General features: G+C 37.0%; 4 protein-coding genes and 4 long non-coding RNA genes across 20 annotated transcripts; 1 reads left to right on the top strand and 7 right to left on the bottom strand.

Moving 5' to 3' along the window:
* Positions 1-13,556: 13,556 nt before the first annotated feature.
* LOC121074290 lies at positions 13,557-29,208 on the bottom strand. 2 transcript variants are annotated; one of them, XR_005822247.1, is made up of 8 exons: positions 28,573-29,208; positions 27,825-27,875; positions 26,124-26,204; positions 21,114-21,239; positions 19,792-20,009; positions 16,541-16,741; positions 16,032-16,214; positions 13,557-13,674 (listed from the first exon to the last, which is right to left on the bottom strand). It is a non-coding gene; the product is annotated as an uncharacterized LOC121074290 (long non-coding RNA). The 2 variants fall into 2 exon arrangements; XR_005822246.1 differs by lacking the exons at positions 13,557-13,674; positions 16,032-16,214; positions 16,541-16,741 and having other exon boundaries at positions 19,555-20,009.
* Positions 29,209-41,963: 12,755 nt separating this feature from the next.
* Positions 41,964-44,885, bottom strand: LOC121074289. The gene is made up of 3 exons (XR_005822245.1): positions 44,736-44,885; positions 44,488-44,591; positions 41,964-43,479 (listed from the first exon to the last, which is right to left on the bottom strand). It is a non-coding gene; the product is annotated as an uncharacterized LOC121074289 (long non-coding RNA).
* A 3,458-nt stretch (positions 44,886-48,343) lies between these two features.
* ZNF281 (zinc finger protein 281) lies at positions 48,344-53,241 on the bottom strand. The gene has a single exon (XM_040566205.1). The coding sequence runs from the start codon at positions 53,169-53,171 to the stop codon at positions 50,502-50,504; it is 2,670 nt and encodes an 889-aa protein (XP_040422139.1). The 5' UTR covers positions 53,172-53,241; the 3' UTR covers positions 48,344-50,501.
* Positions 53,242-54,704: 1,463 nt separating this feature from the next.
* LOC121074287 lies at positions 54,705-57,453 on the bottom strand. Its single transcript, XR_005822244.1, has 3 exons — positions 57,344-57,453; positions 55,260-55,301; positions 54,705-54,738 (listed from the first exon to the last, which is right to left on the bottom strand). It is a non-coding gene; the product is annotated as an uncharacterized LOC121074287 (long non-coding RNA).
* A 2,554-nt stretch (positions 57,454-60,007) lies between these two features.
* On the bottom strand, positions 60,008-69,899 carry LOC121074286. The gene is made up of 4 exons (XR_005822243.1): positions 69,798-69,899; positions 64,498-64,599; positions 63,768-63,848; positions 60,008-60,122 (listed from the first exon to the last, which is right to left on the bottom strand). It is a non-coding gene; the product is annotated as an uncharacterized LOC121074286 (long non-coding RNA).
* A 26,525-nt stretch (positions 69,900-96,424) lies between these two features.
* Positions 96,425-120,730, bottom strand: KIF14 (kinesin family member 14). Of its 4 annotated transcripts, none has more exons than XM_040566201.1 (30): positions 120,673-120,730; positions 117,999-119,189; positions 117,366-117,620; positions 116,698-116,785; positions 115,884-115,982; positions 115,249-115,301; positions 114,635-114,665; positions 114,181-114,288; positions 113,182-113,298; positions 112,547-112,665; positions 111,571-111,743; positions 110,802-110,949; positions 110,632-110,695; positions 110,249-110,433; positions 109,384-109,486; positions 109,014-109,174; positions 108,033-108,180; positions 107,147-107,299; positions 106,331-106,457; positions 105,659-105,752; positions 104,756-104,894; positions 104,189-104,289; positions 103,409-103,503; positions 102,410-102,631; positions 102,061-102,245; positions 100,674-100,832; positions 99,849-99,968; positions 98,274-98,348; positions 97,533-97,671; positions 96,425-97,403 (listed from the first exon to the last, which is right to left on the bottom strand). In XM_040566201.1, the coding sequence occupies exons 2-30, from the start codon at positions 119,099-119,101 to the stop codon at positions 97,012-97,014; spliced, it is 4,956 nt and encodes a 1,651-aa protein (XP_040422135.1). In that variant the 5' UTR covers positions 119,102-119,189; positions 120,673-120,730; the 3' UTR covers positions 96,425-97,011. The 4 variants fall into 4 exon arrangements, with proteins under 4 accessions (XP_040422135.1, XP_040422136.1, XP_040422134.1 ...); XM_040566202.1 differs by having other exon boundaries at positions 120,680-120,706; XM_040566200.1 differs by lacking the exon at positions 120,673-120,730 and adding an exon at positions 120,297-120,572.
* A 1,582-nt stretch (positions 120,731-122,312) lies between these two features.
* Positions 122,313-149,292, bottom strand: DDX59 (DEAD-box helicase 59). Of its 6 annotated transcripts, XM_040566195.1 has the most exons (9): positions 149,182-149,292; positions 148,866-149,038; positions 129,766-130,594; positions 127,773-127,940; positions 127,132-127,221; positions 126,479-126,730; positions 125,464-125,616; positions 124,367-124,495; positions 122,313-122,640 (listed from the first exon to the last, which is right to left on the bottom strand). In XM_040566195.1, exons 2-9 carry the CDS (start codon positions 148,904-148,906, stop codon positions 122,377-122,379), a joined length of 1,926 nt encoding a protein of 641 aa, XP_040422129.1. In that variant the 5' UTR covers positions 148,907-149,038; positions 149,182-149,292; the 3' UTR covers positions 122,313-122,376. The 6 variants fall into 6 exon arrangements, with proteins under 6 accessions (XP_040422129.1, XP_040422128.1, XP_040422132.1 ...); XM_040566194.1 differs by having other exon boundaries at positions 148,866-149,288; XM_040566198.1 differs by lacking the exons at positions 148,866-149,038; positions 149,182-149,292 and adding an exon at positions 138,739-138,820.
* Positions 149,293-149,382: 90 nt separating this feature from the next.
* Positions 149,383-230,454, top strand: CAMSAP2 (calmodulin regulated spectrin associated protein family member 2). Of its 4 annotated transcripts, none has more exons than XM_040566189.1 (18): positions 149,383-149,922; positions 161,140-161,399; positions 191,321-191,482; positions 192,141-192,224; positions 197,797-197,829; positions 202,032-202,173; positions 205,189-205,328; positions 213,059-213,152; positions 214,237-214,324; positions 216,927-216,997; positions 217,506-217,575; positions 218,336-220,547; positions 221,649-221,785; positions 222,254-222,474; positions 223,494-223,593; positions 224,983-225,098; positions 225,980-226,098; positions 227,166-230,454. In XM_040566189.1, exons 1-18 carry the CDS (start codon positions 149,784-149,786, stop codon positions 227,469-227,471), a joined length of 4,494 nt encoding a protein of 1,497 aa, XP_040422123.1. In that variant the 5' UTR covers positions 149,383-149,783; the 3' UTR covers positions 227,472-230,454. The 4 variants fall into 4 exon arrangements, with proteins under 4 accessions (XP_040422123.1, XP_040422125.1, XP_040422124.1 ...); XM_040566190.1 differs by having other exon boundaries at positions 149,429-149,922; positions 223,521-223,593; XM_040566191.1 differs by lacking the exon at positions 197,797-197,829 and having other exon boundaries at positions 149,428-149,922.
* Positions 230,455-231,038: the final 584 nt, after the last annotated feature.

Genomic DNA, 231,038 nt, shown 5'->3' with positions numbered 1-231,038 from the left:
ATGCTTGTAAAGTACGAAAGATTCAAGAACGAGAAATTTTACATATGAAGAGAGAGCAGCTATAAATCACACAGCCATTTGAATTCATGCTATGATTTGTATATGATGTAGAGAATCACCATGCTCAAAATGTCTATAGACAGTAATGACATTAACAATTTTTTTTCTATGCAAGAGATTTTAAATTTTAAAGCAATACTTGTAAATCACTTTTTCTACACTTCCAATAACAACAGTTATGCCAGAATATATGATACCTAGCTACACATGAAAGCATACATAGCATATGTTAATCATTTTAACTAGTATTTTACTAGTATTTTAACTTTTTAAAGTAATAAAAACTAATATTGCAAGAACCCTTTCTATCAACAATAAGGTAGTTAAAAGGCTGACACTTGATGGTTTATTCCAACATCTCACTAAAGCCTTACACAAAATTTTCACTCCCTCTTTAATTTTCAATTCTTCTACCCTCCCTGCTTCACAGCTTCTGGCTATTGGCTTTTACAATCTGTCCCTAGAGAGCCAGGAGTTATTACCCCTGTCGATGGAAGAGAAAGGGATGTTATTCCCCTGTCACCCTCTCTGGCTCCAGCAGATTCCTAGCTCTGATCTATAGCCTTCATTGGAGAAAAGCGCCTGACATGCTGTTAGTTCTCAACCCTGTCAGATCCATCTACCCATGCTACTGGCATTACTTACTGGAGCCAGAGTCACAGGAGTCAGACCAAAAATTTTAGAAGCAAACACTATATATGCTTTGAATAAATAGAAGAGCAAAATGTCTCCTGCAAAGTGTGCAGGTTTTCAGGGGACACTGTGCCACACACACTCTGAGGCTGGGCTTAGAAATAGCTGAAGCAGTATCTGGAATTATTCACGTTTACAGTACTAAATACTTCATAAGCTAGGTAGCACGTGGTAAACCCAAAGGATACAGAACAGACAAAGAAATGAACTTAAGCAAATTTTACACTTCTTTCAATACACTTTTAACAGACTATTGCTTAATTTTTCTTGCTTCTTTTTAGTAGGTATTCACCTGGCTGCTACATAAAATGGGCACCTTCAATGGCGGGGGTGAGGAAGCATGAGATAGTTGCATGCCATGTTACTTATATTCTGTCTTCTCACAATACAAATTACGCATCAGCATTTTGGATGTGTCATTTTACAGGACTTCCCCATTTAATTAAACTTTAATTAGCAAAGAATAGATTTATTCCCCCTTTACAGTTTTACAAAGCCAGCGCCCCCTTTCTAATATGTCAGCCTTAAGCAGGGAGGCTGAGGGGGGAAGATGTTGCTGTGCCACTTCCTTTCTCTCCCTGTACTCAGCTGGAGGTGGGAGCACTTCAGCTCTTTCTGGAGGAGCTACAGGGTCAGAGACAAAGATGACTGTAGGTGGTGTAGGATGAGAGCTGCTGGACATCTACTTTTCCAGGTCAGAATTGCTTTTGACCAGTGAAACCTCCAAGTTTTTTTTAAGGAAATCAGGAAGGATGGCAAATATTCTGTAAATGCACAGGTAAGAGGTGGAACATAAGCAGACTTCAAGATTCAAGGGAAGCAAGGGAGTATCCCTGCAGAGGGGAACAGCAGATAGCAGAATAGGATTTTGATCTTGAATGGGTTTCTGCTGGAATATAAATAATAAAAAGAAGTCTCCCTTTTGGTGTCCCCCCAAACCCAATCACATGCTACCTACTAGAACTCCTTCAATATTAAGAAGTCACCTCCTGATCCTGTTGGATCGTCTCTTGCCTGCTTTTAAAGAGTTTTCACATTTTTTCTGATTTCGATTCTCCCACAGAAGGAGCAGCACCTGGAGGTCTGCAGAGCATATTTCTCAACTGACAAGCAACACGAACAGCCTGAAATCTCACAAGACAGACCGGTAAAGTTTTCCGGATAACTAATGGTTTGGACATTTTTATACAACCATACACATTTCTCTCACTTTCCTGAGATACAGACAGAGCTATAACCATAATCAGTTTTATCTGCCAAAGCCAGCAAACAACATCTTAAAATGATTTAAATAGGCGCAACAGAAGTTTTAAAGCACAAGTAAATGGGATCTTACAGAGAAGAAAAAAGGGAGGGAGGCAACAACAGTATTACTTTAAATATTGTGTATGAGGATATACAAGGTTATGCTTTTTGAGAGTGAGGAGAAATGAGAAATTATTTACTGCATTTAACGAGGAAACTAAGAGAAATCAGGAATTATGGTGGAGAAAAAAAGCTAGATACTTTGCTTTTGCACAATGGTAGCTGCTTTTTTTCTTAGAGTTGCTGAGCCCTGTAGGAAAGGATACGGATTGCTTTCTCATGGCAGTTTCACACAGATTCATTTATTTTTTCCTCCTGAAAGTTAGTAATGTTCTTCTCACTGTAAGACAATATAATTGTAAAAGATAATTAAATGCCTGCCTCAAATGGGGTGATGAGAAGACATTTAACTCAGGGACTATATGGATAGTTACAACTATACATGTGTATGATTGCACATGCAGATTTTTACACACCTCATCTGGGAAATGTCCTATACAGAAAACTGTCTGATATGCATACATGAAAAGATAACATACCGAAGTGTAAATGACCAGCTTAATTTTCTACAAGCATAGCTATCAGTATTTTTTCGTTCTTTGTTCAATTGTCTTTAATACGTAATACTTTAGTGTTCAGCATTCACAAGCCCATAAAATTTAAAAGAAATGTAAAATAAACAGGCAGAGTTAAAAATTAAATGAAGTACAAGGGAGCTAGGCAATGCAAATGCTAGAAGGTAGCAGTGTTTCAACATTTGAGCTAATATATTCCTTTATTGTGTTATTTCCTGTACATACAAAAAACATATGAGAGATTCTATTTCAGAACATACAGGTTGCCCAATTTCCGAACTTCGTTTTCAACTTATAATAGCTTTGCATTCTTCTTAAAGCCTCAGCTCTTCAAACAAAGTAATTCTAAGAAGTGCTTTGGCATTTCTTCAGTGAAAGCTGATACGCTGCGTTTCTACCCTTTACCGGACTGCAACCACATTTAAAAAAGGTGAGGGGGAGGGTGTTTCTAACTTAACCACACGTTTGTTGATCCCAGAATAATTAACACATGGCAAAACTTCGCTGTGGACAAGAGTCCAGTTTTTACATCCTTTAGCAGGCAACGTAAACTGCAGCAGGGACTCCATGCACTTCAGGATGACACCAATGTCACCGAAGGGCTCCTAAACAAGCAAGCACATATAGCCAGTATACCAGGGACGCATTTAGAACCAAAATATGAGCTTTGCTTTTTTTTTTTTTTTTAATTTGTATGTAGTTCAAATAAACGGCATTATAAGAGCAGTAAGGGGATGCCAACTACGATGAACAACCTTTGAAAAGGCTCTGTAGTTCACTGTTCAACTTTGGAAAATCAACATAAAACATTTTAAATCACAGGGAAGAGGTCCCAGCATTGCAGACCTCCAGTAAGATTATTAAACATTCTCTGTTCTATTCATTGATTCATTAATATCAATTCAGATTTTTTTTTAAGTTGGAATTCAAATTATTACTGAATGTGAATTATTATGCAGAAGAACCCTTCGGCATCATCTTATCACTTTCCAGTAACAATTTGTAAAGGTGGAAAATTTAATGTTCCAGCTCCTGAGCTGCACAGATAACCCACTACTTACTTAGAACAATACACCAGATCCTCATCTTTGAACTAATAGAATCTTTTTTTTTCTTTTAAATACCATATAAACCCTTTGATCTAGCCTCCATGGGGTACGCAAACAGCAGAAGAGAAGATGCTCCTAAGGGGACAGAGGAAATAAAGCAATAAGGAAATAAACACATCAGGAAGATGAAGAAAAAACGGGGGACTTTGGGACAACATCGGACAATGCAAAGGGCAAGAGTCACGTCACTGATAAGGAAGCTGGAAAGAAAGTGCTCAATGAATCAGACAGGCTTTGGCGTATCCTGAGGTAAAGAGTAAGAAAGCAATATTGTTCATAGGATTGAACAGGACTGCAGAGACCAAACTAGAAGAAATTGTATTAGGTATGAAAACTAGTTATTAAAGCAAAGATGGATATGTTATTACAGGAAATTAAACAAGCAGTATGCACAAGAAGAACCGACAAGGTTTGTCCACCAAGATAAAGGAGGAAAGGTTCAAGTGTTGAGATCATTACCCTAACAGCATTATTCTTTATACTGATTGTTAGCAAACAGTGACTGAGCTGGAGGTAACCAGATATTCTGAACAAGGAAAGAAAGTCAGAGACATGAGATTTCAGATGTTGGACGTCATCAACATGAAAACCCTGTTTGAGTCTTTAAATGCACAAGTCAGTCACAGAGTAAACACAGAAAGAAGAGATGAGGATTTGGAAAAACTATTACAGAGAAGACTGAACAGAAACCAGTAACAGTGAAAGCAAAGGAAAATGTGGGAAACAACAACAGAAAAAGCATTCATCGAACCCTGGAAGCTCAAGAACTGGGGGGGGGGGGGGAGAGGGGGGGCAGGGGCGAGAGAAGACCAGGCAGACTTTGCCTTGAAGAATCTGTTTGTTAGTGATCTTATTCAGGGAAAATTTAGTTGTGGTGAACAGGGAAAGAATCTGACTAGTCACCATGCAAGAATTAAAAAATAAAGAAGAAAAAGCTACAACAGAGGTGGCATATTTATATTTGAAAGGTGTAGGAAGGAAATGGGAAAAGTATCTGGAAGCATTCATGAGATCAAGAGATTTTATTTATTCTCTCAGACAATGCTGAGTATGGTTGACAGCACATGGAAGTTCCTATCCGTTAATTTTATTTTCCCTGGAAAACCCTCCAGTACGGCTTTTATTTTCCCTGGAAAATCCTCCAGAATAACACTGGAAAGAAAAAAGCTATCTAAAACAGCAAGATCTCCTTCAGAACATTAATACTTCAGCCACCCCATGGCAGAAAAAGCTGTAAAGTTCTGAATTTCTTCCATCTAGTCAGTTTTTTTCCATCTGATCTTAATTATCATCTCTAGGGTTTCCCTCCTCATTTTAGTTCTTAATCATGAGCTAAAACATCTTTCACACATTCCATGCTATAAACACATTACATCTCAAAATGACAATTTCAGGTCTAATTGGTTAATTTAAACTACTCTAAACACCTTACAAATTACATTTCTCTCTGTTCTGCAGTCACATGGCATAGTGTCCTCGAGAAGATGATCCTAACCAACACCAGCTGTGCCCAGCTGCCATTAACATTACAGCTCCAGAACACTGAAACAATCTAAAGAACTGACAATTTAAAGCTCCCTTTTAAGAGAATATCAAGGTCATAAAATTCAAATCCCATATTCTAAATCCACCCCTCATCAGCCTTTGCAACTCACCAAAAGTCATGTGATCACAGCTGGAATTAAACTGGGACCTTCTCCTTTAATCCAGCAATAACCACCATATGCTGCTTTATCCCAGAAGCAACAAAGCAAGAGAACGGATGTGTCTCCGGCTCAGCAACACATCAGTCAAATCAAGCCAAATGTTTCTTCTTTCATTTAAAGGAAAAAAAATACACAAATGAAAAATGCCATTAATAGGTGGCAAAATCTATTTTTTAAAGTTTGCTTGCTGGGAACATTACTTGTCCCTCAAAGTACCACGTAAAATTATTTCTATCCTTTCCGGGTGCTTCAAAAGAAACAAGTTGATTAAAAAAGCCCTCAGCTTATTTTGTAAGCATCACAAGAGATCACTAGTTCACCACTGGTTTCAAATGTACCCTCCTTGTTCGAGGCCACTGGAGGAGCTTCTCCCTAGGACAGAACCACATACCACTGCAGAAACAGCCGAGGTAGTTATTACCACGGTAGGTGGAAGAGGGAGATGGAAGAAAGAGAAGAGGTGGAAAGGTAGATATAAGACTTGACATACTGTTTGATATTCAACAGAATAGTCAGTGGAATTCAGGATAGATTATTCACTTAGAACCTGGAAGAAAAAGGAAAAAGCTTTTCTGGGGAAGAAATCTGCTGAATACCAACCAGTTTGGGATGTCTCAAAATGAATTGCAGCAGGCAGTGTAAGAGCTTGCAAGGACTGCCCCATCTGTTACAACCACCAGTATGCCTATGGGGAACATAAATTTAGCCTGGGGATGCACCACCCCTGCATCCTACACACCTTAAGAAAACCCCAACCTAAAGCACCGCTCTGTAATCTGCAGGCACAAAAAAAACACGAGTGGTTTCACCACATTTCAGCTCTTCAGCAACTATCAGAATTAGGTGGGTGATTTCACATGAAACACACAGCCCTTTGAAAGAAATGGGTCCTTCGTTCCCCTTGAGAAATGTTTATTACCCTTAAATTACAAGGTCTTCGCGATATTACTCCATAAAAGCATAAAATCTGAGTGATAACTTTTCTAATCACCATAAACCTCTGCCTACCACCATAACTTCTGTACACAACACTACTTTGGAAATACTCTTTACATTTGTTATTTTGGAGAACAGGAGATGGGGGAAGTTAATCTATTCCTTACAGGATGATGATTTTGAACAAATTATAAAATAGCCTGTTATTTGTATTACTTCTTGACCAGGTAAATAATATTTAGTACTCCTCTTGTATTTTCCCTGTGAGGAAAAAAAAAAAAAAAGTATATGGTGAAGGTTAAATTTAACTTGTATGCCCATGTGAAGAGATATTACTATTGTCTCATAAAGAAGATACATAATTAAGGCTGTGAACCGCATGATCAGTTCTATCGTTAGCAGAAGGGATTTCTCAAATCTATATTGATTTTTGCTTGTGCATCTGCATTAGCTTAATCCTCATATACAAGCACAATGAATCCACGAAGAATTGATTTTTATCCTTTCGTTCACAAAAATCTCACAGCTGAAATTTTTGAGAGAAAACTAACAACAGGGCTAGGTGTCTTCCAAGCATGCACATGCAAAATAGTACAAGTTGTAGGGGAGCTTTTTGCTGTAGACCCTGATTTGAATATATTGACACCTCTTCCAGGCAAATCATGCTTTGCTTTATATTACTTTTAAGGAGATCTCAATATATCTCCATCATAAATAAATATAAATTATAAACAATAATATAAATATAAAATAAATATATATTTATTAATATGTTTCTTAATATAATAATTAAATATAATAAAAATAAATATAATTTATAAGTATCTCCAAAATCTCTCCATTATAAATATGATCGTGTATTACAAACATTAGATATGGCATATTACCAAAGACATATATTTTTAAAAAGCACGGAAAAACATAAAATATTAATAGGACAAGTTCAACACCTAAATACACTGATGCAAATATGTGACAGATTAGCCCAGTCCAGAAACTCTTTCCATACCCTCAGATGCCATACTGTTCCTAGCTGTTGGCCACATACTGGATTTGAATGCAACATATCACTGAATCAAATGTAGCCACAGCCTGCCACCAGAAGAAAGAAACACTTTGAAATCAATCTCTGCGACTTGACATTCATTCCTTAAAAATACAGGAAAGCTCAAAATGGCAGTGAAAATTGCCCTTTAACTAAAAAAGATGGCACAAAGAATTGTAATGCTGACTTCCCAACAGGAGCCTTTGTACCACACTCAGAGTTTGAAATCAGTAACTTCAAAGTCAACATTTTTTAATTGAAAAAAATTACTTTGGACTTCAACTTTTCAAATTATAATATTATAATTTAAAAACCTATCTTGGCATATGTGCACTCCTTCTCTTCCCCCCCCCCTTTCTTTTTTTTTTTTGGTTTGGTTTGGTTTGCTTTGTTTTTGTTTTTAATAAACAGAAGCTGACCTGTAACTACAGAGAACCCAACACATCTGTTAAAAGGTTGACAAAGAAGGGAAGTCAGATGCTGGGATAGCAATGCATTTTACGGTTCCTTTAGGAATCTAACTCCAAGAGCCAGCATGTGTTATTAAAAACAAACTACTTGCGGTAAAAATCTATTTCTGGGGATTGTTTACTGAAATGAAATGTTTATTCGCTAGGGCAGTATTTAAAGCTCCACAGATAAGTGCAAACAGTTCCTGAAAAGATACAAGATGTAATAAAATGCAAAAGGGAAGTGGTGACAATATTAGATTTGCACCAACTCATTTACAGTAATTTCAGATTTCATATATGCAAATTAAAGGGAATTTCCAATCACAGACTGCTTAACAGTGAAAGGCTTGCTGTAGTATAATTTTTAGCACTTCTAACTTCACGGGCTCAAGATTATTTTCAGGATTATTTTATAACTGAGTCTGTACAGAACGAGGCATAACACTGAAAAATAGACTTAATTACTCCTACAAAAAGATTCTTGGCATGGGTCCACTCCGTATCAGCTTAAAATACCCTGCGCTGTTCTATTGGCAGGACTGTATGTTTACAAGCACTGGATTACAGGAGTAACCACACCTCCAGACTAATTTAAAACAATTTCTGTTAAATAGAAACAGTAGGTCCTAATCTCGTTCATGTGGAAGGGGAGGAAGGGAGGAACGTTGCACAGGATACTAGGGGAGATGTTGCTATTATATCTCTCAGCTCATCAGAATACTGCATGATAAAGGGCAAAGGACTCATTTTAATCCTAGTTGACCTCAGCAAAATTAATTAATTCAAGTAACAAAGCTTTTTGTACGTTGACAAAGCACATAAAAATAGACTTTGAGTTGTTATGGAGAAACACCATAGCGCACACATTGCTCCCAAAATATTCACAGCAAATGCTGCATGGTACAATTTGTCATGGGATTCTTTTTTCCCCCTAACTAGGTGCACTCCAGCAGCAACAAAGCATTCTCAGGATGGCTGCAAACCCTTTTCCAGAAGCAGTGCAGCCCCCCCAGCACAGCACTGCACCTGGGCCACCATGATCTGATCCTCAACGGGGTTAAGATGCTGAAGGAGTGCTGCTATTTAGTACAGTAGGACTAGACTGTTTGGGGATTTAAACAACTTGTGACATTTCCACATCACCGCCAGGAACACTAGTCAGAAAAGCACAACTGCATTTCTAGTACCCGAGGTGGGTGCTTTTGGCTCCCTACTATGGGGTACTCCAAACTACAGGAATACAGTGTAAAAGCAGGCCTTCACGCCCATATTCTTGCCATCAGAATCTTAAAAATGTTTACAGAATTATTTTAGCCTTTCACACTAGGGAATAAAGTGTTTCCTTTGTCTTGGGGGCTTTTTGTTTTTGTTTTGTTGTTTAAATAACCCTTATTGACCATTGCGCTACTAATTCTTATGCACCAGAAGGAAAAACGCTGAAGATGTTTGTCAGCCGTACTGTCGTGGAAGTCAAAAGCAGATATGTAAGAGAAGAAAGATGATCACATTAGACATAGAAGAAGAAAGATTAACCTATGAGAGCTGTAGAAGCAGAAAGATGAGCGAAAAGTGTGGGACTCGATGGCTCTAGGGGATTGGTAATGGGTTAGACTGCCTTCCTCCTCTAGATCACTGGCTCACATCCAGCCCACATCAGTAGTGGCTGAGTGTCATTACCACCTGATGGATTTTTGGTGACCTCTGCAAAAAGGAATTGATGGTTTCAGCTCAGCTGAATAAATGTTCCCATCATAACAGGTACACCACTGTCTCAGCAGGAAGGGAGCAAACGTGGACAAGAAAATGTACCTCTATCTCTACAAACCAGTTTAATACTCAAGGAAGTCCACTTACTAGAAATGCCATAGATTTATTTAATACTTTCATAGCTAGAAGATCGTTCTATTTTTGAAGCCTTAGTGTTCACCAGCCCTTCATGTTCCCCGTGCCTTTGCCCATGCCTAGCTGCCTGTAACTAAATCAGGGCAGTAGAACGGAAAGCCTCTTCTGAAGGGACAATATGATTTCAAATTCAGATTATACACCATTGCTAAATTCCTCCCATACTAAAGCACACTAAGACAATGTAGTTTTAAACATGTCTCTTAAAGAGCTCTATTTAAAAGTTGTGTTATATTAGCTTCACAGAACTAAGTGACACTCCCTCCAGCCCAAGTTCCAGGATGCACTCGTTGTCCCTTAACTGATTATCAGAGAATGCGGCTGGGATGACTGGAAAACAGCTGAAATCCACAGGTCACTTCAGGCAGGGGTTAGCAGGTTCCTCCCAGCCAAGCACACAGGAGCCCAAAGAAACTGCAAAGAAGAGTGCTCGCTCTGTCCCAGGCACGCAATGGCAAGCACTCCAAAGTTCAACCCGCTGTCATACTCCCTCTAGCCCCTACAAAACCAGGAATTGAGAATATTAAAAAGAAAAGTCACCATTATTCATCACAAGAGAGCAAAAGGCTTGACACATAGTTTTCTTTGTAGTTTATTCAAATGTTAATAAGAATTCTTGCAGCCTCAATGACCCCATTTCCTTGCTTTGCTCTTTTTTTTTTTTGTTTTTTAACCCAAGGTGAATAAGCCCCCTGGATTTTCCTACCTCATGACTTCTTCAGAGACAGAAGTTTCTTTTAAAGGCAATGGAAAAATTGTGTAAACTGGCTGAGGGAATTGAAACTATGTTGTGAAAGCATATTTTGCTTTGACATTCATCATTCAGCTCTGGTATTTCAAATACAAAATTGAATATTTTAATATGAATTGGAATATGAATGCAAATAGAAATTTGAATAACTTTTGTTTTTTTACAACAGATAGCAACTAGCATATTACTGGCTGCGGTAATTACCTGTAAAACTAAAACACCTTATTCGAGCCCTGGCAAAGGTAACTCAATACTTTTCCAGCTGCCTGCCTTTCTCCATCACAAACAGGACTGCACAGTGATTTGTCTTCTCCAAAAAAGTTATATGTATAAAGTCTTTGAGTTGTTTCAATTAGTAATCAGAGTATATTAGAGCCAACAATCTTTAAAAAAAAAAAAAAAGGCAAACAAACAAGAAAAACACCAGTATTTCCTGATATTTTCATGTAAGAGGGAGGGGAAGGAGAGACTGGGAAGAACCTCTCCACTGATCTGAATGAATTGATCAGATACAGCTGAGAGGTTTAACAGCCAGGCAAAAAAAGGATCCTGTGTTTCTCCTGGAGAAATTTTACATGAGTAGGTCTGTATCGCAATAGATATACTCAGGTACGGTCATGGCAAAATCTCCTTGAAAAAAAGTCTTGATTTTGCTATTTTTTCAAAAGCAAGTACTTATTTCTAAACTTCTATCAACACTTTTTATATGTGTATATGTACTTGGTTCTCCTCATTTCTTTTTCCTAAGATAAACAGCAGTTTCAAGTGTCAGAAACTTCTCAGACACTGAAGCTTGCTTCTTTAAAGGAGAAGAAAGAAGAAATATTTCCCTATTTTAACAAGTCTAGACAAATATTCTCATATGATGGAATTGCTGTCCTAGGAACTTTTTTTCTTTAATACCACAGAACCAAACAAAAGATACCAACACAGAAAAATCTTAATCCATCTGTACACTTATGCGCTCTTTGTTTATATGTAGCAAAGAGAAAATCACTAGCATATGTCCTAGCTTTGGCAAATTAAAGCTCAACTTTGTCACCCTTACTAAAACCAAAGAGCAATTATTCCTGCAAATAAGTACAATGGTACTATTCATTCAGGTAATACTGTTCCACATAAGGATTGCAGAATCAAGACCTACAAGAAAAGCAACACTTTTTAAAATGCCTGCTTGGTCTCCATTTTCAAAGAGAAAATGAAGATCAGTCACTCAACCTGAGGGATAGAGTCATTATTTGAAATCTGAATACATATATTGAGATTATTGTAACTGCATTTTTAAAAGAACTTCCCACTAGCAAAATAATATATTTGAGCCTTGTATCTGATTTCCTTATTTGAAGCCTAAGCACCTGATAAATGTGTAAGTGATATACCTTCAGACACAGCAAAATAAGCAATTACTCCTGAGGACTATAAGCAGCTAAGTAGCCTGGCTCAATTGTCTTGTCATACCTTATACTCTCCTCAACTCCTTTGTTCTGGTATCCACAAAGCTTTATTAAAGTAGAGTTCAGTCATTTGTTCACTGCAATTCCAACAAACTGAGCCAAATGAACCATGTTCAGCCATCTGGAACCCCTTCCTCCAGCGCCTGCTCCCTTTGGGCTGCAGAATCGGTCTATTACCCTGGCATGACAAGATCCAGAAACTTGCTACTGCTACAGGACCTCAATTACAATTCCCAGAACGGGTAAAGCTGTCAGGGATTCTGCAATGCAACAGACACTGCATTTGTACCACACTACTGCAAAGCTATTAAAACCTCTGCGCTTGGAATTCACAGGCAACATTACGGGGGCTAAGGACAAGAGAAGTCTGCACTGGCTCAGCTGGACTTAAAGGTGGCCAAGAGCAGCAGGACGATGAGCAGCTCTACGGTCAGATGAAGGCAGGGCAGACAGGCAGTCCTACCCTCTGCACTACAGCCACTCACTGCAGTGAGGACCTCAGCTGGGGTGAGCAGAGGGAGAGCATCAAGGGCAGAGGTCCATGCAAACCCTCCCAGTAGCACTGGGAAAAGGACAGATCAGTTGGAAAACAAATTAAAAAAAAAGAAATGCTGGTAACCTGTGCCCTGCTTTTCCCCAAAACACACAAGAGACTTTAAGTGCTGGCAACTCATTATCTCTTAACAACCCCTGACACTTGATTCAGGGGAAGATGCGTGGCTGTTCTCCTACTTGTCAGCCAGCCAGCACACTCACAAGTACATTCAGTGATGGGAGAAGGATGTTTCCAGACTGAGAACGTGACCTCCTGGAAAGAAGCTGCTGGCTGCATTGCGCCTTCCTCTGCCTAAAAGAGTCACTTCTGCACCAATATGCAGGTCAGGCAACACAAGGAGGGGAGGATGCTGTGGCCAGGCAACACTGATGAAACAACAGGACTTAACCTAAAGATTGAATGCACTTTACTCTTCTTTTACAATGGCAGATGACTATTGAAATCACAGCAAGCAAGCAAAAACAGACATAAAGCTTGCAAACTTTTCTCAAATGTGGCTAAGAGAGAGGTCCTTTCAAACATATCCAGAAAAATGCTGAAGTAGTTTTTTTTCTCCTGTCAATATCAGCATCCTTTAGCCAAGGCTAATCACAGATAAAACCATACTAAATACAGAACTCACTCAATCTTACTATCAAGCACCAGTTGGAAAGTATATGAGCTTAGCAACTAAAACTTTAGTTTTAGTTGGGCACCAAGTTAGTGGCCTGATTAACAAACGCTTACTGATTACCTCAGAAGATATCTCACATGGACGTTTTCCTTTTGTTTGGCAATGCAGCCTGTAAGTTAGCAAAGTGTGTGCTATTATTCCTATTGATAAACATAAAAGCTTTTTCCTCCTGTTAAAGCTAGTTGCATCACTTGTGTTCAAGGAGAGTCCTGGTTAGCCCTGTCACTTCAAAACTACCACTACACAGCAGGTCTGCCCTCACCAAACACTTTCCCTAATGTAAAATAAACAGGTTTTACACAAAACCCCAACACCAAAGCTCCAAGATCCATACCTGTTCCTGTCACTGGGTGCTGCCCCTCTTCTCAGCAAAACACAGCTGCCGTGCCAGAGAATCCCATCTCCCGAAAGCTTCTCTGCTTCACAGGGCTTCGAGCCTTGGCAACCAACTGGTGAGCTGGTAGGGCAGGGAGTGGGCAGGTATTATATATTTATACTAACAAGATGACCGAACAGAGGAGTGTAAAATTTGACATTCAAGTTGTGGGTTTATTTTTTTAATATTCTAGAATTCTTTCTTCTACAACTATTTGCACCTGTGCACAGATCAGATATTACATATAGAATTAAAAAATCAAAAGAAGGGCAAAAGCTCAGAGAGGAAGGGTATGTCAAAAACTCATTGTTCTAGTCAGCCCACTAAGGCATAATAAATTCAGATCTCTATTCGGAGACCCCAGTCATCAGAAAGGTTGTCTCATAATTAAGTTTCCAAATGATCTAATAATTTGTCTTCCAAATATTTACGCATGCTAAATAATACCTCTATTTTAGATAATTCTTTTTTTTTTTTTTTTCTCCACAGTTCACAACTCCAGCTTTTGTGCAGTTCTGACACCCTTCTGCAGACTCTCTGGGCATCTGCCCTGTTCATATCTCATTCGTATTGCTATCAAGGTCCTACAGGAGACAATGCTGAAGGTCTTTCTAAAGTCAAGGTATACAATAGCCACTCATTTGCCCTTGCAGTCATCTCACTACCAATCACCTCACCACAAAAGGCTACCTGGGTGACAATTTGGTGAATTCCACACTGGTTGCTCCCAGTCATCAATTTATTCTCCCTGTGGCTGAAAGCAGCTTTGGGATGATTTGCTTCATGTCCTTCCCAAGCAAAAACGTAAAGCTGACCAGCTTGTAGCTCCCCAGATTCTCCTTCTTACCCCTCCTGAAAGTGAGGTAAGGGTTTTTATTTCATGTCATCAGAATTAAGTTACATGCAAATCCTTTAGAAAAAGTACTAAATAGAAAGAAAATACCTGCATATTTTTTCATAATGACCTTCATAATATTTATAACCCTGCAGAATACAATTATGTCCTTCAACTAAAATTTCAAGTGTTGCCTTAGGTATTTCTATGGGCAGGAAAGCTTTCCTACTTTGATAAAAAGCTTAAAATTAATATTATGAAGATCAAGACAACATGTTGTTTCTTGAGCCATTCAACACATTCTTTAAATACACTTTCATAATAGGTCCACACCAAGCCACTAGAGATTGAAAAACAAACAGACACCCTACCAAAAATTACATTTCACATATAAGTACAGCAGTATACTTAGTATAAAATACTTCTGATAAAGTATTCACGCAGGCATCCACCATCTCATGTGTGTTGTTTGTTTTTCTTACTAGGTAAATATTACGCCAACTCCAAGTACTTATTGTTTTCTTTTGAAGGGAATAAATAAGCATGAATTAAAAGCTATCTTGTATTCCATTCTTGGAGAATAATGGGATTGGGGTTTTCTTCATAGGGATTGGGACACAACTATGGTGAACCTGTAAACAAATTTAGATAATTCATATTTTTCATATCTTTTAATTTCTGCTTAGCATCACAGAGTGTGCTTGCATTCTAAAGCAGATTACAAATCCAATTCCACCTCTAATTGCTGTCAATTCTTAGTGTATTGCTGCAAGTTGGAAAATACTTCATGTTTCACTGTAACATCAAACTCCTGGAGGGAAATCCATACAGAAGGATCTCAATTTAAAAAAAAGTCCATGATAAGAGCAAAAAAGGTTGGAAACAATCTAAGTGCATTATGCAGGCTTCAAACCCTAGTAGCAAGTCTGAAGAACCCAAATACTGTTTTACACCTTAAAATAAAACCCTATTATTTTTAAGCCAGCCCTGTGATTTTTTATTTATTTTTTGTAGTTTTAAAGGTCAAACAAACTTTAAATAAAGAAATATCTCAATATTACATTTAATTTCTCATTCAGTACCCGGTGAGGATCAGACTCAAAAAGATGTCAAGGAATCTCACTAGCCCTGTATATTTATAAATGTTAATGGTATTACACACATACTGATAGAGGCTTTTCGTTATAGACCTATCTACCTATATATACATACAATAAATGCTTGCTTAGCAGAGATTTAGAAGGGAATGCTTGTGGTTTTGTCTTACTCCAAAGGAGCCTGACTGTCAATGTTTTCTGAGTGTTAGCAAGATAGGTAAAGTATCTATGTAGATAACAGCGTGCCCTTGTTTTAGGAACACCAGGGCAGCAGGAGTTTATATAACTGAATTCTGTAGGACAGACCATCTGACCAAGTTAAGAGCTGTTTCTCCCGAAAAAGTCCTGAAATAGATCATAATGCACCACAGAAAGGACTCTGGGAAAGGGTAAAACAAAATAGTCTGCAATTTAACCAGATCATCGCTTCACTGTCAAACTGTCACCTAATTACGGACTTCAGAAAAGAAATAGCATGGTTGCCTGGGAGAGAGGAGTTTCATTACCTTATGTGAAAGAAGAGTTTCTTCAGATTCCTCTTCACCCAAGATTGGAGCCTTTGCTAATCTTTTTAAAACTTGCAACACAGGGATTTTAGCAATAAAGCTTTATCACCACCATACTGAAACTTGGCGCAAAATCATTACCATGTCTCCATTTGTGCCAACTACCCTCACAGTAGGGCTATCCTGCAACAGACAGAAAAAGCAGTAACTGCAGTCACACCATTACAGCTTTTCCTTCTAAACCCACTAGACATTATTTCCTCCTCCTGACGCAGCCAGGGACTAGAGGTCTCTTCTCCCACAAACCAGGACTACCAGCAGCCCCTCGCACTTCAGCTGTTCTGTGAAGTACCTGTTCTTCAGCAACTCTGTGAAGATGACTCTATACAGTGATGTAAACACAATAATGACATCTAACACACCAGTTCCCGTTACCAGGCTATGTGTGTACCACCATCCCATTCCTACTTTTTGCCCTCAGCTACATTTTGGAAGTGTCTCTACAATACCTATCTGAAGACAGAAGAATATTGTCCTAGCCATCCCTGCTCTGCAGGTGACTTGCTTAATCACAGAAGGACTTTTCTGGCTTATTCAAGGAGTGTGTGGTAAAATCAAGTATCCAACAGATCTCCAAAATCTTAGGTCACTGCTTTCATCACGCGGACCATTACTTCTCCTGTCAGAAGAAACTTTCATTCCACCTTCACCTATGAAATAAAAAACAAAATTGGATTCTACAACCCTTTAAAATATTTCATATTACATCACAATCATTTAATTTACCTCAGACCTATGTCTAGAAGAATCAAGGCTTTTGTGTGATATTGATTGCAAGTTCAATGAAGGAAGCATACAATGAAGAATACTGGAGCTGAATCTTACTACCCTAAATCAAGGAAAGCGAAATACCCACTGAAGGCCCCCAAGGAGCTTTGTTTAATTATGGACTACAGAATTTGGGTCACAGTGACACATAAATGGCAAAAATTCAGCCACTTCAACCACACTCCCTGGACACTGGCTGTCTCTTCGCACACACTTTCAGCACAGCACACAGCAGTACTTACCGGGACCCATCACCAGCAACAAGCATCCAAAAAATCACCATCTCTAAGGCCAGCTCCCAAAGCTGGTGACATCCAGCAGCCTGTGGCAGCAAGTAGAAAGCTGGCAGCTGCAGAACAGCTCTCACTCATCCCACCTCATCTCCAAAACCCATTAACGCTACCGTAAACAAGAACAAATGAATGACTGAAGTATATTTTACAATACACCTCAAAACAAGCCAAGGATACGCCACTTGCCACAACGCTATGCCCGTAGCAGAATACTTTCCTGAGCGTCCAAAGAAAACCTGAGCAACCAAGTATTTGAAGCGAGCCTAATGGTACCTTGAAACAGCAGTAACTTTCAGGAAAAGAATGGCTGTTGTAATACAAAATTTTGTGCCAGAAACTACAAAAAAGGCCTTTACAACTGCCACATATAGAAAAAGCAAAGGGACAGCACCGCATCCAGCTACTCTGCACAGAAATCACTGGTAAGAATGGCATGGTGTAAAACTAAAGGAACAAGTCTATCAATGCTTAACTGCATTTCTTCTGAATATGAATGAGCACCACACTGGTGATTTCTGAATTTTTGAAGAGCACTAGTTTTGTGTAAAACCTATTTGTATTAAGCACAGGTCTTTGTTACATTCACAGACTGCTATGTGCATGGTCTTGTTTGCATGTTGTTTATTCAAATTGCAAGCGTGCAGTGCTTGCATGCAATACTGAAGATGCATATTTAGATGTTTCTCTTTGTCAAATGTAGTACCTCTACCTCTACCTCTGCCCTGCATTGGAGAAGTAAGATAGTTTATTGAACACTAGTCTTACAGCCAGAAAACCCAGGGCCAACCACTAGTATCCTATTTGATGCTGCAGAAGTCCCCAAAGACCACGTACTTCGGCTGCCCTTCTACAGTATTCCCTACCTCCACAAAGCACTGTGAAAATAAACACATGAATGATTGATAGGTGCTCACTTATTATGGGGTTAAAGGTCGTATGAGGCAGAAAGAAAATTAACATATTCAAAGAAGGATTACAGCCTGCTTCATAGTTTTTCACCAGCTAGGGTAACACAGAAGTTACACAAAGGGTTATGATTGCTATAAAAAAAAAAAAAAAGTGACATCCAAGATACAAAGAAAAAAAATCTTGCTGCCATACACTATAAGTCTTGAAAAAAATGTGTTTTTTTTTTTTAATTCATTCAATAAAATTCACTATTGGAATTAGAGATCCACAAGTCCCAGGTAAATAGATGTGCCACTGAAACAACTACTCCTGCTGCATTTGTATGTTAATAAGTTCCCCTGACTGCTTACGGGTGACATGAGGGAGCAATTCTGCATGAGGCTAACAAGGGTGGCAGCAATGAAGCCAAGCAATATCACAGCCCCTCAATCGTTTGGAAATTCATCCCACTCCTTTCTGATTTCTCCTCTGCACAACGTCACCACTTCGGGGATACAGTCCTCTTGGCAAGCACCATCAGATCCATAAACTTCGCAGAGTAGTGAATTGCTGTTGCTGTTTCTAGGTTAACATTGACAGGAACTAACAGAGTCTTCAAAAATATCATAAACTTTGTTTTAGAGCTGACACACAATTGCTACATAGTGCATTACAGGACCATGCACACAGCTGTACGAGCAGATCCAGCACTGCTCAGATAGATGGGGTTTGTCATCCTCTAAACCTTACCTCTAACAGGAAGGGGGTGGGGAGAAGAAGGGGAATGGAGAGAGAGAGAGAAAATGAAAGGGTGAAAAAGACCTACTACTAGAAATGCCTTAGACTATAGTATTTCTTGTACAGATCTGACCTGTGCTATGTACAGCAATGTAACCTTGAAAAAAATATCAGTAAATAACCTAGAATACTTTATAAGTGAACAACACAACAGCACTGCTCTGCACTGTCATCTGGGACACTCAGTTTCATTCATCATTATGGTCTCCCGTCTCTCTCCCCAAGTCAATTGGGATTCAAACTGCAGTGGAGAACAGCTCATTCATCCACGGGGGAAAGCAGCATGCTTCACATTGCTAAGGAGTTTCCTGTGATTCTCAATGCCAAAGTACATTATCGTTTCATTGTGACTCTCAGAAAATGAGAGGGCATTTTTTAAGCCCCTTTAACATTTGTTTCTATTAGAAACACAGTGGAAGAGTGATCCAGGCTGCTAACAGATCTCCCAGCACTAGCATGTGCATTCTATTTGCAAGCTTAACTCTGCAACAAACTCTGGAGCCCACTAGAATGGAATTACATCCATGATGAAGTACATTTAATCTATCACAGATTACCAATGGAAAATTGAAAAGTAGTTGGTGGGGTTGGTGGGGCCTTTGAAGGGAGTCACATAAAGACCTCCTCCTCAAAAAGGCCATGTGGGCATCTTCAAGAAATAGCGGATGGGAAAGTATTCGCCAGGAACAAGGAAAAAAAAAAATTGCAGCCTTCAAGCAGTGGCATTGACTTTATTCAATAGGGGAGAAAAAAAAAAAGAATAAACATATATCGTCAAACAAGAAGAAAACCTCAGTACAACACAAATAAGTTGTATTTCAGATGATTTCACTGTGATCATAAAAGTGATATGTAGCAGTAATAGTTGCTAAAAAGGTTGTTCTCCAAAGCAATCTGGCTTGGTCAAAATGCAGAACATTTCTCTAGCACGCCCTACTCACAAAAATAATTACCAGAATAACTGAAGACAAACCATCATTGTAAAAGTCTTTTTCTTTTCTTCCTTGGAAGTTATTAATCAAAACCTCCAGCAAATGGCAGCCAGCCAGCGATGGATTCTGCAGCATCTGCTCTGGCTCCGTTTCATAGGGGCTGCAGCACACACCTTTCACAGTGCGAAAGGGTTGATGCAGCTGATTTAGTCTTCTGTTATCAGCTGCCACTCCCTGACCTGGGTAAGAGAATATTTGGTTTTACACAATCAGACATTTGCTTAATCACTGAAGTTTTGTGTATAGAGCCTGCATGTGATATTCAAAATTGTTAGCATGGCTCCTGTATCTGTATCAGTCAGTATAGCAGAGCTATTTAATACCATTGCTCATGTTAACAAACTACTACTATTGTAATCAACAATGAAATCTCCATTTTAAAAAATCCCACCACCCCCATCCACCTTTTTTTTTTCACCGACTTGCAGAAGACGAGGTTTAAACAGAGCAAGGACAGTGGAGTTAGTGCTGCCACCTTTTGGTCTCCTGTAACAGTGCCAGAGAAAAAAGGGAACTCTTTGTCACATTAAAATTAAGCGTACTGAAAACTTGATCATATGTTGTAAGCACAACAGGGAGCACTTCTCACATGATGTTTTTGGACTCCAATGCCCATGTATATTATAAAAAATTGAAGCAAAGGGTTTCTTTATACTGTTTCTCAAATTAGTTCTATTTATGCAACTTAAAGATTTTGAGGAAAATCAAAGATTATAAAAACTTGAGCTTTAATTCTAAGCACAAGTGATTTGTAGTAAAGTACCTTTGAATAAGCAAAATTCTACTATTTACTTTTCGTGGAAGCAAAAAGAATGGGAATGATCAAGGAAAGGAAAGGAAAATTAGTTGCTAATATAAAGTCTATTTTACGTAGGAAAATTGAAAGAGCTTCCAGAGGAATTTGAAATATGCTTACTAGTGAGTTATATATATTTTAATGCTAATTTTACATATATATACACACACATGCATATACACATACACAATACTTTGTTTCTACTTCTAAGCTGTGCTCTTCTGTAAGCCTATTCAAAAGGACAAATCAGATGACACTCAAATCTAAGTTTGCACAAATTGTTAAACAAGCCTCCATCTCACATTGTTAGCAATGTAATGCATAAAACTGTCCGGTGCAGCCAGGCAGCTGCAAACTGCAGGCACCAAAAGAAATCCTGGCAAATCCTGGGCAACTAGGCACTGCTTTCTCTTGCCCATTTTCTGTGCAACTCAATTAATTGCTGTTATTTGTACAAAGAATGGTTTAGGTAAGGTAAAGAAGGTACCTGGTAAAGTAAATCAGCAAAGGAGTAGAAATGGAATACAACCAGGCCACGAAATGGACTGCTGTCCTCGTGGTGCTGTTGAGTACCTAACAGCTCATCTTCAGCAGGACAAGCTTCTACAAACTCCTAAGAAAACAGAAAAAATGGCATTTTAGACTATTTTTAAAAATACATGCTTAAATCTGAGGAGAAAAGATTCCTGCCACAAGAAATATTACCATATTAATTCACAATTTGGGGGGTGATTAGAGGGACCTCTTCCATTGGCTCAAACGAATTCACAATATGGCTGCGCACTGCCACTGACAAACCAGGCCACATTTACCTTGCTGGCGCACACAATCAGTACCTCACGGGGCCAGGACGAGTTTGCCCTTTTCCTGAGATATTCCCAGCTGTAAACAGGCACTTGATGTTTCCAGCAGAGTACTCTTCCTTAGGCCACAGTGGAACAAGAAGTTACCCAGTTGGCGGGCTGAAATGCCCACACTCTCCGCCACAGCCTCATTTTCTAAAGGGCTATGCTGGCAGTCGGCATCGAAATGATCCTGAAGTGTTGAGACCTCAAAACATTCCCCAGGCAAAGATGATGCTGCCAGGGACACACACACTTTACAATCACAGAAATTAATAGTAATGGAGATTAACCTAATTCAAAGAGTAAAACAACACTGCTTCCACCAGTGATCTCAGCAACAGATCATCTCAAACCATCTGCAGGGCCAAAGGATAATCCATTTACATTGCTTTCACAGCATTAGAAAAGGCAAACGTAAAGCAGTGGAACAAACAATACAGTCCAATACAGACCAAGTAGATTTCCCTGTAAGTTTCTCTAGTTTTCTTCATTTCAATCCTCTCAAGGTACAATTTGAATATGGTCCTAAAAATATTCCTTTGATACCTGACCAAATTATTTAGTAAACCTTTGAGTCTTAGAGCATGATAAAACTCTGCTAAAAATCTGCAAGTCCTCTTAAATGCATTTTAAAGACAATCTCCCTACACTGCTCCCTGATTTTCTATGAATTTTTGTTTATGGGGCAGTGTAAAAAAAAAATACTTGCATTTCCTACAGTGTTTAGAGAATCTCCTGATTTGCTGAAATTAAAGACAGACCAATACCTTGGCAGAAATGTTGTGACTTCATACATGAAACACATTTCATTTCTACATCTTCAGAAATAACTACTATAAAAATTGGTTTACTAACTTGAAAATATTCCAGAAAAAAAATGCATTTGTAATAACTAACAATTGAGCACTTAGAAGAACAGAAGAGCCAAATGAGGAGAACTGAATTAAAAGGCATTTTATAAGAGTTATGTTAACTAATTTACTCCCTGCTGCAATCATCATAATTTCTTTTTCACTTTTTGCATTTGTCACCTTTTTATTCCCAATGCTTGCTTGAAAAAACAGTCAACAGCTTATGTCATTTTTTTTCTTTTTAAAGTAATTTGAAAAAACTGAACCAGTAAAAAGCCAGCAATGTTAACCATAGACATATTTAAATTAATTGTATTTGTATTTATTATACATGCAGATGAAGACAGAAAGACTATCGCACCATTTTAACATAGTTTTCCCTCCACTCTCCATGTTGTGTAGCTATTTTTACAAAGTGGATTTTGGTGATTTGGGAATATGTACCTATATTTTGGTAGGTAGCCTTTTTCAGAAGAGACTGAAAGCAAGTTACATAAATGCTAGCATTCACAATCATGTCAGGGTTGTGTCGTTCTCCCTCTCCCCCCTCCCAAAAAAAAAAAAAACTCTTAATTTCATTTGATTAATCATCGTAACTTAAAATATTAATGGATTTCTTTTCAAATCATTTGAAGTTTACAATAACCACAGAACAGGCAATGATCATTGTTATTTACACTATTGCTTTCGACCATAAGCATTTCAAAGAGAAGGAAATATGGCAAAAACTGCCCTCTTGTCTGCAGTATTTACATGCTTTACATAGTTTAAAAATATGTGGCTTATTAATGACTGATTTTTCAACCTCTCCAATAAGCTTTTTATTAACATGACAGTCCTTTACTTGCAAGTGTCAAGCAATTTCATACTGTGCATGTATCCTTTATGATGTTTAATATAAAAGATAGTACAGTATTTATATCCCTCACAATAAGAGAATGGATTGTTTTAAGGTTATACAGCCCAGTTGTGATAAAGAAAGAAGGAACCTTACAAAATGATAAATATTTTCATTAAAAAACTTTAAAACTAAAAGTTCAAAGATATGTTCTCCTCTCTTATATCTTGTCAAAACATGACTTAGGACCCAAAACTAATCTACTTTCAATTTTATTCCATATTTCAGTGCTGTCATAGTACTCAGCAGAGAGTATTGGAATACGATCATTTTTTATTTTGTTGATGTTACCGACAGCTTTATTTCACAAAGCAATCTTATACTATGTCTACCACTGGCAGGTCACAAAGGTCAAATAGTCTATCCTTACAGGTAGAGAGCTTATTAAATGGCATGTCTATTAAACCCAATGGACAACATAAGGAAACATTTCAGCAAAATATTTTTAACATAGTTCAGTGAAGTCAGTCAAAAGGGTATTAAATAATTTGTAATTTTTTTTTTTTACAAACATCTTCAAAATTATGCTTCATACAAAGCATTTCAAACAGACACTAGGAGAAAGACCTGCAAAAAGACGAACTTTGACTGAGCAAACATTTACTTTGTCTTATGCATTTAAAACTGCACACTCAGAGCACATTTAGAGGTAGGTGGTTTAACAGAGATAAGTTTCTGCTTTCTAGGACTGTAACTTAACTAAATGTTCAAATTAAAGTTATCGTGAAATTCATACTATACATTCTCCAGCAGTATTTGTATATGTGCTTTACATACCAACCTGCATCATCATAGGGTAATTCGTCAGAAGCAATACATCTTAGCTAATTCGTTTTAAAATGACATAACTAATCACAAAATGGTTTGGGGAAAAATTCAATTACATAAATCAGAAAGGCACTCAAAATCTTCATACAGTATCTTGTAAAATGCACATAATTCTTTTTAACCAAGAGGGTGTAGGCTTTGGAAGACCAAAATATTTATAAACACATAATTGTGATTTTATCTCTCTTTCTGGCATCATTTCATTATTTCACTATTTGCCAGTTATCTACCATATGTTGAATCTTGCTATTTCAATATTTATATTTGCATGACTGCATTTGCAGAGGGATAATAAAATAAAGACATCTTTGGATTGGGAAACCTATACATTCAGATGTCCTTCTTCAGACTTAATCCTTACTGTCCAATCAAATAAAGTATTCCTATCGAATTTCTCAATCAGACACAGTTATTTCTGTATAGGTAAAATTCTGAATGCTGATATGCAGACTCTGTGGACTCGCACAGACTTTATCTCATAAAGTACTTGGTCCACTGTTGCCAGAAGATTCGCCCAGTCAGATAATTAATAAGATACAGAAACATAAAACATGAGTTGTTAAAGTTCACAATTACCTTCCCTCACAGCTCCATTCTAAATGCACTGTCCTTGCTTTAACACATAGTAAATCATCTACCTAAATGTATTTGCACCCAATCATTTTTTAAAGTCACAATCTTTGTAGTGTCAACTTGTCAAGGGTCAAAGGGAAGAACAGGCAAGATTCCCAAATCAATCTGCTTGTAGAAACTGTCTCATTTCATTTCAAATTACCTGCTGTGGCTGAAGCAGGCTATGGACAAACTGCCTTCCTCCATAAACCATGACAGCACAGGTCGAACTTATGTGATCATTCATAAGGGGCAAGTCATGCCGGGTCTGTCATTAACTACTTTTAAACTGCTGTGCAGGGTTAAGTGATCTTGCAGGGCAGCAGCAGATATAAATACTATTTGGACAGTTTAATGTCAGGCGACAACTCCTCTGGGATTAAAAGCGTGTAACCCAATAGTAGTGTTATCGATATAAGGATTAAGGTACTTCGGGAATGTTTCTTGTAGTCACAACTTTTATGCATTTTGCACGCTATTAAGGTATCAGATGCATAATATAACAGCCCTTAAAAGGCTCTCTCAAATATTAACAGCAATGCCCACTGCCTTCTGTGTAAACATCCTCCATCGTTTTAGTTTCACCCTTGTGTAAGTGCCCAATCCAGGAGAGGACACTGCTAATCTACGCACATAAATACATTGCAGCCACCGCAGCACGTCGGGCTGTGTGACTCACGGGCAAGGGGAAGAGCTCAGAACCAACGCTCCCCAAAGCCATTCTGGCAGTTACAACAAAAGTCCACGTTAAACAAGGTACTTAGGCGGATGCCCACTCTCAAACACAGGAGTGGACCTATTAATGGAGCCTGCCACAGAGCCGATAGGCATATACAAATAAAAATTTAAAAAATCGGCCACAGCATGCAGCGTGCAGGCACGGACCCACCGCCATCACTGCTACAACTTGCCCACATAGAGAAAAGCCACAGTTTCCCAAAGTTCATAACTTTTTTAATTCAGACAAAAATATCACAGCAACAATGAAAAGACAAATCAATAATGTCCAAAATATATCTACAAGAGTATGCTAGTTCAAAGCAAATAACATAGGAATGTTAAAATGTGCAAAAACATTGCCCATTTTCCACTCAGTTCATACCTGAAAAAAAAGAATGCTTCCTGCTGAAACTTTTCAAACAGCTATGTCAAATTTCTGCCCAGTGCATTTAGTTTAAGAGTTATTCACAGCTGAAAGGAAATGTATGACAACGTTGCTGCTACGCTGTGTTAATAATGTCACTCAAAGTAATGGAGTTCTGGCTGTGGCAGTGTATTTTAGCCCTTCTGGAGAAGATACCATCTTCTTTGGAAATCTACTAGCATATAACGAATACTGACATAAAGTGAAATAATAATCCAAACTTATCCCTCTGATTAAGGCGATTTGCATAATTCACTGTAAAATTATTAACAGATTACAGATAAAGGAAAGGGCAAGAGGAAGAAAACAAGATACTGACCTGTGTTTGTGAATCACAGACATTCACTGTGTAAGCAGTGCAGATAATAAAATGTTTCCAGATATTCTGTTTACTTCATATCTGACAATCAAAAAAAAAGGAGAAAAAAACACCACAAAGGACTATTCTTGAATACTACTCTAGGCAAATGTTTAATGTAAAGAACACAATGTCAATGCTTACAAGCACAGAGAATGTACTTTAGGACTACAGCTTGCGTCCAAGGTGTTTCAGGTCACTCTTTTCTAGTCTGGAGTCTTTGGGCAATCTCCCAAATATACATATATTTTCCCTCTTCTGTAGCAATCCTTGTGACAGCTACCGTTCTTTTGGCTAAGCGGAACTATGCTGGCTTCAAATTGTTTTAGCCAATAATTTTGTTATTTAGTAAATCTACTCCAACAAAATCTCTTTTCATAAGCAACACATACTTACTATCAAAAAGACTATGCCCTGTAAGAGGCATTAAAAAAAAAAAAAAAGATTTATTAATTTATACCACTTTTTGTCCTTTAGATGGCATCACATAAGAAAACTCTTCTACCTTTCAGTTCCATAGTGGTTGCCTGCAGTATTTAACTCTGCAGTACAAGCTTATCAATATCAAAATAGTCAGTATGCAGATCCTCAATATTTTCTGTATACATCATCAAACAAGGAAATAAAAACTAAATCTGTACATGCTGGACAAACAGGTGACTCAGTTACCACTTTTCCATGCATCCAAAATTAAACATTTATAACCATACTTCATAGTAAATATGTGATTCAACTTACAGTCTTTTAAAGGTATTCTTTCAGATCTAGTAATTGCACACTTCAAATTAACAGCATTTAAGACTGAGTGAAACTTGCCATTTTTACCCTCTAAAAATATCCATTGTAACAAATGGAGGTTTTGAGTCAAAGAATTTCAGGATTTTTTGTGTATGGCAATGTATTACTAGATATTAAACACCTTTTCAGGATGCAAAGATTTTGTAAATAAATACATTTATTTTATATTATTACTTCTGAGCTAGCACTACGGCAAAAAAAAAAAATATGAATCAATTTAAGCAGTAACAAAATGGTTTTCAGCCTGTGGCATGATATGGCACATAGTTTACATGTATTACACAGACACCTATGCTGTCACTGCAAAATGTTTAGAAGACTAAAAGAGTAGATGGTTGGTCGAAACCTCCAGGTCAAAAAGGGCAGAGTAATAAAAAACAAAATGAAAGACAAGGGAGAGAAAGTTTGTTTGTTTAAAGGTCATATTTCTCAGAGAAAGAAAAGAAAAATAAGCTTTGCACCATTTGCGAATTACATCTATAACTACTTGAAACAAGCTCTAATGCCATCATTAAAGATGAAGAAACTGAACAGAAAGACAAATCCTGGATTACCTTTGACCTATCTGCAACAGCTGATTTATTGGAAAAGTAGTGAGCAGCTTCTTCATGTGTCCCTTTCTACAGTTTCCTAACCTCAGTAGCAGAGGGAGGCTAAGGACAATTTGGGTTTATCAGGATTTTTCCCTAAGCAGGATGAAAATCACACTTAAACGTACTCCACTAATAGAGCTTCCCTCTTTTCTAAGCTTTTTGTAGTGCTATGAAGAAAACAATTTACCAGGTTCACTGCATTTCTTCAACTACTGGGAGCTATTTTGGCAGACTTATTCATGATGCTGAAACAGGGTTCCCTTTTCCTTACCTAGGGCTGAAAAATGTAACATCTAGAGCTGGTCAGCTTCTCCTTGATCACCTGAAAAGAAATTTAGCATATTCTTGGCAAGTAATTATTGATAAAAAAAATTCCTCAATGCTATCTTTAAAATTATTTTAAATTAAAAAGTACAAAAACAGTAGAAAGGATAACTAGCTAACCATGTATAAAATATATATATAATTAAATGGGATTATTTATATACTTAAACATCTGAGTTGCCTCCAACTAAACTCAAAAGCACTACCTCAAAGTTATCATTTCTGTTATGAAATCCTCCCCTTGAACCATAAACTGTGGAGCAAAAGAATAACATCCAGTGTCATGGTGATACAGAAAACAAACTACCCTGTTCCCATAGGGATACAATGATTAGCTTAACCTACAGACACCTTACAGCATTGCCTAGTTGGAGGAAATCATTGAAGCAGTCAGATCAAACCAGAACCACCAAAAAAAATCCCTCTAAAAATCCTTGAATTGATAACAGTATGCTCTGAATTAGCATCAAACTTGTGCAGATGCAAGGCAAGTTTCAGACAATACACTGAAACAATGGTCGGCAATTGCACTGAATAATAATTTATTACAGGAATTTTCATGACCCCTCCATGAATGCCATCAGTCTAACTCCTGAGGGCTCATTCTTTGCCACATCTTTTCTTTAACAAGGAATGATTACAGGATACAACAAGTTTCAAACCTATCCATATGCAGATGTCAGCAAGCTATGTACCTTGTTAGCGAATGGGAACAAGTACAGTCACTTCGATAACACAGTATTCAATTACAATGAATATTTGAATTAAAAACAGATGGCACAAGCTTGATTGAAGAATCAAGTTGCTTGGCAGCAGAGTGCAATAGGAACAAATGCCTGACATGAATTTTAGTAATAAAAATTATTCCCTTAAAAGGATACTGAAAGGCAACTTCATGAAAACTCCCAAGTCGCCCTGGTATTTCTTGGACAATACCTTCCACATTGAACAAAAACAACAACAAAGCATCTTAGAACACAACTGTTTTCCCATTTCTTGGGAGGGAAAACATCTGTTGACCATTTCGTAAAACTGCCGTAAGATTTTCATTCAAACTGCAAAAGGCTGAAGTTGATTACTTTCAAGGAACAAGCCAGTCTTTATGCTCTCTCAAAAAAAATATTTGGAAAGATGCAATGGAGATCAGAATCTGGAGCCTCTATGGTCAGAAATGGAGCAGAGGAGGAGGAGCTGCTCCCCAGCCCTTGGCACCTTCACCCGCTGCTACATCTGCCCTGCTAAGTGCTGCTGCCAGGCAGGTAAAACTTTATTCCGAGGTGATTTAAACGACTTCCACTATCCAGACTGCTACGAGATCGGCTATCGAAAAACTCTCTGGTGAGTCACCAGGGCTAACTAAGCCTCCAAAGCCCATCCTCCCCTGCGGTCCACACATCACCTATTGCAAACCAAAATGAGACACTGCAAAAGAATGTGACGCCAAAAGAAAACTTCCCCCCCTGAAGTCAGGCCCTAGCGAGAAAAGCAGGGGCAGAATGCCTGTTACAGGAGTCAGGACTAAAATATTTGCTTCCCGGAGGTGGGCTGGGTGCTGCTGCCCTCCTCGTTTGCCACGGGCTGCACTTCGTGCCTCACAGGCAGCTTCAGGCATGTGGATCAGGACGCACACAGATCAGGATGCAGGCCCCTAACCCTAGCCAAGGGATGACACATTGGCACTTTAGATGTTTCATGTAGCTGCTCGGATTAAACAAAGTGACACTGAAGGTTAAACAAGCTTTACAAAATGAAATCTACTGCCACAATAGGAAAAACAAGTAAACACTGCAAAACTGAATAACAGCCAATCTTCCTCCACTTAGTGTTTTCCAAAACCATTGTTTATATCCTCATGCTAGAGCTTTCCTTGTTTAATAAACTCATTTAGTTAAACCATTGCAGACCCACGCATAGGCCTTATTTTTGTTTTGACAGGCTGGGTAATGGTGAATTACAGTTATGAATCACATTTATTTTTAATAAAACAAACCTTGAACCTTCCAAAAGTAGGAGCACACACCAGAAGATTTTTGAGGTAACTAAAAAACCATTCCGTTCAGCATCTACACGGAGTAGGTTCCTTTACAACACAGCAGAGATTAGCCAGCCCAAGGAAACTGTTCCTAAAAATAGTAGGTTATGTAAATTGATGTTTCAAAGCTACATGCTGCAATGAAAAAGAAAATTTCAAACACTGATGTAATTATGGACAAGAAGTTAACCAGAATATTTTTCTTTAATCAGTTTAACATGACAGATACTGAACTCGGTCCTTGTGTGTTTGGAGCCATCCAGAATTCATCAGATTTTTTTTTTCTTTGTATATAAAAAAAATTTGCATTTCCACTAATTGGGATGCCAGGGTACTTTTCATGACACATTAAACAAATATTTACTTGAGTCATTCAATTATGTCTCAGAGTCACCCCAGATAAGAGATTTCTCCTAGCCAACAATGTTTTCAACCCAAAGCCAGTTTTTGCTTTTAGCCCATACAATTGCACAGACTTTGCTTCAAACCCAGAGCTCCTCTGCTCCACAGTGCTTCCTTCTGTCTGTGCCACAAAGCCATCCTCTACCAGAAAAAAGTTAAATGATATAAAATCTCTAGGATGCAGTCAGAGGAAAGTACCAGTGCCAGTACCCTGCAAGCATTTTCTTTACAAGAAATTGATATTACTTTGAGAAAAAAAAATTCACATGCACAGAAGCCTTAGGGCTCACCTGTAAAAAAAAATCAATACAGAGCTTTAGTTGACTGAAGCCAGCAAAGATGGCCACAGCCTTGTACATAAGCCCACAACAGAGGAAGAGGAGACACTGTCCTTTCCTGTGTGCTAAAGGTCATAACAGTGGGATCGGCAGAGAGAGCAAACATGAGAACATCAGCAGACATTCAGGGTAAGAACAAGGCTAGGTGGACAGAAACAGAAAGGAAGAATGCAAGAAGCTAAGCAGAAAAAGAGAGAAAACTCAAATACTGCTTTTGAAAACCAGTTACTACAGATGAATTAAATCTGGAAAAAAAATTGTTGCAGGCAAAGATGAAAATAAATTTTCAGGGATTCTTCTAGATGCCAAATAGCAGCCTAAAAAACTATGCTTCTATTGACATTAATACTTACTGCTGATGTCCTACTCATTTCTTTGTTCTAAGTACCATAAAGTTCACTAAATATTTAGTTTTTAATTTCACCCTTGCAAATCTTGATCTCTGCAAAGAGATCAAAACCTCGAGTCACAGCAAGAAAAATTTCAAAAGAAAAACATTTTGATTGCAGTAAGTACGCTAAGAACCAAGTACCCTCCCCTCTGCTCAAATTTAAGAGCACATTGCTTCAATGTTATATTGAACTGAATCCATAGTAATTTAGGATGTAAGAATTTGTTTCAAAGACTTTCTCACCCTTTTCAGAACAATGCTGAAAGGAACTTATCAACTTAAAAAGAAAAAAATCTTTGTGATGATTGAAAGGTTTATAACATTAGATGTGCAAATTAATACATTACTTAATACACTTTATAATCAGAAACACTTTGTGAGACATTATTCCTCTATTATCTCTGCATTTTATTAATTTTCTCTGCATTTTTATTAATTTTATTACTTGTGTCTGCATTTTATTAATTTAATTAATTTTATTAATATTCCTCTATTATCACTGCAGATATTTTCAAAAATAGCTTTGGTGCAAACGACCTGTAGTTAGCAACCTCGAGAACTGCTAACTCTTCTTGCAAGAAAAGAAGCTTTATGTGTTCAGTATCTGTTCACTGCATCTAGCATTTTGTGCCCAACAATTATCTGATAATTTTGTCACGTTTTGTACAAATGCAGATGCTTTGTAAAACATTCTCAATTCAAGGAATGAAAATAAGGAATAGAACTATGAAGATGCTAAGCAAGTACCATTGAATATGTTTTTAAAGGTAAAGAAGAATTGTGTTTTGTCACTTGGTGAAATCTAATATTTTGGATGTGTCAAAGTGGAAGGGAGGCAAGGCCTCAAGTGACTTTTCTGCAGTTAATTTGCATCCATAAAGATATTTCGTTTACACAAAACATTCACCATACTTGCTTTTACTTTCCAGCTTCTCTTTGGGATTCTATATATTATACTGACATCTTTATGGTTCCCGATGCTCTGCCACATCCACCTGTTTGACTCCTTTGGACATTCCCATAAAGTCAGTAGGGAATTTCTTATTCAAGCAAACCCTTTAGGGTAGTTAAATCTTCCATGAGTCACTTTGAAATCCTGCCCTGTAATGCACTGACATGACATAGTTGTAGTTGATTGACAGACAGCTTGAAGGAAAGAAAAAAAAAACATACAAAACAATTTGCTAATTGCAGTGACAATAGTTTTTTCCCTCAGTGCTCTCAGCCAGAAAGCACCACTGGACTGTCATTACACATCTTTATTACTGCTGATATTATTTTTCACATACTAAATAACAACTTCACATTTATTATGCACACTGCTAAAATACGCGTTGCAATGTTCTAGAGCAATTTGAAGCATGTTAGTTTATTTTGTAGGAAAGCTCATTTTCCACCCATTCTCTTCAGTTTTAACCCATCTAAACACTCAGGACTAAATGAGTCTAGGTTTATTTTTAACACTCTCACACAATATTTCCACTAGGTATGTTCTTAGTATTCTATATGAATCAACTGCCTCGTTTCAGATGTCTTTGTGTCAGACATTTTTTCCATTTCCTTTAAAAAGTCGGTAGTGTGATGCTATTTTATAACCATTCACTGAAACTGCTACTTGAATTAAAAACAATGAAACTCATTTAAAGCTAAATGCTATCTATCCTTCATAATGCTATTCTCCAGCACGAGGAAACAACAGAGAGTAAGAAGTCTTTCCAAATACAGCCTCCCTCTGCTAAAGGTGCAGAAGTACTCTGGCAAAAGGGAGGAACTGCATGAAGCAGAGACCTTGCCTCACCTTCCCCTGACCCTGGCAAATAAAGCTGGGCAGCTCTATGTGGGAGAAATCACTGGAGAATCATCAGGCAGCACCAGCGGAAAGGTGCCCTTGTTTTTATTTCCCTCTAAATGCTTACTTTTATTCTCTTACGCAGCCACTAAAAATGAACAGCAAAAAAGAACAGCAAAAAAACAACGTATTTACTTTACCTCTGTTTCTGCCAATGTTCTTCCTGTTTGAAACCTGAAAGTCCTTTCAAATGTTCAAGGTCTCCCTACATTTGCGGAAGAATTTGACGCCAGGGAATTGACACAATCCAAAAGAGGCTCTTCTGCACCAGAACTGCCACAGTCCAGAGGGGCTTGGGAACATGGTCAGGACAGCTTGAAACAGTAACACGCCCCAGGGATAGCACATCAAAAGAAGGAATGACCACAGTTTTAGCTCATGTCAAGTGCACACAACTAGTTAATTTCATTATATTCCTAGTGACAACAAAGCTACTGAAGTTTAACTAGCATTGCTGGTTGACGATTTTTTTTGTGTGTTACAACCACAAAAATAATTACATGGCTTTGTTGCTCATGTGGATACTGCTAGGCTGCCCTCAAACAGCAAAACCAGGATAAAATTACAGTCTTGTTTCCACTAAGCAACATTAAATGTTCTTACTTCCTCCTTTTTCGAAGGGGAAAAAAAAAAAAAAAAAAAAGAATGCCTCCTGCTAATAGATCTCACTGCTGAAAACAAAAGCAAAGCTGCTGGGCAAGATACAAAATGAGCTGAGAAGCATGTAAGCATGTTCCCTTCCTCAGGTCCTTCATGTAAGCCTGTACGTGGCTGTGGTTCCAGCCCTCCTACCCCAGTTTCTACAAATAAGAAAAGACAACAAGAATATATCCCTGTTAATACCTTGCATGACACACATTTCATTCTATCAATGCTTTTACCAATGAACAATCCCAAGAGGCATAGAAATTTCAAAATTTCTACCAGGCAACTGTTTTACTTACAAACTCTTTCTTACACCAACTACCAAGCCTACTTTGCTCAAAATAGTTAAGACCTTGGGTCAAGGAGACGGTGGCATTAGCACTCAACAGAAAATGTGCTTCTCCACACTAAAATAGCCACTTAAGCAAGAATGTGGAAATGATTTATCTTGCAATGTTTGAAGTTGGATCTTCACCTCAGCTATGTCATGACTGCACAATCAGTCAGAGAAAGACTGTTACACTTTCATACAAAGAAAAGGGTATTCAGCTCTTCACTATGAGTATCTAACAAATGTTACCTTTTAGAAAATAAGAAAAAGCATAAATATTAGCCAGCGGAAACATTCACATTTATAACATAGGACTTAGAGACCTTCACTGTTCCAGTGCCCAAATATAAATCTCAGTGTTTAATAACAGTAAGGTAATGTAATTTCACTGTAAGCTGTTTCATTTAAATAACATGATATTTGCAATCCTAAATATTGCAGTGCTACGTTAATGAAGATAATCATAAAAAAATCAAACTGAAAATATAAATGAAGCTTATTAATGAAGTCTTGTAAAGGAAATCAGATTTTTGAGGCAAGAAAACTGCCAGATAAGCTTGATTTGGGATTCAGTAATACTGCTTGTACATTCTCCATTCTTTACCAGTTATACAACCTATAGGCATTTTAAAAGTAGGACACTCTAAGAGACTTTTGAATAACAATATTGACAATGCACATAACATATGCATATGTATGCACATAACATAGTTTGGATCTGATAAAGCAATCAGATGGACTTCTGGAGAGTCCAATAAAATTACAAAATTAAGCACCTGTAAGAATTCTTTTATTATTATTTTTAGTCAAAGTGTCTACTATTCAGTGATGTAATTACCTTTAGAAAACCCTTTAAAACAATAAAGCTGCTAACGTAAAAAGTTGTCATAACTACGGGCACAAGTACTTCTACTGAAATTGACAAAGCTGCCAATTTGCAGAGAATCTGGCTGTTAATCTATTCTTCCTCTATAACTTGCTCAAATGTAGAGTCTAAATAAAATCAATTACTGTACTCTTGAAGAATCAGAACGTTTAGATTTCTCACATTTATAGACATTCTGTCAGCAAGAATACCAAAATTGGAAGGAATGAATAAGGAATTAAGGAATTTTAGACAAAAACTCCATTGATTTTACTTTTCTTGACCTCCCCAAAACTGCGTATGTCCTTGTAAAGAGTGAAATTCAGATGGTCTTTGAGTGTCCAGTATTTCAAGGTTTCAGTGGTTATTCAGAAAAGTAACATAGTAATTCAAATGATATGACGATAGGCATATTCCTAACCTGTGCGTACAAAAGGTTGGGTGTACACATTCTGCACCTGAATTGCAGTATTTTTACAAGAACTCACAATATTCTTTATTTTAGTAATACAGACACGGAAAGAAAGGTCTATATTTTATAACTGAGGATGGTGCAGGTTTTCTTTTCAGAACCAAAAAACTTGTGCATACATCAAGAAGTGAAACAACCTTAAAAAGGTCAAACTGTAAATGAAATTATTTGCCTTTTCATCACCTTTGTATGAATTTAGGAAAAAGACAGTGTTATCAGTTAGAAAGAATTGGCATTATAACTGAATTAATCCTTTCCTAGCATACTATAGACAATTATGTATGTTTATATCACTTAGAGAGATCTCTTTATTCATGTTTTCGTTTTGAATAACATACTACCTTTAAAGTGAGTATATCAGAGAAAGTACTAATGGCAAGACATGGAAGGAGAAGAATGCATGGATGAAAGAGGAAACTCCACTCTGCAGGCATAAAAACTATGTCAGCAGACTAGACCTGAGTTCTAGATGGAGTACAACAAAAGAAAATAATCAGCAATTCAACTAACAAAAAAAAGGAAAAAGAAGTTTGTCACAAAAAATCACTAGCCATGTGCCATTCGTGGTTCCCCATGTACGCCTGTGCCTGGATGAGTATTTGGATAGGCCATGAAGAATTGGATGAAGGATATGATTTTTCAAAAAACAACTGTCTGTTTTGTTTTGTTTTTCCTGGAAAGATAAAGTAAACAAATGCTGCAGAAGGTAAACTGTCTTCTTTCCATAATTGTGCGCTGAAGCCCATTCAAAATGTAGCCTCAGAACAGAAGACCACTGACTGTGCAAAAGCACAAATAAAATCCCTCATACTGTTACTGTGGAGCTTTATTTCATCACACACACACAAAAAAAAGTGGAATAAAAAAATAACGTTTCCTACCAAACTTAGCTAAAGTAGTCTTTCACTCTGTGCTCGTCAATAAAACAGCACTTAAGATACTGAGAAGTGCATACAATGTGATTGTATGATGCACTGCTTTAGCTTATGATAAATTTTTAAATCAAACTAAATAACATCTTTCGTATTCTCAATCTGCAGTGTGAGAAGGTTATTTTAATTTAGCTTAAAATAGGTAACTCCTCAACTTAAGCTAAATATCATCTGGTTTAAGTCAAAAAAAAGTTTGTTGAGGTTTTAAAAAAATGGTTTAAAAATTACCTCTAAAATACAGTTGATGTAATTTTCCTCTTTAAATTCATTATCAGGGCAGTTACACTTCTCAAAACTATTGTTCAGTATTCCCTGTAGTTAACGAATGCTTCATGTATGCAATACTATCAATTTGACATGCATGCCTAAACTAATTTCTGGCTGCAGGTACTATTAGATGGTGAAGATCCCTTTTCTACATATCTTCCATGAGGCTCCGATTGTTTTCGTGAAGAGGCTGGTAAGAATTAATTCGGTATTTCCTTTACACACAGATGATTAGAAAAGCCAAATGTTCACTCGAATGAAATAACCTGCTAAAATTCTTCACTGCAAAATGAAAAAAAAATAAATAAAATTTGGAGGGGCAACAGCACCTGCAAGTCATGTCCTTCTGGGACTAACCATAACATAACCATACAACTTGCTTATACAGCAGCTCATTCAACTAAATAGCATTGAAAAGGCAGAGATTCTGATGGATTACAGAATTATAACTGGATAATTTACAGCAATAGCTCATCCATGGGAATATAGAAGTTGCCACGTGAAATAAACTAGCTATTGTATTTAGTCACATATGTATCTGCCTCACTGCCTGAGGCAATGCAATTCCTGATGCTTCAATGGGAGTTGTAAGAACACCAGTCTATCTTCACTGTTTTTATTATTATTTCAACTGATAAAATTTACTGTAATTAACAGCATATAGATTGCCTACATGTTAGCAGAAATGTTACCTCAAAGCCTTTCAAGATCTCGCTGTCAGTAGCTAGTGATTGCAAAGCTGATCACTCAAGCTGACATTATCATCAACCATATTTGACACAGTTCGATTCTTCCTGTGCATGCACGCACATGATTATAAATATATACAAGGCTTATTCAGAAAGCCTTGCTTCCTTCTAAGAAGAATGCTAATGAAAAATAATTTATATCAACTATGCCAAAAAAAAAGTTTTTTTTTCCCTCTTTGAAAAGCTCTGGTACTCTCAAAGACAATTGTGTCTCAATAGAAAAGTATTATTTGTGTCAGCAGTACACTGCTTATTTTCAAGAAAATCAACCCACATTTACTCACAATATATACATTTCTGAAAAACTGTAGTTTGCCCTGTTCCTCTAATATACTAGAATACGTGCCTCCCACCCTGTCAAAACCAAACTATCCACATAAAGGCCAGTTACAACAGTTCTATACTATGACAGCAGCAAACATCAAAAATAGTGTGCCACTTTCACGCACAGGGAAGATGACACAGGCTAGTCTTACCAGGTCCATTCTTTCCAACAAGAGCACATTTCCATCCCCACATAACTCAGGCATGCTGTCTCAAGCGTTTGTGAAGCTACCTACTAAACAGAGAAGTGGAAAAAAGCCTATGGCTTAAAAGAAAAAAAAAATTATTCCCAAGTTCATTAACCCTGGTCAAGCTCAAGCAAGGGGGTGATATGGAAGTGGGAACAAGCAGACAAGGGACAGCTGGACTCCCCTGTGACAGCATCAATTAAGGGAGTTTTTACCAAACAAGTGCGAGAGCAGGGAAATGCTCTCTTACACTCTTTGTGAGCCTGCAAAACATCCAAGCTGCAAGCAAGTACCAGTCCTCTGACTCTCATACAGAGGAAAAAGTCCATGCACAGACAAAAAAAAAATAGCACCTGGGACAAGGAGTCTGGTGAAACTGGAGCAGGAAGGAAGAACAGAACATGTAGCTGGATGTGGAAAATGGTTAGGCAAGGAACTCAGGAACAGAAATAACAAGACGAGGACCGGAAAAGATGGGAACACAGAATATGGAATTAGAGAAGCGGGAGCTAAAAGAGAAGAAAGACAAACACTTGTAGAGCAGGGAGACGTGAATGATACGACTGCTGTGTTTGCTTACTGGGATGTTAAGAACTGCCCTGAGAAGCAGAAGTGGAATAAGGTAGAAGGAACGATCAAATCTGAGATAACAAGAGTCTGATAGAGTTACTGCATTCTGGCCCACAACAAAAATAAAAATAACCAAATACACCATTATTAAGATGTCTGCATCTACTCATGAAAACAACTCACAGATGTTTTCTCCACTGGTGCTGTTCCATTGAGGGTGACAACCAGCTACTATCGTACTGCTCAACCAGAAGAATATCCATAGAAATTCAGCCATGTGCCATTTTGCCCATTTTCTCAGCTTGCTATCTTAAAAATATAAAATAATAAATACAAAAAGCAAGAGAAGTACAAGAATATCAAGATTACAACTTGAAGTCATAAATTTGTCCTGAAGATAGTTGTGAAATATTTTCTGACAAATTCCCTAAATTCAGTAAGTACAGTCTGCTACACACAGTAAAGGGGATGTCTCTAGCTTTACACCTTACTAGAACAAAAAGTTTGATAAAAATCAATAATTACACTGTTCAGCTATAATTTAGCAGTGTATCTCAAAGAAGATAGTATCTTCTAACACTTTAGTGGAACATTAGTCCAGTACTTACCCTTTAAAAAAGGGATAACATTTCCATTGCAACATCTATGCGAACCAGGGATTTTCACAGAAATTTTCACAGAAATTTTCACTGCATTTATATTATATGTACTTTACAAACTAAATACACACAGTATGCACTGAAAAACATTTAAATGCATGAAAAAGCTATATCTGTAAGCATAAACCAATGACTTGCTGTTCATAGAAGCCAGAAAAGTTGAAAAAGAAATACTGAGTTAGTCCAACCACCACCCAGTGATAAAACCCAAGGACTGTGATGAAATCAAGTCTAACAAATGAAAGAAGTGTAGGACACAGAAATGAAATACCTATAGCTAGTATGCCAAAAAATTAAATTAAAAAATGCTAACCTCAGAGGCCATTACTTAAAACTAGTCCTACAACAGCTGTCTGAAAGATATTAAACTTCCCATTATAATTGATAACTATCACCACATGAAATCCCAGGATTCACTATAGCATCATTTAGCAACACTGCCCTGACCATGAGAAACAGACAGATCAGACCCACCTAAGCAACACTAGACCCACATGACATCACCATACTATCCAGCTTTGATTAAGCCTTGAAAAACATCTGGAATACAAAACATTTCTGCTGTTACCCATTCCCCGTATACATTTTTAGTACCCATCCTTTTCACTTTTTTTTTTTAAACTTTGCTTTTTTTCCCCCCCAAAAAAAAGAAATCTGGCTCAACCAGTCAAGACAATCTTTTGCAACAACTGAGCCCATGACCAGAAAAACAGCTAACAGTAATGCCTAAAACAGTCTAACACTGTTACAACTTATCAACAGACTGATAAGATAACACCCTATGCCTGCCTTTCTCTAGAAGACAGATTTCAAGTTAAAGTCTGAACCAAAAACAGAAGCTGCATTCTCTCGGCTTTGCTTTTTTCTTTTCTTCTGCATGAACTCTGAACAAGAGCAGTTTCAAACCAGGCCATTTAAGCTAACTTTGAGGGAGAAGAGAAAAAAAGCAATTAGAATGTCCCAAATTATATAAAAAGACATGTCGGATAGACATTTCCTTATCACAACTTACTAGGGTTAAGAAAAAAGGAAACAATGAAAGCTAGTAAAATACAAACAAGATTTTATTTCAAAATGTTTTCACTGTATTATCTTCTTAACCATTAATAACAGACTATGGCAGCTTGTTGTGGAAAATACCTACAATTTAAAGCAGACTGAAGTTCCAAGCCAGAAATCAGAAACAACATTTAACTGCTCAACACTGCATAGAGATAGGATTCCAGTAAACGTCTAGAACTGTCTAGCACATTTGTTCCATTAAACAATGTACTTTCAGATACCCTACTGTACTACATCCTATGAACAAACAGCGTCCTCTCAGCATAAATCTGACATTCCCGTTTGGCACTGACCAATGATCAAACAAAACTGTAGAGAATCACATAATTGTTGCTGTAGGAAAGGACCTCTTCAGGTCAGCTTGTCAAAATCCTCTGCTTCGTCCAACTCAGCTAGAGCAGGCTGCCCAGGACCATGTCTAGTCAGGCTTTAAACATCTCCACACACATAGACCTCACAATTCCTCTGAGCAACTTACTCCTGTTTGACAGCCCTCACAGTAAAATAATTATTTCCTTGTGATCAGATGGAATTTCATGGGTCGTGTGTCCATCATCTCTTGTCCTGTCAGTAGGCACTACCGAGGAGAGTCTGGCTCCCTCACCTTCACTCCTACCAATAAAGTATTTGTACACAGTGATGAGATCCCTGAGCCTCATCTTCTCCAGATTGAACAGCCCCAGCTTTCTCATCCTTTCTTTATATGAAATACTCCATCTTCATGGCCCTGGCACTGAACTTCCTCTCTTGTACCGGGTAGCCCAGAACTTGACACAATACAGCAGGCATGGCTTCACCAGTGTCGAGTACAGTGGAAGGATGTCTCCCTCAACACGTGGGAAGCACTCTTTCTAATGCAGCCCATGACACTGTTGGCCTCTTTTCCCACACAGGCATGCTGCTGGCTCATGGCTAGCTAGTTGCCCACCAGCACCCCGAGGTCCTTCTCAGTACAGCTGTCTCCCAGCCAGTTGGCCTCCAGCATGTACTGGTGCCTGGGAGTACTCCCCAGATGCAGGATTGAGTGCTTCAGGTCACTTTGAACGTCAGCACAACCATTTGGCCTATCAGCCACTCCTCCCAGTTCTGTATCATCTGCAAACTTGCTGAGGGTACACCCTGACCCACCCTCCAGGTCATTAAATGAAGATGTTGAACAATATTTGAAGCAGAGTCTCAGAGAAGATAAAGTCCATCTCTTTCTCATCCTCTCCAATGCAGCCTGCTGACTCCTGCCACAGCTCTTTCACCTGGTGGCACAGCTCCTCAGTAACTGCACACTAAAAGAGTGCTTAATCCTGCCCAATTAGGGGTCAGGTAGAACAAAGGCTGCAGGTACTCTTTAATCAAGGACAGCTGACAGAGTTTGTTAGAAGCTGCTAGAGCTATCCTTACCTCAGCCTCACCTATCTGCAGCAGATAGGTGCCTCGGAGGGCTCCCAGACAAAGTACCCAGAAGCTGCCTCTGTTCGCTGCACTTTGGGCCTGCCGCTCATACAGGCCTCCCCCAGCACAGGCAAAAGGCCAGGCAGGGCACTTTCTGTTTCTACTAGTACATCAAGGTTAAAAAATAAAAATAAAAAAGTAGAAATAATTGGTTTACCACAGCTTTGCTAGCATGTGGAGAAACTGCATAGCACTTGATTTTCACCAAGAATTTACCTCACACTCCTTAGCACACTTCTTCCCCTGGGAGAAATATAATCATTGTTTTCACTTCTCAACCCCCAGAGAATTTGATGTGGAATTACGAAAATAAAAGGCTCCAATATAAAATCAAGTAGGTTCTAGCTTATAAAAGTAAGCTTTATAAGGCTTTTTAAAGCCTTCTCATTTCCACAGGAGAGAACATTACCTATATTTTTCCAACTGACTGTTAATGTACTATTCTACATATCTTTTGATCTGACGTATTTTTACTTCTCACTGTGCGTTAGATATGTTCTATGTGTTTACCCAGAAAACATTTAAAGACAACATTAAATGGTAACTGCTGTTTTATCTGTTAAGTTCACATAGCTCTGAAATAACATGCACATTCTAAACTTAACTTTTTTTTTTTTTTTTTTTTACACCCTGAAAAAAGCCTACTGCTAAAGAGGCACACTCACAATCGTCAAAGCACCCAATCCAGCTACTTGCCCAGGCCACGGCCTTGTGGGAGTAGCGTCCATGATCACCAAGGAAACAACCTGCTCTTCACATTAACACGTAGCCAGGTCCTTGAAAAAAGAAAGAGTCAAACAACCAATTTTTACTCCTTTAAAGGGTAAATAAATAAACATCTGGTCATAGAGAAGCAGTTCTATAGATAAGACTTCTCTTTTACAAAAACATCTCCATTCATTATCTTCACTGCTCACTTTAGAGTTCGTTCTCCCAAACAAGCCTTGCCTTTACAAGAGACAGCACAATTCAGATCGACATTGCTGGAACCTTGAGAAAATCCTAAATGAGCAGGTAGTGTCATTATTTAAGAATGACAGGTGATTCTCTACGGTTAAAGAACATTGCTGAGCACTGCAATTCAAAAATGACTACAAAAGTTGGGTGGAGCAACAGGGCCTCCCCAACAGCAAACAGCCACAACTTTTATGTGCCTTCTGCAAAATACTCTGCTTTTTTATATATGCCACCAAGAAATTTGAGCCTTCCTAATATTTCAGTGCAGTGCACTACAAACCTGCAGATATGCACCAAACTAAACGGAAAATGAATGACAAAGATTTGTTATTTTTCTAGACTCCGAATTATAAGATCATACTGGTAATTTTGAATATCTCATTGTTGTGTATCTAAAATCAAATCAGGACATTACACAGTATAAGAAACCAGAAGGCTCTTTATGAGGCATACAGTCCCTCTACTTTCCTTTCTTTCCCACCTCCTTGCACATCATTCCTGTAACAATATGTATATTTAGAGAAAGAACTCCATGTTATTTCTAGATTTTGCAAGCTAACAATTTACAATACATTTTCTAATCTTTTGATTTTGTTCACTGATGGGAGAAGGGGGATCCTCTGTTTTATTTGTGTCCTTTCTGGCGGAGAAATAAAAAAAAAAAAAAAAGAACAGCTCTTTGAGAAGCTTGTGCCAGCTTCATTGTCAAGACAAAGGTCACTGCATTCCTATTCATGATGACCTACAACTGTACCCATTTAAAGACTTCATTATGCTACATTAGAAGGAACTCTTTCTCAGAGGTTTTCATTTAGCTTCATTGTGAGAAGAACAAAACATGCAAGCATCAGAATATGGTGGTAAAAACAGTAAAACTGATGATTTTAGTTACCAACTGTCTTATTTCATTTGCCATCCACTCTTAAGATGGTATTTGTGAAGGATGATTTCCAGAATCATGTAAAATAAAATATGAAACTACTTTTACTCTACAGTGCATCTCCAGACTCCAAAGTAAATAAGCAATCAAATTCAGCATACCTACTCAAAATGGATTGCAATCTCTCCAAAATCAGAGGTTCCAACATCTCTCGAGTGGAGCAATTGGTTTAGCCTTCATCTCCTTAGAGTAATATTAAATAAGACTATTATAGAAATAAAACTAGAAAGAAGTTTTAATTATGAATGCTCAGGAAATACACTTTTAAATCACCCACACCTTTCACACAGATTTAACTCTACACTAAAATCACTAAGTATTACCATGCCTAGTTACAAGGCTTCATAGACCAAATAAACAAACTGTTTCGTGATGTAATTTGACCAAACTTTCAAAAGTTGACAAATTTCTTACGCTACACAGCTTAAATATTTTTAGTCACACACCTCCACCAATTTTTTGAATAATCCTTTGGACTAAAGTTGGCCAGACCCAAGATAACAGAATTCTTGCACAGATTTCTGCTTTTCATTTTCAGAAAGTGAACCAATAATTGGAAATGGCAGGTCTTTGAAAATAAAATAAGTATTTAAAAAAAAAAGTGTTCTAAGAAACAGAGCTATCGAGCTTTCTGCAGTGTTACACTTGAGCATCATCACTTACCACAGACAAGCTGCAAGTGCAAAGCCATGTTCTCTCTACTGAGATTACATGATTGCCCCTTAGACCACAGGGCCAGAAGATCCTACTAAATGTGTTATTCCGTATAACCTGACCAAATTCCAGGTAGACAGTTAACTAATACAATATAAATGCCCTCTTCAGTTGCATAAGCTATTCTTTATCAGTCTCATTTTCCAGTATTACCAAGCACTTTTTAAGTTAACCCACTTTTCATTGTAGAGAACCATTTCATTTAAGGGATACGAATATACATTAAAGTTCCTCAGCAGAACATGCGAGATGTTTTACCACACACCTATATGTTTTCCTATTACAGGAAAACAAATTGAAGTGATTCAAAACCTTGTCACTCAAGTTGCATATAGACTCCTTTGTAAAGTCTACTCTTCAAAACAGATCTTTGCTTTTATGTCCGCTCATCTCAGAGAACAACCTCCCATCTTTGAGACTTTTTCCCCCTCCAGAAAAAAATATTCAGGATCTTTGAGCAGTCTGAACTATCCTTACCACTGTCAATACAGTCTCTGGCCTTATGCCAGCACCCAGGCACATCAGGACCCAGTCAAGACTCTAGCCTCCCATGCAGTGAGGACAGAGTAGAGAAGTACACACTGTGAAGAGAAATTAAGGGATTAAAAATAACCTGTCTTCTAGCCTTTGAGAAACCTCAAAATGAAATCTCTTTTGCGAAAAGCACGAAGTAAAGTTATGTTACAAACAACAACACTGAAAAATTCTGAATGGTAATAACCTACCTTTAGCAGGTTTTTAGCATTGAAGGTAGCACATGCACTACCACAGAATATCTGGCACATGCTGCAGCTCCTGCATAATAACCATTTCATGCCTCGTTAGTTCACAGAATGTTTTGATATTTGTAGCACTAAAGAGACAATTTAAAAAACATTTTAAGGTAAATTAAAGTATATTAAAATAATTAAAGAAATGTATAGCTAATTTAGTTCTCCTTTCATTTTTTAGTCTGACCATACAACACTTTATTCAATTTAACACCGAGTCCTCAATTACACAAGCATCTTTCAGGTGTACTTTCATAACATTACTTAGGATAGCCTTCAGTTTTACAATTGCAAAATCTACTAGAAATTTAATAAAAACAAAATATTAAAACATATCAGGATGTAAACATAGTAGCATGCTATATACATAAATTTACATTACTATCAAGATTATAAATCAACCATTAGAAATTAAAAATGCCAGCACTAAATCTTCCATTTAATCCTCAATTCACCTCATCTTGTATTTGCATTATGACAGACTGATTACATGATGGCACAGTATTTTTTCCAAGCAACTCTCTGTTGCTGTTTATACCCACAACAAATAGGATGACAACTCTCCGAGAATGAAGCAGGACTGTGTTTCACAAGGCTGCTCTCTATAGAACCTGGTTTCCCTGGATGCTGGATTAGCAGTGAACACAACAGAAGGGAAAGAACAGATTTAGGCTTCTGAACATCACCTTAGAGAATTAAACTCCCCATAGCTTCTACTTGATTCAAGACAATCAGCTACTCCACACTTACTAAGCTGGTAACTATTCCTCAATCTCTACACAGGGTTTGAAACAGCAGGGGTCTTACAGAAGGAACTCAACTCCAATCAATGTCAAAGAAATGAAATTCCACTACCTATCCCTTCAGGTCATAGGTGTCAAATAACCTGTGCATCAAAAAGTTAATTTTTAGCATCAGTGTCTATAAAAAAATATATAAAATTAAATTATTGGTATGGGGATATGAAAAAACAAATTTGTTCTTTTGCGATGTCTCACTGTGTTAGGAAACAATGCTAAAAACAACTGGGTTTTAGCTGCCAGTGAAAAGGGGGACAAGAAGCATGCTTTGAACAACACAGATAAATTGTATTAGTATTTCATAGCTATTAACTCAGTGAACAGGTTATATCCTGGGTTCCAAATACTACACAAAATACTATGCTTTATTTTCTTATTTTCTTAAATACAAATAAACAAATAAAAAAGCACAAACATCACCTTAGAAGAACATTAAAAGTGAAGACTGCAGATTATATAAGCCAGAAAGCAAACTTCACTATGTGGAAATGTGCAACGTATGCCCCAATATAGGGCGCACAAACACTATTTGAACTAATGTAGCAAATAATTGTAATGGTTCCATCTGTTATGCAGGAGGGGTCACCTTCAGAGACGTACCCACCCAACTTTTAAGTATCTGAATGTAAATGCATTTCCAAAGAATTTTAAGTAAATGTAATCATGTTTTCAAGAACAGTCAATGACTCAAACAAGCCTAGGTTGGTTGGGTGTCCCTAAGTCCAACCTCCAACATGGATGTTGCTAACAGGGTGGGGTGTACTCATTTGTTTTTAAAAAGGGATGAAAAAGCCAGTGGAACAAGCAAGTTTTCTTCCTTAATTTTGTTTCAGGAAATATATGCAGAAGATAGGGTAAGAAAGATAGCGTGTGGAGCGTGAGACAGACTAAGCCTGGAAAATTCCAGACCAAATGGTTAAAGCCAGTAGTCAGAAAGGGCTGAAAACAGGATCTTCCATTTTAAAGTGACCAGACTCCTTTCAATACATAATATATTTAAAAAAAAAAAATGAGAACACTGGCAGCTTAAACATTCGCACACGTATCTTCTCAGGCATAGGGAACATCTCCAGAGTAGCACCTGTGACTTCACCTGCACAATACTAATTTCTAGTCAGTGGGAAAGAAAAGCAGAGGCATCATTCAGACACATTGTTGTCAAACATACCTAAGGCAGAGAAAAAAAAACAGCCAGACCAAAACCAAAACAACACTAATGGAATACATTATATTATTACAAAATCTTCAAGGTTTCCATGATACATCGGGCTGCCTTTTTTCTAGTACATAAACCTGAAATTGTAATCTCCCACCACATTTTCCCATTTTTTAAACCCCTTTTATTCCACCAATTTCTTATTCTAAAAATTTCACCCACTACCCACAAACCCTGTATCTGATCTGGCTAATTTGGAAACTACTGGACATTTCAGCCAGCTCTTCTAGCTTATCTGCAGGCATGTTAGCCATGTAATTTTAGTGTCCTGGAGCATACTGAAACACATTCACGATTCACAGTACCATGATGTGCTTGGCCCAAGCAAAAACACAATGTGAGCTACTATAGTAAGAAGCGGAACACTTTATCTACAATTTTCTATCATATCATCACACATATCAATTCTTATATCCCCTGTGTTAGTGATAGGAAACAGATTATCATTCCCCGCCCATAATCTCTTGAACAAGAAAATTTAACCAAGCACTAAAGTGAAAAATTACATTCAAAGGCCATTTTGCTTTCTTTTTGTCCTCCCTGTCCATGCTGTGACGTTACTACTAAATACACAGTTCTTTTTATTATCTAGCATGTAACACCATACTTGATTTCAACCATATCATTTTACCACACCCTTTAGCTAACCTGAAGGAAAATAAATTTGAACTCCATACCAAAAAACTCTACTTGCATTTCTTTTTTTTGAATGACTGCTAACATGTGGAGAGAATATACAAAATTCCAGTAATTTTCCCTTTCAGATCTTCCAAAATTATTCCTAGCACCTCTCTGAATATCTTAAACATTTAGTATTATTTTATATTTGCTTGGGAAGATTTTCATCCTTAGTTGTCATACATCAGTACTTCTCAGCATACTGGTGATTTTTCTCTTATTCACGTTGTTGCCTTGATTCAAACTGCAATCTTCTTTGCTTTGACACTGCAACCATTCTGAGACTTTCAGCGCTGCTACTCTTATAATCACATGCAACGTTGAAGAAAAACACAGCTTAAGGAAACGGCTGCAAACCATCTTCATACTAATTAATATGCTTTCTGGTATTCTGCTGTACTACTATTTTTACTAAGCTTTCCTTAGAAGGTAAAAGCACAGAAAAGAGGAAAAACAGATATAAGACTTTCTAAAATCTTTACTTTGAACAAAATCTTATTATATATGCGTCATTCCGAATTTTCAGCAATTACAAAATGTCTTTGAAGTTAACAATACACAGTTGTTTTTTTTTTTATTTTTAACCAAAATCTTATATAAAAAAAAGATTTAAAAAGCTGAGGTCGTGTGAACAGTTTAACTTAAGGAAATCTGTTATTTTTTTTTCCCTTGGAGTCTCAAGGTATGAAATAGGGCCCTGATTTCTAAAACACTGCATTCAGATTACATGACCCAAAAAGAAATTGAAGGAAAAAAACGAGCTGAAAACATGCCAGTAAATCACATTACTCCTTCTCAAAACGTCATCTCTTAACATTTCCCTAATAGGCTCTTACAAGTGTGACTGGATAATAGAAGTGATATCTTTATGATTTTGTGAATAATGGGTTTTATTAGTATTAAGTTAAAGCAAACAGCCAGAACAATACATATGCAACTTCTACTACACACAATATAAAGAAAGTAAATTATAACCTCTGTAAAACAAGAGAAAAGGTACTGAAAAAGCCAACAGTGGTTATGGGCTATTCCATCCCCAAAACCAGGCTGGGATCTGTGTATAGCGAACAACTGTTGTTCGCCTTTTTCAACTGAAATAGGGTGAGATACATAATCAAGTATAAAGAAAAGGTTAATGGAGCTACATGGATTTTCTGAACAAATTCTAGATTAGTAAGAAAAAAAAGTTCACCTAGTAAAAGAGGTTACAAGTGGGCTCAGGTTTCAAATTTTAGTGGTGAGGGACAATGGGAAAAATTACCAAGGATTTTTGTAACAATTCCTTTAATAATACACCACTTTCATAACAGAAGTGTTTTACACTTGCACAATGTTAATAACTTTATTATACATGGAAGCCTGTAATAGGCTGATTACACAATAAGACTGCAAACAACCACTGGTACTTTCCTGACACCAGAAAAGTACGTTAAGACTGAAACATCACCAAGAGTACATAAAAAACCATCAGCATAAACGTCACCAAAATTACATTAAAAAACTAATCAAAAAATACATTTGCAAAAAGTGGTTTAGAGCAGTGCCACTGCCTTTCAGCAGCTTTGAATGGCCACCAGTACTTCTAGCAGGTTTCCGTGGCTCCACAGGCATTAATCAGGATTCACATATAATAAATAATGTACCACAAAATATACATAAAGTAAGGCAATAATTCCAAAGAGAAGTTCTGTTGATATTGAGAAGCCGCTCAAGTTCTACTCTCGTAGTTGACACCATCACCAGAAACCTTTGATGGAATTGCAGCCTTAGGCCCTAAGCCTGCAATGATAAACTGCTGCAAACCCCTGTATCCGTAAAGAGCTCCAGTGACACCACCGGTAACACTGCAGGGCACAGGGGTCCATGTGAGCTGATCCTGATGCAGGATCGGGGCCTTCATATGTACAGTTGGGAGTAGATTATTTCTTATTGTACATGGAAACCTCGACAGAATTCTAAAAACATGTGGGTGTTCACTGTTCGTTATCTGATGTCATGAGACATCAGAAAGTACATAGTAAGATATGCACTTTCTGGAATGTAAATTTTTTTTAAATGTTAGCTATTAAGTTGGGGGGTGAGAGAGGGAGTAGGCAAGAAGGGGACGAAAAAGGTGTAAATTAAGAAAAAAACACAAATCAAGGCCAGAGAATTGGGAGCACAACAAAAGAACGGGAACCTTATACATTAAAAGAATGTGGAAAGGGGTAAGAGCAAGAGACCGACTTCTTTTGAACCATGTAAAATAAATAATGTATCCCAAGAGCATATCTAGAATACGACTGTAGTTTCAAGTCGGGGTTCTAATGACATGAACCAGATGCACGCACTTCGTTCTCATGGTTTGTGTCAACAGAATCTCTTTACGGAATTACAGTCTTACACAGGAGTTCTGGGGACATTATTATTTATATTAAAGCTACCGTTCCGGGCTCTCAGTACAGATCCAAGAATATTTGCTCCACCTGTCTGGAATGAGCATCACCTGGAAGAACAGGAGTACTTTAAAAGCAACAAGATTTAGGTAGCAAACTTCTTTCAGACCAGCCCAGACATAAGAGACAGCAATTTGAAATGTTGTAGATCCCTTCCTCAAAAAGCTTGATATATTTGTCACTATCTGTAAATCGGAAGTTCCAATACACTAGTGGTGCATAGAATTCCCATGCTTCGTTACACTTTCCTGAGAGTAAAGCAATTAGAATAAACCTTAGTCCTAGGAACAAAGTTAATTTTTTTGCATTTTAAACTTTTGGGCTATTCCCTGACAACCTATATTTGAAAATTTGATTGCTAAACGTTGTCACTTGAACAAAAACACTATTTCAATCTATTGATTTTTGATTAAAAACCATAATAAACAGATCTAAAAAAATCACACTAATAAAATAAACTAAATATGAAAAGTTGCATTGAAAGGGCATGTTACATTATTCGTAATAGGACCGTGTAGAAACATTCCAATGGCAGTGTTGTCAAAGTAAAACTACATTAAGAAGACCCCACAGCCCGGTCACAGTCGGGACCTTACCTGTAACTCTGGCTAGTTGGGGTTTTTACTCGTGTACTACATGGCTCACTCACATCAGACATCATATTTGAATACCCTGAGAAATCTGACACTGAAGTCCTTACTCTATGGTCCACTTCCCCATTAGAGTTAGTGATAAAAGTCATTGGCACCCTGCTGCCCGACTTAAACTGAGAACCAAACGCTTGTGCAAAGTTCTCGATCTGGTAGGTTGCTCTAGGCTCTATGTCCTTCTGAGGATCTATCTGACTAGCTAACTCCTGAGATGGGATCTGAAAGCTCGTTGAGGATTCTAAGTTTTTCTGTTCCTTCTGGCCAGTCAGTTTCTGAGATGTAGACTGGTAGTTAGATGAAGTCTCTAAGTTTTTTTGAGGATCGATGAGATCATCCAGCTCTTGAGAAGGAGTCAACTGTTGATGCGTAGCCTCCAGAGCAGATAAATAAAAGCCTGGCTGAGATCCAAGCAACATCCCAAACGGAGGTTTTGGCAACGCAGTTGGCAATACTGAGGTAACGGACTGGCTGAAGCCACACTCGAGCGGAGATGTAGTGTAAATCTGTTTGTCTTGAAACAGAGTGTGGTTATGCAGAGTTGAAGACAAGCTAACAAACTGGAAACTGGGTCCAAAAGCAAAACCAGTGCTGTTGGTTGTTCTTTCAAAAGCTTGTTGGAGGTATTTTGAGTATTCTTGCAACATGCTCGCCTTATCGTTTGAAACTGTTTGAGAGTTAGGGCTCAGGTTTTCTTCCTGAACCATCTCCGAATGTTCTCCAGAGCTGTGCAAGTCCACACGCTGTTCAGTTATACTGAAAGGATCTTCCTTCTGGCCTTCTGATTTGTGAGAGTACTGGTCCAAAAGGCTCTGTAAAACTTCATCGGGAATACCAGACTTGTCATGGCAAGACTTTATTTCGCTATTTAAGGATGCTGAATCAATGAGAGATAACGGAGTTTCATTATCCATAACACTAACACCTGCAGACTGGATGACGGACTGCTGGGAAGTCATGTGTCCGACATTAATTGAAAAGGCACTGTTACCGCTTGCAGTTTGCAAGTATCTTCTTTTCTTTGAAAACTGCATGGCGTCATCGTAATTGCTACTTATTTGACCTGGTTTACCACCTGTACTTTGGAGAAGACCAATAGTTTCTACACCGGTATTGGTTACTAGGGAGCCTAGAGAGCCACTCTGTTTCCCAGCCAGTGGTTTTTGCCCCAAAATATCTGGCAGCGGCGATACAAAATTAAGGAAATTTTTGTCTGCCTGTTTCCTGCTTCCTTTCTTGAAGACCAGTTTTGGCACCTTTTTCTGAAGTTCTTCTATGCCCGTGCCGGCTAGACCACCACTGGAAGACACGATAGGAATATCAACTGCATAATTTGGCATGGCCACATTACTTGTAACTTGAGACTCAGTTACTTTGCTGCTACACTTATTTCCTTTGTTTTCAGTGGATATACTTTTTGTTTTACTTTTTCTCCTTGAGGAACTTGTATTTCCCTGAGACAACGCAGCCAAGCTACCCATGTTATTCGACGATCCGGGCTCCATTCCAGCACCTGCTTTACCTATGGCTTCACCACACGTTCTTCTGTGCTTCAAGAGTCTATCAGTCCTTGAAAAATACTGCTGACAAGTGTCACATTTGTATGGCTTTTCTCCACTATGCGTCCTCTTGTGTCTTTCCATGTGGTACTTCTGGATGAACTTCATGCTACACTGGTCACACCCGAAGGGCTTCTCCCTACTGTGGATCTTCTCGTGTCTCTGCAGCAGGTACTTCTGGATGAAACCCATGCTGCACTGGCTGCACTGGAAAGGCCTCTCCCCGGTATGAATAAGCACATGTCTGCGCAAGTGATAGGAGCTCCTGAAGGCAGCGCTGCAGTGTTCGCAGACGTGAGGTTTCTGACTTGGGGACGCGATGGCACCTTCCGCATCTCCCACCAGGGGGGGTTTGGATGAAGCGCTTGGCTTCCGCTTGGCTTTGATTCCCTGAGTTTCTGGCTTTGGCCTCTTTGCCTTCTTGACCTGGGTATCGTGCTTTGGCTCACCCGAGCTCCCAGGGGCGCCCTCGCCTCTGCCACTCAGTAACAGGTCTCGGTGGGGATGCTGGTGCAGGTGGTGAAGGAGGCTGAGGTCCTGAATCACGCTCTGGCCGCTCCCTTCCCCGCCGCCTCCGCTGCCCCCCAGGCCCGGGGGCCTCTCGTCCCCCGCCGCCCCGAAGAGCCCCCCGTAGTGGTGGTGGTGCTGCTGCTGCGGCGGCTGCTGCTGCTGCTCGTCCTCCTCCTGCTCGCTGGGCTTCTCCTGCTTGATGCTCACCAGGGACTGCAGAAAGCCCCAGGGGCTCCTCTGCGCGGAGGAGGCGGGCGCCGAGGGGAAAGCCCCCGCCGGCTCCTTCTTGAAAGTCACGTCCTGAGGGGGGGCGGGCGGCGCCGGGGGCTCGGCCGCCGCCGCGGAGGAAGCGGCGGGAGGCAGCACGCACTGCGGGGGGTGCTGGGCCGCCGCGGGGGGCGCGGCCGCCCGGGTGAAGCTGGTGACCGGGGGCAGGCGGTGGTTGAACATCACCATGCCGGGGGGGAACGCGGGCTCCATGGCGGCCGCCGCCCTCTTGCCTCCTCCTCCTCCTCCGCCTCCGAGGAAGCCGCTGCCGAGTTTCATCCCCCGGCCAGGCGGCCCGGGGAGGAGGCGCGGCCCTGAGGGGCTGCGGGACCCGCCGCCCGCCCGCCGCCTCCCGCCGCTCAGCGCCCGGCTCCCGCCGCGGCCCGGCAGCCGCCGCCCGGGCGCATGGCCGCCGCCGCCCGGCTCCCGGCTCCCGGCCCCCGGCCCGGGCCGCACTTACGGCTCCCGCCGCCGCCTCCGGTCACCGACACCGCCGCGGCCGCTCCACAATGGGATTAGCAGCCCCGAGCCCCGAGCCGCACATGCGCGCCGCGCGGCACACTGGGTACGGGCCCCGCTCCGACAGCGCGCAGGCGCCGCGGGCCCCGCCTGGCTCCCTGCGTGTTCGCTGCCCCGCGGTGCCGAGCTCTGCCCCGCGCCGCCCGCACCCAGCGGCCCCCGCCCGGCCACGAGGGCGGCGGCCCCCGGCAGCCGGCGGGGCTGCGGCGCGAACGCCACGCTCCGGAGAGCCCCGACCCGTAGCCGGAGGCGCGGGCGCCGTTGTGGCTGTGCTAACTGCTGGCAAAGCAGTACGGGGCACGAACGCATCGTGTGTGTCCTCAAAATAATTACTCCGTTACAAACACAGAACTCCAGCGTCTCTAGGTGCCAGATGTTAGGGTGGCTGTAGCTACTTCCACCTCCAAAACCGGGACGTCCACACATGCCGCTGACGGAACAAAAGCTCCCACATAACCCGGATCCACTGCTAAGGTGGTTTCCATCTGATGGATCAGTTGGGCCCACCTCTCCCACCCAACCCGGGCACCGCACGTTTCGCAGGGTGTTGGGGAGTGGAAGGGACCTAGAACGATCATCCAGTGCAATGCCCCTGCCGGAGCAGGAGCACCCACATCAGGGCACTCGGGAACACATCCAGGCAGGTTTCAGATGGCTCCAGGGAAGGAGGCTCCACAACCCCTCTGGGCAGCCTGCGCCAGTGCTCTGTCACGTTTCGCTGGAAACCCTCACAGCTCCCAAACTGGGGCGTAGGTCCGGGTGGGTCAGCCTCTTGCCAGGCCCAGGCCAGGCCATACATGTGAGACACGGGCCAGCCCGTGCGCCCCACCGCCAGCCTGCACTCCCCGTCAGCACTGGGCCTCGACTACGGGGTGCCTTGACCCACTCTTACGACAAAATGACTCTTAGAACTAATAATACCCATTATTTTGGTTGCACATACAGAAATAACTCATTATTACAAAAGAAATGAGATAAAAATCAGTATTTTGAAGTAGTTTTGTGTGTTGGAAAACAATCAGAAGATACTTTTCTCTTTCAACATCTTTCTAATGGGCTATGCCCCCTTAAGTGCTAATAAAATCTGAATAAAATTCTGTTTCTATTGACTTTGAAAACCCTTATATTTCTATAGGGGTTTATTACTGAATTCCAAATTCTGTTAAAATCTAAACTGCAGAGGTACCTTAAAAACTTGGAATTGAACACATTAACACTTTTTTTTTAATCTTAAACATAATGGAAGTAATAGAAGAAGCTGGATAAATACCTTATGATTTTTATACTTTCTCCTCCTTCAAGTATATTTCCCTTATGAGAGTTCAACCTGTAAAGATGAAATACTTTCCATAGATCTCTCCAACTGTTATGAAGCCTTAGGTCAGATTTTGAAATCTTAAAATTATCTAATTAATATTTAAAAATAAATTGATGCAATTTCTACACCCAACAAAATTTTGAAGGCATGTAAGTAAAACAAGTTCCTTTTAATTTTTAAATAGTTTACTTGAAATAGCATGTAAACTAACAGTTCACTTTAAAATGTAAATTAAATTATGAAAGTTTAGGACTGCCACGTTTATCTAAGTGTTAAAAGACAGACCAGAAATTCAAAAAACTTAAAGCAGCAGTAAAATATTAGTCAATGCCTATGAGAAATGAGTCTGTCCCTTTATTCAGGGTGTCTGTGTTTAATGGTAAGCTGGGATGCATATAAGCTAGTCCAAGCATGAAGGGCAGTAGGACACTCATATGGAAAGCCAACTTTGTCCCTCAGTTATCAAGATAAGAAACCTGTCATTTCTCTCATTCACTCTGTCAGCCTTGAGATACACCAAGCAGACTTACCTCTGTGTTGTACACCCCATATATCAGGAAGATGAAGAGACCCTGTAAAATAAAATGGAGGGAAAAAGCTGTTAACTCTAATCATTTCAGCAGTAGAAATACCTGAAATAAACTTTCCTGGGAACAGACAAAAGAAGACACACTTCATCAAGGTCAATTTATTTTTCTATTTTTCAACATTATAAGCTGTACCTTGAGCATTTATTTGATAACGTGGGAGTACATCACCTACGATGTTTGTGGTATTCAACTGTTTGGCAATGAAAAACTCAGCACACCAAGGAATCTAAAACACTAATTAGGAAAATTAATTTTAGGTTTGAATGATCTTCTGAACAAAACCACAAAATAAATTAAAAATATGAAAACAGATGCTACTGCGAACGAAGAAGGAGCAAACATCTCTACTTGTCTTCTTTTTTTTTTTTGTTTTGTTCTGTTGGTTTTTTTTGATTGAAATTAGGAAAAAAATATATATTACCAGATTCTATACTAAAAAGATACATATTCTCTCATGCTCATTGACAAATATACACACTCCAGTTCACAATTTTATAAATCTAAGTAGGAAGAAGGCAAGAGATGCATGAGGGCAGAAAGAAGATTTAATGCAAACAACAAATAGTATAGATGATTTCCCAAAGTGTGTTTTTTTTTTAAACAGCTTTCTTGATATTGGACCAGAATAGCACAAAACAAGCTAAGATATTCACATTGATGAGTTTTATCTGAACCTTTTCACCTTATTGAAACATCTTTTTCTAGGACCTAAGTTAACACTAACACATTAACAATTCTTGCAGTCTGCAGTCAGGATACTGAAAAATGTGGGCAAATTACTAGGAAGAAAAGCATAGCAATTTGAAATAAAATGTAAAACATAAAAGTTTCCTAAGGAAAGGCTTTCGTAACTCAGATTCACTAGGTGCTTATAACCATTTTTTTTAATTCATTTGTAAAATGACCCTTTCTTGTAATACTAATAATTACTAATACTTGTAATTACTAATAAATACATTTCCATGTATCAATAAAAAAACTTTGAAATTGATTTTTTTTTTAAAGGAACATACACTTAAGTAACAAAATTAAAATTTTTTAATCCAACGTGCAAATTACCTAAAGACAGCTGGATTAATTCTGGTGTTGCTCACCAGCAAAATCACTACTTTATTAGGCAGGGAGCAATAAGAGTTATCATTCATATGTAATGTTTCCCTGGATTACCCAAGGCCGGTGTAAAGTCCTTGGGGAAAAAAAAAAAAAAAAAGTGATTTTGTTTCATTTCTTTTGTTAAAAATAAAATAAAAAACAAAATCCAACACCTCCTTTCAGTTATTTGCAGATGCTATCAATGAAATCAACAAGATATAAAAAATAGATTCAGAGAATATACAGCTAAATTTCTGAGCATGTCTTTGTATAAAATACACCACATTTACATCATGCTGCTTATTTGTAAAAAGAACAACCAGAGTCCAGAAACATTGCAACTCAGACCAGTAAATTTCTCACAAGCATAATTGCTTGTAGAATAAAGTCCCACTTCTCTCTTTAAATTTATTGTTAGTGGACCATTCTGACTCCTTTCATAATATTGTCCAAAGTCTGCATTTAGACTATGAAAAAATAGACTGGACACTTTCTCTAAAGTTACAATTAAATAAAATTAGTTTTATCAGAGATAAAAGTAAATATTGAGGTTATAGGAAGAAAGATAAGCACATCATAAAAAGCATTGAACATAGGCTACTGGCAGCTGATTAATCAGTTTAGTCAACATATAGCAATGCAGGCAGCACCACAGGTTTTTTTTTTAACTGACTATTCTGAAAAAAAAATCAGTGTAAGCAAAATGATTTACTACAAAGCTTTTGAAGATTCATTATGTTTTTGATACTACTGAAAGCTGTCAGTGACAACTTTTAATGTTAATGTTAACAGTATAAGCATAAACAGTGAAAAAAATACATAAGTTATTTTATCTTTATTATTTATGAATCTGATTGCAACCTACTATATATATTAAAAAAAAAAAAAAAAAGAGGAGGAGGATAAAGTGTACACCTTTAGTTCCCCCTTACCTCCGTTGTCAGGTTCCTAGGATTTTAGGGACTTCCCTGCTGTGCAACAGGCCAGAACAGGTAGATGCAGAGAATGATCAGATACAGATGAGGACACAGAGAATGATCAGCTGTTCCTAAAAAATGAAACAGAACAAACTGAAATAATTTTTATGGATTATTATACTCATATATAAATATATATGTACGTATATATGTTTATACACACACATATATATTATTTCTCAGGCTACTCTGAATAGTTAGTAAAATCATACAGTGCCTGTTACGCAGAGATACTTCCATGAGTGAAAAGTCTTGCCAAAACTGTCAATTAAGACAACTGTCAATTAAAATTAAAAATTATTCAAGCTTTCTGGCACACTGGAACACTTTCTTTTTCACCAGCAAATGTGGAAATACACAAATACTATTTTAATTGCTTATTACACTCTTCTGAAGTCTATGAATTTCATATAATCACAGGTAAAAAAACGAGATAGCTACTTAGGTTTGGATATACAGTAATCTTACAAAAAATTCAGAAAGAAGTTATTAAGGTTTCCATATCTTAAATTGGCATGCCAAGTTTTTAGTTTTATTGAGCTTGATAACAGGTCATATAAATATTTAACTATTGGAGATATGAAGTGTTGTGGGCATTCTTATCTTAAACCTTCACGTAGACTTCTGGGAATAATTTTTTTTTTTGGTTGGTTGGTTGTTTTTCGAAGGGAGGTTTCTCTCTCTCTCTTTTTTTTTTTTTTTTTTTTTTTGGCACTTGAACATCAACAAATTACGTTAATCCAGTCAGCCTAACAAGGATTTTACTTATTGCTGTAATAAGTTATAACATATTAGCACCCACAAATGATAATGAGGGGTAGTTTTCCACAAAACACCGACATCTAAAATTACCAGTACAGGATCGTTTGTGGTTAGCCTGAGACCAAAATAAAGAGGTAAAGATCCTCAGGTGTTTTGAAATGTTAAAAATAATATGGTCTTACATAATTGATAGTTCAGCTTCTTTAGCTCATTAGCTGAAAACAAATGAGAGCTTCTCTGTTCTTTATTAGACTGTGGTGTTACCCGCAGCGTGGTTCCGTAAGCGGCTGCCTCAACTCTTCAGTTGCTCAGGCTTGTCAGACGTTCTTTGCACCTGGGAATTAAGTTGTGTTGTGATCAAGCCAATAATAAAATGTTCTGGGTAAAATTACATCGGCTGGGATTAAAACAAACCCTTCATTAAGAAGCACAGCAACGTTTTTTTGTGTGCGCACGCGTTCCAATCGCGTGTACAAACACACAGAGGAAATGTAACTGCATTGGGCTAAGTCGTGTATAAACACAGAATAAAGCAGCCCATGCCTTGAAAAGGTTAAATTCTAGACGGAAAAAAGCAGGCTATGTGTAGAGAGAGAGGGAAAAAAAAAAGAACACAGCAGCACAATTGTCATTTTTCAAAGCTACCAAGAACAAATCCTACTTTTCAGTGAGACATCAACTAGCAGTTAAAAACCTTCAGCTGAGCTACAAACCTGCTTTTTGGAGACTGAAGAACAGAACCTCTGCACACTTAATTACAGTCATATTTGCAACTCTCTGCAGGGCATAAATTGATTGCTCAGCTTTTAAATTTGGCAGGTCTTAATAGAATTATCCTTGCTATCTTGAATAAATCAGTCTGTGGACAGTTAGCATCTTTAGCAAGTTTGTCAGGATCTGTTCCAATTTGGGTGGTACTACTGAAAGTTGATGCTCTTATCAGAAGCACATTCTACTCTATGGCAACACAAGTCTTTAAAGCAGTTTTTTTTTTTTAATCAGTCTGTCCCCAGTCTGTGTCATGTCCCCCTCCCCCAGTTTTAACATTTGTCTTCAAATCTGTCACTATTTGACATTTCCTAAAAGCTTTCTTTTATAGACAGCATATTTCATTCAATGTCATATAAGTTATAATTAATTTTGGTATAGTGAAGAATGTTACACCAGTACTTTTAATATTTCCCATTTGAACCCTTTTTCAACATACTTATCTTCAAGTATGTTGAATTACTTAACCCTTCTCTTGTTATTTTTTTTAAACATTTGTTCTTTCATTTGATATAACTAAAAAAGATTTTCAAGAGCTCTGAACTACTAAAATTCACACAAGAGTACTTCATCATGTCAATTAAATAAAACCATATTAACAAACTATGCATGTAAAAACTATATAGAATTAAAATCAAAAAAATACATTCTTAGTAAATAGCTAATACCAACAATATTTTAAAGCATTGCCTCTACTATGAATTTAAAACTGTCCTTCACTGAAAAAAAAAGTTAATTGCAAGAAATTTTCTGCTGTATAGGAGAGTAAAAGAAAGACATTATATGTAGCTGTACTGAACTAATTTTGCTTATTTTTAATAAATAAAAAGTAATTGTATTCTGGCAATGGAAACTGCAGACTACAAGTAGCACTCACTTTACTCACACAAGCAGCCTCTGTAATCCTAAAAAATTAAAAATTGTCTTGGCAAGGATAGATTAGGGGCTTACTGTTTTAAATCCAAACCAGTGCTATAATCTGTAAGCCTTAAAAACTTTGTCCATATATCAGTGTTAACGCAAATGGTACCCAACCCCAAAGTTACATTTTGTTTCTAGAATAGATGAAAAAGTTCCCTTAGTGTGTTATCAATCTTTATTTCTACAGTTAACAAGTTTGACATTTGAAACAGTACCACTGGAGTTTCTAAATCCATGTCCCACAGGCACTGTCCCTTCAGCTTCTGGAGTTACCACTGAAATCCTGGCAAACAGGAAGAGACAAGATGACTGATTCAGATTTTCTGCCTCTAAAAACTACAAGTTTAAAAATAAATGAAAAACTAAGCAAAAAGTTTCTGGTGCTACCAAATTAATAAATCCTCAGAATTGGTTTGTTTTGTACATATTACAGATGAATGATCTACTACCGTAATTTTCAAAGCTTAATGAAAAAAAAAAATCATAGAAGGGATGCTATAGCACCTATCCTCAGAAACACGTGCTAAGGAGCCACATAGGAAATAACAGATGAAACCGTATAATACATGCAGTAGAATATCTGAACTAGTATATCAAAAAAACAGCTCATATTGTCCACAGCCTTTAGCAAGTAAGTATTTCGTATTGCTTTCTGCTACCTTGAAGTTTGTTTTAGAAAAAGTCAGCAATAACTTCTCTACACAAAGGTAATTTTAGAATGATAGGAAAATTTCATGTAAGCTTTTGTATGGCAGGTGTAGCAAATTTCCAACTTTACTTAAGTATATCATCTAACTTATTTGTGTTTTTTTTTAAACCACCCTACCAAAATCCTGTTGGAGCACCTGGAGCATCCTGCATTGATCTACTTTTTCCAAGGTTATTGGTGTCCTTTTTTTCCACCTGTCTTTCAAGATGACTATTTGACTTGTACTATAATTCTATGAGCAGTTAGGTTACACTTTTTTTTTTATGGGACTTTATTATGAAAAAAAAAGAGATCCCTTCTTCTGTCAGCAAGTCTTTTGAGTGACTTGTATCTCTCTTCAGTTACACCTTACAAATACAGATACTGTTTTGTAGCATACTGTTTGCACGTAAAGCCAAAGTATGAAGCCATATTGAATTTGAATTAAAATTAATTAAAATATATATCAAAAATCTAAAGACAAATACAGTGAGTCAAGTCACCTAGAAAGAGACTGTTAGGCTTTTGTCCAGTTTTTCAGGCATCCGTTGTTCACTCATACACAATGTTCAAAAACAACTAACACATACTCAGAGCTTGGTCTTGCTATTCCATTGCTTAATTCCACTGCTGTACAAGAAGGGTCCTTCTATACAGCATTGTACTTGGAATACTGGCAGTTGGAAAAGAGCTGCAAATTTCATTCTACCTGCTTACATTTAGCAGCTTATAACTTCTTCCAGCTGCCATCTGTTCCTCGTGACAGTCATCAGCTCAGAGATACCTTTTCTGTTTTTAAACTATGCTTTCTCATCTTACAAGAATTTTTCCAAGTACTTGTACTGAGCTATGGAAATGCAGGGAAATACATTATATTTCACCCAAAGAATTAATTCATGATCTTAAAAAAAAAAAACATCAAGCTAAAAAATTTGTATTGCAAAATTTTTAAATGACTCTCTCATTTTACAGCTTAATTTGCTCCATCCAAAGCAAGTTCATATACATAATAAACGTGAAATCTAATTGTGGTGAGTCATGTGGTGCAAAGTATGTTGATTCACACCACATCAAGCTAAATTCTGCATTCTCTATGTTTACTAACATCCCACAACACAGCCAACTTAGTCCAGATCATTCACAGGCATTACTACATTATTGCTAAATGTAAGTAGAGGAGGAAGAAGGATCTGTCTTTTGGGAAATTAAACAATTATTAAAAGGCAGATTATACTATAAGAATCTCTGTAAGATCTCTACAATAAAGCTAGAACACAATCAAAGTATAATCCCAAGTTTATATTTCTAAGTATTTCTCCACATTATACTCACAAACAAGTACACGTATTGCAAAAGATCCCAAGGCTGTAGCACATGCTGGAAAGTACTGGAAACCGCCCAATCTTTTGACATTTAATAATTCAAATATTAATGTTAGAGTTTCTCTGAATCTGCAGACCCTGGAAAATCTTCAGTGAACTGCAGTGAATGTAATATTCACTTTTCTAAATTTTTTTTCTTGGGCTCTTTAGAAATAATAGTCAGATTTTTGCACAGGATTTTTGCACAGATTTGAAAACATTTAGAACAGCTCCTCATACTACATCCTAAGCATTCTTATTTTAATATATATAAAAGTACAATAATAACTACTTATACTTAATGGTTGAATGTGTTGGGCTTTATTTTATTTTTTAGCTATAACTCTGGGCAGAACTTTCACAGCTTAAAATATTTAGAAGATACCATAATGCACTTACATTTTCACACATTCTAAATGGAGTTATCCATCCTAGATTTCACTAGTAGCCTAAAAAAATAACTCCTAGGAGTTTTCTATCTAAATTGTCTCCAGTCAGATGGATTCATGATAGACTCTGTTTCCTATAGAGCTAATCTCCTTACTATGAGTTTTGCCACGTCCTCTTTATTTTTTATGTCAGATCAACTCTGTTCGTATTAGATGTAGAGATATACAGCAAGGGTAACATGGTATCTGAGGTCTCATTCCAAATACATCTGTGCCTTTCACTTTAGGTTCCTGATGCTGCCCTCTGTATTAGCTGAATCGCTTTTGGGCTTTCACAGGAGAGTTCTGCTGAAGTAAGGAGAAGGGCACAAAACAGTAGAGGTTTTGCTACCAAATCCTTCCAGAATGATCAGAAAACTGCATAAAGATAAGACAGCCTGAAGTGCTGTCTCTGGAGCTACTCCAGCACTCTCCATTAAGTAAATCCTTTTCTAGAATAATACTCAACTTTAATATTAAAGAGATCACTATATCTGTGGCCTTTCAGATATTCTTGCATCAACAACTAGACAACAGTAACAATTATCATAGAAATGAATATAAAGCATGTGTATACAAAAAAAAAAAACTATTATTATAAGTTATTGTAATGCTACCTTTTACCAGATACCACACATTTCTGTCAGTCCTGAATTTTGGTGAGAGGGAATAACTACTTATGGTCAGATTTGCAGATGTCCTTAAACATCTCAGCTGTACTGATTACAAAATAAATTACAGAGTGAGTTAGATTCCAACTTCCATTGCTGATCTCTGATGGGCCCATGATAATACACTATTTCTTTCAAGGCCATACATTTTCTCATTTATATTATGTTTACCAATACAAACTTATAAATATACTATAAATCCTTAGCAGGATGAGCAACTACACAGAAATAGTTGTGGTTTGTTGTTTCTTGTGTTTGTTTGTTTGTGGTTTTTTGTTTGTTTTTGTTTTTTTCCTGATGCTTTTTGTCTCACAATTCCTCCTAGCAAGGTAAGATCTGGTTTTCACATGAAAAAAAAGTGGCAAATATTAGTGTTATAACGTAAAATTTATACTTTCAACACGATAATTCAGATGCAAAAGGAAAAGGCCAGATGTTTCCAAATTTTATTCCAGGTGTCAAATACGTTGTTTTGAGAAAGAAACTTAGAAATTTATACTAAGTCTTAAAAAGTTAAATGTAAAAATAGTTTCCAAAGGTCATGCTTACATTCTCTTGATTGTTCCATAGCAAATATGTTCAGTTTACAGTTTGAGTTCTTTTATGAGCCAGCACTGCCATGATTGTGAAAGATGAGATGGATTCTGATTGCTCATGCATAATCAAGTTATCTCAGCTATTTAGATTTATCATGCATGTTGGGTTGCAAATATGTCTTTGAAATTTTGCTTTCAATCGTGTGTTGTTGCAGTTGTAGTACAGACAAACCACTGTGCTTACATGCTTTGAAGGACTCTTCATAATTTTCTTGCATACTATTCAAGGAAGTCTTAATCTGCTGAGCTGAAGATGGTAGTTGACCTTTAGAAAAAAACAGTAAGTATAAAATAGTATCTCAAGTATAGTTAATAAAGAGAACATACAGAACTTGTCCACTTGTCCTTACAAAAAAAACAAACAAACAAAAAAGGCCCATTTAACTTTAGTGCTGAATGAAAAAATGATTTTTTCAATCACTGCCTGAAGATAGGCACTGAAACTAATTGCTACTTCAGGATTGCCCCCGAAGGCATATGTTCTCTGTTTTTATGGCACAACCAACAAAACCATTTACTAATGGAGGGGGGGGATGGGGGAAAATAAGTATTTAAATTTCATTTGATTTCTTGTTGGAATTTTTGAGCCATCGCAAAAGTATATTTTTAAATGGTGGATTTTAAAAGGGTGAGCATATTAAAACAAATTTACACCCCAAAACAACTCACATTTTCACTATCCCTTGAGAAAAACAGTCTGAAAATCTGATGTGAGTTACTGTATCCTTTCTGTTCAACTAGTTTGTATTTCTGCCCAATTCTAAATAATTCATAATTCAGCCAAATTTAAAAAGACAAGGAAAAAAAACATAAGGTCTATTTCCACATTAGCTTGCAAATGGGACAAAGCGCTCAAGCATCATATTTTAAGAATAGCAGTCATTCAAGTTTTATATTGCAAAGAATCATCTCACTTGCATTTGCACCGCCTCTTTCAGCTGTTCTTATCTTTCATCAGCAGCCATCCTCCTGTTCCATTTGATATTGAAGGAGCGCCATCAAATTGTTTTGGAGAACTAAAAGAAAAATAATTAAAAAAGAAAAGAGAGGCTCAACCACCACACATACACACAAATCTCCGTATATTTTCCTCAGAGCATGTTTTCTTTGTGTCGAATTTCTTAGTTGGAGTCTTTTCTTCTTTTTTTTTTTTTCCTCCTCTCCCTCTCTCCATATTTTCAGTGCTTTTTTTTCGTCATTGATACTATTACCGACCATCAACAACCATCATGGAATATTTTCGTGCCTACCATCCCAATTTTCTCATAGTGTTGTCCTATTTAACGTTATGTATGTGGATAGCACGAAAGGGAAAGCAGCCATTCCATGAAACGCAAAGCCACCCAGGGGCAATATTATCAGTACGTAAGAGTCAAACAAGAAGAAGAGCAGAAAAGTGTGAAGTCAGAGTCAGTATCAGGCTGCTCAGACAAGTGCAATAAAAATAGCTTAGAAAAGATGGGCTAAATGCCAGAGATGTAGTCCCAAGGCTATACAGCAGAAGAATTCTGAAAAGATAAATACGAAGAGAAACAATTCTGCAGCTTCCAGGAGACCACGAATAGGATATCTGTACAAGCAAGGAATTAATTGAATGCACATTGCATTAAATCCTCCTTTCAAAACAGAGGCAATCACCTGCAGTTCAATCCATTTTTAATCTACCCAGAAGAAAATGCACTTAAAAAGTACAATGATAGTTAGAATATCACATAACGTCTAAAAACAAAAAAAACAGTTCCATGCAGAGTGATTTAAACAGAATCTTTGTTGGCCACTCAAAGCACTGAAAGAGCCTATAGGAGAGCCATTGAAAAGCAAGGATGAAAACAGATACAGAAATGAACGTAGTTTTCTACTGTTGTCTTCCTTTTACTATATATCTATTTATTTGCATATTACCAATAATATTTAGAGATTCAGTAGCCATTTTCATCAGACTGTGCATGGCACAATTAGTAATTTACTTGAGCTAGCTACAAGAGCAGATTAGAGATTAGTAGCGGTTGAAGTTCTTTCCTGTTGAAAAACTCTTATATCACAGGGTCAGTAAACACATAAAGAAGCCAAAGAGTCTCCTAAGGCCTGAGAGAACTAAAATAATTTTAGGGAAAACAGGGTTTTAATAGGAACACGATTTTTTGTTTGTTTGTTTAAGGTAGTCTTGTAATACAAATCAAATCAACAGCATTGCTTTTACATCTGATGTAATACTTGGAAACACCTAACTAGTCTGGAGAACCTACACATATAAACAACACTGAATGGAAGAGGAGGTTTCATATTCCACATCTAAGAGCAAAGCAGAGATGTTGTTTTGTTGTTATGTTTTTGCTTTTTTGCTTGTTTGTTTTGTTTTATATCTCCTCCAAATATTTTAGATTTTTCTTCCAGGAAGTATTTTTCACCATGCAAGGGTAGATTGCATGAAATTTTAATTTTAAGAAATGTATTCTAATAGCAATAAGCCATGCCAAGGCGTGCATTACTAGACTTACTGGCAAGCCTTTCCAGTGATTGATAGCACTTGGTCTTTAGCTTGATTCGTTGCAATGAACTCAGGACATGCACTAATAGCCTACAAACATACATCTTTGTGGGGCTTATTACTACTACATGTTATTCAAACCAGCACAATGTTGGTTACTAATTATTCCTCTAGATTTAGAGAGTACTGAAAAACAAAGATTTTGTGTGGAGTTAAAAGACCACAGTGTGTTTCGGGTCTTGGAAAAAACATCATTTTCAGTTCAAAGAGACAATACTTTCAAAGTTCCAATCAGCACTTAATTTTGTGAATACAAGCAACTTCAGATACCATGCTGGGATTCTATTCTAAAAGCTGATGATAAATACACAACTGGTGGAAGTTAGTCCTACAGCGAATCTAAAACAGGATCGTATGAAAGATTTTTTAATAAAAAAGCACAATAAAGAAACAATTCTATGTCACTTATCACAAGAAATACATTGAGGTTTCAGTGCCTGAAGAACATGGATCGACTCTACTATATTTACTAGCTACATTTACTTTCTCAGTCTACAAAGCACAGTAATTCTAACAAAAAGCTGCCTGAAATTATAAGAGCCTTTAATTACTGGCCTGTAGAAACTCATTTATCAACATCTACAAATTCCTGGACGATGTATGTTTTACCTGCATCGTCTTCGTATTTTCGAAAACGTTCTTCACTACTGCAATGGATTGATGTGTTACCTTGCGTGTGTATGCACAGTATGCAACACTAATTGTGTTCATGACATGGAACATTTTCTTTGGCTGATGGACTGAAAACAAGAACCCTGACTTACATGATTACTCAGTTAAAAAATAATTTTGATGTTTAGCTCATTATGGAGCATGTTTAAGAGCTGCAGCGCATCCATTCTGAAACTTCAGTGTTCCTATAGAATCCTATGTGATTTGTTTATGATGTGGTGATGATTGACTGTCAGTTACTAATAAATGGTAAATAAAAAAGTAACCTGTGATATTAAAGTACTACATTAGCTACATTGTGATTAAATTACAGTAACACCACCAGCTATAAACCTTTATAGAATCTCCTCAGCCATGCAGTAATTCTCCTAACTATACTATTATGTAGAGCACAAATATTTCTTTGTAAGTCCAAAGCAATACATCAGGGAAGCATTTACTGCTAAAGCTAGATTGAGAGTAAATGCATCTTGGGTTGCTATGAATAAAGCTCTAGCTTCTCATTACTTTATGACAAGACACAGAAATTCACTTTACTTTTCATTTAAGCTTTTCTGCTCCAGTTTATAGATGTATGCCTTCACGCTTTTATTCCCTTCTCGCTTCAGCCGTACGTAATAAATGATTATAAATTTTCACATTTGACCACCTCTCTGCTAGTCTCATGCTTAATGCACAAAGTTGGGAAGCTGCAGGTAAAAATTTCACAAACACTTTTATTTATGATGTTGTCCTTGGTAACGGAAATTTCAATGTACTGAAATGAAAAGTATGATTAAAGGGATACGACGTCCTGACAAGGATAGTAGAGGGCAGCCTTCTATTTCCCACTGAAAATATATAATACTTTTCTGACATCAATTTCATAGAGAATAGACATGGGCTAGTCATGAAAAAAGACACAAACACGTTTTTAACTTCAGTGTTGTTGTGCTGTCTGAAATTAAACTTATTCCAGAAATATCTTGCCCAAGTAACATAGCTTTTAATTTTGAGTCAGACAGAGCTAATTTTGTATAAACAAAAGACATGACACTGTGCAATTAAAAAACTGTCATAATGTTTTTTCTACAAAATTTTTAAAAATACAAAACACCTCTCCTCCTCTTAAGAGAGATACTCTCTTCTCATTTCCTCTTGTCACTTTCCCTATCACTTTACTACTACAATAAGATTTATTGCTTGGAGATTTTGTCAGTTCCTGGTTCTAAATTCATTTTAGCTAACTAGTATTGTCCTACAGAGCCAAAGAGTTGTGAAGCATTTTAGAAGTAGTGCTCTAATAACAACTGGTTTATTTTAGCTTCTCTTTATTAAACTGGAAAAAATATATATATCTATACGGCATTAGCAGTTTTGATCCTGTTCATGCACAGAGGTGAAGGGAAATGAAATTACATTAGGTTTATGTTACTAAAATTCATAGTTTTTCTTTATATAAAAATAAGTTAATCTAAAATCTCAAAAATTAATTCCATCTTCCTGAGCAATTTTTAAAATAAATTACTTTAGCTTAACATCTACTCTTAGAGGTAGCATATTAATTCAGTGGCACATATTTTGGCATGTGATATCACCAATTAAAATAACTTTTTAACTTTAAAACAAATATAAATAGCCACTAAACACCTGCTAGCACTTACCATACAAATATTTTATCCACTTTCCAATACAAATATCAAACATAGCTTTGAAATCTCATGTTTATGAAAATAACAATTGAACACCTACATTCCAGAGAACTAAAAATCAAACGGTGTTTAAATATATTAAAAAAGGATTCAAGGAAAAAAAAAACCACACTTCTACATTTAGGCTTTTTAGAGAAAAAAAAAAACAACACTATGTAGATGAACTGGATAGTTCAGGAGTTCTCTACACGAAACATTGAACTTTTCACCCCTAAATGACTGTTTCCAACCCTGCTTGGATTGGTACAGACTAAAACTTGCTTCTATACATTGGATGTTCAACAATATATACAAAGCTCTTAGTTTATATTCACTGACAGATGGGTCTGTGTACACTTCACACCAAACATTTTCTGTAACTAGCATTAACTGGCATAGTTAGCAGAGAAATAGCAATGACCAAAATATTATTCTAATCCTGTGGATTTCATATGTTACTGCCCTTGCAGAGTAGCTCTAGCAAGTTATACCTTTTGTTTAAGGGTACAAAAGATTTGAAGAAAAAAAAAATCCAGAATGTGATATCGGTACTAAAAAGTTATGCTTATTAAATTCTTAAGGCATTGTTATGCAGACAATAGTTGAGGATTTAGTATTTGCTATTTTTTTTCCTCCTTCCCCTCTTTAAAAGTGGGTAAACAGCATTCTATTACAGATACCCAATCATTATATTGTTAAGCAAAATATCTCATAGATGTACACACATTTTTCAGTCTGGACTCCTAACAGCATCATACCTTTTTCACTAACAGGAGCTGCAAATATTTTGTGACAGATCCCATTTGTTTGCTAGCTATCACAGAACCCCGAAAAATACATTATGTCCTCTGTCAGTTACTAAAAAAAAAAACAAAATCACAAAGTATAACGAAAACAAAATTACCAGCAATTATCATTTGAATTTCTATCTTAATCTATTTCAGATTGAATGTTACTCTGAGGTTTTACACCTTGATATTTTTTTCTATCTTACCACACAATTACAAGCTACTGTGCTCATTTAAATGATTCCTTGTATAATCGTTGCCATTATAATACCAGCAATCTACATTACTGAGTATTCTGCATAGTATCCTTACTGAAGCACACTTGATTCTAAATGCATTTTAATATTTGCAGTTTGAAACCTGACAAAAACCCCTTAGAGTAGACATATGGTATCAATTATGCGAAATAAAGCATACAGGTTAGAAGTACCACAGCAGAGATCACACTTTCTTTTTAACTCGCTAATGTCTCTGACCCCTCTGTACAAAAGCACTTTAATCAACATTTATATGTAATTTTTTTTTTTTAGCCTTACCATTTAGCAGGCTGTAAAAAATGTTTAGCAATCAATTATACACATCAAGTTGATATGCTGCAGGACTGAGGGTCATTTAAGCTTACAACTACATCTGAAAGAGTTTGGGAAAGCCACGTGGGGAGCAAACTAGCTTTCCCCTTTTTAAATCTGCAAGAAAAAGGACAGCTTAATTAAACCCAATAGAGAACGTCTCCTCAACGTTTCTGAAGCTCGCAGTAAAAGCACTGACAACCGTTCTTTTGGGGCTCAAGAGCATTTGGGCTGTGAGTACACACAGCGCCAATAAGAAATGTCACCGTCAAGTGATCATACTAGATAAATTTTATTCTGATTGCCAGGCCTAATCCAGTGCTGGAACAATAACCTAAATCTGGACCTGGCTACTGTTGTCTGGTATGAGATATGGGTCAGTAAACCTAAGTGCTCTATTTGTAATCATAAAAAGAGAGATAATGCATAGGATGCTAAACTATTGCTTTGCCTCCCCTTCATCTTATGGGGAAATTGATAGTGCATATTCTCCAGAATGATAGGGAGAGCATGTGGCTGATTAGGAATTAGGGATTTGCTCTGACTATGGATCTTTGTAAGAAACTTCTTTCCCCTCTCACCAGTGTTTTCAGGAGAATATGAGTAATAAGACTGTTCGACTAAAGTAATGCTTTTAGGGGAGGTTTCTCAGTGAACTCCACCTATTCTTTTCAGGTTCCTATGTAGCCCAGCTTTTTAGCTTTTAAAGAGTCTCCAGGCTGTCACATTATTTGCAGAGGCTCTTTGCTAGCCTCCTGCTAAGCTAGTGTGAAAAACTGCAGCAGCTTTGTGGCTTTCTCCCGCTGTCACTGACAGGGAGCAGTGATGCTTATTTTAGAAGTGTTTTTGGCTAATATTAATCCTATAGCACCTATTCCAATGGTGCTCTCTGTTCAGAACTTCTCAATAACTCATGGTGCCCAAAAGAAAAAAGGGGGGTGGCATTTCACTTTGACATCCTCATTTTCAGGTAAGTGCTTACTCATAGAACAAGTCAACAGTTATACAGGAGATACAGTTTAGAGGTTTGTTCTTCTTTACTATAGTCTTCAAAATTAGGACAACCAGCACTCTGTCTAGAACTGCGTAGGATGTCAGGTATATTGTGTATACATAGAACACACTGCATACTTTCAGTGCATCCTGCACATTCGCAGTGCCTCAGTGCATGTGCTGTAGAGTTAACAAACGTCTAAACACCTGAGATTCCACCTAGCTGACAATTCAGGATTGAAAAGATCCAGGGAAATCCAGACAGACGGTAGCCCTGTTTTTGAAATCTTTCCCAAAGGAAGCTCTGTAGTTGTACAAGTTAAATAGTAAAATGTGGTTTAGTTTGGAAGAAAGACCTCAAAAATATTGTTTCTTGACCTCATTTTTGATGGTCCTTAACCTGCATTGGGCATTTGTCTGAATTATTACAGATGCATTGATCTGACTTCAAGCTGAAGTTACTAAGGTTTTATAAGACTGCAATAAAGCTTTCTTTGCATTAGCCAGCCAAGCACATAAACATTTTAATGAACTGTTTTTACATGGTTCGTTGAGTAGCTCCTGGTCTCCTATGATACAAATCATTTCTCTGTCACACTCAGCCCTCTCATAGGCCTTTCTTCTCAGTGTACGAGATGCAAATTCAATAGCACTTCTATGGAAATCCAGCAAATACTACATGCCAGTCAGTATAGCTCCCAATATTAATTGTTTAAGCTGTTGCGTCATATAAAGAAATTCTCCAGCAATCACCAACAATGAAATAGAACATGTACAAAAGCAAGCTTCACTGTTATCGTGGGCAAACTGATAGGGACCACTACAAAATAAGCCTCTTGGAGCTACCGCATTGCACCGCAAGCGTTTCAGACAATGAACTACAGTGTTGCCATGGAGTACTGGGGGAGCTAAATTGTCATTAATCATAGACTAGACCATCTCCCAAACAGGTATTTATTTTATATTGACCTAAAGGCTGAAATAAATTATTGAAATCAACATCAATGCAGAACAGATCTCTTTGGAATAATTAAGTAGCATTAATGATGAGCATTTTGGTGTACTCCAGTCAACCTTTAAAAAGCAACATGAAAAGCATAAAATATTTATTGTTATGTTTTCAAATTGACTTTACGACGTATTATGTATTTTCAAGATTAAAGATTAGTTCTAACACATGATTTAATAATGAATGCAAATTATGAATGAATATTTAACAAACCATATCACGTTTTATGTCTTAACATATCCTTTGCCATTACTGTGACTGAATGAGAAATGGCTCCGTGATGTATTGTCCTGCTGCCTGGAGCTCTGATGTTTTCACCTTGATATGGCCTTTAAAATAAATTAATTTGTTAACGTTTAAGAACTCTGTGTAAGGGTTGACATAAGACATTTGTAAGCCTGTTTATGATTGAATGAGCCACACGCTAATCAGATAATATTTATTTTAAAAAGAATTTATTTGGCCAATTGTTCCAAGAAAAAGATTTGGAAATGTTTATTTCCAAATTGAGTTTAGGACTAAGTGGTACTAATGGTACCATAAAGATATTATATAGTGTTAATATAACCTGAGTATTAAAAACATAATGAATTTGCTATTTATGAACCATTAAGTTGTACCTCAACCCTAGAATAAACTTGATATCATTACAGACCTATTAATAACTTTGCTGTCTCTTTTACTTCTCCTTATCCTTATTCCCATCACAGTTTTCCTCTACATAGTCACAGAGACATATTTTGAAGATATTTGTAAGGTGAGTTAAATTGTTTTTAAAATAAAATGTTGATTTTTTTATTCTGGGCAATATACTCCAATATTCTGTTTGCTTAATTGGAGGTTTCACTACACTATCCAACAAGTTTTAGTGAATGAAATTATAAATCTCATATCTGCCAGTGTTCAGCTGACCTGATCACATAGATCATTGTCCTAATCTAATTGGCTAGGAATCAGACCTACTGTAAGTTATAACAAGAATTTGGCTAGGAACATCATCTAATTACATAAAATTCTAAATATTTAAAGAAGAATTTTAAAAAGAGATAAAATTCTAATAAGAATTTTCCTCTACTTGCCCTTTCAACTCAGTGTTTCTACATCACTTATGATCCAAAGTACCTAAAGTATCAGATATTTAAGGGAAAAAAGAAGAAATATTAACATTAAGAACGGTAAGAGGAGAACAGGCCAGGAAGGATCAGATTCAACAGGACACTGCAATTAAAGGACAGTAAGAAACAATGATGTGATTATCCTTAGGTGAGGAACAAAGTCAAAATAAAAATGCATTTCCTAACTGACAAGGCAATTCTTACAATAGCAATTCTTACTCTCCTCTGCTAGGATCTGTCTTTTCTGTATGGATTACACTAATACAGAGCTTTGGATATTCATTTGCTTTCACATTATGTATATTCTCATATTTTCCCCAGCATTTCTCTACCTCCTGCTATCTTCTTGCAGTCATCTCTCCCTCTTCATTTTCTTGTATAATTTTCTACACATTTTGGTCTCTATCAATGACCATCTATCTCATTGCTGTTTTCTTGTGTTCACATCAAACTATTCTGACATAAACTTATCTCATGGTCAATTTGATGATCACTCCTATTTAGGCTCCAACTCAGTTCTGATTTTTTTTCATCTGCCCACTTGTATATCTTGTGAAAAGCTGCCACCATCACAAATTCACTCTCATTTTGCCTCTTGAAAGAGATCTGAGAGCATCCAGTATTTCGTCATGGACCGAAAATGCAGGTGCTGCTTTGGATTTGGAGAGATTTTTATTTTAAAGTCTTTCAAGAGGTCCTGATAACTGAGTTCAGACACTACAATTAGTGGTATGAGAGAGAGAAAGCAAGCAGTGCCAGGTAGGACTATCTTGCCCACTGAGCTACTGTATTTCCATGTCATGGCTTATACAAAGTTCTGTGATTGTGCAGACTGATTCCCAGCCTAACCATAGAGAAGGATGAAAGAAAAGGTGAGAGGGACAATTGTGTGAGGGTTATTCAGCATTTACCCTTGTTTTCAGTTCTAAAAAGCTATTATTCTCATGGCACACTGTAGTTCTGTGCTGATCTCTTCTCATATAAACAGAAGCCAAAACTGAACACTGGATGATAGACTAGTTTCACGCAGTAAAATATTCCAGTTATCCACAGCGTTATTGATGACCAAGGATGCTTTTGTTATGGACTGAAATCCAAAGAATAATCTTTTGTATGTCTTTCCCACATTTTTGACTTCCCATACTGAAGCTCAAACTCCCCTCAAACACTTCAGACCAGTGTCTTCTTTTGTCTCCAAACGGTTAATGCAGCTGAGATGAAACACCATACTTCAGAAAGGAAGAATTTAATAAGCCAGGAAGCACATCAGACTACAACAGGAGAGCTAACCAAACTTAGATTTAACCGTCCATGTTCTCCGTGTGTTAGCCTGCAATGTGAGGCCTGATGCTCTTTTCAAGTCCGATTGAGATGACCATTCTTTTCTCAATAAGCTTAGAATAAAGCTACAAACAACAATCTCCTTAATTCCAGGAAAGATTTCCAGTGGAGATGCATGGATTTGCCTGCATAGCCACCGCCACGTCTCAAGTTTCTCAGCAGGCAGCGACCCCGCGCCCAGGCCCCTGCCCCCATGAAAGCCAACTGGAGCAGCTTCAGAGACTTGGTCACGTCTGATACAGGGCTCAGAGGTAGCCAACAACCATAAGTCAACAAGCAGCTCTTTTTGTAGATGTTGCTCTCTAACTCCGCTCTCCTGAGCTCTTAAAAGGCACATGCTAGGTGCAGCCTAATATGCTAGGTAAGAAGCATTAAAACATTAAGCATCACTGTACACTAAAGCCAAGAGCAGGAAAATCACTCCACCTGTGGCAACATAAAATTTGAGTAAAGGTTCACACAAAGTGGCACTACAATATTGCATTCACATTTATGTTGTGTTCATTCTGCCGCACGTACCTAGCTACAATCTCCATTTTGAAAGCCAGAGGTTATGCCTATGTCCAGAGAAAAACAATTAAGCAAAATTTAGATGTGTGAGAAAGCATTGTTAAACTGTTCGGGATAAACAAGGGACAGCAATCAAACAGCTGGTTCAGAAAGCAGCAACACTTTCAGTGTTTCCACCTGAAAACTTAGGAATGAAGAAAAGAGAAACAATTCCTGGCTGAAGTATAGACAAAGAAGATAACCCTCCCACAGGAGCACAGCATGATAAGTAGCCACAGCGAGAATCACTGTGATCAGTCAGAAAGGCAGGAGAGTTATTAGCTTAGCCCTGAACCTCCTACTTAATGTGGGGCCAGTGGTGATAGTTAACAGACCCTGGCTAAGGTGACAAGCTTTGGACCTGCTTGAGGAAATCCAATTGAGAAGCAGCCAAGAGGAACAAGAAGCTAGAAACAGATGTTCCAGCCACCAGGATGTGCACACATTTAACCTGAATATGTAGAAAAAAATATTATTTTCTATAGATAGTGATTTCATCTCCTTCTGCAGCTCGGGTACTGTCAGATCTCATTATCCACAGCTAAAGTGCTTCCTTCACATTTCGGAATAGATCTTAAATCCAAGTGGAACTGTTTGAGTGATGGCTACTGAATAAAGAACTTAAGGCACTAGATTGATATTCTGAAGATGATTCTAGTATTCAAGCAAAACAAGGCTAAAGACATGGGAATACAAAAAGTTGAATTTCAACAGAGAGTTGAAATAGTTACTAATAGCCATTAACACTCTGCATAAACCATCAGGAAAGTTAGCTTTCTTTCGGCTGTCAATTCATATTTAGCAACTCATGTTGATTGCATGTATTTCTATCCAGAGAAAACTAGACCACCGCCAAAATGGGACAGAAATAGGTTCGTCAAAAGGAGCTAATTGCACTCAGACGTGACTTGTGCCAAATACAAAAGAAATGCACAGATTAGCTTTGGACTTGGACATCTCTGGGCTCCATAGTGTACAAAGGAGTATAAACAAGTCTTGTGGGATATCATATATACAATATATACTCTGGTGCACATTTTCCTTTTCAGTTCTATAAATCTGATTAACATTCATGAAAAGTATATATGCACCTCAAGAGGAGAAAATACCCCCACTATGTCGATTTTTACAACAAATTTCCTGCTCTCAACACAACATACATCTGGTCCACATTTCAAACACATCCTTTTTTTTAGAGATGTAAAACATCCCTAGGTAGTTACTGCTAAATTTGTTTATGGTTCTACATTAAAAAGTAAAATAAATGAAATATGCATAAGAGAAACTAATATCAATGACTGATTACAAAAGCCTATCTGAGCACATAAGGAACACTGGAATATCTTTACAACCAATATTTTGTTCTATGTCTTTCTTAACTTCTAAGCCAGTATAGCTTCAGAAGATGGGAGTAAAATAAACTACTCCTTCAAACTGTGACTAATATGACTATGTTCTCTTTTGCTGACATTTCCAAAGTAAATAATCTCAGTAATTTCCAAAATAATCATAAATAAGTCCCTTGCTAAAGTTTTTTTTTTTAATTGCTTCTAATTAACATAACAAAGTATGATAAATTACTCTGATATTTAACTTAAAACAAAAGAATGTTTTCAGTTGCCTTTCTCCATATAAGTAATACCATAGCATGGAGGAAAAAAAAGGAGAGGTGGGGGATTAGCACATAAAATTAAAAACTTCACTAACCAACCAATATGGTATTTGTATGTAATCAAAGATATGAAACCTTTTTTCATTCTTAATTCTTCTGAATCCTAAATTCTCAAAGTCAGGTGTTAAAGATACCAGTTTTTCCAAATTATAAGCTGTGGATATAGGGATATAGAAATTTTTGTTCCATATAAATTTATGGTGCATTGTTTCTTACAAACCCAGAGCAAAACTTTAAAGTATGAAAATGATAACAACTTCAGAAACATCTGGAGAAGAAGTTTCTTCCTAAGGTAGATTCTACTTGAGAGTAACTCAGTGGTCAAAAGGTCGGGAATACGCCTCTCCTTTCATATATACTTAAATATTTCATCTAAGCCACTTCAAGAAGATACAGGTTTCTCCCTACTGGATAATAATACAACTTTCCTAAAATAAGAGATTTTTAAAATAAATAAATAAATAAATATTGTATGTACTGAATAAAATACCTGTAATGAACAAAATACTTGCTCCACTTGCATGTAGTATGCAATTCAGTTTCTTCTTGAACTTCTGTAGACATAGACATCTGTATATGTCTAGGTCTAACTAGAGACCTTTTTTTTAGCAGTCCACAGACAGGCTTAAAATTCACACCTCTAGATCACGCCAAGATGCTTCAGTTGTTCTACAGCCTCCTTCCCATGAGCTGCAGTGGTATATTTTACATCACACATCAATCCTGATGTTACTAGCATCAGAAATACCACCCAGTCTTCCAGTGCTGAAAGGACTCCAACCTACACAACAGTTCAACTTATGTTGAACCAAGGTCCAAAGCAAACCTCTCCCATTAGCCAAGAAACCCCATCACTATATTATTTCAAAATTGATTTAACAAAAACAACAACAACAACAACAAAAAACACACACACAATTCTGATGCTAACCTCCATAGATTTCTCCATAGGACTCTATATACAAAAGACATGGCCTGAATATCCAGGGACTTTTGGAGGCAGGTTCTACTTTCTGTTTTTGTGGATGTTGACCCATGACTGGACATCCTAATTAATGCTTCAATATAGCAATCAAAAACAGTGAATGCATTCTATTATCACACCATACCTCTAAGGGCCTTTCTGCATGTTAAAATAATTCTTATTTCAGGATTGTTTTTTGCAGGCCTAGCACACTGAAAAGAAGGGACATCAAGTTCAATAAGCAACTCAAATTTTCATATAAAGCAATATATAAAGACCCTATGAGTTCAGTTCTCTTCTCCATAATAGGTCTAAGTTAGATGCAACTGTTTCAAAACACGTAAGGCAAAGTTCACTAATTACACAAGTTGAATCTTTTCATATTTAAGCATGCATTTATATGTGTGCACATGACAACACAACCAACTTAATACAGTTAAGTAAATCAGTTAAATATTTGTAGGCTTGTCTTGTGGCTGAGTGCGAGTACAAGCATCAACATTTTGAAGCCTCCACAAAAGCACTCCTTTCAGCAAACATGGGTTCTATTTTAAGACTTGACCGTGCTTCACTGCCTACAGATTTATTAGTCATGAGTATTACATGACATTGATTGTGAAATGGTTCAACCAATTCTTCAAATTGGCTCTGAAATACTACCTTGTGTACTATAGGGTCATTCTATGAAGTATGTTGGAAATTCCTCTGAATATTTTCCAGGGTGATTCCGCTGAACAATAGCAGGTTTGAGGATTATGAGGTAGGTGCCAAGAATATTCTGTATACAGTCACATTTAAAATGACTGTGGTTATATTAAATTAACAATGTATGAGGAATTCTTCACAGCTCCAAAAGAAGCCTAGCTACTACCACAGTGCAACTGGAAGTCTGCAGAGTATAAAGGACAACCATCCAAAAAAGTCACAAAGGCTGCTTCCTCTGGCCACAGATTGAGATGTGCATTTGTGTGAATTTTAACTTTTTAACTACACTGCAAGCATGGTTAAAAACTTCAGTTGGACAGGTATTATCTCCATTAACAGGTGGGGAAACTAAAAGCGAAGAGAATTACCAAACATCATTCCTTCAGAGGCCTCAAAACTATCCAGGCCTGCTTAAGTACTAATCAACTTGTACAGCCATTTTTTCATGTGCCCTGATGACTTGTTTTGGACATCTGTTAGATACCTTGCAAGTTAGCAATCAATTTACTTTTACAAGATTTCTTCTGTAATGGAAAGGGCTGAGATTACAACAGGCATTTCAGTATCTGACAGACTGTACTGCTGTGCTCCCTATGTCATTTCCATGTTTGGTTTTTGTTTTTGTTTTTCTGGTTCCGTATATGGCACTAGATTTGTACTGCAAATATGTTTTCCCTTCAATACCTGGAAAATAAAGAGTTATTTTCTAGCTCTCTGTCATTTATTCTTTTGATAAAACATATCTGAATTCTTAAGTTACAAATAGACTTCTCAATTTCTATTTCAATACTAACAGTAGACTGTGAATCAGATTATTAGGACATAACAAATATTCAACATCCATATGAAATTCTAAGTGCCTTCAGCAGAACCTAAACAATATAATTTCCTGAAAGATAAATTAGTAAGGCAGACACAAGTCAGACAACAGATACAGGATACCAGAATGATCTTTAACCCATCCGGCAATGTTCTAACATAACTCATTCTGTCGAAATTGGAGGTTATAACAGTCTTTTCCTAATTACATGGGAGTTTGATACTAGAAGTAGATATCTATTTGTACAGCTTGCCTGATCTAAGATTTGAAAGCAAAATTTTCCATCCCAGATCAATCTTTTCTGTAAGGAAGCATTTGTAGAAATTGTGGGGTATAGAACCACAGCTTCCCCCCCACCCCCCACCAGGAATATCTAGAAAAGAGTTACTGAGTTACTACTACTAACCCTTTTCGCCTGGCAGAGGGCTGTTAGCCTTTACATTGCCCACAGGAGCATCAGTTAGATTTCAGTGTATTATGAATAAACTCATGCATCTGTATGGGTATTAAGAGATTTTTCACCTAATGTAACTAAGTGAAACAGTACCAGGGGAGTAGTCATAAGACCACCACTTCCACTTTAAAAGTACAAGCTAAAATGCCCTCAGAGATTGAGGGTCATTCCACCTCACCATGCTGAGCTACATTTCATGGCTAGCAACAAGTTAATCTTATTTGGTGCTGAGAAGAAATGTCACAGCCCAGCCCAGGATGAAGAAACAAACAAACAAAAAAAAAAAAAAAAAAAAAAAAGAAAACACATACAGGTGCCATCTCTGCTGTCTATAACACAAATACCTGAAGTCTATATGCAAGGAAACAAGACTAAAGAAAATGTCAGCTCCAAATGTCCTTGTTTTGTCCTTGTTTTCATGTTTTGGTCAGACTTCTATACTGTCATTTCTCGTGCAGTCAGGCTAAGGTACCTTGGTTTTCAACTCCACTCAAAATACAATTTCCTGATCTAATTCTGTTTATCACCAGTGTGAACATTTTTTGAGCATAAAAGGTATCCTAGCAACATTAATGACCCAAACATTAATACCTAAAAAGGCAGTATGTCAATTTACTGAAGCAAATTCCTTTTTGCCCCCAAGTAATCACGCCAAAAATGCTCCTTAAAAGATAAGTGAGGGTCTTTCTCACAGAACCTCCTTCCCTCAAATAAGCAAGACGTGGCCTGAGATCAGAGCAGCATAGTAACTTTCAAAATATATAAAAGTAAATCTAAATGTTTTCCTTTTACATCTGAAAAGGAGGACAAGTCTATTTTTTTAAGGTATCTCGATGATACCCCGGAAAAGCTTGTAACTTGCTGATATGTTGCCGTAACATATTTAGTCATTGTGTGTTTCATGAAGTATTGTATCAAGCAAAAACAAAAATCATAACCAAATATTTTATATCCATATTGGAAATGCAGATGCATGTGCCTTGCAAATGATTGGTGTGTTTAAAGTATGAAGTTGATTGACACATGCTTTCACTTAATGATGGTAATTACAAAGAATAACAACTCCAAACCACATCTGTTCAATATAACAATCTTGTTGTGCTATGCAGATTACATTGAGAGCTGTCAGAAATGCCATTTTACCACAAATCATGCATAAGCACATTTGTAAGACAAGAAACAGATTAATAAGCATCAACACTTTTCTGTAAACACTTGTTGAAGAGAATAAAAGCTGTTAGCACTGAAGGAAATGATACAACAGTGGATGCTTTTTCTATCAAGTCTGAAATAAGAAATCACAGGAAGGACAAAAGTGCAGGCTGGATCCCTAAAGAACAAGTACCTTGTAGCAGATCAAGATGTGTAAAACTCAACACCCACACCTCATGTGAGCGATATTTAACCTCTTTGCTTTTGATCGATTTTCACTTATCTTCTTTTAACAAAACACTCAATAATATACAAAAGAACATCTTTAGACAGTACCAAATTCAAGCATCTAAAATACCATACAGAAAAGAAAGCTTAGTTCTAAGTAAGCACTGATAAAATCTATAAGAATTATTTGTTCACTATTTTAATATTCTTTTAACATTTTGAAAAAAAAAAATAGTGCTTTCAGTGGGGTTAATATTTTTTCAATTGCATAATATTCAAATGAAAATTGAACCTAAAACAACTAAATGCAGAAAACTAAAATAACTGAGTCATAAACACTACGAACTTTTTACCGCATTGTAATTGTAGGTGCCTTTTCTCAAAGGCTGTTTAAGATTCAGGGTCATGTTTTTTCTATAGCAAAGGAGCATGGAATTATAGGCAGGCAGTCATATGATCTCAGACAAGTCATTAATGTAACATGACTTTGTTTGCTTTTGTATGACACAAGGCATTACAGGATATAGCTGACATACAATATAATTGTAGAATAAATAAACAGCATGATTTAAAAACAAAAAAGGTCCTTAGATATGTTCATCTCAGTAATATAACTTCTTCTTTCAATTTTAGATGAAATGTATCATCTCTGAGAAATAATTTTCCACTAACATCACTTAGTTATTCCTAAATAATCAACAGAGAAACTTGATTTGGTACATACAAATAATACAAATTTAACAGATCATCTTTTGGGCTGTAAGTATTTATTTTCCAAAGTTGTCTGAATGTATTCTTGCTCACAGTCCACCATAGTATACTGTATACTTCCTTAGTTAGACAAACTGCAGATTTAGCCAGAAATGAGACCTTTTGCATGCATCGTTCACTTTCAAGTTTACCTTCAATTTTCCTGTATTTGCTCAAAGTTTTTGGTTTTTAATTTTTAGCAATAATGCTGATAGAGCTGTCTCAGGCTGTCTCAAGTATACAGATAAGCCAACAATGATTTACATCACACCCGAAGATTTCATAAAGAAAATATTTACTACATAAGTATTATAATCTAGAACATGTCTAGAAATAATAGAACAGTTATTTTCATGTTGTAGGCTTACTCAGTTTGCAATAGAGCGAACAAAGTTTTGGTAGCCAATAGGAGAGATTTCCACAGAATATCAGATCTCATATCCTGCAAACTGCTTCATTACTGAGACAATCCTCCTCGAGTTCATACAAAGTTAGGATTCAGCTCCTATTTTGTATAAAAATCAACATAGCTTTAGTGTTGTTCTGTTAAAACTGCATGATTCCTATCAAGGTACTGAGCCGCTTATGAGATCATGCTGGAGATCACAATTTCCAATAAGAAAGCCAGAGAAATATTTTTAAAAAGTATTCAGAACTTCTGAAACTTGCATTTATGAAGTGTCTACAAAACCTACTGAGCATTGCAACAAAAATGGCAGCTACCAGGATTTTAACACACTGTAATATTGCTTCTATCAAACTATTAGCAATAAAGTTTACATTGAGCGATTATTTATTGCAACTGTCAAGCAGAAACAGCGATATTACTTAGCCAGCAGGTTTGCAAACTGTGTCCCTGTATGAGCCAGGGTTGAAAGTTCTTGACTAAGGGGTGCACCTGCCCATCAGAAGCATTGTTTAACCCTCTCTTCAGGGTAGAGCACAGCATGCTTCCTAGTGCAGTAGAAAAGGATTCTTTAATGCAATATTCTTCATCACAACAAATATGTAAGCCTGAACAAATTTTCTCAGAAACAGCTGCTTCTATGGTATCTTGGCATTTGAGTAAATGATTTGCAGAAATTCCACAGGGAAGGAGGTACTTTAAAGGCTGCCAGGGAGTGTGATAGGGCTAGAAGAAGAGTGAAGAGGCACAGCTGTGACAGCTGAAAGCATAATAAGCTGCCACTGATCTGTTTCTATGCTTATCACAACACCCATTAATCAATTCCAATCACAGCAGGCCCACCAACTAAACTACACTCCACCTCTCAAAAACTGACTACTCAGCCTTGTAATCCTCTTGAAAAATTGTTCATCTGAAAAAAAAATGTCAGAGGGACACTGTATTGCTTACTTTATTAAAATATAGATGTTTGTACTGAAATAATAAGAATAACCCAGCAACATTAAAATATCCACAGGCCTTTCTTCCTAATGGGATTCAATATTTCATTTACTTGATTTTTTTGTATGTAATTTTTAATTTTCCTTTCTGCCTTCTCTAAGTTGTGCTATAGATGCTACTTGTAGTGAATTTAACTTGACAGATTGGACTATATCTTCAAGTCAATGTAGAATATTAAATGGTTTATACCCTATCATTAAAAAAAAAAATCCCTAAGTATAATTCTCATGCAAAAAAAAAATAGAACTAGAATTACATTTAAAATATGACAAAATACACAAAATTATATACCAAGTTGAACTAACTGAAGCGTAGATAGGTACATTCTAGCTGATAGTAAAACATCAATTATTTTAAAAGTGTGTTTTAGTAAGTGTACTTCCCATTGACATTAAAGCCATCATATATTTGAGTTGTATTCTGAAAAAAGAACTGAAAGGACATCACTGCTCACTACCTGTATGTATCACCAGCTAATGTGGATGAGCAAATTCTGCAGGTTTTGAAGGAGCAGTCTAATTTATTCAGTACTTAAATTGCAATAATACTTGTTCACTAGAACAACTGAGTAGGCAGTTCTGTAATTTGTTTGCTTGTTCACTAATTTTCCAGTCATTAAGGCGTTTTAATTCCTGCTTTTGTTGACCCCAGGTCTATCCACACCAAAGCAAAGTTGCAGATTCAGAGAATAAAACAAATAATTAAAAGCAGAATGAAGGAAAATATTTCTACCCAATGCCAGTTCCACGAGATGTTAAAGGATAGGAACACCTTTCCAAAGATTTTCATAAGTCAAACTTGACTGAGAGAGCTCTCTTGGACCAAGGAGGGAGGATATCTGAATTCCAGGCCGCTAATGCTGTTACACAGAATTCAGTCCAGTGTTGACAGGCCAAAAGCTTTAAGCTCGACTAGGCATCAAAGAAAGCACTTAATCAGAAGTCTGGATACTTATAGCCACCACTTGGAAGGATTAAGTGCACTCGGTGTATCTCTTTGCAATGTCAGTTTAGAAGTAGGAAGAAGCTTTTCAGAATAACTAAATGGCTATAGAAGCTGAAAGTCCCTTTACTATTCAGTGGTATCTTTGCACTAAATAACATGGCAGTTTTTAGAAAAAATCCCAGTATGATACAACACTTTAACAATTTCTTTATTTATGCAGCTGTCATATCTTTGAATAATTGTATTCAACCTTTTTATTTTAATAGTGGTATAGGTTTACAAGAGCTAAATACCTGTTGTGGCATTTGTGAAATTTTACTAGTTACCAGAGAATGGCATTGGTATTTTTCAAAGACTACATTACAAATCCATGTGATATATACAGCTTCATTATATATGTATTTGCTAAGAGTTGTTATCGTTTATACAGCATCAATAGTTTTCTAGTTGATATAGAAGTAAAGAGATCATGGAATAATTACCATACAACAGCACAGAACAAACAGCAATATTTTATACTACTCATTCAAGTAAATGGCAGCCTGCAATGGTTAACTTTTGAATTCTTTCTTTATTTTTTAAGGTGGTGTCAACTGTTAAAGAGTGTCAAGAGACATCTTTCACGATAACCTTAAATATCTTGTACTACCAGGACAAAATTCTGAGATCTACATGTTTTCATGGAATATCACATGACCTACCTTTTGTCTGTTATTAAAATTATTCTGATAAATAGGTGATTATTTTATATGCACTGATATTGCAGAATGGACACAAACGTGATGGGGAAATTCAGGAAATGGAATCAAATCATTTAAGTGATATAGTATTTGTAACTACTTTTGTAACTACGAAAAACTTGGCAAGAAAAACAACTGCAACTCATTTTACTATGCACATTGTCTTCCTACCTTTTGTCATCTTCATCATGTTGGAGGTTTAAGGAATTTATGTGTTTGGGTTTTTTTTCCCCATTCCTTGACCTCCCTTCCAAACTGGTAAAACTCACCCTTCTTCTAGATGGTGTATCAAGAAACAATAACATGACATAAGAAAAGTTACTTGTATAATATAAAGAAATTTTGATTCTCAGCCCCTGAGAATCAAATCCCCAGCTATAGTTTCCCGATGAAGTTTTTGCACTTGTTTTCTGCTCTAAACTCTTCAGGACAGAGATTTCCTCTATGTTTGGAAAATGCCTACCAAATGCTGAGTTAAAGCACAAGTTAAATAGCAAAAACAAATATCTGATCTAACAAAAATCCTGATGCAGCCTCTGCGGTAGCAAACCAAAAAAAAAAAAGTTTCACCCTCTTCAAACTACTTTTATAACCTGAGTATTTGTTTACACTAGAATAGAAATGTCTATATATTTCTCATATAAAAATAAACAAGAAAAGCTGAAGGGGAAAAAAAGTGCTTCCAGCAGACAAAGCACAGGCTAAGCAACTACAGGCAGCATGAACCTAGAGGTCTGCGTCTCATGAAAATGGAATATACCAATGTGCTCTCAATATTGTGACATTTGAAAGTACAGAAGTAATAGAAAACAGATCAGATGTGTGCACACATAAGAATGTGCTTACTCTTTATTTGCAAAGAAAACATACTAGCATGGAAATCTGTCACATACGAGGTCTGGATGAATCTAACAAATACAATAACTCAGTCAGAAATTACTATTCTACATGAATATGGCTTTCATTAACCTATTTTCATCATAAAAAAGAACATAGATAAGCTGTAAAGAGAAATGTACACAGCTCCTTATTTACACAAACAAATACTCAAATGATAAAGTCAGAGAAAGTGACTGTAAAAATAAAATTATCTTATTCAATATAAAAGCTAACTTTGTGCATTTAGAGTTATATTTTCAATATAACACAGTTTTACTAGTGTTTCTTATTGTGACTTTACAGCCCAGACAGAAATGGGAAAAGGGGCTAGTGCACTGCATATTAAATTATTACCTTCCTATTGAAAATGCCTGACAGATGAATCCTTCCTCAAAAAGGCATAGGAAATGAAGACATATCATGACAGGAAAATTTCTGGTAGGCAATAATCACACTAACAACTGTGTAACAGTAAAAGGTATCAGGTTCCAGCTAAATACATGGCTTCCATCTTTTAACACTTAGACAAGGTAGAAAAATATTTCAGATTCGCATTATGACTTCAGTTTCAAACTTCCCATTTAACTTAAATATACCAGCCACAAGAATCTATTTTTAGGAGTAACTGCTTCTATGCAATATTCTGTTTCCAAAATATTTTGGCGATCTTCAGCCATTTACAAAACAGTTTATTTCATACTATTAACAGCAAAGCCTTTCAAGGATTTCTTCTTCAGTGTTTAGAATTTTCTCTGAAAGCTCCCGTTATCTCAGAAATCAGAAAAAGAGACATTTATCCTGTTTTGCATCTCTGTGCATTTGTGCAGAAGAGGTCACTGGTGCCTTTAGCAGCATTCTCTGCACTGAGAAGCACGTGCCTTATCAGCGTACAGCACCGCACATAGCATGGGACTGTATTCTCTGGACATCATAACCTACCAATACAGCGTTGCCACTGTAATGTGTCGTAAATGTGTTTTATGTATTGTATATCTTACTGAAGTCTCATCTTTCCTAGACCACCACTGTAAATGAATAGCATGGAAGTCTAGTTTCAAGCAGAGTGAAAAGGAGTCATTTCAGTGACGGATTTAAATGCAGGTTCCAGAGGGATTCTAGGTACAGGTAAGCAAAACTGCAAGGCTCACCTGCATGCAGTGCTCCTAAGTTCAATTAGTAAAGCCGACTTCAATTATTGCTGTATAGAAGATTTTTGTCTACAGTTAGTTTTAGAAAGTTAACTATAAGTTCCTGGACAGTGTTGTAACTGTACCCATGCAAAGTACATACTAAATTAAGAATTAAACTCTTGTGACAATTTATGCATAGGCTATTCCCTAAAGATTTAAAAATACCAATCAGATAAGCAAGACCCTGCAAAAGAACGTATTTCTTCAATAACGGCTGTTCATAAAGATAGAATTCAACCAACGATTTGCTGTGTAACTGAGATAGGAGCTATTCAATCTGTTTCAATACTTGCTCTGCAACACCGCCTTCCCCCGCCCGATCTGTTGAACGGGAAATAGTTTCTCACCTTTACAAAGAACTTTTGAGATCTACTAGATGAGAAACACAGTAGATTTTCACATAACTCCAGCCACAACAGGAGAACAGGAGATAGTGTTGCGACAACTCAGTAGCATCAGAAGTTGGAGAGATCAAGCTGCAACTATTACGATCCAAGTACGTTACTACTCTGCAAAGAGAAATCCTCTCTTTAAGCTTTATCTGCCAAGAAATGTACCTAACTCTTAGTTTTCTAAAAACAAACACAACAAAAACAGCACATCAGGAAATGTATTCAATACTGATCTGTCTACTAAATGTACAATATTGCCTATTAGGTATAAAAATTATTTTTGTTTCTTTTTAGAGATGGGGCTGTTTGCTTTACAAGTGTTGCTTTCATTTCACATCTACTCATAGTTTTTGTTAATTCTTTTATTTCACTGCAACACCACTAAAATGAAGACAGAATTCTGGAAGAATCCCACACCACCAAGGCGGTTAATAAATTTGTTTCTAAACACATGGTCTCAGTTTTTGTAAGCACTATAAGTAGGCAAGTTGGATTTCTTTCTGCCCATTTTTATGCTGTTATTGGAGGGGTGGGACGTAGGTGGAATTGGAGGTAAATGCAGATTGCTCATTAAATTAGGAAACTCTCTCAAAAATGTTCTCACAACCTGATTTACAACCTCACTCTCCAAAATAACCTAGCCAAGGCTGGAGAGAGATACATATAATCTCAGATCTTCTTATACATTTAGATACATTGCAAAGTTATGATGTAAAGTGTGCTAACATATACCAGGCAATATTTTAAAACAGAAAAGTTACCAAATAGGCAACTGTTGAACTTCTTGATGACAATCAACAGTTTTTCTTGATAATGTTCCTTTTATTCAGAAGAAATATAAAACCTTCATTTTCACCTCGAGAACATATTCACCACCTGTATTTACAAAGTTGATCTATATATATAGAAAGGGGGAAAAAAAAAAAAAAAAAAGACTGCAAGCTATTTCTTACCTGTTAGTTAAAACAGGTGACACCAGTTTGCCATTTCCATTCTGAATTTCATCCTTGACCCCCTATGTGACTGGCAGGAAAAAGAAAGATACATCTAAGATCCTGTGCAGCAAAACACTAGTTTATTTTAAAGAACTCTGGTGAATAGAAGTGACTGAAGAATGAGCAATAAACAAGCATAAAATTTGCTTCATTGGGCCATCATCTCTCCCTGCTTTTCATATTCCAATATTGAACTTGAACTAATAATATGATTTCTTCTGTACTAGTCCTGTGAACATCAGATGAAAATTTATTCCTTGAGCTTGTTTATATATTAAAGTACACTGTTTTAGAAATACATTTATGACATTGAGAAAAACTGTTATTGAATTTTATTTTGCACAAGCAAAATTGCATATTTAAAAAAAATAACATTAATAAACTGAAAAATACTAATCTAACAATGTGAAAAACTAAGTGAAGCAATGAGCTTATTTTTAACAGCTATCATCGTCTTTATGGTTACACTGTAGCTTTCATATAATTACTTACAGGACTATATAATAAAAAAGTATTCTATAAGCTATACAAGCCCCCAAACAGATTTTCTATGGCAATGATTTTTTTGATAATAATATGATATGCATATTAACTTTTAGTCGGAGATGAGATTCCTCCCCTGCCTACTCAGCAAATGCCGCCTAAAGGGCTCGCAACCTGAATACCCTTGTGAGACACTTCCATCTAGTGGCTGCAGTTAGAATAACTGTCCGCGGTAAATGCTCCAGGGCAGTAAGTATATATATATATAAATATAAAAATATATAAATATATAAAATGTATATATATATACACTATATGTTTTTTCGTTTGTTTGTTGTGTTTTTGTTTTTTAATAAACACACATTTCACCACTTGATTAACAGTCTTGTAGAGAGATCCAAGTTTATGAGAAGAGGTTAAACTTGCATATTACCAGTTATAACCAAACAAAAACTGAAGGCCAACTAAAACAACTTCGATAGAAACTTTTCTGATTCTACCCTCATTAATCACTAAATATTTAACAAATACTTTCAGGAATATAGTTTTGATATTTCAGGGGTAAGAAGCAAGTTCAGAAATACTGAAAGAATTTCCCTGGATGGAGAAGGTGGCAGTGGGGGAACAAAACGGAAGACCAACAGAGGCCCATTTATCAACTTTGCTGTCCACTGCTGAGGACAGCTCAGGAGTTCAAAAACAACATTTGTTTTATTCCACTCTTGCCCTTCTGACTTTGTCAAACCCCTTGTAGCACAACTTTCTTTTAGAATCTGCTTAGGACACCTACTGTCAGCATACTACAGAATTAAACTATAGGACACTTCACATTTTAAACGAAGTATTTGACATTAAATATTTGATCTTCAAATTTCATCTTCATATTTTGTTGATTCACCTTAGGTTGGTTTGTTGGTTTTTTTTGGTCTCCTTGTATACATACACAGATTGTAAAGTTATGCTACAAACTAATGGTAAAGAATTTCAGATTCCATTTGCTGTTTATAAGGTTGATTTTCTTTCCCTCTTCCATGTATGTAGACCATCATCTTCAACAGTTCATCATCTTCATAAAAACCACCCTTAGTTGTCATTCTGCATTCCTTTTCTAGACAATGATTTACACTATACATTTACAGAAAATGCAATAGTACATTTAAAAATTATGTAATTACAGCAAATACAAATACTAAAAAGCACAATTCTTAACATAAAAATTCTACTGTTGTTTTTTTATTTTATTTCATGAACACAGTTTCTGAATTCCATCCAAGAACTGTATTTTCTGATGTTAAATGCCTGAAGAATACCAGCACTAGTACTTTGCTATACCAACAAACACTCAAATTTCCCCTAGCCACTAATACACCTGATGGAACCTAGCTATCAGAGTAGCACCTAATGCAGTCTTTGCAGTGATCAGACCTCTGTTGTAGAGGTTACTACCACAAGATTGCTCTAGTAGCTTACAGTCAAAATAGGGCACACGTTCCCAGAAACAGGGATGGAGGAGGAAACATACAATTTGAACAAAAGGCAGTAGACTTTAGTAGAAAACTGGAAAAGTGTCCATGTGTATGAATAGACACATTCAAAGTAAAAAAATCCAAAAAATTCTCTGAGAACTCAATACCAGGGCCTGAACAAATCCTTAGAAGGCAGATAAACCCATTGACACAACTCTAGACTAGCTGATCCAAAGATATTAGAAAATTATCACCACAACCAAAATGTACCAATCATTAGCTGTACTACTTCCTTTTCAAGAGCTCAAAAGTTATTCTTCAGCTTGTGGGAAATGAGTTTTATTTCAGATCCATGACCAGTTCTTGGGCTATTATTTTACAGAAATGCCTTTTACACATTTATATGTATACAGATAGCTAACTACATATAGACCTTCACGTTAGAGTAAAAGAATTTGCACAAATACACTTACGTGAGTGTGTATCACAGCTTCTTGTTTTTCCAATGTAAAGAATTTCTTTATCAATACCATTGTATGCACACTAGGGGGTGGTGTAGAAATGCATTGATTTTATAGAAAATTACATCATAGATAAAACAGTTAGTACACATATCACTAACATAATTCAGTAAATGTACTTTTATAGCAATATAAAGTAGAAATAGGCTACAAGACCAAAAGCAGAGTGTTGTACTTAAATGTACTGTTGCAGTTTAACATATATTTTAATTGCTATAAATGTTTCAAAAACACACTGCTAAATAACAAGTTAAAGTAATTGTGGTTAATTTGTGGGTTACTTTTTTTTTTGGTTGGTTATTTTTTTGTTTAACTTTTGAAGTTTGTCTCTTTGCTACATATAAGTCTACATGAAAAAATAAAGTATTTAGACACTAGCATATAGCAACGTAAGTAAAGTATGTTACTAAAGCTACCAGATTTGTGTAAATATTAATCAAATAATGTTTGTAATAGGCTTTATGAAACTGGATGAAAGACACCGAGTATAGTTTAAACTTCATATGATTTTTTTTATTATTATTATAAATGACTGCCATGAGTTTATCTAATACTTTCCTTCTTTTCCCTCAACTCTTCATAGACCTTTCTGATTTACTTATATTAATTGAGATAATCAAAATTAACTCACAAGACTGAATGATACCTCCAATATTATTTTTTTATATTGTCTACTGTGCTCACTATCGGTAATGTGTCAGCTCAGGAGACTTCTTCAGTTTTGTTCTGTTTTCACTGCAACAGTCAAGTTATACGAACATGGATTAGGAAAAATACCATCTCCTATTCTAGAAGGCAATACCATCAGAAACACAGACATGTGAAAACAAACACAGACATGCCAAAACAACAACAACAAATAGATGGCAGGGGAAAAAAAAAAATAAAGTCTAGCCAAATTTTGTTACTTATATATTCCAAGTCCTAAAAAGAACAGAAAACCTAAAAAGAACAGAAAACAAAAAAAAAAGATAACAAATATGACCTGTAATTCTTAATAAAAAATAAAAGGACTTCAAAAAAAGTGAGCAACCCATCCTTTGGAAAAGGCGTGAATATTATCCCACTTCCTACTGAAAGCTAGGAAGCAAATTAAAATGCAGTTCTAAAATAAATAAAAACCGCAACCTTACCATGAAATTAGAAAAGTTGTATTAGCTTCAGTAAGCAACATGACTCTTCTAATCACGATATGTTAAGGTATATAATGAACGTGAAGAAATTTCCTGTCCAAAACCAGCAGCTTGTATTCACAGAGCTGAAACAGATGTAGTCTCCTCTTCTGCCTGCAGGTGCCATTACCGGACAAAATTAAATGGCAACTTGCTGTTTTCCTCTGCAGTATTCTTATGAGTCACTGAGTACTGTAAGAGTTGACTTATACTTAATTTCTAACACTGGTACGTGTCCTTTAAGAGGCATAAGTAGAATGTGCCTTTTTCTAAAAGTGTATTTACATAAAATATACCTCAAAAGATGGGCTAATGCTGTTTGGAAGCTTCTCAAGTAATCCGCTGTTCGTATTCTGAAGATATGCTTCTCTCAAGATGGTTACCTTTATCTAAAAGAAAGCTTATTTTATCCTGATAAGGGATAAAAATGAACTATTTAGTTCATCAAACTAATCACAGTTAGTTGACTCCTATATTTTGACCAATTTAAACAACAAAGATCAATTTATTTGATATTTTTGTGTGGTAGCTTATCTCATCATGCTAGCTGATATTAAAATGTGTAATTTTAGTCTTATTTTCCTACTATAAACAAATAAAACTAGAGGCTGAGTTGTAAAACATAGTAAAGTAGCAGATCAACGCTCTCAGAATCAGTACAAAGTATTAACATTTCCAAATAAAGTTTTTCAAATAGGTATTCTTCCCTTCAATAGTTTATTTCTTAGTAACTTCTTTAAGTTACTTCTACTACAAAGAGAATGTCGTTGGTTAGTTAGATCTTCCTTTGTTTCTATTTTCAAATGCAACTACAGGGAAGAAACCTGAATAACCCTCCCCGCTACTTTGTATTTGAAATTAAAACAAAGCTAACTCCCCAGTCCCTTTTTTTCACGTTAATTAATAAAACTCCATCAGAAAACCACCTGAAGTTCTAGTTACTTTTTTTTTTTTAAAACCTGAAATCTGACTGAAGAATGTTTTCTTGGGGGAATAAGAAAGGACATTAAAGGAGAAGAGGAGAGAAGAAAATACCCACTAACTACTGATTAAATGAATAAATTAAAAAAATAAAAACAAAAGGCATTATAACTTCAGTAAACAATACCTCCCATTCAAGTCTCTAAACATTTATTCTTAATGCTTTCCCCACCACCACCCCTCTCTGCGCATGTTTCTGACTGTTTCTTTTTTTATTATTTTTTTTACAGAGGTAAATTTGAGGTAAATGGGTGCACACCCATAATGAGAGAAAGGCCCCATTGAGAGACTTTCTGGTCACCTTCCTAAAAGCCACAGGTGAGCCAATATGACCCTTCACTTCAGTCAGACGTTGAGATTGGCCTCACAGTTGTTGCATTGCTCTAGCCCCGTAATGAGGAGTGATTTGTAAGTGTGGGTGCAAGAAAACCGAATGAATAAGTGAAAGGACTGTGAACAGTTACCTGCTAGAAGTAAACATCTTAACCCTATTAACAGCAGTTGATTAATCAAGGTGCTCTAATGACTACTGGTTGTGATCCCACTCCCATGTCAATTCCACCAGGGAAATTTACAACACTAATATGCATTCCTGTGGAAGTAATTAACAACTGTCACATACTAAAGTAAAAATTCTTCTGAAATTGTGCGCCTTAGTAACTATCACAACAAATACTACCACCATCTGCCAGAAGCTATTCAGATTCTGACTTCAAAGTCAGATCTCCAAATATGCAAAGATGGAGAATAGATCAGGACTAAAAAATCCTTCATCTCGGCAGCATGAGGCTCTACTTCATTTCACCACTATGCTTAGCAGGTGACGTAGACACTGTGCTCAGCCATATCAATTGCTCTGCTGTCCCAGGCCTAACTCACACCTACCTCTAACTACTTGGAAAAGCAGAAACTAACATACCATTCACAGCCATATCAATCCATCCCAAAGTCTGTCTGCCTGCCATGATACCAGTTCTTTGACATTGATAATTTATAGATTGACCAGCCTAAAGCTATAAATATACCTTACTCTGATGGTATATTACACCAATAGATTACTGGAGCTTCAGCCAGGCTTGCTGATGTATTAATGCAATATGTTATGAGCACTAGCTCACTCTGATGATGTATGGTCACCATACATACCATAAGAGTGAAGTACTTCAATGATGTATAACCGTAACAAACGCACCAAGCTGAAGAAAACACTAGCAGAAGTAAGTTTTGTTGACGTATACTAAAATGTGAATATGGTATTAACAAGGTGCTTTAATCAGTTTCTACAATTCACTTTAGCATGGATGAGGAGAACACAAGCTGCAGGAAGCTATTGGCAACATTTTCACTCATCGTTCAAAAGCCAGATGTGATGGGATTGAAGTTGCCCATCAACCTTCTGCTACCTCAGTTAAAACTCTATCAGAAACTGACTTGTTTGCATGGTGTTTTTCTCATGGTTTTCATAAAGGCTAAAAACTGAAAGTCAGTGTGAGCTCCGAGTTGTGATGACCTTGTTCTTCACTTTAAAAAATAAGTAAACAAATTCAAATAATAATACACAGAACTGTAACAAACAAGATACTTTCTCATCAGTGCTTCTCATTAAGTACAAAAAATGCAAACATGATTAATCATCTAGCAGGTGGAATGTCAGCAAGTAACACACTTGAATAACTTTGCAACTGAAACTTGGCATAACACCGCGGTATTAACAAATGGGAAAAGAATGGAGTATTGTGACCTTAAAACGTGTAGATTAAGTCACAAGTATTCAGCATCTAAACGTGTGCTGTTATGTCTTAGAAGAGAGAGAAACTTAAAGTAGTCAATCTTCTGGTTTCACTGTGCTATAGAAAATACCTCTTATTAGTATTTTGGAATGTTACATTGCAATACTACACCAGCAAAGGAAGGTCTCAAAAGCAACTGTAAACAGAAGAAAACTGACAAGGAAATTACACATGTTGTTGTACAAGTTTTTACACAAGTTTTAAAAACTGGTGATCAGTTACATGATTTAGTTTCACAATGCTTGCACTTAGGTACACGATTCAGAAGAACCACAAACGTTTTTAAAACTTTCAAATACAAAATTGTACATTTACAGAAGTACAAATACACCAGGATAGTATTCACGCTTAAAAGCATAAAAATCTGAATAACTGAATAGACTTTGTTAACCTCTGAACAGACTTGTAAAGGCCTTTAAAATAAGAAAGCGACTAAGCAACATTGCACCTCATGTGAGATAGACATTAGCAGATACAACAAAAAGTGTCAATTAATTTTCATGTTAGAACTGCACTGCAAGACATTTTTGGACAAAATATTAAGGTATACTAGTCTTCAGAAAAAGATACATGGGTTATGGATAACTATCATAACAGCATAATTACCTTTCCACATTTCCTTCAAGGCAGATAAGCACAAAACCACTGAATGACAGCATTGATTACTACTATGAAAGTTATCAAAGAAAAACAATGACTGACTCTCTTCAATGTAGTCCATTTGTAGAAAATGGTTCTAACAGCCTGAACTGTTCTCACAGACTGAAACTCTCAAGATGTTGTTCCTCTTCTCTCAGAAGGAAAGATGATAGCTATGAATATCTGGCTCAGAAGCTTTGAAATAAACAAAAACAACATTTAGGTGTCAGCTCCCAATTTTCTCAGCACGATTATGAGCAAGATGTGTGAGGTTCAGGCCTCCTAGAACCCAATATTAAGGAATAAATATTCTAAAAACATTTTCATCCTTGCAGTCAGCTTTCACTGGCTTCAGCTAACAGACTAAAGGTACATGATAAACTATGTCTACAGTAAAAAGCACGAGGAAGTAGTTGATTGACAAAGTCGTTGTTTTAGCCTAGTGTAGGTCCACTTGTAATGCTGCTGTCATTCTAAAAGCAAAAAGCATAGGAAACAATCCACAAAAGGCAAAGACAAAGATCTGCTCCCTATCCTTTCACCAAATCACAGCCCAGTACAAGTAACAAAGGAACATGAAGTAATATTGAATAACATACAGCAATAATCTTGTAAATAGCTCCACGAGTAGCACAGTTAAGCCTAGGTCATAGCACAATTAACTTCTGGAGGCAGAATGGTAAGCTAATCAAACAGGTGACATGGAAGCAGTCGAGCACAACATTCTCTCAAATTCCACCATCAGTGACATGAATGAATCTTGTCTGCATTTATCACTGGGAGTTTTGTTATAATTCCAGAGTACAGAGTCATCTAGATTTGCAGAATATCTTTGAAGGATGTTTAGAGATGTGTGTAGATTTAGTTATGATATTTTCCATCTTTGCCTCATTTTTTACCTTGAAAGTGTGGAACTTGAACCCCATCCAGCCCTACATCTGTAATACATACATTCTAGTTTTACTTGTAGATTGTTTATTAGTGCAACTCTCCACAGCATCATGGGATGACTGACATATTATTTAGGAAGAGCTATGCTTCTGATACACTGTGAATTAATACTGAAAGCAATTTGAGCAATCAAAGATAACCTCTACCAACACCACACCACATGAACTTACTTTAGATTGAGTTGAAGAGCATTATCACTGCTGCTTCAGGCCAAGATTTTTCAATGGACTGCAAAACCACTAAAGATAAGCATTTATCAGTTAAAGTTATAAAGGTTTTTTTTGTTTTTCTGTTTGTTTTTAAACCATCTCTCCCCTTCACATAAATAAATACTTTAAAAAAAAGACATTTCAAAAAATAAAAGCCATAAAAACCAATTTACTAGCCCTACTAGACCATAACACAGCAGAGGTGAAGCAACAATGTTAAGAAAAAAGAATTGGTACCCGTATCATCTACCTTTCACTGCTACACAAAAGCCCTTTCTCTTAACTTAAGGCACCTAGGACAGGCCTAAAACAAAGAGATGCAAATGTCCTAGCAAGTGTTTGCATTGCTTCCCTACCCCCGCAACAGTTTTAGTATCAGTGTCATATCATCTCCAATAGTTTGTTTCTTAACTTATTGTTAAATTATTGCTTATAAGAGTAGTTGATACTAGACTTTTATTAAAAGAAGACAGTATATTTTACAACCTAACAGCATCTTAAGAAATTTTTTCCTGTGAAATTCTGGGTACTTATCACACAATCCTGTTTGTTTACTTTCATACCACTTAAAAATCGATATTAGCAACTAGTATTATCTTCTTGTGATATATTACTTTCCCTTCATGTAAAAGGAAAAAGAGTTTCCCTGAATTCTTGATAGTAGTATTTTATACCCACTGTATCCTGCCAGGTGAGAGCTCCCCTGAAAACGTAAGCGATGACTGGAGTTTATACATGTGTTTTGGAATCCCCTCCGGTTTCCAAGCAAATTCATCTTCACCTGTTTCAATTTGTCTTCCTTGAGTCTCAGTAGTTTCATTACAAAGAGGCTGAGATTTCAGATTTTGCTGCCCTTGTTCAAGTTCAAAATTCACAATAAGGGAATCAACCAGAGAGTCCAATTCATCCAAGTTCATAAATGGCACGGGTGTTCTCTGGATAGCATTGTTTGTAGAAGTAGAAGACAAAGCAAATAAACTGAAATAATTGTACAAATATCCAGCTATGATACAAATCTCTCCTGCAAAGCTCCTGAGAGGGCTTGTGTTTCTGAATGACCCTATGAGAAACAAAAACAATAATTAAATGCAGTATTTTGCAAAAAGAGACCAGTCTTCCCCTCCTCTTGCTATACGTCTCCTTTAGTCTACATGTTATTAGAAAGACAGGCAATAACCCAGGTAAATACCTTGTAATGTAGAAGAAACAATCTGATAGACTTCAGCTAAGCACTGCTCCAATTCCAAATATTTCACAGCAATTTTAGTACTTCTCTTGATTTCCTGATACACATAATCTTCTTCTGGTACTTGAGATTCTATTTCTTTCTGTATTAATAAAAAGGAATTTTAAAAGACCCAAGTACATGACAGGAATGTTTAATAGTTAATACATTATTATGGATTTAGTCACACAAAACAGGCCACTGAAATACAGTATGAAAGTGATGTTAAGTCACAGCACATAAGACAGCTCTGGATAGAAGTGCATATTGTTGAAAGGAGAAGAGTAAATACACTAACTCCCAAAAAAGCTCTTAACAGCATTTTAAAACATCTGTCCTGCCTTTTAATTCAAAATATCAATAGCTGTGTGCATAAAATATTGCAGTAGCTACTTATACCACTATTACCCTACCATTACTGAACTTCAGGGTGTTCATAATAAACACAAATGGATGAGGATAAGCTGCAAGTACCTCTAGAAACACCAAGTAAAATGAAAACCAAGTACTTTTGAGTGGAAATGCAGTGGCTAGAACAGTTGCAGTGTTCCAATCACAAGAACACCACTGAGCAGGAATTGTTGTCATGAAACAGTAAATATAGCAATTTCAGATCCAGGTAGTTTCAGATTTGTTTTGTTAAGTGCATCCTTTACATTTAAAACCCAGCTTCAAAGCCCACATTAGGTGAAACATTTCCCTTACCTTTCTGCAAGAAGAAATGTTATTTTCAAGGAACCTGGCTAATGCCACAGCATCATCCTTTATTCGATTTTGAATCTACAAAAGAATTTTTAATTATATTGCACGCTTGATTCAAGACACAGTAAAAGTACGTGAATGTTTTAGGAGCATAACAATGAACACCAGCATGCTGACGAGGAAAACATTCAAAAGCAAGAGCAATGTTTCTGCAACATAACACACATTTTTCAAATAAAATTGTTAACGATGCTGTCTACCTGTTCACATATCTGCAAGACTTCATATAACCCCTTAACACAGGAGGGTCAAATGAGCAAAGGTAAGTGCTCACTAAAGAAAGGTTCTCCTGTAATTTTTATATCACTGCCATTCTAAGTGGCAGGGGTAGGCTCTTAGCTAATACCCTTGTGTTCTGCCTGCGACTTCACACTAGCTGGAGACATTAGCTGAAACATGAGCTCAACCAACAACAAGCATGTACAGGATCCCTGCCAGTAGATAAGAATCTGCTGCAAGTGAACAGAATTATTTGTAAAGCAGACTGCTCGATTCTTTTTGCTAGAAGCATGAAGCTTTTTGGAGTTAAGTAGACAGGAATATAAAAGATATGAGGCAATTTCAATGCTATCTGGAAGATTAAGAAACGCAGTGAAAATCTGGGTAGGAAGAAATTTTTGCTTTCCTTGAAATAAGCAGTTTATCACTCCTTTCCAACTGATTTGAACCATTTACTCCAGATCATTTATTATCTATTTTTGAACAGAAATAAATTCTTCAGAAATACGTATCGTATCTAACCCAACTCACTATACAGACTTTCTTACTGGCCATAGTCCTGCAAATTTCTCAAGTTTGAGGAAAAAAAATAGAAAAATCCACGGCAGAAGACAGGACTCCTCAGATACAGGTACACAGCCACCGTTGGTCTTGACTGTACAAAAAAATGTTAAAAGATAACACTGAACTATTTTAATATTTAGACAGCATGTTATTTGGGACTAGGAGTGTAAGAACAATGTGTGACAAAATAAAGTCTACAAAAAAAGCAGTCTTTTAAACTTCATCATCTTCTCAACAATAACAGTGTAGGAAATAGAACTATTTGCTATTACCATTATAACATAACAATTAACTTTTAGGATCATAAGACATTACTAAGTGTTTTTTTGTTTGTTTTATACAAAACAGTTTAAGAACAACATACAGAATAAAAAAAAAGTGGCATCTTCACCATTTTGTCCACTGGCATCTTTGTGAAAGTTTTTTGTATTCTCCCTCTTCTTCATGGTTACACCATGGAATTTTACACAAAGTGTCCCCAAAGCGCCCTCCAATTCAGAAATTACTCTGAATTAAATATATTTAAATATTCAGATTACATATGGGTGAAAGGCTAAACACTGGAAAAAAAAATCTGCAAGACTGGCGTCACTGTTCCCACCCATCTCAAACTTCTGTTCAACTGTAATAGCATTCCACGCAATTTTTCTAGAAAGAATTGCTGAAAAATAAAAAAAATATGATCAAGTGCCTCTAAAAATATATCAGTAGTTTATAATCTTCTTGAAATCTCACCTCATTTTGTGGGTGTAGTTTTAATAGTTCTTTCTGCACCATTCTTGCTTTTTCCTGTACTGTATCCATAAGAAAGTCCAGCCCCAAGCCTATTCCATCATAAACAGCAAGTACGAAGTCCTTTTAAAATAAAGGTTCAAAACATAATGATTAAAGGAGTTGATTTGGCCTAGGAACTAAAATAGATTTTCCGTAATGGACTAAAAACAATTTGGGGGTGTGGGGTGCAAATTGTTCAGCGCTTCAGATACATGTGACTCTCGGATCACAGTGGCTCAGCACTCGAACCTCCTTTTCCCCAATTTTCTTCAGATTTCTGAAAATTGGGTGTGGTATTTAGCCAGATTATTCATATAAGCATTGAATTTTATTGAAATAGGTATACTTGTACAATCTCTGCGGAGATGCAACCCTGAAAGCACAGCATTTCTTCTTGCTTGTAGGTGAAAGTTATACAAACTTAAAAGTTTGGGATTTTTGTTTCATTGTTTATTTCAAAAACATTAAGGGCATTAACACATTTATATTAACACATTTTTTCCTCCAGAGAAAAAAAAGTAGCATTAGATAAACTGAAAACACTTAATTCAATTGATCAAATTGTTTTATATAACCATTATAATTATGAGCTTGTTTACTTGAAAAAAACGTGAATGTCAACATGAAAATTACTTCATTATTTAGTGCCATATCCTAGGATATAGAAGTATAAAGAATACAAAGGGAAAACCAAAGATATTGTTTGGAATAAGCTCAAAGTCTTCATGCTCAAGTATTTTTGATACTCATCTACAAAGTCATTATTTCTAACAAACATTTTTTCACCTGTAGACTAGTTGCAGGAATGTCGTTCTCTTCAAAAATGGAAATATCAGTTCTTGTGAATACTGCCAAGTGTCCTATGCATTTAATTGTTTGTTTTACTGCTTCGTTCACTTTACTCTGTGCTTCTGCTACCATTGAGGAAATATCTGAAGAACATCCCTTAGAAACAAAAAAGTGTTATCATTCACTGAAACTAGCAAGTATCTCTGGTCAAAGAGCACAGGATTTCTATAGTGCAAGAGTTTGCACTGCATGATAGCTTGACATGTTTTCAGCTTTCTATCTTCCCACTTCCAATGACTTATCTACTACAGCTAAAAGAGAAGCCAGCACAGCCATAAAGAAAAAGGGTATCATAATGTAATGGTATCATTATGTAATCACCAGTGATAGGACCCGCGGGAACGGTGTTCAGCTGAGGCAGGTGAAGTTTAGGCTGGACATCAGGAAGAGGTTCTTCACCGAAAGGGTGGTTGCACACTGGAACAGGCTCACCAGTGAAGTAGTCACTGCACCAAGCCTGTCTGAATTTAAGAAGCAATTGGACTGTGCATTTAGTCACATGGTCTAAACTTTTGGGTAGACCCGTGTGGTGCCAGGAGTTGGACTTGATGATCCTTATGGATACCTTCCAACTCGGGATAATCTATGATTCTATGATTATACTACACAATTAAAATAGAATTACTCTTCACAAGGCTGTACCATGAATAACATTTACCAGTGACTGGTTTTATAAATCCATAAACACTTCCCAGAATACAAACTAACAATCACTCTTGTCACTACATATTTTAGTTTCCCCTTTTACCTTGGAAAACAAGAGGGCTAAGTGGCATCTCTATCATCACTTTGAAGGATTTGCTCAATTGTCAGATAAAACTAGTATATGAATTACAGATACTTCTGAGGATATCTGTATGACTCGAAGAAATACGGGTATGATCTAATTAATAGTAGCTATAGTAATTCTAATTTTACAGTAAAAAACAAAAACAGCAAAAAAATAAAAAATATACACCCCACCCCACCACCACCACCCACCTACCCACAACAAAAGAGATGCATCACAGTGATTCTGTGCCATCCTTGAGAAGCAGAACCTACCAAATCAGGACTGATAGCATACTGACAAACCTTTGCTGTTGTCAGGGCCTAGACGCAAAAGCCTACATCACACTGAATTAGAAAAAAAAATAGTACCAGTTTAGCTGGTACAAACATACCCTTTGCTATTCATTTTCCTTAGGTCTGTCCATTTGTTGTTTTATATGCTGGATATTTAACTGTGTTTAGCCCATCTGTAGTCTATATTGTTTTAATGCACAAAACTTCTCTACACACAGCAGCTAAATTATATTTTCTTCTTCCAAAATATATACTTTACCTGTAACAGTAACTGTAAATAACCTCCCAGGTTCTTTACTTCCTGTTTTAATTCTTCATCAGTCTTCACAGAGCCAGGGCACTTTTGCACATGGTTAAGCCAAACCTTGACTAGAACCACAAGCTGGTCAAAAGCAGAGGTAATTTTGATGCTGTAGGACTGAGCAGCATGATCAGTAGAGAAAACTACAAAAGAAATAGGAGATCTATCAGCAGGTCTGCTCCGCAAATAGAAGTAGGAATATTTATTTATTCTTTCCCTCAGCAAACATATGAATGCTTGTAAGTCTGAAAGACAAAACAAGACATTTAATAATGTTTACTTCAATAGTTATGAAAGTGAGACTTACAATTTTTCTGACATTCTTCATCTTGCTGTTCATAGGCTTTTGAAATGGCAGAAACTCCAGAGAAAATGGTAAACAAATTCCTTAGTAGATGATCTGCTATGCTCTTTCTTCCTTCATGATTCTGTTCCAGTAAATCTAAAGCTGAACTTATAGATTCTTTGCAAATTCCAGGAAGAAGTGATTCAGAGAAGTTTGGGCATATGCTGGATTTACTCTGTGAACCTGTAAGGTAAAAAAGTAAAATACATCGGCAAGAAACTCTTCAAAAAAATAAGCAGTCGGAAAATCCATATAATGAGTATTTTGTATTGCTTCTTTAACATCATATAACTAACAAAGACAGTAAGTTAGAAAAAAAAAATGCATATACAAAATTCTACATAGTTTTTAGATTCAGTTAGTACAAAGAAATTCCACAGTTAAATTCTTTAACATTAATCCATCTTTTTCAACAATGGAACCTACAGAGAGACAGAAAATAAACCTCAGCCAATCTAAAATAACTCCATAAAAACATTTGGAAGCCTGAAGCATCTACTTTTTCACAAAAAAAAAATACATAAAACCTGACAAACAGCTAGGGGAAACCTTAGCAGTTAAATGAATAGCAACAACGCAAGCACAGTCTCCAAATGATTGTATCAGGATTCAGCCTCAGGCAATTTGTTACATGAATTATCCTCATTCTCCAGTAAACCTGCTTAGTTAACGATGGGGTAATGTTTTAAGTAAAATTCTTTAAAAAGGGCTGAGAGTGACGGTTAGGAAGTTTTCACCCTAAAAAAACAATCAGAGAAACCAAAAAAAGATCTACTGTTAACAGCTTGATATTGTAAGCTTGAATACATTACAAACAGGACATTTTCCAATTTGTTCTCTGGCCCATACCTTTTTATATATTTTTTTAAATAAGTATTAGAAGTGCATGTGCTTTATACAGGTAGTATTTTCATCAAGTTCTTGGTATGAAAGGTGATCTGCCTATATATCAATAAATACCTGAAATATAGGAAGTTTGTGTATTCTGGATTGGTTGCAATTTTATACCAGACAAACATCCAGAAATTCTCTTGTTCTTCATGAAACTTCTACTTCTAGAAAGGATGAGAGAACAAAAACATAAAAAACAAGAAAACATCCTCTCTCCTAGTGCCCACTGAAGGTTCAATGAATATTAACAACCACCAGGCAAATAAAAAATATTTATATATACTTTTTATACTATATTCTTTTAATATAAAAATATTTATATATACTCTTTTGGATCTTGTTTGTTGGACAGACTAAATTGCTTTTGTAAAGCCAAATGGGAAGTTTTTTTTCTTGGTAAAACACAGATATTCTATGAAGCTCTCCACCGTCAGACAAGCCAACAGCTTCTCTAGGCTAGCTCTGGTTGCTTACTTAGTCCCTGGCACCCAAGGCCAGTTCTTGGTAAGAGAGCAATTTGAGAAGCCTCGGCCAACCTTGAAGTCGTTAATGAAACAGCTGGAAGGAGACTCATAAGGAACTCCCCCACTCATTTTGGAAGCTGTGTTCAAGCTGAGGCACTTGCCCTTGGTTCTGCCTGACTTGTTTTAACTGAGCTTTAACTTTCCCTACTCCTCACAAATGGTTACATAACTTTTCACTTAATTTATAAGTTTGGCACTATAAAAAGGTAAAAGAAGAATTCATAAATAAAAAATTACATGAGTGGCAGAAAAGCATTTTTACGTAATTATAAAAATTAACTTCTGATTTGTTTCAAGCATAGCTGAAGGAGCTACAAATTATCACCTTCTCCTGGAAAGAGAGGAAACTGAGGCATCTGAAAGGTCAGGTTCCCACTCATCAGCAGGGTCATAAAATACATCAGCAGCTTTATTGTTATCATTACTCTGGAAATAAAAGAAAACAGAGGAGGAGGAGTGTTAAGCAGAAATAGAGTGACAATGAAGCATACAACCCATGGATGAAGACAACATTTTGGCTGTACAATAGCAGATTGAATGTTTTTCTTTTTGTTAGGATAACCTAGAAGACAATGGACTGCCAGCTACATTGAGATGTAATTGTTTTAAAATAAATAAATAAATAAAATGTTTAGCAAAGACAACCAAGACAACCATCTGGTATCTGAGATATAGGAATACCAAGTTTAGAAAAAAAAATACACTTTTTCAGAGCTCTCATATGCCTTCTGTATAATAAAGGATCACACATTTAAAAAAATAAAAATAAAATTAAGAACACATTGCAAAAACAAAACAAAAAAACACCAAGCTTCCCATCCTATATGATTATTGTACTCTCTCTGAGAAAATACTACGAATTATTAGTGGTTTTTCCTCAGTTCTTACTGACCTCATAGAGTTCTTTCATTGCTGCTAGTTTGCATTCAAACTTCTCCAGGCTCCAGAAAGTTGCTATCCCCAGTTTGATGTTACGAACCTGCACTTGAACAGAAGATACTGTTCCTGTTTTATCATCCATTTTGTCATGCCTAAGAATTTGAGAAAGATTAAAAAATAATGACAAATAAGTATAAAAACAGTAATTCACGTTTCAAAAATAAAATATTTGTAGGGAGGATCATATAGAGATAAAGAAGTTGATAACAAGCCTAATTATCACCTGGGACATCACATTTCTCACAAAACACAAACATTAAGAGTCAGCCACTGAATTTATTTTTATGAAAAACAAAAAAGGAATCTCTAATCAGAGAAAGAAGTCAGTACTAGCATACAAATTCCTGGTTCTCAAGAAACTCAGAACTAAACATATGCTACAGACTTCTGGCAGAGTTCTTGTTCTCGCTAAGAACATCTGGCCATTATAGGGATCAACTTCTAGAACGCTCTTCAGCTATGACTAACAAGTAACACAGCACAGCAAGAGATCTATAGAGTGAAATGAATTGTCTTGAATTCTTGCTATCTACTGTTTGCATGTTCTGAGGTTTTTACTGTGTGTTTTAGGACTGCTTTAATATGTGAAACAAAGCATGATGGACATAGATATCATGAGATTCACCTCCAAAGCACGTGATCTGAAATGAATTGTCTAATGTAAACATTTAAATTCTTAATAAAAAAACACACTTCAAACTAACACAGCTAAGCCACACACTACACTAAACCTAGTTGAGAAAAGTGAAATGTCAAGTTCAATTTAACAAAAAGCTGTTAAAAGAAAAACAAACAGTACAGTGCACTTCCAGCATCCCCACCATACTTGTATAAATCAACTCACTCAGATACTCACCTGCAGAAAACAGTGTTTTTCCCTAGTTCATTACTAATGGTGTTGGCCTCTTTGATCATCACAGATAACTTCAAAGAATTCCAGTTAAGAGGAACTAATAAAGAATATAGTACATAATGATTAAACTGATCAAACAACACTTTGCAACAGCTGAAAGGTTTAAAAAAAATCAAATAGAGTTTAGCTATTAGTAGCTCTCTCAATAGACCGGGACAGGGAAAAAGGAAAAAAAAAAAAAAGGCCTTCCCAGCCAAGATAACACTTTAAAAAAGAACACGTAAAGGGTATTTCAGAAATAGAGACATAACACTAGATACTACATAGTACACTACTATGAGCTGAACAGAAACAATTGTAAGTCTAGTTTCCCCAGTGAGTTAAAATCTTAACTAGTTCAGCCAGACAGAGGAAAGACTTTTAAGTAATAGGGGAAAATGCAGACTACACGTATATCCACCAAACCGCCCTGACTTATGATTAAAAACAGATCTCTTAGCACTGTCTGATAAACATTGCTTAAGAAGGTAAAGGATCATAGGAACCATAAGGCTCTCCTTGTTCCAGATTGTTAGAGAAGTGTTAGAGGAAGAAAAAAAGGGTCCACAGCCACTAAATCCAAGTCCACTGAGCAAGAAGTCAGCATTGCTCCTGCAGCGTTATGTACACACATACTAGTCAGAGTTTTATTCCCACTTCCACGGTTCTTCTGAAGGGTTTGTATTTCTTCAGCAATCTTCTGTTTCTCAGCTTCCAGAGCTTGAAGTATCTTTGCATGATGAATACTATGATCTTCCAGAGCCTGAGAAAGAGGAGAAAAAAAAAAAAACAAACAAAAAAGCCTATCAAACTAAATGGTGTTTACTTGTGTGAAATAGTTTTGTTGCTGTAATTTTAAGGACTATTAGAACAGAATGAAACGTATCTTCCGCATCTGCCATCAGTATGAAACCCTTCATGTTCAAACTTCAACAATTTTCTTGTTTTACTTACATATTCAAATTCTTAAAAGAAATATTAAAATGAAAAGGATGCAACATTACAAAAATGAAATAGAATTTGTTGCAGAAGTCAGATATATGAACACCAGCCAAAAAACATTACCACCACATTAATTCTTAGAGTCATAACTTTTGGCTTAGGCAATGGTCACTCAAATTTGGTACATGAGCAAAACGGTTCACATGACATAAGAAATAACAAGGTCAGTACTAGTTTATCTCCAAAGTGTATGCGATAGCATACTCAGAAGGTAAGCAATCTAGTTATTTGTGTAAATTGTGTAAAACCCACACAGAAGAAAAATATTTGGAAAACAAAATATTTGGAAAACACACCCCGCCCTCCCTCCCCAAAAAAACAATCCACTCCCCCAAGTCATTGTGTCATCCCTCCCTTCCGCCCAAAAACCAAACATTTCACATGCAATGATTTATTTAAAAGACAAGGTTTCCTGCCTAAAAAACTTTTTTTTTTTTTTTTTTTAAATACCTGCTTGGTAGCTAAGGTCTCCATTTCCAAACGCTTCTTGTTGAAGTGTAGTTGTAGCTCAAGATTTTGCTTTGCCTTCTCTAGCTCCTGTATTTTAGTTGCAGCCTTTTGGTTATTCAGTTCTTGCATTTGCTTCTTACGAGATTCTTCTCTCTAATATAATAAAGGACAGACAAAAGGAGGTATACTACTTGTACAGCATTTCAGATCCATCCTGTAAGCAGATATTAAGGTTTATTTTTACTGCAGTACATTGAGAATATGCAGCCCCTGTGGGCTACCCAAGCCCACTGTTGGCAATGAAAGGATATATGAATGAAAGCAATGGAAGCTTCAGAAGCATCACATTATGCCATCTATAGCAAATTTAAGAAATAAAATACTCCATCTTTACTATTGTTTTGCCATGATGCACAATTATATACAGGATTATAGTCTTGTAAATTCTTTTACATTATATAACAAAGGAGCATGCAAACTTGGAATTAAAAATAATAACATGTTCACTAAAACGCTAAAATTGTAGTAATTTACATAGAAGAAAATTTTGTATGCGAAAAATCACTACAAGTTACATCCTTCTCAAATTCACACTAGATTAATATTTTAATTCCTAACTAATTCTATAAACCAAAATCGCTAGAATAATTCTGAAGGGGATACCTACTTTACAACTTCTTGTGTTAGCAATAATGACTTTATTTATGTATACATGTTTAAATAACTCCCTAAGACACTGTTATGGTATACAAGAAAATAACAACAAAATAACCACCACATAAAACACAATAAATAAATCCCCACATACTACCGCTTCTGTTTTATTATCTTCTGACTTATTGTACTTTACTGCTATGTTTTACATAATGATGCTAAGGCAACTTACCACCTCTGCTTCCAGTGATTTTATTTTGCTTTCATAAGCTTCTTTTTGCGATGTCAGTTCTTGCTGAACCATCTCTTTTGCTATTTGGACACTTTGCATCATTTCTTCCTTGGCTTTAAGTCGTGCCTCTTCAATTTCTGATTCAAGCCTACAAATGGAAATATCATACACGTAGAATGGCTTTAATCTCCTACAATTTGCATAGAGATTACATTCTTATTCACGTCTATCATAACAGGAAGAGTTACTCTACAGCCTCCGAACTTAACAGTGAAAACGTCTTTCACAACTTTTATATTTTACCTAGGTATTTTTGATTTCATAGGGAAAACAGACACAGGTGAAAAAGAAAAAAATCCTAGTATTTTACACTCTACTTGATTTCCAAATTTATTGTATTATTTATCTGTTGCAAAATTAAAAAACGTAATAGAAACTCGCTAAATCACACTAAGATGAAGAAAAGTATATTTTAAGTCAATAAGACTCACACTTATTAACTCCCAGGAAAGAAACAACTATGAAGAACACTGCACTATCTCAAATTCCCCACTATCACAGACAACCAAGGTTGTAACTTTGGTCCCTTGTCTCCTTCCATAGCATGTTTGCTTTTCAGCTTTGTGCCTCTCTCTAAAACATCAGAAGTCAATTTCTGACTCATTATGTGCTTGGGGAGAAACGCAACTAAGGAAATACACTACTCAGTGGACCTCTGTAGCTTAGTGTTTCTTAATTGGTGGTCTGTTTTCTTGACAAGTGGACTGCATTGTAGTGATCATCTCTTATATATACACATTCACTTCAGCTAAGTCTGGAACTTACATTTCTATTATAAAATGAGTTAAAAATAAGCATTCTGTTTTCCAGCTTTCACGTACAGTGAAATAATTAACGATCTTAAGTTTCTTAAGAAAGTTACTGCATAGTTGCATTAACAACTGCAAATTTATTCTTAGAATTAAAAGATACGATGCTTACTGAGTTTTCTGTGCAATAAGCAGCTCATTCTTTGCAAATTCAAAATCTTTAGGACCGTCATGCAAAAGCGTAGTCCCACAAGATGGCTTTTTAACTTTCTGAACCTCTACCGGATGATTAAACCTGAAATAATGGTCTCCCCCAAGGATCACTCGATCACCCTACAGGAAAAAAAAAATAGTTCATTCTGTAACTTTTATATTTATATGCTTGAAACAGAGAAGGTAGGAGTAGAAATTGAAGGGGAACACAGAAGTATTTAAAGGTTTCAGAGCCCTCTAAGAAAACCTTTAGTCTGAAATTGTAACATTAATACAGCTACAAAATCTACACATGCTTATATTCTTCTTTTACCAAGTCAATTACTTACGTGATGCAGAACTGTCGGGTCTAAAATGCATTTCCCGTTTACATATGTCTTTGCTTCTCTCAGTGGAATAATACTAACTTGGCCAACATTATTTTTTATAACACTGAAAACAAGAAACATTTGTGGTATCAGTAGCTTATGTGAATTGCAAGTGATGTTTCTTAATACATAAAAATCATGCTGTACATAGTGTGCTGTTATCCTTTTTCTAGGTGTAGAGTGTCTTACTGTTTAGTTACATTATACATAATTCATGAGTAACAACCTGTATGTTGGAAGAGAATCTATATTTAAATTTAAGAACCTTCTACTAAAAAAAATCATTATGATACCCTGTCATCTGAGCATTTCTTTGATAAAGCTTAATTTCTCAACATATCCAGGTCTTTCCTATTTTCAGTAATTGATTCATTAAATTTCTTCCAGCATTCTGTCTAGGATCCATAGCACAAGATGCACTTCAAACATTTCAGAAAGCTGGCCAAGTTGTTCTCTAGTTTCAGTTTTAACTGAAAACTGTAAAGGCATTTCACTATTACATTAAGTTGAATGGGAGAGTTATAGACAGCATCATTTGATCAGGTCCTTCTCCAGAATTTCTACATGAACAGAAAATTTCACTCCACTAACAAAACGTACTAAGAAATTAAACTACCTTGGTTAACAGATTTCTAGGGAGAAATAGAAGGAAGTTACCTTATTCACTGAAGAATACAAAAATTATCCCTATGTAATATCTTCCCTAGTTAGAAAACCATGTTTTGTTAGGAGGAAGAGCGACTCCAAAATTAGGACAAGGATCAGAAGTATCTCCTGCTCTGGCCTAAGTATTAGAAGAAAAACAAAATCAAAGAATACTACGTACCAATGGTCATCAGCAATTAGCACTCCAGAAAGCTGGATATCATGTTTTGAATTCGGTGTATACCTTCCAACTGTAGTTTCTCCTTCTTTGATCATATACAACAGCACCTCAGAAAGTTGGGGATCTTCATTGAGATTAACAAGGTTTGGTAAGTGATTGTCCATTTTGAATGCAATTCCTGCTTTCTAGATTAAAGAGATACCAGCAAAAAAGACAATTTACTTTGTGTATCCAAATATCTACATTAATCTGTTAAAAGAACAGCATTCATGAAACCAAATCTTTGAACTACTGTAATTCTTCTGCAAGGATTGCCGATGTTGTTTTTTTCTGTCCTAGTTCCTAAGTAAAGTGAAGGAACAAGTGGAAGAAAGAAAACATACCTGCAATTCCTTTATATCTTCTAATTTCCTCTTTTCTGCTTGCTCAAGTTTTTCTTTCCAGGCCCTTAATATATTAAGGGGAAAAATAACTTAACACTGTCTTAGGAGCAAAATTAAAGCATATAGATTTTACCACTTGCTTTTTTAAAAGATGTTTTTGACTGCCCCACCTTTGCATTTCTGCTATGTCCCTCTCCTGTTGATGCAATTTCACCCTCAGACACGTTATTTCCTGCAAATAACGCCTGTATTTTTCAGGATCAGTGTTCTGAGCACTTTTCTGAGCTGCCTTCAGTTTTTCAATTTCAGCTTTCAATTCTATATTAGACAAACCAAAAACACAGTACACACACACACACAAAAATAGCAAATAAAATAGTATTTAGACATTTCAGTACAATACTAGAAAATTTATCCTGGTATCTAATTAAAAGCAAAACATCTTTCCCTATGAAAGGTTCTCAACTGTTGCCCAAGATACTGTCTGAAATTTGGAAAGAAAAAAAAAACAAAAAACACAAACACAACTCACAAAGACACGTAGAATTACAAAGAAGATATCCTATTAGACTAGTCGCAGGATTATACACGAAAATCAGAGAGGAAAGATTTTCGTATTTAAAAATCACAAAGTACCTGATTAGTGTGTTATTAAGAAAAACTGAACACAAATAATACTCAATAGTAAGCATCATTGGGGCATACCAAAGTGTAATTTATCAATTAAATCATTTTTTAAAAGTTAATGAAACAGCAAAACTGTCTCAAAGATGACGGTGTTTGCAATTTATAAAAATCTTGACTAGCAAACATTAGAGGAGTAAATAAACCAGTGGTCAGTCAGCACAATTATTAGTAGTAATCTTCCTCATGAGCAATAAGTTAAACCCAGGCAGAAATGGAAAAAAAGCCATTAAAAGCTGCAGATGTCAACCTCACCTCTGATTAGCTTGGCATTCACATCTTCATTTACTTTAGCAATGTTGATAATTGAACAAGCTTGTTTTGCATAGCGAAGAGTGCTGAGAGTTTCTTCTGTGCTGCTGGCAGCTGGACTTATTGTGGCAATCATAGCAGTTTGTGAATTTCCACCAAGACTTTCCTTCAATAACCTTCATTTGAGCAGAAATCAGAAGTTATTTTTCTCCCTCCCAGCACCGAGATCAAAGTTAAATCTGAACAGCATAAATACAAAATACCTAGGGTCTTGCTACTTTGAGAGTAGTGGGAGAGTGATCGACAGCTACTTATAGTACAAACCAAGGTCCTGTTTGTTCTTTATCTGATTTATTCTTCCCTCTGTGTGTCACCTTGAAATGCGAGTTTCAGATTTCTAAGCAGAAAGAATATTTGCACTAGGTGCAGAAACATGGGAATTGCTCTAACAGCAAGCCATACTTGCCAAGTTTTGTCTTTACCTGAATGTCACTATGGAATTAGCACCAGAATGTGGAAGTAACTTTTGTGCTAAGCCTCCTAAGCGTCTTAGTTCAGATCACTTTAACCTGTTGCTAGCAAACCCATCACCAGTAACACAAGAAGCATTACAAAACCGAAGTTTTTGATGCAAGATGACATAACAAAACAAATGATACATGATGCAAAAGAGCTGTAACATTCGTTCCATAGTAAGTCAGACAAGGAACAGCACCAAAGCGAGGGTGGTGTCAGCCAAGCATAACAACACATTTCTTTGTGAAGCATATGGAGGAAAAGAGGTGATGAATGTACTAGACCCCAAATCAGAGATGCAATAATTCCATCCACCCTGCCTCTCTTATCACCCTACTTCTGCAGTAGGGGGCTAGGGGTGGGCAGCGCAGAAGTCAAGGAGGGAACGGCTCCTGGACAGAAGGGGAATTCACAACCTGCGAAGGCCTTTACTTCTATATAAAAAATTCTGGAGCATACATACCAAGTAAGGACAGATTCCCGGTAAGGAATGAAAGTTTTCTTTCCATTTCGAGACTGCTTTGAGAGTGCAGAAATAACCTTTCCAAGGGTTAAAAGTGATTTATTAATACTCACACCCTCCTACACAAAGCAAAAATAAAAATAATTATAATACAATTGTATTTACTTGTGTGATGTTATCGACTGCTGATTAACAATGTTAATTGTGCTTATTCAATGTATAGTACAGATGTGCCATATTAAATGTCACCACTGACTAAAAACAAGATGATGCAAGAATATCCTAGAAGATCTTCACTTGGAAATAACAGAGACCCCAGTCTTAAAGAGTCTTGAGAACCATTAAACTTACAAAGGCAGGTTGAAAGAAAGTATCTTACTAGAATCTGTTTACTAAATCCCAAGATAGGGGCAAGCCTCAACTCTGTGTACAGCATCTGAGTCTTAAATGGAAAGTCAGCTGCTCATGCATGCAGTTCATGCTCATTCCTTTCAGATGATCACCAGGCCTGCACAGCAGAGGGAGTGTCTTGCCCAAGAGCCCTGGTATGTGAGAATATTTGGGAGTTGAAGTTTAAGGGTATTCTGTGGAGTCAATCTTTCTCTACTCCGCACAGATTTCCAGTTGTGGTTTACCTTCAGCCTTTCTCCAGTGGTCTGAGCTGCAGAGCAGCATTCACTGCCAGCTAAATCAATTAGATTTATGTGACTTGTAAGACTACGGTCACGTTGCTCTTCATTCACAGATTCTACCTGGAAAAAGTAGAGAAGCTTGCATTTGAATCAAAATAAAAAGCCTGAGGACAAACAAAAAACCAACAAACTTTTCACTTAAAAAATACATAAATAAAAATTGACATTTCCATTTACTTTTTGACAGGACACCTTCATGTACGTTCCCGGAAGGTGACTAAACCTATACTATTAACCATAGCATTAAGTGTTTGCAGTTGAATAACTATATAAGCATGAATTGCACAAAACCAGATACCTAAATCCATAGTTTGCTGCTGAAGTTTGACTATTGCCTCTACCCATTACCCACAGAAATCAGTAGGCTGTTACTGACTTAGATTAATGAACATCAGTTAAATAGTGGAAAAGTCTCAGGTCTAATTCTGATGGAGAGAAGTAATCCAGGGGTGAGAATGGTGAGGGGAAGGATGACAGATTAGGTAATTGGGCTGAAAAATGAGAACAGCCAAGAACAAACAAACAAGTTATTTGTAAATAGAGAAAATCGACAATCTGTAGACTACTGAGGAGCTCTACTTATTTCACTTCTGTTTTCAGGATTATCTCACAATGTCAGGTTTTGTCTCTTACACATCCGTAAGAGAAACGAAAAATTGTAGTGCCCATATTCTGGAGACAAATGGGTGAGAGATATCCTGAACTACTTGAAACTACTCCTAGATCTGCCAGTCTAGGAGTATTTATATTACTTCTATAAATATAGGTAGAACAGAATGTAATCAAAGCACATAAAATGAAACGTGTTGGCTGTACAGAAAGACATGTTAAAAATTCACTGGCCCTTATTCACCTTATTCAGGTATACCCTGCCAATTCTCTAGGCATCACACAATTTTCTACTATGCAAGTTGAACAGATAATTAAAACACCAAGCAATACCTTGGTTTGTGTCATGACGAGGGTGAAGACAGAATGAGATCTAGAACTCTTGTCATTCATTACCGTAGCAGCTGTCGCTCTCTGCTTGTTCCCTAGTTCAAGCCAACTCTGTAAGAGAGAAGCCAGAACATGAAACCAAAATGTAATTTGGGTAATTAACTGCAGTTTAAAATGTTTGCAAATGAAGTTATTAACGCAAATGATGACTCTATAAGGGAGGAATCAAAACTTGAGTTTAAGAGATTACCACGTAAAGAGAGTGACACATGCCTGTATGCATCTACTCAGCTCCATGACATAGGACTAGTGCTCTTTATACTTTTATGTCATCAAGCGAAACATCATAGAATATTGGGCAACCTGTAAAGTGTTTTTTTTTTCCTTCATTTCCATGGAATAGAGTTTTTAGCAGCAACAGAAGGAGCGAGGAGATATATAACCAAATAAAACTTACCTGGATATCAGAGTAAGAACTGACAACGTTCCTACAGAGGGGGGGAAAAAAAAAGTTTGTATTCAGACTGTTTCTTTCTATAGTTTCCCAGTTGCATGAGCTTTGTAACACTTCCCGACTTACAGACAAAATAGAAATATACCATGAAAACTCTCGTTGTCTTGAGACTTCCATTTGTTTCTAAACCTACTAAAATAATTCTAATCATACTAAGGCCAGTAGAAATACAGCAAGTCAAGCTACGGAATGTGTTTCTGTAAAACTGCATGAAACTAAGATTTTGCCTAATTCACTCATGAGTTAACAGGCTTTCACAGAGCCTCAAGATAACAGCACGCTATTTCAGGATTATGCCACAGATCTATTAAAAACACAGAATGCTCAAGATCAGAAGAGACCTCTGGAGATCATCTGGTCCAATCCCCCTGCTCAAGGAGCGATACCAAAAGCAGGTTGCCCATGACCATGTCCAAGCAGCTTTTGAAGATCTCCAAGGCCATTGTGAAGATCTCCACAGCCTCTCTGTGCAACCTATTTCAGTGCTCCATCATCCCCACAGTAAAGGAAGCGCTTCCTGATGTAGTTATGATTTCCTGAGAATAGTTAAGACTTACACTGTTAGGTCTTCCACATACGGTCCTAACACCGGGTGTTCTCTTACACGGAGCTGGTAAGAACAGTTAAAAAAGAAAACAACTGTTAGTATCAGTAGCAAACAGGCATCCCAGAAAATAAAAAAATACACAGATATTTTTGAAAGTGAACCGACATTTCAGTAGGACCAAGAACTGAGGAGAGAGATTGTAATGGATGAAATGCAGTTTTAATGCTTTATGCATATATTTATATTATATTAATATGTTAATAATATTAATCTGAATTATGTATATTATATTAATATAATCTGGAGATGTCCTAGATAAATAATATTCTACGGGTCTTTCTTATAAAGGCTGACAATATCTTCTTCACTTTGCAGATACGAGATGTTAACAACAATTTTTAGAGATTCAACTGAATCATCCTGCTTCTATTTCAGCAAGATTTTTTGCTTAGCATTTCTGAAGTGCCACACATTTTTCTTGAAGCCCTAAGACTTTTTTTTTTTTTTTTTACCTTGAATTCCACTAGCAATTTAAAGTACTTAGATAACAAAGCAACGATCACTTGCCATTTGTGTATTTTTATTTACAGAACAAATGCCACTGTTTTGAGGTTGTGTATATACTTGTTTCTGTGTGCAACTTACTGGTTGTTTCTTCTGTCTGCTTTCAGCTTTGAAGACAAGCAAATCATGAATTTTCTCATTGTAAACTTCAAAATAGCTCATTTCAAGATGATACAAGACCTAATAATAACAAAAAGAGATACTCATACAGCCCAAGAAACATTTCATCATTCTTTCTGTTTTGGAAACTAACAGTTTATCAGATCCTTCTATTCAATATGATTCTCTAAGGAATTCTCTCTCTATTACTATACCAATCAATGTGGGGAGCAACAGAATGAAAAAAAAACTTCTTTAAATCATTCTGGAAAGGATCATCACTTTGTTTTTTAATCCATTGGAAGGCCACTCTCTCATATAGTTACATACAAAAAAAAATATTCTCAGAACAGAAAAGGAAACAAAACATTATTTACAACTCAAATTTTAAGCCTCAAGAATGCAGGTGGGCGTTGCTCAATTTTTATTTAAGAAGTTTCAGTAATACTGAACTAGAAAGATATAATTAGAATACTATTCAAGCGTATTTCACATCGACGTGACAATGTTTTAAGATTAATTCATATGCTTTGAATTCTATTCTATCATGCCCTTATTTATTTTGTACGTTATTGGCGCTCAGGAAGCGAACAATGTTGTTTTGGACTAGTTAAAGAATCCTGTTAATCAGATGTGCTATCAGAAATAAAATTTGAATCAGCAATAAAAGGCAGGCATTAGCAGTAAGTGGATCAGCACTAAGGTATAAAAAGAAGGAATGAAACAGTTATCAAGATACTGAAACGCACCAGTCTCCTCATAATTCAACATAAGCTCGAATGTATAAACATGCTACCTGTTGTTTGTCCATTTGTGCTATTTGAGTGAAAAGATCTTCACAGAGTCTTGGAATTATCCCTCGGTCTTCATCAAACCCCATCATCCTGTAGTTACAAAAAACCTGAGTTCAGTTTTCTCTCTCTTTATAGCTAGTTTTAATATTAATTGTAAAGTTAAAGTTAAAACATCGTATGTTTCTTTAAGTAATAGAAGTAACTAGTTACAGAAATAAACCTGATCTATGTTGGTATGTGTTTAAGCAGGAGAGTGGACCTGATGATACCTGAGGTCTTCTATAATTTCCCTGTTTTACCTTGATATATGGGTAGAAAAACCAAGGCGAAGAGAAACCCTAGAGCAACTGAAGAAGAGTAAATTGTACTATAAACATGAAACCTATACATGTTTCATATCCTAAAATGTATGTATACCCTATTCTCTGCATCCTGTCAGTGTAATAACCCAAGCCCCTCTCGACCTCTGGCCTAGATGTTTCCTACCCAGCTTTGCCACTGCAGAAAATAGTTTTAGTATTATTGTTTTCATTATTTGTATTGTTTTAAAATGTATAAAAACATTTTAACACAAATTAATAACTATTAGATCTATTACGTAATCTCACAACTTCACACTGCATAATAATTGGTGCCTGCAGAATTTTAACAATTATTTTTAGTAACTTACGTGTATGATTTTCCAGAACCAGTTTGCCCATAAGCAAAAAGACAAGCGTTATATCCCTCAAAAGCTCTTTCTAGGAGCGGCAGTGCCAAAGTTTTATAAATCATTGCTTGGCTTGCAAAATTAGGATGACACTTGTCAAAAGACCAGAAAGAGAAGTCATAACTGAAGTTGTAAACTTGGTTTGTGCTTGGATTTCGTACAGCTGTCTCTGAGCCACTCATGGAGACTACAGGAAGTGAGTTTTCATTTTTCTCTCTGAACAGAAGAAAAAAAACAATTAAAAAATAAAAAGCATAAGCTACGTTCTTTAAGTTAGTAATTTCAATCAATCGCCTTACGAAAATAAAAAGTTGGGTAATCATTGTTTAAAAACAGACCTGTCTGATAAACATAAAAAGCATTCAAGCTCAAGTACTTTAGTTAATGACTATTTAAAGCATAGTCCCAAGCTACCATGAAATGAATTCAACCTCTTAAAATCTTCACCTTGACGTTAATATACTTGCTAATTTTAAAGCATATATTATATCCTTATTTGGCTAATGAAAAACAAACAATTCAGAAATAAAACAGAAACGTACATACACTAAAGAAGGTATTATGTAGCATCAGAAACAAGTCCAAGATACAAACCTGTTACTGAAAGGCCGTACACGCACAGCTACAGTCACTTTGCTGTTTTCCACTTTGAAAACATCTTTCTCAATGCTACTGTTCTCAGCTAGCATTTCTACATTCTCTTTTGCTTTTGCACTTCTACTCACAGGAGGAGACCTAGAGACACTGGTTTTCCTTTTTGACACCACTGGAGGATGAAGTGTTCGTTTATTTGAAGCCGATAGAGATGACTGATCCTGAAATGTGCTGTTCTTTGGTGTAAGCTTAAATCCTTCTGTTGAACCTTTTGTTGGTGTCCTTGGCCTTTCCAAACTGTTATGCTTTATCATTAAGCGTTGTAACCTTTGCTTTCCTTCTAGCTTATTTACGTCACCTTTTTCATTCAGTTGTTCTCCTGATATCCTATTAATATTCTTTGAGGTAATTAATTGCTCTGATATACGAGCTTCGTTTTGAAGTTTTGAGTCAGCAGTGCTTGTCTTTCGTTTTACATGGGTGCACTTGTCATTTTCAACATTGCCAAACAAGTCCTTGCCATTCAGGTTAAAATGCATCTTCGTATTTGACTGACCCTCAGCTAACTTACAGCTTGGATTAACATAACAAGTATCATTATTACTAATATTTGGTCGAAGCGGAGTCTTGTTATTTCTTTCTGCAGCAAAGTCATTATTTTCTATTCCAGGCACAGCATTCCAATCAATTTTACTCTTCTCCACAGAGCCAGTCTTCACACGCCTCTGTAGAGTAAGCCTTTTGCCCGTTTGTGTATTTTCTATGCTCTGTATTATGTTGTTATCCGATTGTTCACTACTGGATACCGATTTTTTGCTTACTCTAGTTCTCCTCTGGAGCGTTAATCTGTCCTGAGACTTCAATGTAATTGATGCGTCATCTGCATTATTACAGGCTGAAATCACATAGGTCCTATTTACTTCCTCAGTCTTATTCTGAGACGATGAAAGAAGACCATCTTTTTCTTTTCCTGACATCTGTGATGTCAGCTGCTGCCCAGACGTTTTGCTGCTGGTAAGAGCATTTTGTGAAGAAATCTTCTGAAAAGCGGTAGTACATTGTGCCTCTGAGTGATTTCTTGCAGGAACCATGTAAATAGGCATTTTGTCTTCAAGCAAGTTAACATTAGGATTATAACAAATACAACAGCTTTCCCAGAAGATTATATCTCATTGCTTCTTCTCACTGAACCTGGATAAACAAAGCAAAAATTTTATGCTTATGACAGACATGAGGTATATGTCAGGGCTTGAAGAGCTCCTTACATACTCTGCAGTAAATATATGTTCCCAAACATTAGCAACAATTAGCGTCCCCATTTCATCTACAGCACTTAAAAAAAAGAAAAAATGTAATTCTATACTTGAATAACCATCTCCACCCACAGTAGGCTATTTGATTCCGTTTATTGAATTCTCTGATTTGCTTCAGAAACATCATGAAGCAGCACCATTTAATATGAAGAATAATCTAATTATTTAGTAACAAAGATGACCGTGGACATTTGTTCCAAATGACTTCCAATGATTCCCAAGTAAAGAGAATTCAAGTTCATGCCTCCATTCACTCAGAAATACATACGCTTATGGTGCTTGACAACTAACAGACAACAACAGAATAACAAAATTATTAACAGGGGCTAGGAAAGCTGCAAACACAAAGAACAGATTTTTTTCAGTATTCTTATATATGAAAGACAGTGTCAGAATAAGATAGGTAATAAAGACACCTAGTAGAATACGTTTAGAACTTATTTTAGATCACCATATTACACGTACGCACAGCTAAAGCGAAAAATAACTAACTTAACAGATTGAAGAAAAATTGTAAAGAGCATATGGATACAACTTTCCAAATTTTTAAACGTAGAAAAGATGAGAAACAATCCGTATAGAAAAACACCCTTTCATTGTTGCATATGCCTAGCAGTCATTGGGTTGTTATAGGTGTGACACCACCACCCTCTGCAGACTTGTCAGGTGCTATCAATTTGCCATTAAAAATCAACGGTAAATCATCTGCCTTGAGATCCTATAAAAACTGCATACATCGTTGATATAAAAAAGTGAATGGTCACGTGGAAAAAAAGGAAAGCAAGTATGTCAAAGCAGCAATCTAACCACTGCTTCAACAGAAGTTTTTTTTAATGCTGAGCTCTGAAATTATGGCTTTCGGAGCACGCTCAGAACTGAATGCAGTTCCGTTCACTTCTGCCTACCCTGACTACACACAGAGCTTTTAGCGTTCAAAAGTTGCAAGGGAAGCGTGAAGCGTTTCCGAGCGTGTTTGTTTCCTCACCCCCGTGCCGCAGGAAGCCACGGCTGCGGTGCCCAGCTCTGCAGCCGCTTTGTCGTTACCTCCAGCGGTCCGTAAATAAGCACGGGTAGAAACCAGGAATCGTTCCAATGCTTTCTGGCACTTCAATCCAAACTTTAAAATAAACACCGCAACAACAAATCTCCCCTCTCTCTGTTCATATAGCTGTGCCTTGAGAACATTAAAATACTGACCAGGTTCGAAGCCCCGCCCGCCCCCTCAGCAGCAGGCCCGCTCCCCTCAGCGACCCCCCTCGGTGACCACCGCCGCCCCCGAGGCCCCGGCCCCCCGCGGGCTACCCCGGGCGCCGTGAGGGAGCCGAGCCCGGGCCCCAAACCCAGCCCCAGCCCCGCCTCACCGCGCACCGGCCGCCGCCCGCGCTCGCCTCGGCCCCGTTTGAATGCGGCGGGCGGGCGGGGATTGGCTGCTGCCGGCTGGCTGCTGCCTGCTGCCGGCCCCGGCGGGGCGGGGACGGGGCCGGGAAGGGGCTCCGGAGCTCCCCGGACCCGGCCTCCCCCTTTGGAAGGCGGGAGGAACGAGAGGGACAGCCCGAGAAATAAAGGGAGCTGCTCCTGAAGGCTGCGCCCGCTTTACGGAGCACTTATGTTTATGAATACCGTACAATTAATTAATAGGGAAAAGGGGGTTGAAAAGTCCAGCAGAGGGAGACAAAAGGCAAAGCAAGGACTCAAGTTCAAGGCCTGAGCTGCGCTCGCCCAATCAGACTACGTTACAGGAGTAGCAACAGTGCCTAGAAAACCGTAGAAATCCCAGCAAGCACCTTATTTCTCATCAGCAACCACAGCAGGGGCTGGTGCTTACACAGCACACCCACCCCTACTGAAGATGTGCCAAAGTCTGTGCCCTATCCCGCAGCTGGTCATACCTGCTCTTCTTAGCTCCAGCCAGGGGAGGGGGGATTCAAAACAAAACAAAACCAGCCACGAAGCTTTTAAACATCAGCTTGATACCAAAGTCATCCTCTGACACGACACCGCTGTCCTTTGGCCAAACAGCAGACATTCAACGCCTAGAGCTACCACCTAACTACCTGGGAGGGCTGTCTGCCAGAAAGGGACGTAGTAAGGCAGGAAGAAACGGCTGAAAAAAATAAGTTCTTAGCCTCAGTCTAAAAGAAAAAAATAAATAAATAAAATAAAAATAAAGTAGTAACACTAAAAGTAATGTTACCTTGATAGAGTATTAGTCTGTTTTCCCAGAAGAAAAAAGAGCAGCTGGTGCCAGGGACTACCAAGAGTAGTCCCTGGCACCTCATTTGAGTGGCTACTCCTTTGGGTAGCAAATAAGTAAATGCCATCAGTTATATATTAACTATCATCTTTCATGAAAAAAACTCTAATTTCTTACTTAAGTAGTTTACCCTATTCCTCTACAATGAAGTTATACTAACAACCAAGTATTTCTACTATTGCAAAAGTGCTTGAACAGGAATGGTTTGTAGGCAATAAAGGTGAAACTAAATTTTCTTTTTGAAAAGTTCATTACTGTTTACAAACAAAACCTGTATATACATTCATAACAGACCTCCAGTGACCATCCTGAGGATTAGGAAGAGATGTTCTCAGTGGAAGCTTTTATGTAAACTAAAAGGAAGAGCTTCAGGGCTTGTTTTCAGAGACTCATCTGCCACCTTTTTTCTATTCCTTTTGCGCAAAAGGTGTCCTTTACAAAGATCTTAACTTAGTATAATGACATAAAAATTACCAGAAGAATGTTTCTTAGGAAGTCTGAAGTGATTATTTAGAAATAGTAGAACAAGATGAAGAGTATCTTCTCCATTTATGCTTTAAGACAAAAGACTACTGGTTTTGAAAAAAAGGCTTACATAAAATAGTTTAATTAGGCACTACTTCTATTACAAGTATTTTGTATTTCTAAAGTATTTTCTACAGTATTTTGTATTTCTAAATAAAGATGATATAAAAATTAGACTCCTTAAAAAATGAATATGTAAATTACTTTTAAGAAGGCAATATACAAGACATCATAATTCAGTGTTTATTTTTTTCACACTTCCATTATAATTACAAATATACTTATGTTACCTCTGAGAATTATTTTTGTCATGTTTCCTAATGATGTCCATAATATTATCTCCTGTTACAAGACTATTCTGTAACTGTTTAAGCCTCTGTTGTTCTCTCCTCCTTTGGTCATGAAGATATGGGGAATTAAGCAGCTGTGGGGGAAGAATGGTGCCTGTTGGTTTTACTCTCTTCACAACATCCCAGAAGAGTTTCTTGCTGTTGTTATTGATAAAAGTTATTGCAGTTCCACTGTGACCCAGCCTCCCTGCTCTTCCAACCTGAAAAAGCAAAAACTCAGTTTAAGTTATCAATATCAAATGGATTTCTTTCATACCTCCTTTATTTCCTATTGTAAAACAGGTTTAGGTGTCACCTACGTTAGTTGCTGAACAAGGCCAAATTTCTTTATCTCATCCCCTAAACACAAAGATTTGATACACTCACTTCCTAAATTCGGGACATCTGAAGCTTTAATTGAAATGCACCTAAAATTATCACTTGCTTATGGTGCATACCAGAAGTCCAATACTGATACTGAAATGCATGATACAGCCTATATAGGCAATCACATGCTTATAGTAAATGTCACACACCTGTATCTCATATCAAGTAGGATATGTGCAAGTATTACCATTAAAAAAAACCTTTACTTTCAATGTTCTCGTGACTTAAAATTATTTCTCAGTATTATCCAAAGTGCTTTAAAATTTAGAGAAGAATCTAAGACTCTTTATTTACAAGAAGAAATAGGATTTTAGTACTGGCATAATTCTGATGTGAGGAAAGACCATTTTTATTTACTACTTGCTTGAAACCTAAACAGAAAGATAATAAAAAGCCAGAGAGATGTGCTGCAGTTAGTAACACGGAGTACTGTAGATTAGGAGAACTTCTGTTCAGAACAGGGATAACTTCCAAGTTAGATCTTGTTGCTCAGGGCCTCGTCCTCCTGAGTTGTCAGTGTCTCCAAGGACAGAGGTCCCACAACCACTCTGGGCAATTTGTTCCACTGCCTGACCACTCTCTTTATGAAAACCATCTTTCCCTTTCATCAGGTCAGAATCTCTCTTGCAGCAAGTTATTTCTCATCCTTTCACAGTACATCTCCAAAAATAGTCTGTCTCTGTCTCCTCTGTAACCACCCATTACCAAATGGAAGACAGCAATTAAATCTCCCCTTAGCCTTTTCTTCTCCAGCCCACACAAGCATAGCTCCCTCACCACTCTTCATGTATCATGTGCACCACCCCCCTGACTTTGTCTGCATTCGCTCCACTTTGGTTTTGGTTGGTTTTTCTTGTAGTGATGTCCTTAAAACTGTACACAGAGTTTTAGAGTACAGTGGCTTCAAGAATGCCAAAAAGAGGGTAGTAATCAGTTCTCATGACCTGCTAGTACACATATGTAAATACACACAACTCACAAAACATATTTTTAAACAGGAAAACCTCAGGCACATAACACACAAAAAGTCAGACAAAGGAGATACTGGATCAGACAGAGGAGATACTGAAGTAGGAAGAGGGAATGAAAAGGAAGATCAATCTCCTCTGTTGTATTACATGCATACCCCACACTGCAGATCAGCTGCAGCAGAAAGAGGGGTGTTTGGCCTTTCTTCAATGGTAAGCTTTGGTTTCTACATATAAATGTAGAAACCATATATATACATGGTAAACTTTGGTTTCTACATATGTATACAATTACAAAAGAGAGTACAAAGTGGGAAAAATAATGTTGCAAACAATTCTAAGTGATCTAAGAACAATGTTCTAGCTGTTGGCAACATAGGAGATACAAGAACAGTGTTCTGAATTTTTAGTAACTTGCATAAAAGACATATAAGACAGTCAAGCCACTTTCCTATAAAGACAATCTAATGAAGATAAACATTGTCTTTATGTTTGCATCTCAATTTAAGTTTCCAAAGGTGAATGTCATGTTTCAGGATACTTTTCAAATAATGCTTTGACAAATAACTAATACAATATTTTTTATTTTTACCTGATGTACATATTCATCCATACTTGAAGGCATGTCAAAATTTACTACCAATTTGACATTGACAAGGTCAAGCCCTCGTCCAAGAACTCCAGTACTTACTATTACTTCATATTTTTCTTGAAGCAATCCCTGGCAAGGGAAAAAAAACAAAAATTACTATTTTTTATCTGTATTTCAAACACATCCAAGCATAGGCTATAGTTACTCATACAGTTGTGGTATAACACTGAGCTCTTACACACAGTTGGAAGAGAAATTCCCTGCAGTAAACACAGGGAAGTGGTGGGGGAAGGCACTGTGGGTGACTCCTCCTTTAGGAAAACATAAACCTATTTGTGGGGTTGGCTTTGCTCAAGGACCTGGGTGCATTTGGTGGTTGATGTATAAAGATGGAGATATACAGCGTGTGCCTCAAGGAGACGGGTGAAACTAATCTGTATTCTAAGTTGTATGGTGTAGGAAGACACACTGCAGAAGCAACAAAGAGCTAACCTCACAAGGATTTGACTGAATACAACAATCCAAGCTGCTTCTCCTGTCCTGAGTGACCACTTTAACAGATGGGGCCTAAGTCACTGCTGGTTCTTACAGACATTTTGGGAATTGAGAGAGGCCCGTGGAAAAGGAAGACAGTATCTATATATCTGTTAAGGCACAGGGGATAGTGGTGATGAGAATGTACAAATCTGTATGTTGGATGTAACGATGACCAACGATTTTGTTCCATTGTGGAAGAAAGAATGGCCCCCTTTTATTCTTGATTTAAACAGGAGTATCATTTATGAAGAGCTAGAGAGAGACCAAAACCACAATACTAATAAAAAAGCATCAGTTAAGGTTAAATGCATCTTCAAATTCCTGTTTCAAAGCAAATAACCCAGGAAATAGTAGTGTCCAGTATATATCTACATTTAAAATGGTCTCATCTGTAATTTTGCCTGGTCCCATCCATCTTCCCCTTCTCCCCCACCAATACTCCACGTTTTCCTGCAGAAAAGCAGTAAATTATGATGTAACTCATTCAAATTATGCCACCTTTAAAACAACATTGGCCATTTTAAATCTATCAAAACCATTGTACTTTATGAGGTGCAAACCTGTAATGTGGCTGTTCTTTCCACCTGAGACTTTTCAGAATGCATAGATGTACACTGTAGTCCTGTAATCTTATGAACAGCATCACTCAACAGATCTGCTCCTAACTTGCAGTCCACGAATACCAACACTGGAGGCTTGAAGAGTTTCTTATCCTGTAAAATAAAACAGTTTATAGAAGAAGGTACTGCAACAGTTTGCCGCTCATCATCAGAAACTTGGATTCTATCTCTACTGATTATCGCTAATAGTAACAACACTTTTAGATGAATAAATATTCTTACATTCTAGATAAGAAGGAAAAAGATGCCAGCCATGAAACTACACAAATTTGTACATCATAAACATATAATTATTTGTAAAGTCAGAACCGAAATTTCTCTCAATACATACACTTTTTAGAAGTCTGAAGCCTTTTTGAAAAAAAAAAAAAAAGCTACATAATAATTCTGACTTCCTTTAAGTTCTGAGGTTCAATTAAAAATTCTTATTTATTTCTGGCATAACCTCAGCCAAGAATCCACCCTCCCCAAAGCACTCATAAAATATTCATATGAAATTAAGGTCTGTATTATCCATACAAAGAAGATTCGAGAAAAAAAAAACTTTTTCACTGTTGTTTTTTTTTTCCATGATCTTTAAAATGACAAACCACTCCTATGCCATAAAGCAGCTAGGACAGTTTAAGAAAATCCTGTTCCTCCTCTATTCACAGATAACCAGTGCAAATCTTTGAGGTGCCATTCTGTGAATCACAAAAGTATCAAAATTGCCTTTTTTAACTCAGTTCACTGCAGAAAAGGAGGTATGAGTGACAGGGCTGGAGTGACCCCTAAAATTGCCACTACAGTTCTTGCATTGCAGCACTACTGAAATAGCTAGTGCACTTACATGTTCAACATCATTCCACCTCCTCACTACATACCAATCAGAATTAAAGATGAAAAACTAACAGAGCTTTGTAAAGACACACAAGCACTTTTATAAGTTGTCAGATGAGAAAAATATTACACTTACGTTTAGAATTTCAAACAGTTTCTTCTTTTTAGATGGTTCTTCTACCCACAAAATAATCTGGCGAACATTGGAACATGGTCGATTCTTTTCTCCAACTGTTATTCTTACAAAATCGTGCAGAAGCTGATTTGCTAGTTGTTCAATGCCCACTGGAATTGTGGCTGACACCAGTATGGTTTGATGATCATGAGAGATGTCTTCCAAAATATCCAGCACTTGCTGCTGGAAACCCATTTTTAACATGGTGTCCACCTGAGTGAAAAATGCTAGATCTGTACCAGACTCCTTAATAAAGAGCAAAATCCTGAGCTCAAATTCAGAGGGGAACCATAATGTGTATGATCGGCATGTAATAATCCAAATGCGGAGTACTTTGAGTTAGAAGAAAAGCTACCATGGGAAAATTAAAAATAACTGGTTCACAATGGTCTAGCAGTATTATGCTAGCTGTCAGGTATGCAAGTCCTTTGTAGCCAAAACAATATACATTGTTCAAACGCATTTGAAATTGTTAAAATGAAATTGTCTCATAAGAAATGTATTTTATCTTTATAGCAAGCATTCTTTACGTTTAATCACTTTGACTAGGCACCCACAGTGACTCTTCAAGGACCTCTGCATAGGCAATATAGCCTTAATAACTAAAAACTTACTTCATCCACTACGACAATTTTTATGCCGTGAAGTTGAACAGAATTTTGCTTTAAAATCTCTAGAAGTCTTCCAGGTGTTGCTATTATAACCTTTAAAAAAAAAAAAAAAAGACAGTAACAGGAGAGTTAAAAATTCCCTTAAAGGAGAGATGATTGTTCTAGAAAAACCATAGTTACAGCACTAAGGTGAGAAGGGCAATAATTAGTGAAATTACTTATGTTCAAATAACTCCAGAAACTTTTATAGATAACTTCATGAATTACGAACACTTAAAAGGAAACGGATTTTTAGTACTCTAATGGTAATGTCTAAATACCAGCAATGTAATCTGCATTAAAAAGAACTATTTTTGCTGTAAACTACAACTCTTTGACTAATAAAATGGCACGTTTCAGTCCTTGAAAGTGGAATGTTATGCGCAAATCTTTTTCAAAACCGAAAAAGCTACTGTATGTTTAATGTAAAATGTAAAAAAGTATTATTGTAAAAATTTCAGTAGTTAAGCACTGTTTTAGTAGTTTACACTTACTTAGGAAAAACTCCGCATCTTTGTATGTATGTCAACAGTAACATTTTTCTTTGCTGTGAATATCATGGAAACACAACTCTCCAAAGGACCTTTCCCCACCGTAGTCCTTACCTTCACACTTTGCTTGAGACGATGAAGCTGTGGTGGCAGTGGTAAACCTCCTACTAGGAGAACTGTCCTCATGTTTGGTAAACCAGCCATCAGTTCTTTAGCTTGTCTCTCTATCTGAATTGCTAATTCTCGTGTCGGTGCCAAAATAAGGGCAGATGGAGTTTCTGCCTATAAGGAGGGGGAGGTAGGAAATCTGTTGAGCTCAGAATTGCTTTAATTTTTAGGTTAAAAGCTTTCAAGATTACATCTCAGAAAACTAAAATACAAAATATATAGTGCAGCTACTGCAGATACAATTAAACTGCTAATATCCTTTCTGTGTGATCTGAAGACAGAATATAGAAAGGGATTATACCTGAAACAATACATACCAAGGAAGTCTACCCCTCAATTACTCAACTTCTGAAAACAAAAAATAATGCATAAGTGCACTGTTAGAATAGCTTCCTGACAATAAATAAGGCCCAGAAACAAAGAAACCTGCTGGGATTTTTTTTTTGTTTTTGTTTGTTTAGTTCTGTATTTTAGTTACTGCACTGAATTTACAACAGAAATTCAGAATAAATTCCACGTGAACTCAAAATACAGGACGTTAGCTGAATCTAGAGAGACTACAAAAAAACGTTTCTAGAAGCCTTGATATTACAGGAACTGTATTCTTCTGGATCATTATTTGTTTCTTTCTGTTCTTCAACTGGAATATCTACAAATGACCAACAGAAGCAGGTCATTCCTTTCTTGCTGCATTATCAGAGAAACTACATAGTTAAATACTTGAATCCAGAAGAACTTGGTTAAATTGAACACTGCTGCCTAGTTGGAAATAACTGAAAACTTACCACCACACAAAAAAGGTTTCTAAGTAGATGAAGAAAAGACAGGAACTGTCAAATATTATCTCGTAACCAGATTACCATTATGTTCTTAATGCCTCAACTCTCTGTTACATCAAAATGAAAATTATTTTAAACAAACAAAATCTTTTCTTGCCAAGTACATTAACACATATCCCGAAGAGGGAGAATTAAAGAGATCTTGTAGTAAAATACTGATCATTGAGAATCCAATTTTGTGCATGCCATTATAAGAATATAACTGTCATGCAAATTTTAATGATAATCAGACAGGAGAGATACTAGAGTATAATACTCCTGTTGATAAATGCTTCTGTATAATCCCTAATGATATAGTACTTTGAAGATTAAAAGAGTTACTTTAATTTTTTTTAATTTTATGTATGTATATATATATATTTTAAATGACTTAGACATCTAAACAGTCCAAAACATCTATTAGAATAAGGTATAGAATTTTCAAATATATTCTAACTCATCACTTTTTGAATAAAGCCACTAAAGCAATAGTGAACTAATATACAAGGTACAGAATACTATTTGCTATTATTTCTCATCATAAATTCAAATTCTTCTGATGCAAAGTTTTTCTTAACTGCTTTCTCCCCTCTGATATTACAAGCTCTTTGTAAAACCAGATGATTTGGGGAATTATATTACCCTAAATTACTGTAGTTATTTGATGGTCAGCTAAAACTATTTCAACACAAATTACTCCGAGGAATAATATAAATGTCAAAAATTTTTCAGTCACCTGATGCATTAAAATCTAGCAACAACTACTTGTAGAGTACCTGGAATCATTTGCATTTTCTATTTTAAGTCATTTAGGAAGTTTACCTCAAAATGTAGTTACCAACTACAGATTCAAGTAGTTAACAAGTGGAAACCATATACTAAGTAATATTAATGGAGATGATTTAGCTCCTGACCAAGGTGAAAAAACATTCAAAGTCATTAAAAACAATCAACAGACCACTACGCCCCCCCAAAAACCAATGCTCATCAGTCAAAAGTAAAATAAATAAACGATTTTCAATTAAAAAAAAAAAAAAACTGCAATTACATTCTCAATTATACTGAGAATCCTGGAGACAAAGTTGCAAACCACTTTATCTAAATACACGCAGTTTTATTACCTCTTTTAAAACCTTCATAATAACAGGGAGTAGGAAGGCCGCTGTTTTTCCTGAGCCTGTGTCTGCGCTAGCCACAATATCCCTCCCTAATAGACCAACAGGGATCATTTGCATTTGGATGGGAGTTGGGACTTCATAACCAGAATTCTTTAAATTGCTGTTTAAAGTTTCAGGAAAACCACAGTGTTCAAACTCTATAATAGGTCTTGGAACTTGCTGGCCCTGGATTGCAATACCTAATTGCAGTTTAAGGTTCTCAACCTGCTCATCTCGCAAACCTAAAATAAAGGAGTGATCTTTGTAGAAATAAGGCGTATTAAGCAGGTCAATTTCTGCTTGAGATTCTGCTTTTGTAGGTTGATCAGATTTCAGCTTTTTCTCCTTCTCTTGAATTTGTAGAAGGTGTTTGGCTTTACACTCCAGGCTACAAATATCTTCATCCGTTTTATCGCAGATATACTCTCCATAGCGACCACAGACAACACATACAGGTTCTCCAGGCTCTGCCCAACGCTGGGATTTGCTGAAGGATTTTATGGGCTCTTCCAAAGAGCTATCTTCATTGGTATTTTGGTTGTCCTTTCCCAAAGAAGTATTACCCAAACCGAGATTTGATGGAATAGCTACAGGTTCTGTGCATTCTTGTACAACTTCATTCGAATTGCATCTTGAAGCAGAAGTTTCTGTTGTACCTGATTTACAGTCTTGGAGCTCAGCATTCTCCTCTAACAAAGATCCTCCAGAAGACAACTTATTTTTCTTAGCTGTACAACTTTTGTCCTCATCAGCACTCCTCTTGACTTTAACAGATCTTGGCAAAAACATGCTTCTGTACAGTAGAAAGAAAATTGTTAGATGTTAGAAACTACTATCATTGAGAAAGGTACAAAATTGAAAAAATAAATTTTCAAACCTAGAAACCAACCCTTAATCCTCAACAAGTTGTAGAAACTGTCTCCTTTAAAAAATGATTTTGGTCTTTGCAATGTTGATATAATGTAAAGTAATACTTTAAAACAAAGTGGAAGCATGGAACAAAACAGACATCCACCCAGCTTCTGGTAGTATATAAAAAAAAAAAAAACCTTTGATTTTCACTATCTACAAATTTAGTCAGTCATATCTAAATGCTTGGAGAGTTTTGTTTCTAAAATGATACATAGAAACAAAACATGCATTCTAGTTTAGTTTAGAAAATTGTTAAAAACAAACAAAATCATCAATCTTGAAATTGACGTGAAATTTAGCACAACACCCTCCCAAGATCACTACTTTTGTTGTCCCTTTCAAAGTTAACCCAAATTTGGTAAAGCTGTAAACTTTGAGATCCTCTTGGGGTCCAGCTCTGTTTGTCCAGGGCATCAAAGAAAGAGCAAAGACCTACATGAGCAATTTGCTAAGCCCCTCCTGTAACACAAGGAAGCTGAATTAATTGTCCATAAGTAATTGTAACTTCATATCCTGAAACTTGACCTCGAAAATGTCATATGTTCTCAATGATCATTCAGTACAGTACAATCCATAAGCAAAGTAAAAAATACTGTAACTTTATTCTGAATGAATCATGCCATGCATACCAATCTGCCAGCTTCTTTGTACATCAGTTTTCTAAAAGTACAGGAAACTACCTCTGTGTTTACAGAGAGCTTTTTTTCCCTGTGTGATTCAAAGCAATTCTGCAAGACGAAGAACCATCAGCAACGCCCGATTAGCTAAAACTCTGCCGCCCGGAGCTCACAGGCAGGACACACGGGGCGATCCCGGGCGACTCGGGGAAGGCCGCTCCCACCTCGCTGTCGGACGAGGAGCCAAATCCCACCGCTTGTTGCTTGTTTTTAACCTTTTAAGGGATGAAAGCTGCCCCCAGCAGCCCTCCTGACGCGCCCGGTACCCGCCTGGGTGACATTAGGAGGCAGCAGCACGCCAGGCTCGCCGCGAACCGCGCTCCTCGCAGGCCCAGCGCGCTCCCACAGCGCCGGTAAGCTGCTGCGGGCCTGCCGAGGAGCAGGGCAGGGGCAGGGCCGGCGCCACGGCAGACCGCCAGCCCTGCAGCGCCGGGAAACCCCGCTGCCCTCCTCCCGAGGCAGCGGCCACCCGCCGTAGGGGCGAGGGAGCCGGCGCGCACCCATGACCCCCCCATCGCCCTGCCCGCACCCCCACCTCCGTGCTGCCAGGGGGAGCCCGCCGCCTCCGCCTCCTGCGCCTCCCCGCCGCCGGAGCAGCGACACCGCCTACCGCCCCGCCGGCGGCCGGCCAGCCGGCCGCCCCGCCGCCCGCCTCCCCTCACAAAATGGCGGCGGCGGGGAGCGCGCCGGGAGGGCGCGGCCGGGGAGAGCTGAGGGAAGGGAGGCGAGGGCCGGCGGGCCCCGGGAGGCCCGAGGGAGCAGCTCGCCTGGGCTCTGCGCTCCCCGGAGGGGCGGCCAGGCCCCTGTACGAGCGAGGCCTGGCCCGAGAGAGCCGCGCCGCACCGAGCCAGGGTGGCCTCCCGCTCGGCTCCGCGGTGGAGGGAACGATGTTTGCCCGCTTCGGGGCTGGCCGGCCCGTGTTTACGGCATGAGGTGCTGCGGACACATACCAAGTTATTTGCAGAACACATTACTGCATGTGATGGAGATGCACAGTATGCTAAATAAATTCCTAGCACGTGTATCTACCCACTTAAAACAGGTGCAAGGGCATGACAGAGCTGTTCATATATGGCGATCAAGGAAATGACTTTTTTAATTTCAGTAATAAATAAGCACACCTTACTTATCCTGTTGCTACATCACAATGGGGAACACCAGAATTTATCACATTTTGCAGAAGGGCAGCAGCAGCTTTCAGAAATTGCTTTTGTTGGTGACCACCACCACTGTCTTCCTGCTAGCAGAGCCTATAAACGCTGGCAGCCCCTCTGCAAACCGTTTTGTGGCAGTCGAGTGGACCAGAGGAGCCAGTGGGAACAGGGTTAAAATGCTCACACAAAGCTCAGGCAGGTGGGCAGGTGAGACACAGCAGCAGCAGCTGGTGGCAGTGCTCTGTACCTTTGATAATCAAGTCACACTTAAACAGCAGCTTGTCCTACACTATGCTGGATTCCTCTGTGGTAGATTTCTCACAGCAACAAGGTTAAGTTTGTGCAAATGGGAGGTTTTCGTCTGTGAGGGATTTTTAATTAACTGGTGCAATTAGAGGACACCGTTAAGATATTGAAAAGATTAAATAGGCATTTTTAGAACCGAAAAAGCTGTCAAGACACTCTTTACACACACTCCTTGCATTCTTCATTGCCTGAAAATCTCCACCTTTCTCTAATTCAGCCTTTGTCATTCCTCTGTTTGCACTGACTTTTTCCTCTTTTCCCTCCCAGAAAGCTTCTAACATGGACTAATTTCCTGTTCTTAATTCCATTTTTGAGCAGTCCTTTCCAGAAATTCAAAACATAATTTGCTAAATAAAGACCAGTATTTCAACAATATTCAATATGTTTCGTATTCTATAAAGACCATATACATATGGGATGTTTTATTTTGTGTATCAGCTATTTCTACTTTGCTAATAGTAGATTTCTGTAACAGAAATGTTAGCCTAATGGAAACAAGTGAATATAAAGAATATTAAAATAACTTATTATAATAGTAAAATTGCTCTTTTGTTTTGCAGAAAGCTACCATTCTGCCTCAACCTGCCATGAGAGAAAAGTTCTCACTTCAATTACACCCAAACTCCTAAGATTAGCTAATACTAACCACACATAGTACAGCTCCGTATTGGTTTTGTTCATAGTGCATATTCCTGACGTTGTGAGCTGCAAAGTGCAGAAGGAATAATGTAGCTGGTGGGTGTATTCCATGATTCATTTTTGGATGCATGACTTGCAGTTTTTGCTCAACACCGTATTTGTTTCACGAGAACACTGGTTAATAATGAATACTTTCTGATTAGGTACTTTTTTTTTTTAAATCATAATTTTGGAGATGCACATATTATGTTGCATTTTTAACACCATTGTTATATAACACACAATTATAAATGTAACACAAATTGAGCTTGTCCAAACAGAAAACCTGCCTTGACTGTTGTTGATAATACACGTTCTATTCCTGTCACTTTCCCAAGCTTAAAAAAGAATGCTGAAAAATATAAGAATAGATAACCTTGGCAAATTTCATTCCCCTTCTTCCAGCTCTTGATGCTGCTAATGACATCTAAATAAAATTTTGAACTTCAAGTTTTGTACTTCTAGAGTTCACCATATTGTACAAAATATGCCCAGATAAGATACTCTTAAAAATCCTATGGGAGTTTTGTCTTGGTACCCTTCCTCCTGAAAACTAGTTAGTTCAAACGCTTGCTGAACTAAGTTTGTTTTAAGTCCTGTTAGAAAGCCATTGATAATTAGGACTATCATTTACACATATTCTGCACAATTTATCCAGGGATATCTTTATGGAAAATCTTAAGGTTTCCAGGTCATGTTAAAAAAAATAGTACTAGCATCTGGATTTTGTGTAGTCACATTGTTATTTTTTAAAGCACTAAAAATTTACAATCGCCTTGTCTTAGCAGTGAAATGAGCATCACAGTCTATGCTGCATGTGTTACAGTACAATAGCTGCTACAAAAATTATCATGTGTGGTTACTAGAAATCCATCAAGTATTGTTATTAAAAATCCCTGTCCAAATACACCCCTTATCTAGTTAATATGACTCTTCAAAGTAACTTCTTAAACAAATATTAGGAGTTAATGCTATAGCAATGTAATAGAGCACACGCAAATCCACACGTGCAAACGAACTGACATACTGACATACATACTGACATAGATTTACCACAACAGATAATTTCAATTAATAAATTTATACAATTTTCTGTTGGAATAGTGAAGATATTCACTACAGACGAAAAGGCAAATAATGAAAACTCATTCAAGCACAAATTACCGACATTAAAGGATCCCACTTTTTGGTCTATTTTAAATCATACCAAAAAGATTTTTCCATGTTCATTCATGGCTTCCATATCAAATACGCAGAAAGCAAGTGTGACATCTTGGATTCCTGCCCTCAAGTTAATACCAGATACTTTGCCCTACAGTTTCTAACATCTCACAGCCGTTCTATAAAAGAAGTATGAACCAACTTTTTGCATCACTTGTAAACAATAAATAATTCAGTAACACAAGACTGGATTAAATCAGGAGACTAAAATCCCTCTATTCCCAGGCATGTTCAGAAGAAACAGGTGTTGTACATACTAAATCAGAGATGGTATCACAAGCATTTCAAAGAGCTGCTTAGCTGTAGCATATGCCTCAGCTCTCCACAGTGATACCTGCCAGAGTGACCCCTATTAATTAAAACCTCTACCAGAACACAACCTGTAGGCATCTTTCCAAGAATCTGGCAAGAAAGGTATTCACAAGTTCCCTACAGGGTCTGATTAACAGATAAATACACCCCAAAAGGGAAGTGTCCAAAATGTTTTAATACAGTACATTTTAAGTTTTCTTTGTAGTCAAAATATCCTCATGCAAACCCTGCATCTTCCAAATGGAGTGAACTCCCAGTGTAGGTAAACATACTGAGAATGGACTCAAATTAGTGTCAAAATAGAGCCTAACACATCACTCCCTCAAGTGGCAAGTGGCAGTACTGACAAATCTAAAAAATTAAATCGTGCCTCAAAAGAATGTATCATCGAGGGTGGTATCTTGGGTTTTCTTTATGATATTATTTTAATTGTCTCTGTATGTATCCTATGTATCAGGATAAAGAGCAAGAAATTTACAATGATGCCACTTACAGAATGATTCCCTGCAATTAAAAAAAAAAAAAAAAAAGCACATGCCACAGCACCTATATGTGGTGTTAACAAAACATCTGCTGGCTGGGGGAAAAGGAAGGAGGCTGCCTTTCCATTCAGACTACATGGAATCAAACACACGTTTACCTGGGGATTGGCCGTTTGTCTGCTCAACCTGATGCTACAAAACTCTTTTTTTGTTTGTTTCTTTCGTGTTTAGGGATTTAGAAGCCACTTTGCAGATTTGTAGGTAAGGTAGTCAACAGCAGCTCGAAGCCAAAGAACACTTAATGAATAGTTCTTAGACTGAATGAATCAGTGAGTCAATGACTCCACTGGTTTCTGAATTACAGCTTTGAAGCAACCACACAGGAAAAATCTAGATAATCTAAAAATAAACAATGGTAGCTAACCATTAACTAGTCAATTCTGCTAATATTCATATAAATTGTCCTGATGTAGTACCGACATTTAACACACTACATTTATTTTGAGGCCCAGATTTTTTTTTTAATTTTGCTTAATGCAAACAGGCAACTACTAAACTTGTTAAAAGTAAGTAATCAGTAAAAGAAAGCTCGTACTAAGATTTTTAGGCTTCCTGAGCATTCTTTGTTTGAATAGCCACTTTCTAAGGAGATACTCGTTGACACTAGTCTCTGCAGAAATCTGCAGTAAAATTGGAATTAATACAAGTCTATTTAATCTGAATACTTAAAATATATTACTGAGCTATGGGTTTGTTTGTTTTTAAAAAGCAAACAGCAGTCCTACCCTGAAGCTCTGGCACTGAATGCCAGATTCCCACAGGTACAGAATGTATTGATTTTTCTGTGCTAAGCCTGCCAGATGAGAAGCAGTAATCATCACCTATTTCTGCTATTTGTATTTTTGTTTTACTTATTGTTTCTTTTTTTATTTCATTTACTGCTTCTTGTTTTACTTTAGAGTTCTAAATGTCACGTTTACAAAACATTAAACACACTGCTTCTGGGTCTCTCAGCTTGGCTTTTTTTTCTGTGATCAATTATTTTTCCTCTATTAATGTTACAGATCCAACTATTACAATGTACAGTTCCTTAGGTGGCTTGACTAAACTTTTATTCATGTTTTTTCATTATGTGACTGTTACACTAACGTAGATCCACAGAAGTATTCTACAAAAGGTAGATGACCTATATTTGACATGCATTTCGACCTTCCTCCTCAATAAACCTTTTCCAACCATATCACTCCCTAACAGATGAAGACTTTTCTTTTTAACCAGTGAGTACAATAAACTTAAGAGTTTATGCTCTGGTATGTTGCATTTGCACTACAGAGAGAGTTATGATCCATTACTGTGGCAGACTGAAAAAAAAAAAAAAAACATTATAAGCTTTTTGAATAACTGGATAATAAATGTCCATTACATCACTAAAGCTCTTACCAGCATTACTAGTTTTGAAAACAGAAATCGCTGGACTAAGAATGCACTGGGAAACATGCAAGGGAGATGCTAGAAACTAGACATTTTACCAGTCTTGTTTAAAATCTATGCCAATATTAATCATTGGGTTTAACCTTATTTCCCTACATTACGTTTGGTCCTATTCTGCCTATGCATGAAGGCCTAGTTGAATCCTTCACACAGAAATTATTAGAGGGCACAGAAAGGCTCTAAATGAATCTAAAAAAGCCATTTCACTGCTGCCAGGGTAGAAGGCAAATTCAGGATGTCTTTGCTGCTGACTGCCAGCTGCCACTCCTGGCTTTGGAAGCCAGTGGCAGCTGTTATAAAACAGAGGAGCCTTCCAGCGCCTGTACTTTCTGCTAGCGGCTGGCTAGGTGGCTACACAGCTCTAGGATTCAAGTCTCAAAAGCTTCCTTTATGTCAGCCTCCGCTACTGCTCAGAGTGACTGTTACTGTTGGGCTCTAGCCTACAGATTTTTAAAATCTAAAATGTCACCCTGTACACAGAGTATTCAATGCAGTCTTAATAGTTCAATTAAAAAATAAATACACTTCAGGGATAATTTTTTCCACTGACTCACTGTGAAGATCTCTGACGTTCATTTTGCAGACCTGTAACTTATTTGGCATTCTTTTCACTAGCAGAAATATTTGTCACATGCTAAATACTTTGTACATGACTTCCAAGCAAAACAGAGGATGAAGTAATTGTGACTTAATTTACCTAAATAAATTTACATCTTCAGCTAAAATCCCTTCCAAAAGCATTTTATTGCAATATAGATACTTGGTCACTGAGCCGACCGTTTGTCCATGACTTTTTAACAGAAAAGTGTACCAGAGTTCAAAAGGAAAACATTTTATTACTTTCATTTATCTCCAAAATATGTGCATCATTTTCCCTGCTCCTTCCCTAGAAGTGTTTCTTTCCTGTTTACTTCTCTTATGCAGAGAAAAGAATGAGCAAAACAACTGTTCACATTTGCTATGGCTAACACTCATTTTTTTCCCATAACTTTTTTCATAAACACCATATGCATAAATTTGAGAAGCTAGAAAAGCAGGGCTAGAGCCTCCTGCCAGTTCCTCTTTACTAAATAATGTATAACCATTTGCCCAAAGGTTTGTTTGTTTTCCTATCACCTGTGAGGCCATGGTTTTCATTAGCTGTAGCAAATAACATAGTGGCAAAAAAGTAATCTGGATGTGGCCTTAGCAGCATTACATTTCTGTCCTAATAGCCAGAATACACAATATAGTGTTTACGCCAGCTGCACCAGTATGGACAACACCTAACTCCATGTAGAACCTATCAACAGAAAGCTACCATGCTGAAATTTGAAATGGAAAAACAATTTTATAGTGGACAAATGGTTTGCATTATATAGCACTGTTAGTGCTAGTAATGATTCAGTGTCATTTAACTAAGACTTCAAATATAGTTCTGCTCCTTTAGTTCTTCATATAATCATTTTCTAAATATTTCTATGCAAAGATGAAATAAGATAGCTTCCCATGTAGTAGAACTTCTTTATTTTTTCTAAAAATGTATTTCAATATAGCTAAAAATGCCACAATCGAGTCATTACAGAACCAATGCACTACTCAGATTTTATGGAGTTAAAACACCTGTGTAATGTGTGAAAGCATACCTTAAAATTCCAGTATTTCAATTTGCTCATTTATTTTTCTTCATCAATACAAATAATTACCATTAATGTGATCATTTAACTAAATTTATCCTCGCACTTGGATATTCACACATGGCAAAGATGAACTGCCCTCCCAGACAAATGCTACTGTATGCATACATGTGTAGCAGTCATCGTACAAAACACAAAAGCAGAGATTAAAGAATGACAGAGTAACAGCACTGAATAGCAAGTCTTGGAGTTACTTATACCTATCTCCTGGCATAAAGTGCCTAGTATGTAAGGGAGTAAAACGTTTTATGCTACATCCCAATGTGAGAATACCAAAGCCCCATGGATCACTCTGAAGATGGACTGGGTAAACAAGAAAAGGAGCAATCTGTGTAAATCGAAAACTAACTTCACCCTGGGCCTTAGTAGTCCATCTCTGAACACATACCGTGTCAAAGCTTGGCTCTAATTACAGGTTTCTCAGGTTGTTCTTATTTACATTCTTCTAAGAAACCCAGTTCAGACAAAACAACTGAGCTCCGAGTTCAAGTTCAGCTAACTCCGCACTTGCTGGTACCAGCACATTAATTCAGAATATCCCCTCAAATCCAAACCTAAGAAGTAGAAATTACTCTTGAATTTGAAAATTCTGAATTTGAAAACAGCTTCCACTCCATCCCCTCTAAGTCCAGTGAAGACACTCTCGGAACATAGCTTGGCTCCCCTGATCAGAGAATGGCACTGTACCAAATATTGGATATCGTATGGATTTTTCACATAAATGTAATTCTTACACAGCTCAGCAAGGAAGAACACTATTAAATATGAAAACATAAAACTGAAGAACTATTATCTTATGGGATATATCTAAACTCAGTAATGTGTAATTAAGCTTTACTGCATAAAAGAGAATGTTGTCTCTTTTAAACTACACATAACAGCAAATACAGTTAAGGTGTGATAAAGCTGAGGCCTTGAAAGGACCGAATAAGTGGAAATACTAATAAACAGCAATTATGTAAGACTATAGTATTCAAGGTTACCAAAAAAGAGGAGAATATATCACTAAATGCTCAAGAAAATAAACCCTTTAACTCTCTCTTGAGCTTTTGCTTCTATGAACCATTTATTAGTATTTATCAATTAGTTACAAACACTAAGCAGACAAACCTCCACTTCTTGCACGTTGTGGCCCTAAATTGACAGGCTGTTTAATCACAGGTTGCAGGACCATGAAGCTCTGGAGAATAAACCACAGATTTGTCCTGAAATTCAGCTAGTTTCCTAAACTTTGTTTGCTGTGAGTATATGCAGGTGATGCATTAGCTCAGGTTGATAAAGCATGGCAGCTATTAAAAAAGAAAGTGAGCCTAAAAAACGCGAGAGATCTCTCACTACCACACTTGAATGACTGCTCCCTATGCTTTTTATTACAAAAAATCAAGGATGCCAGTAACCTTACAGCTGGTGACTCCACAATAACAGAGGGTAGCAAGACAGAAATAATGAATGCCTCCTTGTTAAGCAGTTTAGTTTGTACTGTTCCAAGAGAGATCTGCCAAGAACTTTCCATGCAAACCTTATTTTTCTGGGATTTGTAAGTTGGCTGCAAAAAAATTCCAGCATGATAATGCCTGATTCAAAATAATTCAGATTATAAGTTTTAATATATACTTCTAAATTTTGGAATCAATTACATTTACACTAAATAAACAATTTAGCACTTCATACATTTTTAGTTTTTATATTGAAAAAAATTCTGAATAGCAACTTTGCACTCCAGATCATTATGTGTTTTCTAACCCTTTGGGTATTGAAGTCTGAAGTACTGCAGTGTAAAAGAAGACTTTTGTGCTATATGTTAGACTCCACTGACGTATTTTCTTTTTAAGGAAAGCAATATGAAATTCTTATGAAAAACTCATGGGATTCTATCTGCTCAACAACTCAGTGGATTAAATCTGTGCAAGTTCTTAATACAACTCAGCTGACTTGGGTGTTATGATAGGTTGTGAAAAAATTGACAAAATAACACACCATTCTTACACAACGCAAGCTTAGAATTTCCATGTTAAAATGGTTTTGTTTTGTTTAAATCAAATGATTCAAAACTTTGAGCTGTGCTAAAGTCCAATTTCACTGTTCCAGCTTTCTTTTCTGGCACACAACCCATTAGGACAAGGTCATTCTGTACAGTTTCTTGCCACAGCAATATTGTTTTCAGGGGAAACTAGCAAGATACATAGAAATTAGATTTCAGACACAACACAGGCCGAAGCCCATGCTAAAGAAGCTCTCTTTCAGGCAATGGCAAGGTATCAAGAAGCAAGAAGGCTATGACAGTTGCCCAAGCACTGAAAAGAGCTGTGGAAAAGTGGTGGCTTAGGCTTATGCCCAAGAGGAAGAAACCTCCCAGCAATTAAAAACTAAGAGAGAGAATCAAAACATACCAATCAATTGGTATGTTCTGTATATATCTGGTGAGATCATTTCAAAGGAAATACTGGAAGGAACAGGGCCAGAAAATACCAAGAGACAAAAGTAGCAAAGAAATGTTTCTGCTCTCTAGGCTAATTTCTTTTTCCCTTGGGGAGAAGGAGGGGGGGATGTCTAGAGCATGTTGGCCCCCAGAATCTCTCTGCTTGCCTTACAGTTAAGCACAGATTAATACCAAGTAAGCCTATGAAACAACAGTTCCGCTGACAATATTTGCAATTCAGCCAAACATGCCGGGTATGTAAGGAAAAAGGCCAGAGACATGCTTCACCGGTCCCAAGTAGCCTGTATGAAATGACGAGGATTTAAGTCATGGCTCTCATTCTCATTCCGTTCAGCTTCAGAGTAAACTAAAGCTGCAGGGAAACAGCTCCCCTTGACGTTATTGATTTAAATACTTGAAAATAGAGCATTACTGCACTATACAACCTGAACAAGGAAAAAGTGTGGCTAGACAGACAAGAGACAAGTAAGAACAAAGAGCTCCTACCAGATCAGTGGGACTGGGAGCAAAAACATAAGGTAGTGAGAAAAGGCTTCTGTGTTACCAACACTGTCTGTTCTGTGAGAAGCCACAAAGGTAGTCAGTGGTTATAAGAGGGTGTTGGCCCTGGGAAGCATGACAGTGTGTCTTCAATGATTAAAGAGCCAACAGAAGTGCAGACACACAGCATCTCCATGCAGATGGCTCTTAATCTTCTGTTGATACACAGGAAACCTGCTCTCTAGCAGCAGCGAGGATATTTCTGTGGGACTCAAGTAATGAAATCAGAGCAATATAATAATATCAAAGCCTTATTTGCTACTGCTTGCTACCTAAAACATTATCATTCTGACTCTGAACTAACATAGTTCATCACTTTGTTCTGCACTCTGACATCCTGGCCTCTGACTAACTTCTACAACACAATACAACAAAAATAGCATTTATAATTCTTATTTTTCATCTCTTTGTGCTTCGGTATCCCACCTCCAATTTATCTCTTCCCTCAAAGAAGTCCAATAGTGTTCCTAATTATACCAGCAAAAAAACACTTAAGGCCTTGGTGGTAAAAGGGAAGAAAATACAGCACTGTGCTCTACTTCGCGTACACTTTCTTACTAAGCCAGTTTTTGCTTCCCAGTGTCTCCCTTCTGGTGACCACAACTTACTGCTCTTCCCAATCCTAAAAGAAAACACTGCCAGCTGAGACAGAGACTCAAGTACCCAATTCCAACAGATGCCCTATGCATAGCAAACTGCTCACTCAACTGAACAAGCTGGACCTGCATCAACACAGGGGTTCATTGCAATGGTATCTCTCCTGCTACCTTACGTTCTCCAGTCAGACAATTGCTTCCTTTCTGTTAAGAACAGAGAATAAAGCAGGAAAGAGTTTGCCACAGACAAGACTTGCCAGACCAAAGAGAAACTTACAGATATATACCCCAGCATCTCCACATTCTTGTACAAAATCTACAGGGGTTACTTTTGTTGCTTCACATAACCATTCCCTTGATTCAATGCAATGCCTACAGGCATGCTCTTACCCTGGCTGCATCTTCCCTCATTTAGTAAATTATCCTCTGTAAGGACTGTACTGTGGCTGTTAAGACAAAGCCTGTATTATGAGGGATTATGAAAAACTGTGCAGAACTAAGAGTCCCAGATGTTCTTTGTCTGGCTTAACTGCTTCCAGGGCAGAGACCATCACAACCCGGGCTCAAATATTCCCTTAAAGAGCAAGTTTCAGCCTTCCTTCATCCTTATTCAACTACACTGGGTACTACAAAGAGATGGCTCTGATTCTGGCACCCTTGATTTCGACTGCCACTTCCATACTCTGTGCTAACAGTGGAACCATGGCTGCTCCCTGCCCAGGTAAGACAGCCAAGAGAATGCCTCGTGTTTCAACACAGCTGTGTATATTGTATGGCAGCACAGCAACCCAGCCTCTAGTTGCTTTAGGGCAGCTGAGAAAGAGCTAGTTGATAGGTACTGGGGTGGAGCAGTTGATGAGAGTCTGAAGTTAAGAATACAGTCAGCTAAAGTCATCCTAAAGAAAAGGGCTCTACTTCGTAACATTAGTAAATGAAGATATGGTAATATATGGTGACTATATGGTAATATTCACACACAATATAGGGCAATATTCACACACAGCTTTTAAAAAGTTGTCAAGAAGCATCATTACTGACATTAATAGAATGGACAGAGAATTAAATTGTGCAATTCCTAAATGAGCAGAATCCTATTAGAATCTACATTTGTTTCAGCAGGAGAGCACCCGGATTAGTGTCTACAGTAATGGACTATGATATTTACATGTTTATATTAACTGGTCAAATAGATCTGCAGCAAAAAGTTGTAATTCTATCCATTTCCAATAAATTTCTATAGGTGTTATAGTAAAGGCGAAGTAAAAATCTCCTTAACATTACAGTTATTCACATAAAAACAAAAAGCAATTTATGAATCATTTAACAATAGATACTGTCACAAAAACAAACAAACAAACAAAAAAAAAACAGACCAAATGTAATACTGGAGTCATATGACTGGAGGGGCTTAAAGACGCAGGGGGCTGCATGCTGCTGGATGGGTACAAGGGAAATGACAGAGGGAGAAGCGAAATTATACAGAAGCCTTCAAGAAAACAGCAAGTTACAGCAAACCGTTACAGATGGTATTAAAAAAAATAAAATTCTAACCTTAAACAGCGGTGTGAAAGGTGCTGACATAACAGAGGAACTCTTTACATGCCTTCTTGGTAAATAAACAGCTAATACAAAAGTAACCACCCAATCCACTTATCAGTTTTTCAACCTGCTGGAAACAAAATGCTGGAAAAGCTGTCACATCAGAGTAGGTAAAGCATCCCACGTATAACAGATGTGGACGTAAGTATCCAGAACTGTTGGGTGGTAGATTAAGTGATTTTGTGAAGGTTAACCATAGCAGTGAAGAATAAACAAGTGGAAGACAGAACAACCAGACAGATGCATAAATCTTTTGTAGTTAATTTCTCTTTTGAGACTCTCTAGAAGAAAGAAATCACCCAGGTTATTTCTTCAAGAACAAATATTCTGCATGACACCTTTAACCCAGAAAGACAACTATATACAGACTTAAATTTAATCATGTCTGTAGTGGCAGTGATTTCAAATGGGAACTACACATACAATTAACCTTAAAAATCTTTGTTGGAGCCTAGTATTTATTACTAAATATAAATGTAAACACATACATTTAGTTTAGGGCAACCATTAAAGTAATTGTTGCTCTTTCCACGTTTCTAATATATATTGAAATAGGAGACTATTTAAATCAAGTTGTTCTACATGAGGCTTAGACATCCTATACATTTTCGTATATTGAAAATGTTTCCAAATTAACTGTAAGGTATACTTCTTTAAAGCTACTCAGAAAATATTATAAACAAATTAAAATGATGGCAAAGAGAACTAAATGTAGTAGAATTCTATGCACTCAAATTGTGATGACCTTCCCATGTGTGCATAATCAAAATCTCCAGGAACATCAAGGGTCACAATATACCAATGAATGGATACAACACAACTCTTTGTGAAGCACGCCTTCCGCAGCCACTTTTCAAAAAGCATTCCAGCTATTTACACTTCTTTTCTAACTAAATCATTAAAAAATCCTCAGTAACATGCAACCTCTCTGTAAGTTAAGGGAAACTTAGAAACTGCCTAAAAATTCAGCGAATTAGATAATGATGTTTTGAAGTAGATAAATAGAACAAAAAAACTTCTTCAGGTAGTCTTCTATGCTATTCTCTTGCTTCCCCTTCTTCATCCACCTTCACTACTATGCCTTCTAAGAATATAATTCTGTTGCAATTAAATGACACTAGAACTTTCCCATTCTAACAGAGCATTCTCTAGTATTTGCTGCTGGTCTCATTCAGACACACATGGGCTTCAAGGGAAACTGAATGCAGGGCCAAAAGATGGAAAACTAAAGTCTATTCATGCTCCACCAACAAACACGCGTATGCTTCCAACAAATTACCTCTTTTGAGCATTGAGAACTTTCTTCACATACAGGAGCAGAATGAAAAACAAAACATCCAGTCACTTCAGTATAGTTCAGGATAATTCAACAGGAAAAAGCGCTCAATTTAGTACTTGCTCTCATTCAGACTTGGTAAAAAAAAGAAGTCTTGCTAACTGATTTAAACTTCTTATACCTGAATACACAATTCAAAAACTAGAGTCATATCCATTTTCCTCTGAACTAGAGTACAAATAAAGCATTATCTAACAGCTATCATTATGGTAATAACACTGCATTTTATTTTTGTACAAAGTGTTTTTTGAATTAAATTACCCATTATAAAATTTATCTTACAGTGCAGCTAAGCTAGCTCTAGTCTTTAAAGGTAACATTTGTAAAATCATGCTTAGGATTTTCTTCAGAAAACAGTTCAGGCATCCAGATGGCCATAGAGGAAATAGATATCTCTTACTGAAAGAGGGCAGGATCTATTCCATATGTTTTAAGGTTTCCAATAAAAAACATCAGTTATAGTAGGGGAAACAGTAGTATTCTCTCTCTTCACACACACCCTGATGGTATTGGAACGTCAAGAAGAAAACAATGGAATTAGGGAGTACTACACAGTACCCAGAAAGAGAAGTCATCGAAAAACCCCTGGCACAAGTACAATTCCAGGAGATGGGCAGGACATGAAAGCTGCCAATGTGAAAAACAGATGTAAACAAACAAACAAAAAAATCTTGGAAAAGACACAAAAGTAAGCAGAGAGAAAAGGACAAATGGAGACAAACCAACACATTGTAAGTATCAAGCAAGCTGAAAGTTTTCATTTCTGATTGCAAATTAATAGAACTTGAAACACGAAAAATATGTAACTGCTCTTGTACTTTTGTATTATCCTGAAACAGGAAGAGCACACTCCCCTCCAAAATCATGCCCTGAGAAAACTCCTACCTTGCAGAAACTACATACATACATTTCTGTAATGACACCGGAGAAGTTTAATAATTCAGACAATCACTTGCACTTAGCAATACCTATTAAAAAAATATACTTTCCTAACTCTCACACTTTTACTGGTCTTATCATCACTTACGAAGAAGTATTTAAAAAGATACTGTAACAGTAAGATTTAAAGGCTGGCATATCATAGAATCATAGAATATCCTGAGTTGGAAGGGACCCATAAAGATCAAGTCCAACTCCTGGCACCGCACAGGTCTACCCAAAATTTTAGACCATGTGACTAAGTGCACAGTCCAATTGCTTCTTAAATTCAGACACACTTGGTGCAGTGACTACTTCACTGGGGAGCCTGTTCCAGTGTGCGACCACCCTCTCGGTGAAGAGCCTCTTCCTGATGTCCAGTGATATAAAACATGTATCATATAACATATATGTCCACATATCAGTGATTCAATTTCAGACATCTTCTTTATGTTGTAATAACTATTAGTGAATCCTTTATAGACTACCTGCTCAATCTCATACATCCAACCCAGAGCCTGCTAAAGTCAACAAGCACACTTCTTAAGGATTGCAGCAGGATGTGACTGGTCCTTCATCTGCACGTTGGCAGTCTGGCAGCATCACATCAAGCTGGGCATGCTGCCTCTTCACCAGGGGCTACAGGGCACACCTCACCCCTCAGCTGCTGCCCTTTCTGTCACGAGTGCCGTAACCTCTAGAAGAGCTAAGAAAAATAAATGGGAGCATCTTACATAGGCAAATTTCATAGTAGTAATTAAAGATAATATCCCCATGGTGTTCTTCCTAGCCTTTTTCCAACATCAGGACTGAAGCATTACATGCCAGAAAAGTTTCCATAAACTGTTGTTTGTGGATTTTCCCTAATACAGTAGTTTAAAGCTGCTGTTGCTGGTTGGTATTGTCAATTAAAAACATTTTACTTCACTGTTATCACACAGTATTATTAAATATATACATATATATATATACACATTAGATCTTATTCCAGCCTGAACATTCCCTAATCTAGTGCTAGCCCTAATTTAGACTAAGGGCATCCACTCTAGACATAGCCTCTTCAGAAGCCCCATGAAATCTTGACACAAGTGAGAAAACCAAGACACATAATTGTTAGTCAAGGTTCATTCCACTATCTCCCAAGGTTAAGACTATTAGCAACAACTATTAGCAACAGCCGTCATCCACACCATTATTCATAGCTTCATGGTCATATCTGTTCCTGTTGCCTGACACTGACTACAGGCTCGGTACAACTGCTGTGTGCGTGACTAGGCACGTGACAGCGAAGAATCAGGTCTATGATATAATTTCAGGATAAAACTGGGCAAATGGGTTTCTAATCCAGGGGAGAGGGAAGGAGAGCAAAGGAAGGGAAAATGAAGGGAAAGACATCTGGGAGCTGCTTGTTTTATTTCTTAATGCTTCGTATTTCCACTTGGAATAAACTTTAAAGTATAAAATACTTTGCAACAAAAAGATTGTGTACAGAAGAGATTATCACTATTTAAAATACTTTGAGATGAATAAACAGGAACAGAGCAGAAGGGGATGAGTCCTTGCTTAGTTTTTCTGCTTATCTCCTCTGGACAATTAAAGTAAATTTTAATCGTTTTCCATGTTGACTGTTGATATCCTTGACAGTGCAGTAAGCAAGATCACATTTGGCACGTTTGCAAAAGCAGAAGAAGAACTGGCACGAGCAACTAGTGGTGGTGGTCTTTTTCACTTACACAGACTTCATATCCATGTGTTCAGTTCTAAAAGCAAGTTAAAAACATTTTTATTACACTCACCACAGACCACCTTTTCTAAATATTCTTCTGGGACTTTTAAAATCTTGTGACCTCTTAAAGTGGACCCATACCCATCATACCTAAATTATGGCCTTAGAGTTTTCATAAACATGTCTTCCTGTAAGTCACCCTAACCTTTAGGTATTTTCTTAGTCATACAAAAAGCAAGTGAGTTGGAACATAGGAACTTGTTTTAGGTCTAATCATCTGAGGTTTTAAAGCTCGTGAATTCCAGGTGTTTGTTGTTATATACAGGAAGAATTAAATGAGCTTTCCAGAAACAATGTAAAAAATCCGTATCAGGTAAAATAATTTTAAGTGCCTTATATATAACTTATTCCCAAAGTATATTAAAAAAACAAAAAAACAACACTAATTCAGGAAAACACACAAGTACAGGTGTAACTTTAGTTGTTGAAAGCTAAGTATGTACTCCTTCTGAATAAAGAACACGTTCCCAAGTCACACCTATATTTTAATTTGTTCTTGTTCCTGTTCCTGCTGGGGAGGATCTGGGAATTTCAGCCATATGTGTGCTAAAAAAGGATTTCTAAACTTTTCTCCTTCCCTGCTTCCTGCTGAATACTGCAAAGAGCAATCCCTTGTTTTGTAGCTTGCTATGCACCACTTATGAGTGGTATGCATGACAGCCTGGGAATCCCATCCCAGAGAGCATGTGTCAGCAATAACCTCTTCAGACACTGGCCTCCCCAAACCCTTTATTTACGCGCTCATTGCTAGTAACTATAGACTCGTGTCACTAAAACTGGGAAGCACAGCACGGCCTCATAATGACAGCGTTTGTATCACTAGTGCTAGAAGCACGGCTAGCCACGTAACGATGGGAAGTCCTCTGTCCTGATCAATTTAAAGTCCTCTTTACAAATAACAAGATAATAATTTCAATAAAATACTATCTGAAAGCCCTACCGCTTCACGCCAAGGCTGTATCTAAAGACTCCCTTCCACATTCAGCGGGGAAATGAAAAGATGCTGCCCTGCGCTGCAGGAGGTCGTGGCCACTCACCGACCCTCCAGGCGGGCGGGGGGCGACCAGATTAGCTTATTCTTGGTCGGGGCACGTCCCTTCAAGCAAAACCTCTCTGAAAAAAAATAAAAAAATAGTAAGTTTTCAGTCAGGCGAAGCGGCTGCGCCCTCAGCTGCCGGAGCACAGGGCAGGAGAGGCTCGGTGTCAGCTCAGCGGGCCGGACCCCTCGGCAGGGCTCAGGCCAGACCCCCACACACCCCTCACGGGGTGCCTGAGGGCATCCCCTCAGGGATCCCCCCGACCCTCAACGCCACCGGAGGACTCAGGCCGGGCCCAGCGCCCTCCCGCCCCGCCCCGGCGGGGAGGCGGCAGCGCCTGCGCACGGCGCGTCGCCCGGCCAGTGCGGCAGCGGCGGGCGGGCGGGAGCCGCAGCGGCGGCGGCGGGCGGGGGGCTGAGGGCGGCGGCAGCGCAGCGCCCGGCTGAGGGGCGGCGGGGGGTACCCGGCCCCGCTCCTGGCTCGTTCCGGGCCGCCGCGTTTCGGGGGCCGCACGCCGGCGTTTTGACATCTCGGAGCCGGGCAGGGCCCGGCCGGCGGTTGTCGGGGCCGAGCCGGGGGCTGGCGGCCGGTTTTGGGGGGGCGGTGGCGTGAGTGGAGCGAGACAAAGAGCGAGGAGGAGGAGGAAGAGGAGGAAGGGGACGCTCGGGCCCTGCCACATTCCTGCGCGGAGGAAGGCGGCGTTAGCCCGTCACGGACAGCTGGGCTCCGCGCCCTCGGCTGCTCCTGCGCCTCTCCCGGCCTCGGCAGGAGGAGGAGGGACAACCATGTAAGTTTGGGGCTGCGACGGGTCCTGCAAGAAGATGGGGGATGCTGCGGACGCCAAGGAGATGAGGAAGACTTTCATTGTCCCTGCCATCAAACCCTTTGACCATTATGATTTCTCCCGAGCGAAAATCGCCTGTAATCTCGCCTGGCTGGTGGCCAAAGCCTTTGGGACAGGTAGGTGGCGTCGGCTTCTTCCCTGCCTTTGATGCTGGTTCCTGCCTGGTTGCTTCGCTCCCGAGGACGTGCGAGCAGCTGGCAAGGGGAGGCACAAGGTGCTGGCAAAAGCATTTCGGTCCTAGGGGTCCCTTGTACCTCCTGGTGGGTTTTGTTGGTTTGTTTTTTCCTTAATTACCTTGTGGTCTTCTCAGCACCACTGTTTCCTTTCAGTATTTTTTTGTATTTTACAGCTAATGTGATTTTATTTTAGGATTTGAACTCTGCAAATCGTGGTTCGTTTTATTTTTTTCCCAGGGTCACGCTTCTAGAAGGCCAAAAAAAAAAAAAAGCAACCCAGCAGTCTGTGTTTGGGTGTTTAAGTGCTGAATTGAGGGTTAGCGATGGAAATGGATGTGCACTGCAGTTTTGACGTGCGTGCCAGTAGCCTGTAGCCATTTGAATGGTTAAGCAATAAGAAGGATTTGGGGGAAAAGCGTTTAATGCTGGGTTTTGGCCTGCAGAGTACAGCAGGCTTTCCTTGTCTGTGATTGTAAATAGAATTGATTGTAATGCCTCCAAGAGGCATTACTTCTGGGTCTCTGAAAACCTGGGCCTTGAGGAATACCAGACCTATTATTCTATCGTTGAAATACTGTTAGGCGTTGAGGAACACCAGGCTACAAAGGTCTTCTGAGGAAGGCGTCTTAAAAACTTACCAGGCTGGGTGGTGTTTTTTTTTTGTTGTTTGTTTTTATAGCTGTAGTATATTAATCGTCTAGTTTTCTATGATTTAAAAATAGGGGTTTTCTTTGAAAGGTGAGCTAAATGTTCGCAGTCTATATTTTTACTCCTCTTCTGTGTAGAATAACAGGAAAAGGTCCCTCCTTTTGGAGTTTTGTGGCTTTTGCATTTAAGGCCAGAGCATTGTTTTACATACTTCAACAGGGTTAAAGGTGTACCATTATAATGCCCCTGGGAACCAATGATATTTGACACAGGGCTTCTAAAAAGCCGCTTTCAAAGTGTTTGAACCTAGTGAAATTTTGCTAAGGTCAGTGACTACTGAAATAAAATGCATATTCATCACATTAGAAAGAAAAACATCAAAGTACTGTTTTCATATTATAAAAAATTACCAGTAAGTATTCCTTACTTTCCTTTGTAAACTGAGGAGGTATATAATGCTTTTGTATAAGGCTTTATCAGCTTTGCAGATATAAGAGGTAGATAGTACTAGTGATAATTCTTAAAGTCCTTGTTCCTAGGTTTTGAGAGATGATTATCTTTTGAATAGCTCGGCTTTATAGGCTGTATTTGTGGGGTGTCGGGTGTACAGTGCTTGTGCAATTACATAACCCAGCATTCTAACCTGAAAAGCTTTTTCTATTGGAGTTGGACAAATTCTCAGGCTGTGGTTGAAATGTCTTGGTTCATATTGGTGGAGTTGTTATTGGATGTGTAAAGCAACTTCCCGGGTACTTGTCAGTTAACACTTTATGGAAAGTGTGATCCAAAACAGGTTCTTGTACTCCTTGTTACTGTGGTGGTTCAGAGACACACAAGTGAAACATCATTAGAGGAGGTGATAGCTCCTTTTGCCCCCTAAATACTTCCATAACCTAACTGGTAAGAAGAGAACTAAACAAATGCACTTGTAGTGTTTCTGTTCTCACGGTTCCTCTATTTGGTTAATATCACTAGTAGCTTCAAAGAAGAGTTCCTGTCTGAAGCAGGGAAAAACGGTATACAAGACTTACATGTCTGCAATACAAACGCTTCCTTTATGCGTGGAGAGAAACAGAAGAACTGACCTTCACCTTTTCCAAGAAGGAAGGAAGTTTGACAGGATTGGATTTTTTAAACTATTTGTTTTAGTTCTTTAGAGTAGATCACAACCTCAGCCATGTCTCCTGCTAGCTATCGCTATATGCATTCATACAAAGGAATTACAGAGGATTATTAGAGTGCTTACGGAGGCCACATCTTATTTCTTTTTTTAATCCTTGAAATACTGGAATTCCTTGAGTGGGTGGGAGAAGTGAAGGATTTTTCCCCACCCTCTCTGCAAGAAATGATTGCTGTTCACTTGGATTAATGAAAGACATAAGTTGCTGTAGTCCACATCTTTATATATCAAATGGGTACATCTTTCAGGTCCAGTGGGCATATTTTGCATTCTTAAAAGCATATTGTAATACAGTCAAAATTGTTGGGTAAAGCTTGAGCAGGTGTTGTGAAGAGAATTCTCTTGAAGAAGAATTCTGGAATATGGAGCATTCATTAAGATGTAGCAGTGACTTTTGGTGGTTGATGATTGTTATCTGCATTGAAAACCAGAGAGTCCAATTGTGTGTTGTTATCCTGCATGAAGCTGTGAGAACAATCTGGCTGACAACATAGCCAAGTCAAAGTAAGTTGTCTTGCTTGTAAGCTGTCTTTATAAGAGTAAGTACACTAACATCTTGAAGGCATCTTGTTTGGAGAATATTTTATATGAAGATTTTTTTTAAGAAATGCTGACTGAAGACAGCATTCACATTTGTGTATTGACAGAGTGTGGGGTTTTGTATCTTGATGGTTCTCATTGTTTTTTTTTGTTTTGTTTTGTTTTGCAAAAAGTGTCCCCATGTTAGTGCAGGTTAGATTAAACATTTTGTGATAACATTTTATGATGATTTTAGTGACACAGCTAGCAGTAACTGAGGGGCAATGTTTGACCTTAGAAATTAAATCTGCAAGCACTCAATTTCAGTGTTAACTCCCAATGCTGGAGTTAACTATTTGAGTATAGAAAAACTGCTTTCCAAAGGAGTGCTTGAACTGTGTTGATGATGATATATGATTTGACTTAAAATATAATAATAATTACTAATCTTATTAAAAGAATCTAATTAACAAAAATAATTTTTAAAAGGTCTTAGTGTTTTGCTCTGTATCCTTTTTTTCTCAAACAACAGAAGTGGATGTCATCATTTTCAAGTGTGAGGTTTTGTCTTCTCACTCTACTGTAGTCACAGAAGATGTAGCTGGAAAAACTCTTCTGTCCAGCATCCTGAAAATAGACAGAGCTAAATATACATTATTCCTGATGCTTGTTTAGCCTGGGTTCTTTTTTTGTTTTGTTTTTAATCTTTAATTATAGAGATTCCATTGTATGTCTGGTAATCAATTTGAATCCTTATATATCTCTAGATCTTGGAAGAGCATAATAATCTTTGTGTTTCTTGCCACATTGTAAATCCATTACTTCCTTGTTTTATTGCTGGTGGATATGAGGACAGTGGACACCTTACCTCTTTATAACACCTTTCACATAATAAAGACGTAATCTCTGTTCTGCAGTTTAGACAAAACAGGCTTTTTTCGAATTCATTTTAAGTCAAGCTTTTCTGGATTCTTTTTTTCCTCTTCATCATCTCTTCTGTGATCCTGTTCTGCATGAATACTGTACTCAAACCTAGATCTAATTGTCCAGCTAAACCCTTGCCAAATCTACAGGTTAGATTTGAAAAAATTTCCTCATCTTTCCAACCTATAATATTCTCTTTTATTCACTAGAATATGTTTGTCATTTTTGCATCAGCCTAGAATTGTTGACTCATACAATTTGTGATTCACTATCGCTCCGTATCTTTCTCTGCAGAACTACTGCCTACTCAGTTGTTCCCATCTTGTAATTGTGTGGTTGTAGGTTCCTGCTTTGCAGCTATACTTATATAACAGCATCCTATTTTCAAACCACTTCTTCCACTAATCAAAATCATCTTGAATTATAATTTTGTTTTCCAAAATGCTTTTAATCCCTTTGGAGCTTGGAATCAGTTCTCTAGAACCTTGGCCAGTGTGAATGAAAGCTCTCATTCTTGAACCTTGAATCATACGTTCCTCCAATTTGGTAGGGAACCTCTGAATATTTTTGAATATCTTTTTTTTCAGCCAGCTTTGCATCCAATTTTTAGTTTCTAAGTTAAGACTCTCCCTGACATTTATGATTCTGAGAATATTATGGGAACAATTTTAAAGTCAAGCTAAACCTCTTGCTTTTCTACTATCCATACAACATGTTATCCTGCCACAGTAATAAATTTCACTGGCTTAGCATGATTCTTTTTGACAGGACTAAAGCTAAATAAAAGCTGCACAGGTCTGAGTGCTTGCACTAAACCTTAGTTTGAGTCTTTTCTGCAGTCAAAACAGAATAGTCCATGTGGCTTTTAACATCCAATTTGCCACCTATAGGTGTCTGAAGCAGTAGATTATGAATTGCATCATCTGCAACTAAACATTAGCCAAGAAACTTAAAAATAGCTTTCTCCTGATGATTAATATGTTCAGAATTTATTATATGCTGCTACTTACTGCTATTTGCAGATGTTGCCAGTAGAACCAGGAAGGGAGGAAATGAACATTGTGTGTCTGACAGAAGCAAGTTTTAACTAAATACTCTCATTTGCTATGCTGGTTGTTGCAGGCCAGAACGCCTCATAATCTTTCCCTAGCAGAACTAATTTCTTTACTCTGGCTCAGTTTGACAGCTAGCAAAAACTTGCACAAGAGTTGGGAGTATAAAAGCAGACAGTAGGGATTCTTGCCAGGATAGCCTTTTATTTATTTATATATATATATATATATATCTCATGATCTTTTTCCTCACCTTTCTAAACTATTTACTGACAAATTGATACTTTGGTCAATCCTACTAGAATCAGTTGATTGGACTAATCATCGACTGTGATGGTCTACTTGAAGTTTATTGTATCCCTCATTTCTGTCTAATGCATGAAATATGGTTTGACTGTAGATTTTTCTTTTTTTTAAAGTAAATAAAAGCAAATGAGCTTTTGAGCTTAATAGGTTTGCCAGAGTCATTTGTAGTTGTAGACTGTGCATGTACAGAAGTATGGGAAGATGAATTACTAAGTTGTCAGGATTCTTACTACATGATAAAACATCAGGTAAGGGAGTTTATGATCTATTCTTTCAATGACTTCATGTTATTCAGCCTACCTGGAGCACAGCTGTCATTAAAACTGAAGTGCCTGCCTGCAGAAGGTAATGTGAAGTGGCTAATGAAATGCTTGTCTATGTGATGAGAAGAAGTGTACTTCCACTACCTATACTTTTCTTTTATATTCTCCAATGATCATTGCCACTACTACAGCAGTCCTGTAACTTCATTCTTTCAGTGATTTAGGATAGTCAGTTGGGTTAATTTAGTGACTCCATGTTTAAAGGTGCTCTCATTCTGACTATCTGTCCATGGAAAGTGGATTGGGAACTTCTCAGCTTTCCCATAGGAGATGTTCTTGTAAATTCATTTTTTCTAGCTAGCTGGGGGATTTGAATGAGCAAAACTGGATATGGCTCCATTCCTGAAAGTAGTAACTTTTATCCACTTGCTCTGGCAAACCCGGGGCTCTGAATGAATGTTTTTGGTGGTCACTGTCTGGAAAATAGGGCTGGAGGTGAAAATCCCTCAAGACTTGCAAGAAAAATTAAGCAACACCCCGCCCCCTTCCCTCCCAAAAGGTCAGGTGGTAGTAATAGAAGATCTTTTTGCTACGAAGTTGAAATGCATTTGCCTGATGCAAGAGTTGCATAGTTCTAGCAGTTTCCTAACCATTTGCTTTTTCCCAATTAAAAGCAATCTTAAACTAAGAGAACCTGTAGTACAGACACCAAAGTAGATGTTTCACCTCTTGTCTGTCTAGTTATGGCTGACAAAAAGTTTTCTTTGTGGTTTGAGGTCCTTAAGTTCAAGAAGTAAGTCTTTATCTCTAAATTTCTGAAATAGTCCTTTATTTAAAACATATCTTGATTATAACTGTTATCAAGGTGCCAAATGAGTGTGATGGGATTATAACTGTATGATTATCTTTATTTCTCGTATCTCACCCATCCTGAAAACAAGTTCTGAAGGCATTTATGCAAGTAGGAGTTGATCCCTTTATTTCTAGGGGTAATTTTAAGTTATTCTTAGGTTTATCAGAACTTGAATAAATAGGCAGGTGTTGCTAAAGCGGATGTTACACTTTCCCATTTTTTCCTGTATGCTTGGTGAGCATTTCCTGTTGTGCTACTGAAGACAGAATATGGGACAGGCTAGACAAGTAGTGTGGCCCAGAACAGCTTTTCTTACGTGATGCTCAGCGCTCCAGAAAAATAACTGAAGTCTGGATGGGGCATGAAGTTAGAGTTTGTGCAAGTTTTTGTTTTTGTTTACTTTGTGGTGTTTGTTTTGTTTTATGTGTCTGAGATAAGAAATCCTTCTAGAAATGGAGACCCACATAAAAAATAATAATAAAAAAAAGCCTCTATGACACTATCTATATCTGAAATTTAGATCTGATATAACTAGCACTCTTCAAAGCAATACTGTGTTGCTAGAAAGTATATTTGGCTAATTGTTCAATAGTGTGTCTTCTATAAAACATTTTTTTCCATACAAAGATCAGACCTTCTGTTGTTCTCTTCTTCAAGCAGTCATCATGACAGAGAAAATAATTCTCTTCCTTTGTCCAAAATAGTCATCCATAGGCAAATGGCTTTTGTTGAGTTTCTTTGCACAAGATTTCCAAAAAGACTTGCTCTGATTGGTAAAGCAGGAGAATGTAAGGTGAGGAATAGCTCGCAATATACTCAACCCCTTTGTATCTTCACGAGGTGTTTTCCAATTCGGTGCATGAGGTAGAACTGAGGATTCTAGGCTTTGTCTCATGGTAAGCCTGTGGGTAATGGAAGCTACTTACTTGCTGTGTTTGAGGGTGGCAGGGCTTCTGTGTTTGTATTTCATCATGGCTCATCAGCAAGATACCCTCAGAATGTTATGTGAACTGCATGCTGAGAGTCCAGAGCTGCTCCCCAAGGAGTGGACTAGCGGTCTATTTTTGTGGCATTTAGAGACGGGGGTAGGGCCTGGATTTGTTTTCACAGAAATGCTTTAAATAAACAAGTACCTCTCAAGTTCAGTTTAGTTGCAGTGGAGAAAGGTAAGAATTGTGACAGTGAAAAGTCAGTCTGCCATTAGTTTTTAGAGGCTGATCTTCTAGGTAGTTGCTCCTTGGCAGAAGTTAGTAAAGAACAGCATAAGAAAGTGGCAGACAGAGCAAATGAAAGGCCCCTCCAAAACACGACAGCAAGCTGAAATGTGTTCCTCATCTACTGAGGAAACTATGAAAATTCATCAAAAGCTATATTATATGAATCACGTTTTCCTGGCCTGTTCTTAGTCCTCAGGGACTTGACTTTCATGAAGGCTCTACTCTCTTTGTGTCGAAATGGCATTGTGGCACGTTAGCAAGTGGAGTCTGAATGGCAGTAATTTACATTGATACCGTATGGCAAAGGCATACCTTTGTTGTCCCGCAGAAAACTGCCGAGTGATTGAGTCCATTAAGAGCTGGCATAAATTCATCTACTGGTTTGCGCTAGGAAGTGCTTGAAGGTATTAGTCAGAAGTTTCACAGAATAAATCTTTGTTAAATCTCAAAGCCTTTTACAAGTAGTTTTTTCTTAATCTGCTTGTTGCTGGAAGTCAGTAACCTGTAGAGATGGAAATTTTCTATACTGAGGTTTAATGTGGCTTTTGGCTTCCAAGAATAGGGAAGCCCTAGTATTTTTAACTTATGTTATCTTCTGGAATAGAAGCCTCCATCAAAAAGGTCTCTTATTTAAGTTTTTACACTTCCTTAATGCAAGCATTCAAAAATCTGGAGTTTTTCACTATTGTAATCTTGTAGTCATGTAACTCAGGAGTTATATTAGTCTATGCAGAAATCTGGAAATTTTACCCAAAAAAATAGTTAATTTTTAAAGAAAGCTTAGACTTTCCACATTATAACAAATAACTTTTTCCCAAGAAGGAAATGACGCTGTCTCTCAAGGAGTAATTCACCTGAACAGAATTGAGTTGAGTGTGTTGTTTGTTTGTTTGTTTGTTTGTTTGTTTTTTTTTTAATAAAGCATTTTCTAAAGGTAAATTCAGGGCTAGTAGCCATGAATTATTTTCAGGTAATTCTATCCCTTTCAAGTTAACTTTTAAACTTGAAAGATAAGCTAGAATTATTTCATTTACAAAAATCCCATGCTTATTTTAAAGCTTGGAATGCATCCTTTCATTTTCTCCTTCTCCAAAGAGAACTTTTTAAAAAATAAAAATAAATCCATATCAAGAACAGGCTTCCAAAACTGAAACCTGTGATCCTGTTGACAATTTCAGGGGAAAAGAACGGTGCGAGTGATCTCTGGAGGTATGGTTTTTCTCCCTGCTCCAAGCAGGGCTGTTTGCCAAGCCAGGTCAGGCCTCTCAGGGCTTTGACCCGCGGAGGCCTGAAGCCTGTGAGGATGGTGGCTTCCCAGCCTCCTGGGCAACCTGTTCCAGTGCTTGGCCGCCATTTCTGTGGAGAGTTCTCCTTATGCTGAGCTGAGATTTCCCTCATGGCAGCCTCTGACCGCTGCCTGTTTTGAGAACAGCCTGAGTCTGTCTGCCCAAGAGGTGCCCACTGGGCACTGCAGGCTGGGCCTCACGGTCTCTGCAGCACAGCAAGCCCCGTCTCCTCACGTGCGGAGTCCCGCACTGAATGTCCCCCGTATATCTCTCTAACATAATCACTCTTCTTTGCCATGAACTCCAAGGTCAGTGGTACGTTGTGGCAGAATGTGCGACACTGTATTGATGATAAAACTCTTCCTTACTGTTAGAGCTTAATATGAAAGACTCTTGTCAGCTGGGCAGAGGAAAGGGACTGCTGAAATGCACATAATGGGCATTAGTGTTAAGGCACTGCCCTGCCTCACAGGGCAGTTCCACTCTCTCCAGTCGTGCCGGCGCTGCTGATAATAGCTTTTGACCCCGTGGTAGTTGTGGCCATGTGCTAGGCACAGCCGTCAGGTTCCAGCTCCCCAGGCCTGTCAGGCAGTGCATGCTGCCCTGGGAGGGTTCCCCCCACATCGAGCTGCTGTGTTTTGCCCTGCTCTGAAGCTAGCCTCCAGTCGGAACCTTCTGTCAGGATCCAGTCTGATATCAGGCGGTTGGATACACGCATTAGAAGTGGGGAAGAAGTGCATGTGTTCCTGTGTACAAAACTTAGGGGAATTTTTCTGAAGACAAGTTTTGATCTTGTTACAGCAGGGATTCTTTAGGTATATGCCTTCACAATGTTTTGTTTTGTTTTGTTTTTTAACTTCAGAATGTCTGCAGTCACCATGTCTCTTGGTAGCACCTTCTGTCTATGTTCTATTTCTGCAATAACTTTTTATTTCAGTTTTATTTTTGTGAACACCGTTAAGGCTCTGTTCTGGATTCATTTTTGTGACCACCAAGGAAGAAAAAAAATGGCATAAGTATAATTTTTTCTCTTGCTGTATTTTTCAAATACAGAACTATTTTATAAAAAATTCTATTTGTCTTTGATAGCTATCATCTTGATTTTAGTGTATTGTTTTTTTAATTATTAAACCCCAGTAATGGATGTCCTTTCATGACAAATACACTTAATGCATCTTGTCACTTTCAGGTATGTTTCAGAGATAAAGATCAGTAAAGACTCACAGGCAAAGGGTTTGCTACTTCCTATCTTAAGATTTCTCTTCTGGCTCAATTTTGGGACTTGAAATCTGAATTTCAAAATTTCAGTCTTAAAATCCATTGTTCTGAATCTAAAGCGCAGTGTGTGTAGCTTCTGTTTGTGTGTATCTAACTGCTCCTACCTCAAGGTTTTGTTTGATATGGTAATGAGTTTTTTTAGGCTTTCTAAGAAATCACAAAGGATTCGATCTATTAATTTCCACCATCACCCCAGCCCAACTTCACATGTAACTCAGAGAAGGTCTGATGTTTGTCTTATCCTTTCTCGGCTAGAAGGCAGCTAGCTCTTCATCTGGAGCCCATAATGGAAGCACATGGGCAGTAATAGAATATGTATGAGGAAGAAGATAATCTGTTATTATCTTGTGATGGCATGTTCTGTGGGTTTTTCTCTGTCTCTCCTGCTCCACCCGTATCGGGCTGTTTACTCCACCCTCTGCTTCAAATCTTGTCTGTGTAGCCATTTAGCCAGCTGAAGGCGGAGGGGATAGGAATTGGACAGAAACCTGGAGTTGCATCACTGTTTTCCTACACGCTTTTTTCCTTGCAGCAATTAAATAGGCTTTTCCACTTGGGTTCAGGGAAGGAATCACATGCTCTTTCTGTCATAAAGGCTCTTGGCATAAGTAATTTTAAAACAATGTGGAGTGAAATTCTTACAGGGGGATGTGGAGCATCTTGCAGTGCGTATCTCTAGAAACGTGAAGTCTGAAATGATGTCCAAGTTATTTTCCCCATCACTGGTGATTTATTTTACTTGATTTAATATCATATTGAATTAATTTATAACTATTGCATTTGTGGTAGACAACAAGAAGTATACTCCCTGTTATGCTGTATAAAGTATTTGGAAAAACTGTTACAGATCATCTTGGACTGCCAATTTTGGGGTTAAAATTGCAGTATAAACTTGACAGAATTTTGCATAGCTTTCTGTTTGTGCTAAGCTAGTTCATTTTAAAAGAAAAAAGTACTATTAAAAGAGAAGCACTAACAAATAGGCAAATAACACTTTAGTATTTTGTCAGAAGGATACCTATAATTTTCATTGTTTTTTTTTTCATTTTAATTTCATTAAAACATTCATTTATTTATGCTTAACTGCTGGATTGTCATTCTGTGATGCATAACCTTTGACATAAGCAGCACAATACGCATATATAAAACCTAGAAGGCTGCTGAGTGGAAGTTTCCCTTTTTGCCTCAGGAATTAATCTTTGCTCAAATGTTCCATTTCCATTTTATTATGGTAACAGAGACAGGTTTTTTTGTGTTTGAATGGACATTGTTTTGTCTTTAAATGTCTGACCTATATAATATCGTGCTGAAGGAAATTAGGATGTTTGAGCATGTATTTGGAAAAACCAGAAAATCTGAAATTAATGATGATGTGAACCACAGGTTGGCCTTCTGGTGTGTGGCATTTGCAGAGTGGAACTCTCTGAATTTTTCCTTAAGTTTCTATATATTGTTTAACTGTTACCTTTGTATGCAAAGTTACTGAGTAAAGGTTCTGGCCTTCCCTTGAAGGTACTTTCTGTGACATAATTTGGAGTCCATATGCTTAAAAACAAACCAAACAAGAACTAGTGCTATACCTATCCTTTCTAATACTGACAGATGTTTTATTCTTTTTTTTTTTTTGGTAGAAAATGTTCCAGAAGAACTGCGAGAACCATTTTACACAGACCAATATGACCAGGAGCACATTAAACCACCTGTTGTTAACTTGCTGCTGTCTGCAGAACTCTACTGTCGTGCTGGGAGCCTTATTCTCAAGAGTGATGCTGCAAAACCACTTCTAGGTCATGATGCAGTTATACAAGCTCTGGCACAAAAAGGCCTTTATGTCACGGACCAAGAAAAATTGGTGACTGAACGAGATCTTCACAAAAAACCCATTCAGATGGTGAGTGTTTAAAGTTTACATGTTTATTATGTTTCTTCTGTATACTTCCAAAAATTGCATACCTATTTCTTTTTAACATACATCATTTTGTTACAGTATTTTTTTTTCAAATGCATTTCATTACTGGGAGGCTTATAGTTGTTTTTTGTTTTTCCATCTCCTCATAGCTGTCAGTACAAATGTATTACCTTAGTATTAATGATTGAAAACAGCTATCATTCTACTTAGTGCAAGTGTTGCATTTTTAAACATAGTAGTGGCAGTACGATCACTTTCACTTCTGTTTTACAGCATTGACTGCCAGTGAAAATTTCTGTTTGAAAGGTGGTTTGAAAATTAAGGTGTGTTTTTAACCAGAGATCTTTGTAAGGATGGAAAAGGAGAAAAAAAAAAAGTTTAGATCATGCAGGCTATTCAACCTAATAACGTTTGGTAGTCACTAGTTACATATTAAATTACTGTAAAACCTAACCATGATATATTCTTTTGTGAAGACTTAATATGCTTTTGCTTTCTCCAATTGCTTAAAACATAGGTTTAACAGATAAATGATTCTATTACTAATCTCCTAAGCCATGGATTCTCCTCCTTGATTGGAGATGAAGGAAAAAATAAGTCCTTAAAACAGCTACATATGGCCAATTCCTTTCCTCTAAGTTGTATGTAAACTGGCACTATGATAGAATAATCTTCAAAGTGAGGTATTTAAAACTGTTTTCACCTTCCTGTGTATTTAATGTTTGATACAGAAAATAAGAAAACAACAGTATGAGACTACTGGAATTGAGGTGACAACTTCCATTCTAACGCAGAACTTTACTCAAGTTTGTTCATTTGAAGTCACTTACAATTTTTATTATGATTTCAGTAGAATTACTGTTCCTACTACACTCTGTCCTCTTGAAGTCCTCTGGTTTTTATGGTCAGCAATTTGTAGCTGCTGCTGAAATGGAGGAAAAATTAATATAGCAGTATTTTTATGCTCAGCTCATTGGGAGTGTGTGTTTACTGAGATGTAAGAACGCTAACCAGCATTTGGCAGAGTATGACTAAAAGCAGCCTCTCATTTCATCAATTGTTACTGCTTCATAAGTTGCAGAGGCTTTATTGGTGTGAAATTAAAGCTACTGATTAGTAATTAATGTTTTCTTCGATGCAGTATTGCCAGGAAGTACTAGACCTAATAGTTTGCACTTCTTTTGTTTGTTTGTTTTGTTTTGTTTTTTAGAGGTGGTAGTAGTCAGTCTGTGATACCAAGATTAAACTCTGAACATTGGCTTTGGTTTTATTTTTTGATTGAAAATTCTTTCCTGCTCAGAGAGTGCTCAAGATCTGAAAATGCCAATATTTCAACAGTAGTATAATAAAACAAGTCAAGACACAGTTTCTGTATGTTTTAGCTGTGATCATTGAATGCAGTTAACTTGAGATCTTACCAGTCTATTTTTTGAGGTCGATACCCTTTTATAAAGGAGAGTTCAGCAAAGAACAAGCGGCGTTTCGGTTAAAGAAGGTGCAGATATCAAATGAGGTGTCCTGAAGTGATATAAAATTTGCAGGATGTTTGCAACAGTCATGAGGTGTTGGTTTAAAATGTTCATAGAATTAAAAACTTTTAAAAGAATAAGAAACAAACTTCCTGACTGATCAGGTTTTTATGTAACTTCCATTCATGTCCCTGAATGAAGATAAGGTTGCTGACTTGCGTTTTTGAGCGTGGCTTTTTAATTTGATCCCTTTCTAGAGCAGTTGTACGAGGTATCTGTTTTCAGAGCTGTCAGTTGAGGTATGTCTGTATTCTCCAGTATGCCAATCTTTAATTCAGTAATTAATGATTGCTACTGAAGTGTGTTTTAAGCAACTTGTATTTCTCCAGTGCTTGAGGAAATCTGAGGCTCTTCCCTGTATTGTTTAGGTGTGGTCCAGCAGATATTTATTCACGCGTGAATGTTGTAACAGCTGACATCCAAGATTTCTACTCTGGGTCACTTGTCCCTGCCTCAGTACCAGCAACAGATCCTACAATCACAGAATGGTTTGGGTTGGAAGGGACCTTAAAACCCATCTAATTCCAACCCCCCTGCCATGGGCAGGGACACCTCCCACCAGACCAGGTTGCTCACAGCCCCGTCCAACCTGGCCTTGAACACTTCCAGGGATGGGGCATCCACAGCTCCTCTGGGCAGCCTGTGCCAGTGCCTCACCACTTTCATTGTGAAGAATTTCTTCCTTATATCTAATCTAAATCTCCCGTTTTAATTTAAAGCCATTACTCCTTGTCCTATCACTCCACCCCCTGACAAAGAGTCCCTCCCCAGCTTTCCTGCAGCCCCCTTTAGGTACTGGAAGGCTGCTGTAAGGTCTCCCCAGAGCCTTCTCTTCTCTGGGCTAACAACCACAGCTCTCTCAGCCTCTCTTTGTAGGGGAGGTGCTCCAGCCCTCTGGTCAGTGAATCAGGTGAGTGAACCAATGCTGTTGGGCTGTTTCATGAGCAGCTGTGCAACAGCTGGGCCAAGGCAATGTGACAGGGAACACCAGAAAGCCCAACTGTCTTGGGCAGAAGGACAGCCAAGTCTGACACAGTTGCTATCAGAGAAATGGCTGTGAAAACTGGAGTCTTGATCCTAATATTCGTAGCCCAGGGGTTTTAATTTGTCATGCCATGCTGAAGTCCCTAAGCAAATTCCTAGCAGCAGCACTGTGTCTTAATTGGGAAGTCTCAACCTTTTTCTTTATTACTCAGTAGAGTTGGCAGAGGACATCAAATCTGGTGGTTGTACTATTGCCAGAGTCTTAAAATTATCCCTTTGACATCTTCCAGTACCTTTTCCTAGTGTTCCATATGTCTCCGTTCCTCCAACTCTTACTATGTAAGCTATATATCCTGTTTTAGAGCATGGAATGATTTTTCAATTATGTAGAACAGGAAAAATTGCATGTGTAATTAACTCACGCATTCCTCTGTTAAGCCAGATTGTGTTAAACCTGTGCTCAGTCTAATTCTGAGTAATTTACTGGAAAGCTGTATGGTAGTTCTTACCTTTGTTATCCCGTCTTCCCCACAAAAAAGGAAAAGATGGTGTTTATTAGAGGATATTAAGTGTTTTCTGCTTAGATGTATTGCATTTCTATAGCAGAAAAAGGGTGAGTTACCTTAGGAAAATAGGAAAAGAGATATGAGTACAGAATGGTTTGTTTGATTTATGCTCTGTGTGTGTAGCTGCAGTCAGCAGACTTGGAATTGCTTGTACTGTGTACATGTTTGTAGTAAAGGGATGGCTGCAGTGATTAATTCTTGGTTTGCTTCATGTATGACTAGAATACTTAAAACAGTGATGTCAAATGTTGGCCTTCTCAGTTTCTTAGACAGCTGTAACTGAACCTTTCGCTAGGGAGCACCTAACGTAATGAAAACTGAAAAGCCTGAAGTGGATGTGTGTTTGTTCTTTATACATTTGGGTCAGGATAGATGCTAGTTCCCTTGTTAGTCATTACTGCATTGGTGTCTAACTGGGGAAACTGCAAGTTTTTGTGTGTGTATGTGTGTATGTATGCATGTAAATACATGTATGTATGTGCATACATAAACTAGTTTCCTACATGGGAATGAATTGGGAAAGACACAAAATTAACAGACAATAACAGGAGAAAAGGTTTCTGTTACAGACTCCCCTGTGTAGGGTGGGGAAGTCTGTGTGGGGTCAGTTTTGTTTTGGTTTCTCATGTTTGGTTTGTTCACATCTTGTATTGTTTTTGTAGTAAAACTGAAAGCTAGGTTATTTTTTAGGCTTGTTCTGATTTAAAAACTTGTGATTGAAACTGTTTCTGAGAGACTGCATCTTGACATGATATTATATATCTCTTCAGTGGTACCTCTATTTCTGTTCTCCATGTATTGCAAGCCATTAAAACTTAATACTATGTTTGCTTTTGTTAAATTTTATTATTTGATAGGATCCTCCTGTTGCTTTTATTTTTTGGCAGGGGAGCAAAAGAACGAAATACCACGTTATTGCTCTCCAGTTTGGAACTCATGGAGTCTTGGTTCTGACATGTTAGACTTTGAGCATTGCAAAAATAGACCAGAGCTGAAATTGACACAATGATCAACCAAGAACCAGAGTATTTTTGCTTCTGAAATCTACACTTCAGTAGTGAAAAAATAATTGTGATACTTAAGAGGTTGATGAAAAGTGAGTTGCAAAAACATGAGCAAGGCTACTTATTTCAATTGGCAAGTTCCAATGCATTAACACACAAAAAAAAAGCCTTAAGCAGGCACTTCCATATGGAGATTTTGACAGGCTATAGAAATTAGAAATAAGAAATAGCTTAAGAATTCAGAATTCAGCACGGTTCTGGTAGTTATGCAATAATTTTTGCTTCCAGATAAACATGCATAGGATCAGAGTTCAAGTCAAGCTTAACTTTTATATTTCCAAGTTGATTTTTTCCGTGTTAATTTATATATAATTTTATATATATATATATATATATATTCATATAGGATGAACTAGAGGAGACTTTGAGACGATTTTCAGCATTTTACCAATAATTGTGTACTAACTGAATAGTATATTTATGACAAGCCCAATCCTTTTACAAGAATTTTGATATTTAATCATTCTGACCATTTTGTATCCATATGCTAGTGGTCTCTGTCAATTTTCTTCAAGTGGAGGGAAGAATAGATAGATTCAGTGAGGAATTAAAAATGTTTTCCCTCCCCTAAGTCCCTGTAACACATTTCAGCCATTTGGGGGAAGGAATAAAGAATCAGCATCTTAATTCTCTGCTGCCTGGTACTCTGCAGGGAAACTGCCTGATGCCCTGCAGGGAAGCTGAAGCTGCGTAATTACCCAAGCTGTGGACTTCTGTGCTGCCCAGTTTCTGTCCCTAACATGGCAGGGCCAAGTCTAACTAAATTTCAAGCTTGAGGAATAATATTGTGAAATCTTAAGTACCTGTTTAAAACCAGTGTGTATTAAGGGGTGAGGGGGAAAGAGCATGAACAGATATAGGAATATTATAGACTACTGCCAAGCTTGCACCAAAAATCTATCAATATACGATAATGAGGGCAGGAAAATGGAACGTGTTCACTTGATTTAAATATGTAAAATACCTATTTCTTAAAATTTAGTGACTAGAAAGAGATTAGTGAATATGTCATATATAAACACTATCTCCAGGCAAATAGGCTATTATAACATTTTTTTCTTTATATAATTGTCTCAGTAGTGAAAAATACTTAAAAAAACAAACCAACAACAACAATAAAAAAAAAACTAAGCATAAAGCAGTCAAAAAGCATAAGTTGTGCATAAACCTGAACTCCTATTTGGAAAAATACTGCTGCAAAAAAAACATCAGCCAGATGAACAGTGATCTTAAATGTATAATCATTTTTGAAAAATGCTCTAATTAATCAGAAAACACCTAAATTCTCTGTATACTTCCAGTTTGTCAGCCAGTAGTGTACTATCATCCAAATTGTTTATCAATTCAGCTGCAGATTACTTTCCTCCTTGAAAATGCCTCCTGTGAGGAAGTCTGGCAATGATTTTCTTTGTAGAGATTTGTGAACCTGGTCTACAGCTGATGTATGATTAGATGTCTGTATTAGATTTTCAGTTGTGATCAGGAGTGTTCTTTTAATGCGAATTTCCATGTCTCTCCCAGTTACTGGCTTGCATTGTGGAATGATCACATCACAAATTCTGCTTTTTTCAGAAGAAGCAAAACTGGAAGATGTGCTTGCTCTAGGATCACACCTACAGTTGCCCACCTGCCAAGGGGTACTCGTTTCACAGGAGCAGAGCTGATGTGAAGCAAATCTGAGAAGGGAGTAGAGGCAGTTCCTGGGACCTGTGCACCAGTTCAGCTCTTCTGTTGTCTGCTAGTAATTGTAAAGTTAGTTGTGGCCTCTGAAATGTCTGGGGAAGGAAGGGGGATTGATGATGCCATTTTGTACCCATAGCTAGAATCTGCATCTTTTCCTGGATAAGACAGCAGACGATAAGTAGTTAACTCATCCTCTAATCCAGATTTTTGATCTAAGAGTGCATTCATTTGAAATGACATTCCTTCTCATCAGAGGAATATTTATCCTTGACGAAGGACTCCAGCAGCTCACCTGTTAGCTTGCAGCTACACGTTGCAGCCTCTGCATGTTGCTGAATTCCTTTAACTCTGTAAGGCAACAAAAAGTGTACTCACACTTCACAGAATAAAGAAATTGCATGTGGCTTCTGCCTTGAAGAATTTGTTGTCTGGTTTTGGGCGTGATGTAACAAGTTTCCATTCCTGTGCTATTGCGAATTACTTGTTAGTTGAGGGCACATAAGAAAAGCGTGCAATTACTCGACTTGAGCCATTAGATATTATCTTAGTTAAAACAGCAGAATCTAATATTAACTGACTTGTGATACTTAAGCATCTTGCATGGCAGTATGCTTCACAAAAGATTACAATAGTAAACAAAAGTAGTTTTGGCACAACCTGAATTTAGAATTATTTTCTTAGGTTTAGACCTTTCAGAGACTAATACACCACACAAAAGGCTGGGGTAAGGTACTCCTTAGGTGTTCCATATTTTTCCTCTATTTCTGCCGTAGACTCTTCTCACAAGTCCCTTGTCCGGTTCTCATTTGCTTAAGAAGAGCGATCCAGTATTTTTATGTTGTATCAGATACACCATCTCCCTTTGGTTAGTATTGCACACACATCTGTCGAAGGTAGTAAATCAGTGTCCCACAGGCAGCGTGGATCCCAGACCCCTGGGGCACAAGGTGTCAGTTTGTACTTTGGTTGTGGTAACTGTTACACTTCTCAAAGTTTGTTCTGCTCAGAGCTGGTAGGGTCCCAGTGTATTCCATGCAGTTTATGTTAATTTATAGGCTTGGGATTTTGTTCTGCCATCTCATACTGCTGCTTGGTTTTTAAATGTTTCTTATGGAAAATTTTTTTTTTCAGTTTCATGTAAATAGTAGCAGGGACTGGGGTTTGTTTCTAGGGTACCTTTGTCTAGAACTCTGTGTGCACAAAACCAGTGCAGGTTACCAGTGCGGGTCACTGGGATTTGTTTTATTTAATGAATTTTCTGGGACTGAAGAATGTATTTAATCTCGGTCTGTTCCTTTTCTGAAACTGAATTGTATATTTGATTATTTGGTGTTAATGCATTCTTTAGCACTGTTGGTGATTAGTATGGGCTGTAGTCAAAAGAAACTGCAGCTGAACTAAAATTATATATCTGAGTTGTTCTAAGCTTACTTTTATCCATACACATCTTAGCCTACAAATAGCTGAAAAAAATTGTAGCAAAAGACAATTAATTATTAGAAATCTCTTATGGGAGAAAATAGACATTTATTCATAGAGCATCAATTTGGAAATCTGTTTAACAAAGGCTGTAGGCAAGTATGGGTAGGAATGAACTCCAGTCATGTAGGTATCGATATCAGAAATTTGTGGAAGACTTAGGTAACCGCAAAGCCTTCTGCAGCATCATTAAGGTTTCCATGGAATGCTGTGTACTCAACTTGTGCACCAACTAATACAGCAGGTAGCAGAGCTACTGATGTTAAAGTTGTCTCTAAAGAGTACAAAGTAGGAGTACTTTTGCTGATCCTTTCCAAGGGTTCTAATGCGTTAATAACAAACAAACTTTTCATATTCACAACTGCCCCAACAAAAGAAAACTGAAGTCTTCTATGTTTCTTTAGCTTTAATTTTCACACTTGTCATTTTTTTCCCCTTTTGCATCCTGAATTTCAGTACAAACATCTGTGTAGGATTGTGGCTTTACTCAGGGTTCCAGCAACGTATCTGCAATTTCAGGTTTGCACTGATAAAAATTCTTGCCTGTAAAATAACACAATCTGATTGCTCTTTAACAGCTCTTGTGAGATTCATTTCAGTTGTGCAGGTCGTGTTGAATAGGTCGTGATGCTTGTGTTGCATTGAAAGCACATTCTCAGAACCACCGTAAACTCCCTGATCTGTACAGAGCTGGCCTTAGAGCTCTCTTTGCCAGAGGAATGTAATAGGCAATGTTCAGGAATAACAACAAAGTACTTTGTGCTTGTTTTGATGTGAAATTATGGGCATCGTATTTCCTCTCTCTCCAAAATGAGGAGAGAATATTGCAGAATATCTTCTTTCAATTGATACGTAATACTAAATAAACACTAAATAAACCAAACCACTATCGTTAGAATGATGACAGGAAATAAAGTGAAAGCATACCTGAGAGAAGCTAATACTTTCTGAAGTCTCATGACTTTTTTGAGAAGATACAGTAGTGCATCATTTTTGGTTGTCTGTCTTGTTCACTTCCTTGCTAATTAGGAAGCGAAATGTTGTTGGGGCTGAAAAAATACTTGGTGTTCCTCTGCCTTAGGTTCACTAAAGTTTTGAACCAAAAAGCTTCTGATTGTATTTTTGTTTTGTGTTCCTTCTCACACTGCTGTTAACCTCACGCAAAAAAGGGGAAGAGTAGGAAGGGCTTAAAACAACAACAGCAACAAAAACACAGCAATCCTGGAGCCACACAAGGGAAAACAGTTAAACGGAGGGACAGATTATGAAAGAAAAATACTAAGAACTAAAGCCTGTGAAGGATGGCAGATAACATATAGAAAATGCTTTCTAAACTGGTCAGGAAGTATTTTCATTAATCTTGAAAGAAATACAGTTTTGTTAAACAGTTTAAGATCATCTTCTCCCACTTTTAACATTACTGCTTAAGTAGTGCGGTTCAGCTTTTGGCAGCCAGTTCGTTGCTGTGAACTTTCTTTGTATCTCTTTAAATACGTGAAAAGTTTATTTAAATATTTAGGAATGGTCTTAATTGCTTGGTTAAATATGCGTTTGGAGTTACAGTAACTAAGCTGCTTTTGAAAGAAGAATCTATGAATTGTTTTACAGACTACCTGGAAGATCTTTCTTTCATTGGTCTGTTTATATCACATGAAGAGAAATCTTTCCTAATATTCTTCTGACGGATAGGGGAAAGCTAAAGATCCTGCATGTTTGTAGTAGGCAGTGACTTGGTTAAGAGCAGTGCTTTCTTCCTATTATGGAAAATAGTGAGCTGCGTTCAGCAGGAGGTATGGGTCTGTCATGTAAACATAAGGAGAACTTCACTACCAGCTCTGTGGAGTACGCACACAGGCAACGAGGGGACAAAACAGCACTGAATGCTGAAGGAATACAGTTTGTACTCGCCGTAATGCAGCAGCTGCTGCGATGCGCTACAAAAGAATGCTGCTAATCTACATTTGTTAATCTGCACACATGAACCTGGCAGTCTGCCCTCACTTACCAGCCAAGAGCACACTCTGTCATCACAATAGATGTATCATAACATGAAAATCTTTGTTCTTACAGTCTCTTTGGAATTTAACAAATTTCTGGGACTTTTTTTTTCCTCTGAAATTGAATGGACAAAATGCTGTAAGGTGTTCATGGTATGTCTAGTCTTTTTGTTCAGCACTTAGTGAAATTCAGTAAATATCAGTACACTTGAGTCTTTTATATGAAATGGTAGGTTTTTATAAGTTTTCTATGGACTAATAGTAAATTTTATTACTTTGCAGAATGTATTTCCAAGTTACCCAAAGTAAAATCTAATAAATTTCTCCTATGTAAATAAAGCAATGTAAGAGTTTTAATGAAACACTATCTAGTAACTTGTTAAACTATTTAAATTACAAGCTAACTGCAATAGTGCTCTTCAACAAAGTGACCATCTACTATAAACGTGGAAGATTTTCAGCTTTATGCTATCCACCAGGAGTCCATCAGGAAGGGTATGTCCCAGCAGAAGATATCTCTCTGGCTTCCCAAACATGAATCTAAGACCAGTGGATGAGAAGCAAAACATGTTTCAGAAAGAGATGCTACAACTTGATCATTTTTAGGCAGTGGAAAAAGCTATTTTTATCACAATTTATATAATCATGTATCCGGATCATACGTCATCTCTACTAGCTGGAGATCTACAACAGTCTGTCAAGATTGATGGCATCTCTCAGAAGTTGAAGTGGCAAAAGCTCTTCATAAGCTTTAAGCTGGATGTGTTTGGAACACAGTTTAGAACACCTCCAAGTCAGTATTTATTAAATGACATGTCTATACAATGTGAAGTATGTATTGCATTTTTAAACTGCTTGGTTTAATAAAAAGAAGTGTCAGGTGAAAAATGATTGAAAATTTTAAATTTTAAAATTTTAAAAGATGAAAACTTACAAGAATAGGAGACCAAACACACAGATATTGGGTGAGCATGTAAGGGTGGATCACACTAATTTTTCATTTGGAATACTCAGTTTTATAGGATATGACTGTAAGATATATACTAGGAAATCTCATACATAAACTTATGTTTCTTAAAATAGATTTGAGGTATCTGTTACTAAAGGGTACTAATATCTTTTGAAGATATCTTTTGAAGTAATCCGGATAGTGGCATTTGGGCAACTAACCTACTACTATAGTAGATACAAATTAAATGCTGTTAAAAACAGCTAGAAAATGCAATCTGTATTATCAACATCATTTGTTTTGAGGCTCGCTTACAGGTCGTTTAGAACCATAGCCCCATTTTTACTGACGTTGGCCTGCTGACCTGTGATTTATGAATTAAGCTGTGAGGTCTGGGGGCAGCTGTGAGGTCTTTTTTCTTCCATAAAATTATTTTGCTGCATCAGCAGTCAGGAGAGCCTTACCACAGGGTCTCAACATTTCATGAATAATTGCCAGGAGCGGATGAGCTAGTGGTGATGAGGAGGTAAGATACAGATCAGAGCAAGAAGGCAGTCATGAGATGCTCTCTCTGTCTCAAGTTCCATGTGCCATTCCTAGGAGGTGTCTGGCTACCTCTGAAACCAGGCTAAATAATAAACACTTCGGAGCCTTCCCAGGGAATTTGTTGCGATGGTTCCATTGTCCTTATTGTTGCCTTTACTTTATCCTACTTAAGTCTTTTCTGTTCCTGTATCAGCCTCTTATTTTGTGCCATGTCTCTGTGAACACGGAGAACAGTTCATTCCCTTCCTTTCTGTAGCAGACTCTTTTCTGTGGGCAGATAACGTCTTTCTTGCACTTTATTTCCCACACCTGAACTTCATTCAAAGTGTCCTCTATTTGATCCTAATCCTTCTTGATATCTTGTGCAAAAACTGGACCCAGGATTCTAACTGGGACCTCGTCGAGGCTTGTAGGGCACAGCAGCTTCTGGTGCATTTTGCAGACTCAAGTATGCAAGTCACACATATGCAAGTGGCAGCTGATGTGCAGGTGACAGCACAACATTGCATGCTCATGTTCAGCTGGTTATATGCTCTAACCTCAGATCCTTTCTGCTGACCAGCTACTTCAGTGTTCTGCCCCCTGTAATGAAGCAAAAGGTGACTTTGGACACTTTTATTGTTTTGAAGCTGAATATACCACATATTACTGCCTCGTGCTTTTGGTAGAAAATGGCCCGTGTTTGATTTTTCAAGGACATGCTATGAGGGTGATAAACATTTTTTAAAGCTTCCTTTTCTATTACATAGCAATAGTTCTGTAAACCCAGGCGCTATGTTTCTGGGGTATTGGTTTATGAAGGTAGCCAGCTTAGGTAAGGACCTCTACTTGCTTTTAAGAGTTTTATTACACTGATACCTTTAATCACAGAATTATAGGGGTTAGAAGGGACCTCAAGAGATCATCTGGTCCAAACCCCTGCCAGCGCAGGTTTCCTAGAGCAGATTGCCCAGGTAGGCAACCAGACGGGCCTTGAATATCTCCAGAGAAGGAGACTCAACATAATGCTGAGTGAAAAGAGAAAAAAAAAAAAAGTTGAACGTGAAATGACTGTGTGGGGTTACATCTTAATTGATAAAAGGGAAACGATTAAATTGACAATACGTTGATGGAAAGAAAATTCAGTTCAGTTTTAAAGAGCTTTTACTCTTCTCTTTTCCCTGTGCCTCACCTCCTACCCCCAACCCCCCCCCAAAAAAAAGGCAAAACCAAATCTGCTATTTAGAAGTTCTATGTAAAGACATGTTTGTGTATATGAGGTTAAAAAAAAAGTGTCTGCCTATAGGAAGACTAATTTAGGGTAATTGTCTATCATTCTGTCAGGGAGCTTCATAACTTCTGTGTTGCTGACTTCCCTATAGGGCAGTATGCCTAACAGATAGGTTCTTGCAGAGAACAAGATTGTTCAAACTCTTGACTTTAGCTTTATCTTCTGCAACAGGAAGAAATACAGAGAAAACTTATAGGGTAGTTTGGGGGAAGTAAAATGCTATAATAATGAGGGAGTTGAAGAAGAGAGATGTACAGAGACTAGTAAAGGACTGCTAGAGAGGAAATCCCTGGTGCTGAAAGTCCTGGTCAGTTTACTTACTGAACTTGCCGTCAGGTTTAGGGCAGTAGACAATAACTGCATCAGTCAAATAAACAACTTGGGTGTATTCTAAGGTGTTATGGTGTCCCCCAGGTAATCCCCAGTGATTTTGTTTTTTTGTTGTTGTTGTTTTTCACCCTAATTTTTAGTTAGAATTATGAATTGTATTTTCTTTAAGTCTCAATATGCATATGCTAGAAAATTCTTAATTTTCCAGGTCAGAGCTTTAGGGGGGGAAAAAATCCCAATCCTGCTCAAGTACAATGTACTTCTGAAAAAAAAATAGTAATTATAATACCCATAAGCCTGTAGGTATGGAGGGATAATTTGGTTTTCCCAGAACATAGGGAGACTGAGAATTTATGTAACAGGCTACATGTGGCTTGGTATTATTGGCTTGTACTGATTATGGGGGAGGGAGAAGGATAATGCAGCCTTGCTTGTTCTAACAAGATCTGATGTCTTAATGACTTAAACACAATTATGTTCTTATCATACATGTGGCTGTAGTGTCAATTCCTTAAGCTTAAGGTTCTTTTCCTCAAGCAATTTTAAACCTTTATTTTATTAGAAAAGATACCAACCTTATGATAAATGTAGCTTTTTTTTTAATCTGAAGTGGGCCCTTCCATTTCACTGTGGTTTATTTGATTCTCTTCTCAGCCGCCTCCATACCCTCCAAATTTGAGAATTGATTGCTTTACTCCTCTGATCCATTCTCTTCCGTAGTCACCTTTCCCACAAATCTTGCATTTTCTTCAAACCTGATCAGTGAAGAGTTTTTCTTCCAGGCCATTAATAAAGATAAATAGTAAGAAATGGTAAGATAGCTCATCCCTGTGGTGTTTCTCAGAGAATTCACATATTCAGTGACGATTTGGGGCTTAGAGTTCCATTTTAAGCTTAGCTGACCAGATTATAACTCCACTTAATGTATCTAGAATAAAAAATTCTATTTAATCAGGATGTATTAGTATGAAGTCAGATGCCTTGTACTTCTCAGCTACATTTATAAATGAGTTTTTTAAAAGTGGCTTATGTTGCATAGGTTCATTTTTTTAATTAGTATTTCAATCTTTTTTTTTAATATACCAAGCTGCTTTGTGACTCTGAAATTGTTTTGCATGGGATGGGAAGAAGAACATGGATTCTTATAATTATCAGTATTGTCTGCTGACTCTAAAAAAATTATAATAATAATGATCCATTGTTTCATTGCTTCTAGTCATTTGGAATGTCCCCAGTGTTCTTAGTGTTACTGAAAGACTAGCACGATATGTACAAAGAGATCCTCTTTAAATTGTTTTGTAATTTTTTGATACATTTTTTTGTTCATTTGTTTGCTTTAGTCTCTGAGATGAAGATGTAGGTTATGCATGAAATCGGCAGACTTGCAGGTAGTCCAGAGGGTGTCAATAATATGCCTTTTAGAAGGCAGAAAAGACTTAAAGGTACTAGTCTCTGAAGAGCCAGACCACAGTTCAGATATATAAGCTATCTTTCATATTGCATTATTTGTTTAAATCACTGCTTCCATGAAACTGGAACTCTCGGAAGAAAATAAAACTTTGGGACTATCCATTCTAACAATTATTCAATTTAAAGTGTCAGTGTTGCATGTTGTTCCCAACTGAGCTACTAACTTCAGATGGCAGTGCAAGCAAGTTCAGAAAGGGTTGCCTTTTGTGACCTTGGAAGCAGTAGCTTGTGCAACAAATTGATGATGGGAAATAAAGCATTGAGCAGCCGATATGAATGGGATGAATAAATACATGATCTGCTGAACTTACAGTAGAGTGATGCTATATGCTTTTAGGAGGATAATGATTAATCTTCTATTAAACCAGCTATCTTAGGCATCACTTTATGCATCTGAACTCCATTGAGAAATCATGATTAATGTGTCCCTAAATTGGTAAATAAACTTAATGATGCATATTGGAAAAATATTTATACGAAAAGCATGTTTTTGCTTTTGAGAAAGATTGGAGAAGATAGGTGCTTTCATGTCTGAATTTAAATATGCATATCTCCTGTCAACCCCTTCGTCTTTATGAACAGCATTCAGTTATAAAATTTCAACATCATTGTGACTAACAATTTTCACCAGCTTAACACGGAGCGTACTTAAGGAGGACTACCTACAGAATTGCTGGTGCTCTCTTTTGCATTTGCAGCTTTCTTGGAAAATATGAAATCTCTTTCAGGATGGCTCAACTAGAAGTCCTTCTCATCAGGCCATCATTTAATTTGATCTCACAGGTGATCATGTTAGGGTTGAGAAGTTTCTCAGTACACCATTATTTCTTATCCTTAAATGTAGTAAGTATCTTCAGTCATCAATGAAATGAGCAACTAGCCATCTTTATAAGGCTGAGAGTTTGGACAGCAGCACAAAGGACTGCCCGTATTGTAATCTAAAATGTTACTACACTCTCTGTGGTGAAAAATGTCTGTTTTTCTTGCCAGATACATCGCTTTTTTCCTTTATGAAGGTCTTCGTTCATAATTATTTTTAGATAACACTTAACTAGTATCTGTATGAATAAATTCAAGTTCAAATCATGCAAGACTGATTTCCTAGTATTTTAAAATATTATTATTTGACTGTATTGTCCCTTTTGTTGTCTTATCCAAACTGTAGTCTTCTAGATTTTATCTGCTACTTATTTCATCTAGAATAAGACCATTCTTCCAGTATGATCACTGACTACATTTATCTTCAAGTTTTCCTGAAGACAGACGTTGCTGATATTTTTCTTGGTATTGCTTCAGTATCTTTCCCAGCCCTTCTTTCAAAAGAATTTAAAATACGATCTGAATTTGCAAATTTAACTCTAGTCAAATAATACTTTGTTTCTGACTGTTGTTCCATTTATTGCATGGCCTTTATCTGTCTTCTCCTCGTTATTTATTTTACAAATTCTTTCTTGTTCAAGTTTTTACAAGTATATTGGAGATAGCTGTTGGACTAGAGAAGAGAGAGACAAATTTACTCATTTGACAAAGGAAAGATGGAAGTGCGATCCAAATAGCTGTGGATTCTGATGAGCTTCCTTCCTGGTCAGCCAGCACATATTGAGAATTGTTCAGGAAGGCCCTCAGGATGCAGGTTTGAAGAAAAATGGGAGAGATTAGAGTGCTCAGGATGGCAACTGGATCTTCCAGGAGACTTGGAATGAGGGCTGGGTAGGAGGGTAAGGGGAAGTGAAGTTACTGCTGAGCCCAAAGAACACAGTGCATCAATTCACAAAGCTTTGTTATCATCAAGCAACTTAACTTCTTTCTACTTCCTTCTATTTTGTTACCAAAAGATAACCAGAGCTGAGTGCTTGGAGATCCTTCCTGAAAGTTCTTCAGTTGTATCATCTAAAAGGTATCATCTCTCTGTGCCAACCCCAATAAAGTAGAGACCTCAAGATCTGTGTGTAGGCATGTTGTGATAATGCCTATTGCCAGGAATATCTTTTACAGAAGGATGATAAATGATTTTCTTCTGCAGTATAACTCCCACCTCTCCTCCTCTGTCCTTGCAGTGGCATCTGTGTAGATGGTACTTTGCAGATTAAAATAATACACTGCAAATTGTTAGGCGTGACAGTATTACTTACCTTATTGTCGTAGTTTCTGGGGCAGAATAATGTATTTTAGTTTAAAACAGGAAATCAGAATATGTTACAGGAAGTTATAGATTTTGATAATTGTTTTGTGGTTTTTTTTTGATAATGCTTTTCTAGCCATGCATTAAAGTGATATTTGCACTGATGCCAGTTACTAGTATTGCACTAAGTCCACGTGGAATTCAGTAGTAAAGTGTTAAAGGTTAGCTTTGGGAAGAGACAAGGTGAAAATGAATTCTGTGGTGCACAGCTCAGGGAAATACCTTTCTTTGAGAAGTGTTGGATTACCGTGTGCTATATATGTGAGAGGGAGCAAAAAGCTTTTTTTTTTTTTTTCTATCTTACTTTTCAATCAAAGTACAAGACCTACAGAAAAAGCAAATTGATTCTCTTTGAAAATCTGGCAGTGAAGTATCTTCAGGACTTTCTTTCATTGTACTAGCAGCATCACTGTAACTAAAACAGTAACAGGTGAGGGTCCCAACTTATACTCCCTAAGTCACTTTCATGAGAATAGCAGGTCCCCATACAGGAAAGATTAATATTAAATCTACTATTTACTTTGTAACTGAGGCTTCCAGATGAAAATATTTGTTTAGAGCATCAGGGACTTTCAGAGAATTTTGTTTTTTGAGTAGTGCTTGAGTATGCTAAGTGTTCATGCATCTATAGTGTGTACAGCATTAATTTTCTTTAGCAGAATTATTTACTGTTTTGGATTATCAGGTAGACTGTACAGACACTGTAATGTATATTGCCTGTTACCTGTGACTAAATGTGCTGTGATATTTCTTCTTTAAAGAATTATATACCAGTTTTTCTAATGGTGTCCATGCCATCTTGTGCTACTGCAATACTGATTTTCTTTTTTTTTTTTTTTTTTTGAAATGGATTGGCCTGTCCATGCTGACAGACAGATTTTTAGGTTTGATAATGTTTTCCTTTGGGTTCTCGGGTAACATAAGTTACACTTACTGCCTTTTATTCTGATGGCACATACAAGCTGCTGACTTGTGTTTGCTAATACATTTAGTAATGTATCTCACGAGCAGTTCAGACAAGCTTCCAATAATCACCCTTTCCCATTTAGGGATTATGGGATTACAGAGTTGGGATGTTTGTAAAGAAAGAACAGATGTCTCTTGGTTTATAATTTTAGTGAGAAGGAGGTGTGAAAAAGAAAACAAACATTTAAAACACAAAGTGCAATAAGGCAGTCAGAGTTGGACAATTCAGTGAACAGCGATTTCTATGTTGCTTTATTTAGTCCCATTTTAAAAAATATACATTAGTGGGGTTCTTGTAGCAGTACCTCTCCGGAGTTTTTGGCCTGCCCTGATGTCATTCCTCTGCGGTCCTTATTGTTCACACCACCTTTCAAGCAAAACTGTATTCAGTTCCCCCAAATGTTCTGATGCCAAATATGCCCAGCAAAGATCTTGTTCTGTGACTGTACCCCATCGCCTTGACAAAACAGTGCAGCTAATCAAGCTGCCTGACTCTGGCATGGATTTGCACCCTTTTAAACACACAACACTTGTACGTATCAGTGCAGGCCTAGTGCAGAAGATCTAACTATTGCAGCACGTGGCACTGCTGGTGGGACATGATGCTTAATTATGGCTGTTATTTTCTGAATCTATTGAAGAATAGTTAAAAATTCTTGGCTTTCCAGAATCCTCCCTTCTCCACTCCTCTTCACAGTTCCCCCCAGCACAAGAAGGCATGGGCAGATAGGACAAGGGGGCATGGTTTTAAACTAAAAAAGGTAGATTTAGATTAGAAGTTAGGAGGAAATTCTTCACTCAGAGGGTGGTGAGGCACTGGCACAGGCTGCCCAGAGGAGCTGTGGATGCCCCATCCCTGGAGGTGTTCAAGGCCAGGCTGGATGGGGCTGTGAGCAACCTGGTCTGGTGGGAGGTGTCCCTGCCCATGGCAGGGGGGTTGGAACTGGTTGGGCTATAAGGTCCCTTCCAACCCAAACCTTTCTATGATTCTGTGATTAACAGTGTGATTTAATAGCTGAGATTGGGGATCATTTGTTTTGCTGAAGCACAGGATCATTCATTTTGCTGAAGCAAAGACTTTGTCATTATGCCAAGGGCCTGTGTGGTTTCTGGGCAGCATGCACTGACATCTCTTGTGCTTGTAGCAGAGGTTTCGAATAATGCCGTTGGTATTTACCACTGGTGTTGGAGGAGCAGCAAATGCCTACATGCATTCCAGTGATCGCCATCTTAAGTCATTGAAAAGTGATATTTTGCAAATAAAAGGGTAGGAGTTAAGATTTGTCATGTTTCTGTATTCTGTTCTTGTCCTCAGCTGTTTTGTCTGGTTTAGTTTCATTTATCATCCCAGCCTCTTACTCAGCTTGCCTTGGTTGGGGAGAAAAGGAGGAGCGGTATTTTGCCAAAGAAAATAGTTGTTTACTCCAATGTGAATGTTATTGCAGCAGCTTGCTTTACCATTTTGAGAAGTACTAATTACTCAACACCTCCTGGAATAACATTATAAACCAAAAAGGAACGAGGAATGAGAACATGATCGTGTGTTTTATTGTTTTAATCTTTAAGTAGACACATGAACTGGCAATTATTTCATTACCAAAGGGAGGTGGAGGGGAGACACTTTTCCAATTCATTTTCATGTCTTAAAAAGTGTAGCTTACAATCAGATACCCGTGTGGCGTGAGACCAGGCATCTTTTTTATCTTGGTTACCAATTAACTAAGAGGTACTCACAGCATTTCTTAGTGGGCTCCTGTCGTGTCCTTCACCTTTGGGGAAAAAAACATTCTGGTGTTTTCTATGGGGGGGGGCACAAACTAATTATCCTTTTGATTTTTAAAAAGGCTTCTTGGAAAGAGAATGTGCTTAGGGAAGATGGTATTATAATTATTTTCCATGCCTTCACCAAAATAATTTCTAAAGGGAAAAGTGTCAGTTACTATTCCAGTGAACTTCCCATTTTTGTGAAAAGCTGATAGAAGGACATTCTATCACCTTACTAGGACATGCCTTAAATTCCAGATTAACTTCAAAGCGAAGAGATTCTTGACAACAGAAGCCTGTATCATAGCCTGTTTGAAGATGTTCAAGATCAGTCATAAGGAAGCTTGGTGTTTAGTCTGGATTAACCAAACAAGTGGAAAGGCTTTTGAATACATTTATCAAAGCAACACTGTGCACCTTTCCAACTTATGTTATAGCATCGCTGTGGACCATTTCCATGCTTAGCAGCCACTGTTACAGCTGGTCTATCACAATCCTTTAATCGCTAGATGAAAAAATGTTGGTCAGCTGTCTGATTTAGTAATGCTATTAGTCAGCAGCTTGTCACCTACAAGGCTTTACGACAAGAACAGCTATAGGGGAACAGGTTTCTTATGATCAGTGTAATTTCCTGTGTCTGTTTTAATTTCTTTAATGCTGCTGGTAGAATTCACTCAAGTAGGAGACTGGGAAATTTCTTTTGACCTTAGCTGTTATTTTAAAGGAAAATGTATGACAAGGTCAATTTCCCTCTCATGTCTTATCGTGCTATGTTATGGTTAATAAATGTGATGTTGCTATTAACCCTTCAGGAAAAGGACAAATAATTCCTATTCTTAATGTAATTGCCATTACAATAATGGGTATGATGACTGTATTTCTCTGCCTTTTTTATGGTTAATAAAGAATTAGTAAGGAATGTTCATATGCAAATGCAGGAAGGTTTCATATGTTTTCATACAAAAATTGGAGCTAGTTTTCCTCTTTTTAAAGACAGCATGCTGGAATGACCAGACATAATGTTTTGAATTCTTTAACCGATATTTTCCTAGATTAATGTAGATCTAATGTAGATCTGCTTAAAGATGTTCGTTTGCCCAACAAACAGTAAAAATACACATTTGGACCAAGAAGAATGGCCACCTCAAAAAAATGAAATTAGTTCTGAAAAAAAAAAAAAAAACAACAATAAATAAATAAATAAAGCCTCTGTTTATAATCAAAAATTCTTCCTAAAATGTCTTCACTGAGTTACTTAAGCCTTGATTTCCAGTATAGTATTTAAGCAAGAGTCACACACAACTTTCAGCTATGAGGCATGTTTCTTAAGGAAAGGGAGTAGAACATAGTAGCTGAAATTTTACCCTGCTAGGCTGGTCCCAGCACTGTGCAGATGAAGCCACGTCACCATAACATTAGTAAATGAAAATTTAGAAAAACACGTGTAAGGGTATATGTGTTTTTTTTTTTAAAAAAAAGGCAGAATGGAATTTATAAGGAGCCTTGTCAGATGAAAATGTAGGAATCTTTTATATAGCTCTTCACACACAAATTCAAGCTTGTTTCCTTCTTTTGAAAGGTAACATCCTATTTGTTTTCCCACTTCTCATATTGTCTGGTAAAACCTTAGATTTTATGTGGTAGGCTGAATTATGCTGAACTGAAGTCTGTATTGTTTATGCTTGTATTAAAAGAATACTTGATTTATATTGTAAAAGACAACAATGGCATGGTAACTTGTGTTTGATTGTGCTGTGGATGACTTTGAAGGGTTTTGTTTGTTTGTTTTAGCAACAACACTGGACTTTAGTTGAAGATTTCCATTGAATGTTCTACTGTAGTCGTTTTTGGTTTGAGAAATGAGAGAACCACTTCTAACTTGATCTCTTTTATTATAGGAAAGGAAGTGTTCTGTATTTACCTGTATCAAATAGTGATATTGAGAGCTCAGACTTGTATTCTCTTACTGAACCAAACGAGCTGCATAGTCTTCCTGTAGGGTTTAATTTAGCCATATACTTTCACTGAAGCTGGGATTTTGTACTGAGATTGAAACCGGCAAACTTTGACATGATGGAAGACATTAGGTAGGTGGTTGCCCAAAGAGATTGTAGGTTCTCCATCCTTGTTGATATTAAGAATGTGACTGGAGAAGCCGCTGAGAAACTTGAGCTTGCTGGACCTGCCTTGAGGATGTTGCTCTAAATGAAATCCAGAGGTCACTTCCAACATCAGGTTTTCATTGACTTGAAGTGTTCTTTCAAATATTACTTGAGTTTTGCTCCAGCAAATTGTAGAAAATGATCTACTGCTTACATTCTATGTAAAACTGAGAATCATCCTAAATTGCAATGAGTAATCAACCTTCCAATCTCTGGTGTGTGTCAAACATAGTAATTCAACAAACGAGTGTATCGTATATTCATCACAGTAATGAGAGCAAAGAGAAAAATGACGCTAATTAGTACTCTGTGCAGAAGAGCTCATTATTAGACCTCACTTTGTCAGAACCCAAGGCCATAGGGCAGTAGAAAGAGATATGTTAAGTGGTGTGACAGTAAAGAACAAGTTTCATAGTAAAGAAAAGGCAAAACAGAAGTGTCGTCAGTCAGAAAGCAAGCTGCATCACTTACCTGAGGAACACAACTCTCATTTGTCATTCAAAAATGGCTATTGATAGTTTAATGGAAAGGAAATTAACTAGAAGTCTGGGTTGCAAGGTTTCAAAATGTCTCAGAAACTCCAGGGCACGGTGGATGGCTTTGTTAGTGGAACTTGGAGCGCAGCGCATTGTGCACTGGAGAAGACAGGCCTCTGCTGTCACTGCCTTAAATTAGTACCCCAGACCTACATATCCTTTCATTCTGGGATCTCAGCCTCTTTTCTTTCTCTCCCTTTCTTATACTTATAGCACACCACCCAAACCTGAACTCTTCATCCCCCAAATTCTGTAGCAGCATGGCTTGTCTTGTCTCTGCTCCTGCATCTCCACACAGAAGTGGTAGTTCTCCAGTACTCCTGAGCACACATTCTGCAATGAACAGGCTAGGGTACTACTACCTACGACAACAGCCTCCGGATGTGCTTAGCTGAGCTGCCGGAGAAGTTAAACCACTGCTTTCAATGGCATTGCTATGCAGGTATGAGTGAGTCAGGAAGGGGGAACTACTTCCCATTTGTATATGGGTATGCGTGGTTTGCAACCAAAGCCCTGTCTCTCTTTTTCCCAACTCCTATATTCTGCAAAGATTAGTGGAGATTGTTGTGACACAAAAAGTTCAGATGGTATTTTATATAATTACTGTTTCTTCTTGGTTTAAATGCCTAGAGCAAAAGAACAAGCAAACAATGCGCGTTTGTGCACGCACAAAACAAAAATTGTTCTACATTATTTTTGTTTCTAGTTTATCTGGACAGGGTTTGACTGTGCGATCTAGCAAAATCCTTAATTATCAGCAAAAGCAAAATACTCCGGGAAATTTGAGGCTGGTGCTGTTTATTCCTCTAAATGTGTATAACTCATCTTGCTATCAGTTATCCTGTATTAATTTCTCATTTTAGTTTAGCCTATGTGACTGAAAATATTTTATTTTGGGAAACTGTGCACTTGATATGAAGACACTGAAGTGCCAATTTCTGGAGTAATTCTTGGCGGAGTGTGTGTGGGGGGATATATAAATATTTTTTTTAATTTATTTTTTTTAAGTAGTGTGAAACTCTAAAATGATAAAAATAATAGAATGACCTTCATTTGCTAGTTTTTGATTCCAGTGCTTGTTGTGCAAGAATTTTGTGGTTTTTTTTTTCACTCTGAGGAGACCTGGAAGGGTTCAGGGGCAAAGTCCCACTTGGTGATGTGATTCTAAAAGAATTTGGGAATCCGTTAAGGATTTAACTAGGATTGAGTTAATAGATCAAGTTACTAAATTTCCTAACTAGCATTATGAAGAAACCTTAGGCAGGAGAACTGTTACCAAAATGCTTAACTCAGGAAGGTTATATACTTAACAAAGCTATTTTTAGAAATGAATTATTGCCCATGACAAATACGTAGAGTGAATCAAACCATGAAGTTTTTATACATTTATGTAACTGATTACCAAATTTAAAAAGTTAACCAAATGCAGAAGGTTATAATAAACACTGAAAATAAAAGCATTCCCTCTACCTTGTAGAACCTGTTACGATGTGTTTAGCATGACTCAGTAATGCCCGTTCTTGCTGAACAAGCGTCCTATCGGAGCTAAGTGCTTGTTCCTCATGAAAATGCCGTGAGGTAATTCAACTTGATCATTGCACTGCAGGACAAGAATAACTAGACAACTGGCCTTATTTTAGAATTGTGCTAGGCGTAAGTATTGTGTGAGGCAAGTGAAGAATTAAGTCCAAAAATTGTGACAAATGGCAGGACTGAATTCCTCTGACTGTTCCATTTTGTTGATCGGTCATTGAAACACATTCCCTCTATAGTATCTGAATTGTCTCCATTTTAATACATAATAAATACACGATAACTGAAGCAATAACCTTGAAGTTTGTAGTAAGGTTATTGCCCATTGTCTCCACTCATAAATTCCTTCCTCACCTCCTGCATTATCAAGCCTTGGCCTGTGCTTTCCATGAGCTGCAGTTCAGCCCTTTTCCATTCCTAAACAAGAATTGGAATATAGATAGTCCTCTCATTATTCTAGTAGATTCTTTTAAGACTTGGATTACCTAGGTCTTTGGGGAAAGGGTGTTTGGAGGTTAAAGCTACCTCAAACCATAGAGTTCATAGAACTCAAGCAGAATTCAGAAATGTGGGTTAATGTCATGCTTGAGGAGATCACCACTGTGGTCTTAGCACACCTTTTGCTGCTGTTATCCTGTAAGTTTAATCCTCTATTCACTTGCTGTTCCTGTCTGGTTTTTACTGTGTATCAGCCACCCGGTATTCTTAATTCTCTTTTCTCCTCAAGTACGTGCCTTATAGTGGTTAGCCTATATGATCCTTAGCAATTATAAATTCAGTGGTGTTTTCTATGGGGATGATCTCTTGGCTATTGTATTCTTGCTTATTTTGTTTCTTTCCAGTTATCTTTGTTCTGTATTAACTAGCAAATAACCTGCACTAATAGTAATCATGACGGCAAATTCAACATTAATTCAAGAACTGGCATATACTGGCAGAACATTTGACATTTTATTTTAGGAAATGTTACTTAGAGCTAGCATTAACAGATCAGATATTTTTAAGAATGCACTAAACATTTAACATATTTGTAGTTTTAGTGCTTGTATGTAATATCTTCAGGCTGAGTTTCATCGAGCCCATGGAGTTTACTCTGTATGTTTTTGTTCACTGAAGTAGCTGTGTCCAGTGGTATGAATGCTGCATGTGAACGTTGTGACCCAAACTTGGTTTTTTGTTTTGTTTTCTGTATTTTGAGAAATACATGAATCCAAAACCTTTTTTCAACAGGTAAGCACAGTTGGCTACAAGTATAGCTATTCATACAAAAGTGATAATACATTATCTCAGTTAATTGTAGTGATCTGATCTTTTCTGTTTTCTGTTCAAGTGCCTAGTCCAGCTTGGGCAAAATCTTTAGAGAGTTTAACTAGAAGTCTATTTTTATTGTGCAAGTGAGAACTACAGTGTAAAGACTTTTTTCCTAAATGTGACCAAATTCCTTCACAAAATTATTGTCAAAAAATTCTTGAACCACAATGAGCTTCCTTCCATAAGAACGTAAATATGTATTTCTGTTTACAAAAGCCATATCCTGTCAAAGATTGTCTATCAAAGCATAGTGAGACTAGGGGACTTTTTTTTTTTTAATAAAAAAATCAAGGAAAGAGTTGGGGTTTTTGTTTGTGTGTGTGTATGCGTTTTAAGCGTGAGGATAACAATTATATCCACTACTTTCCTTCTTTTTTTCTTTATTTTTTTCTGTCCCTTGCCTCAAATACCAAACTGGGAAATGGTTTTATCTATGATTTTCCTAGAGGGTCAGGACAAAAGAGACCTCCTGACTTGGATCCTTTAATGGAATATGATAACTGTCCTCAGTAGCATGTAATAATATCAGAGGTGTCTATAATATGCAGTATCTATCCATAAGTATCCGTGTGTGTAAGGTATCATGTACACCTTTTCCACAGTATGTTTTTCTGTGAAGTTGTTGGCAGTTCTTCAAGGGAGATGGAGCAAGCTCTGTAACCAAAGATGAGGCAGACAGAGAAAGCATTAGCAGTGATGCTTCAGAATAATAATTCTACAGTTCACTAAGCCTCTTACTGAACTATTCAGTAGCAGAAAATAAAGCTGTGGAACCTACATTAAAGAAGCAGAAAGGAACCAGTAATTATATGAGATTATTGAGTTAAAACTCTTACATTCTGTGCAGGGTGTAGCTGAGAAAGACAAAACCACGTTTGTCTTAAAAATAAAGTATCTCTAAGAATATAGCATTTTGTATTTTTTTAATAATTCATACTGTGCCATATAAAATCTTAGTACTTTGCACCATTGTAGTGATATGATCAAGGAATGAAAAGATTACTTTTTTAAAATTTGGCTTAGACCAAATCTCAGCATAACAGAGTTCTGCTGTGGTAAGTGCATTACATCCTTTGTTGTTCACTGCTGATGTATTATAGAAATATCTAGAAGAAAAAAATTAAAAAGATAAATGTTTTTGTAAATCAGTCTATAATTGTTAATATAAAATAAAGTTTTTTATTTATTTCTCTAAAAAATGTGGTGTTTTTTTTTTCAAAATCATGCCTATTTATTGAAATATGCTTTGCTGCAGTTCTGGATGTGGGAGGGATATGACAGTGCGATATCCTGCCTGGTTTTTAATTCTGCGTGTTAGAATGCTGATGTGTTGGAGGAAATGGCAGTATTTAGAGTACCATCTTGGTACCAGTCAGCAGCAGCTCCTGGGAGTTCCTTCAGATGTTGTATTACAGCTTCTGAAGAGAAAGAAGACGTTGCTGAGCAGATGATCCAAGTTTCTGCCCAGCTGAGAATGGTATCGGTGTTTCTCTTCGGGTATAAAAGATCGCTTCCTTATAATAAGGTTCAGTCATATTGTGGACCTTACTAGTAAAAGTGACTTCTCCCTTTTGCTTTATTAACTCTACCTAAAATACACTGCTCAGTGAGATGCACAAAAAATGGAACTTGATTTCTACAATAACTTCAAATTTATTTTTTTCACAACTTCAGCAGTTACACTGATAAACCCTGTGTTTGGAACAGTAGGATACTACTTTTTTTAGTGCAGTTTTTAATTTAGTCTTTCTTGTTTAGCATAATGAATCAAAAGGTGTAAAAGAATGCAGCTTGCCTGACTTTCTCCAGGATAAGTGGGGAAAAAAACAGTGGAACTGTGTGTGAAATTAATTTTTTAAAAAATAAAAATAAAAATTTTAGGTATAAGTTATCTTATTTGTTATTTGGTTGCTTGCAATTTTCTGGGGAGAAAATTCATATTTGATAACGTTTAATATTTTAATTAGTACAGTAACAGTCTGTTAAATAAAATTTGTTTTTTCAGCTGGCAAAAATCAGTAAATTTGTGGATTGTTTCTCAGGATCATAGGTGCAAATTGACTAAAGTTCTTATTTTTGATGTTCTATAAAAATGACCTTTTGAGTGTCCTATCTGAACTATAAGGAAAATAGTGTTGTGACATGGATCCCATTGGTGTGTGTGAAAGTTGATTAAACCTTGTTTTGATAGTACAGACTGTGTAAGGTCATCCTTTTCATTCCTCTCTCTGTTTGCTTAAGTAGTTTGCAGTTCATTAATAATTTGCTAGAAACATTGAAAATAGGTGACTCAGCTAGCTTGTTGACATTAATTTAATTTTCTCAATGCATTTATAACGTATTGAGCATATTGGTAGGCAGCAAACAAGTAGTGAATAAAGTTTCAGAGTGATAGCAGTGGTTTGCTCTATTGTTTTTCTCTCCAAACAGTCACTCAACAACATGTGTATCAAACATAGATTGGGCAATGTTGTATGCGTGTATTAAACACATGAATGTGTCGATGTTTGAGTAGAAGAAATGGACTGCATTTTAAGTTGTGGGTTTCAGAACTAAGTGGAATTTGTGTGAATGCTGTGGTAGAGTGAAGAGAGTTTTACATGTAGGCAAGGGTTTATTTTTAAAGTCACAGCTTAAATCGGAAAACTTATATGAAATCCAGCCACAAATGTTGGTATGGGATACAAAAGTAAGAATAGAAAGCAATTTTCCATAAAAGTAAATATCCAGAAATAAAAACATTTTTGCAACTGACTAAAACTTCAGTTTCATATTTGTAAATTTCAGTTGTGTAGCACAGTGTAATGAGTTCACTTCGTTTAAATCATGTTTTCAGCCACTTTCTGTATTTACAGATACCATGGATACTGACTCTAAGATGTGAATAATCTGTTTACCAATTTGTTTGCACAAGTATAGGTATTTTTCCTCTATAATGAGGGCAGACTTCACTGCAGTACCATGCCGTTTAATGTGATTTTTCAGCTGTTGCTTCATAACCTAATTCTGAAGTCTCTGAACCAAGCTGCTCAATGAATTTTTTCCATCTCTTGATAAAATGCCACAGAGAAGGCAATGTACTTCCCTCCCTGTGTCTCAGATCGTTTTTAGGTGTAGGCCTTTGGCCTTCCCCCAGCTTTGGAGTGTCAGAGAGCCAGTGTATGAACACACACTGTGACGAGCAGTTATGTCGCACGCTAGGGTGTAGTTTTCCAGTCACCTGTGTTGCACACCTCTTAGTTTCTACCAGGGCTCCAAGGGAAAGAGTAGAGAGGTTCCTGGAAGCCCGCCTGGGTAGAGCCAGATTTTACGTCCAGCATGGAAGTGAGTCTGGCTTCTGGCTTCCTTGGCACTTGGAGCTTCTTAGGCCTCATCTGCTGCACTTGCTTCCTCCCCATCCCAAAAGATTCCTGTCATAGCCTGCCTTTGCATCCCTTCATCGCCAGGGATGTCTTCTGATAAGCATGTCCATGAAGCTAGCTTAGGCTCTGAACCAGTCAGCGGTCTTCTTTTAAGGTGAAGAAACTTAAGCCAGCATACATCCAAGTGAACAACTCTTACCTGAGTTCTCACCTGTTCTGCTCTGAGGTGAGCCGCATAGGGTCTTTAACCAAGGAGCTGTAATGCCTTAAGTCAGTGTGTCTGCACACAGGGGGCTGAGGCAGGTCTTTTTCAGCTCCTAAACCCACCATGGAACAAGGGGAACAGCCATTTCTATGAACTGACTTCTTGTTCAGTAATGTGAGGAGTGCCCAGCTTTGTCCTTGAGGAGTCTGCTCCCTGCGTCTTTTCAGGCAGGCACCCAAGTTACTGGGGGAGGGTGGCAGGCGGCCGAAGAGAAAGGATGTGTGGGCTGGAATGAGCCTTCTCTGTGCAAGAGATGGGCACTGACGTCTTCTGGGGGGACGAAGAAGCACTGAGTGATGATGGTTACTGGCCCGGCCGTGCTGCCTGTGCTAGCAGCGTGGATAGAGTCTGCAGCAGGCAGAAGGGCTCACGGGGCACATCCAGGGTGTGCAGAGCCTAAGCTGTTGCCAGGAAGGTTGCCTATCAGGAACAGTTCTGTGAACATCTCTAGTTAATGTATACAGTAAGTATAGTCTGCCTTTTTTTTTGTCAAACAAAGCAGCTTAACTGCGTAAAAAATGGTGTGTGCTGCTGTCTGCTCCTGAGGCCAGCATCATCACTTTCTTTAGTAATACAAACGCTAAGGACAGCATGAAATCTGAATCTGTTCGTCTTTTTCCCCACTCAGAATTCTGGAATAAACAGTGTGTGTGTACAGCCTCAGCTGTGATAATTATAGTGTATTGCTGCGTGACTCGTGTCATTCATTGCTGTTGCCATGGCTGTAAAAGCTACCTTGTGAAATATTTATATGAATATTTTCCTACAGAATTGAACTGAAGTGATGGTGTTAACAAGTGTTTGGGGTCTTTGTTTGCAATGTGAGATGTGTTTAAAGGCAGTGTTTTCAAAAATAGCGTCTTTGGAAATCGTTCTGGTTCAGGAGAAATGTTCCTTAATACTTAGAAAGCTGTTGCTGTTCTCTAATCATGAAACAGAAACACGTGTTTCAGAAGACAGTGCGTATACAAATTGACATCACTTCTGTAGTCATAAGAATCTAATGAAAATCCTGGTTGTTTTTTTGTTGTTGTTGTTGTTTTTAATTATTAGAAAATGTGAAATAACCATTGTCTTTCAATACATAACAATATCAGGAAAAACATGTCTGTTAACAGAAGATATATTTTATTTATAAGCATATGCCTATCATAAATCAAGTTGTGCATATATAGCTATATCTGCATAGAATAATAGAATGGTTTGGGTTGGAAGGGACCTTAAAGATCACCCAGTTCCAACCCCCCTGCCATGGGCAGGGACACCTCCCACCAGACCAGGTTGCTCACAGCCCCATCCTAGCTGGCCTTGAACACCTCCAGGGATGGGGCATCCACAGCTTCTCTGGGCAGCCTGTGCCAGTGCCTCACCACCCTCAGAGTAAAGGATTTTGTATAAGATAATTAGTTTTCCAGAAGAAAAATTAATGTTTTCTGTCATTTTTTTTTTACTTAAGGTTTTTATAATTGTATTATCTTCCTGGATTATGGGTTTAAAAATAGGTAAGCCTCCACTTATGCGGTGTTCACACGACAATGGTGGTTGTTTTCCAGCGAGTCTCAGCTTTTATTTCCAGTACAAATAACATCGATCAGGCAGGGGGGTTGTTTTCACTAGGGTGAAAACTTCAGAAGATCTATTTGTCTCTGATAAAACATCAAAGTGATTTAATGTTTGAATCATAAAAAATACTTATTCTTTCAATTTCAAGTTCATTACTTTTGTTGATTTTACTACACAAGTTATTTTAATTTGCAATAACTTTTTAGTCGATGTTCCTATGCTTTGTGTTGCTTTCTCAAATCCACTATGCATATTTCTGTCATTTGTCTTTGATTCAGAAAGTGGAAAACAGAAAACTTGTAGCCCTTACAGTTATGGTCTTTGTTTATGTCTAGCTATGTTTGCAAACAATAAGTAAGAAAGTGATTAGGCATTCCTGCTTCTCTTTGTAGAGTGCTCACTTGGCTATGATCGATACTCTTATGATGGCATACACTGTAGAGATGGTCAGCGTTGAGAAAGTAATTGCATGCACTCAGCAGTATTCATCCTTCTTCCAAGCTACAGATCTGCCTTATGACATTGAGGATGCTGTCATGTTTTGGATAAACAAGGTATGTATACGGGAAAAGCAAGCTGTGATTTTCTTTGTAGCCCATATAATTCAATTAGAGATGGATAGGGAAATGTATGTACATAGGTCTATCAAAACTGCATCTGATACAGATTGTTGCTTCATCTGCTGTGTGAAGACAGCAAAAAGCAAAGTTTGCAGAAATCAGTTAAATGCGTTATGTGAACAAGATGAATGGCAAGTTCAAATAAAATACAGTAATACTACATATGACATTGACATGTTGACTATCGTGTTGATATTCTGTGATGGCTGGTTGAGGGTCTCTTGTTGGCCCTGTTAAGAGTTGACTTCATATTGTGTAATTTATCATGCAAGGTGTTCTGTTTGTATTTGAATGCATCTTGCTTAAAGTGATCTACCTTCACCACGTAATCTAATCAAATGACAGCAATACACTCTTAATCAAATGTGATGAAGCATAATAAGGGACAGGGTAGTTTGTACAATGTAAAGCTAACAGCAAGCGACCTAAAATGCAGTTGAAACATTGACATTTGCTTGTTATGCTTCGGGGTTATAGAGTCAGAAATAAGTATTAAATCTTTTCATTTAACTTGGTGGTGATTTACAGACCTTTAGAAAACTTAAAATTTCTACAGTTTGTTAGACCACTGAATAAGCTATTTTGTCTCTAGGTAAATGAACATTTGAAAGACATAATGGAACAGGAGCAAAAACTAAAAGAGCATCACAGTGCAGAATCTGCAGGAGGTCAAAAGGTAGGTGTAAGAGTTAAAATGCTTTAAACAAGAACAAATTTATCTGTAAACAAAAAGTACTTGCATATGGTATGTATAGGCAGACATACATTTGCAGACATTGAACTTTTAACTGTTTGTTAAAGAAAGCTTTTAGTTCTCATAGAATCATAGAATATCTTGGGTTGGAAGGGACCCACAAGGATCATTGAGGTTCATCTCCTTTTCAGTTGTTTTGTTATTAGTTTAATGATTTCCATGAAATGGTTATTTCAAATGTAACAATAGTAGATTTGCACTTCCTATTCCCAGTAGACCTTTCTGACAAATAAATCTTTGATATTAGGGAAACATCAGTTATGTTAGTCCTAAGGAATTTTATTAAGTTAATGAATATTCTCCAAATGAATTCAAACTGCAGTTGGATCTAAGATGAAAAAGAAAAGCATATTTTTATTCATGTTTTTTTCAGTGTTCACCCTTGTGAGTTAGATGCATCTCAAAAGAGATAAATCTGTATGTGGCATCATGGGAAGTATTGCTCTGTCTGTGATCCATGATACCGGTTGATTACAAGTTTTATTATATAAATGATAAAAATTGTTTGATACCCTTTCCTAACAGGTGTTTTTTTGTTTGTTTTGTTTTGTTTTGTTTTTGTGGAGCTCAGTTAATTAAATAGCATTATGCCCCTTGAAATGTAGAAGGCTTGCATATGGTTCCAAAATACATAGAATTGCTTGTTTCAGAAGGAGATTGTTTACCCTATTGTGATATAATTATTACTGGGGAATTGGTGGTTAGTTAGATCACCCATTGGTATTATCCCTGCACTTGAAAGCAGAACAGATTTCCTATCTGCTTAAAGACTGTAATCCTAGTTCCCTTCCTGGTCTTGTTTTTCTGTGAGCAGCTAGCTCCCTTTTAGTGCTTCTCCAAAGGAGTTGGGGGTTACCTGGCTAGATTAGAAGTCCAGCTTTAAAAAGCATGGATGCAATGAATGTCCTTGCACTTGTGGTTTCTTTTTAAACATAAGGAATGATGAATGCTGATCAGTAAGTATGTGACTCAGCAAAAGAAAACAGTATTCTTTACAATTGTAGTGGGACCCTGATGCATGTGTTACTGTGTTCAGTAATGGCATAGAAGTTTTGAGAATACTGTATGCTTGACAAGTTCATTTCAATTCTCAAGTTTAAATAAAACAAACTGGGGATGTGGAAGAAGTTAGATCCTCTGTCTTCCAGTGATTTTTTTTTCCTTGAAAATAATAGTAGGAAGTTTTATGTATTGTTTAGGTCATTTTTGAAAGATTAGAATAATTTTTAAAATCCAAAGCACATGAGAGTCTTATTGTGGCAAAGAGTGGCATATGAAATAAAACATTATCAAAGCAATGACATCAAATTATCTGTATTTGTTAAAAATAAATCAGTGTTGATTTTCACTTATTACTGTTTGCATTTTGTTAAGAATATGAAGATTAAATCTTTAGTTTATAATGTCATTGTTCTTTCAACTGTTGAAAGATATGTATAGGCTATAACTCTATCCCGTAAATAAACCCAATAGAAGAAAAAATTTGCCTAAAGATGGTGCATGTATTTGTGGAGTTTTTCTTCTGAATTGTGAATATCTAAAACAATCAGAGCCCTATTCTGTTGGCCAATGTACGAATGTATTTCCAAAATAGCAAAATCATGCTACAGTTGCCATATCATGGAAAAATTTGTAATTAAGGCCGTCTATACACTGATTTTTAGAAAGTGTTATCCCAGTTGCATTTTAGGTTGTTTGACTTGGTATGAGATTCAGCAGCATAAATTACATTGTCATGTGAAGCATTCCCTTCTAGGGGTTTGTATTAGGGGATTGTATTATCTGTATTATTGTACCTGTTATCTAAAAGACTTAGTGTAGGTAAAACCTCAGGTTGACCCCTGGATGTCTCATCTGCCAGTAAGAGTTTTTTGTAGATTACAGTTAAAAAAAAAAAAAAAAAAAAGATGGAATTCTTGGGAAAATGAGTCAAAATATCATTTGTACCATAAGGTTTCAGTGAATACAATGACAAGTGGAATCTGCTTTTAGAAAATAAGTCTAGCATCTGGAATATTCGGTAAGCTCTATTTTGAAGTACTTAAGGATTTTGAATCACTGAACTTTTTCATTTTTCATGCAGGTAGATGGTAGTGTTTTCAACTTAGATTATTTTATTCCAGGTTTTCTTTGGGAAACACTGATCTGTTCAACTGATGGCTCATTTATTAGGAAATCTCAGCCATTTTTTGTATCTCACATTATTTACCAAATTTCCACCTATTTTTGCTAAAATAAAGGGGTGGCTGCCATTGCATTCATTTCTAAAATGTGGTGAGGTTTTGAACCCAAGATAAATTGAAATGAAGAATGTCTCATCTGCTGATTTAGAGAGAAGGCCAAATAACCATGGGAAGAATACGTTGTTCTAGTGGTTAGAGAAAACTTTTCGTTAGTTTTAATTTCTGGCTGAGAAGCAACAAACTTAGGTATCTGAAAGCTAAAACAAAGTTAATAAGTAGCCTTCTGATTTCTTTTCTAATCTCTACTGTGATAAATTTCTAAATTTATCAGTTGTAAAAATAGATTGACCATGATGCCTTTTCTTTTTGCAAATCTGCTGTGAGCCTTTTCTCAATCAATAGTGTATCTAGTATATACTGTATATTTATAAAAAAAAGTGTCATATACATAAATAATACAACTGGTAAGATATACCTATTAACTATTTCTTGGTAGATAAAAACAGTGTTAACAGATTATGAGATTGCTTTTGTTTTCCTTCACTTTCTTCTGCTGCTAGCTTCCTGTAGAAGATAAGAGAGGAAGGAGTATGTATGATTTTTAGCTCCAGGTAGTCCTCTGCGGATCTTGATCTGCCGGTGGTTGTGGTAATCTCATCTTTTTCTGGTAGAGTCTCTGCATCTTCTTTCAGAATTAGGATTTCAAGTTTTGTAGTAGCTTTGGTTTTCAGGCTTCCATTGAATAATATGTAGTGAATATACAGTTGCACTGGTTAAACTAATTTTCAGTGTAATCAAAGCTTTCTCAAAAAAACCTTCTATTTGTCTCTGCTTTTGTGTTAGAGACTGAGTCAGTCTTACTTACCAGTTTTGAGCCAAATCAGTGCATGTGCAAAATGTGAAAAACAAATTTAACTGTATTCAATCCAAGACCTGAATTCTTCAAACATTTTTTTAATTAGTTTAAACAATGCAACTTTTTGCGTGAAGGTAAAACTCTAACACCATAGTTCCACAAACAATTTAATGTGTCATAAATCCACACTGCTAGTAAAAGCTAACTTGTCAAGAAGAGTTTGCAGCAAGATCAGCCTCCTGATCTGGTTATTGCACAGCTGCATGAATACTAACTGTGGTGCAAGGAAGAGACCAGAAACAAGTACTTGATGAAGGGCATGACTGCCATTTTTAAATCATGTTTTAAGCATGAATCATGTTTAAAACTTCTTTTAATAGTAAACAACAGCAATATTCCTATAAGACGGTAGGTCTTCACAAAAGGGACTGTTTGTATTTTTGCCTTATTTAAATATATATATATGTGTGTGTGTATTGGGAGAGGTCAGTCAGTTCTATCTTTTCAGATTTTTTTTAGTGACTGACTAATTTTTAATAATTTCCAGTATAATAAGTTGATACAAAGGGCTAGTTCAACAGCCATTGAATTCCCATTGTGTTGCCCAAGAGATTTCAGCTTTTCTTTGTCCTCTTAAATACCTTTACAAAGTACATGTTTATACATCTTGTAGTGTCTCCAAATTAAAGATTGATAATATTCAGTCTTTCAGCCTCTTGAAACATATTCATCATCTTAACCATAATTTCAGCTAAATAGATAAACGTGTATCAGAATGCTAGGTTTTAGTTCAGTTTGTACCTTTATGGAGAACTAATCTCTGGAATTGAAACAGCTGTGTGCTTTTTTCAAATAAATAAATTAATTAATTAAAATTTAAAAATTTTAAAAATATATATTTTTTTCCAGCCTATCATTGAATAGATGTTGGTAGACCTTTTGAGTGCAGACTGGTCCGATAGTGGGAAGTCCGAACTATGCTTGGCCTTTCTAAATCAAGTAATATCATTCATATCAATGTTAAGTAAAATGATAGGCAGAACAGATCTGATCTTAGTCCATTTATCTAAAACCTTGCTTTGTTTTACTTCCCGATGGCAGTTAAAATAGATTTTTTAAAAAATTTAAGTACTTTTCCTTCAATTGTCTAGATTTCAGTTTGTCGAAGAGAAACTGAACCCTATAGAAAGTGGATACTTGGGTGTGATTGGAATATCTAGATCCATACATTAACATGCATCCCTTGGTTCATTTCTTCTAAGTGGCCCTGGGGTTCTCCACTGTGACAGTTGAATGTAATAGAGGAGAAGAATGCTGAGAATACTCATGTTAGGAACGTGCACATTTCCTATACAATAATTTTTTATATAAAATCTTTTTTTATCACTACAGTTAAAGTTTTTTTTTATGAAGTGCAGTATTCTGACAACTACATAAAATAGCAAGGTTCTGTAGCAGTTGGAGTTTTAAAACTACTTTTTCACTATTTCCAGGGAATAATTTCTCTGTAAATAAAAATATTTTTGGTTCCTACACTGCAATAACATAGAGTGGGTTTCTGTGCGTATTTTTAATATTGGTACATGTTCTCTTTTTTTCCTGGGCAGTAGAAGTATTACTCTAGGCTAGTCTGTATAGTTAACAGAAAAATCCACAAACTTCGGTATGCTTCATCTTAAGCTTTTAGGTCAAATTTAATATCTGTAAAACTTTCTTTATAATTTGTACTTTTTGATGGCGTATCAGTTTAGAATTGTATATACCAGTTGTGACCACTTCTGTGCTAGTAGCCAAAATTCCATCTACATTCCAGATCATTGCACATCATGCAGCTGATGCTAATGTGATTTGTCATTGCAAAACTATAACTGCCTGCACCTCTTGTTGTTATGAAAACTTATATGACTGTTTAAAAATACTCTTAAACGTTATGAACAACTGTTTGGCTTTGGAGTAACTAATGCAAACTTCACTGCAATTGGTTGTAATGTACTACAGTGTGTTTATACCTTTTTTTCATTGCTTTAGCTTCCCTGCTTCCCCATATATGCTGTTGGAGTTCATTTTGATACTTGTGATATCATGGCTTCAAGTCTCAAATGAATTCTTTAGTCAGATTGCATATTCAGGGTATAATTAGATGTGTGAAAGCGCTTAATAAAACTCCATTGATATAACAATCTTATCTGTTCATGTGGGAAAATTATAATGTTGATCTACAAAGATTGCAGATACTTATTTCTCCAGTATTATTTCTGCTAATGAGCTCAATACACAAAGGTTAGAGTGCACTAATGTTTACCATTAAATTACAACTCAATGTTTTACAAAACTGAGAATGTTAAAGAAAATTGCTTTGTAAAAGTAATTTATGAAATCTGATAAATTGTTCCTTTTTTTTTTTTTTCCTTTGCTTTCTGCTTTTATTCTTTTTTTCCTACTGCTTCCTCTGAAGTCTCCTACCAAATGGTTTTGGAAACTGGTTCCTGTAAGTTTGCCCAACTGCTTCACTTTGATCAACTAGCTTATTTTGGGAATGGCTTTGTCCATGTCATGCTGGTCTAGTTATTCATTTCATTTATCTCTACAAGATAATTTTATAAGAGATTGCTCTGCAAAGGTGTGCATAATACAAAACCCTGTTCTGCAAGGTAATCTGTGCAAAATATATGTAAGATATGTTACTGGATAAGGAATTACTTTTTAAGCAGTCGAGTTCCCTATGGTTTTGTATAAGATGGTACTACCTCTTACTAATTCATGTCTTTTTTTTTTTTTGCAAAACACTTTCCCATAAAGTTCCAGTAAAGATAAGCTATTTGGTATTGACCATTTTAAAAAGAGCCTTGCAGAAAATATCTTTGATCGTTAATACTATATAGAATCTCAAATTTTGTTTTATTTTAACAATATTCAATCATTACAGCATTTTTCTAGAATTCCCTAACTTTTCAGCTGATTTCAGGTAGGTCTCTCCCCAAAGAAAGTAACCCAAAACAATCCACTGCTAGTTAGACAATAATTTCATTAAAAAAGTAACCGTTCAGGTCTGTAATAATATTAAAGTTTTAATATAAAGTTAATATTTGTTTTCTCTCTGTTGTTTGCTTGGGATTTTCATTACTTTTCATCAAATGCAAGGGGGTATTATTTATTCTACAACAGGTTTTGCAATATGTATAATATCTTATCATGGACACACACCCGTGGTTTGGCTGGGAACAAAATAGTCAGCTGTTTAGGTATACGCAGAATTGCATATTTCTGGTCTGAATTCCAATGAACTGATCCCGATCCATCTTTGATATAAGGATTACCAAATAACTGACCTAGCAATACCTCAAGTCTTTGTTGTCCTAACTAGTAAAAGATTGTTCATACACTGCAAGGAGAATTTAAAAAGTAACAAGACAGTTGCGTGTAGACAGCAACAGAAATTACCTGGTATCTGGATTTAAAAAAATAAAACAAAATAGTACTCTTTTCAGCAGACTAATCAGTATTCTAAGCTCGTAACTGTCGATGCTATTCATGCAATTTCTCTATAATGCTATGTATTACAATTGTGACATTTACGCGCACAAAGACTCTGCTCTTCACAGTATAGAACTTGAATTTTGTTTTGGAATTAAGATACCACAATTAAGTGGAGGGTATAATACAAAAAATTAAAATAAATCAACTGCCCGTGGCTTTCACTTACACTACAGAAATTAAGCACATTTTTGGTTTTTGTTCCATTCATACAACAAAGGGGCTACTTCAGCGCAATCTCAGAATGTTTTTGTTCTATTTTTGCCTACAGTCTTAGTTTACTAATCATTCTTTCATTGCACAGAATTTGTATTCAAATATAAAATATTCTTCTGAAAACTATAACCTAAATTTGCCTGCCAGTTGTCTGTAAACAACTTGTGGTAGAGGTATTTAATATACTTTGACCTTGTTAGTTTAGAAGGGATACAGCAGAAACCCTGGTGCCTACTGACAGTATAGTAGGAAGGCAGTGGTTCAGATGTGCTAACAGTTCAACCGTTCTTCTCATCTCCTCTCTTTACATAGTGCAAATGGTCTACGGTGAGATAGACCAGAGCATATAGGCAGCTGAAAAGATAGTCTGAGGAGTAAATTTATAATATGTTACCTACTATTATGGTAAATGGATCAGAGTGTTCGTTATTAATAACCTCAGAATACACGAGCACTTCTGACAGGGTAGCTGATGTGCTTTCAGTTCATTTTTAGCTGACCTTGTTTATATGGCACTGTCTCAACTATACTTAGATTTGTTCAGTGGAATAAGCTCAAAGATGCTATTTCAGGCTGGTTTCTGTAGAATCTCAGGAATAAGATGCCCGTGTGAGCGTTTGTATTTAAAAGAGCACTATAAGATTATAATAAATGCAGAGGTTTGTGTCTTGCATTATTGCATCCATATTTATTAGCAAACATTGCAACTGATTAGAAGACTTTCTTGAAATGGAAGTTTATTAAAAATGCAGTGCAATTACCAGTGTCTTTTATTTTTCAGTATAATTTCTTTTATCTTTTCGACCAAATTGAAACATGATGCCTATTATACCTTAATGAACCTAGTATATCAGGTTCTATTAGTTTCTTTTTCCTGAAGTAATGTGCTTGGCCTACTCTCTACAATGAATTAAGTCCTCTTTCTAGGTCCAATTTAATGATTTGACACAGTTTCCAGAATTTGTAGGCAGTGTTCATAAGGCTGTTTGAGGCATCATTAAAATGACAGACTTTGACAGAATTTACTGCACAAGGTGATTGTATTATCAATTTAAAAACATTTTCAAATATTCCATTAAAAAGGTACTAGAAGAATATATAAAATATACAGGACTAGGTGGGCCATAATGTTAGAGTCTATCTGTATCCCATATTTTTGGTCATTATTTCATAATTAAGTAATAATATGTAAAGCACTTAATTCCAGTCATCAGGGGGTGGGGAGTACAGGGACATATTAACATGGTATTTGAAACTTAGAGGGTTTTCATAGCAGCAGGTCAGTGTATTTCCAAAGAATGAAAAAGAAGAACCTTTCTGTGCAAGCAAAATTGGCCTATTTCATTAGAAATAGTAGGAAGTATTACTAACATGAGAAAAACAGTATTAATAATGCATGAAACACTAACATGGTTTTGTTTGGCGTTAGTGAATCTTTACCATAGCATGCAAAATACGTGACAAAAATACCAGTCCATTTCAAGTATGAAATAAAGACTAACTCCGGTTTATTTTAAATATTAATTGGTTAAAGTGATAGTTCTCAGGGCCAAATACAAGCCCTTTGTTTTCCTAGAACTGATGTCTGCTATTTCCAGGCTAGATTTGTGCTTCTTGGGTCAGTTAGAGGACATTGACATACACTACAAATAATCCCATGTGATCCTCCACAGAAATCCAGTGACAGTAAGTATAGCCTTCAGGGTTAGTTAGTCTGTGGTTCCCTGGGTTGCTTTCTTTTTTTTTTTTTTTTTTTTCTTTCCAGTACAGCTAGTTAAAACAGTTCCCACTCCACCCATAAAACCTCCAGCCCTGCCCCACTCAGTTGCTGCAGAAGCAAAAGAGAAGAGATGTTTTACATGGATCAACTCTTACCACACAGCCCCGTCAGTAACTGCTCCAGCACGACTAAAAGGTCGAGGGTAGGAGATAGGAACTTTCAGCTTCAGCTTTGCAAGGAAGAATTACATCCACTAAGACTTCTCAGAATCCCCACAGTGCAATTGCCAGTTTAATGTATTTGAATGAAAGTAGTGTGAAATTTACTCTGAAACGTTCTTGGCATCATAAGTAGTTCTGTGGTATGAATGGAAAAGTAATCCTTCAGTACCATTGTAAAAAAGTCTAACTAAATATTAACACATTAAAATCTTCTGCCTCCATTTGTTTTGAAGTCATGAAACAAAATTAAGAATGATAAATAACTTTTTTCAAGTTAGCCCTAAGCCCTTTGCCCCCTCATGCCCAAAAAAGAAAACCATAAAAATGTATTCACTTCAGGTAAATGCTCTCTTAGTATTCTGAGCTACTGATCTCTTTATATACTGAGTTATTTTTAAAATTGTTTCCTTTTTATACCTAGACCACTGCCTGGCCGTCACACTTGACCATTAATGTTTCCCTGTGTTTACAACTGCTTAGGGTGACACTTACTAATAATAAAAATGTAGTTTAACAAATGCAGATTTCCTTGTTACTCAATTTGCGATTAAGTCAGATATATGATTGAGATTTTGGGAAAGATTCTTAGGTGTTTTAATTTCATAGTCATTTGAGTCGGCAGTAAACTGAAGTTACAGCAGCTAAGGGTCTGTCTTGTGTTTACATACAGAGAATTTCTGATTGTATAGTGATGTGTTGGATGTTAAATAAGTTGTGTGATATTTAAGTTAGCATGCTATACAGGGATCATCAAAATTTGGTAGTTTTGAAGGAAAGCCTCAATTTTAGCATGTAGGCACCTTTCCTCTTAGATGTTATTTATGTCACTCAAAATGAGGTATAAAGTGAATAGTTCTAGGAAATTTGACACTGAGAATTTTCGGTTATTTATTGAATACTGCTTTTTCACTAACTGAGCATAAACCCTACAATATAAAGCTGTTTCTTCGTATGTTTCAGAGCCTTTGTCTCTCTTAATCTCTTCATTCTATATTGTAGGCTCGTTATAGGAAGGAGCAAACATTGCTCAAGCAGCTGCCCTGCATTCCATTGGTGGAAAATCTGCTGAAAGATGGTACAGATGGTTGTGCTTTAGCAGCCCTGATCCACTTCTACTGTCCAGATATCGTTAAACTGGAGGGTATGTCTAACGTGTCTCAGCTTGTAAACATGTGTCTGCATAAGCTGAAATGTCTGTATTTGATATATATGTCAAGGAAGGTAATAAAATACTACACAGAAGAGACATAATTTGAGTGTGGCAGTGACAAGTTCAGTATTTACTTGGTACCTATGTGTTATTAAATAGAAAGAACCAAGATGTCCTTCCATCTTGTATTTACTTTTACGTTATCACACTAATATAATTGTACTACAATATAGATCTGACTGTGGCAACACATTTGCTGTCATGCTATGAAACTGGCAACCATCTGGAAAACTGGTTCTTGAAGCTGCGTAAGTGCTTTTCATGTGAATCTGAGCAGTTACAGTTATAAAACATGGAAGGGTCACTTCTGTCTTTCAAGTAGACAAGCTCTGCATAGCTGCACTGTGTGGCAAATAGTTGTTCTCTGTTCAGGGCTTTTACTTCTTTGATAGCTACCTATAATATTGATAAACAGGAATATAGTGTAGAACTTAGTGGTGTCATGCTGTTCTGTAATAGCAGTTGTCTGAGGATGAGCAGCTTCATCTCGTTCTTTTGCTCTGCGGCCTGGTTAAACTCATATCTTCCTCTTGGCAATTGAGAGTCTCGTGTAGCTGTAAAATGTCTTGGCAGCTAACACCCGTCATTTTTTGCCTATGTTCTGTCCATGATACCTTTGATGTCGTGGGAACACTTGTACATAAGCATCCTGAGAAATCCAGGAATTATGAGCAAGGGTATAAAGCTTGAAAAGGTACTGGAATATGGAATTCATATACACGCCTGCTTTATAGGAAGCTTCCAGCACAGTAGGCGTTGAAGATGAAAGAGAATAAATGCATGCATTCTCCATTCTTCTTTGGCTTGTGAATTTTGAAAAATACAACTTTCAATTTGCATAAATGTTGCAGCCAAATATATACAATTGTATATGATTACAGAAAAGTTAATTCTTGGGTTGTGTTGAAATTGGGTAACACCTTGTTTCTTCTTACTGCATGACTGAAAATACGGACTGTCTGAAGGATCTTGTATGCTATTGCAGGATGACATATATATTTATCAGCAGATTCCTCCAGCCTCTGACTTTGAGCACAGTGAAACACAACAAGGCATTTGTCATCTTTGAACTTAGCTTTAATGTCTGTTGAGTGTCCTTCCCTAAAGACATACAAACATGCATGTCATTGTCTCGGAAGTAAATTCAAAGATACTCTAAGCAAATAGAAGTACTGTAAAAGACTTTGCACATCTTCCCTGTATTTAAATACTGTTTTTGATGCATGTTACATTTCACTGAGATTTTGTTCTGCGTTGAAACTGAGAAAGGCAGGTAGCAAATGCATATGCAAAAATACTTAAAAATGCTTTAACAACAAAGAAAAAAAAAAGGAACCAGACTACAGAGCTCTAAAATAGATGTTTTCTTCTCATAATGTCTTTATTTAACTCCAAATCTAGGTTTCCTTCTAGGAATCTAAGACTATAAAGGGCTTCGTGTGTCAGTGAGACAAGAAATTGGCTATTGTTCAAAATTATATAATCCTTTGCAAGACGTTATCATGCTCTGTGATAAAACTGTCTAGCTTTTTAAAATCTGTACTCGTATTGAGACTGTTGTAGAGCTCCACTTTTTACATAGTTTTAAACCTTATTCTTCTTTCCTACCTAGATGTGCTTGTAGCCTGTCTATGTGCATCTGTTGTTCTTCCAGCAGTGCCCTTCGGCTTGAATATCTTGTCCTAATCTGACATCTACCCCTCTGATATGTTTTGTTTTGTTTTGTCTTTTTGCCCAGGCTACTGAATCAAGCCTTTTCAATTTCCCCTTCTGATGTGGATTTCCATTCTTGTTATTATCCTTAATAGTTATTTTCTGTAACCAGTCTAGTTTCGGTTCATCTTTCTTGAATATGAATGGTCATAATTGTACACAGGAATCCTGACTGACATCTTAGTACTGCCTTGTACAATGCTTCCCTGTCACTACTAGAAATACATTTTCTGATAGATGTTTACATCGTGTTTGCTTCTTTCAGAGCTAAGTGATGCTGAAAGCTCATAAGCTATCTCTGCGTTGGCCAAAACACAATGCCTTCCTACTCTGTATAGCTTTCAGCTAGTGAATCACATTAGAATATTATTAGGTTAAAATGCATGAGTTTGAATTTGCATTACTAAACTTAATCCTATTTTGGTCAGTTTAGTCAAACGTTTTTTCTATCAGTATTATGCTCGGGATTGGTTGGGGTGATGGAAAATTTCTGAATCCCTCAGGATGGGAATCCTTATCCTGTTAGCATCAAAGTTCCCTTCCTAAGCAACCTTGTATCCTGCACGCTTTAAAACTGTTAAGTGGAGCTCTGTCATACACTGTTGCTTTGGAAATAAAAACCGATGCATGCTCTCCAAGTACATCTCCTTTCTTTTATTTTCTTCATTCCTCTTTTTTACAAGGGCTGTCTTTTTTTCTATTTAGTCTTCTAAGAAGCTGTAATAAAAAGAGCAGGAGGTTAGCTGGGTATAAATAATATTCAGAGCACACTGTATAACCACACTAGTCTATCCACTGCTTTGTCTTTAAATAGCACTTTGAAACATGGAGTGGTAATTCATGTATCATGTTATCTGAAAACTCATTTCAAGCATCCAAATCCACAAAAAGAAATATATAAGACTAAACTGATGCTGCATTTGTGTGAAGATTCAGAGTTAATAACATTAAAGTATACTCCCTATGCAAAGAAAACTTCGTGAGAAAGCATGCATTCATATATAGAAAATCTAAATTTAAAAAAGTTTAGAAAATATCTAAAGCTACAAAACTGTCTTAAGATAAAATAACATTGTTATTTCTTACATTTCTGAAATAGAAAAATAAGTCTCCTGACATACAAAAGAAAAATCAAGTTTGAATTTATCCAGAAAAAGGTCTAGAATCCATCAAAAGAAAAGTACTTTTTGCAGATCTGTCACTATATCTAATCTTGGCTTCTTTTTTTTTTAGATATTTGTTTGAAAGAGACGATGTCTTTGGCTGACAGCTTGTATAATCTGCAGTTGATTCAAGAATTTTGTCAGGAATATCTTAATCAGTGTTGCCATTTCAGTCTTGAGGATATGCTATATGCAGCTTCTTCAATAAAGGTAAAAAAAAATAAAATAAAACAAATGTAAGCAGTATCCACAGGACTGTTTGTTTTTTGTTGTTGTTGTTTTCTAGTGGTATATAGAGCCTTTTAATCTATTGCTATATGACTGACTGAAAAAGCATGTTGCATCTTTTTGTGGTACAGGATGCAACAAATTTCAGCAGGATGTTAAAACACCTGCATTAGTTGCAACTTCTAAGACTTTCACAAAAACACAAAATTTTTAATAGTTGTTTATGGAATTACTGCTTACCATCACTGTTCATTTCTATGTACACTGTAATTTTATATTTTTTAATCTTAGACTTTTTACTTTTGTAAACATGCTATATTTATATGCTGTTTTGGTTGGGGTTTTTATCGTGTTTTTCAGTTTTTGCTCTCCTGAGTTAATTTCATTGAATAATCTGATGTTTTTATTCCTGGAATACAAGCAGGGATGCACGTCCCACACACAGATGTTTGAACAAGCAATTAAGCGTTTTTAGTCATTCTAAGATTATTCTCTTTTTAGAAAGTTAAAAAAAAGTATTTTGTTTGGTTATCCTATAATTTTTAAGCTGTGTGGGAAGTCAGAATAATTGAATTATACCTTGTCTAATTGTAAATTTAATTCTTCATTATTGTGTTTCTCTAAGAGTTTTATATATAAAACACTGTTCATTTGCTTAAGATTCTTATTGGCCTGCCTTTAGGGAATGAAATCTTATTTTTAGGGAGTCAGCATATCCATTGCAGATGGTATGTAATTGGTTTCTTAATATCTGGGTCATTTCACTGCTTTTTGTGATCTTTGTAGCAACCTCACAAGCTGAGTCACAGAGGCCAAAGCCTGAATACAGCTTTGTTGTCTCCTGTAGGGTTGAACCTAATCCTTTGCAAATAAGTAATGAGCTGCCAGGATGAGTAAGGGCAGTAGGTCCAGGCCCTGTAAAGTCTAGACTACTTAGCCATCGCTGTTCTATTTCGTGTATGCAAAGCTGTCTACTGACTATTTTCATTCAGCTTTTGGTGTCTTTAAATTTCATGTACGGTAATCTATCTACATACTTGAAAAAGTGTGTTGTATTGCAGTCTCTCTTGTCTGTAGTTCCAGCATATGGTCCTACAAATATTTTGGAAGATCTTGAGTAGGTGTCCTTTACTGGATTTTGATTGTTTCTTTTTGCTTGCCGATATCTGGAATAAATGGAATTAATTTGTCTTCAGTTTCATCCATAACAACTAATAATATCATTGCTTTATAGTACTGGTTTGAATTATTTCATAAGCCACTATGAAGCATCAATTAAAAAAAAAAAAGTCGATATCTCTGCATCAGACTTAACATTGATAAAATGCTACAAACTCAGTAACTTTGCTGCTTCTGAACAGTGTTTTAGAGTGGCTTTAGAGTTCTTTCAAAGATTTGGAATATCTCTAGAACTGAGAAGGCCCTTTTGTGATCATGTTTTTACAAGTTGCTGTGGTGTGGATGCTTATTTAGATGTAAATGCTACAGAGAAGGGCTGCCAAGTTTTTCTTTTAAACCTTGGCATGGAAACTTTGGCTAGTGCTATAAACTCTGTTTTTCCAGTGTTAAGAAGTAGTTTGCTTTCAAAATAAATTCACAGTTAAAGGAGCTCTTTTTAAGCTTTCCAGTGCATCTGATTAGAGTAGGTTTTAATAAATGTGTATATTCCCCAATGAATGTTATTGTCACTTGGAAAATCTTGTATTGCAAACAGATATTTTAAATATTACGCATTGAATTATACTGGTCTGCAGAAAGTATTAATTTCAAGGTTTAGGATTTCTAGCAGCATGCTTTCAGGTGTCCGTTAATCAGCAAAAAATTCTGTTTATTTTCAGGGTGACTCATACTGCACAGTAGGTGGCACTATAGTTTTGTTTAAAAGTCTGTTACGCTGTCATATTGATGACAGAAATAACAAGAGAACCAAACTGCTGATACGTTACTGGAAAAAGTTTCAAGAAAAAATAAAATAAAGCTGAGTTTTTGCAATGACGGTGCTGGTCCTAGAAATTATGCTAGATATCCTGACTTCATGCTTGTCCCAAAAGAAGGGAGTAGAGCCTCTCTCTCTTTAAAGTGGTCAAGCACGAAGAGCTTACCTTACATTCTTTACTGGGTACACTGCATTGTGCTGTTATGCTAAATCAAGGTAGGTTGTGGACAGTATATGGTAAGGAAATCTGGTGCAGGTCTTCACCAAGGTGATTGTGCCCATTTGTATCTTCCCTATCAAAAAGTACAGAAGCCAAGTTGGATTAATATAAAACTTCAGTTAACAAGCATACAGAATATTTGGTATAGGCTCTCAGCTTTTGCAGCAGATGAAACTGTTTTTATTCTTTTTTAACATGGAGGAAAAATAGGCTTTGTCAGGGTTTCTAGACAACTTTAATGTGTCATAATCAAATGAAGCCAGAAAGTAAATTTTGTTGCTCCTCACTTGCCCATTTCTTCTCCTCTAAGAAAAATACATTTGTGAAATTCATCATAAATGTCTGCAAGGGAAGGGCTACTAATACATTCCGTGGATGCTTGAGGCACTGCTAAGGGGCCATGCTGGTTCTTGTTTGTTTTCCTTTGAGACAGGGAAATACAAGTAGAGAGAGATGACAAAAATAATCACAATAATTTCTGAATCCTTCCTGCCCATTTAACAAAAGGAAAGAATTAAAAATCTTGGATCTCTGTTTGGTTTTGTGCATTGCTTTTTTTTCCCTCTTCCCTTCTGTAAGCAATTTTATCCCACAAGCACTTTTTAATTTTTTTCTTTACTTGTATGTAGATTACATAGCTCTGAAATAGCTATCTTAAGAGACCTGTGTGTTCATACACGTGTTCTGCCAATCCAGAGAACAAGTTTGTAGAACTAGAACTTGAGTGAAAGGAGTGCCTTTACAGGGAGCATGAACTGCCCTGCAGAACAGCAAAGGCTTCTTTACTGCTTCAGCGCTGAAATTGATTAGCACTGCAGTGTGATAGTGTGTAGTATCAGGGCATTAAGTAAAGGTCTTATGGTGTGTATATGATGGATGTTGTAAGGGTCATGTAAGGTTTCTGAATAGAAAGAAAAATGTCATCTCACTTGTTCTCCTTGTAATGTGAGATATCTGTTGAAAGTACTTCTAAAAGAGGAAGAACCCATCTTTGGTTGTGTTTGTTGATGTTTGAGATAGTTCTCTGCCAGTTTATTCTCGTAGGTCCATAGGGTCCAGACCTAAGAACTGGTTCACTGTTAAAGAGGGGACTGAGAGAGAGCTTGAATCTTTTGATGTTTACCATGGTTTGAGAGCTCACATTGGAACTTGGCATTGAATCAGTTGACACAATTATTGCCTGTTGTAAGTGTTCCTATATCTAAGCCTTCAAAGACATGGTTGGGTTCTGTTTGTTTGTTGTAAATAGTGATCCTAAACTTGTGCTACACATATTGTTGTGCATTCAGTTTTCCTTGGTAGAGGATTGAGTCAGGGCGAAAGACAGATCATGATGTTAGAAGATCTTCTATTAATTAACCTGCTATTATTAATAGAACAAATCCATTATTAATAGGAGATAGCTATTCACACAGCACATCCATTTGCTCACACAGTTCACACTAGCTCAGTTATTCTATCGGATTGGAGCAACACCTGGGAGCCTGCCCAGTGGCCTCCCGAAGCAGGGGTCTTACTGGCCCGCTGGTGGCTTTTAGTAAGGTGTCCAAAAAATCTCTCAAGGGGCTCCTTCTCTTGTTATTGTGTGTGTGTATTCATGTAGTCTTTGCAGATAGCGGCTCCTGCCTCCTTGGTTAGAGTTATACAACCTGTTGTTGTTGATGTGTGCTGGTGGCCTTGGACAGCCTGCTCCTGCTCTTCTGAGTGTTTGGGTTCTTGTGGATTTGACAGGGCCACGAGTCTCTGCAGCCTCTCAGTTCTGGGGAGGCTTTCAGGTGCTACTGCTCATCATACATGCCACCTCTCTTTGGCTGCTTTTTTCTGGTAACCACAGAGTCCTCTCACCCAAACCCATGCAGAGGGCACTTCAGTTCAGGAGAATGAAAGCTTTCTGAACGTGAAGTGAAACAATCCTGAGACATCATTGCTGCCATTCCTCTGAGGAGTGTGTTCCTCTGACCTAAATGTGGGCCAGTCTCAGCTGTTTGGCATTGCAAATAAGCACAGGGAATACGTGCCTTATTTTGCACTTAGCTACTAAGTTAGAGCAGCATGAACAAACATCTGCACTGTCGAAGGCCCGGTAAGCCAAATGGAGAGAGTCTGGTTCCAGAGCTTACAATAAACTTACCTATTGCATTTGAGTAGTTTTGAATACATGCACTTGCCCACATCAAGTAGAAGGCGACTTTGCTAATAATATAAGCAGAAGCTGTAAACGAGCCCCATCTCCTGTGAGGTATCCATGTACATCACAGAGATTAATTGTAGAAATTAAGTTCCAGGCTTTGTCCACTAGCAGAGCCTTCCCTCCTGTCTCCCTGGAAAACCGGTGCAGATGAGGCTGTTGCCGCCAGTCTGTGTTAGCAGTTTCAGGCCGTGTGAGTGCGGGTGGGCTCCTGGAGGAGCTGGCAGAGCAGCTGCTGGGCTGGGGGGCGGCTGGGGCGTGTGGTGGGAGGCTGCCCCGGGACTGGATTCCCATCTGGCGGGTTTAAAAGGATTGTGGATTGGGAATAAAAAGGAAGATGCAGCTGGTGAGCAGTTGTTTTTTTTAAGAGATTTCCCTCAGAAGAAGGACCTTTGGTTCCTCACTTATTATTTAAAGGGTAGCAGCGGGGTTTTATTTCACTGATGTTAATTGGCAGGTTGTCCTGCTTCTTTGTTTTGTTCTGAAATAAGTCATTCTGACATCTTCAACTTGTTGTGGCATTCGTTAACCTGTGATGGGACATAGGACAAACTTGTAGCTCATGGATCCTACACAGAACAGTAACCAGGACTTGTACAGTTTTTGAAACACTCCAGTTTTCTTCAGTCTTGATGCATCTATATTGACACTTTATAATATGCAAACTATGGATTTGCATTTGAGGTAGCTTGCTTTCCTGGCCTACAGAGCAGACAGCTTAATGTGCATCATGATGTGAATTTTACAGTATATTTTTGTGTTCATTTTGAGAAAATTCCTAAATGCATCTATGACAGCTTTTCCGTTCACATTTAGTGGATTCTAGTCTGTCTATAAGTGATTTGTATCATTAGAATATATGAACTTGTAGTTGTTTTTCACCATCTGTGCAGATCTAAAACCTATGAATATTACAAGTGAAGTGGTTTATTTGTGTGGCAAGATTGGATGTACTATTTTTGTTTTCTGTATTTTCCATTACTTATATTGGGAGTAGGTATATTAAAGAGAAGAACTTATCTTTTTCATATACATTTTTATAAAACAAGCTAGCTTATGTCTTCCTTTGATACGAAAGCAAGTAATGACTTTAGATTTTATATTCAAAATAAGGGAGTTTTTTTTCAAAATCTTCCAAAATATATTAAATGGTAGAATTTTTGTTGTACAACTAGAAGATATAATAGATAAAACTTAACCAGTAGTATACCTTATTACATGCAATTTTAATGAACAATCTGCAAATAAGGTAGAAATATGAATCTGAAAAAAAAATAAATCAGAATGTTTAGCAAATGAAGGCAGCTATGAAGCTGCATGTCTGCCATCTGCTGTTTAGTATTTTTCAGTCAGTCTGAACTGTTCAGAGCTTAGTTGTGTTTTTTTAACTATTAAAGTCCAGTTACGCTTCTGAGTATTTCAGTGTATACATGCCTGTGATAATCATGTGACAAACTATTAGAACATTTGTTGGCATAATCAAGGTGAAATCTGTGGAAATAACATCCTTTCCAAACCTTGGTAGCAGGATTACTACAGACACATAGTTTTTCCAAAAAAAATTAATTTACTGATCATCTGTTTTCTCCTTCGGTAATTATTAACATTTCTTTCTGACTATAAATGACTTGAGAGTAAATGCAGTTTCCATCATGATGTTTCACCATGAAACATCTAAAGTAGCCTGAATTCTAAACTAGCTGTGCAGCCCGGAGTTTTATATTTTCTTCAATAAATACCAATTTTGTTTTCGGAAAAAGAATCTTTATTTCAGTAGTTCAGGACCGCACAGAAAATATTTTCAGAAGGAATATCTTAGTCCTTCATAAAATAGTCACACTATTAAATGTGGCATCTCACCATAAAAATAAGAAATTGGAGTACTTAAATCCAATGCTATTTTAGATTGGAACAAAGCTAGAATTAGAATATTTTGTAATTATTTTCATAGTAAAAATATTTCATGTTAAATATGTAAAACTTGTAGGGGAGGGAAGAGTGAAAGTGTTTATAGCTGGCATAGAAATTGTAATATTAAAGATCAAACTCTGTCTCAGAAATAAATTTGATTTATTTTCTTTATATATATTCTTTCCTAATGAAACGTGTCATACCAAAATGCTATGCTTAGCATTTTGTTTGAATGGAAAAGACTTTGCTGTGAATCTTTCCTCATTCAGTTTCTGTTGTGCTAAGTAGATATGGGGTTTTCGTAGTCTATTTCTAGCATGTGTATAATAACTGGCAACATCTGACTGATCCCTTCACCATATACTGAAGTATATATGTACACTATATATATCAGTGTTAATGACATGAAAAAAGTGACTAAAGACACTTGTAAGCACTGTTAGCTAGATATTATTTCATTTTTTTGCAGAAAAGACTTTTTTTTTTTAAGTGGTTTAAATGTGGTTTCCCAATTTAAAGCATAAGTAGAGATTTGTATTGTTCAGATTTTCAGCCTCAGTAGCACTGGTGACACGAGTCTCTGCGCCTGCTGGAGCCCTCAGGCCAGGAGGCTCCTTAACCTCATCCAGCTGGTGTTTCTAGATAAGAGGTGGTGCTGACCCGTATGGACTTTGCAGCTTATATCTGCAATCATTGGGCCTCTGGACTCTTCAGCTTCCACAGTCATCAAACCTTCTGGTCCTTTGCACCCCTTTATATAAAAAAAATATATTATTATAGACAATATACTCTTGCACCAGAAACTGCTACTACTGCTTCTGCCTATTTTTCCTCTCTGATTTTTTTGTTGTTGCAGTTCATATCACCAGCTGTTTCTTCCTTTTCATTTATTTTTTCCTCTGTTAAACCTTACAGCTCCAGTACTTCTGTGTTTCGTAGCTGTGTAAGGGGATCGCTGGAAATATGAAGGCAGATGTATCAGCAGTACATTAAGCGTGCACAGATCTTTGGAGCTAAAACCTCGTTCTAACTGGCCTGCATTTAACAAACATTGCGGCTGGGTTTTGTTCTGTAAAGACTTGGAAATCTGAGTAGATGTTCCTTAATGTGGCAAAAATCACATGCCTGACACAAAGACTCAAAATCCATGGCTAATCTGTTTGACAGGCATCCTCTTCCACCCATCCTGTACCTCTCTACCCTGCCTGCAAGACATCAGGCCCAAGTGTATGCCCATTATGAAACATTTTGACCCAAACGTTTACGATCTGGTCAAGTTACAGGTGTTAGATAGTTGTACTACAGATCACTCTGACTGATCTCATTTTCTACAGAAGTAACAGAGATGAGAATGTAAACTGTGTGAAATAGAGGCATATCCCAATGTTGATTATGCTATTTGTTTGTAGTTAAGGTTTATGTTTTAACATACATTTCCCTTATTATCATTTCCATAGAGCAACTACATGGTGTTCATGGCAGAACTGTTCTGGTGGTTTGAAGTGGTGAAGCCATCATTTGTACAACCTCGTGTTGTTGTGCATCCCCAAGGTAATTATAAAGGATTGGTTTTAATATGCATGTTTTTAATATGTATGTGTTCAGATTACCATAGTGTTCACAAATACAGTGAATATTTTAGTTAACGGGATTTGGCAGTGTACCACCCCCTTAAAGAAGGAGCTATGTACTCTGTCCTATGTTAATCTTCATCTTATCTCATAAATCATAATTAGATTTTGTTGTTTATTACCAAAGTCTTATTTAAATTATTGTGGTATAATCACTTGCAAATTTTCCTGACCAAAACAAGCCTAGAATCCATTTATGTCCATGCAGGGATTACAAACATAATGAGCCAAGAACATAATTTAGCCTGAAAACTTGTACTGCTGAGGAGAAGGTACCAAGAGAAAGGGACATAAATCTAGGAAAAGCAGACAAATAGTTAACTGTAGGCTTGCATTTTGCACCTGGGTGCAAAGGCACAGTCTTCTTTCAGTAAATTCCTAAATATAAAAATGCATCTCTCAAACAGATCTTGAGATCTGTTAGTAAGCATAGAGTAATGGTAATTTAAACATTCATATGGTAGTACTATGATTGTGTGGCAAAAGCTAGGAAGAGAATCCCATCGTGTAGCTTTAACACCTTTTTTCATTTATATACTTCATGACACACAAAAATCTGATTTAAATTCTTAAAATATTGCTAACTAATTTAGGATGTGACCAAAATGTTGTTTCCTAGCTGGAAAGTTAAGTCTAAGGGCTTGGGGGAAGAAAAACTTTTATTGGAAAATAATTTCTTTCAGAATAAGTATATTTATATTTGATTTAAAAAAAAGTTTTTACTTTTAATTTTGTCTCTTATCTTTTTTTATTATTATTATTTCTTCCTTTGCCTTACCTAGTCTTTTTTTTTTCATTCTCTATTGCCTTAATCAGTGCCAATATGGGAACTTTGTAGAAGGTAGAGCTGAAGGGAAGTGACTTCATTTTTAATCTAAATAATGGAACCTCTGAAAATGTTTTAATTACTTGGAAATAATTCAGGTTATTTCAGACAGCTTTTCTGCTGTGGATTTTAACTGAATACTAAACTATGATAACTTGAGCTTTGTTCTTCCTGGCAGCTGGAAAAGATACAGCTTCTGCTCACAGTCTGAATGCTAACAGAAGAAATTATGTGGATGGCCCATGTGGTTCTGACTTCGTAGCTAGGTAATGCTGGATAAGCAGTAGTGCTCTTTCATGGTCTTTCAGTCTTTCTTTTGATGAGGTAAAGGAAACCTTCCAGTGATCTGGTCGGAACATAGTGAATGCATTATATTTATCATTTGAGGACAAAGGTTTATGGATTGTGTCAGAACAGACACACAAGAATAAAATTAGGAATTTAATTGAATATTCAGCAAATTCTTTCTTGCCAGCCCAGCTTATCCTGTTCAGCCTTTTGTTTTGTGGTGGGTTTTGTTTGCTTGTATTTAGGAATCTGTACTGACTTTGAATTAGGGAATTATATTTCATACAATCATAAAATGCTTTGATCCTGAATCTTTTTACTGTGTGTATCTGAAGTGTTTCACATGTAGTCAATGAAGTTATTTTAATGTAAACTGAGCATATATGTCAGGGGAAAAAGTAGTTTTGGATATACCTTTTGAAAGAGAGGTTCCCAAACCCACTCACACCTTGCAAAGCTCCTGCAAGCAGTCCAGTTAAGAACTTTGCACTTCATTTTTTCCTTTGTCCTACAGAACTTATCCCTGTTCTGACAAATTCTGTCAGTAACAAAGTATCTTTTTCATCTAAATAAATCCATGTTTTATCCAAATGTGTACATTTTGTCTGCAGATAATTTTGTCTTCTAAGATGAAGAGGACTTATTGAAAATTCTGTGATAAACATCTGAATTCAATTCATAAACACCATTCCAAATTTAACTATCAAGTCTGTAAGTTGCCACCAGTGTGTTTTGTAATATTCCTTATGTTTCCCGAGGCATGTACAGAGATACAGTAAAAATCATTGTGAGCTTTGTATGGTTGGTGGAAAGCATATTGTACTAGCTCATCACAACCCTTGTTTAGTTTCTCTACAAGTGATGGGTATGGTTTGGTGTTGGAGGATTATGAGAGCAATCCATAAGTAGGAGAAGGAGCTATATCTTCCTTCATTAACCAGTGTATTTTATAGAACTTGGTGATACTTCACAGCATCATATGACGAAGAAGGGACCTAAGAAGTTATTTCAGATGCTAGAAATGTAAAACACACAGGCTGCAGTTCCCCATCAGCCGAGACTGCCCTGACTGCAGGATGACTTGGTCCTGGCCTTCCTCGTCATCCCAACTGCACGGTCCTGTCTGATTCAGCTTTTGATGTTGTCATTTCAGTACACTGACAGAAAAAAAAAAACACAACCCAGTCAGAAAAAGTGAATGTTTTCTGCTGGCTGAGCTACTGACATGACTCAGAGCAGACTCCAGCGGAGAGCCAGCTTCAGCGCAGAGGAGGAGTGGGACTGAGGCAGTGAGCAGTTACAGTGTCTGAGGTTGCCATGGAATCACAGTCATGGTGCCAAAATCAGTCTTTTTGTGAGGGACAATGAAGCATATAGATTTTCTTTGTGGCAGAACATATTTTGAAAGGCTGCTGGATGAAATTTTGAATGCATACTTTTCTTTTAAGATAACTATAAACATTACTTCTATGATTTAATAGTTTTTGCAGAAATCTTAAATGCCATTTAAAGCAGATAAGTTATTTAGCTAATGTGTAATTTTATTAAACACCAAAAAACAGGAATTTACGAGAAACTATTTTGAATAATTGTAATATATAATTACAGAAAATGCTTCTGTACATCGTAAACTAACAATATTTTTCTTAAATTGACATGAATATTCTTCCTACAAATATTCTTCAGAAACATTTCTAAGCATACCGTATATAAACTATAAAAGCTCTAAACAAATATTTTGAAAATTAGTGATTTGAAAAAGAGAGTTTGGGAGTGTGCTTTTAAAATTCAGTGAACAAAATTCAGAACATGAAAGGGTTTAATTCAGCTTGTTTTGAAGTTTGGCTTCTTTACAAGCATTTTACATGCAAAAGCATGTGTATTTATGTATATGTCTTTGTTGTTCTGGTCCTGAGAAGTGCCTGGATCACAAATCACTGAATTATGGATGCCTATTCTGGATTAAAACAGCTAGTCTATTACAGACCTTCTCTGTGAACAAGAACAACAACAACAAAAAATCTGTTTTAACTAGAAACAGAGAAAATCTTTGTAATTAGTGTTTTAGTAGTGAATATATTTGTTCTATTTATTAAGTCATGTCTGTCGCAAAATCTCCATTATCTACTCCTAGTGCATATTGCAGTTCAGACACAGTTTGAAAATTTCAGGCTAAGCAACTGAAAAGAGAGATGTGTGAGAAGTGAGTGTTACTTGCTGCAGTCACTCAATTTTTATTTTGTTGCTAAAATCAAAACTAAAAATGAGAACCTTCTAATAATGACATCTATTTGAAGTACATTGGGAGACACGTATGCTAACACTACTCTGTGGCCATTTGCATAATAGAAATACCTTTTTGACTTTTTGTGTCTCTGCATTGCATCTAGTTAAAGGTAATAACATAGTATGCTCCTTCTGATTAATAAAGTAATGCTTCAAGAGGAGAATTACACCTTACTTTCTCCCTTGTCTTAAAAAACAAATCTCCTTTGTTGACCCAGGACAAGAAGTCTGGCTGCCCTTTTGTAACATGGCTTTTGATGTATTCCTACTAAGTTAATGTCTCTTGCTTTATAGATTGGAAAGTCCAACTTATACACCACCTCACCAACTGCATACACCCCAGCAGCCTTATTCATCTGTCCCAGGTAATAATTTACAAGTGGGTAGAAAGGGTAATGAGGCAAGGTGTCATCTTCTGAGTGTATTGCTATGTTGTTTATATTTCTTCAAACCTTGTTCAAGCAGAAGTTACTGGGACAAATTGACATGAAAAGCTAGTGAATGAGTTCTGTCATCCACAAAACATACAAATGGAAAGCTTGTGTTTGTACCTCTTGTACATGTTGTTATTTTTTTTTAATTTGAATTCTGTTTTCATTATGTGGAATATGGGTTTCAACAATTATTCGTAGTATATTTAGTAGTACTTGTAGTATATTTTAATCAATAGTAAATTCTCTGAGGGATATAGTATATATACAGGATGAAACTAATTGACTCAATTGTTCTAGTTCTATTCTTAATATAGAAGCTTTTTTTTTGCTATTGCAGTGTTCTGAGTAGTAAAACAAACTAATTTTTGAAGCAACCGAATCTAATGTTAAAATGATTTTTCATAGCAGTTACCTTGGATTCTATTTTAATTTCACTTAGGAGTCATCAGAAGGTCCACATCAATGTCTTATGTAGATGGATATGTGGGGACATGGCCAAAAGAAAAAAGGCAAGTAGTCCTATCATAAGAGCTGCTTAAAAAATGATAATGTATTGGTCATAAACAGTAGTAAACTCTCCGTTGTGGTTTGAATTTCCAAAATCTTGTAACAACTTGCAGAAGTAGAAAAACAAAGGGAAAACTGCATCATGGATTCAGAACTAAGTAATAGGAAAAAAACTTCAGAAATAAAGCATCAGTCTTTTACATTGAGATGAGGTATTCTTGCATTAAATATTTGAATTATTGGCATTAAATATGTTTACACTTACCTATTGCAATTAACCAAATGAGGTAAGAGTCACATGGCTAAAGAGCTCACCAGTATCAAAAATTGTGTTACTGTATGTAAGAATAATCAGGCTGGATGTTTTGTTTTTTTCAGTTAGACCCATCATAAACTCTTCATGTGTAGGATGTAAACTAAAGTTCAAATGGTAAGAGCTAGAGTGAAGGATTATTCAGCAAATCTAAATTGTCTTTTCATACTTTTCTTCTTATCTAGCATGGCAATTCCTATATTCCTAAAGTGCCCAGAACTTATCCCAAACTACTAAAAAGCATTGACTGGCTCTGAAGAAAAGACACACAATAAAATAGAATATAACGTTTTTAATTACTTTATTTGCATATTAACCTAGTCAAAATACAATACATAACAGTCCGTTTAATACTACAGCATTAAAGTAATTGAAAACCCGAATGTGAATATATTGCTATTATTAATCATGAGCTGGTCAGTTATTTCCGTTATTCTTATCTCAATTAGGTCATCATTGCATGGAGTTTCATTTGACATTTCTTTTGACAAAGAAAAAAGCATTCCAGTATCTACTCCAAACAGAGGTATTACTAGATCTGTGAGCAATGAAGGCCTTACAGTAAACACCAACCGTGTGCCCAAGCATATTAGAAAAAATCTGTCCTTCAAACCTGTAAATGGAGAAGAGGAAAATCAAGATATTGAAGAGGAAAAGGATGCGATAACTCATAAAGACACAAAGGCCAATCAGTCTCTTACCATAAATCAAAGAAATGCCAATGAGACCCATCACTACAGGTTTCCAAATGGAGCTTTGCAAAACAGAGCAGTTCTGGATGATTTTGGCAACCAGATTGAGACACCAACCATTGAAGAGGCTTTGCAGATAATTCATGACACTGAAAAATCTCCCAGAGTTATCCCACCAGACCAAATTACAAATGGATTCTTTCTTCACAATCAGGAAATGAGCATCTTGAATTCAAACATTAAACCAAATCAGTCTACTCCTGATATCATCACAGACACAAAAGGTGCTCTAAGTCCTGTGACTGACAATACCGAAGTAGATACTGGAATACATGTTCCTTCAGAAGATATCCCAGAGACTATGGATGAGGATTCTTCTTTGAGAGATTACACTGTAAGCATGGACTCTGACATGGAAGAACCATCTAAGTTTCTTCAGGATTATGACATACGAGCTGGCAATCACAGAGATCAGTTAAGTCCCTGTCCCAGCTCAGTAAGTACCAAATCACAGGCAGGCAGCAGTGCTTCTTCGAGTTCAGGAGTTAAAATGACTAGCTTTGCAGAGCAGAAATTCAGGAAGTTGAATCACACAGACAGTAGAAGCAGTGGAAGCAGTTCTCAGAAAACCACACCAGAAGGTTCGGAGCTGAATATTCCTCATGTGGTAGCTTGGACTCACATTCCTGAGGAGGCATCTGTTCCCCAAGGAAGAGACACTACGCAGTTGCTGGCTTCAGAAATGGTGCATCTCAGGATGAAGCTGGAGGAAAAGAGGCGAGCGATTGAAGCACAGAAGAAGAAAGTTGAAGCTGCATTCACTAAGCAGCGGCAGAAAATGGGAAGAACAGCATTTCTTAATGTTGTGAAAAAGAAAGGTGATGGAGTATCACCTCTCCGAGAAGAAGCAGCAGGAGCTGAAGATGAGAAGGTATTCACTGACAGTAATCGGTTGAAAGAAAGAGAGACTCAAAAACCAGATGAACAAACTAGTAAGACTTCAGATGTAATAAAAGAAAACCCTGAAAATTCTCACAGCAAATGGTCAAAGTCTCCTGCTACTCCTATGGATGCTGAAAAACAGTGGAATTTAGCAAGCCCCTCAGAAGAAAATTTTAATGAAGGAGATATCTTAGAATATACAAAATCTATTGAAAAACTAAATTCTTCCTTACACTTCCTACAACAAGAAATGCAACGGCTATCCCTTCAACAGGAGATGCTGATGCAGATGAGAGAGCAACAGGCTTGGGTTATTTCTCCTCCTCAGCCTTCTCCTCAGAAGCAAATTCGGGAGTTTAAGTCTTCATCAAGGCAACTGGGAGCTCCATCTCCCGTTGCACCTTTCTCACAGGAATCTCCTCGTTCTACACATCAGTCTCCACAGTCATCCAACAGGAAGAATGCCTCTTTTCACATTAAAATGCAAAGGACTCCTAGGCCAAATGAATTGAAAATAACACCTCTAAATCGTACATTGACTGCCCCACGGTCTGTGGATAGTCTTCCCCGTTTGAGAAGATTTTCTCCAAGTCAGGTTCCCATTCAGACTAGATCATTTGTTTGTTTTGGAGATGATGGTGAACATATAGGTGAACCGCATGTAAGGGGAAATCTTTCGAAGGAAGTTAAACCTACGGAAGAGGTAGCAAAAGAGGAAGGACCAAAATTACTGAAAAAGAGTGAACAGAAGTTGGAGGAAAAGGAGGTCAAACCTCTTGAATCTAATGTTTCTGAAGTATTATCTCAGCCCATCACAGAAACTGTCTGCCTCACCCCAAATGAAGATCAGCTAAGCCACCCAATTTTACCAACAGCAGCTCCCAAAACAGCTAGCTTAATTGAAGTTTCCCTATCAGATTTGAAGCCACCAGAAAAAAATGAAGTACCTGTTGAGAAATATGAAGGTGAGAGTGATAGAGAACAATTTGAGGATGACCAGAAAGTGTGTTGTGGATTCTTTTTTAAGGTAAGAGCTGCTACACAGCTTCCTTTCAAAGGCAACTTCTTAATTCAGATACAGCGTTTCAGTGATGACTTTCCATTGAAGTCAAAGGAGATAGTTTTGCAGTCCTAAATGTGCACACATACTTTTTGCACTTGATGACTCATGAGTGGTCAGATTCTAGCACACTGCAATTCTGTGTGCTAGAGTACTCCTTTCCTTCTATAGTCATGGAAGAGTGCTTGGGGTTTTGGGGGAGAAAGATGCATGCTGAATGTAGATTGCTTTTTAACATAAGCTTTTTAACGTAAGACCTTAATTAAATATGCTCACTTCTCACTCTCACTTTCCCATTCCACACCCAAGTTTAACTGAAAGCTTGTAAAGTACAGCCTGGGTTTTTCAAGATGGGGAATGTCTCAGAGTTGCACTTCAGAGAGCATTTTTTCCCTCTACTGGCTAGCTGAGGTAGTATAGTCTTTTGAGTCTCCCTTTTGAAGTTGGCATTTGGGAACACTCCCTGTTGTCTTATTAAAGAGTTATATTCAGGCGGGCTTATAACTATAATGTACATTATTAAGAGAGAGGTCTAGACACTGGAAGCTATCAAGATTTAGAATTTCCATCTTGGAGTACCCCAAAATCGTGCAACAATCTGTGCTCTGCTTGTCTGAGAGCATTGCTTGGTTCTAAAAAAACACCTGAATTGATCAGCCAAAATTACCTTTATATGATGCATAGTTACTGCTTTTTGTAATAAATTGTCTTCCTCTCCATAAACATAGAATCTTCCAAAGCTGAATGCAGGAGTTTATGCAGTGTGGAATCTGACTCTAAAGTAGAATATTTCACCTGGAAGTTTTTTCATGTGTCCAATATGTTTATATATTTATATATATATAAATTTCATGTTTGACTTAGGAAGTAAAAATTCCTTTATGGAAACTTTTTAGTAATCTTAAGAAAAATCTTTTGAAATAAACTTATTTCCAATACATCATCTTATGTTAGGATACTGCAACCCAGTCGACAGAATTAAGTGTCTAATCACTTTGCAAAATCAGTTGATAAATGTAGAGATTTTAATAAATCGTCTCCTTTTCCTTCAAATACTGTTTCTGCTAGGATGATCAAAAGGCAGAAAATGATATGGCAATGAAACGAGCAGCATTATTGGAGAAGCGTTTGAGAAGGGAAAGAGAGACTCTGCTTCGAAAGCAGCAGCTGGAAGCAGAACTAGAACATAAGAAAGAAGAGACAAGGTAAAACTAACTACGCGTCCTGATTCAACTGACCCGTAACCCTGAACAAAAAAATGACATAGCTGAAAGTGCTACTACCTAGTTAAATAATTGCATCTTAATATGCAAGGATATTTAATCCTAGAGCCAGATGTGCTGAGGAGCCCAGCTGAAGACACATGCCATCTGGTCCCATGAAATCAGCAGGTGGCATCAGTCTGTAGCTTAGATTCAACATGAACCCTGCTGCCCTGATTGAAGCTCCTCAGACTGTTACCATGCCTTGCACTTTATATTCTGAGGGAGAGCTTATCACTTTGGGCTTCAGTCTGCACAAGTGCACAATGGCAAGTTCCTCTTACTAATGTCTGAGAGTACTAAAGTTCTGAAAATTTAATGCCTGTGTTTTCCTTTCTGCCAATATGCTAGCTAAAACTGTTACCCTGTAAAGTTCTGACTGTTGAATGTATTTGATGGGGTTTTTTTTAGACGCAAAACAGAAGAAGAACGTCAGAAGAAGGAGGATGAACGAGCACGGCGAGAATTCATTAAGCAGGAATATATGAGAAGGAAACAGCTAAAGCTTATGGAAGAGATGGATACTGTCATAAAACCACGTTCCCTGTCAATCAAGCAGAAAAAGCCCCGTCCAAAATCTATTCACAGGGATCACATTGAATCACCTAAGACACCAGTCAAAGGTCCACCAGGTAACTGATGTTCATGTGGAAGAAGAGTCTGTTCATGCTAAAACACCAGCTTGGGTTTTGGTACTAACAAGCACATGCATTTATTAGTGCCTTGTGCCAAACTGAAGTTGCACGTGACAAAACTAAAAAGCAAAATTTGCCAATAGAAATTAAAAGATGAATGTCACTTACCTGTTATGCATGCATGCATATATCAACAAACCAAAAGGTTAACTATATTGACCCAATGGAAGCACCAATGTATGTGACAAGTTTCATACATGCCCATGTATTATTCCCAGTCACTAATCTCTTCTTGCACCTGTAGAGCTAAGAATGAATAACACTTGGCAGAAAAGAGATCAATAAATAAAATGGTCATTATAAGGTAAGAGTACTTGAGCTCCTGCTTAATACGGACAGAATTAAAGTAGAAAGGTTACTTTTAAGATTCATGTTTTCATTCTATTTTACTCACTTAGCTACTGCATGTGTCATTACGAGCCTAGCAGAACTAATTGTATGGAAAAATGTAACATTCTTTTAGATACCAAATGACTGCAGTAATGACTGAAAGAAGTGTTGCCAATTTACAATCAGAAAAAAATAACCAATGCTCAGTGATCCTTTTTGTTATAGCATCATATAGCTGCATTTTCTCTAGCTGCTTCCCTCCATCTTCCAGCATAATTTAAAGTATTCTCTTAACATCTTCCAAGAGTCCACCCCTAAGCTTTAAATTAAGTCTCTTAAGCTCTTTTATGAGAGCTTTTTAACTTTGATTTGCATAGTGCCTATGTACCCATGTTCATGCCTCATGTTAATGCTTAGTCACAGACTATTCCAGATGGCTGCAAGTGGCTGGGTGTCCGAAAGTGTTCAGATAAAGCACGCCACATATGCATGTAGGTATATCATGTATGGGAGTAAGAGTCACGTGTATAAAAGCACTTAGAAACCTTCTTATGCTGGTGTTGGGTATAATGAACAGACTCTGCTACTTGCATAGGTTTATAAGCTTTAACTTTGTTTTTATCCAGGTTCACAGCTTTATCGTGTTTTTTCAGTATCTAGTCTTTCGCTGGCATCGCTGAATACAGGGGACAATGAGAGTGTGCAGTCAGGCAAGAGAACACCAAGGTAAAGCTAAAATAAACATTTTATTTAATAAAATTTGATAATCATCTACATAAAATTAGCATTGATTTTAAAAAGGTGATGTCTATATTTTTCCTACTCCAAGAGCAGGCATGTTTTTCTGATGTGAGATATTGATTCCACTGTTGAGTATTAGGGAACCAAGCCATGATAATTTTTTTCACAAATTTTACCAAGTAAACCGATTGGGTGGCTATAAATGAGATCAAAATAAAATGCTATTCACACAGCCTCTTTAATTCACCTGTTTATAGTTAAGTCTCAGCTTGTGGTTATTTTATTAAACCTGTACACTACATGCAGCTATACAGCTTCTTTTCTTCCTTAACGTAGCAACTTCTGTTCTGTTATTTCCTCTTAGCAGTAGTACAAGAAAGTATTAAGTGTTAACTGTAATTTCAGGCTTTTCTGAACACAAGAATTTATCTTGTATTAGAAATGAACTGAAAATGAACCGAGAGATAAAAATAACAGAACCTTCTTAAGTACAAAATCTATATTATAGTTCAGACAAATAAAATTATTATTGCTGTATAATTATTTAATTTTATTCACATAAATACTATTCTTTAATAGAAAAGAAATGGAAGAAAGGCAAACTAGTAAAAGGGGTTTAATCATGAGTATTGCATGTTACTTTATCATGTCATGTTTTCATGGCCAGTGTATGTGCCCCATCAACTCCAACATGCCTGCAGCTGTTTTCAATTGACCTTTCCATTTTTCTGATATCTTGAGAACTGACTTTCAGGTTATTACATAAAAAAACATTAATGCAGTGATCCAAGTACCCTAGTATCTCTCAACATCTCTTACAAATGATCAGCTTTATTTAAAAGAGGGATTTCTTACAGCCATATTATCTGTTGGAAGAGGCTTGATGTCGCTTACATGGACAGATTTGACAGGAGATGACCCCTATCTCTGTAGATCTAGTTGTGCTATGCTGTACTACAGCTATAATGAACAATATCTGGCTTCAGATTTATTTCAGGGGTTGGGATTTCTTTAAATAGGATATAATTCAGAACAAATTGCCGAGAGGAAAAGTGTTAGAAAAATTTTCAGTATCTTTCCAGAGCCATACTATAACCTTTTCTTCAAATCAGAATTGTCTTTCAATGATGACACGAAGTGAATGTCAGTGATATGTTTGAAGGTCTCCTTCATGCATCACTCAGAATAGTTTATACAGAACACTAACTCAGTTATCCATGAATTTCTTCTGTTAATATTATGTATTTAAGTCTACAGTATATGATTCAAATTATTGTGTTCTACATTAATACAGTCTGCTTTCTTTTCATGTTAGAAGGCTTTTTTTTTCTGAAAACTGTAGTGTTTTAAATAAATTTTAAAATTAATGTTTAGGTCTGAGTCAGTAGAAGGATTCTTATCTCCGAGTCGTTGTGGTAGTCGTAATGGAGAAAAAGATTGGGAGAATGCATCTACAACTTCTTCAGTTGCCTCTGCTACAGAATACACAGGTTGGTGGCAACAATATTAAGAAAAGTACCTGGCTATTAGTAGTTCTATGCATGAAAATATTTCAGTTATCTGCGTTTGGAATTTTTAAACTTATCTGGGGATCCTTCCATAGAAATGTAACTTTCACCTATCTAAAACAGGCAGTAATAATACAAGATTAAAACTTTAAATCCGAAATAAAAGTACTGACTCAGTAGCATTTGTGATAATCAGAATAAACTGCAGTCAGGCTCAGAACAGCAAATGAACCCACCAGTTACTCTGTGCATTTTAGTAGTCTCTCTAGCAAGGCAAGAAGAGTTGAAATTTAAGTTCAATTTAGAATAGATTCAAAAAAAAAAAAAACAGAAAACAAATTGGAATGGGAAAATCTGCTTAGTAATGTGGATTTAAATATTCTCCACCTTTTATTTCCAAACAGATTCTTTGTTGTTTACAAAAACTTCACAGTCTGACTTGTAATCCTTTATTATATTACAAGTCAAATAATAATGGTATCTCTGTCTCTTTTCTCCAAATGTATAGCACGTGATATTGCAAAGACCTTGCATCATTGTGATTATAAAGGCTGTGTTTTTGCTCACCTCATGTCACTTTGTATGGTAAAGAGGATAATAACATTAAGTATATTAGATAAACTTTTAGGGAGATCAGGTTGGAATGATGGACCTGCATAGCTCTATCTGTGCTGGCAAATGTTTATTAATAACAAAAGAATGTCATTTTACTTGTTTGTGAAATTTGTGATCTCTAGTCTTATTCACAGATTTGTATTTTTATGCATGCAAAAGGTGAAGGGCAGAAGTGCTTCACAGCATTTCAATTAACTATTTGTTGGCTTATTGATTAACTTAGCTGATTTGTCATTCCTCCTTCACAGGACCAAAGCTGTTTAAAGAACCCAGTGCTAAATCCAATAAATATATAATTCAGAATGCCTTGGCACATTGCTGCTTGGCTGGAAAAGTAAATGAAGGTCAAAAGAAAAAGATACTGGAGGTAAGGGTATTTTTCCCCTAAAATCATAAACACACTAGTCAAACCACAGTTAAGGTACTAGAAAAGCACTCGAGCATAAATACAAATATCAAAAAGAATCTTCTTCTGAGGTTACGTCAGCTCTTAGTAAAAGGTTTGAGTAATTTGTGTGACTTGTTTCCTTTGTGGACAGAAAGGTTCTTGAGTATTGTAGAAACAATAGCTATTGCCCTGTACATGCAGCATGGGAGGCTGAATTAATTGACATGTTAACTAATAGCTACTGTCTGTTTAATGGAGAAATTTCAATATCATTTGTTCACAAACTTTGTTTCCTTAACATGAAAAATATTCGTTTTATACATATGGATCCTCATATTGAGACCTTTAGAACTAAAGATACCTTTTTGGAAATAACAAGTGAGATATCAATACAGACTCTTTTCAGTTCAAGTAACTCAGCATAATAACCCCCAGAAACCTCAGGAAAGAACAGCTGTAAAGTGGTTATGCTTAACTCTAGAATGCAGTGTACATCACTTGGCTAAAACTGTACGTGTTCAGAGCACATCCCATAGAAGTTGTGTAGGGTGGAGCAGGGATCTGAAAAAGAACCTTTGCTTAATACATATCAACTGACTTCATAGTTTGACTAATCTTGAATGGATTTAGGGATGACTGAAACCCATTTCAGCACTGGACAGTCTTTTAGGCCCATCTAGACATGTTTAAATTTCCTGTTCCTAAACTTGAAGGTATTAGGCTTGCTTACTGAAATGGCTCTAAGAATCTTTATTTGGTCTACAAAAAAATTGTTGGGATGTCTATTCTTTAGGGACAATGAGACAAGTGCAGCTAAGATTGTCTAAATAAATAAGATTTCACTTGATAAATACACACCTTATCAAAATTCAGATGGTTGAAGCTTAGCAAATTGTAATGGTTGAAAATAAGGTATTTTAATAGAAAGACGGAAGTTTCGGCTCTGATAGATTAGAAATTCAAAATGGCAGTCTGACAATTTTGAATGTTGTCTAACTATAATGCAAATTTAATGTTGTGAATCTTTCTCTTTCTTTCTTTTAAAGGAAATGGAGAAATCTGATGCCAATAATTTCTTAATCTTGTTCCGGGATTCAGGCTGCCAATTCAGATCTCTGTACACGTACTGCCCCGATACTGAAGAAATTAATAAATTAACAGGGATAGGTCCCAAATCTATCACAAAGAAAATGATAGAGGGACTGTATAAATACAACTCTGACAGGAAGCAATTTAGCCACATACCTGCTAAAACTTTGTCTGCCAGTGTTGATGCAATTACCATTCACAGCCATTTGTGGCAAACCAAGAGACCAGTTACTCCTAAGAAACTTCTACCCACCAAGGCATAGTAGATGGGAAAATCTTGCTTCAGACAATTATGATAAACTTGCACTTCATCTTTACTGCCTATAGGAAATAGATTTCTAGTTGCCAACAAGACTCTTAGAACTTAAAACTGGACACCAAGTTCTATTATCATGTCCAACTGGAATGTAAACAGTGTTTAGGAGTGCAGAAGATATCACTTAAGTGAGTACTTATGAGTGACTATGGAAGTGTCTGACTTGTGTGGAGATTTGTATGTGCTAATACAACATATGGAGTATATTTGCTCTGTATTTTGATTAGATACACTGAAGCACTGAATGTTCATATTTAGTGAATCAAACTACATTTTTTTTACATCTGTTGCCTTATATGTTTGTATTTGTGCTTGTCTTGAAATATTTTTTCTTTCTCTAAAGAAATACTTAATATCCTCAATACCATTGAACTTTGCATATTGACTCTTACAGTAAAGACTCAAATGATAAGTTAATGATGTGTCACTGAAGAACATAAGAATGGGTCTGTTTTGCAAAATCCTTATTGTGTGCTGCAACAAAATTAATTCATTCTCCTAAGTATTTATAATTCCGTTTCAATTAAATAATACTGGTTTGCTTATAGACTAAACAGTAAGGGGAAAATCTTTGAATTGCATAAAGAAATATTTCCTTCAGGTGAATTATTTAGCCAGTCAGGGTGTAGTTGGATGAAGTAATTATTCCTGTTTTAATAAGTTACCATCTGAGATGTAATGACTATGTGCGTGCTCATAATTCCATTAAAATGCAAAACAAAAAGATTTGGCAGGCCTCTAAAACAGTTTAAGCAAATATGCATTGTTCTACATTGTTGCAGATACAGTGAGCACATAGTCAGCTACTGCTCCTCCATGGGAGGAATAGAAACTTGTGAAGCACTCAGAACTAGATCCCTGATTTTTGCCGGACAGAACACTAAAAATATTCAGAAGAATCACAGAACACACTAAGTCACAGATCTTTTGGAAGCACTGTATCTAATTCCCCATGATTTTTAAGATCTAGGCCATTGTCCTTTCTTCCTGCCTGCAGATCAAATTTAAAACGATTTTTCAGGGAATAGACATCTGATAAGAATTTTTGGTGTCCTAGTAAACTGTTTTCTCGACATGCTCTAACAGATGATGTCTTGTGACACTTAGCAATTCTAAATACATATGGCAAAAAAGCCTAAGTGACATTTCAATAAATTCATAATACAACCAGTTACAAAAACAAACTTTAAGCATATTTCAGTATTATTTACAAAGGGCTGCATTTTATTTCAAAACAGTGTTTGATTATTTTATAGATAACTATTCCGTTTCAGTGTTTGTTTCTCTTAATTTGCTTTTAACATAGCACTGTTCTGAAAAAAAAAAAAAAAAAAAAAAAAAAACTACAAACTTGAAGCCTCCCCTAAATCTGTGGCTATTTTGATAATGTACACCAGAGGATTTGTTGGGGGAAAAATCTCATTCTCAGGAAAAGACTTGAATGATTTGTGATTCTGTTCTGTTTCAGTGTTGTGACAACTACATTAACATAAGACAGTATTGTGCTATAAGTATGTAGTCCATTCTGTTTCACGGGGAGACTAAAATTAAGTTCGTATTTCTCTCATTAAACTGCTTTGAGAGAAACAATGCCTCACTACTATGATGTACTCATTTACTTATATAAGAGATGCACCTGAATGAGATACCATTAAACAGTTTAGAACAGTACTTTTTTAAATTATTATGAAGCCTTAGGCATCAATGCATCTGCGTTATAAACATTTTCTCAAAAATGCTGTCAGTTTTACTGTAATTTATGTTCTTATATTTATGTATATTTGTTAAATCTGTAAAAGAAAAAAAGAAAAAACACTTTAAAATACATGTTTAATATGTATGTGGCTCAAAACTATTTGTGGTTAGCTGATTCCTACTGTTTGCATGTATATCACCAGGATATGTAACTCTTATATTTCAAGTGTATACATATTGTGTATATAGGATATAAATAATATTAAAAAAGGGGGAAGAGGGTTTGCACATTCTGCCTGTTAGACAGTTCCTACAAATACCAATGTAGGAACACCATGAATAACTTTATGAAATTGTCTATAGTATACAGTGATTCAAGAAACTAGGAGGTTGGAATTAACTCTTAAACATGGCGAATGACTTCAAAAGAAGTTTTAGAATGGGAGGCTTTGTATTTCTAAAATCTGTCCTATGGTTTAACTGAAGATTTGCAACACCATAAAGACACACGCATCAATCTAATCAAAGTGAGCTTACATACATGACAGAGGAATTATGTGAGTCATTTTAAATATGTCTGAATGTACTGCAAAATTTACATTTGTCAACAGGTTGAAGATTTGTGCAATGTCTAAAAGTAGAATGTGAATAATGCAGCTGAAGAGTTTGTTGCTCAAAGTATAAAGTTTTACTTAATACGGGAAAAGTAAAGCTGTATACACTTTTCCTTTTTAAGCCTGCAAATTTTCTAATTACAGTGGATCTATGGTTGGGATCATGTTTAAAAAATAAAAAAATTAAAAAAAAAAGAAAAAAAGGAAGCTTTCCATAAAGGCCAGTATTTATCACTGACCTTTTCAGAACACACTGGTGCTTTCATCAGGGGTATTATTATCGTTGCTATGACTGAATTGCCAAACTATCATCTTAGTTTTTGGAGCAAAATTTCATATTCTAACAGTCATAATAGCTACTGAAATCTTTTTTTTTTTTTAATTTTAGTATGACTGTTAGTTTTTATTATTTGGCTGTTTAAAGCCAAATTCAGCTATTTAATTATGATTTAATGGGCACTGTTGAAAAAAAATGTACAGTGTATTGTGTGCTTACTTGTCTACTCTATGGAGCATAGCTTCCATATTTTTTCAGATGCTGTGCTGTAAAATATTGTCATTGCTACTTATGTGGTACAGTGTAGTTTTTCCTTTCATTTAAATAAAAGCATGGCACCAAAAGTAAACTTTTTTGTTCTCTTGCTTACATCTAAACATAAATTGAAACTATAACAAGTTCACATTCATGTTTAAATTTTTTTTCTGATTGTTATTTCAGCAACATAGAAATTTTAGGAAATAGCAAAATTTTGATTTCTCATTTTGTTTGTATTGCTGCCTTTCACATGTATTTTAGCTCTCTGATGTTACCAGACTGAAGCTGTTAAAAAATTAGGCTTCTCATTACATTCTTGAGGACAACAAAGAGTTTTCCTGTTCTTTTTAAAAGTGAGTTTCACAATTGTAAGTCAGCTGATAAACTTCTGTACTCTGGTTAGTTGTGTGTTGAAAAAAACACAAACTTAATGGTCAGCATAATAGGATGGCTTCAGAAGGTAAGGTTTTCAAGATTATCTAGCCTTATCTTCACACAGACAGCTAATAAAGAATATGACTTTTTGTGAAATAACTTGTGCACAAGTTGTGCAATCTTGAACAGAAATAGTATACAAAAAAAGAAGTTTTATTTTCCAGATATGCGAATTAGAAAGTTTTTCCATTCCAAATCTTGCCTGTTTTGTTTTTGTGGTGTTGTGCTGGATTGC

Source organism: Cygnus olor, chromosome 8 (assembly GCF_009769625.2).
Source record: "Cygnus olor isolate bCygOlo1 chromosome 8, bCygOlo1.pri.v2, whole genome shotgun sequence".
NCBI classification, from domain to species: Eukaryota; Metazoa; Chordata; class Aves; order Anseriformes; family Anatidae; genus Cygnus; species Cygnus olor.
Note: the sequence above shows the minus strand (reverse complement) of the source record. Positions and strands in the feature narration are given on the sequence as shown.

Excerpts from the sequence above, each read along its gene's own strand:
- ZNF281 (XM_040566205.1), bottom strand. The coding sequence starts at position 53,171 with ATGAAACTCGGCAGCGGCTTCCTCGGAGGCGGAGGAGGAGGAGGAGGC.
- KIF14 (XM_040566201.1), bottom strand. The coding sequence starts at position 119,101 with ATGCCTATTTACATGGTTCCTGCAAGAAATCACTCAGAGGCACAATGT. Across the intron at positions 116,786-117,365 it reads GGTTCTGGAAAATCATACAC|GATGATGGGGTTTGATGAAG; the intron begins GTAAGTTACTAA and ends TTGTAACTACAG. Across the intron at positions 97,404-97,532 it reads TGTTTCTTCTACATTACAAG|GGTCATTCAGAAACACAAGC; the intron begins GTATTTACCTGG and ends TGTTTCTCATAG.
- DDX59 (XM_040566193.1), bottom strand. The coding sequence starts at position 131,905 with ATGGGGGGGTCATGGGTGCGCGCCGGCTCCCTCGCCCCTACGGCGGGT. Across the intron at positions 127,941-129,765 it reads TTATGAAGGTTTTAAAAGAG|GCAGAAACTCCATCTGCCCT; the intron begins GTAATAAAACTG and ends CCCTCCTTATAG. Across the intron at positions 122,641-124,366 it reads TGGATGAATATGTACATCAG|GTTGGAAGAGCAGGGAGGCT; the intron begins GTAAAAATAAAA and ends TTGCTTTTTCAG.
- CAMSAP2 (XM_040566189.1), top strand. The coding sequence starts at position 149,784 with ATGGGGGATGCTGCGGACGCCAAGGAGATGAGGAAGACTTTCATTGTC. Across the intron at positions 221,786-222,253 it reads CATAAGAAAGAAGAGACAAG|ACGCAAAACAGAAGAAGAAC; the intron begins GTAAAACTAACT and ends GGTTTTTTTTAG. Across the intron at positions 222,475-223,493 it reads ACCAGTCAAAGGTCCACCAG|GTTCACAGCTTTATCGTGTT; the intron begins GTAACTGATGTT and ends GTTTTTATCCAG.